This window comes from Eublepharis macularius, chromosome 9 (genome assembly GCF_028583425.1).
Source record: "Eublepharis macularius isolate TG4126 chromosome 9, MPM_Emac_v1.0, whole genome shotgun sequence".
In the NCBI taxonomy this organism is placed as follows: domain Eukaryota; kingdom Metazoa; phylum Chordata; class Lepidosauria; order Squamata; family Eublepharidae; genus Eublepharis; species Eublepharis macularius.
This window is the reverse complement of record NC_072798.1, coordinates 93,553,221-93,841,578: the sequence shown is the minus strand read 5'-3', so window position 1 is coordinate 93,841,578 and position 288,358 is coordinate 93,553,221. Positions and strand designations below refer to the sequence as shown.

General features: G+C 44.8%; 1 protein-coding gene across 9 annotated transcripts; it reads left to right on the top strand.

Moving 5' to 3' along the window:
* The first annotated feature begins 69,038 nt into the window (after positions 1-69,038).
* Positions 69,039-246,747, top strand: KIF21A (kinesin family member 21A). 9 transcript variants are annotated; one of them, XM_054988265.1, is made up of 37 exons: positions 69,039-69,294; positions 128,376-128,598; positions 130,221-130,403; positions 132,815-132,964; positions 134,694-134,828; positions 140,077-140,244; positions 142,800-142,915; positions 145,723-145,918; positions 146,338-146,527; positions 148,739-148,802; positions 149,574-149,777; positions 156,781-156,819; positions 165,468-165,555; positions 166,690-166,807; positions 175,402-175,590; positions 177,139-177,338; positions 178,446-178,553; positions 178,861-178,929; positions 179,045-179,250; positions 180,321-180,474; positions 181,781-181,978; positions 183,474-183,575; positions 185,279-185,444; positions 185,918-185,938; positions 202,412-202,472; positions 203,253-203,307; positions 204,337-204,548; positions 210,151-210,261; positions 210,778-210,906; positions 212,290-212,328; positions 234,105-234,241; positions 238,430-238,610; positions 240,054-240,218; positions 240,739-240,856; positions 242,059-242,229; positions 243,471-243,670; positions 245,353-246,747. In XM_054988265.1, the coding sequence occupies exons 1-37, from the start codon at positions 69,251-69,253 to the stop codon at positions 245,444-245,446; spliced, it is 5,004 nt and encodes a 1,667-aa protein (XP_054844240.1). In that variant the 5' UTR covers positions 69,039-69,250; the 3' UTR covers positions 245,447-246,747. The 9 variants fall into 9 exon arrangements, with proteins under 9 accessions (XP_054844240.1, XP_054844242.1, XP_054844241.1 ...); XM_054988267.1 differs by lacking the exon at positions 156,781-156,819; XM_054988266.1 differs by lacking the exon at positions 185,918-185,938.
* Positions 246,748-288,358: the final 41,611 nt, after the last annotated feature.

Below are 288,358 nucleotides of genomic sequence, written 5' to 3'. Positions count from 1 at the left end.
CAAACTCTGCCTAATGCATCACTGGGAGCGAGATGCATCTGTCCCCACGACGTTCTATGCATTTTTTTTTATGGCATACAATATGGTAGAGCCCAGGAAGGCTCATCTCCTTTTTTGCGATAACTGTAGGTTTCTTGCAGTGCCATCCTAAGCAGAGTTGGTCTCTTCTAAGTGCATAGATTTTGATGGGCTTAGAAGAGTGAAACTCTGTACAGAGCTACTGTAACAGAGTGTAATTCTGTTAGAATGCACAAGCAGAAAAAAGGAGGGGAAAAAGGCCGATAGGGTGGACCAAGAAGGGGAAAGGCAGAGCTTACCTCCCAAGAATCTCACGTTATCTTCCCAGACATTTTACATTATCTAAAATATATTTATTTGGAACCATGTCCCAAATGTGGAGTTTATTCTGCCTTTAGTAGCTACATCACAGGGTAATACAGAGGTGAACTTTTCTCACTAATTTCTTGCATCTCCAGGAGTCCTTTGGGGGGGTCAGGCTACACCTTTTGATTTTCTGCCTGTTGTACAACTGCTAAGTCATACAAGCCCTGCCAGAAAGAGGCTAAGATGCCAGATGCCAAATGCAGGATGGAACAGAGATTTCTGGATTATTAAGGAAACGAGTCAGCAGATAGATCAAGTAAATGAACCAACTGATGCTACTTGGGCCACTGACTCGAAGGGAATCCCCAAAAAAGAAGAAATCCAGATCAGAGGAGACAGAATAAAAATTGAGAAGACCAATGGTTATACTACTTTTAAAAGTGTCATGATGTCTGATGGGGCTTTATTAGTAATAATAATAATGTCCTAAAATATATATATTTGTTTATGCAATTCAAAGGTAGACTGGAAGTATCGTGTGGCATTATTCACTATTACCTAAGAGTCATACTCGATAAAACACTGGAAGAGTAGCTGATGGATTTCCAGGGTTTTTTAAATTGCTAAATAGCAGTTGTGGGGACCCAGATGTGGCTGTGGCCTTGGGTAGGGGTTTTAACTGTCCCTGTACCATTTTCCCAATACCAAACATCCCCCTAGGACTACTATTTGCCCTATTTGAGGGAAATACGTTTATCTACAATTTTTATAGTCCATCTTTCTCACTGAGGCTCAAAGCAGATTACAAAGCGTAAACCAATGCAGTCAACAGGATAGAACATCCAGTAAGCAACGTAATAGGATTAGGATTGCGGAAATTAAACCCCAAGTTAAAATCTGGAACAAAGCATTAAGTATTAACACGGCATATTAAAAGATGCAGAAATGACATAATGGAAGAATACATACAGCAAGAGAGAATACACGGTAGTATAGTCTACTCAAGCAAGCCTTTATTGGCATATATAAAAAATATAAGGTTTTAAATACAGAAATGAGTCCATACAGAAAGATTAAATTTACAGATAGGAACAGGTCAGCAGTACAGCAAAATCAGTATAGAATATTGTCAGGGCGTATAGCCCTGGCACTGTAGAGAAACTTTGCTACTATTTCAGTTATTTCCCCATCTGGGTGGTCAAGCAGAAACTTGACCTTAAAATCATCAGAAAATTCTGCAAGTTGGGCTAATATAGGACGTAGAAGATCCCGGCGTGGCGCCAGATAAAAAGGGCACTGGAGAAGAACATGGGAGACAGTTTCAACACAGTCCATCAAACAAGGACAACACCTGCTATAATAAGGAATCCCATGAAATCTACCAGATAAAATGGCTGAAGGAAGAACTTTAAATCTGGCCAGAGAAAAGGCTCTACGTAAATTGGGAGCCAGGAGTTGGTAAAGGTATACTGCTGGGAGACTTACATTAGGGACAATCCCCAAGTTTAGGAGAGAACAAGTTCTATTAGCAGAACTATAGAGAGTTTGTAACTAATCCCAAAAGACTGGATTTTAGTCCACAGGTGACTGGAGAAGGCAATGGCAAACCACCCCATAACAAAAAGTCTGCCAAGAAAATGTCATGATGCGATGTCCCCCCATGGGTCAGTAATGAATGACTCAGTGCTTGCACCTTTACCTTTATAGTCCACAGTTTCTCTTTATTAAAGCATCTTCCTGAGCCACTGCATTATAATAAAGCCATATCACCTTTGTAAAAATGCCCTGAATAATTCAGATCTGCATAGTTAGTGGAATGCCGGGAGAGCGAAAACCTTCCTGACCTCATCAGGCAGGCCATTCCAAACGGTGGGGGCCACAACAACCCAAAAGACACAGACAACCTGTAAGCTCTTTCCATCAAGGCAAGAGCAGATTTGGGGAGACCGTTAGTGGTTGGTAAATGGGTACATGGGAAGAAGGCTTTAACCTGACTTCTGTTATTTTGCATTTAAAACACAGGAAATACGTTCCATTTTTTTCCTCTTTGACTTTAAATGTTACATTCATAGGATGTTCTTGTAAGTGGGTAAGGAAATCCTGCAACTTGCACAATGTAACAGTGACCACAATATAGCATATGGCGTCAGCCGACTTACCCAGATGTGGCTGCACATAAGAGCAGAATGCGTATTCTGATAGCAAGTTGCTTAGCCATTTGTTACTGGACCAAGAACATAACACACAAATACAGTCTTGGTATTTATGTACGATAAATCCTGTGATCAGGGCTTTTTTTCAGGGGGAACGCGGTGGAACGGAGTTCCGGAACCTCTTGAAAATGGTCACATGGCTGGTGGCCCCGCCCCCTGATCTCCAGACAGAGGGGAGTTGAGATTGCCCTCCGAGGGCAATCTCAACTCCCCTCTGTCTGGAGATCAGGGGGCGGGGCCACCAGCCATGTGACCATTTTCTCCGAGGGCAACCCACTGAGTTCCACCACCTCTTTTCCCAGAAAAAAAGCCCTGCCTGTGATCTTTTGTACAAGGACAATCTTCGTATTTAGGATCTCGCTACGGAGAATGTTACCATCTTTCAGTGATACTTGTCCAGGTTCTTATAAAAACACAAAAGTAGGAAAGTTCTGAGCAGAAGATGGTTCTCCGTTATCTACACTACAATCCTCTGTATACTTACTCAGAAGTCAGTCCCATTTTATTCAGTGGGGCTTACTTCCATGGAAGTGTTCTCAGGATTGCAGCCGTAGTATGTGATCTCAGATTAATATGGTGGTTGAGAGAAAGAACCATGAACTGGGATATCTCTAGTTGAAATCTTAACCTCAGCTGTACATTCACTCTGTGGCTTCCTTCCAGGATTTTGCTGTATTCCCATGGGGATAATGCAGTACTCCCATGGGGATAATGCTGGCTCACTTAGATCGTAAAGATTCCTGTGACGGTGATGCATGCAAAATGCTTTTAAAAGCACTATAAAAATATGAATTACTTAGTGCTTACAAGAATATCACATGTGGTACAATTTTCTCAACTCCTTGGTCCTTCTTCCATAATGGCTACCCCAGTAGAGAATGATTTGAATGGAATAATATATGGGAAGGCAGGTAATAACACCACTTTTTTATTTCTAAAGTGCTTTCTGGAAGTAACTGCTTACCAAAGCACAATGTTTACTAATGTTATTGCCACGATCGATTACACTTAAGTTAGCACTTCACCCCCAGTTTCTGGCGTGATTCAGACGCCATGGCAAACCATGGTTTGTTGTTCCGTGAGCAGGCTTGAGGAATCCTCTTTTGCGCATGCGCCATCTGCCTCCCCTCCCATGTAGATTGATAATGAAATTTCCACATGTGTAGCAAACCATTATTTTGCTACATCTAAACTGGGCTTGCTCAAACACCCACTGGTTCAGCTGATGTCCTGTTTGCTGGGGGTGACAACTGAGTTTTTGTCACATCATCTGTTTGTCACCTTACAGGTCTATGTATGTCTAAGTAGTCCTTAGTGACATTTAATAGTTGCCACAGCGTCTTTGGATTGACAACATTTTTGCATATGTGCCTTTTTTAAATTTAAAAAAACCCTTATACAAACTAGATCAAGATGGGTAGCTGTATTAGTCTGTCTGTAGCAGTAAAAAAAGAGCAAGAGTCCAGTAGCACCTCTAAGACTAACAAAATTTATTGTAGGGTTTGAGCTTTCATGAGCCACATAGCACTTCTTTAGATACAGCTAGAATGTGAGTCCATCTGTCCTTATATCTTGGAGAGTGGAGTGATTTCAGAAGCCAAATGACAATAGCAGGTAAATGACAAAAGCTGGTGAATGATTGAATTGGGTGGGGTAAGCAGAGGGGTGGTGGGTGTGGAGAAATCAGTATTGGTAATGAGACAGGAAGCCTAGGTCTTGATTCAGTCCAGGCGGATGCATTGTCTTGAGCTTCATTATCAGTTGCAATTCAGCAGTCTCTAATCTCCCTTTGAAGTTCCTCTGCAGGATAACTTCTACTTTTAGGTCAGCAACTGCATGTCCTGGAAGGTTAAAATGGTTTTTGAATTGGTTCAAAACCCATTGGTTTTTGAATGCTTTGGTTTCTGATATCAGACTTATGTCCATTAATTCTTTGTCGGAGGAACTGGCCAGTTTGTCCAATGTAGAGGGTGGAAGGGTATTGCTGACTCGTGATGACATAAATCATATTGGAGGGTGAGCAGGAGTATGAACCCGAGATGGTACGGCTGATGTTGTTGGGTCCACTGATGGTGTTGCTCGGATCTATATGAGAGCAAAGTTGGCATCTTGGTCTGTTGTAAGCCTTGGTACCAGAGTCTATGTTAGTGTTAAGTAGTTTATTGTTATAGGTGAGTAGTTGTTTTAGGTTGGCAGGCTGTCTGTAAGTAAGAAAAGGTTGCCCCCCTCCCCGTGTGTGAGGGAAGTGTCACAATCCAGCATGGGTTGTGGGTCATTAATAATGCGTTGAACTGGCTTAGCTGATCAGCTGTGGGTGATCACCAGCAGTGTTCTATTGTTGTTTTCTTCAGGCTTGTTTTGTAGCAGGCAGACTCTGGGTGTCATTCTCGCCTTCCCAGTCATTGTTCTCGCTATGTTAGGGGGATACTGTAGTTGCAAAAATTCTTGTTGCAGATCCTTCAAGTGAGAGCAGAACCACAAGTGACAAAAGGCACAGATTGGACGCTTGTCAGCTTCCCTCAAGTTTTGATGGGAAATGTAGGCAGCTTGGCGGAATGTTGGACAAGTGACAGTTGAAAAGTCCATTAGACAGCAGTCGGAGAGCGAAGCTGCGAGACCAGGATGCCTACATTTCCCATCAAAACTTGGGCTCTGAGTATCTATAGGTAAGAATTCGCTGCTCAACCCCAGGGGAGTCCGTTATTCTCAACTCTGGGATCAGGGCCCGCAACAAACCAAGATGCCAACTCCGCGCTCATTCATTCCGACAACACAATAATCGGACCTAACGACACCAGCTTTACCTCTCGGATTCATTCGCTTGTTCATCTTTCTATGTTATATATGCTATCAAGTAGACAGCAATCCCCTTTCACAGTCTGCGTTGGACAAACAGGCCAGCCCCTACACAAAAGAATAAATAGACATTAATCTGACATTAAAAATCACAACACTAAAAACCAGTGGGAGAACATTTTAATCTGCCAGGGCATTCCATTGCTGACCTAAAAGTGGCTGTCCTCAAACAAAGAAGCTTCAATGGCAGATCACAATGTGAGATAAAGTTAATTTACAAGTTCAGAACAATGAAACTCTCAGGAAGGAATAGTGACACAGGATTCTTATCTCACTACAGATGCTAATTTCTGCTCTAATCCAGCTACATCCCGACCCCCTTCTTTGCGTCACTCCACCCGCCTCCTGACTGTTACATAAAAGCTCAGGGGTCTCCACTCCTTTCTGTACATGACTGATGCTCAAAAGCTTATGCCCTGAAAATCTTGTTCTCTAAAGTGCTACTTGACCCAAATCCTGCTGGTCTATTGTAGACCCTCGTTTGTTTATTTATTTATTTATTTATTTATTTAATTCAATTTGTATTCCGCTCTCCCCGCATCAGCAGGCTCAGGGCGGATTCCAATTAATACAATAAAAATACAAATACCTTTAAAACCAATAAAACATCTTAAATATTTTTAAAAAGAACACACACAAGCGATACAGCAGCAGATTTTAAATGACATATGGCAGCAGATTTCACCAGCGACGACCACCCAACCACCTCCAGAGATATATGGCAAAGGCTAGGTGGTAGATACCCTTTGTAGGGGCACGGCTATCTCTAGGTGGCTGGCAGGGAGGCCCAGAGCCTCAACCATATGCCTGACCGAACAGCTTTGTCTTACAGGCCCAGCAGAAGGATAGCAAATCCAGCCAGGTCCTGATTTCTTTAGAACAGAGCGTTCCACCAGGTTGGAGCCAGGACCGAAAAGGCCCTGGCTCTGGTCGACGCTAAACGGGCCTCCCTGGGGCCAGGGGCCAGCAGCAGCTGTTTATCACTGGATCGAAACGTTCTCCAGGGCTCATACGGGGAGAGATGGTCCCGTAGATACGCCGGTCCCAGTCTGCATAGGGCTTTATAGGCTACCTACCTGAAAATGTGCTGTCAATCGACTTATAGTGACACCATCACGGGGCTTTCAAGGCAGTGAGAAGCAGAGACAGTTTATCATTGCCTTCTTCTGCTGAGACTTCTTTGATGGCCTCCCATGCAAATACCAACTCTGCTTAGCTTCCGAGACTGGGCTATACCATGCTGCCTCCCCCCCCCCCATTTGATAGTGGTGATGAAACAAAGTATTGCCATTTTACAAAAATAAATCCCCCAAATGCAAGATGAAAATGTTCACTGGCTCCCGTGGTTACACTTTTAAATTTAATATATGAATATATAATATGGTAAAAAAGTAGGGATAAAGCAAATTTTACACTGTTGTTCCGGGAGCTCGGTGCGATGTTCCGTGACTGGTAAGCAGTGTGAAAACAGCCTATATTTGGCAATTGAACTTCATCTTGTTTGACTGTGTCAATCAGACATGAGCTGATCTCCAGGTCACTTTGTTTAGCTCAAAGTTACTTTAAAACTTGCCAAGCAGCTTTGCCCTGAGTTGTGGCAAACTGTATTTGTAAAAATGCTGTCGATCCAAAGAGCTCTAAGGAGTACACAGGCAAACACCAAATGGTAGGATGGTTTTAAACACAGCATTTATTTATGACTGATTTTATATGATTTGCAACCAATATAACTAAACAAGTTATATTATTTATATAACTAAGCCCTGAAACTGCTATTTCCTCCATTTAGTTAAAACATTTAGTTAAAATATGAGCCCCGTGGCGCAGAGTGGTAAGCAGCAGTACTGCAGCCCAAGATCTGCTCATGACCTGAGTTCGATCCCGGCGGAAACCGGGTTCAGGTTCCCGGCTCAAGGTTGAGTCAGCCTTCCATCCTTCCGAGGTTGCTAAAATGAATACCTAGTTTCCTGGGGGTAAAGTGTAGATGACTGGGGATAGCAATGGCAAACCAAGCTGGGTTCAGGTAGCCGGCTCAAGGTTGACTGAGGGCCAAGCTACAAGTGACGAATGACACTTGAACAGCAAGTGTATTTCTCCCTGTTCACTTGCCCTCCACTGAATCCACTTGCCGTTCAAGTGTCATTCGTCATGTGTAGCTTGGCCCTCAGCCTTCCATCCTTCCGAGGTCGGTAAAATGAATATCCAGTTTCCTGGGGGCAAAGTGTAGATGACTGGGGAAGGCAATGGCACACCACCCCATAAAAAGTCTGCCAAGAAAACGTTGTGATGCGATGCGATGGGTCAATAATGACTTGGTGCTTGCACAGGGGACTACCTTTACCTTTTAACTAAGCCCTGAAACTGCTTTTTTCCTCCATTTAGTTAAAATATGCATACGCTACTCTCTCCCTTAAATCACCAAGGAAATGTAATGGAAGGTCCTTGTCATGGGATGGAGGAGGCTCTATATTGCCACTTCTTTAATATGCAAATACTTTGCAAAGCAGGATCAGCTGACAAATTTGCCATATTATCATTCCTGATATGACCCAAATCCTACAGTCCAGTCGCCCAAAAATTCAGAGATGATGAAAAGGATGACCTTTATGACTGCATTGTGACATCAGAGTCTAAATATTTGCTGTTGATAGGAAAATGTAAGGAGTGGACATGTGAATCCTTTCTGGGCAACAGGATTTGGGGCAGTCCCCCTTGTCGCAAAATTATTCAGGGCAAGTGACAAAGTTCTATAATTGCTTGGGGGGCGGGGGGTTGTCTCATCTTCTGTCAAAATAGTTGTCATGTGGAAGTAGCCAGGTGTGTTCCCTTGCCTTCAGAGTATACTTTCTCAAAGAGTGAATTTTGGAGATTTATTTCTTAGTGGGTGTATATTCTTTTTGTTGTTAAGGTCTATTTTTGTTTATGAACGTCTATGTCTACTTCTGAGAGTCAGTTTGGTATAGTGGTTAAGAGCAGCAGGACTCTAATCTGGAGAACCGGGTTCGATTCCTCTCTCCTCTGCTTGTAGCCAGCTGGGTGACCTTGGGGCAGTCACAGCTCTCTCTGAGCTCTCTCAGCCCCACCCACCTCACAGGGTGATTGTCGTGAGAACAATAATAACATACTTTGTAAACCACTCTGAAATGGCATTATGTTGTCCAGAAGGGCAGTACATAAATTAAATGTTGTTGTTGTTATTTCTGAGCTATTTCTTAGTGTCATGTAGATTCCTTATCAAAGCTTCAAGGAGACAGCTCATCCATTTTTGTCAGTACTGCCATTAGAAAAACTCTCCATGTTATTCCTGAGATAACCACAATGGCTCATATCCAACTACGCAGTTTTTCCAGAAGAACAGCATTTCATAAGAACATAAGAAACCCCTTGCTTGATCCAACCAGTGGTCCATCTAGTCCACCATCTATCTCACACAGTGGCCAACCAGTTACCAGGGCTTTTTTTCTGGGAAAAGAGGTGGTGGAACTCAGTGGGTTGCCCTTGGAGAAAATGGTCACATGGCTGGTGGCCCCGCCCCCTGATCTCCAGACAGAGGGGAGTTGAGATTGCCCTCCAGCACGGAGGGCAATCTCAACTCCCCTCTATCTGGAGATCAGGGGGCTGGGCCACCAGCCATGTGACCATTTTCAAGAGGTTCCGGAACTCCGTTCCCCCGCGTTCCCCCTGAAACAAAGCCCTGCCAGTTACTATGGAGGCCCACAACAAGGCATAGAGGTGAAGGCCCTCCTCTGGTGCTGCTTCCTGGCACCAGTATTCAGAGGTTTACTGCCTCTGACCATGGAGGTTCTGTTTGTAGAAGGGGTGGTGATTTCTGCAAACTCCCCCTCCAATCACAGACACTTGTGTTGCCCCCTTGGGTGTTTCTGAGGGTTCACGGACTCCTCGGGAACAACATTTTGAGCACTGCAGGTAGCAGGAAAGTGTCACTTCTTGAAGTATGTGGATGGACACACCAATGAGTCTTGGGGGCAGAAAGAGCGGCCAGATGGCTGCCTCCTTAACAGTTTGTAGCAATGCCATGGGAATGGGGGAATTGTTAGATGCTGAAATGTTGAAAATAAATCAGGGATATCTCGGTGATTACTGTTCAGTGGAAAGCATACCAGACTGGAACGTCTGAAATCCAGGGGTCTAGTCTTCTTGCAATGCTATTGAGGATGCTGGACCACTGCTCCTGGGTTGAACATAAGCCGAAGCATCCAGGACCACATTGCAAAGTCATCACGCTGGCCATGGGCATGCAATATGGCAGTCTAGAACTGCCAACTCCTTCTTGGGTAATTCCTGTGGATTTGAGGAAATTTCATGGGGAGGGCAGAATTTGGGGCAGTGATTTATAAGAGGCAGTGATTTTGAGGTCTGAGAGAAAACTAAAGTTGCCTCTTTTCCAATTTCCACATACTTGTAGGTATATAAGGGAAATGAACTCTAAGACTGTGTTCTTCAATACTGCTATTTTGTCTGGGAACTGGACATGCATTGTTTTCTTGGACTTCATGATGGGACACTTTAATAGATGTTAAAAAATAATTTTAATTACATTAATTAAACATTTTTACTTTTGAGCAGCACAACATGGATATGACAAAAATGTAAAATTAGGTTGGTCTAATAATCATGGGTGGCTTTTGAAATTCACCATCTGAGTAGGGATTTCAACTTTAGCCTTCGCACATATATTGCCTGCTCTTGTCTATGTCAGTTAAAAGGGAGTAAGTAGAGAACAACAGGGGCTGAGCCCACGTCTGTTAGAGAAAGGCCAAACAAGATCAGGAAGGATACTGTGATGGTGCTGTTGCGCCATATTCTAACTCTGGTATAGACTCCAGGAGCACCTTTGAGACTAACCAACTTTATTGTAGCATAAGCTTTTGAGAACCACAGCTCTCTTCATCAGATGCATGGATACCCTCCATGCATCTGACAAAGAGAGCTGTGGCTCTCGAAAGCTGCGATGCATCTGATGAAGAGAGCTGTGGTTCTCAAAAGTTGTGATGCTTCTGATGAAGAGAGATGTGGTTCTCGAAAGCTGCCATGCCTCTGATGAAGAGAGCTGTGGTTCTCAAAAGCTGCGATGCCTCTGATGAAGAGAGCTGTGGTTCTCGAAAGCTGCGATGCATCTGACAAAGAGAGCTGTGGTTCTCAAAAGCTTATGGTACAATAAAGTTGGTTAGTTTTAAAGGTGCTACTGGACTCTACTATTTTGCAACTATAGACTAACTCAGCTAACTCCTCTGGAAATTATTGCATAGAGAATCTCTACCAATGGGAGAGATGAAGAGATGCCTCTGACAAAGAGAGCTGTGGTTCTCGAAAGCTTATGCTACAATAAAGTTGGTTAGTCTTGAAGGTGCTACTGGACTCTTTACTAATTTGCGACTACAGGCTAACATGGCTAACTCCTCTGAATCTATAACTCTGGTATGAAATCCTCAAATTTAGAACCTGTATGTAAACTATAGAAATTATATGATGTTCAGTTACTCAAAGGGGACTCATAATACTGCTGGCATTGTGTATCAGAAACATCCAGTGGAGTTCATTGGATTGGTTTGATCAATATTTAGCTGACCATACCTGGAGCTAAATTTGTGAGGGAAAGGCAACAGCAGCCTTTGAGGGGGAAGAATCCTGTGCCCACCTATTCACACGAGAGTGGCAGAGGAATTTCTCTTTTTTTTAACAGACTGAGGATTGAATCCTTCCTTGCTGTCGCATTGTTTTCCTAGGCCATGTTGGACACCATAAGCCAAGTGGGAATAATATCAATTCCAGCTAGGTCAGGACAGTATTTCCCCCTCATTCATATATTCTGTATTCCATACACACCCCACACACTTCTTACATATATCAGGAGGTGTGATGATGCCCCCATCTTATTTGCTTTGGCCCTGAGAGACAGGTTCTGTGCAAACTTACATTCAGAGGAAGTATTCAAGTGGCCTTCTTAAATGTGCAAGATAAATCTTGCTTCCCCTTGTACGGGCTTGTTGCAAACCAGGTGTTCACACCAACTCTGCCCTTCCTAATATGGCTGCTGCAAATGTACCGTAGAAATGTGAAATGTTTGGAGATCAGAGCAGGTGTGCCTTGCTGGAAACAAATCCCACAGTTGGGCCTGCACAAACAGGTGCATAGCAGTTGGCTTATGAAAACAGAGAACCGGTTCGAGAGGAAAAATCTCTCCACTTGAGCGCTGCCTGATATGGCAGGTCACGTTCACGCTAAGCAGCGGTTACTTTATGAGCAAGGTAACCTGCAGAAGTTAAACTTTTCAGGAAGAATAGTGATGGGTATACCTAAGCAAGAAACAAGTGTCTGCATTTGTACTATGTTCTGAACCAAGAATTTGATGGCCTTTCAGATGGGAATGTTGTTTATCAGCTCTACGATATTTTCAAATGCATGTTTCTATCCACGTTCTGATATAACCACAAAAATGCTATATTTACACATGGGCTTGGCTCTAATGGGCCATTTCCATGGATGAAAGGATTTCTGGTTGCAGAGCATGACTTTTTCACCTGCCCCCTCCTGCTGCAGCCCCAAATGCCCCCCAAATGCTGTTCTGGGGGGGTCCTCTGTTCCCAAGGAGCAGCATGTGGGTGTTGAGCTGTAGCCAAAAAGGGAATGTGAGAAAGCCATACTTTAAGTTGCTAGGTCCCACTTCATAAGTGGCACGGGGTGGGGAACTTGCCATGACGTTGAGGACTCATTAGTGACATCGTTATATCCCCAGCAATGTGCTGATCTCCCTCTCCATGTGCCTGGAAGTGACATCAGCATGTTGCTACGGGATGCCAGGGACACTTTACTATTTGGCCTTAACTTATTTGTCCAAATAACAGAGTGCCCTCGGCATCCCCTGGCGGATGTCACTTCTGGGTACGCAGGAAATGATGTCAGCATGTTGGGACACTACTGATGTTCACCCCCATTTTCTACCATCCCCCCTCCCCGGCTAACCGAGTGACGGCAGGAAGCTCCCCTGGCAGTGAGGAATCCCCCGCCCCCAGCAGGGGAATGGTAAGCGTGGCCATACTCCGTGAGGAGAGATCCTTCTACCAATGGAAACACTCCACTGAATCCAAGTCATGATTAGTGCTGAACTGCGGTTTAGTTCTCCTTCCCCCAAATGACCAAATCAGGAGTTAATGCTATTATTCACATAAATATTTTCCTTTCTGATAAAGTAGTGCCTCTCTCTATAACATTCTATGATTTCAGGGTGCACAAACATCCTGGTTTTCCTGTACAGAAAACTTTTTTCATGGGAATGTTTTCAGCCATGTGGTCTCCCACACAGGTAGCACATGACGTGAATGACCTCCACCCGAGACCCTGGAGGGCCCCTCCCACTCAGAGTAGACAATACTGACCTTGATGGACGAATGGTCTGATTCAGTATAAGGCTGGTACATGTAAGCCAGTTTGGTGTAGTGGTTAAGAGCACGGGACTCTAATCTGGAGAACTGGGTTTGATTCCTCGCTCCTCTGCTTGAAGCCAGCTGGGTGACCTTGGGTCAGTCACAGCTCTCTTAGAGCTCGCTCAACCCCACCCACCTCACAGGGTGTTTGTTGTGGGGATAACATACTTTGTAAACCGCTCTGAGTGGGCATTAAGTTGTCCTGAAGGGTGGAATATAAATCAAATATTATTACTATTATATTATGATGTGTTCACACCTGCTATCTGAAAGAAGTCCAGTAACAGCTTCAGCCCCTTGTCTGCTGTGTCTATGAACTCGGTCTCTGTCCATAGACTCCAAAGTGAGTTCTCAAATACCTCTGAGTCAGTGGCAAAATCACCACTTTTACCATTCTAACTGCTTGGAAAGTCCTGCCTTTCAGCTTTTTGCTGATGAGAAACAACTTGTTAGCTAAAGAATGGATGAGCAACTTGGTGTCTAAGAGTCTGTGAATCAGCTTGCAATCCCTGTAAATAAATTGTCACAAAATAATGAAACACGTGAGGCTAATGAAGCACAATGACACGCAGCTAAATAAACTCAAAATCCCTCTCTTACTTTAAAGCATATGAACAGTATTTACTAAATTTTGGGGGGATTTTCTGAAGCTATGATATGGTTTGGCATATATGTAGCAATTCCACATTGAGGGCTTCCAGAACGAAGATGACGATGATAATAATAACCTTGTGCTTATATACCACCCTTCAGGACAACTTAATGCCCACTTAATGCCCGACTGTGTTATTATTATCCTCACAACAATCACCCTGTGAGGTGGGTGGGGCTAGGAAAGCTCCGAGAAGCTGTGACTGGCCCAAAGTCCCCCAGCTGGCTTCAAGCGGTGGAGTGGGGAATCAAATCCGGTTCTCCAGATTAGAGTCCTGCCGCTCATAATCGCTCGCTACACCAAACTGGCTGTAGTTGGTTTTACTTTGTTGTTATTATCCTGGTCCCAGATTAGCTGCTTAATGTCTGGCCATGTTTTGGGAGGCCCAGCTACAAGTAGCGTGCCCAGCACCACAATACAGTTGAACCCAAACTGGTCATAGGAAGGGAGACAATTCCTTACCATAACGTGTCCTAGATGTCTATGAATTGTGCCTTCAAGGCACTTCACATTACTCCAACATAAAAGATTGTTATTTAATCACAAAATGATTAATGGAAAACCAAAGGTACATTTTCTAGTGAGCATTCCCATCTTGTGAAGTGTCTTCTTCAGACTATGAAGATCAAAAAGTCTTTTCGGGCTTTCTAATATTCTAGCAGCACAAACGAAAACTGGGCTGCCCCTCGTGACTTCAGAATTATGATCTATTGAGCCCAGGCCACCAGCAAACTGTAAGAGTGAGCTACACAAGAACTTTTCAAACTATCCTAAGGACATTCTGGGCACAGTCTCACATATAAAAGTATAGCAATGAATGAGTTGTTCAGATGTCCCATGGCAATGTGTCATAAACTCTTCACTTCTTTTTTTTTAATTTTTTATTAATTTTGAATTAGTTTACAACATATAACTCACAAAACATAACATTAACAAATTTCGACAGATATTTAAAACAGTTCGTTGTAACCATATTATGAGTTATTAACTTACATTAAATTAACAAGTAAAATGTTATTATAGCAAAAGCAGTATTAAATTGAACTTTATCTGGGTAAGACTACCACAAACCCCACATTTCCATATCTAGGATATCTTGATAGGGCAATTTTGTTAACAAAAGCTCATTTTTAGAAAGGAATTCTAAAAAAGATTCCCATTTAGTATAGAATCTGAGATACCCGTGGGGTTAATTTGGAGATACAATTTTTCTGTGTTTTTTTCCATTAAAAGTAGATCCCGAATTTTGTTAAACCAGGTGTTGATCATAGGGATTCCTTTTGATTTCCAGTATAGGGCTAATGAGGTTTTAACTCTTCACTTCTTTAATTGGCATGACATTTACATGGCTGACTGAGGGTTGGGAAGCCACTATGAGATGTACCTTGGTACATGATATCTGCATGTGACTAAAGATGGTTCACACAACATTTTTTGACTGTCCTTAACTTCAGGAAATGTAAAGACCATAAAGTAACTGACTGAATTATCATGACGTGACGTAACACACTGTGGACCCAAATAACTTGATAAACTGGTAATAAAGAATATCCTACCTATAATGGAAATAAGAGGGTGATATTTCTCCATATCATTAAGTGTGTGGCTAAAGTATACAGATGGCCAATGTATAATGTGGTTAAATGCACATTATGGAAAGTGTGCTATTGGTAAACCGTCATCGATATGCTATTTATTGTTTTAGAACCTCACCAAGAGGCAAGAAGGCATGAATGCCACCAAAGGCATTAAATCTCCACAGTTTCTTATCCAGCACTCAGTTGACAGGGCTCTTCTGTTTAGAAGCGCCTCCTAACCTCAAAGTGTTTGAAGTCTCTGAAGAAAAGAACCTAGAGGGAAAACTCCATTATTTTTTCCCCTCACAGACTGATCACCTGCCATCAGCTTTCATCTCTATGAGAAATCTGTGACTGAATAAGTTCAGACAGGTTCTTCTCCAACAGTTCCCTCCTACTTACTTTTCGGAAGCATTTTCTTCCTCTCATGAAATCAAGATTATAATAATACATACCGGTGCTAATACTTTCCTTTAAAGGCTGGCGGGCTCTATGACTGGGGCTTTTTTTCAGCTGGAACGTGGAGGAACGGAGTTCCGGAACCTCTTGAAAATGGTCACATGGCTGGTGGCCCCACCCCCTGATCTCCAGACAGAGGGGAGTTTAGATTGCCCTCCACGCCACACCACGGCAGGCAATCTAAACTCCCCTCTGTTTGGAGATCAGGGGGGAGGGCCACCGGCCATGTGACCGTTTTTGCCTAGGGCGATTTAAAAACTCCCCCTTGTTGCCAGGCAAGTGTTATTCATCATTTGTAGTGCGACCCTCAGTCACTTGAGCATCCCCCTGTAAGATATCTTGTGTAAAGAGACTCTTAGTTAACCAAACACAAACACTGAGGGATTTTATTCTTTTTTCTCGATACAGGATCCCTTGGCATTTAAGGCTCAACTCTAACCTTTTTTACTACAGCTGACAGCAAGTTCTAGGCTGCTCTTTGACCTTCACAGAGATCCTGGACATAGGATCGGTACACAGAAAGCTAGATCTGATGCACCCGTAAACAGATTTCTTGTTTATTTCACCAAAAACAAGTTTCCTTCCCTAACCTGACCCGAAATCCTAACTAAAAGCCAAAATAAAAAGCCTGATTAAGCTGATGTCCTTATCCAGGGCTGCAATTCCCTGGTCTGAGGGAAAAGATCTTTCTTCTCCCTTCTTATGCTGAGGCTGGCTCACCCCTTCCTATCCAGTGAAGTTTCAGGGGCTCTGATTGGCTGGCAATCTTTGGGATTTGCCTGAGGCCTAAATCACCAGGATTGGTTCAGAGATATGGAGGAGAGGCGGGAGACTTTGTCACATAACAAAATAAAACATTTTTGGTAAGTATTTTTTTGCCTCATGAGTGATGGAGAAGAGAGGACAGCAGCCATGAAACAATGCACATAAACAATGAGCAAGCATTAATAATAATTTTGAAGGCTCAAAAAACCCAGATTGTGTCACATGCCTTATCTTTTTAAAAAAATATTTTTATTAATTTTCCATTTTTTAAAATATAACAATTGTAGTAACGACACAAGACCGAGATCTGGATGCAAAGTCTGTCCCTCCAACATGGAGGCGAGAGCTTTATTGAGAAAGCTTTCAGGAACCCGGAAAAGAGCAATGCCCAAATATGTCTATAGCAACAGTTACAACAACAAGAGCATATTCTCAACCAGTCACAGGCGACCGGGCAAACATGCTGTGATCAGCGTTTGTCTTATCTATGAAGCATAGCGAGAGGAACACAGTGGACCTTAAGACATGTAAGAATATTACTTAGAGTGTATGGGAATATTGTGCTCTGAGAAGGATGAGAGACTTACTGTGAAACATTTAAACTACTCCCTGAGTCTCCCTGTGTGGCATGCCAACTGACCAGGAGACCAGGACTGTAGAAATGTAAAGAGTCAGCTAATGCAGGCTGTGTGGCATGCCTACTCTGGCCTACAACAATAAAAACATGTAACAAATAGCAAGTAACAATAAAGAATCTACAATTACAACTTGTAACATTTAAAGCTTTGATAACACATGCCTTATCTTAGTGTCCTTACAACAACCCTGTAAGACAGACCAGTCATAGGATGTCTATATTTAGATGGGAGGCTGAGAAATAATGTCTTGCCTTAGGCCATCTAGTAAAGTCCTGGAGTAATCAAGTTTTGAATGGACTCTTCTGGCTCACTGCTGGACTTCTAGCTGCTACACCCACACCCTTTCTCAGAAGGAGACGTTGGTTTAGTGGAAGCTTTAATTTTGAAACTATTAATATTCAACTGCCCACTGACATAGACTTTGTTATCGAAATGTATCTGACTTCCTGTTTGAAGGTTGTGTTGTCAGACATTGTTTTATACCTGTTGTGGTATTTGGGGGTATATTGATTGTCACCCTAGTCGGAATGAAGAGACAGACAAGAAGTCTGGATATAAGGGCCACTTTATTAACTTCATACAACTAGAACAAGCCAGAACAGCGGCAAGGGCCTAAAGCGGAACAGGTCAAGCCACAGGGTCCACCCTGGACCGCCCCGAAGCCCCGGGTGCGACCCATCCATGGATAGTGCGGACCTGGCCGGCCGAGCTATTTGCTCACCCCCCTTTCAAGCTCCTGAACACCTCAGCTGTACAGCAGTGAGGGAAGGACTTGCACGCGGGGGTTCCCGAAGGCAGCCTGCCCCTGCAGCTGGCAGCCGTCAAAGCAGTACCAGCCCTTCAGGCAGGCCCCTCTTCCCACCAATAGGGAAGCGCCAAGGGCTCAAACTCATGCCATTATTATCCCCACACAACAAACACCCTGTGAGGTGGGTAGGGCTGAGAGAGCTCTGAGAGAGCTGTGACTGACCCAAGGTCACGCAGCTGGCTTCAAGTGGAGGAGTGGGGAATCAAACCTTGTTCTCCAGATTAGAGTCACACGCTCTTAACCACTACACCAAACTGGCTCTCACACCAAACTGGCTCACTGAAACTGTGGGAAAGATCTATCAGCTCAGGCAGAACTCCTACAGACCAACTGGTACCCCAGCCTAGAGACTGCTGGCCACTTGGTCATAGGTTCACCAGATGCTGGGGGTGATCCACCTGGTTGCCAAGCAACAATAGCCCGCCCTGGAGGCATAGTTCAGAGGAAATCCGAGGGACAAGCTGCACCATTCCATCTGCAGGCAATACTGGGCACTGCCTTAAAACCTAAACGCCGGGACCAGTCTCCAGAACCCACCAGGACCCATCTCAAAATCCTATGCCACTCAGATGAAAGAGGGTTAGGTATGGGCACCATTGCCTAATTGTATACATGAAGGGGGGTGAGGGGTTATCTAGTTCCCTCCCCCACAATCCAACTGCCATGAAGACTGGAAAATTCCAATCATATATGATTTATAGTTAGACTCCCGTACTGACTGGTAAATGGGCCACATCTCAGCCTACCAGTCCCCTGAACTAAACCCAAAAGCCATTGGGCCCCAAGGCAGCAGAAACTCCAAGGAAACTCCACTGCTCAGCCCACCAGTGCCTCTGAACTAAACCCAGAAGCCAATGGGCCCCAAGGCAGCAGAAACTCCAAGGAAACACCACTTCTAAGTGCCAACCCAGAAGCCATTGGGCCCCAAGGCCACATAGACTCTAAGGAAACTCCTCTTCTAGGTGCCAACTCCTTGGAGACAAGGCTCGGTGCCCCGCCAGCTGCTGGAGCTCCCATAAAGGCTGGCCGGCAGCCGACTGGCCCAGGTGCAGTAACCTTCTTAAGTCTCATTTACTTGTCTCCCTCCTCAGGTCGACCTCATCCTTCTCCTTCACTTCCTGAAGAGGAAAGTTAACCCCCAACAAGCTGCTCCCTTTATGGCTGTCCCTTTAGGACTGAGTCAAGTAGCAACCCAGTGGCCAAAATGTGAAACTCAAAAGCAAGACCCAAGATGATACAACTCAGGAGTCTGAACATGGGAGTCAGAAGACTGTTGTCTGACACCGCCCCCCCCCCGAGCCCCCACAGCCAAGCACTAGGGGACCAGTGGATTACCTACCTTGTCAATCATCCACTGTCACCTCAACCTGACTGGATTACAGCAGCCCAGGGCAGATCCGCTACTGGCCGTCAATTGTGCTAATCTAGTAGAAAGATCAGATCATCTTAGATTTCAGTGCCCTGCGTGACAGCATTGCAGATATCAGCAGATGCAATAACACAGCATGTCATTAGGTGGCCTGAGTGACAAAACCTAAAAAACAGCTCTTTAGGCCCACCAAGGCTGCAAAATTGAGCAGGGAAAAAGGAGAAGGGGCTTAACCAGTCACCACTCTGGGATTGTATATCCTTGCTACACCAGTAGAAATAAAGTGTGCAGCAAACCACTCTTCAGATGATTGCAAGCCCTCCCACCCTGGCCTCAGCCAGGCCTTCACTGCCGCTGCTGCTGCTGTAAGTACACTCTCCAAATAAAGTGAAAACAGTTAGGGAGGCCAAGATAGGCAGGAGGCCTATAGGAGCTGCACCTAACCCTGCTTCAGCCCTCTTGACTGATAGACACTGATAGCTAGGGGTGCCAGATGTCAGGGTTAGAATGTTATTCCTGAGTATGTAACCAAAGAGACTCCATATTAATTCTTTCAGTATTCTAAGTGCTTTGTTCACAGGTGCCAAGATGTTCCAAGCAGCTATCTCACAGAAGAGGATTGTTTTGGCTATCGCTTTTCCAGCCTTGGGAAACTTTCGCTTTCTCAGCTTCAAAGAGATTGTTTTGAAAACTAGGGGGGGAGGTTGGGTCTGCTGGGATCTGATACTTTGTACCTCATGCTTTGCCTGTCATTCGTAACAATACATGTGTACCAACCCAGATATTGCATCTGGGCCAGTGGACTATAATGATTGCTTTTTCAGTAAATCTTTTTGGAAACAACGGACTCTTGTCTGATTGCAGAAGGTAGTCTGGACTACAATTATTATTTAGCCACAGATCTGACACCAGACCCCCAGTGGGGGCAGGGCATCCCTCGCCCTCACCTCCCACACCCAGTCCCCACTTACCTGGCCAGCGGGGGGGGGGCGCACCCTCCGTGCGCAATCTCCTGTGGAGCTGCGCGCTCCTGTGGATCGGGCCTGTTTTGAGGCACTGTGGAGCACTCCTGCGCTCTGCAGCACCTCAAAATGGCCCCATTTTGGCATGGAACGGGCCCATTTTGAGCCGCTGCAGAGCGCAGGAGCGCTTCTGTGTGCCGCAGCGTCCCAAAATGGGCCTGATCCGCACCAAAACGGCTGTGGATTGGGCCTGTTTTGGGAAGCTGCGGAGCGCGGGAGCACCACAGCGTCCCAACATGGGCCTGATCTGCACCAAAATGGCCATGGATTGGGCCCATTTTGGTGCGGATCGGGCCCATTTTGGGATGCTGCAGCACACAGAAGCGCTCCCACGCTCCACAGTGGCTCAAAATGGGCCCAATCCGGGCCAAAACGGGGCCATTTTGAGGCGCTGCAGAGTGCAGGAGCACTCCTGTGCTCCACAGCGCCTCAAAACGGGCCCAATCCACGGGCATGTTTTGGGCCGCTGTGGAGTGCAGGAGCGTTCCTGTGCTCCACAGCAGCCCCCAACGCAAGCCCCTGTGGAGTGTGGGCGCGCTGTGTGTGTGTGTGCGCGTGCGTGCAGCATGATGATGTCACTTACCAGAAGTGATGTCATTGTGCTTTGCAGAAGCGCACCCCCCAGCAGCACAGAGGTAAGAGCCAGGCCCTGATCCCCCGCTGGGAGCTTGAGGGGGCCTGGCAACCCTACCGATAGCCCAGTATTTCCCTCCTCCCTTGGCCACTTCATCATTCTCAAAGGAAGAGTCTGCAGGGCAGCTTTGCAGGAGGCCTGTTTTCTGGTTGCTTGCTCTTAGCAGGGCTACTACCCTTTTTGGGTGGCATGATGGAAATGTACAGTAATGTAATGTAAAATAACTGCTTTTAGAGCTTCAAAGCCCAATAGGAACACAGCACCCCCAAAATGGCAGCCCAAGCACTGTGTAGCCTGTAGAGGCCTCTATAAAATGGCCACCAGTGCAAGGAGGCTAAGCAGGCCGACGTGAGACACACTCAAAATGGTCACTGCCAGCACAGGATAAGCTGCAAAAAGCCCACAAAAATGGCCACTACTGCCAGTAAACAGGAGGCAAATCAGACCACAGAAATCCCAGAAACAAAATGGACACCCCTGGTGCTATACATATTATATATGCCTTCTCAAGATGGCCACCATTGCTAGGAAGCTAAGCAGTGGTGCCACTCTCAAAATGGCCACCCTACCACATGATAAGCTGCAAACGCCCCACTAAAATGGCTGCTACTGCCAGAAAGCAGGAGGCAAATCTGGCCACACAAAGCCCACACTCAAAATGGCCAACCCTGGTGCTATGCATATTACAAATGCCTTCACAACATGACTGCCATTGCCAGGAAGCTAAGCAGAAGTGCCACTCTCAAAATGGCCACCATAGCACAGGGCAAGCTGCAAAAGCCCCACTAAAATGGCTGCTACTGCCAGTAAGCAAGAGGTAAATCTGGCAACACAAATTCCACTCAAAATGGCCACCTCTCAGAGCTCTGCATAGATGCCTTCACAACATGGCCACCACTGCCAGGAGGCTAAGCAGGCCACCGGGTGCCACTCTCAAAATGGCTGCACCCACTGAATAAACTACCAAGCCCTCCCACAAAATGGCCCCTGCTGCCTGAAGGTCTTAGGCCAAGCTATTGCCACTGGCAATACTCCCTCCCAAGTAAGTGTAACAGCAGGGGAGGGAAAAAACCTAGACGGGGGAGGGGGGCTACCAGCCTCCACTCTGCTAGGCCAGTAGCAATAAAGTACTAATTAATCCACCCTCCAGATGGCTGCATCTCACCCCTGTGGCCTACAGCAAAGCCTGTTGCTGCTGCTAGAAGTCCTCTCTCCCAACAAAGTAAAATGGGGGGAAGGAGGGAGGTGCCTAGGTAGGCCAGAGGCCTATAGGGGCTGGGCCTCACCCTGCTTCAGCCCTCCTGACTGATAGACAACAGGCCCCAAATGTAAATAAGAAAAAGCCTCTGCCAAACCTCTGAGCCCGGCGCTGGGCCCTGGCTTTCCTCTTGGAAGGTAGCAAGCAGGGGAATAGCACCACTTCTCCAAGGCAGCTAGCACTGCATAACCATGAGGGCCTTTGGTAAAACAGCCTCAGAGGAGCTTGGCTGAGAGAGCTTGAGATGGGTTCTGCCTAGACCAAGCAACTCTTCCCAACTGCGACTGGGCAGGGTGGAGCAGCCTCCTAAGGCCCTTGTCTCTGCCCTCCCAGCCAAACCCTGGATTGAAAGGAAGGGGGGTGCTGCCTCCCTCCTTCCAGGGTGGCGACTAATGGCCCCCAGCTTTAGCAGCGTAGCTGCATGCCGGGAAGGGGCTATATTTTGCTAAGATTGTTCAAGGTGCATCCATTTCAAACCAGCTTTTTATGTGTGATATTTTTATGTTTTTTATGTTCTTTTTGTTTTTATGTGCTTTAGAAGGCAGAATGAGAAGGGCTAAGAGGAAAAGAAGGAGAATGAAGAAAACTCAGTTCCAGGGTAAGAATATATACGCTTGATAGATGGAGCATCAAGGACAGGTGTTAACGGAAATAGCAGGCCAAGTTAGGACAGGCATAAATTGATTTGGCCATGGAAGAGAAGGTATCTTGGGGTGTACAGAATTAAAGCCTATGAGGTTAACCCCTACTGGACTCTCAACTACCTTCTATGCCTAAGTCACATCTTATGAGTGAGTTACAGGCAAAATTATGGATATGTAATATGGTGAAACCCATACAAGCACAGAAGAGTTTGCTTTTATTTATTTACTTCATTTGTATCCTACTTTTCTCCCTAATGGGTACCCAAATGTCTTAAAACAGTCCCCCTTTCTCTGTTTTAATCCTTACAACAACCCTGTGAGGTGGTTGGGTGAGCGAGCGAAAATGTGACAAAGCTCAATGGAGGCCAATGTAAGGTGATTCACATTGGGACCAAAAAATCCCAATTTCAAGTATATGCTAATGGGTCTAAACTTGGTGAGATTGAAAGGGAAAGAGACCTTGGGGTTGTAGTGGATAGCACAATGAAAGTGATGTCAACCCCGTGTTCTGCAGCAGCAAAAAAGGCAAACTCTATGATGGGGATTATTAGGAAAGGGACTGAAAATAAAACAGCAATTTAAAAATGCTGTATAGATCTGTAGTATGACCTCATTTGGAATACTGTGTGCCATTCTGGTTACCTTATCTCAAAAAGGACATTGCTGAGCTGGAAAAAGTACAGAAGAGGGCACCCAAAATTATTAGGGGACCAGAGTACCTTTCCTATGAGGGAAGACTGAAGAGGCTGGGACTTTTCACTTTAAAAAAAAGAGATGATTAAAGGGCAGGGGGGAGGACATGATAGAGGTTTTTAAAATTATGAATGAGGCAGAGGGAGAGGACAGAAAGAACATTTTCTCCTTCTTGCAAGATACTAGAAAATTCAAGGGAATTCAGTGACGCTGATGGGCCGTAGATTCAGGAGGACAGACAAAAGAAGATACTTTTTTCCATGAGCGATTAAAATGTGGAATTCACTGCCAGATAATGTAGTGAGGGCCACAGGCATAGACAGCCTTAAAGGGGGATTAGACAGGTTCACAGAGGACAGAGGCTACCAGCCACGGCATATCTGAGTAGCTATCTGTCTGACATTTTATACGACTAGTTCAAAGATAGAAGTAACATTAAAATCCTGGCTTTCAAGCAGTTCTCTGGCTGGCTGTGGCCCCTTAGGCTTTGTGTATCTGTGCCTGTGAGTACTTCCTGTGGGAGCACTTTACATTTTCAGTTTATCTGCAGTTTGGCTTCATTTCCCCCACCCTCCTTAGCTTGGCTGATCACGCACCACTTGGCAGATATAGAAACCACAATGGACTTCTGCATTCTGCAGCGGCCCTGCCTTAAAATATATGCACATATATTTGTTGCTTGGCAGTTTCATGGTGGAGACCATATCAATCTCAAAGACAGTTTTGCACAGAATTACCTTGAACAAGCTGAGGATCTCCTCCCTTCTGTACCAGTGCTCACACTGCCCCTCCCCTACACGTGTAGTAGCCTTACTACTGGGAGAGGCAGCGCAGCTGATTGACTGACATCCATTGTAGTCCATGAACCCAGGAGAACTGTCCCATTTGTCTAATGGGAGGGCCGTAGTACCCAGTGTACTTAGAGTTGTCAAAAGGAGGATTAGGGTGCTGGTGTCACCTTGCTCTTCAGTTGGCATCAGTACTAATCAGTACTAATTTTTAATGCATTATCATTAGATTCTGCAGAGAGAAAAAATGTACTTCTTAAATGGAGTAATTGTAAAAAGTTATCTACTCTATGCCCTGACCTGGATGGCCCAGGTGAGCCTGATCTTGTCAGATCTCAGCAGCTAAGCAGGGTCGGCCTTCGTTAGGAATTGGATGGGAGACCTCCATTGAAGACCAGAGTTGTTATGAAGAGGCAGGCAATGGCAAGCCACCTCTGTTAGTCTCTTGCCATGAAAACCCCACCAGGGTCACCATGAGTCAGCTATGACTTGAGGGCATTCTCCACCAGCCCTCTCTACTCTACTCTACGCTACTGTATAGATGCTTCAAAAACTGACATTGCAACTGTGTTTTCTATGTGATCCTACCGGCATCCTACTTGTACTGGCCCCAAGAGTCAGGAGCCTGGGAGTGATCCTGGATGCCTCCTTGAATATGGAGGCTCAGGTAGCTACGGTTGCCCGGTCTTATTTCTTCCCTCTTCGGCAGACTAGGCAACTTGCCCCATATCTCTCGACCCGTGACTTAACAACAGTAATTCAGGCAATGGGCATCTCTAGGTTAAACTACTGTAACGTGCTCTACACAGGGCTTGCCTTGAATCTGATCTGGTGGTTGCAGCTGATCCAAAATGCAGCAGCATATGTCATCACCGGAGTGCCAAGAAGTGCACACATCACACCGGTATTGCGCCAGCTGCATTGGTGGTTACCACTAGAGTACTGAATCAAATTCAAGGATTTGGTATTAACCTATAAAGCCCTATGCGGACTGGGACCTGCGTATCTTTGGGACCACCTCTCCCCATATGTGCCCCAGAGGACGCTTTGATCTATTGATAAACAGCTACTAATGATCCCTGGCCCCAAGGAGGCCCACCTAGAGTCGACCAAAGCCAGGGCCTTTTCGGTCCTGGCTCCAATGTGGTGGAACGTTCTGTCTAATGAGACCAGGGACTGGACGGATTTGCTATCAATCCACTGGGCCTGTAAGACAGAGTTGTTCCACCAGGTGTTTGGTTGATGCTCAGTAGAGCCCCTGCCGGCTAGAATAGGGTAAAACAGGGCCCTCCTTATTGAATATCCACCTCCAAAAAATAAGTTTCCTCCTCCTTTCAATGACGGTTGGAAATGGATTAATGAACTGTTCTGTGTTGCTTGTGTTTGTTTTTAAAATATTTATACTGTATCTATTTTTATTTTTATTTATTTATTTTTATTTTTGATTTTTATTACCCTCATTTCCAGCAGGCTCAGGGCGGATTACAGATTGCATAGAGGTTAAAATAGATAAAACAGTTATTATAAATTAGCAACCATAAAAACATCCAAATTTACACAGCTTAAAATACATATATATGTTTTTAAACTGTGGTTGTAATTTTAATGTATACAAATGTGATCCGCCCTGAGCCTGCTGCTGCAAGGAGGGAGGAATATACATTTAAATAAATAAATGAATAAAATAAAATCTACCATCTGTGACTTGATCTGGACTGAGCAGGAAACTGCAAAAGACCTGCTTGGAGTTTCTGCCCCTCCATAAGCCTCATCTCACTACGCCTTGGTCTCCTACAGTGGTAGATGGTGGCGTTCATAGATGTTTTATGGTGCCTGTGAAATGGCCTAATAAAATCAACCACCAGAGCAATATGAACATCATAAAAGCACTGGTAACGATTCTAATAAAAACATAAGAAAACAATTATCTGAATCAAAGCATTTTTCTTTGACTGCTGAAGATCTGTAGGGCTGGGCTCCCAAGATCTTCTCTAGAGAGCGAATTCCACACCTATGGAACCACAAATGAACAACCCTATTTCCAGCGCAATCCTAAGGGGAGGCCATCGGCTTAGGAGGCTGGAATTCAGCTTAGCATTTCACTGTTCATATCCTAAAACACTGAGCTTCAGCTTCTTCAAGACCCAGGACCCACCTTTCCCCTCCAACCTGCAACATATAATCCACCTTAAGTAATTTTCTTATCTACCTGTCCACCCTTGTAGGCTTATTCTTCTCTGACCTTCTCTCTTTTTCCTCTCCCAACTGGGATGGCTCAAGGTATTTCACTGCCTCAAGCACTCTCCTTCATGGCCATCTCTGCTGGGTTAGGCAGGCCCCAGAAGCAGAACCTCTGCAGGCCACCAGCCCAGGCAGCCATCACCAGCAAGTCCAGTGGCTTGGACATCACACTGGTTCTACCCATCTGAGGCCAGGGGATGACCCAATTGTGGATCATGAATCCAAAATCCTTCTGAGCCTTACTGTCTAATGAGGACTTGTTTGTCCACTGTGAATTGGCGGCAGGTCTTGCAGGCTAGGCTGGTGTACTAGTGGTGACACCCCTTCCTTTCTGCCAGAGATCAGGAGACATACAACTCCGTTCTTGGTTCAACTGCATCAGCGGTCTCCTTGGTTGTGTTTTCTGCTCCCTCTTGCCTATCTGCTCATTTTTACAAGCTTACTGTGCAATCCTAAATAGGCGTATGTCCTTGGAAAACCATTCACTTCAATGGTGTAACTAGTTTAGGGTTGCACTCTTAATGAACTAAAACAGTTTCTTATTTTTCCCACTTTGGCTGCTCCTTCTGTTTCATTTATTTCTATTTCCTTATCCTTTGCTAAAAATTTGTGGAAGGGTTTTTTAAAATTCTTTTTTCACTACATTAAGTCTGTTAATGGTCATTGCCTTCATCTTCTTAATCTTTCTGAGATTTGTTCTTTTCTTTTCCTGTCATGTCTCAGCCTTTCTCTGTCTTGGTTGGATTATTTTTATTCCATCCTTGTCGATCTGCCCTTGTCACATCTTTGGCCTGTTATTCTCGTCATTTATTCCTCTCCTTGCTTTACGTGTTCAGTGTGGCCCATAAATTTGATTTCTGACACCTGTTGCTGCTTTCTCTTTATCAGTTCAAGATTTTATTCCCTTTCAAATGTCTCCATTCCATTACTCCCTCCTATTGCTCCTGTATGCCTTTCCTCCTTGCTCAGACTCTTATTTTGCTTTCTAAACCATGGATTTATACATCTTCTAGGTGGGCTGGCTCTGTAACTTAGTGGGCGAGTTCCCAGTGAGATGCTGCTCTACAGGGCCATGGGTAACCAGGAGCAAGTGGAATGGCATGGCCAGCTTAATTCATTGTTAACCCAGTGTTATCTATAAGATGCTGTCATTGAGGAATAGGGTGACGGTCTTCTTAGGGAAACAAAGTTCAACTTTATTCAATCAAGCAGCCTGAAGCAAAGAATAGAAATTGAGGCCTACCCAAGTCCTTACAACTTCTTGCCTAGATCCAGCTAATCCAGAGCCATAAGCAAAACCTGCTCTAGAATTGTTCCAGATTCTAGTACACAGAAATAAACTAAAACAAGGAATAGAATAATGATTATTACATCATTGCCACTGTGGCCTGAGAAGGATTTCCAGGTTCCAACCTCTTCACTTAGGGTTCCTAGGTGCCTGCTGGTGGCGGGCAAACTCCTGGGGATTTGCCCCCTCATCTGCTGATCTCCCAGTGGCAGGTGCCTCAAGAGCGCATGTCGGAAATGATGTCACTGCGCTGCCTGCTGGAATGTTCCTGAGCTTCGTTTGGGGCTGATTTGGGCCCCAAACTGGCCGAATTGGTCCAGTGCAGAGCGCAGGAGTGCTCACGCAGCCGGAGTGGTGATCTCACTTTTGGAAGTGCGTGCACGAAAGAGCTCATGCCTGGCACAAGGTAAGTGCCAGGGACTCCACCCTCCTGATGGGAAGTGAAGGATACCACAAGCTTCCCACTGCAAGAGAGAGAAATTCCCCGGCAGAGAATCACATCGAGTGGCTGATCTTTGTAAAACTACACTACCCAGGAATCCTTGCAGGACCTGACACGCGACCAGCCGTCTCATGTAGTTTCCCTCTAGGAGCCAAAACACACGTTAAGAAAAACCTAGGTTCAGCACGTGTTCTCTTACCTCAAGGTTTGCTGGGATCTGTAGGCGTCCTGGAAGCTTAAAGTTTAGCATTTACAGAGCAGCAAAAAGGGAAAGGGAAATACAGGCGCCTGTATTTTAAGCTTTAAGCTTCCAGGACGCCTTTAAGCTTCCAGGACGCTTACAGATCCTTTAAGCTTCCAGGACTTTAAGCTTCCAGGACCCCTACAGATCTTTAAGCTTCCAGGACTCCTACAGATCCCGGCAAACCTTGAGGTAAGAGAACACGTGCTGAACCTAGGTTTTTCTTAACGTGTGTTTTGGCTCTAGGTCAGCCCTCGCAGTGCCTGGACTATCTTCAGCTGACAAAGAAAATTTACCTATCATCTTCAGCACCCATCTGACACACCCATCTTTATTTGCAAGTAATTACTACTGAAATCATAAATTTGGAGGCTACTATATTGGATGTCTGTCTGTGTGAAAAGACATGAAGCCTATTAGCTACCAGGTCTGCCTAATCTGAGATGATAGTGTAGCATTTTGCTGATCAGTTTTTGAAGGCTAGCATGTAAACACACAGGCTACTTCAGTTATACAGAAAATAACTGTTATCCCAACATTTTACAAAATAAAGAGCACTTGTTCTGCATTGAAAATGATTGTTTTACAGGGTTGGATCCTATCAAACATTTCCATTCATGGAAGAGGAGTGATTTTCACTGGCTGCTCCTCCCACCGAAACTCCCAGCTTCCCCACATGCTTTCCTGGAGGGTCCCCCGTGCACCAAGAGCACATTTTGGTGGCTATTTTAGGCAGCAGTAGGAGGGAAGAAGTATAGAAGTTATACACTACAGTGGGTGATGAATCAGCAATAATTGCTAGAATCGTCTTGGCCACCACTGGCTGCAATCTTATGAAAACTTTCCTGGGAGTAAGTCCTATTGAAAAGAATGGGACATACGTCCACGTCGACCTTGCTTAAAATTGTTCCCACCGTCACCGGGACATTCAGAAAGAGAACAAAATCCAGGTCTGTGCCCGAGCTGTGGACATCTACTCTAGGATCATCTCCATTCTTGACCAATGGTCCACCCATCTTATCTGGATTAAGTCTCATGCTATTCAGTGCCAACTAGGTCATCACTGAGTCCAGGATTTGGAACCACACAGCACTCTTAGATTCACAGGGAGAGGAAAGTGACATGTTAAAGACGTTTAATTACAGTTGCTTGTGTCAGTGTGTGTACATATGTGTGTGTAGCATATTTTTGTTTATGTTGGGAAAGTGATTGAGCAATTACGTGTGCTGTTACTCATAATATGCTAAAGGTGTGGTTTGTATGTGCCCAATCATGCTGCTTAAGTGGTAGCAATTACAGAACAGCTGAAAACACACAACAACAATTGAGAACGTGGAGAAAAGCAATCCATTTTGGGAATGAAACGACCACCGACTGCATTATTATTATTATTATTATTATTTTCTTCCATTTATATTCTGCTGTCCTCGCAAGCATTGCCCCCTACTCACCTTCCCTGTGTCTCATGGAAGGAATAAAATAAGGAAGGTTGCCTGGGGGGGGATTGACACCCCCTGCCAAAAAATTAAGACATGATTGTGCACTGCTATGAGGTTGCACAGTTGAAAACACTTGAAACAAACAAACAAAAATCATGGAATGTTTGAGGGCCATGACCACCGAGCAGGCCAGATGAGTATCTCCATTCTGGAAGTAAGGCTCAAAAACAGGTTTTTTACTGTGGTTTTTCTAGCTCAGGATTTTCTTTATGCAAACCTGTATTAATTATTACATCTACAACTTGCTTAGGAAAATTACCCCTATGACGCGTCTTTTGCAAATTTTCCAAGCATAAAGATCTGAGCAAGTAAGAAGATGGTTTTCTCTCCTTCCTTACCATCCCTGAATATTCATGGCTGGAAAGAAGCAGGAAGGGAAAGCCTCCATGTGACCACATTGGGGCTCTAGCTGCCGCCGCTCTGAATCTGTTAGCAGCCGCGTGGCAGAAATTCCTGTCTAATTTTCTTCAGGCAAAAAACACAGGAGGAAGAACGAGCAGGGCAGAACCATAAATAGCACAGAAAAGTTTAAAAGGTGAGAACGGACAATTCTGGTTTCAGTGCAGGGCAACTGAAATTAGTTTAGTTGAGCAATAAAACTCTGAGCAGAATAAGCAGGCACACAAATTATAGTTAAGTTGGTGTTCAGGTCAGTAATTAACTAGAGCATAAATTTACCCTTTTGAGAGCCTCAAAAGCAGCATTGGTTTTTTTTCCCCCACGGGTGCCTTAGAAACATACATCTAAACAGATTCCTATCAGTGTCTTTAAAGAAAGTCTTCAGTGAAGGAAAGGAGTTTGGAGTGAACCATCTCTAGTCATCCACCACAGTTATGGATAGTCAGAATTTCAGGATTCTTCAGAGAATAAGGTCGTTTCCACACGTCTCAGTCAGAAGCTAAGTCAATACATAACAGAGGACGTTCCTGATCATATTGACAAGTAGACACCAATTTCCTACTTATGGGTGCCCTGGTGTCCACTAATGTGTTTTCTGATGCCCGCTTGCATCTTCACTAAAGAGTTACTTTCCTGACTTGCAAGTATCTCGTTGGAAGTGCTTACGAAGACACCAGGAAATGTCTACAGCAAGCCTCCATTCAGAAGTAGCTGCCTCTATCATAGAAGAGAGCTTGGATTAACCTTCCCAGGAATTCTGCCTTGTTCATTGTGTGTGTGGTTTTTATCTTGTTGATGGATTGCTATATTATTTGTATGTTTTTGCAAGTTGCTGTTGTTTCTAAAGCAATTTTAAGTCTAAGGAGATAAGACGGGATATCAAGATTTTCAAGAAATACGAATTTTGTGGTTGCTTTGCAGGGCATCCATTTTTTGATTTGTGTCGCCTCCCAGAGTGACGATTTTGTGGTGGTGCCCCCACCCCTCTTTTAAAATTCTAGAAGCGCCAACAAGTTTTGGGGGGAGGGGCTCTTTTAATGAATGAGTTTTCCAGTGAACCAGTGACAGCCATCTTCGTAATCATGGGGATGGGATGATTCTCTCAGCTAAACTATGAATGGTTCTTCTGATATCCTCTGTCTTATAACATAGCGGGGCATGGGAATATACTTTTATTCTGCCCAGAACATTTGGCAACATATGTACCAGACAGACAGACAGACTGATTGACTGTATGTATGTATGTATGTATGTATGTATGTATGTATGTATGTATGTATGTATATATGTATGTATGTTCAATTCCTACAATCCTTCAATTCTTGTTCAATTCCTACAATCTTTGTTCAATTCCTACCATCCTTCCACCATTTATTTACTTATTTACTTATTTATTTATAGTCCGCCTTTCTCACTGAGACTCAAGGCAGATTACACAGTATGAGCTGAGTACAATCAATAGCTAGTACCTTTCCATACAGTATATCAAGTACATTTCCATACAGTGTCAAGGACATTTCCATAAACAATGCCATAGGGTAAATATAAACCATTTTACAAAGACAGCATTAGCAAGGATCCAATAGAATAGAAGAAATGCTGAAACAGAACATAATGAATTCTAGGACTAACATTTGACAACAGCACGGTAGTGCATAGGAGTACATATTTAAAGCAGCAGATGGTATGCAAGGCAACTTGGTGAAGTCTATGGTCCCTAACTCATTAGTGAAGCATCTGAGACTTCGTCCCTATAATTCAGCCCTTAAGACACATCCTACCTATAGCAGTCTCAACAAAACACCACTATTTGTTATATTTATTGCATCCTATGTGTTTGGAGACAGCACCTCCCAGGGCTTTGGACTCAGCCCCCCCCACCCCTGAGGCTTGGGACTACATAAAGGGCTGGCAGCCCCTTCCCCCACTCACCCAGTGGCACTGCCCGCTGTTGCCTGCCATTCCACCCCCACTGGGGTGCAGCTCAAGAAACCCAGTGTGTAGGGTCCTTTGGGCAAGCCGCAACTCTCCCAGCTGGAAGGGGAGCAAGCCAGCCTCAAAAGGCATAGTGCTGCCACCTGGCTTGAGCTCAGGATCTCCCCATGGCCCAAGCACAACGCCACCCCACAACCTGAGCATGGGGCCTTCCCACTGCTTGTGTACAAGACTTCTATGCAGCTGGAGCCAGGGCTGGATCTAGGGTTGCCAGCGGCCAGGGCAACCCAAGTCCGGGCCTGGCGCTGCGTGATGACATCATTTCTGCGACATCATCACGCAGGGCAGAGCGCGCCACCCACGCAGCAAGCCAGCTGGCCCAGCACCATGGAGCTGGTGGCAGCCGTGTGGGTGGCTGGGAGGCCACCCGCTCCATTTGCCTGCACCACAGGACAGGGGGCGTGCAGCAAGCCGGCTGCCCCCCCAGCGGGACAGGCGAATGGCGTGGGTGGCATCTCAGCCACCTGCGTTGCCACCGCCAGCTCCGTGGTGCGCTGGGGTAGCCAGCTTGCCACGCGGGTGACAGGCTTGCTGCATGCCCCCTGCCCTCAGGTCAGGCAAATGGGGCGGGCAGGCTCCCAGCCCTCTGCTCAGCCGCCCGCGCACTCCCAGCAGCTGGCAGCTGCGCCCGGTGTCCCCTCTTTGGCGGCACCGGGGGCAGACTACCCCCCTGCCCCCTGTTGATCTGGCCCTGGCTGGAACATGAGGCTCCTCAGCAGCACAGAGACCAAAGCGCTGCCGAATGCCACTGCACAGAGAACCAATTGTCAGGAGCCATGGGCAGCTGCACACCTGGAGATCTTGTTGCAGCAACGGCTGATGGATGACCCTGAAGGGGCAGGGGCAGGTACAACCTCCCCAAAGGCCCTGACTAATGGGCTCCAGGGGGGATGGCCCCACAAGGAGGGGCTCGTGGGGAGGCTGCTCCAGCCCTTGACCTCGAGGTTGGCTCAGACCCTGGCAGCTGGGCTGGGAAAGTGGGCCTGTGGATAGGGCCTGGGGTAAAAGGACAGGATCCTCACCAGGTCCAGGAGGAAGTTGGGGGAAACTGCAGCTACTGAGAGAGGGAGGGAGGGGGTATCATTCTTTCTCTCCTTGTCAGCTTCTCAAATTCTCTCCTTCCTCCTCCCTTTGCAACAGCAACGAGTGGTAAAAATTTGTTGGACAACTAATCTTCTTAATTACTGTTTTCGCAACCAAAGTCATAAACAGGGACTAACAATGTTTAAGGTGGTAGCTGAAAGGAGGGCAAAAAAGGCTGGGGATTGGGGGCAGGACATAGGGTTACCAGGTCCAGGTTGAGAAATTCCTGGAGATTTGGGGGGTGGAGCCTAGAGAGGGTGGGGTTTGGGGAGGGGTGGGGCCTCAGTGGGATATAGTACCATAGAGTTCACCCTTCAAAGCAGCCATTTTCCCCCAAGGGAACTGATCTCTTTGGCCTGGAGATCAGTTGTAATTCCAGGAGATCTCCAGCTACCACCTGGAGGCTGGTGATCCTAGCAAATGCAAAAGCTATGTACCTCGGAATGCCACTTGTGTCAGAGTAGCCACGCCTTTTGTGCAATGTTTCTTGATTCCTTAAAAGCATTGGCTGGCCACTGTAGAAAATGCACTGCTGGACCACATGGGCATCAAGGTGATAGTTTGATTAGGGCACTCAAATATCTTGGATCAGCCCTGGATGGATTACCATAGCAAATAAATTTTGACCTGTGGGTCAACATACCATAAAAATTGGAAACCACTACTCTAGAGGCTATTCCTTCTGGGAAGTAAAAAGGCTGCCTAAAAACAGTAAACAACAGCCGTGCTGTAGCTGTTCTTTATATTTATGGGCCAACAAATACACTTTATCACTAGATGGCGCTCTCATCTACATTTCTGTCTGCTAGTCTCCAGAAAGGAAATGCGTATCCCCCCTCCCATTCTTGTAGGCTTAAGTTGGCTACATTTTAATTTATAAAATAGCTAGAGCCAAAAGCAACTGGAAATTCTGTGTGAAAGATGGAACACTTGACGTTGATTTTGAGGTGGGATGTGAAAAGCCGGCTGTGTGTATTAAAAAGACTGACATATTACATCGTGTACAGAATTTTGACAGTGGTGATTTAAAATAACAACAACAACAACATTTGAGTTATATACCGCCCTTCAGGACAACTTAATGCCCACTCAGAGTGGTTTACAAAGTATGCCATTATTATCCCCACAACAAAACACCCTGTGAGGTGGGTGGGGCTGAGAGAGCTCCAGCGAACTGTGACTAGCCCAAGGGCACCCAGCTGGCTTCAAGTGCAGGAGTGGGGAATCAAACCCGGCTCTCCAGATTAGAGTCCCACGCTCTTAACCACTACACTAAACTGGCTCTGGGCCAAGCTAGAAGTGACGAATTACACTTGAATGGCAAGTGAACAGACTCACGTGTATTCCTCCCTGTTCACTTGCGCTCCACTTGCACGCCACTGGATCACTTGCCATTCAAGTGTAATTCGTCACTTCTAGCTTAGCCCTCTGAGTAGTAGGGGAAGTTAGGTTGGGAACGTGCTGCAGAAGAGATTCTAATCGAGGTTTGGTTGATTGGGCATATAAAGAGGAGACGAACAGGCTGTTCTGGAGAAACTTGAGTTAATGATAGAGCTGCTGGATGGAAGCCAACGTGCGCTTGTACACAGTGGCACAAACAATGTAACATTCATGAAGCAAATGCCTGGGTGAGCGTACGAGGATCGTGCTTTAGCCTGCAGACGCCCAAGTTCCATCCACACACCTTTCTAACCTAGAGCGTTTAAAAGAGTGTTGCAAGGCCCTGGAGGCAGAATCCCTCACCGTGTGCTTTTGTACAGCTTCCGCTGGTGCCAGAATTCAGAGAGAGATGTAAGATACTTTGCCTATGTGATGCTGAATTCGGCTGGTCCCAATTCAGGGCAGCAGACTGGCACCAGAGCTTCCTTCGTAGGAAGGGGAAGAAAGAAGCACAGAATAGAATGGAGTCCAGTCTTCCCTGGTGGTCTCCAGTCCAGGTTCTGCTTAGATTCCAAGATCTGACTAGATTGAACTATGGGCCAAGCTAGAAGTGACAAATTACAGTTGAATGGCAAGTGAACAGACTCACGTGTATTCCTCCCTGTTCACTTGCACTCCACTTGCACTCCACTCGATCACGTGTAATTCGTCACTTGTAGCTTGGCCCTGAATCATGCCGTCCATTCTGATCAAGTCAGGATTAGAAAATTTAGATCCTGCCATCTTTACCGCTGCATTTAAAAAAAAAGATGGGGGGGGAGCTGGTGCATTTTTCTACCAGCCCGAGGACATCCCTCCATGTCTGTCCTGAGAATGGATGCCTTTTAAAATAAACATACTGTTTAAAAATATTTTCTTGCTTTTCTTCAATCTCAGAGTGACGATCTTTATGTTGTGGTGGCAGCTGTTGCCAAAGCAACTCTTTAAAACATTCGCACAGCCAGTCAGATCTCCAGCGGCAAGTAAGAAGCCTCTTTGGGCAAAGCCTCACCCACTTTCTAAAAACATTGGCAGGTGCCCGGAAAAGTGTCAGCAGGCAGTGGTGCCTGCAGGCACCACATTAGGGGCCTCTGTTTTATAGCATTAACCTGTTGGGGAGTTTTCCCACATGCTCCCAGATCTCTTGATCAAGAATCTGTTTAGCAATGTTCAGCATTTCTTGCTACCATTTTGCCCTATTAGTTATAATTACACTGCTGTCTCCGCCCTTTCACTTCCAGGTTTGTACCATCCAAATATTTCTCGACTCTTGCCATAATGCTCCAAACTCCTCTATTAGCTAGGATATGCAGGGCTTTTTTCTGGGAAAAGAGGTGGTGGAGCTCAGTTGGTTGCCCTCGGAGAAAATGGTCACATGGCTGGTGGTCCCGCCCCCTGTTCTCCAGACAGAGGGGAGTTGAGATTGCCCTCCATGCTGCCATCAGGGGGCGGGGCCACCAGCCATGTGACCATTTTCAAGAGGTTCCAGAACTCCGTTCCCCCACGTTCCCCCTGAAAAAAAGCCCTGAGGATATGTATGTTTATTTCATTTTCTTTTTTATCTCCGGATAGCCATCCATCATTTCCACCAAGCCTACTTGCTGACTGAGCCGTTTATTGTTGTCTTATCCTTCTGTGAATTCTCTTGTTGTCTGGAAAGAGGATTTATCTTACGGCATCAATATAACATTTGATAAAGTTTAACAGAAAAATACAAATGTCTTAGACACCCAGCCATCTGTCTTTTCATGTCCCATCAATTGCGTCTCTCTGTGGCTTCTTAAAAATAACATTTTCTTAAATCTTTAGGCTTCCTCTCTTCTTTTGCTGTTTTAGTTCGTTAGATATATTCCCCTCCCCCCTGCACACTGGTATGGAAGTAATTTATGTAACACAGCACTATAAATTATATATTTTTGGAGACTATTGAAACTTCTGTGGAATATCTGAGCAAATGGCAAAACCAAAAAAATATGCCTTACACCAGTACTGGGCCACAGTAAGTCAAATAACGGAGAATCCATCAATCCAAATATTACCAGATCTGTTCTCTTAATGGCTGCTTCCGCACTGATGTTTTTAAAATCTCTCCTGGCTCTTAAATGGAAGTGCTGTTTTGGGGTCATGAACAAGAGGTCATCCTCCAATAATTCACTTTTCAGTTTTTCCCCATCTTTGGTATACTCTGTCTCAAGCCTGACTTGCTACAATCTTTTCTGCAAGATTATAGTCCAAGCACATTAGTGCTCCATCTGGATGGGAAGGTATGACATTTTAAGTGTCCTGCCCACACTCGTGCCATTTTCCTTGCAGCCACCATTTCCTCCACTACATCAACAGAGGACGTTTTTTAAAAAATGGTAATTGCTATACCGCTATAATGCTACAGTGCTATAGCAATTACAGATTTTTTAAAAAAAAAATACAGAACAGAGAATTCTTCAGAGGCAGCCAAGCTTGGTTACTTCTCAGCTTTAACTGAGAGTCAAGCTAGAAGTGATGAATTACATTTGAATGGCAAGTGAACAGACTCACGTGTATTCCTCTCAGTTCACTTTTGCTCCACTTGCACTCCACTCAGTGAGCACAAGTGAACAGGGAGGAATACATGTGAGTCTGTTCACTTGCCATTCAAGTGTAATTTGTCACTTCCTGCAAGTGGAACGCAAGGGAACAGGGAGGAATACATGTGAGTCTGTTCACTTGCCATTCAAGTGCAATTCGTCACTCCTAGCTTGGCCCTGAGTACCAGGGCCAGATCTAGGGCACCCAGGGCAACCTGAGTCTGCCCCCCTGCGTACGCGCATAGCGCACATGCATGCTCCTGGTGCTGCGTGATGACATCATTTCTGTGGCATCATGCAGGGCGGAGCGTGCCGCCAGCGTGGTAAGCCGGCTGCCCCAGCGCATGGTGCTGAGAGCTTGCTCATGCCATTCGCCTGCCCCGCTGAGGGGGCGGCCAGCGTGCTGTGCACTCCCTGTCCTGCGGGGCAGGCGAATGGTGCGGGCGGCCTCCACCCCCCCACCGCTCAGCTGCCCACACTGCCCCCGGCACACTCCCGGTGGCTGGCAGCTGCGCCCAGCACCCCCTCTTTGGCGGCACCGGGGGCAGACTATGCCCTGCCCCCCCCCCATCGATCCAGCCCTGCTGAGTACTATTGGCCTGGCTTTCCATTTTAACTGAGGTTTTCTACATTCTATGCCCAAAGTTGTAAAGAAACAGATTTCATTTTGGACAGTTTATGATAGTGACATCGTAATCACTTAATTATGCTGAGGGAAGTCTGTTTTTACAGGGGCGAAGCTTAAGTGAAGGACTGATTCAAATGTGATTTTTTTTGATAGACTGACTTAATAAGAAACCTCGTTCATTTCTTTGTGCATGTCTTCTTGACTGAGATCTCTTGGCCCTGGCTTAGCTTATGCTTTTTAAATTACTAAAAACTGAAATAAAGAATCCACTTCTTCACATGAGAGCTAAAAAATAATTTAAAAATATAACATGGAAAGGTTAATTAAATATAACTATCTCTGTAAAGTCTTTGGCCTAGTTCAGATTTTGATCTTTTGCCATAGTGTCCTTTGTATGATGAGGTTGGATATCTGGGTCATGTGTAGACATGGGCACGAACAGCATTACGAACAGAAAAAACCACGAACAGCCCAATCTGCTGTTCGCGAGCAAGCTGTTCGTGAAGCCCCATCCTAAACGAACAGGTGGTCATTAAAAGCCTTGTTTGTTGCCTTCGGCAGCCGTTTGGCAAGCCAGACAGTCTGGCGCCTGCTGTAATCAATCCCCTTGGCAACTGGAGGGAGGGAGGGACTGAACTCTGTCTGAACTCCTTCTGGCTTTCCTTCTGGCTTTAACCCTTCAAAGTACTTCCAGCAGAGAGTCCCATTTTTGCCACTGTGAAGAGAAAATGACAGCCAACGGGGAGACCCGTGGATCATGCCTTTCCCGGGGTGCAATCTCTCTGAAACATAGGGGGTCTTCAGAGGACAGTGAGGACTATGTCCCCGGCAAATTTGGTGGGTATTGGACATTTGGAAGGTCAGTTTGTGGGATGTTTAAATGGCACGGCTCCTTGCATGTGGCAGGAAAGGGCCCTTTAAACTATCAGCTGGCAGGCGGCAGGGGGGACCCCCCCCGCCTGCCAGCTGATAGTTTAAAGGGATCTTTAAAGGGCCACGTAAGTGGGTTTGAGGGGAGGGGGCTAAGTGGGGTGGGGTGGGGTGGGTTCTGGCCCCCACAAACAACAAACAATGAACATGTCCAGGAACAGTCCATGTTCATCCATGTTCGTTGTCCGTTGTTCATGGATGGCACCAAACGACGAACAGGGTGTTCAGGATTTTTTTCCCATTTGTGCCCATGTCTAGTCATGTGTGCCATATAAACTACAGGGTCGAACTCAACAACCGTGCATACAACTGTACACACAAATAATCTAATGGGAGAACTCTTTCAACTCTGTGTGGTAGAATTGCACATGTTAAACAAGTTACAGGTACATTTGTATACAGAATTGTCCGAATGGACAAGATGTCATTCTCAGGTTTTGGGTCCCAAATCTTACAATTTCTATAAGAAGCAATCTATAAACTGGCCCTGCCTGTATTCATAGCTATTTATAACCCCCTGCTACTATTTGGTTCTAGTAGGATCATTTCTTAAAGGGACTGCTTGCAAACTAATGAAAGAGTTACAGAAGAACTAGCTGTTAAGGCTACATTTGGGAGAGAGCATCATGTAATAAGACCTAGCAGGAATCTAGGATGTGGCTCATGGCATAATCTTCAAGAAAGTTACATTAATAAACAATTGCCACACAGTTCTACCCCATACAGGGGCTATTCAAAATGGTATTCCATAATGAGCTCACTTTCTTGTCATACTCCTCAATCAAGTCGATGTGCAATCATACTCGCTTGTGCAAGTTGCAGGAGAACTTGCACTGAGACTTCCAGGCCGAATAATATTAGGCTTGCGTATCCCTCCAAAACTGTTTGGGAGGTTGGATGTAACAGGTTTTTCTGCTGGTTAAAAAGAGGGTCTCATTTGACCACCCAAAAAGGCATCATGGGACCTTCATGGGCAAAAGCCAAGTTGTATAGAGACAGTTGTAAGCAGGGGTCATTTCTTAGAAAAAGAGCTGGAGGAACTCATCAGCATAACTCATTAGCATATGCCACACCCCTTGCTATCACCGGAAGTGTGTCATTAGCATAACTGATTTGCATATGCCACACCCCCTGACATCACCTATCCTGGCGGTTTTGGACCCAATCCTGGCCATTCAGGGCCAAAATTGGGTCCAAAATGGCAAAAAGGGGCTGAAAATGGCCAAAATGGGGCCCAAAATGGTCAGGATCAAGCCACTGCTGAGCAGGAGATTGATCCACCTGTCAGAGGCTCGATCCAGGCTATTTCGGCCCCAATACAGGCCGAAACAGGCCCAAAACGGCCGAGAGTCAGGTGGGCGGGGGCACCTGACGTGACCTCTTTGGGGAACTGCCAGAACTGCGTTCCTGTGCGTTCCCCTCAAAATGAGCCCTGGTTGTAAGGAGAGAACTGGGCAGAGATGCATACTTGTCAGGGATGCTTTAGGCTGTTCCTGCATTGGGCAAGGGGTTGGACTAGATGGTCTGTAAGACCCCTTCTAACTCTATGATTCTATGAGACAGAGCAAAATTGCTGGCTGGATTCAACCCTTTTAAAAAAGTTTCATGTGTTTCCCCTGGTTTCAGAACTTGTTTCCCACTGTTTCTCAGCTTCCTTCATTTAGCAGAGTCACTCTTCTTATATGCCTGCAAAGTATGGAGAATCTGAACTGTACTCGTTGTGAATAAAACTAAAAAGCTTGGTAGTTAAGAATGATTAATGCCACGAACTTTTGTGAAGTTTGATTTTCAGTGGGGAAGGGGCCACGGAGAGATGTGTGGGGATGGGAAAAGGAAGTTCTATCAAATGACTAGGCACCTGTTTTGCAACCAACAGTGAAAGTTCTATCCTAGCATGGCATGCTTGTTTGACATCACAATTCCACAGTTTTCCACATGGTTATGTTTTGGGTGCTCTAATTCCCATAGTGTTCTAAGTTTTTTCAGTGGCATATTGTACTATTGTGCCAGTACTAGTTGAGAACAAGTTTTATTTAAAGGTGTGTGATGACTGGTATTAACTGTTATCATGGAAATTCATGGTGCACACACAAACTTGCTGTCCTGAGTTTTGTTCATAGGGAAGACAGGACATTCATTTTGAAACCATAGAATCATAGAATCATAGAGTTGGAAGGGGCCATACAGACCATCTAGTCCAACCCCCTGCCCAGTGCAGGATCAGCCTAAAGCATCTCTGACAAATATTCGTCCAGCCTCTTCTTGAAAACTGTCAGTGAAGGGGAGCTCACCACCTCCCTAGGCAGCTGATTCCACTTTTGAACTACTCTGACCGTGAAAAAGTTCTTCCTAATATCCAGCTGGTACCTTTGTGCATGTAATTTAAGCCCATTGTTTCGAGTCCTACCCTCTGCTGCCAACTGGAACAGCTCCCTGCCCTCCTCCAAATGACAGCCTTTCAAATACTTAAAGAGAGCGATCATGTCCCCCCTCAATCTCATCTTCTCCAAACTAAACATTCCCAAGGCCTTTCCTCGTAGGGCTCAGTCTCCAGACCCCTGATCATTCTCGTTGCTCTCCTCTGCACCCTCTCGATTTTCTCCACATCCTTTTTGAAGTCAGGCCTCCAGAACTGCACACAATACTCCAGGTGTGGCCTGACCAAGGCAGTATAGAGAGAGGCTATGACCTCCTGCGATTTCGATGCTATGGCCCCTTTGATACAACCCAGGATTGAATTAGCCTTTTTTGCCACCGCATCACACTGACTGCTCATATTTAGTTTACAGTCCACTCTTACCCCAAGATCTCTTTCACATATACTACTGCCCAGAAGTGTATACCCCATCCTGTATTTGTGCTTCCCATTTTTGTGGCCCAGATGTAACCATGTTATCTCCTGTTTTCCTGAAGTTCAAAAGATCCACTGGTGATAAAGGTGGTATGTTTGAAACTTTTTTGTGCTATTTGTAGAACATTTCTGCCATCTGCCCAACAAACGTCCTCAGATCCTGCACGTTGCAGATAGAGCTCAATGGGAATGTGTGTGCGCACGCGCATGAGTGCTGCTTCTGCTTTTTCTTACCTTTCCCCTGCTACTTACCTAGCGTTGCTCTAGTTTCACATGTTACAGGTGGAGGCCTCTTTTGCTCGTAGCACTGCCATGTCTGCGGTCAGCCACATAAGAACTGTGCCACACCATAGCTTCAGGCTCCGTTCCTTCCTGAAACAAGTCCCAACATTACACTGTGACGCATAATGTTCTGCCTCATGTGATTGCCAGCGGTGTGTCAGAAGAAGAGGAGTAGGAAGCCATGAACAAGTTTTCCCACTTGGAGGGGACACCAAAAATCACCCAAACAGTGGGCATTTTCATTTGGGGCAAGCAGATTTGCAAAATGCCGCTCTTCTTTTCAGCGTGGACTAACTTACACGATACCAATCTTCTGACACTATTTTTAAAAAACATTTATATTTTGGTTTTCTCCTTAAGGGGAACCCAAAGTAGCTTGCAACATCATTTTTCCCTCTTCCCTTTTATCATTACAACAACCCTGTGAGGCAGGCTAGAACAACTGGATGAAGGTTTCATGGCATAGTGGGGGTTAAAACCTGGTCTCCTGGATCCTGGGCTGAATCCACACACCCGCGGAGTGTCCCGGCGTTGCGCTAAATGTTCGCTGAACACCCGGAAGTGTAGTATCTTTCTAGCACGATTCGTTACACTTCCGGGTGTTTAGTGAACATTTAGCTCAACGCCGTGACGCTCCGCAGGTGTGTGGATTCAGCCCTAGTCTGACACCACCTCATTATTTCACTCACCCAAGCGGGCTACAATGTTCAAATTCTCTAATTGCCTTTTCAGTTTACACTCTGGTTCATTTCATAGCAATGCTTGCAACTCCACCCAGCTGAATGCGCTCTGCGCTTATGAACATGTTTTTCACATATAGTAATAACTCTGGGAAATAAGAACAGACTTAAAAGCTGATCTTTCTGGCCACCCACTAGATATTTTTCTCCTGCACCTCTCCCAGCTCTTCATTCTCTTCATCTTGCAGGCAGTAATTAATTCAAAGGACAATAGAAACTGAATTGATCAAAACACGAAGAGTGAAATGGTCATTAGGCGCTTTGCAGCTGTCTGTTCCCCTGTGGACTATTTGTTTTATGCTATTTTTAAAAGCAGTCCCGTGTTTTTTGGCAAGATACTTCTGTATTTCTTTTATCCACCCTTGGGTTCCAAACCTCCCAAACCTCCCATCCAGTGTTTTTCTTTAATGAAAACAAATGGCTTATTATAGTAACATCTATGATTTCCAATCAGGAGACTAGAAATAATTGTTTAATGAACAGGTTGAAGGACAGCCATTCTCCGAGGAGCACACCAGATAAGACTGACATAAAATCTATTAGGTCAGTAACTAGGCAAATGGAAGCTAGATAGGTGGGTAAGGCTATTGGCTAAAGTCCAGAGATAAAGCAGATACCCAAGGGAACTTATTAGCCAAGGGCTGGTTACAAGCATCTACGCTCTATGATTTCTGAGCTTTGCAACAGAAGTTGAGGATGGGTGTGTAGCTGTGCAATGGCACATGGTTGATTTTTATCTGCATGTGCGCACTATTGGGGGCAATATATTAAACACCTTCCTACTCAGGGAAAAGCAGTTCACAGCCAAAAATGAGGCAAAGCTTTATTCACAGTTATTACTGTCATCCTGTGCCAACTTAACTCCAATCGAAGCCCCCTGAAATCAGTGGCCTGAGTAGAGATGCCAGACCCATGCTTGTGAATCCTATGAGATTGAAGTGTCACGGATGCTGTGATGTCACTTCTGGATGATCACCCAGGATAAATTTGCGCTGTAAGTATGTAACACCTGCAATTAGGGTTGCCAGGCCCCCTCAACCTCCTGGCGGGGGGAGTGGGTCCATTTTGGGTTGCTGCAGAGCGCAGGAGCACTTCTGCCCTGTGCAGTGACTCAAAATGGGCCCGATCTGCACCAAAATGGGCCCAAAACGAGCCCATTTTGGTGTGGATCGAGCCCATTTTGAGCTGCTGTGGAGTGCAGGAGTGCTCCTGCCTGCCACAGCGCTGAAAACGGCCCTGTTTGGGTGCGGATTGGGCCCGTATTGAGCCACTGTGGAGCACAGGAGCGCTCCCACGCTCCACAACAGCCCTGATCCGGGCCAAACTGGGCCAATCCAGGCGGCTGCTGCACATGGGAATGTGCAGCGCTGCAGGGGAGCACGCACAGAAGGTGCGCGCGTCCCGTCTGCCGGCCAGGCAAGTGAGGGCAGGGTTTGAGAGGTGGGGGCAGGGAATCCCCCGCCCCCACCGGGGGGGTATGGCATCCCTACCTGCAGTCCTCTACACCCTTAAGTGGGAGAAAGTCTTATAGAATCCACTAGATTTTCCATCCAATTAAACATGCTTAGAATTGAGCTATGTGTAAGCTGTAAGTCCCATGAATTTCCGTGCACTTTACTTCCATAGAAGAAATTGATTCAAATCCTTTTTCCTCAGAAGCCAGCTCCATCATTTGAAGGAAACAAAGTACGTATGCTTGAGATCGCAGCAATGCATGTTTGCCCCGAAGAAATTCCACCGGATTCGCCAGAATTTCCTCCCTTGTACGAGTGCACAGAAAGGCAGTTGTCTTCACCAATGACTTTTAGAAGCACCTCTGAGCTTTTCCTGTGGAACTGATGGTCTGTGTGTCAATGCTGTTGACGTGAGACAGAAAGCAGAAAAGTGCTATTTATAAAGGCCAAACTGGATGGGAGATCAGCTACTAAGGTCTTACACATTTTTTTGCAGGTAAAAAGCACCTCTTATAGAGGGAGGTGCTGATGCTTAAAGGAAGAGGGAGGACTTAGATTAAGGGAGGGGTACTGGGGGAGGGGGGCTTATCTCTTTACTTTAAAGGATTTGGATTTGTTTCCTGAGCCATATGGTTTCCTGGGGTGGCTAACTGCAAATCTAGAAAACAATCCATCAATCAAACACAGTAGATTACAATACTGCCAACTCAGAAAACCACTTGTCAAAACCAACAAACAATAAAACTAAATGAAAACATAATTAAGACAAAATTATTAATCCAGAGATGGGAGAAAGGGTCAAATAAAAAAGCCAACTCAATCAGTAAAATAATTCGGTGAATAAAACCAATTGGACCCAGCAGCACCTGAAGCAAAGATGATCGATTCCCAGGCGGAGCAGAGCTGAGGGGAGAGTGTCCCACAAGCAAGTTGCCAGAAACGGGTCATCTCCAGTGGCCACCCACCTCAGTCGTAAAGGTGGAGAGACACAACAGCGTAGGCCTTGGTGGATGACTTAAGTTGCTTGACAGGTCCTAGGCGAGTAGATGGTACTTTAGCTGAGCTGTCTTAAGCAAAACTACACCCTTGTAAGCCTATTCGCTTCAGTGGACTTAGAATGGTGTAACTCTTAGGATTGTACTGTGTCCCTTGTCTCTAGACCATTTAGAGCTTTAATTATGAACAAAGCAGCACTGTGAATTGTATCCTGGAAGCAAATACCCTGTACTGTTCTGTGCCCTCACGGTCATTTCTAGCAGTTAAGCAGCCGCATTCTATACTATATGAAGCATCCAAACTGCAGCTAAAGGCAGACCCGCATCTTGTGTGTTGAGATTGCTCTTAATCCTTCTTCTCCCACCTCCCATTTCCCTCACTCAGGCATTATCATGCTGATACTCGCCCTGTGCGGAAAAGCATAAACATACCATATGGATACCTGTTTGTTTTCCCCTGTGGCACTGATTTGGAAAGTGGGAATGGCAATTTGATAATGGCCAGGTGCCATTATCACCTAGAACTGATTTCCTTTACATAGGCGGGGTCGGGGAGAGTCCAGTGGCACCTGGTGTGGGCTTTCGGGGACCACAGTTCTCTTTGTCAGATGCATCTGGCGGGGAGGGCTGTGGTTCTTGAGGGCTTGTGCTGCAGTGGAATTGGTTGGTCTTGGAGGTGCTGCTGGACTCTTTTTGATTTTGCTGCTACAGACTAACACGGCAAACTCCTTCGAACCTTTACAGAAGCAAACTGATCCCCCCATCAAAAGGAGCTGATTGCATCTCCATATCAAAGGAGTTGTTTGCATCTCCCCTCTCCTCCCCCCTCCCCACTCCTCCTCTATATTTGACCAGTTCCTGTTGGCCCTCCATGCATCTGACGAAGATTCTCGAAAGCTTATGCTACAATAAAATTGGTTAGTCTTAAAGGTGCTACTGGACTCTTTTTGATTTCTTTTTTAAATTTTATCTAAAAAGAAAAATGCAAATAGCAATAGGAAGTGCATAGAAACTTATACAAAAATTTAAACGACAACAGAAAAGTATATTCAAAATATGTGGCAACACAGCTAGCTTATGGGATGTTTCTCCTCCCCTCTCCTTAATTGCTTATACCTACGATTTAATATTAATAGTTTTTAATCAGTCATCTATTTTATACTTTATATTCAACATTATTAAGGTCTCTATATTATAATTAATCTACTTCCATATTAATTACTCTTAATTTTTCTTAGCCTCGAGCTACTCAATCAAAGAACCACTTTTTCTGGAATTCCGATATTGGTCTGTTATGCACATAAGAAGTTAATTTAGCCATGTTCGTACAGTTTTACTGGAACCTTGGTAAACAGGGATACAACATCAAAACTGACAAGTATGTCAAAACTGACAAGTATGTGAAACTCAATCCACAAGACATACTTGTCAGTTTTGATGTTGTATCCCTGTTTACCAAGGTTCCAGTAAAAGACACTATTGCACTTATTAATCAGATTTTCCCAGAGGATGTAACAGCCTTATTCCACCATTGTCTGACAACCAGTTACTTCCAATGGGACAACGAATTCTATGAACAGATGGATGGGGTGGCCATGGGGAGCCCACTCAGCCCAGTTATAGCAAACTTCTACATGGAACATTTTGAAAAAACAGCTCTAGAATCAGCAACCCACAAACCTAGTGTATGGTTCCGGTTTGTGGATGATACATTTATCATTTGGAGCCATGGGGAGGAAGAATTGATGGGGTTTTTGAATCATCTCAACAACATCCACCTGAACATACAATTCACCATGGAGAAAGAAATCGAGGGAAAACTCCCATTCCTGGATACCTTGGTCATCCGCAAAGCAAACTTTCAGTTAGGTCACAAGGTCTACAGGAAACCAACTCACACTGATCGGTACTTACACAAAAACTCCAATCACCACCCCCAACAGAAAAGAGGCATAATGAAAACATTAGTGGATCGTGCAAGACGGATATGTGAGCCGCACTTTCTCAATGAGGAAATTAATCATCTAAACCACGCACTTCAGGCAAATGGCTACTCCAGAAATGAAATCCGAAGAGCAATCAAACCCAGGATGAATCAAACAACCAAGGAAAAACAGTCTCCTACAGGAAAAGTGTTTTTGCCATATATCAAAGGAATTACTGATCAGATGGGAAAGCTTATGAAAAAGCATAACCTTCAAGCAGTATTCAGACCCACCCGAAAAATACAACAGATGCTACGATCAGCAAAAGACAGTAGAGACCCCCTCACATCTGCAGGAGTATACCGTATACCCTGCAGCTGTGGACAAGTTTACATCGGGACCACAAAGCGTAGCATCCAGACAAGAATAAAAGAACATGAAAGACACTGCAGACTTGGACAACCTGAAAAATCAGCAGTGGCTGAACATAGCCTAACTCAAACAGGGCACAGTATCTTATTCCAGGACACCAAAATACTGGACAACACTTCCAACTACTTTGTCAGACTGCACAGGGAAGCCATTGAAATTCACAAGCATAAGCAAAACTTCAACAGGAAAGAAGAAACCTTAAGAATGAACAGAGCATGGTTTCCAGTTCTGAAAAACACCAGGCTAACAAAACATTCTATCCCCGACAATAGCCCTGCAGAGAAGATTAGCACATCAAGTACCAATCCATATGCAAAAGAACCTCCTCAGGATACAGTGAAGCCTCCCGCCATTAGCATTCCACACCCTGGGAAACTCTTACAGGATGACTCAGCTCAACCCCACCCCTCCTGAGTAGATACAAATGGCCTACATCTTTTCCACACTGTGACACTGAGAGATCTCTGTCTTTTGGTGCTACACCTCTGAAGATGCCAGCCACAGCTGCTGGCGAAACGTCAGGAACTACAATGCCAAGACCACGGCAATACAGCCCGGAAAACCCACAACAGCCATTCGTACAGTTTATTGATCCACTTGGACATATTGTGGCAAGACTCTGCCTTCTATTTTGCTGCATATAGTACTCTCGCAGCTGTCGCCATATATTTGAAGAGTTCTCCATGTTCTTTTGTAATATTACTCAGTAGAATATTTAATAGCATATTTTTTGGATTTAACTCAAACCGAAGTTTGAAAATCATCTGCATTTCTTCATGTGTTTTTATCCCAAATCTTCGTGCCTTCTTGCATGTCCACCACATATGACTGCCCCAAGAAGCTATGCAGAGGTTCATGGGACCAGCATGTGCATGTAGCATGGAGGGGAATTCAGTGTGATAGAGTGATCTAGCCCTTAGTAGTAGTATGCAATGCACATATATCAGCATTATCTGTTAGATATGTGGGTTTGGAAAATAATATGTATTTCCAGCCAAATTTCAGACAGATGTTTTATCTTGATTTTATTTAAAAGCAGGGGGTGAAGAAATCCAACTGTGTTTTATCGGATGATAAGACTCTTCAAATATGGGAGCTGTTTTATCTCTCTCTCCTTGTCCCATAGCAGAAGACTGTTCGGGGGAGCCTAAGTAATATCTGCTAGATCACTTCCAAGGGGGAGAAGTCTCTTATTTATGAAGATTAGCATTGTGGAACTTTCTGACACAATGAAATATGGAAGTCATTAGCCAATTTTTCAAGCAACAAAGCATGCCAAGGGTGTGGATGAAGCAAGATGATGCATAGATATTTGTGTTAAGGGGAGGGGCATTTGTGACAAATCTCACGTGTTGGGTAACCGTACCCGTAAGGCAAGTTTGAGGTTGTGTAACTGCCAGAACATGCTCAAGACAATACAGCAGAAAAGTTGTTTTCCTTGCTAAGAAACTGAAATGAGAAGATATTTGGATAGCTTAATCAATTGAACAATTATTAGTGACTGTGAAGACAAGTGGTTGACTTGTCTTTTGTTGTTTCAGAATGGAAACTTGGGTATGGCTGAAGACAAGTTTATCGTTTTATTTGATTATACCCTTCTTCAAGGTGCCAGCATCCTTCCCCTCCCTTATTTTATGAGTTCAACAATCCTTTGAGGGGCAGAATGTGATCATAAAAATACAAGAAGCGTTCTGTTGGATCACAACAGTTGTCCATCTAATCCAGCATTCTGTTTCACATGGGTGCCCTGGAGGGCCACCAAGTAGGGCATAAGAGGCCAAGACTTCCCCCGATGTTGCCTCCTGGCACTGATTTTCCCTTTAGTCACCCTGACCAGTAGTCACTGAGGGAGTTCTCTCCTCTATGAATCCGTCTCATCCCCTTTTAAAGTCAACTATGCAATCCAGCACCATTTAGCTGTGCCTAAACAGGGAAACTCATCCTCTGCTTGCATAAAAACACTAAGGTGGGAGCACTTGCAAGGGAGAATCAGGTCGGCAGGAATGCTTAACTTTTCAAATGCCTGCTGTTTCACCACTGCAAATCCTACCCACCCACCCACCTCCTCTATTTATATGCATTTTTTTCCCAGACAGTTTCCAGTGGGTAGCCATGTTGGTCTGTAGTAGAAGAGCAAGATGCAGATCCAGTGGTGCTGCTGGACCCAAATCTTTTGTAACTTCTCTTTGTATGGGTTCTATGGGGCTTAGGAAGAAAACTTTCACACAATTGTAAATTAAGAATTTTTTAGAAAAACGTTTAACGGTAAATAAAATATAACTATTTTTTCGCTTTGACGAAACTCCTAAGTGCAACCATACAGAAATTTTCAGCCAACAATGGCCGTCGTCACACGGGCCCTTATTTCGTCAGTTTTGCACTAGAAATCGTTTCTTCTTTTATCGTTATTAGAACGGATTCTCCCATCTTTTGACGACTGCTTGCGCTTCCAGTCAGTCACATTAAAAGGAAAAAGCGCAATTCAACGGTCAGTCAAAGTGCCTCCAGAAACGGGCCCCTAAAAATCCCACCCCCTTTAAAAAAAATTTTTTCTGCATATTTGCATTATATCACTCTTCTATTATAATGTTGTGCTGGGCCAACCCAAAAGCCAACCGTGATAGGTAGCAGAGGTTTCCCACCCATGGCAGAATAGTGCTATAGCGTTATAGCGCTATAAGGCTGGTATTTTTTTTAAAAAATTACTTTGAGGCTTAATTGCGGGTCGCACTGGGGCTTGCGGGAGTGTAGGGCAGGAGAATCAGTGTTAGGTGAGACAGATGATCAGGGAGAGTGAGCATTTTGGTGTTGCAAAGCATTCATAGTCGATCCAGGGCATTCACATGGAAGTGGATAAAGACGACATAAAGAGTCACAAAGCGTGAATTGGGGAGAATGGCGAAATCGCAAGAGAGCCGGAATAAGGTGAGAATTCAGCGGGAGATGGCGCTAGTTTGGCGCTAAATTTATGGCCGTGTGACGATGGCCAATGTCTTTGAAAAGGTAAACGGTTCAACTTGTTGGATCCCACCAAGTGATAAGAGTCCTTTGTCACAATCTTTCCAATTTGAAGCAACTGGAACCGAGCCTTCTGTCCTCTTCTTGGGGAATTACAGCCCTGCAAAAATAATGCCACCTCAGTAACACCAGCCAAACACAATACACAAACACTACTTTTAGTCATATTGTTCACATATACAACATTTCTGATTATCTTATTCAAGGTGATAAGAGCATATTAATTATTATTCAGCTCCCCAGCAACCAGCTTCTTCCTCAGCTGCCTGCTTTAGCTACTGACTCTGCCCTACTGAGCTAAACCAATTACCTCATAGGGGTTACACTTGCTCTTGTCCCAGACAGTTTCTGAGGGCCAAGCTACAAGTGACGCCTGACACAGGTTGGACACTTGTCAGCTTCCCTCAAGTTTTGATGGGAAATGTAGTCTTGCAGTTGTGGTAGTCCTGGTCTTGCAGCTTGGCTCTCCGACTGCTATCCAATGGACTTTTCAACTGTTACTTGTCCAACATTCTGCCAAGCTGCCTACATTTCCCATCAAAACTTGAGGGAAGCTGACAAGTGTCCAACCTGTGTCATTTGTCACTTGTAGTTTGGCCCTATGACAAGAAGTTCAGCTGTGAAGAAAGATTGGGGTGGATCTAACCATCTTCCAAAGAGGCCTTTCTCCCTCCTAAAGAGTTTTCCTTCAATTTAAGAAGTTCTTCTGTTGGAGGAAGTCTCTTTAGGCTGGAGGAAGGCTTCAAGCTTCTTTCAGTGGAGTGGTATAATCTACCCCACTACAAGGAGAGAATAATTGACCATGGCAGGATTAAGCTTCCCACCTGTAACGTCCATCTCCTTCCCCACTGAAACTATCCCCTAGAAAATAATGGAATGGAAAATGCATATTTACTTAGGAATAAGGTCCACTGTGCCCCAAACCTCTATACTTCGATTCCTGTCTTAATCACAATAAATTCAAGTCCCATCGACAGAAAAGGGGCTTAAGAACAACTAATATTTACCAGGTTATTTATGCCTGGGGACTGGTTCACATCGTCCAGTAGGTTTTACGGCGAGTGAGAATTTAACATTGGCATCTCCAATGCAAATTAAAATTTGAGCCTAACCTTGTAGATACTGCTCCGTATGTCCTTTCCTCCTTTGGCTGTTATTCTGCAGTCCATTTCCATCTTTTGTTACAGGTCTTCCTGACCTGCTTTGCACAGATATATTTTCAGAAGCTTCAAAGACGGGATGAATCATCTAACATGAAAAGAGTTTGAGAAGCATCAGGCTAATTTTGAGCTCTTCCAAATTACATATGTAATGGCAGCCTCTGGCCACTTCCTGGGAGACACTTAATAACACAGAACAACAATGTGGTATTGTTTTATTCTTACAATATTACTGCAGTAATATTTCATAGTGCTTCTGAACTGTGGCATGATCATAAAGAATGAAAGCAGCCCTACGATTCAGAAACAAAATCCATTTTGTGATTCCGTTCCTTTTGGGGGTGTTTTTATTGTATGCTAGATCATTTAGAACATTGCCCAGGCTTTACTGGAGATTACCACATTTTTATTATATCATTATGAATTTTGAATGAATTGTGAGGTTTTAAAAGTATGCATGCATTTCCTAACTCTGCTGCCACAACCTTTATGAGCAGCAAAAATAACCTCTGCGTATTTAGGGCTGTTCACTAGAGATGGGCACGAAATGGGGATAAAATGAAACCAGCATTTCGTGTTTTGTCGCATCCCATGAATAATGAATCATGAACTTTCATTAAATTGTCCCGTTTTGTGAAACAATTCGTTAGTTTTGTGATTCGTCAGAACCTAGGGTACTTCAATGCCCCCCTTCATACTCAGAGATGCCAAACTTGCAGGGAAACTTCAGCAGGCTCTCCTCCACTCACCTTCACCCAATAAGCCAGCAAGAACAAATGCTCTAAATAAGAATATAAGCAAAGAAAATTAAAGAAAAAAAGGTAGGCCTCAGTCAAGCTAGGCTCCAGACCCAGGCAATGCTCTGAGACTGGAGTTGGGTGGGGTGGAGGAAAGAAGGCACCCTCACCCAATGACCTTCCCAGCTAGGCCAAGAGCTGAAAACAAGAAAGAGGTTTTTCAGTCTCTTTTAAAGCAGCAGCAAATCCAGCCAAAAGCTCCCAATTCCACTCTCTCACTCCAAATCCCAGCAACAGGTCCTCCCTATCCCTCTGTCTACTGGAACTGAAAAGCACAAGGCAGAGAGCTGTGCCTTATAAAAGAAATGCTCACATAGAGCAGCACAGGAGGCCCCTGGTTGGCAGACAGACCTGCCTAAGAGTTTGGAGGGATGAGATTGGTGTTCCCCTACAGAAGGCCCATCTCCTTAGTTGCCTAGGGGATTAAGCCCCCTGCTCCTTGCTGTATAGGGCAGAATGGAAGCTCTCCGGTTGGCAGGGAGAGCTGCCTGTCAAGGTTATGTGGGCTGAGATTGGGGTTTCCAATGGTCTGCAGGCATTCCGGGCCTATGTTGCCTAGGGAATCAATGGATCGGCGCCAGCCTGTCTGGCATCACAAATCATTCACGAATCAAACAAATCGGCCCCAAAAGTCATGAATTTTGTGAAAACCGCGGCCCCACGAAATGCGTTTCACGAAACACAAATTGGCCCAATTCTTCATGAAATTTGATTCGTATTTCAATTCGTGCCCATGTCTACTGTTCACACCAATGGCTGCCTTTCACACAATCTGTGGTGTTTACCACTAAAATGGCCTTGTGTTGTTGGTACTGTGTGCTCAGGCTTAATTAAACTCAATTTTCCCTTCTTTGCATCACCTGCAGTCCCTCATTAAACAGAATAGTGTTGGTAGCAGCATATTATCTTTATTAAAAAGAGTCAGAGCCAATCTACCAGTGGCCTTCAAACTTTTTGAAATGTGACATTCTTCTAACATTTGGGACCCTCTTGCAAAGTAACTCTGTGATATATTTATTTGTGGCATTTATTTATGTCATTTATAGTCTGCCTTTCTCACTGAGACTCAAGATCATACTGAGACTCAAGATTATATGTGAGATTAGTACAATCAATATCAAGGACATTTCCATAAATAATGCCACAGGCTGAATAAATACAAGTTTACAAAGACATAGCATTAGCAAGAATCCAATACAAAATTGAAAAAATGCTGAAACAGAGCATAAGCAATTCTAGGACTGACATTAGACAACATATAACTACCCAGTAGGATTATACTTGAAGCACAGGTAGCACATAGGAACACATACTTAAAGCAACAGATAGTAAAATGTATGGATCTAACATCATTTGACACTCAGTGAGAGCCAGTTTGGTGTAGTGGTTAAGAGCGCAGGACTCTAATCTGGAGAGCTGGGTTTGATTCCCCACTCCTCCACTTGAAGCCAGCTGGGTGACCTTGGGTCAGTCACAGCTTCTCAGAGCTCTCTCATCCCCACCCACCTCACAGGGTGTTTGCTGTGGGGATAATAATAACATACTTTGTAAACTGCTCTGAGTGGGTGTGTTAAGTCATCCTGAAGGGCAGTATATAAATCGAATGTTATTATTATTATTAAGAAGTTCATGTTTTATTTTTCATGTTTAGTATTTATGAATAGATAGTATTACTGAGCAACAGTTTGTTCTTCAAGGGCATTTTGCACATGATGGATTTGCTTTGAAGCCTCTCAGGGTTTCCTTTCTCAGCTCACCCTGTTTCCTCTTCTTCCCTCCCACTTGCAAGAGAGTTGAAATGTTTGGGTCCTTGCGTACAGCCTGAATAGTACGGCAATGTAGATTACATTATTACAAGTTACAGAATTATCATCCAGATATACAGACCAAAAGACACTGTCTTCTTGAACTTTGGAACGGATGCTTTGCTAGCCAGCTCCTCATTGGCCCACTGGACAGCCGAAGGACATTCGTTGTCATTGGCAGGTTGTGGGGAAACATGTACAGAATTATATAAGGATTGAAGTGGAAATGGGAACACCATCTTAGTAAAAACTCCATACCAGGTCTTAAAATAAGCTTTTCCTTATGCTTTTTTAAAAAACGGTGTTTCTTCTTTTCATCAAAGAGACTGCAAACATTAACAGCAAATTCTTCAGAGTGGCTGATAGCTTTTTCATTAATTCTAAAAGAACAAGAGAGAAAGTCCATTGAGATTCAGGTGCATGAACTTGAGGAAATTTGTGGCTTAACCCCTAGAGGAACCATTTTGTCAACGGATAAGCAAAAACAGAATACCATTGAGATTTATGAGTTTGGAATGCAAAATTGCCCCAAGGTGCTTTTTTATGGAGAATTGCAACAGACCTGGGTACCTCGCAAAATAGTGAAATATGTCTTGTATCCTGCAGGGCAGGTGGGGGAGAGGATTAGAAAATGTCTTCTGTAGTTCTTAAAAAGACTATGAAGTGTCACTAAAAAAAAGGAATATACAAACTGTTAGATCATTCCCCTTTCAACTAAACACCGTAGAACGAAATACTGAAGAAAAAACCGAAAAACAAGGGAAAATCAACTCATCTGTCTAAAACAGTGAACTAAAAGCAAACAGGGAACAACTGTACAATCCTATAGCAACTTAATCCAGCACAAGCCTGTTTAAATTTGTGGGTTCACACTGTGAAAAACCAGCACAGGATTTCATTGTGAGTGAGAGAGGGGCACATCCAGGGCTTTTTTTCTGGGAAAGGAGGTGGTGGAACTCAGTGGGTTGCCAGCACAGGGGGCAACTCTTGGCAGGAGGTACCACATGTGCACACAAAGTGCGCCCACGCTTCCAGGGCCAATGATGTCACTTTGGGTCAGCTGGAACAAGGGGGGAGTTTTTAAAAGTTTGTCGTGCTCGGTGAAAATGGTCACATGGCTGGTGGCCCCGCCCCCTGATCTCCAGACAGAGGGGAGCGGAGCAGCATGGAGGGCAATCTAAACTCCCCTCTGTCTGGAGATCAGGGGGCGGGGCTACCAGCCATGTGACCATTTTCAAGAGGTTCCGGAACTCTGTTCCACCTCGTTCCAGCTGAAAAAAAGCCCTGGGCATGTCTTAACTGAGGAGCTGAGTTGCCAACAGCCTTGAAGAAAAATTTCCTGTCCTTTTAAGAGAGGATTAATGTGCGGTAATGGGCAGTTGAAACTTTTAATGGTATGAAGGTAAATAAGATCACCAGATAAATGACATTCTATTAAGCCTGTATGAAAGGGATAGGATATTTTTTTCTCCAGACACCTGGCAGTGCTTGTGGTAACACACTCCCAGGCTACAGAGAGAAAGCAAATGAAAACCACTTACGGCGGCACACCAGAGTTCAAATGAATCACAAATCACAGTTAAAATAAGCCATAGCTCTGCAGGAAGTTTGAGCAGAGCTGGTGATTTTACTTTCTGCTCGCAGGAGACCTTTGAAAGTAGAAGACCTGCTATCCTACACTGCCCTTATTGTGTATGTTGCTAGAAAGAACAGTGGAGTTTCAAAGAACAAGGAACTTCATGAGTCCTCTCACATCGTTTCCAGATTGATTGTTTCTACACTTTGTATTGATAATGAAAAGCTGAGGCAGCAATGGTTGCCAGAGATCCACTTGGTCAGAGAATGGAGCATCTTATTTGGTGCTGCATCTCAGTGCCAGATGGGAGCATAGTGACCACCTAGTCTTCCTCATCAGATACCAAACTGTGAGAGACAGTCCATTTGATTGAGTCCACAGTGTTTATGGCTATATTTGAGTGTATGCTCATTTCTTTGGCATTTCACTGTTTTGGGGCACTTTTACACCTCTACCTTACCACAATCTCCCCCCAGATGCTGTTGCTTCTTCTTCTGAAGGGAGGTAGGAAGAAGATTTTAGACCAGGTTTAAGAAGAGGAGGAAGGAAAAGGGTGTGTGTGGCAGCCCTTACAAGGAATGCACTGAAAAGTCCCACCATAGCCTGCAGAAGCAAAGCATTCTCTTTGCATCATTAATTTGTTGCTAGGAGATAAGGTCTACAAAGAGAGCTCAGGTTTGCAGTGGCAATGCCGTATGAGGGAGCAGTCTTAGCAGTCCTCCAACAGATACCTTGCATCAAAGAGAAACATGGTATTGTGTACTGAACCTGGAGCTCAGAATAATTGCAGCCCAGAGTGATTTAAGCCAAAACAATGCTCTTTTACTGAAAGCCAAAACAGACAGACGATGGCAGACGCTACTCATTAGACACACACAACACAGACTGAACAGAAGCCCTGAATATATATATACAGAAACTCTGCCCCAAGAATAGCTAGCAACCAATGTGTGCTTTACAATACCCTCATTTGCATTAACTATATACAATGTATAAGATAGGCAGGCCACTGATTGGTCTTTATTGGAGGTCCGATTGGCTGCTGCCTTCAGAAAGTACCCAATGAATGTGCAGATAGGATAACCAATGATAGTGAAGTGCAGGCAAATGTAATCAATGGGAATTGCAGGCATATGGAACCCTGGCATAAACTGAAGCTCAGTGTGTAACAGTGAATACATTCAATATAGCAATTACCTTGGAGGCCTTGTTTGGTCTAGCTCAGCCCAATACACAACACACGGCATGAATGCTGGTTTGGAAAAGGACTTTGTTTTATTGAATTCTTGAAAACTGCCATGAGTCAGGGGGTGGGGGGTGCAGGATATAGAATTTTAAATAACCAAATAACCAAAGCCTTCCTGTTCTAATAGCCCTTCAACTTAACTCTATATATTCTAATTGACAATGCGGACTAGGAACTAGCATTAGTTAATTCCGATCACACTGCTCAGAAGTCAATACCACTGAAATTATTGGTACTTGTAAATTTGTGTTAATAATTTAAAGGAAGTCAGATAGCTGCCAGTCTTAGCCCTAATTCAGCTGGCAGCAGGAATTTCACAAGATTAGCTCAATAACGGAGGCTTCTTCTGTGACAAATAAGAGAAACCCAATTACAAACTTTCTGAATTTCTCCAGCAGTACACGTAAGAGGCTAGCACGCTTTTTAAGTATAAAGGAATAAGATTTACAATCAATTCTACATGCGAATATATTTATTATTTGATTTTTATTTATGTATACCTATTTATCTGCCCCAAATGATTGATAACATTGTTCTCTGGTTTATTCTCACAGTTACAACCCTGTGAAGTAGGTTAGGCTGAGACTGTGACTGGCCCAAGGTCATCCAGCAAGCTTCCATAGCAAACTGGAAAGTAAAACCTGGGCTCTCAGATCCTAACCTGACATTTTAACCACTACCTCTCTCTCTCTCTCTCTCTCTCTGCAAAGCAATAATGGGGTGTATCCTACCCCTATACTACCACTCCACTGAGCAAAGTTTCTTTTTATTAAAATATGCAGGGCTTTTTTTCAGCAGGAACGTGGTGGAATGGAGTTCCAGAACCTCTTGAAAATGGTCACATGGCTGGTGGCCCCGCCCCCTGATCTCCAGATAGAGGGGAGTTGAGATTGCCCTCCACGCAGCGGCGCAGAGGGCAATCTCAACTCCCCTCTGTCTGGAGATCAGGGGGCGGGGCCACCAGCCATGTGACCATTTTCTCCAAGGGCAACCTACTGAGTTCTGCCACCTCTTTTCCCAGAAAAAAAGCCCTGAAAATATGTACACCCCATTGTTCCTTTTGGCTCAATCTTGATGCCTTCTTTCAATCTAAGGAGCTTTCCTCCAACTTTAGTAGCTCTTCTGTTGGAGGAATAGCCACTTGAGATGGAGGAAGGCTACTTAGAGGATAGCTGGATCCACCGTATTAAATACGGTCATTTGATTTCATTCTTGGGATTCTGAAATAAAATGTGTATTTAGGATTGAACTGTTTTTGACAATACTTTGTTTTTGATAATACATTCTAGATGGTGATAGCTCAAGAGAACAATGCTGGTTGGAATTTCTGATGATTCAAACTATGAAACAACTAATTAAAAATCGACAGTTAACAGAGGTGGAACACTCCGATTTTCAGATCTGAAAGCTTAAGGAGTTGGCCCATGGTAATCCAGGAGAGAAAAAGCAACGCAGCTCTTGAAAGCTACTGTGTGAAACGGAGGAACAGGTGTATCCTTTCATGTTCATTAGCCATTACTGAGAGTGACATTGTTTATAACCATATAGATGAGTAATACTGTTCAGCATTCACTGACTTAGTGTAATCCTTTTAGAGGTGATTACCACAAAAAACCAATACTAGTTCACAGTATTTTAAGCACGTCATGCCAATCAAATTTTCTAGAACTGTTCTGTGCCACACACACATTTTGAAGCAAATATCATTCATAGGGGTTTCTCTCGGAAGGCTCCTTGTAAAATTCTTGGCATTGACTTATTAAGCCTGGCAGCTCGTCTAGAAAGGATACCTGCCTTTGGGTACTTGAGGAACAACATTTTCATAAATTTTTGTTTCCAGTAGAAGTGAACATTCTATTTTCAAAAGCCATGATCAGCCGTGGTCACCTCACCCCACTGTCATCCAAGTTGAATAGCTGCCTGACAGCTTCTTTGGCTGTACCAGTGGAGTTTCATTTTTCCTTCTGCCTTGTAGGCTTACATCTCTGCAGCGGGTGAAGTTATGAAATGGGGGGCAGGGCTATGACTCCCATGAGTCTGTGCAAAAATATGAATGTACAGCAACATGGATTTAGATGAACACTACACGGTAAGACTTTCAAATAAAACAGGGTATATTTATGACTACCATTTGAAGTTCTGGTTGCTCATCCTTTATTTAAATGACTAGTTGCTGAGTGGGACACAGAAATTACAGGGTTGTCAGGGACTGTTATCCGGCTGTGTGAAAACATGCTTGTACGAAATGCTACCAGTTGCACTGGACTGTGCAGTTTGAACACACGGGAAGTAATCCATTGAACAGGCACAAGCTGCTCACAAACTGCTCAGTGAAAACTGGCTCCCTGCTCATTACCAAGGATCAGAATGGGAATCAAATCAATGAGAATTCAGCATTTTCAGGTTGTTAAAGTTAAGAACATCAGAACATAAGAGAAGCCATGTTGGATCAGGCCAATGGCCCATCCAGTCCAACACTCTGTGTCACATGGTGGCCAAAAAACCAGGCATCATCATGAGGTCTGCCCTTGGGGAAGGGACACTAGAAGCCCTCCCACTCGTTGCCCCCCAAACACCAAGAATATAGAGCATCACTGCCCTAGACAGAGAGTTCCATCTATACCTTGTGGCTAATAGCCACTGATTTTTTTGTGGGAGGGGGGAAGCTAGTACTCAAAACTGGCTTAACGTGATCATGGTTAGAGAACCAAATTAATTTAACTGAGAATGGATTTTAATGTCTGATGTCATTTGAGGTCACCCAACTAGGTCAATATGAATTAAATCACAGGCGGCAGGTGGGGTGGGGTGAGGCAGCAGTGAGGAAAGTTGTGGTAGGAAAGATCCCTTTTCTTCATTTTCTTCCTTTTAATTCTAACCCATGACTAGAGGTGGGCATGGACTGGAAAACGGACCTAAATTTGACACGGACTAGCCAGTTTGGCATTTGCAAACCGTCAGGTCGTGGGACCGCCCGTTGTCCATGGACGCCACGACTTCAGGGCCAGTCCGTCAATCCATCGGTCCAGGACTTCCCTGCCTGCCAGCTGAAGCAAGGCACAGGATTTAAAGCACCTGTTTCAGAGGCATGGAAATGGGTATCCCCTGCGGGGCTGGCTTCAGCTGACAGGCTGGTACTAGAGGTGTAAAGGGACTGCTGCCAGGGAGAAGAAATGCTGGGACACTGCACCACCACTTCACTCCAATGGTTAGTTGGATACAATCCAATGTACTTTGGGTCCTTCACTTTGCATAGGTGAATAGGTCTGCCGCTGATAGGGATCACCTGCTCCCAGCTGTTGCCCCTTCATGCTAACTGGGCTGGTGGGGGGAAAAGGTATGGAGTGGCTGGCTGAAGCATGTAGCGAATGGCATGCATGCACACTCTATGGGCCTTCCAATGGCATCACTCCCAGTTCAAACCAGACGTGATGAGGTCTCAGCAGGACCAATTCTTCAGGAATTGGCTCCAAAACAGAGAAAACGTTGAAGAAATTCCTAAACAATTGGCCCTGCTGCGATCCGTTGCTTCCAGTTTGAACTGGAAGTGATGTCATCAGAATCCCCACAGAGTGCACATGGGGGTAACAAGAACTGGTAATCCCCTGTGAGATAGGCTTTCAGCATATCTGCCATGCTTCTTGCAGTATATGTATTTTGGATGTAGGTATTACTTCAGAGCCTCTGCGTGTGTGTAGACCCAAAGTCGTGTGGACCTGTTGCTAACTGCTTATCTTCCAGGCAAGGTGTTTTGGTTATGAGTTCCTGCTGGAGCGTGAGAATGTGACTTTGAAGTTACTACAGAGACTGAACTGAGCTCATCCCTCCCCCCCTTCCCAGGCGATGCACGCCAAAACTCCTAACTGCCTCCTCTTCCTACTGGGAGGGGGAGGAGTCATTGACCTATAACTGATCTGACTTTCCCACCTTTAGGCATTCCAGTAAATTCCATTGTCATAATATCTTGGCCGTTTCCACACGGCTCCCCGCTGCTCGTAACAACCCGGAAGATCGCGCAAAAAACGTGGAAGATTGCGTTTTCTCCTGGGAGATTTGCGCGACGTCACGTGACATCGCGCAAATCTCAGGGTTGCCAAGTCCTCCTACCTTGAAACCAGTGTGTGTGTGTGTGGGGGGGGATGTCAGGTCTTGCCAGGTACTTCCACTAACACTTCACTGCATCACTCCAGTGTATGAGTTAAAGATGTTTTTTTATTAAGGAAAGATACCAGAATCAAGGGCCGTTTCCACACGGCCCTTGATTCTGGCCCTTGATTCACGTGACATCGTGCAAATCTCGTGGGAGAAAACGCAATCTTCTTTCCGGGTTGTTACGAGCAGCGGGGAGCCGTGTGGAAACGGCCCTTGATTCTGGTATCTTTCCTTAATAAAAAACATCTTTAACTCATACACCGGAGTGATGCAGTGAAGTGTTAGTGGAAGTACCTGGCAAGACCTGACATCCCCCCCCCTACACACACTGGTTTCATGGTAGGAGGACTTGGCAACCCTGACAGTTGACATGACCTATTCAGAACACAATGTAATTTCATGTTTTGCCAGCAGGTGAATATTTCATTTCATTTGGCATTCCCCCAATAAACTCTTATTGGCCTCCTAAAAACCAGTTTGGTGTACTGGTTAAGAGCAGCAGGACTCTAATCTGGAAAACCGGGTTTGATTCCCCACTCCTCTGCTTAAAGCCAGCTAGGTGACCTTGGGTCAGTCACAGCTTCTCAGAGCTCTCTCAGCCCCACCCACCTCCCAGGGTGATTGTTGTGGGGATAATAACAACACACTTTGTAAACTGCACTGAGTGGGTGTTAAGTTGTCCTGAAGGGCGTTATATAAATCAAATGTTATTCTTCTTGTTGTTATTTTAGTACTTTTCTCTGAAAAGCAGACCCCTTATGCCTTATCTCACGATTCCTTTGAACGATCGCCTCAGTTTCAAAAGTAGTTTGCCAAAATTAATCTCAAAATTCAGATGGCAAGGGAAAAAACCAAGAATTAAGTTGAAAGCACTTCAAGACTTTAAAGAAAATGCAGGATTTTTCACTTCCAGATTGGCAAATGTATTACGGAGCGTGTTGTTTAGTATGGACGAGAGAGTGGATCATGTTAGATAATCCAAGATTGCTGGCAATGGAAGGTAATGATATAAAGTTAGGTTGGAATGCTTTTGTCTGGTAAGGTAAAGCTACTGTTCATAAATATTTCAAAAATCAAATGATAAGAAAATTGATTCTTTCAATATGGGAAAAAGTTGTACCATTAATATATGTCAAAACGCCACAATGGGTCTCACCTTTGGAAGCTTTTACACAACTGAATGTATTCTCAATAGATAAAATTGTTGGATATAAAGAATTATTGGATGATAAAAGGTCCTTAAAAACAAAAGAAGAATTATCAAAGCAAAATATCATTTTAGATTGGTGGTCAAGAGCACAGATTGAGTCTAGATATCATAAAGATAAAAAGCTGGGAGGGTTCTACACAGAACAAACCCAATTTGAAAAAATTGTTATGTGATTCTGATGAAAAACTGATTAAAAAGACGTATGCATTTTTAATGCGAATGAAGAAGGAAAATGAAGTGGTAAACAGTTGTAAGATTAAATGGTCACAAAATTTGGGATATGAAATTGATTTAGAACAAAAGAATAAAGTATGGAAGGTTAATGTGAAAATAACTAAATCGGTTAACTTTAAACAGAATCTGTATAAAATGTTCTATAGATGGTATTTAACTCCAGATAGATTGGCTAAAGTGTATAAGAGTACACCAAGTAGATGCTGGAAATGTAGAGAACGTACAGGAACCTTTTACCATATGTGGTGGACCTGTAAAGCTGTACGTAGATTTTGGATAATGATACATACACTACTCCACACAATTTTACAGATACCAATACCTTTTATGCCGGAATTGTTTCTATTGAACGGCATCCCAGATGAATTTAACAAAGACCAAAAACATTTTATAATACATGCAGTGACAGCAGCTAGAATTTTATTAGCATTTTATTGCTAATAAAACAACACCAACCCAAGAAGAACTAGTGGGAAAGATTATGGATACAGCGGAAATGGGTAAATTGACAATGATATTAAAAGGGAATATGGAAGAAGAGTTCGCCGGACCTTGGACACTGTTTTACAATTGGATTACAAATAAGCATAAAGATCTGAACTTGCCAAGAATGTAAAAGGACTCAAATGTTTTATTATTAACAGTATATGTTATTCACTAAAAATGTTTAATGATATATTGGGCATTGTTGTAAGTAGGACATAATGGATATATGTATCTCTTTTTGCCTTCTTTTCTTCCCTAACTGTTTTCTTGCTTTTTCCTCTCTCTTTATTTGTTATTTATTTGAAAAATTAATAAAAATAATAATAATTAAAAAATAATTTTTAAAAAGTGGTTTGCCAGATGGGGAGAAGGGCTTAATGGATGAGCCACAAGAGCATAGATCTTCTTTGGACGTATGAATGTAATCTGTACATGCCCCTGAAGCCTAGAGTCCGCAACTAATTGACGTTGGACACTGCAGACAGAAGATATTCAACTCAGGAGGCACTTCTCAAATACTCCTTTTAGGGCATCCTACAGATATTTGCCTCTTTATAGGCTTGTATTGCCCTGACCTAGATAACCCTGGCAAGTCCAATCTCGTCAGATCTCAGAAGCTAAGCAGGGTCAGCCTTGGTTAGTAATTGGATGGGAGACCTCCAAGGTAGACCAGGGCTGCAGAGGCAGGCAATGGCAAACCACCTCTGTTAGTCTCTGGCCAGGAAAACCCTGCCAGGGGTCAAAATAAATCAGCTATGACTTGAGGGCACTCTCCACTCCAGGTTTATATTATCTGCTAGTTTGGGGTTGGATCCAGACTAAAGTTTCCAGTGGCAGAAAAGAACTTTCCTGCCTCCACCCTCCCACTGCAGCCCATCACCACAAAATGCTGCTCCTAGGGGAAAGGGGACCTCCTCCCGGAAATACATGAAGGAGGTCTGCAGTGGGAAGGGGGGAACTGGGAATTCCTCATTTATTCTAGTCCAGCCCCTAGATTTCGCAATATCATCCCAAGTGCATTTACTTGGAAGTCAGTACCACTGAGTTCACTGAAACTTTCTCCCACACGGTTGTGCAAATTATTGCTGTCTTAGTCATTTACCGATAAACCTCATCCAAATTAGTGCAATTAGGGCTACCACTTTTACTGGACTTCTTCCTATACCTTTAAGGCTGTATAACACAGAGACAAGCTTTTTGGACATGATTAATTCATTTGCATCCAGCTGTTGTTAAAAATACAGGAGCAGGAGCCACGCCTACTTCTCGTAAGCGGACAAAATCTTTGTATATCTGTTCCAAATATTGGAATCTTTGTATATCTGTTCCAAATATTGGAATGTTTGTATATCTCGTAAGCTGGCAAAAACTTTGTATATCTGTTCCAAATATTGGAACCCCTAGCACAGAAATCTAAGCAATTGTATAAAAAAGTGTACACAAGGGTGGAGGCTTAAGAAGTAAGTGTTTGTAAAGCACTGTGAGATCTTGTGCTTTGCACACAAAGTGTTATGTAAGCTCCATAAAACATAATACATTCACGTTGGCTGCAGTCCTGCATACACTTGTTCCAGCAAAGCCAAGCTGATTTAATGCATTTATAAGCTTAGGAGTTTGCTTACCAACATTATTATATATTAAATTTGAAAAGAACGTGCGCCATTATGAGAGAGAATTTCTGACAACATGTAGTGTGTGGGGATGAAACTGTGAAGTCTAAGAGCTGCTCTGAGAGTTTTATATAAAAGTCTAATAAACATTTAATGTTAAAACGTGCTTTTGGCATTTGATGCTCACAGATGGCACGTCTCTTAAATTCGGACTTTTGTTGCAAGAATATTATATTTTCTAAGCATTCAAAATAAAATACGTTGTACCATGTGCATACACATGTGGAAAATTCATGGACTGCATGCATAGGTGTAAACTACCGGGAGGGGGGCGCTAAGGGGCTCAAGCCCCCCCAGGATTTGGCTGGGGGGCTGAGCCCCCCAGGCAACCAACAACAAACTCGTATGAGGGACTCAGTTACAATGGCAGCTGAAATACAAGACTACCCACCCTTCCTGCTTTATCATATTAGAATTTTCAAGATTCTTTGGGGATTTGTTTCTATTTACTAGTATGTATTTGTGTGTTTATTAAGAATTTATAATAATATATAAATAATTGATATAAATAATTTACAAATAAATGTTACAGAAGAATTAAGAGACTCTGAAGGAAGATAAATCAGGCTCCCGGAAGGCAAGATTTACACACTAGCAACAGTATATGCCCCAAACATTACCAAGCAATCTTAAGCGGAGTTACTCCAGTTTATGCCCATCGAAATCAACAAGCCTGGACTGTCTATATGTGCACACACACAAACAAAATACCCACCCATCCATCCTGCCTTCCCAAATAGCTCAGGTTAGTTTACAATAAACAGGATAAATCCAATACTTGTATAAAATAGAATTTGGCTGAAAAAATATACACAGCCTTCACAAAATACGAATGTGCAAGCCCTCAATAGAATCATAGAATCATACAGTTGGAAGGGGCCATACAGACCATCTAGTCCAACCCCCTGCCCACTGCAGGATCAGCCTAAAGCATCTCTTGACAAACAAAAAGTCCCTCTCAAGCAACATGACTATACATGTCTTCTGGCAGAGATATAAAGACCAACCGGGATGGAAGCATTCCAAACCACTTGGGACCCCTTTCACAGGGTGGGAGAAATAACAGCAAAAGCTCTTGAACAGAAAGAAGTGGAACATGCCAATGGCAGTGAGAACATTAGAATCTCCTGGGCTCCATGGGGGTTGGTACATGGGTTCATATAGAAAGAGGGAGTATGGGGATGCAAGCTTTTGGGCACAAGATCAGGGGCGGTGCCAGGGTTTCTGGTGTCCATGGCTGTCCCATGTGTGTGCGCACATAATGCGTGCATGCGCCCCCCGGACTGTGTGATGACATCACTGCGTGATGATGTCATCACGCAGCAAGCCGGCCCCATTGGCTGGCGGGTGGCTGGGATGGCGTGTGGAGGCTGCCCGCGCTCCCAGTCGGGCGTGGTGGGTGGCTGGTGAGGTTCTGCATGCCGCCCCAGATGCCTGCCGTGCCTGGCCCGTGGCTGTTGCGCCTGGCTGGGGGCATGTGTTGGTGGAGGCGGTGGCGTAGGGCTGGCTGGCTGCAGCAGCTGCAGGCCAGGCATGCCAGCTCTGTGGCGTGCGCCTCCACCCCCAGCAACCCCTCCAGTGCCCCCTTTGGCGCCTCAGTGCCTGCCTTACCGCGTCAATGGTGGTGCCGTCCCTGCACAAGATGAAGGGCAAAAGTCTAAGGGCTCTTTGTGGCCTTGGTCAGATGGATTAAGCTGATGGACACCAACCCAGGAAGACTTGTCTACTTTCCTTCTGTTTTTATACTGCATTTTATGTCAATTTGTTTAAAAGTTTATTCTTAGATCCCCACATTGGGGAGAAAAGCAGAATAAAAATATATGTACATATGAAGAGCCATGCAGACAGGAGCAGGTGTGATGCTCAGTGGCCAGGGACACCGGGGCAGAATCCTCCTTTTATCTGTGCAACCGAGTGGCCCCTTCATTTTCTCCCTTGTCAGTGAATAACTGCTATCCAGGGCTTTTTTTCTGGGAAAAGATGGCGCGGAGGGCCATCTCAACTCCCCTGTTTGGAGATCAGGGGGCGGGGCCACCAGCCATGTGACCATTTTCAAGAGGTTCCGGAACTCCGTTCCCCTGCGTTCCCCCTGAAAAAAAGCCCTGCTGCTATCTCTACTGAAGCATGGTTCTTGGGGGAGGGGCAGCGATTGACACTGGCAGCCTGCTTTTTGGCAGTGGGTGTTCTGTATGTGCAGTGCAATCATATGCTCAGAGTTGCACTCTCCATGCACACATGCACTGGACTGGATCTTTAAAATATACCTCTTGCTCCACACGCACCTGCCTGGATGGGCATTTTACTACTACACCATCAGTGTAACGCCTTTATTAGGTCCAACTTGAGGACACACAACATTCTGCAAACTTTTGACATCCCCTTTTCAGCAGGCCAGATGTTATAGAATAAAAAAGAGGAGAAAAGAGCAGGTGTTTTAGGTCACTACAAGTACTGAAAATGTAGGACAAGATTTATAGCCAAAGTAACAGCCACAAAGGAGCAGAAATGGAGCACTGTTGCTTTAAAGTCAACAGGACACGAGAGACTTGGGTTCCAGTTCCTATGGGCCATGAATCTAACTAACCTTGGGCCATTCGCTCTGTATCAGCCTATCCTACCTCACAGGATGGTTGTTGTGGGGATAAAAATGTAGAAGAGGAGAATAATTTACACTGCGCCATGGCAAAAGGGTAGGATAATAGCAATAAAAATTGAAAAGGAACAAAACCAGCTTCACTTTCAGGGGTTAATCTACCCATTCTGCCTGGGAAGAGCTAGGATAGAATCATCATCATCATCATCAATTGTAATAATGATGATAGTGATAACAACAACAAGAACAACAATACACCTTGCTGCCCCTTTTGATTTTTAACATTTGGTATTTGAAGTTTTAACACCAACTAAGAATCTTCATTATGGTTTATTTTAAACTGTTTTGTTATTTGACTTTTGGACATTTTGGGCCTTTTCAGCCTTGATTGGGGTCGAAACGGCCTGGATCGGGGCCGAAACAGCCCAGATTGGGTCAGTGCCGAGCGAGGGAAACCTCCCCTGCCTGGCACGCACCTGGTCCTGGCTGTTTCAGCCCTGATCCAGGCCGAAAACGGCCCCCCGCCTGGCACCGACCCAATCCTGGCCACGGCCAGGATCAGGGTTGTTGCCAGGCGGGGGAACCCTCCCCTGCCCGGCACTGACCAGGTTCGGGCTGTCTTCGCCCTGATCCAGGCCCAAATGAGCCCCAAATGGCTTTTGGGGGACCGTTTTGGCTGGGGTTAGGCCCAAAACCACCAGGATTGGGTCGATGTCTGGCAGGGGACCTGTCCCCTGCCGGAACCGACCCAATCTGAGCTGTTTTGGGCCTGATTCAGGCTAAAACGTACCCCAAGGGGCCCGTCTTGGGGCCAAAACGGCCCTGATCAGGCCACTGCCAGGTGGGGGAACAGTCCCCCACCTGGCAGCAGCCGAATCCTGGCCATTTCGGCCGGATCAAGGGGCGTGGCACATGCTAATTACTTATGCCAACGAGTTTCCGGAGTTCTTTTTCTACCAAATGACCCGTTTGTGTATGTTTTACGGTGATGTTGTTCATGTTCGGCGCCGGGAGCCCTGCGTATTCAGGGCCGGGGCAGTTTCTCAAGCTAAATCAGTATCAATGCTACAATGGAGCCCTCTTGCCAGTAGCCAAGTGGCTACATCCGAGTGAGGCGCTCGACTTCTTGGCCACCTGCATTGCGCACAGGGGCTGCAACGGCCTTTTCGGCAGCCTCCCCTGAAGGCGGAGGAGGTTCGGAAAAGGGGGGAACCAGTCCCAGGGGTCGGCCCCGGGCCGGGCCCTCTCCCCTCTGCGCGCCACGACTAAGGCCCTCGCCAGCCCCGCTCTGTGCCGGGGAGCTGCGGCGGCGGCGAGAGGCCTGGGTTGCGCAGTGCGGCGGGCGAGGAGCTGCGGCCGGCCGCTTGCGGAGGCGCTCGCCCGTGGAGGGGCAGGGGCAGGGGCGCGGGCCCCGCTCGCAGCCAGCCAGCCAGCGAGGGCGAGGCGAGCGCCACTCCGCCTCCAGGGGCCGGCCGCGCAGGAGCCCCGAGTGGGCGGAGTGTGAGGCAGGCTCGCCGCCGCGGCTGCTACCTCTCCATTCAGCCAGTCGCCTAAAATGGCTGGAGAGCGGAGACGGTGGCGGAGGCGGCCGAGCGGCGGCCCTTCCCCTCGGCGCCCCCTTCACTGAGCCGCCGCCAGCCAGGGCTTCCCCGCCGGGCCGCGCCTTCCTCCGCTTTCGGCCTTCGGACGCCGCAGCCCTTCAATGGTGCGCGCTTGTTCCCCTCCGACGCGCGCCCGCAGCCTTTGAGCCATGTCGGCGGGCCAAGACGAGAGCTCCGTCCGGGTCGCTGTCAGGTGAGGCGGGAGGGCCGCGCTGGCTTGGGGGGCGGGGGCTGCGGGGAAGCCTCCCCGCGACCGGCCGCCTCTTCGGCCCGGGGAAAGGGAGAGGCGGCGGCATGGCTTCGGCGTGGGGAGGGGGGACCAGCCCGGGGAGGGCCGCGCGGGGCTCGGCTGCGGCAAACTTGGCAGGGGGCGGAGGGCCCTCAGGGCTGCCTAACGGCCTGCAGGTGCCCGAAGCGACGCTGCTGCTGCTGCTCACCCGCTCCTAACAGGCTGCCCCCCCGGCCGAAGTTGCCCGTTGCACTCTGTGCAGAGCCCGGCTCGACGTCAGCTGCGGGTTCGGCCCAGAACGGGCTCCCTGTGCAGCTGTTGCAAGGAGGCATTTGGTTTCCTTCAGATGCTGCAGATTGGATCTCTCATGTTTAATGATGCGTTGGGAATGCGCCTGCAGGCGTGCATGAGCCTGTGCCTGTGTCAGCGGCCAAGGGGGCGGCAGGAGGACCCGGATTCCAGTCTGGAAGGGGGACTTAAATATTTACACATCTGCACGTTGCTTTTCTCCCCAGCGGGGACTGAAAGTAGCTTCCAACACTGATCTTTCTTCGTGCATTTTATCCCCTCGATAACGACCTTGCGAGCTGAGAAAGAAATGACTGCTCTGGTGTCACCCAGCAAGCATTCGTGGCAGAGTGGGGATTCGAACCTGGTTCTCTCAGGGCCAAGCTACAAGCCGCGAATGACACTTGAAGGGCAAGTGGATTGAGTGGAGAGCAAGTGAACAGGGAGGATACACTTGCCGCTCAGGTGTCATTCATCACTTGTAGTTTGGCCCTCAGATTCTAGTCTGATACTGTAACCATTACACTCTGCTGGCCCTGTGTTAAAACGCCAGCCGTGGGGTTAGACAGAGCTGACAATTCATGCAGTGTTATGTTTTTAAAGAGCCCTTTTGTTTGGTATGTCGCATTCTAGAGGCTACTGTGCTGTATAGATGCGGCTACTGTTACAGTCCTGGATTGGCGAATTGAGGCTGTAACTGGATTGGCTAGTTATAGTTGGGGGGGGGAAGGTACCAGGGAGCTGAATACGAGTTACTAGGGATGGAAAATTGCAACATCATTCTTCTGTACTAAAACATTAATGAAGCGTGTTCATATCCGCTAGAATTGCGCCAGCTCCTTCCCCTTTGCAAAAGGCGTTTCTCTGTGTTGTGTTTTTCTCACTGGAAGTCTCCAAACAGGTGAAAGCGAGAAACAGTGAGCCATCTAACTGCTAATTCTTCCATTAAAATGCATTCATCGAGAGTCTAGTTTGTATCAGCCGTTCCCTAAGCTTGCCCTCAGGGGTTTCGGAGTTGCGCCCTGGTGCTGCTGTATTTAAATCGATGAAAACTGTGATCCTGCAGAAGCTTCGGTTTATAGATACTGTGCCACTGCCACACCTTTACTTCCTGTGAGGGATTTTAGTGTGAATGTTTACAGGACGCACACTTTAATTAGCGCCTGCAGAATTCAAGAGCAGACTTGGATTAACATTTCAAACAAAACCTCCCTACGAGCCTATGAATCTGTCAACAAAAAATCAAACCGGGGCCTCAGAGATGTAGTTTTTTACGTGCTTGATTTAAAGCTCTCTGAGTATTGTGTCAGATATTTCTATCCTAAACATGTTGGTGGCAGGTCACCAGAGTGCTTCCCCCCCCTTCCTCCTGAAACACGGGCATGACATTGCAGAGTATGACCCCACGTGGGTACCGTATTTTTACATGTGAAACTGTTTCCGTTTTTCATAAAGATCTAAAAGTAGCAAGGATGCAGTTATAAGGCACACAGAGCTGGCAGTATCTATGCAATAATGATCCTGAGGAATGAATGAAATGAATGCTTTGCAATGATGTAGTGAATCTTGCTCCTGGGGCATTGTGCTGCGACAGATTTAGATTTCGTTGTGGAACTGTGTCACATTCACAAGGCTGTACAGACATCTGCTGTGATGAATGCAGAGTGTGTTGTGAGTTGCTGTCTTGATCACTGTTGCCTCATAAGGGAGTTTAGTGTACGACAGGACAATGCCCCATGAACAGTGACATGAAACTATATGAATGATGTGAGGGTGTAATACTTTTCAAAGCAAGCTGATGTCACATTTCTTTCTGTGCCTTATTCATGTGCATTTACCTTATGGTAAATAACCCTCAGTGCAGTTGGACAGATATAAAGGAAATGCATTGCAGCAGTCTGTAGGATGGTGTCTTTTTGTACCAAAAAAAATCAGTATAATGTATTTGCACAGTTCATGCTTCTGCTGGAGAGGTGATTGTGTTAGTCAAACGTGTGGCAATATTATTAAAATCATTTTCCACCCCTAAAAGAGACCCTCAGACCAAGTTAGAAGTTAAAATAAGCTTAACACATTCCAAAGGGGTGTCTGTTAGCTGCTAGTTTGTTGCAGCCAAAATAAGTCTTATATTTGACAAAGTGAGCTCTGACTCACAAAAGCTTATACAGCAATAAATTAGCTTTTAGGAAAGAGTCCAGTAGCACCTTTAAGACTAACCGACTTTATTGGAGCATAAGCATTCGAGAGCCACAGTCTCTTTGTCAGATGCAACATTATTGTAGCATAAGCTTTTGAGAACCACTGCCCTCTTTGTCAGATGCATCTGACGAAGAGAACTGTGGTTCTCGAAAGCTTATGCTACAATAAAGTCGGTTAGTCTTAAAGGTGCTACTGGACTCTTTACTATTTTGCGACTGCAGACTAACATGGCTAACTCCTCTGGATCTATTAGGTTTTAGGGTGTTACAAGATTCTGTTATTTTAACAATAATAAAATTATACTAGAAACAAGGCCGGGAACCAGTGAGTGGCCTCAAATTCTCAATCTTATTGGTAAAATTTCATCATTAAACCCACCATGCAACTCTCCTGCACACCTGGATTTGGACTCCCCCCCCCCCCCAAGTTAGCACCATGTGATGAGCTGTTGCTTGAATAATTAAGGAATATTTCAAAAGTAGTTGTGATATAACATAGAGGCCAATGTGGAAGCCAGCTATGTTCTGTGGTTTTTAGGATACTTTTTATGCGGCTTGTTGCTGTTTTTAGCACTGAAAGAGGTTACTTGGACCAGACTCCAAAGAGTTCTTCTGAGCATGTCCAAAGGCTCGTGCATAATCTTCAATGTTATATCTTTAAAGTAACTTGACATGCAGCTTTTGAATGTTGCATGCTTGTATTTTTTTAAATAAATGGGGTATAGAGAAGGTGGGAATCAGGCGATATCTTAGTTTTTGGGGAACCCTTGGTTTACAGGGAAGTGGCTACTTTAACACTTGTAGGTGCGTGTAAATAGGGCCTTGAGCTTACAGCTCTTGTTGTTGAGACTGTCAGATGAAATAAAACTTGAAACTTTATTATAGCAGTAGACTCAAATAATAGAGAATACATTTTGAGCAGGCCATCTCAAAGATAATAGCTACAAGTTGCATGCAGGGTGGGGGGGGGGGAGCGAGATGTGAGTGTACATTGCTTAAATTATAAAGCACAACAAAATAGAGCAACACGGTAATGTAATTGTCACAACAGAGAATCTCCCATGTGGTATTATGTCTTCACAATTGTTTTAATAAAGGATATATTAATTGAGTACTGTTTCACAAATTTGTTTATACAGAGTAAGGGATGTAATAAACAATTTGTATATTCTTTTGTTTCTCTTGACACAACCATATACTACACCATATATTGCAACCTCCCTAGACCTCAATTATACAGGCATCTTATGCGTTCTAAAAACAATTCATTAAAGTGTCCCGTGCTCAAAGTGCTATCATGGATGTTATTAAAGTGCAATTGCTTTTGGCATCCTATGACACTATTTCTCATATAGAACTCGATTTGCCTTGCATACAGGTACAATACAGGTACAGTATAAGGGTAATTCCAGACACTGTGAATGTCACAGATCAAAAAGACCTATAATCATAGGTACACGTAGTTGGTTCTGTGACTGCATTCTCTAACGGACGGTCCAGATCCTTGTAAGGTCCGTTTCCAAGCTTCTTTCTCAAAGAGCACAGATGTCAAAGATTCATCATAGTTAACCTTCCATATCCCTCTTTGATTTGTCAATTACTTCCCTTAAATTATAAAGCAAGCATTAGCCTCCCAGAGTTTACCATTTTGTATTTTAAGTGCTGTGATAAAACAAAGAAAACTTTTTATTGTGGCTAACTGAAACCATTTATGCCTTGGAACTGTAACATGATCAAAGACACATAGAGGAAATAGCAAACCTTTTAGCTGAAATTGTGGTTCATCTTCAACTCACTGTATTAAGCTATTACCCTATACTGGAAAATGACAATATTGAATGATTATTGCTCTGCAGAGTTTGATGTTAGTTGCTAAGATTATTTTCTAAAAGCCTTTCAGGGCTTTAGTGCTGCACTCAGCAGGAATATCTGGTACTCTGTTCACTACCCTATAATTATGCACAATATTCTGGAATAATTAGTATGCAAGATGATAGCTTGAGGGTTGCAATAATTGGAAAAGCTGGAACATTTTCCCTGATGGACTCATCAGGGATATGTTGGAAAAACTATTTATTGAAATTTCATGCATCAGTACAGAGCAGTATAAAGAGTAGGAGGAACTTGATCAAAGTCACTGCAGACCTGTCAGTATAAAAGTTAGGATTTGCATTTGGTGAAATCTATGGGGCGAAAATATCCGAATTGTATTCCTTTTCAAGGATTTCCCAACAAAAACGGAAGGTGCTGATCTCAGTGTCTTCTAAAAAGTCCAGTCCTTAGTGTCTTCAGCTCACTTGTATGAGGAAAGGGAGGGGGGAACTGTAGGGCTCGAGAGCAGACATAGATCTGCATTGTTATATACTTGTATGCTTCAACCTTTATATAATGTCAGGGCTTTTTTTCTGGGAAAAGAGGTGGTAGAACTCAGTGGGTTGCCCTTGGAGAAAATGGTCACATGGCCGGTGGCCCCGCCTCCTGATCTCCAGACAGAGGGGAGTTTAGATTGCCCTTCACACTGCTCGGCGGCGTGGAAGGCAATCTCAACTCCCCGCTGTCGGGAGATCAGGGGGCGGGGCCACCAGCCATGTGACCATTTTCAAGAGGTTCCGGAACTCCGTTCCACCGCGTTCCCGCTGGAAAAAAAGCCCTGTATAATGTTCAGTACAATCCTAAACAGAGTTACTCCAGTGTAAGCCAATTGAAATCAGTGGGCTTAGACTGAAGCAACTGCTTAGGGTTGCACTGGTTGTATACTTTATATTTGTATGAAGGACCGAACTTCAGAACTGTATAGTCCTACTTATTAAAACATTTTATTCTCTTGACCTTTTTTTTTTTAAAAAAAAAACAACCTCCAGATTTCTTTTTGTAACTTTGCCAGGAAGGTATATCAGATTCAGTATAATGAGAGTCCACTGTTCCTTATCAAATACAAGACGGTAATTGTTGGGAAGTTGAAAGATGTGGTTGCCAAGCATATGATGATACAACTTATTTCTTTTGTGGGATTTGTTCGAATTACTTTATAGGATGGTATGCTCATTAACTATTTAAGATAAGCAAATTTGTATAGAGGATCATTGAAAGTGACTGCTTATTGTCTGCTTACAGTAAATGCATTTTATCATATTATTCTGTTAGTATAATAATAATAATAATAATAATAATAATAACAACAACATTCGATTTATATACCGCCCTTCAGGACAACTTAATGCCCACTCAGAGCGGTTTACAAAGTATGCCATTATTACCCCACAACAATCACCCTGTGAGGTGGGCAGGGCTGAGAGAGCTCCAGAGAGCTGTGACTCGCCCAAGGTATTCCCTGCACCTTCTCCTGTCTTTAGCTTATTTGCTTCTTACTACATTTGCCCCATCATATTTAAGCTCTGTCATCTCTGCTTCCTGCATCTCCTTCAGCGACATCTTTGCCAGTAGCTTTCCTTATTTATTGACCTGGACAGCAGGCGGTGGTGCAGAAAGAGATCTCTGTGTGTTCAGGATTCTGCAAAACTCCTGCACAAGGGAATAATTTGGCGGCTGATGCACATTCATGTATCTTTAGGATCTTGGCTTTTTCTCTTATATAAAAGGCACCTGGTACTGTGGATTCATGCTCGAATGTACATAGGCAGGGCTTTTTTTCAGCGGGAACGTGGGGGAACGGAGTTCCAGAAGCTCTTGAAAATGGTCACACGGCTGGTGGCCCCGCCCCCTGATCTCCAGACAGAGGGGAGTTGAGATTGCCCTCCGCGCCACAGCGCGGAGGGCAATCCCAACTCCCCTCTGTCTGGAGATCAGGGGGCGGGGCCACCGGCCGTGTGACCATTTTCTCTGAGGGCAACCCACTGAGTTCCACCACCTCTTTTCCCAGAAAAAAAGCCCTGTACATAGGTAAAGGCAGATAAGCTCTCAGAATCCAAATTCTGGTCTGAGTATTCTGTGCATTTTCCTTGAGTCTTAAAGGGTCACTTGGAAGAAATTTTATTTCACGTGGTAGAGTTGGTGGACCAAATAAGCCAGGTAACAGCCATGCGTCTGGTGTAGGGTTGCCAGCCTCCAGGTAGTGGCTGGAGATCTCCCGGAATTACAACTGGTCTCCAGGCCACAGAGATCAATTCACCTGGAGAAGATGGCTACTTTTGAGGGTGGACTCTATGGAACTACGCCATGCCAAGGTCCTTTCCCTCCCCAAACCCCACTTTCTCCAGGTTTCACCCCGCAGATCTCCAGGAATTTCCCAACTTGGAGCTGGCGTCCCTAAATTCTGGTGGCATGTGGGATGCTCCGTTGGGAACTCAGGCTGTTGCTTGGTGGAGATTCTTCTTTCCCAGTTTTCCTGATCCTTTCAAATTGTAAAAGAGAAGCCCACATTACAGCTTAAAGGATTTTATGGAGGAACTGGACCCAGAGGATGTGTGCCTAAGGTTATATATCCTCCACAGCCAATTCTGTCTTCCTTCTTCGTCTGAGATTGAAGGGAAGCAAGCGGCTCTCTGCAGCCAACATTAATGGGCAGTTTCCATGCACAGCTTTCAGTTCTCAAGGACACTTTTAGAAGAATGTTTTGGGGGATTCCCTGCCACCGCCATGCTGACAGCTCTCTTGGCCTGTCCTTTTCCACATCCTCTAGGTGGTTTTCTACATTACCAATAGGCTAGTGATAAGAGAAGTGTGTCAAAGAGGCAAACAAGGATTTGCACAGAGATCAAAAAGGCTTTCTTTCTATCAGATTCCATGCATGATAAACAAGAAGTTAGTCCTGCTGAGCCTCTGGAGCTTATTCCCTACTAACTGCACCAAAGATTGCAGCCTCCAATGATAGATGGAAAAGTAAGCACAGTATATAAATAACACCAATAACAAGATGCCACAAGTGAGGGAGAATGGCTTGAAAACTTGAGGCTATGGAAGAGAGTTAATTTGAATTTGAAATCAAACAGAATTTAAGGAGAGAAAATAAGATGGCCAACATGGAGGAATTGTTAGTTCAGACATAAATAATGCTCATTTGGGAGCTGATCTGATAAAGCAGAGGGGGGAGGTGTTAAAACGAGTCTTTTCTTGAAAAACTGTAACAAATAAAGTACACATGTCCTTCAGAATAAATCGCTGTGCCTTATTTATTTTAATTAAATGTCCAGCTGATGTCAGTGTGGTTGGGATTGTATCTTTTTTCTTGCTGTGTGTATCTTATTGCAGCCTGCTTGTGAAAATAAACCATCTGTTTGTACTTCTGTTGGGAACTTCATTCAACAACTTTGCCTTCTTTTACTTAAACTCTCAATATCCCTTTAATTAACTTAAGGGACCCTTCTGCCCCCTGCTACCAGAGGTTCTGTAAAAATTACCCCAACATTGTAAAAATTATCCAGCATCTTCAAATCTTGATTCTTACTGTATTACTAAAGGTACTTCCTCCTCCCGTTTTTAATATTCTGGTCGAGCTGATACATGTAGTAGTTTGAAAATAAAACATTTTCTGTCTTCTTGTGTGGGTTGTGGTTGCCTGAAATGATGGCATAATTTCCCTTGAATGCTAGCCTAACAGCTGGGTTTGTGACATTGTTTTAGTGTAGCAGTTTGTATTATCTTGAACACTCGTTTGCTGACATGCCATTCCATGGGGGGTGTTTTTACAAGTCACACAAAGATCACCTGGCAGTTTGGGTTGAGAAACGGCTGAGTACTTTTAAGGCCATAAGGTTGGTTTGGTTTTCTGTGCTGCTCCCACTCAGTATGGTTTGGGCGTGGACAGGGCTTTTTTTCTGGGAAAAGAGGTGGTGGAACTCGGTGGGTTGCCCTCGGAGAAAATGGTCACATGGCTGGTGGCCCCGCCCCCTGATCTCCAGACAGAGGGGAGTTGAGATTGCCCTCCGCGCTGCTGGAGCGGCATGGAGGGCAATCTAAACTCTCCTCTGTCTGGAGATCAGGGGGCGGGGCCACCAGCCATGTGACCATTTTCAAGGGGTTCCGGAACTCTGTTCCACTGCATTCCTGCTGAAAAAAAGCCCTAGGCGTGGAGGAGATTTGTTCGTGATGGGTTTAGATTTATAGGCTTAGAACCTCTGCAGGTTTACAGGACCTATTGGAACAGTTTGCTCCCAGAGACATCTGGATAGATTGCTGACAACCCTTGTGGAGTTTCCAGCAGATGGGATTGGCCCTCTTGTGCATGCTCTCATCAGCTTGTGGAACAGGGAGATGACTTGGCTAGTCAGCACGATCGTGCTTGGATGCCTTTTCCCAGTGGTGTATTGGTGAAGTGGGTTGGTAGATATCTAGGAACTCAAATGAAGGAAAGCTTACAGAGAGAACAGCTTCACACAGTTTAAAATACCTAATCATGCCTTTTCTGTGGCAGTGGTTGGAGTGAACCGTGTGCACTTTATTACCATCGTGACTGTGCATAGTTGTCCAGCAGAGCTATTCTGGATGGTAATGATAAACTTGGATTGTGTAGAAGCCAGTGGTAACCTTTTTGCTAAGCATTCTGCAGATAAAATGCCTCTCATCCGTGACATCTTGGACTTTGTTGTTATAGCAAGTCAGTTCAGAATGTCATTGGACTGCAAACTTAACGGGTTTTTGTTTTGGCTGGGGTTAGAAAATGTAAAGATGATGCTTGGAGATGTGTGGCCAAGGCCAATCATGTCTGAGAGACAAATGCCCATCTTGGCTTCTAGTATTTAGCCAGAGGGTGTTGCTTGGCTGAGTCTCTGAAGTGGTAAATGTTTCACATAGACATGCTGGCTGCCTTGGTGGTTGTGAGACGCTTCTTTGAGAAGCAGTCTTTAGACCTAGAAGGTTTATTTATTTAGCAGTTTTTAGAATACCTTTTAAACAGTCCTCACGGTGGTTTACAGTCTATTTAAACATAAATAATAAATTCAGATAAAATCATAAAAGCACTGTTATAAACACAGGAGAGCAAAGATTATGATCAGTGGCATGGGTCTATTGTTCCTGTCGAGCATTGTTTGTGGACCGGCTGTTGATCAGTCAGCAGTGAAAGAATTTGTATGCATAATCTGGCCAGGGACCTGACGGTAGTGTTTGTCCAACAGGATTTGCTACTGAAAGAGCCATCTAACTATATTATAGTCTAAAAGCTTGCTGATCTAGTGTCTGTGTTTCCATGTCTGACATCAATGTGCTGTTTGTTTCCTGGCAAACTTACCTTGTGGACTTCCATATGTTTCCCCCTTAGTCTCCTTCATGCGTATATATTATAAATATATCTTCTAGTGAGAAGGTTGGATGGAAGTTTCGAGAGAGGCGATAACTATCTCTCTGTGTGTAAAGTGCCATCAAGTTACCGCCTGTTTATGTTGACCCCGTAGGGTTCCTGAGGCAAGGGATGAACAGAAGTGTTTTACCTTTGCCTGCCTCAGGTTAGTGATCCTAGACTTCCTTGTTGGTCTCCCATCCAAGTACTAATCAGGGCCAACCCTGTTTAGTTTATGAGATCTGATGAGATTGGGGTAGCCTGGGCCGTCCAGGTCAGTATTTCTCAACTAGGGTTCCATGGAATTCTGGGGTTCGGCAGGATTTCATCAGAGGTTTCGTACGAAATCTGTCAAGAATTCAACTTTTGTACAAAAATAAAGAAGCCCAAATATCACACGGAAGGTAAATGTTAAATTTGACTTTGGATGCAAACTTAATTTTGATGTTTAAGTAAACTTTATTTTGATTTGATATTTGAAAGAAAAAAAAATCAGATAATACAAGAAAGACAGGAAAAATCCTTCACTTTTTTTCTTACAGATTATTTTCTTAGAAATAAGTTTTCTGATCTGTAAATGTTTTCATAGGTGGGGTTGTAACGAGTCAGTTCCCGTGTCTAAAACCAAGTTTCAACTTGCCAAGAGAAAGATGGATCTCTCTCCGGGGAAGCAGAAAGCAGTTAGTCTTTAGACCTGTCAAACAGATAAGTTCTTTGAACCAGCTGTTTATCAGTACATTTATTTATATAGGGTTCAATATTGCTTTGCAACTCCTTATCAAACACACAGACACTAATCTAGAGTTTATTTCACTTTATTGAAAATACACCCTAGTTTTTTAATGAAGCAAGCAATCAAAATATAAATGGCTATTAATATGAATCCTATAACAACAGAACATAGAACGGCAATAAGAAATAAGTTCACTAACATTTCTCAATAAATCCTAAGTTTAACATTGCTCAAAGTTTCTATGAAATACATAGGTAGAAATAGTTTCTCACCTAGATTCTCTCAAGAGATTTCTTCCATCAGTACCCTGCTTATTCTTTCTGTGTTTGCAATGATATACCTAATCATATGCAAATATTTAGGGTCTATTCACATGATAGCACAAACAAATATTGATTGGTTTGACACTTCACTGAATATTCATAATTTCATAGTACAGCCTTCCAATTAGTTAAAAAATTATGTCATAATCTAAACTTCACAACAAAACTACAAATCTCCAACAAGTGTCAGGAAAAGTTAAGTTGGACGATCACCATTGGTTGAATCTCTGATAGAGGAACATCAATCTCAGTAGAGTCCACTATTTTAATTAATTGTCAAAGGATGAAAGCACACCTGTTGAATTACCTTATACATAGAAAAAATACACTGAAAGTTCATGTAAAGTTTAAAAGTTCATCTAGAGAGTATAGAAGCTAGGCCTAGTATTGTTCAGTATTGATTATTGGCATATGATCTTAATCTATATTAGCATAACACCCTCCCCTGATCGGAAAACTTAACTATTTCAGTAAATATAAAAATGGTGCAAAAATATAAATGCTTAGCATAATGTGTGAATATATATATTTGTAAGTCATAAAAAAACTTTATTAGACTACAAAAATCGCAAAGCATGATCACTGGAAAAAATCTTTCATTGTGAGCGAAGCTTCTACTTCCGCTGTGAGGCCGTAGTTAAAAAACAAAACTGCATGCTGCTGCTTTGCAGAGACGTCATAAATTAGACAGAGTGTGGATTCCCTCGAGGTTCAATTCCATTCTGGCCAGATGGCCCAGGAAGGACACGGGGCTGAATCACAGCTTCTCTGCCATCAGGTCGAGGCTCTGCACGATTCGGAGCAAATAGCGCATCCAGGAGATGCCGCCCAGAATGCACACACACAGGCTCCTCGAAGGTGATGCTTTCCAGCCAGGGCAGGAAACGAGGCGAACAGCAGACATCGAGGTGAGCTCTGATTAACGACATGCAGGCAGACCGCATCTGGGTTCCAAAGGCATCTCCAGCTAGAGAGACATCTCTGAGAAAAATTCTCTCGTTGCAAGTAAAGCATTTGAAGACAGGCGTCACCCTTCCATGGTCTTGTTGAAAGAAAAAATGACCAAATGGGTGTAGCTTTGCAGGGTTGTCACATCCCAAAAGACGAGCAAGATTAGCTCTGTATCTGGAAAGGCTCCATCTTTCACGTAGCATCAGGGAGGACATCTTTTACAGACGCAAATCAAAATTAACACAGCAGCTAGAAGGAGAAACGGCCAAAAATAATGCAGAGTTCCAGTAAAAAAGCCAAAAATTCCAGTTCCCAAATTCAGGATCTGTGAGGCTAAATACGCTGGAAGAGAGAGAAAGTTGCTCAAAACTGGTCCAAAAGCAGAAAAATTACTGTGTTGGAATATAGAGTTCAACAAGTTAAAGTCAGTAGTTATTGCAGCAGACAGGAGCTGGGAAAGCCGGTAGACTGCAGAGTCAAAGCTTTCTGAAGGCTGCAACAAAATCACTTTCATATCTTTCAAAGCAGAAATGATTGCACCTAAAAGTGGATATTTCAATTTTAATGAGTGCAGAAATGCATAACTCACATTAGTTGTTTGTTGAGGAAGAGGAGGATAGAAGACAAAATCATTACATACTGTCTTTACAGGTGTGGTTAAAATTAAAGTTCTACCCTTTGGCATTGAACAAAAACTATCAGTGGATAATAAAGCATAAGATCCGTTAGGTAAACGCAACAGATTAGTCACATTATTGGAAACCTTAACTGCTTTGACAGCAAAGTCAGTAAAATTTACAAGATTAGAATAAGGAGAGTGATAGACTTCCTCACAAAAAACAATTGGATACTGAGTACATTTTGCCACTTGAATAAGTTCAAACTGATAAGCTTCATTCATACACAGGTGTGTGTATTTCATATCTAGAGAGATATGTAAGGTTACATTATCTTGAGTTTGAAAATGTCCCCAGTTTAAGATCTCTTGACAAGATGTATATATCTTCCCATAAATTGGAACCTTGTAAAGAGTCTTAACAATCCATTTATTTCTTGGATAGATCCAAGGAAAATAATTAGTCTTTTTGCCATTTAAATCATAGACAGCTATAATACTCACTTGAGCATTCTGTTTTAAAGCAATCCTTTGCAATTGAGTTAAGTTCAATAACTTAAAAATCTCATTCCAATTAATATGTCCCCATACAGGTTTTCCACTCAATAAGATGTCAATTTCTCTTTGCACAGATTGGATCACTTCATGAGCAAAGAATTCAGTCTGAATCTCAGATAGATCACTTGTGATTATTTGCAAAGCAGCTATTAGCTGATCTCTGAGCTGATAAATAGCTTGCTTTGTGACCTGAAAATTACGCTGAGTGAATGCAAAACCAGTATTTATCCCTAGTAAGAACCGTAAAATTTCAGACCATGTAAAATGTTTCATGAAAGCATTTGCTTGTCTAGTTTTTCTAACCTTTTTGACAGGGAACAAATTCAAAAGGTCTGTCTCATTGGCATTATAAGTTTGATACCAATTATTGACAGGAATCCATTTATTTAAATGATCCTGTACTTGCTGAAATGAATAACCATTTCTTAACCAATTGATACAATGTTTTCCCAAAGAGTATAGGATAACCTTTTTCTTAGCAGTATATTTAGTATACAATTTAAGTGGTCCAGTAGCTGAACCAAAAAACCTTTTATTACACAGATTTCTCTGAATATCCCATTGAATTCTTTCACCTGCCTTATGTCCAGGTCTTAAAGTACCATTAGCTAAAAGTTCCTTTCTCAAGGTTTCATTAACCTGCATTACATTTGCATGTAAAGATTTCCAAGGTTCACCAAATTCTTCATAATTTGAACCAAAACATGTAACTTCCCATATAGTTTCATTCAAAAATAAAAGTATTTCAGGATACCAACATGCTAACTGCATGGAATCCTTATTTCCAACTTTCCATATTTTATTTCCAGTATCCATCCCTCCCCATGGAGCAGAGATAGGAATTGCTCTGTTCCATGCCTGAAAACCTGCATCCCCATGTGAAAAAGCTGAATTCCACCATTGAGTATTATAAAGGGACGTGCCCTCAAAAATCAAAAGATTCCTCGGTTTAATAGTGGAAAAATTACACGCTCCGGGATACTTGAGGATTCTGAAGGACCAGATTGGGAAACTCTGTTGCCTAGAAACAGAATCTTCAGGAAAGGGTGCTGAGCAATGCTCCCAATGGACATAGCTCGGGTAGGGGCGAACTGGATCAAGGCTCACCGCATAAAGGTGACCAAAATGCAAAAAACATGTCTGTTCCTGCCATAAAAGTGAAGAGACAGGAGCATCTGACAAGACTGAAAAAGAAGTCAGTGGCAGAGGAGTTGAAAAAATTGTAGCTAGAGTCTTAACAGCGGACTGCATAGCTGGAATGTTGTTGTAAAAAACATCATGAGGAAACAAAGTTTGTGTGTCATACACAAAAGTAACTGGAATTTCCAAAAAAGTGGCATTAGCAACAAAAAGGTATGGCCGATTTAAAAGTAAGAGGCCACTAGGAATGACTGAGTAAGTGAAGTTAAGTGCCTGCCGAATTTCTCTCCTGTCTCGGCCGAGAGAGCGGCTGGGCAAATTTACAACCTGAGTGTCAGGGTTGATGTGAGCAGGAGGGAGAAAAACGCCTTTGAAGACAAAAAAGAGAAAAATAGTGAAAAAAATAAAAAACAAAAAAGTCAATGTTAGAATAAAGTAAAAAATCTTCTTATCAAGGGAAGTAATAGGAAAAGAAAAACATTGTTTAAGCCTATTACTCCAAACAGAAAAAGAAAAAGAGAGTTTGGAGCCCTGTTCTGCAGAATTTTGCAGATCAGGAACAGGCTGAGGGTCAGCATTTTGACAAAACCTGGTTTCTTGTACAGCTGTCTCCTGTGAAAAAGAAGAGGTCAGCATAGGATTCCTAGTCTGAAGGAACATTGTAAAAACGAGAAACAGGCTTTACATTGTCTACTGAAATAAATCTGGAGGATTGATCAGTTCCCAAGCCAGGAACTTCAATTACTCTGGAGGAAGGCACAGATAAAATCGGAGCAGGAGGTCTGAACCTGGGTCCTAAGGAAGCAGAATCAGGAATGCGTTCCAGAACGTAGTCCCCTGCTTGTGGCTGCCATCCAGAGGAGAGTTCTGTGGAAGGAATCTCAATGAGAGTGTTTTATTGCAAACGCATAGATTGCAATTCAGCCAAAATTTCATCACGTGTCCGTTCATTAAGACATACAGTCAAATCAGTGTGCATTGGAATACCAAACAGCATTTCATAGGAACTTTTCTGCAAAGGAGCCTTTAACATATTATTAATACCTCTCTGAACTATAGGAAGGACCTTGACCCAAGAGAGGGTGGTGGAGAGCAAGAGCTTAGAGATACCGTTCTTTATCACTTGAACGTGCCTCTCAACGCAACCATTTGACCTGGGAGAGTTGGGGCAAGAGTGCATAACCTGGAAGCCTAACTGATCACCTAAGCTCCGAAATTCTGCTGAGGCAAAACTTGGGCCGTGATCTGTGTAGACCATCACAGGAGCGTACGCTGCAGCAAATGGAGAAAACAGAATAACTAAAGCACGTGCTGTCAACTCCCTCTGAGGGTAGATCCATGTAAATTTAGTTAGAGAGTCCACAATGACTAAAGCATATTTAAAGCCATGTGATGGAGGTAAAGGACCGATGTGATCCAGGTAAAGGATCTGAAAAGGCTGTGAGCCTCTTGGAATGGGCCTTTTAGGAGGTTTGGAAATGTTAGCTGGATTAACTAATAAACAGGGCTCACAATTTGCCACATAGTGAGCAGCCTGTCTAGCAAGGGCTGGCCACCAAAATTTAGCTTGTAGAGCCTGCGTTGTGCCTTTACGGCCAAGGTGTAAGAATTCCAAGCCTTCATGCGCTTCTTTTAGCAAAGACTGACGCATGGAGACTGGAGGAAGAATTTTTTCCCCAGCTTTGGGTAAAATTACATGACACCAACCATCTTTTAGAAGATAGGTGTACGTTTGAGGATAGCCAGTAGGATTTGTCTTAGTAGAATCTAGACAAGTCTTAAGGTCTTCATCCAAATGGGTTTGAGACCGTGTAGTAACACCTACAAATGATTTTAATCTTGCTTCTTTGGCAGCAAGGTCTGCTGCTGAATTTCCAGAGGCATGTAAACCAGTGGATTGATGGGCTCTGACATGAGCGATATAAAGTAGCTTCCTATCATAGAGGGCAGCTAACTGTTCCCAGAGACGTTTGGCTTTAATTGGCTTGCCTTTGGAATCACGGAAGCCATTCTGCTTCCAATAGGAAAGATCAATAGTCAATCCCCTGTAGACATAAAAACTGTCTGTATAAATTATCACAGGGCCGGTGGCATCTGCAGCCTTAGCGGCTGAAAGAACTCCAAAAAGTTCTGCTAGTTGAGCCGTCATATCACCTGCAGGGAAGATTTGTTTTTCTTGTAAAACAAATTCTTCTGTATGAGAAAAAAAACCTCTCACATAAGCATATCCTGCAGAGTATTTGTGCTTTGTTCCTATAGCCTGAACAGAGCTGGCATCTGTATAAAATACTTGTTTATACTGCCATAAAGGAAAAGGAATATTGTCAATCTCTGGCTCTCCCGTAAGAAAAACTTCTGGAGAGTTTTGGAGAGAGGACAGAGCAGGGTCATATAAAAAAAGAAGATCCGGGTCAGAAATATGAGAAGACCACAGTATCCAGCGGCTATGAAGCGCTTTATGTGATTGGTCTCCTGAGCGAGTAGAAGACTCTAAAGAGGGAATTGAAGTGATAAAAGTAATTTGTTGACCAGCAGCTAAAGGTCTAAACTTAATCAAGGCATAATTTATAGCTGTGAGAGTTTGTTCGTCTCTACTAAATTTTTGTTCCGCACAAGAAAAAGTGTGGGAGACAAAAAGAATGGGTTGTTTTTCCCCAGTATTGTGGAGTTTCAAAGTGAAACCACCTGAAAGAAGAATAACATAAATTGTCAACCCTAAAGAATTATTTCTGTGAGTAAGATTCTCAGCGGAATTTATCTCCTGTATGAGCTGATGCATTTTATGAGTGTGTTCGTCAGTCCAAGCCGAAGGAGTAAATTTACCTCCTTTCAGTAAATCATAGAAGGGACGGACTTTCAGTGCAAAGTCAGGAAGATAATTCCGAGCAAAATTAAAAATGCCTAAAAGACTTTGAAGCTGTCTCAAAGTTTTAGGTGGTTGAAGCAATAGGAGCTTTTCCAAAAAGGAATGCCTGAACTATGCAGATTTTGAACAGCTAAAGTCTTAACCTGCTTGTGCAATGCTCTTAAATCCTGTACCAGACGGTAAGACCCATCCTTTTTAGGAACAGCAAGAATAGGAGAATTCATAGAACTTTCAATAGAAGTCAGGATGCCTTGTGCTTCTAATCTGGAAATCATTTCAGCTAGGAAGGGAATGGAATCTCTCCGAATAGGATATTGTTTTTGTGGCTTAGGGGGGGCAAGGAGTGGAATGACATGGGGGGGGGCTTGAAAGTCTCTCCCCGCATGTTCTGGAAAGCGTCTACAAATACCCATCTTTTCCCATTTGTCACAAAGATACTGTGCCCCAGAAAGAACTTCTGGGCAGAAGGCTTGCTGTATTATGGGCAGTGAAGGAGGACAATCCCTAACAAAGAGTGGAGGAAAATCATGATAAGCTAAGATGATATCATAATTAGTATGAGAAATGTCTAAAAAGACTGCTTCCACTGTTTGACGCCAAAATGCTTCAAAAAATAACTGAACTTTATAAATTTTCAAAGATGGTAAAGAAGTATTTGCTACCAAGTGAATATCTGTCACAGAATTAGTAAGAATGGCTTCAAAATGAGAACGGAGGGTCTCATTAATTATTGTTTGTTCCGCTCCCGTGTCCCACAGGGCTGTGAGCCAAACATTCTTCGACAGAATTCTGATTTGCGGCAGGGTCATTTCCTTTTATGTTGGAATGAACGGCTGCCTTTTTAAACTTAGAAAAAACTTTTTGCTGACCTTCACGAGGAGGCTGAGACTGGGTAGAAGAAGCGGAGGGGTATTCCGCTTGTAACTGAGAAGAGTTCCTATCCTTAAGCTGAAGCTTCTCTCTGTAAAAGCGTTTGTCCCTGAAAGTAGAGGGAGAAGGAGCTTCAGAACGGGGAAAACTCTTAGGATGGAATTCCGGCTTTGATGTTTTATCTGAGCTCTCAAAAAACTGTCTGGACTTCTCTCTCTGAGAAGAAAAATCCTTAGACTTTTTTTTGCTCTGAGAGTGTTGCTTGTCAGAATTATCTTTGGAAGATTTCTGACCTAATTTTTGTCCTGTGACATCTCTGCCTAGGGTGGAATAGACTTCTTTTACGATTACGGAAAAACGGGCCGCTCTTTCAGCATCAGATTGCAAGGCATCTAGCCGAGTCTGAATAGCAAATTTAGAAGTGTCTCCTTTAATATAAGACTTAAGAATCTCCCAAACAACAGGAAAATTATTCAAGATTCTCAGACCCAAAGCCATTGCTGGGGCTGGACCTTGATCTCTGGAAATTCTCTGAAGAGTGTCATTTAGGGAAGCTATTGATGGAGTCCCAAAAACTGCACTATAGAGATAGGCAAATATTGCATCCCAGCTGGAACACTCATGCCGTGGAGGGATAAGCCCTTCAGGCAACAAGAGAGCTAAAATCTTATGCCTCTGTGCATTATCACAATCTGGGAGAAAGGCCTGGAATGCTTGAATTTTAGAAGCAAACCAGAATGGAATTTTCTCCTTGTCTAGAGGAATTGGTCCTGCTACTGCTTTAATATTCTGAGGTGTTGATACCACAGATGTGGCCGTTGGGGCTGACATAGGAGTAGAACCAGTCAATGCTGCAAACATAATTGCATGACTACGAAGTCTTAGATAATGACTCCTAAGAATCCTCATCTCAGTTCGAACATCAGCTAAAGGAAAAGCAGCAATTTGAGTTCCCGTGGGAGGGAAATAAGACAGGCCTTGAGGCCAAGAGAAACTGTCCGGAGCTCCTAACGGGCCATATCTAGAAACACCTGTAGGAATGTGTATATTACCTCCCAGCCAAGCTTGAATCTGAGCTTGGGTGAGTGGAATTTCTGTTTCTCTAAAAGCTTCATAATGAATGTTTGGACGAAAAGTCATACTTTCTATCTGTCCTTGAGCATTTAAAGCATCTAAGGTATAAAAAGAATAATGAATGCCACTGGCATCATCTGCAACATTAATCAAAAAGGTAACATGTGCACCGGCTCTGGCTCCATAATGAGTAACATGATCCAAAAAGGCTAGTCTGGCAGGCGGCAAGATAGCCGTTTGCTGAGCCATTTTTAGCCAACAATGAGTGGGAACTTTTAAATCTCTTTTAAACTGAAGGCCTTCAAGAACTCTTGACTCGGGGTCAAAAGAGAGAAATAAATTAGGAGTTCTGTATGTTAAAAGGGAGGCAAGCAAAAAAACCACGTGGGCGCCATTTGTAACGAGTCAGTTCCCGTGTCTAAAACCAAGTTTCAACTTGCCAAGAGAAAGATGGATCTCTCTCCGGGGAAGCAGAAAGCAGTTAGTCTTTAGACCTGTCAAACAGATAAGTTCTTTGAACCAGCTGTTTATCAGTACATTTATTTATATAGGGTTCAATATTGCTTTGCAACTCCTTATCAAACACACAGACACTAATCTAGAGTTTATTTCACTTTATTGAAAATACACCCTAGTTTTTTAATGAAGCAAGCAATCAAAATATAAATGGCTATTAATATGAATCCTATAACAACAGAACATAGAACGGCAATAAGAAATAAGTTCACTAACATTTCTCAATAAATCCTAAGTTTAACATTGCTCAAAGTTTCTATGAAATACATAGGTAGAAATAGTTTCTCACCTAGATTCTCTCAAGAGATTTCTTCCATCAGTACCCTGCTTATTCTTTCTGTGTTTGCAATGATATACCTAATCATATGCAAATATTTAGGGTCTATTCACATGATAGCACAAACAAATATTGATTGGTTTGACACTTCACTGAATATTCATAATTTCATAGTACAGCCTTCCAATTAGTTAAAAAATTATGTCATAATCTAAACTTCACAACAAAACTACAAATCTCCAACAAGTGTCAGGAAAAGTTAAGTTGGACGATCACCATTGGTTGAATCTCTGATAGAGGAACATCAATCTCAGTAGAGTCCACTATTTTAATTAATTGTCAAAGGATGAAAGCACACCTGTTGAATTACCTTATACATAGAAAAAATACACTGAAAGTTCATGTAAAGTTTAAAAGTTCATCTAGAGAGTATAGAAGCTAGGCCTAGTATTGTTCAGTATTGATTATTGGCATATGATCTTAATCTATATTAGCATAACAGGGTGGCTCGGGATTTCAAACATTAATTTAGGGGTTACTCATGGAAAAAAGGTTAGGAAACACTCATCTGCAGTGATGAAGATTAGGCCCTGTGACATGGAGGAAATGCCTGACCCCTGGTTTTACTTTGTCCCTCAGTTTGGAGTTTTGATATATCTTGGACGTACGTTTGATGAGCTACCATCTTTCATTTCACTTTATGTTTACCTAACTTCAAATTTTGAGTGTAGTGGCTAGTATGCGGCTGACAGTCTTATGTTAGATGGTCCATAGGCAGTTGGTAACAAAAATCAACAGACCCTTCTATAATCACACATGGGCAGCACGCAATGAGTAATGGCGAGATCTGATTTAAAATCAGTGTTGGTAGCTGCCTTTTCCAACTGGGCATTTCTTGGTGGGAAGGACCCACACAAGGAGTTCCGCCCAAGGGACTCAAAGTTAGGGGTTTGCAGTTCAGGTCCCGGATTTTTGCCCATCTGGCTAAATCCAGCTTTCCAGAATCAAATTAGAGAGTGCCAGATTTCATTTGGGAACCCGGATTGAGACCCCTGGGCAAATCTGGGTTAATCCAGGTAAATCCGGGACACATGGCTTCACATCCACATAGACATAGATTCACTGTTGTCTTTCCACTTGGCTTGCCTCATTTAGACAGAAGAATCACTCTCTCAGATATACGCAAACCACACAGGTTGCCTGACTTAACTAGAATACCCGCTCTCTAAGATCCATAAAGGGTGACTGAAGAACTTTCTCTCATCAGCACACTGACTAAAAACCAGTTCATTCCACCCTTGAGGATATAGCTATTGTCCAATCAGATCACACTCTGTCCACCCATCCAGCCCACCCTCCTCCTTTCTTCAGAGGCCTACATTTGAACTTGCAGCATTTGAACTTATCAAAGAACCCCACATTAGCAAGCAGAAATGAAATCCAAATTAAGTAACTTACATGCAAAACATTACAATTATAATACGCATAAAACTGTTGGAATGGGTGACTTAGCAAGCATGCCTTGGACATCGGGGGACGCTGCATGTCTATGTATGTGTAACTCTAGTAAGCTGCTATTCTTTTATCTGTGGGAATGCCTCCTGACTCCTTCTCGTCTCTATGCCCCTTGGGAGAGCTCTCTCTTGTCTTGTGGTTTTCCAAGGAGAAGTATGTAACCCTCCATGCTCCGCCATGAAGGCCTTGTTCACAAATGATGTGAGTCGCCCTGAGCCCTATAGTTGAGGTGGAATCTATGGGACATGTCCTATTACACTGTCCTCTTTATAAAGAAATCAGAGACAAGACAATTCTTCCTCTTATGGATCAATCTGCTATAGTGACAGACAGTATATGCTTAGATAAGCTACTAATAGATGAAACTCCAGCTAGTACTAATTTTGTCCACAAATTTTGTGCGCAGGTGATTAAATTGCGCAATAAATTCCCGTCTGGTGCACCTGAGCTCTGATTCAGATCATATTAGGTGGCTACCATATTGTTGCTGTTTTTAGATCTCTATTTCCAAATTTTAAAATGTCTAGGTTGGATGCTATGTGATATTTTGTACTTAATTTTAATTATATGATACAGTTTTAACCAGCTATTTTAACATCAATATTTGTATCCTTTTAACTGAAGACTCTTTTAACTTGTATATTGTATACTTAATAATGAAATGCTTTGTTTTATAAGTTTAAATCTGGTCGTGGACCGTAAATAAAATGAAACTGGCACTGAAACTGGCACTGGCACTATTCATGGGGAGGGAGGAATATAAGTCAAATAAAATAAATAAACAAACTCGCACCTCTTGGACTCGCTGCCTAGTTTCAGGCCATGGTTTAGATTTAGGGAATGTAACTCTTTATATTAGGATCTTTCCCTTTTCTCCAAGATATTGCTATGGAAGGAATCTACTTCAATAAAACTGTAAGTTGTAAGTGATTTTGTCTGAAGACTAATTAATCACGTTTGGGGTTTAAACGCTTCTGCCTAAATAACTTTGCTGTGTTTCCTTAAAGGTATCACTCACGAAACTATAGACGAATCAACAAAATTCCCAATAAAAACAACATGGTAGCATCTCTTGTGAACACTATCATGTACATGGGCAATTTTTTAATGCAGGCAGCTGTGTGTGCCTGAATGCACAAAGATGCATCAATAAGGGACGTGTGGGCAGTGATGGAAGCAGGACTGGCATTGTGGAGGGATGAGTGTGTGTCACAAGCAGTGTGTAGCATGGGACATTTCTGTCTGTCTGTCTGCACCATCGGGAAGGGAGTTCAGGATGATAAATGTGGTTATCCCACCCATTTCCATTTTATCCTCAAAACAACCTTGTGAGGGAGGTTAGGCTGATACAGGGTGACTAGCTCAAGGTTACACAGTAAGCTTCGTGGCTGAATCCAGATCTTCCAGATCCTAATCTAGCAATCTAACCACTAACAACAAGAGCACCACTTGCATTTGGGACATGTTGTGTGTGAAGAGTGTGTTCCTTCTCATTCTTTACTGTTTGAACTCACACGCATCCAGAAAAATTCCCCTTCAGGTGAAAAATCAGCTGAACAGTAGAACCCACTGCAAGTATAAGGAATCTCTGTAGTGACTTTTGGATAGACATCTGCCAGAGTTTTTTTTTTTTTTTAAACTTGCTTCAAAACTGCAGGTATTTGGATTTGATGATCCTCAGTATTTGTTATATGACTTTTACAGGCATAACTTTGCTTTCTCCTGGAAGTATTTTATGTCTGTCTAAGGCAATACAAATCTTTAAACGATTCAGTATTTTCATGTAAAATGCTTTCTCACCCCTCCCCTTCCTCCCAGTGTTTCTGTTCAACTATAATTTTCAGTCTTCCTGAATTCAGTGCTTTTAACAAAACTGATCTGTGATTGAACCTTAGACTCCAGTCTTTTCCCAGCCAGTGATGTAAGCCTAGAGAGTGAAATTGAGTTATCTTAACGTGAATGACTGTGGAATTAGATTTCAAGGGTGTTACTATGGTAATGACCTTAAACAAAGGCAGCCTGCAAGTATGAACAATAGTGAAAGGGATACTTTTTAGGTGTTTGCAAGGGGCAGACCCTTTAAAACATCCGAATTATGCAGGGAGATTCTGTATTAGTGGGCAAATGTTTTATTGCAGCATATGCTCTTTACCACTTTGTTTTATATGCCTCTTTTCCTGCCTCCCCCATTCCAGCTCCTGTTCACTAGAGGTTTAAAACTATAGCCAGTATGCCATTGTGTAAGTTGCAAACCAGCATATATTGAACTAGATGTCTGTGCATTGCATGTTTATAAGAAATCGCTGAGCATTTTTCTAAAGTAGCATGGATCAATGAAATGCATGCTAATGGAGTAATGGTGGGAGTAATGGTGGGAGATGTCTGGTATAAAAGGATGTGCATTAGACTTCTGGTAATGTTCTTGGTTACATATAGTTGCTTTTAAAGAATTGTGTTCTGTCAAGTTTCATATTGCTGCTAAAATTATATTGTTCAGTGATATGTCAAGCCCTGCTGATTTATGTTGTTCTGTCTTTTGCACTATGGGTCTCAAATTATAAACTTCGTAAAAAGGTCATGATTTGCAGATAGTACCTTCCCAAAGTTACAGTGTTGTTAATGCTTGTTAATTATATTTACTTAGCTTTTGTATGGGAAAAGTCTAATCTTCGATTTGTAATTATATTATTCCATAAGTAGTTACTTTGACAAGTTTTATGTATAAGATTTCTTATTAAAAGAAAAACTATATTGGCAAAGATGATATCATATTGGAGTGAGCTCTTGGTGGTATTGATAGATAAATTGACCTCTTATGCAGTTGAATGGTAAGTTATAGTTTACATTATAGAGAAAGATAGCCTATCTAAAATGTTGGGATGAAAATGGTTGTCTCAAAACTGTTAAAAAGAGAAGGGAGTAGTTGAGGATGTTGAGTAGTTTTGGATGGCGGTTTTTAGATAGTCCATACCCAGGACTTACTTTTAACATCTAGGTTAGGAAAGGACCCAGTAAGTTGTGACTTCACTGGTATCAATGCGTGGACAATGGGCAGCAGATCAAGAAAGCCAGAGGCAGGAATCACAAGCCAATAAGCATCAGATCTACCATACTGCAAAATAAGCCAAGAGTTGCAACCATGGGAGAATCATTTCCGCTGCTAACTTTGCCTAACCGTACGGCTCCTCCTCTCAACATGTCTGTAAAGAGAGGCAGGGGGTGTGAGGCCCTTCTCTCCGTGCAAGCGAACCAGCAGCTGGCCTTTCCCAAAAGCAGCAGAACAAATACTGAGGCTTTGTAGGGGTTTCTGACAAGTGACAGCTCCAGCAACATGCTTGAAATGTCCCTGCTAATGGTATGAAAAATATTCCTCAAGGCTGGAAAACGATTATTTCTCTAGAGTGTTAGGAAAGACGAGCTGTTGCTTCATTTCACAAATTAGGCAACACAAACATTGTGTGAAGTAAACGTGAGTTGTGGCAGAGAACTGAACAGAAACTAAATGTAATGTTTTGCATATGATTTAAGTTTAAGTATTTTATTTCTGCTTGCTACTGGGGCTTTTTAAAGTTGCTGTGAGTTTAAGCGCAGGCCTCTAAGGAAAGGAGAGGGTCTGGATGGGTGAGCGATATGTAATCTGATTGGACTGTAGCTCTACCCTAAGGGGCAGAATGAACGGCAGCTTTTAGTTACTGTGCTGAGAGCAATTATTATGGGCAAAGCAAACAACCTGTGTGGAAGCCTTCAATGGAAATGGACCCTCCGTTCCCTTATAGTTACTAGAAGACGTATACTTAAAAAGACTGGAAAGTCAAAATCTCACTTCCTGTGATTCAGTGGATTGAAGACCTTATACTTATTAACATTTGAGTGCATCACATATAGAAGGCAATTGCATATGGACTTATTTTTAGAAATTTCTGGAAATTGTTAGATACATATGTATGTATAGGTTTTTGCAGCAAGCGCTGTTTTCTCCCCCCCCTCCCGTTTCCTTTATAATTTTTTTCTGTTTTGCACTAATAAAATAAACTAAGATAAAATTTTCTGGTTTGCACTAATAAAATAAAAATAAGATTAATTTTAAAAAAACTGTGGAAGCTTGTTTGTATGTGTTTCTGAGAGAAAATATTTATTCTGCCAAAATCAATGAAACTGTTCCTGAGAGTGTTTCTCAGAGAAAGGTTTCAGGCTAAATCAGGCAAGATGTGTGTGCACCTGGGGCAGTCTGTGTATATCTGAGAGTGAAATTGCTTTATCTAACTCAGGCAAACTGTGTGTGCCCCTGAGAGAGAGAATCTGTGTATCTGAGTGAGAGATTGATCTATCTAATACAGGCAAGCCGAGTGGAAAGGCCTGAATGAATCTTTGTGCGGATGTGAAAAGATCTTTGTGTTAGTGAAGACCTGTGTGGAAAATTGTGTGACTGAGTCTGTGAAAGTGCCTATATGAAGAGATCATTATTAAGAACTATTCTGAAACCAATACACTTATTAAAACTCTGCAACCATCATGCTTATGTACCTATTAATTAACTTTTGTTTAAAAATTCTTTTTTTATCTCACAACCACCCTCATGTGCTGACCATTCTGACAGACTACCATATATAAGAAAGCCTTCCAGTTAAGTAGCAGAGATCTAAGGCGAAAGCCTTTGGTGGCAGTGAAAACCTTTTGAGGAGGTAGCAGTATATAGGTTGCACAAACAAAACAGGGAAGTCTTGAGGTATAAGCTTGGGTAAAATAGAGAACACCTGAAGCTCTGTGTGAGTTAGGGTTGCCAGGTCCCTTGAGTCCCCCGGCGGGAGCCTGGTACTTACCCCTTGCTGGCTTCTGAGTTTTGTTTCTCATGTGTGTGATGATGTCACTTCCGGGAAGTGATGTCATCATGTGGGTTAAAGGGTGCCCCCACGGGCCTGATTCAGCCTGAAATGGGCTTGTTGTGTGGCTGAATCACCCCCTGCAGGCCTGATTCAGCCTGAAACGGGCCTGTTGCGGGGCCCGCTGGCCAGGTAAGTGGGCACGGGGGGGGGAGGTGGGAGCAGGGGATCCCCCGCCCCCGGCAGGGGAATGGCAAGCCTAGTGTGAGTGGATTTGTAAAAAATGTGTTGGCTGTGAGTAGAGCCCTCCTGAGGCACAAGTTTAGATAATGGAAGGCGGAGCTGAAATTAAGGTCCAAAGCCAAAATTTTAAAAAGGTTTTAAAAGCAAACAGCAAATCATTTCAGGGTAGTATCAAATCAAGCAGTTACGCTAAAGATTGTGGATAACTGGCTTACTGGAACCCCTGCTTTTCAGGATTAAATCAAGCAACATCATGGTTTTCAAAGTGTGAGGGAGTTCCTCATGCCACCTCCTCCCGAGACAGAGTGCCATTCCCCATTATCTGGCTTGCACAGCCAGGGATATGCATATTTACAACAACAACAACAACAACTTGGGGAAGTTCCATATGATACCACCTGAGAACAAGTAAATAAAAATAAAGTTTCCAACTTATAGAAAAAATAAAAACTTGCTTCTATTAGTCTTTATTTGCTCTAGAACACCTGTCAAGAAACCTGCTTTACAGTACTCTTAATCTAGAAAATATTTGTGCATTGTATTTGGGTCATGCCCTGCCTCCAAGGACTTGAGGACTGAGTTACTTTTGTTTTACAAACTGCAGCTGGAGAGGTTGTGATCTAAAGTGGGAGGCTGAGCCAGTGGAAGGGGGTTCTTATCTTTATTCCTCCTCCATTTTTATGCTAAAAACAGTTTCCAGACTGCTTTTTATCTCCCAAGAGGGAAAAATACGTCCCCCCTCCATAGGGTGAGAAACAGCTGGGGGAATTCCTCAGTGGGGAAAATAGCAAAAGAGGGAAGGAGGCACACTGTGTAGCTCCTTTCTGAGTTTTTAACAAATCTGTGAGGTTAAACTATATTGAGAGCGACTGGCACACACGGCCACTCAGCAAGTTTCCTTGTTGAGTGGGGATTTGAAATCGCTTCCCAATACAGGCCCAGTGTTTTTGGCTTTCTGAAACACAGCTTAAAAGACACTATCTTAATACTAGGGGTGCTTTTATTACCAGTATACTTCTCTTGTTTAGAGCAGGGCTTTTTTTCAGCTGGAACGCGGTGGAACGGAGTTCCGGCACCTCTTGAAAATGGTCACATGGCTGGTGGCCCCGCCCCCTGATCTCCAGACAGAGGAGAGTTGAGATTGCCCTCCATGCTGCGCCAAGAGTGATTTAAACTTTAAAAAACCTCCCCCCTTGTTCCAGCTGACCCAAAGTGACGTTATTGTGCAGTCCTGAGCTCCATCACTGAGTTCCACCACCTCTTTTCCCAGAAAAAAAGCCCTGCATTAGAGTATGATCATAAGTTATTTTTTTTCTGTAAATGGAAATCTTGATTTATTTATTGCCATACCGAGATGCAGAAGTTCTTGAAGTTTTGACTCGTTTCGGCTTTTCTTTCTCGAAGGAAACACTTTCGATTCAGTAGGCCAGAAAGGAAGGCGGGGCGGGGGGGGGAGGAAAAACACCACAAACTGCAAAACCTTCGTACCTGCTACCCTTGACAGATCCCCCTCGACTTTGCAGATCTCACTGCCCAATGGCAAGCATCTTGTGACTGCCGTCTGCATAATCAAATGCTGCAGTGATCAACTTGTCAGCACCAGAATTTTAGAAAAAAAAGGATTATTGATGCTGTTGTGTGATCTTGTGTTCTGCAGGAAGAGTGGATAGTAGATGAGTTTGACTCAGATTTTGCTCTTGGAGCAGGTTGGATGTTTAGTTTCCAGATGGAAGGCCACAGTCCTGATTTTTCTCAAAGGAAACGTGGTTATCGTCGTCATAGAGTCAGAAGGAGCCTTTTTTAGGCCATCTTGCCCAACCCCCTTCTCAAACCTATCCAGGGGACTCCCTGCTCAAATCCAGTGCTCGAGCATTACCAACAGATGACTGCCCAGCCTCTCTGCTTGGAAGATGAGGGAGAGTCTACTCACCGCCTTAGGTCATGATAATAATAGCATTTATGTAATGCTTTGAGGTGTTCCAAGTGCTTCTCGTAAACTCTCATTTTGTAATCCTTACAACTGTTTTGTAAGATGTCGCTATGATCCCTGCATTGTGTGGTGATGGTGCTAAGAGGATGTGGCTTACCTAAGGACACATAGTGAGCTCATGACACAGGCAAGATTGGAACTGGGAACTTGTTAATGCACTATAATGCACTAATGCCCTATGGGGTGGAACTATAACTCTGCTCTGAGCAGATTTCTTTGAAAAACGGCGTATTCAAAACTGGCATACCGCAAATGAGGTGGGACAGATCTTAAGTGAGCTCTGTTGTATACTGTAAAGTTCACCCCTTTTATACTTTTCTAGCTGTAGAATGGGGGCAGATTCTGAACACGATACATACTGTCATGCCTGGAGATCATTGATAGATGAGAATCTAGATATTCCACCCCACTCCTTGCTGTTTTCTCCTACAGGAAGAATGGGAAGGGCTAGAGGTTCTAATTCTGCTAGGGAATTCTTCTTTTTGTTGCCATGGGAAAAGGAAAAAGTGAATTTGGTCCCCAAATACCTGTTTTTTAATGTAAGATCAAGAAATAATTGGGATTCTGGCTGCAAGTATTATCAGTTTTTGAACTTTCACTACTAAGTTTATGGATATACTAGCAACAGAGCCCATTATTTTAAAAAACGGGTCCTAGAAAACAGAGCGTAGCAACGCTGGGCTTCCCGCTGTGGTAGCATGCTCCGGAGGTACGGACCGCCTCTCCTGGATGTCCTGCCATGGCAATGCCCTCTGGAGGGACGGGCTGCCTTGCCTGGGCTTCCCACCGCGGTGGCGCCCTCAGGAAGCCGTATTGGCAACGACTCAGTTTTTATCCTGGTGCTCCTGCACAGGCACAACCAGGATAAAAAGTGAGACGTTGCCAATACGGCTTGCCTTTTAAATAGAAAGAGAGGAGATTTTGCAAGTAATTTTGTAAGCAAACTGAGATCGTTGTGAATTCTGCTAAATAAAACCTGCCGTTTTCAGTGAGCTTAACTTTTAGATATATGATGGTGATCAGTACGTTGTTTGAGACAATTAGCAGGCTTTCCATTTTGTGTTCTGGCCACAATAAAATAGAGGAAGCATAACATTAAACAAGGTATTGGGTGCCAGCCATTAATTCCATTGGAATCCCATGTGATTCTGCTTTGTCCGTGCGATGTCCTGCCATGGCAATGCCCTCTGGAGGGACGGGCTGCCTTGCCTGGGCTTCCCACCGCGGTGGCGCCCTCAGGAAGCCGTATTGGCAACGACTCAGTTTTTATCCTGGTGCTCCTGCACAGGCACAACCAGGATAAAAAGTGAGACGTTGCCAATACGGCTTGCCTTTTAAATAGAAAGAGAGGAGATTTTGCAAGTAATTTTGTAAGCAAACTGAGATCGTTGTGAATTCTGCTAAATAAAACCTGCCGTTTTCAGTGAGCTTAACTTTTAGATATATGATGGTGATCAGTACGTTGTTTGAGACAATTAGCAGGCTTTCCATTTTGTGTTCTGGCCACAATAAAATAGAGGAAGCATAACATTAAACAAGGTATTGGGTGCCAGCCATTAATTCCATTGGAATCCCATGTGATTCTGCTTTGTCCGTGCGATGTGAATTTTGTTCTCCACATTACAAAAAAAAAAAATTAATTGCCTCTCACTGTTGTGTTTACATATTTTGGCCATTTATTATTAAATCTGGAAATTCCTTCTCCCTCAACAGGAATTTACCTTTTTAGTGAGAAGCATAGTTTTAAAATTCTAATAAGGTCTCATTATGCATTAATCTCCATCTGGCTTGTAAAGATAACATTATTTCCAAATTCATAAGGGTGAGAAACAGAATTTATTTAAAATGTAGAGTTAAGAATCAGGAAACAAAGTGAGGTTGTTAAACACTTGTAGTTCTCGTTGATAGGCTATGGCATATTAGAACTAAGAATTCACCTCCTTCCACAGTATAGGACAGCATGTATCTTCCGTTCTGATCTCTGCCAGGTTTTACTGTCACTTTTAACTGGAGCCTGGAGGTCAGTGTGTGTAAAAAGTTGATTTTTAGATGCTATATTATTTAGAAAATGGTATTAACCCCATCGTTTGCTTCATTAAAATTACTGGTCTTGTGTTTTGTTGTTTGTGGAAGTGTAGCAAAACCCTGTGCAACCTTTTAGATTGGCTCACTTCAGATATGACGCAAACCATAGTTTCTTGTATCTAAAGTTAAGTTTGTGAAATCAGAACTCAGACAGTCACACAAATCCTGGTTTGTCTTGGCAGTTGGTTGTTTCCTTGTCTTCTCTTTCTCACCAGGAGGGGCACTGCTAGGGAGCCAGTTAAGAGTAAGCCAGGATGCCTTGTTCACATACCACATGAAACCATAATGCCAGTTGTGTGAGTTTAGATCTTGCCTGCCCACTTTGCTGTTGGAATTCAGTAGAGAGCCTGAAGTTACAGGAAATGCCAAATCACTGGCCAAAGGGCTGTAAGGTGGGTCAGCTGAGGAATCCACTGGAGCTGGGGCTGGGATGGAGAAATAATTAGATGGGGAGGAGTGAGGATTAATGATCTCCTCCATGTCTAAAATAATAATTGGGTTGGCAGTTACGGGTGACATTTGCAAATGATTGTAAAAAAGACAGCTTTCTAAATTGGCTTGCATTTTAAAAAAAATATGTGATAAAGATTTTGGTGCGGAGGAAGGCAGCATAGTGCCTAGGAAACGGTGCAGTGTATCCCATGCGTCCTATCTAAAGAAGGGAGCTTGGAACTTATACCCTGAAAATCTTGTTGGTTTTAAAGGTGTCACTGGACTTGAATCTTGCTCTTCTATTGCAGACCAACACAGCTACCCACTTGAAACTCTGCATCACCCTTTATTGGGTTGCCTGCCTAGTAGTAGTAGTAGTAGTAGTAATGTTGTAGGGACAAAGGTGATTTTGGAAATTAAGAGTACTCTACAGCATTGATCAGGTGTGATGAGACTAGAGCCAGATCAAGGTGTATTGCTCTAGAAATATCAAAACCATTTTGATTGGCTTAAGCAAAGTGATATGGAAAGAGAAGGGAAAACAAAGGAGCATGTAGTGATGTTGAGTTACCAACCTCGTGATTCTCCTGGAATTACAGCTGATCTTCAGGCTATACAGATGAGTATCTCTGGAGGAAATGGCAGCTTTGGAGAGTGAACTCTACGGCATCAGACCCTTGTACTACTTCCCCTCCCCAAGGTCTACCCTCCTCATGTACTGCCTCAAATTTAATTTAAATTTAATTTAATTTATTCAATTTATACTCCGCCCTCCCCACACCAGCGGGCTCAGGGCGGATCACAACAAGGCTTAAACCACATTGCACAATTCAACCATTATTAACATTAAAAACATAAAATACTACATACCACAATTTAAAAATTAAAATACCACATCTATATATAGAAACAAGAAGCATAGCAACACATAATTTAGACAATCACCTTTTCACCATTTCTAAAGCGTTTTTACCAGAAAAATATGTGGGAGATGGAAGGTGACATTGGACGGGAGGGCATATAGTTTATTCCCCCCGGCTGTGGGGGGGGGCACCGCCTAGCATCAACCATATGCCTGGTGGAACAGCTCCGTCTTGCAGGCCCAGCGAAATGCGAACAATTCTTCCCGGCCCCTGGTCTCATAAGAGAGAGCGTTCCACCAGGCTGGGGCCAGGACCGAAAAAGCCATGGCCCTGGTCGATGCCATGTGGGCCTCCCTAGGGCAAGGGATCTTTACTAGATGTTTATCGCTCGAGCGAAGAGTCCTCTGGGGCTCATATGGGGAGAGGCGGTCCCGCAGATATGTTGGTCCCAGTCCACATAGGGCTTTATAGGTTAGTACCAAAACCTTGAACCTGATTTGGTACTCCACCAGTAACCAATGCAGTTGGCGCAATGTCTAGAAATTTCCAGAACTAGAGATGGCAGTCCTGTGGCACAGACATAACACAGAAGAAGGAAAAAAGAAGACACATGCAATAAAAAATTAAAAATGGGTCCTGTGTCAGCTCAGGTGAAAGGACGGTCCTTGGTCTATGAGGCTGAAGGCCGTTGCATCATAAGGACAAGGTACTTTAAAGTATTTTTTCCTGTGGTATTTAATTATTTACATTTACTAAATACACAGAGATTTCATTTCTGCCTTGATTCACAGTACATATTAGAGCAACAGGGCTCCTCGTAGACAATTATTAGCAAACTGTTTTCTAAAATATACCATTTCATTATTTGCTTAGCTGTTCTTTAGTATTTAAAGTGGACTGAAGTATTTGAGCTGTGTAGACACTTGCTCAAAGGGTACAATAGACAGAGAGTGGGGAAAAATTAGTACTTTACTTTATGAGGCCAACTTAGGTTTGTGTAGAAGCTTTTAAACTCCACAGGACTGCCGGAAAACTGTTGACCCAGTAGAAGATATGGAATAAAAGGTACTTAGTCCAAAGTAGTGGATACTGGGAAACTAGCTTTTGTTGACATGATCTGTTTCATAAAAATGCATGAGAGCTTGATCTGGTAGCATAATGCTTCCCATAAGGCTACTGATTTCCAAAGATCTTTGTATGAGGAGTTGCCCGTATGTTATTGACCAGTGTCACTAACATGCTACCTTTAAATAGATTTTTGAATCTCAATAGAAACAAATTTTTATTCAATTCATTTCATACTTTTCTGGAGAACTAATCTTTATGAGTTTCTGGGGAAAAGAGGAAGATACTTTTTAAAAAATGTTGGAGAAATGAAACAATCTTGAATGTTTTGCTATGTTTTGGAGATAAGGACCATTTAGGGGCGCAATGAAAAAAGGGCAAGATCTGCAGCAGAGGTCCAAAGCCTGCTCTTGGGTGTACTGGAGACTTAAATGGAAGAAATGCAATATATATTCAGAACATTTTGAGAGACAGATGCTCCTGAGGAATAACAGCGTGTGGTGTGAAATACAGGAGAGGGGATTCGTGGCTGCTTCTTTTCTCTCCCAAATGACGCCCTGTTTTGACACAATGAAGGCTTTGCAAGACTCCCCTCCCCATTTTAATCATTGTGTTGGGGAACAGCCACCTGTCTAATCCACAGTATTTGCACTTATGTCTGACTTAATTAGGAAGACTATCTATCATGAACCATTTTGATCTTCATTAGTCTATGGTCTGAGTGAATTGGTATTAGGTAAAAACTCTTTAAAACATTTGATATGGGCGGAAAGGCCAAGTATTGCTTGGTGTTAAAGAGGTGTTTGGAGCATTCAGGCGAATCCCATTACAGTAATCCTTGGCTGGAAGTTACATAGATGGTCAACCCTCTCAGGCCGTTCTGAATTGTAAACATCATAACTGTTAGTGTCAAGCATTGTTCTCACCCACTGTTTGGTCATAGCGAACAAACGGGCTTTTCACAGTTTCTTTATATGTCAGCAAGTTGAGCCCTCCTCTTGTGCCAATGGAGGTAAGCACATTCGGGTTGTGCTTTGTCCTGGACATCTGTATCTAGAGGACAAAAAAAAGAGAGAGCCTGCTTCTGTTATCTAGGCTTTATAATGAATGGGTGGGGAAAGACAAGCTTCTTGCTAAGCTGCCTGGAAACGTGTAACAAATGGAGAGGCGTAGAGGCTTTGGGAGATTTCTGTAGAATGCTTTTTGAAGCTCACAATGGCTTGCAAATGTGTAGTGTTCTACTTACGGCGTGCAGAGGCTTAATGGGGGGCGGGGGCAGGAAGGGTACAACCTGTTTGTTGAAATTTTACCAGGTATGTAGTGCCTCTTATTCTTGCAGACTAGGATTAACAGTAGAAGGTTCAGTGCATCTACAGCCACAAACCCTCTTCTAGAGCTGTTTATTTTATTTGAGATATTGCTAGATATCTGTTCAAAGTGGCTCAGAACAGAAATTAAAATCACAATAAAATAGGATTGCAAAAACTGAATGACAGCCCATGCAAATGTTAAAGATATCTTAAAATGCCTTAAAACCATATGATGAACTCACTTGTTCATAAACAGTCCAAGTGATTGGTGGAAAATTGAAACCAAAACTTACTTAAAACCAGAAACAGCCAAACATAAATTTGTGGGTAGATGAATAAACAACTCTACATCAAAAGCGAGGCCAGATTAAAAACAAACAGAAAGCCTGAGCAAATAAAATGATCTTTACTTGGCACCTAACAGATGGTAAACTAGACACCGGGCAAATCTGTATGGTGACGGTATTCTGAGCATGGAGCTGATTTGGAATTTCATTTATTCAGGTAAGGTGCCATCACTAAAAAGCCCTGTCTCTGATTGCTGCTAATTTATTTTGGACCGAGGGGAGCATATATAGCAGGATTTGGAAGGACAATCTTAGGTTGTGGGACGATTGAAGGTTAGATACAAGGCAGGCTTTTAAGTTCCCTGGCCCCAGTGCTTCTAAGAACCAAAACTGTATCTAGGAACAAATTGGCAGCTATTGAAGCTTATTTATAACTTGGTTGATACTTTTTCTCTACCCGCTCTCACCTGGCAGCTGCACTGTGTACCAACTGAAGCTTCTAGACATAACCCTTCAGACAGGGCACACCAGTAATGTAGCTGAAGTGTGATCAGAGCAGAGAACACTTTGCATTTTGCATATGCTTTCTCAGGCAGATCTGTAAAATACCATAGTCTGAGCTCAAACACTGTTGTTGTGGGATGTATTCAGACTATGATATTTTACCAATCCTCCCTAATGAAGTATATGTGGAACACGTAAGGGTCTCAGAGTGAATTAAAATTAGTTCTCCTACCGTACCAGTTGTCTCTTGTTTTTTGCTTCAGCGGTTATACCATTGGAGCGTGGAGCTGATTTGGGACATACCAGCATCTTAGCACCCCTAAGATACAAATCTGCTCCTTTAGTGTGAGCTAATCCCCATCCAGAATGGGATGACTCATCAGTCCTCAGTTGGCTTCATCATTGATTAACAGTGCCTCAGTTTCATCTGGGCTGAGCTTCAGTTTAGTGTCCCTCATCCAGCCCGTAGTTGTCTGCAGTCCTGACACTTGATTAGAACATCCACTAACTTACCTGATGGTTCTCATGGAGGGCTGGGTAGAGTAAATATAGCCCAGGAGAGCCTGATCTCGTCAGATCTTCAAAGCTAAGCAGGGTCGGCCTTGGTTAGTAATTGGATAGGAGACCTCTATGAAGACCAGGGTTGCAGAGGCAGGCAATGGCAAACGACCTCTGTTAATCTCTTGCCATGAAAACCCCACCAGGGGTCACCATAAGTCAACTATGACTTGTGGGCAGGATTTCATTTTCGTAGTAAATATACTGGTGGCACTCCACTCTAAACTCAAGATGATCTCTCTCAGTGGCTTCATGTAGATGTTAAACAGTTTGCGGGGGGGATAAGCTAGTGCCCGGTGGGTTCCCCGTCATCCCTCAGCCCCACCTTCTACAGTAATTCATCCATTAGACCTGCCAGAGTAGTTCTTCATCCTACAGCTGGCCCATTTGGTCTACTAGGAAACAGTGGTCAATGGCGGGGTTTGAGTTGGTGCAGAATATTCAGGGAGGGTCCATGACTCAGAGGAAGAGCACACGCCTGGCTTGCAAAAGGTCCCAGGCTCAGTCCCGGTATGAAAGATCTCATCCTGAAACCTTGGAGAGCAGCTGCTAGTCTTGAGTAGACAACACTGACTTGGATGCACCAGTGTTCCGATTCACTATAAGGCAGCTTCGCGTGTGTTCCTGCAAGAAATAGAAATTTTCTAAATAGGACTGTGTTGGGAGGAAAGGGGGCACGGTACAGCCCGATTTTGTCAGATCTCAGAAGCGAAGCAAGGTCGGTAATTGGATGGGTGACCACCAAGGAAGACTCTGCGGAGGAAGGTCCTGGCAAACCACCTCTGCTTCACACCTGTCTTGACAGCCCCTTGCTGGAGTTTGCCGTAAGTTGATTTCAACTTGAGGGCGTGAATGTGCACGTGCAAACACACACACACACACTCGACTGCACTAACTGCAAAGCCCATGATTTGGGTCCTGACTGAATTGACATTTTCCATCCATTTCCCCCTTCCTGTTAAAAATCCTCCTGAAGGTCCCCTGTCCCCCAGCAGTAGCATTTTGTGGGTTGCCGTGGAAGGGGGGAGTCAGGAACATCCCATTGGGCTACCATGGGATACCTACATTAGAACAACTTCACCGGTTGCTTATTTGCTTCTGGGCCCAACTTCAATGGCCATGTATTACTTCTGAAGTCCTAAACTGCTTCAGGCCAGGATATCTAACAGCCAGTCTCCTCCTGTATGTTCTTGCCTGTCCATTGGGATTATCATTTGATACCCTGCTCTGTCTTCCTCCATTCCCAGAGGTGAGACAAGAAGTAACAAGGAACAGGACCTTTTCAGCTGTGGGTGCCCCTTTGATGCTCTCTTGGTGCTGAATTTGCTACGTTTCCAGCATCAGGTGAAGAATTAGAGCCAAAACAGATGAGACACCTGGCACATGGAGGACACACGTCGGTTTCCCTCAAGGTCACTCCACAGCCAGAGGAAGCTGAGCATGCTGGCGGTGGCGAGAGGAACAAGGAGCCTGTCTCCACTGCTAGCTCCCTCTGACCGCCACTGGCGCAATTGGCTCCCTCTCCACCGTGGAGTGCTTTTAGGGGAGCAAAGGGAGCTGACAGCAGCAAGAAGGAGCTGAGCAGACTAGACGAGATGCCTAGAGAAAGAACTTTTGCCAGGGAGAAGAGGGATTCTCTCCCTCTTCTCCCTGGCAGAGGTTCTTTCTCACTACACTTCCCGTGGAACATTTCAGGAAACCAATGCGTGTCCTCCACACATCAGGTGTCTAGTCTGTTTTGGCTCTCATTCTCCCAGTCCTTTAAGCAAGATCTCTTTTTGACCCTCCCCCTCTCTGGGAACTTGAAATGATTATTTTATCTGTTTTGTTAATATTTTTGTTGGGCTTTAGTTATGTTTTTAATGTCTGCTGTTTTATTGATATTAATTGTTCTGCTGCTTTGGACGGGATAGCCCAGACTAGCCCGATCTCATTAGAACTTGGAAGTCTGGTGGTGGTGGTAGTAGTAGTTGTAGTAAACCAGGATATAATTCAGAATAACTACTCTGAAATATGCTGTGATGTCCAGGAGAATTATAAGGGACATACTCTGTGTTTCCAGTCACTCTGCTGCAAAAATAGTTGATTTCAGTGGGCTTAGACTGGAGTAACTCTGCTTAGGATTTCACTGAAAGTCTTCCAGAATGCCATTGCCAGAAACGTCATTTGCAGGAGTAGTTTTAATCTCAAGATTCTTAAACCACCATTCTGGCATGTAGATGGATAGTCTTATATTGAACCTTAATTAACTATTTCTTAGCCTGATTCTTTCCATTTGTGCAAAGTATACTGGTGAGGTGTGTCTAGGGTAATTACATGTTCTCTCCTGGCCTAGACCAACTTCCCTGTCTTTCCATTTGTCTCATTTAGTGCTCATGAATGCTTGTAATATAGACCTCTGTATATTTTAAATTCATATCTTGTCCCATCCTGAAGGCTTATGATGTGTGACAAAATCAGAGACGGAGAGAAGGGAAAAGCCAGTAAAACTTGATCCCAACGCTACGGTGCCAGTGTAGTGTTTAAGTCTGGGGACAGCTAGGTTCGCATTGCTGCTCTGTATGAAACTCATTGGTGATGTTGGATGATTTGTTCTCTCTCAGTCTAACCCACCTCCCAGGTTGTTGGGTGTATAATGTGGAGGAAGGGAGAATGGTTTATGCTCTTCAGAGGATGAATAGGGGAAACGCAGAACAAGTAGGCGTTGCTGCCTTTCAGCATTTCCAAAAATTGACAATGTTCAGACTTTTAGTGATTCTGCCAAGCAAGTTCCATAGCCATAGGACAGACTGTGAGAGCGTCTCTTCATAATTTCTGTCTAAACATGTCACATGGATAGTACCACGGATAGTACCCTCAGTGTCCTTGTAGTTATTGCAGAGTCTGATAGGAATATAATTTGATCCAACAACATTCTTACTGTGGGTGTCTTCAGTCTGTTATCTTGTTTCCAGCAGTGAGTGACCAGTCAGTTGCCTCTCAGAAACGCACAAGTAAAAAATGATGACGGGACCAGCACCCCTTCATCTATTTGTCCATATTATGAGATGTTCAGAGAGATCCATCTTTCATATAAAGCAAGTGTTTACAACCATTTTGAGCTTGGGAGCAACTTTGGAATTCTGACACAGGGTGATGAACATAACCACAAAATGGCTGCCATAGGAGGTGGAGCCAAACACAAATTGGCTGCTGTAGAAGACAGAGCCACACATGTAGGCACATAGAAAACACGCTGGGAAGGAGCAGTGAGAGAAAAACCAATACAATACAATACAAAAACCAATAAACAAGATTTATTTTTTTTGTATTTATTTATTTATTTCAAATTTCTATTCCGCCCTCCCCGTGAGCGGGCTCAGGACGAATAACAATGCATTAAAATACAAAATACAATAAAAACAACAATAAAATACAATAAATCAATTATTCAATCAATTAAATCAATCATGTTAAAACTCAATTATGTAAAAATAAATATGTAAAAATCAATCAATCAATCAATCAATCAATTATGTAAAAATACAATAAATCAATTATTTAGAGAGGCCAATTGGACCTCTCTAAATAAAGACCAATCACTATTGTGTAAATAGGTTATATTGTATATAGTTCATGCAAATGATGGTATTCTAGGATGCTTGTTACTATTGGTTGATGGTTAACACAGGGGTGGGGTTTGTGTGTATATATAGAGGTACTGTTGAACTGAAGTTGTCTGTCTGTTCTGGCTTGTGATAAAGCATGTTGTGCTGAGCTGAAATCACTCTGGGCTGAAATCATTCTGAGCACCAAGCTCAGTACTTAATAATAATAACAACATTCAATTTATATACTGCTCTTCAGGATAACAACACCCACTCAGTGTTGTTACTATCTTCATGACAATTACCCTGTGAGGTGGGTGGGGCTGAGAGAGCTCTGAGAGAGCTGTGACTGACCCAAGGTCACCCAGCTGGCTTCAAGCAGAGGAGTGGGGAATCAAACCTGGTTCTCCAGAGTAGAGTCCTACCACTCTTAACCACGACACCAACTGGCTCTCAAGAGCCGCACCTGGCCAAACTCACTTTCTAAGACCGCTCGGCAGGCACCAGGACAGGTGTCAGCAGGCATCATGGTTCCCACAGGTGCCATGCTGGTGATCCCTGCTGTAGAGAATTCACTTTAGTTGCCATACGTAATAGCTGGTCATAGCAGGAATGCTTGCTAACTGCACTATTTGGCTTGCATTCTGTTTATCAGTTGCAGACACAACATTGACAGAATCAAAAAGAGTCCAGTAGCACCTTTAAGACTAACCAATTTTATTGTAGCATAAGCTTTCGAGAATCAAGTTCTCTTCGTCAGATGCATGGAGGGCAGAAAGAAACTGGTCAATTATAGAGGAGGAGAGGGGAGGGGAGGAGGAGAGGAGGGATGTAAACAACTCCTTTGATATGGAGATGCAAACAGCTCCTTTTGATGTGGGGATCAGTTTGCTTGTGTAAAGGAGTTTGCCGTGTTAGTCTGTAGTAGCAAAATCAAAAAGAGTCCAGCAGCACCACCAAGACCATACAATTCCACTGCAGCACAAGCCTTCGATAACAGAATGTTCTTCTGTGTTCAGACAATATGCGTGCATTCAATTGTGCAAGCTCAGTAGTATTAACAGCTACAGTACAGGAGCAAGCTGCTCGACACGGCGTTCAGTTTGAACAAAAACATTGAGGCGATCCTGTGTAAGCAGTTGGTGTTCTAAGAATTTCTAGGGAGCAATGTGGGCACGTTTCCACTTCTTTGTTTGCTAAATATCTTGGGTACAATTCTTGGTACCCTGGCCTGGATAGCTCAGGTGAGCCTGAACTCGTCAGATCTCAGAAGCTAAGCAGGGTCGGCCTTAGTTAGTAATTGGATGGGAGACCTCCAAGGAAGACCAGGGTTGCAGAGGCAGGCAATGGTGAACCACCTCTGTTAGTCTCTTGCTATGAAAACCCAACCAGGGGTCAGCATAAGTCAGCTATGACTTGAGGGCACTCTCCACCACCACAATTCCTGGCATTCCTAGTTTTTAAAAAAGATTACAGCTAGTAGGACTGGGATAGGTCGCACCCTGAGCCCTTAGAGAGCTGTTGCTAATTGGCTCGTTGCATCAATGGTTTGAGTCAGTGAATTGCAGTTTTAATAATTGCGTACTTCTCTCAAAAGACAGGGAACTCCCTTACTCGCACGGTTCACTGTTTCACATTAGTGGTGCCTAGTCATGTATACTGGCTCCATTGTCTCCGTCTTCTTAAAAATAAAACATTATTTATGTGTTTGTAACTTCAATGGCTCACCTTTAAGAAATCATTCTTAACCAAATGAATATGTCTGGACTCTCATAATTTTCTTTGTTCTTTTCTTTTGACTTCCTTTCCCTCCTCTGTACAGTCTTGTCCCTACAAGCGTGAAATTACAGCGTTAGGATTTTATGCTTTTAAGTTGAGGATGATTGAGTGGAGAGTATACCAAACAGATTTTCCGATGAAACAAGTCAAAAATATGGTGTGTGTACGACAGAACACTTCATCTAACAGTCTGGAATTAAAATGATCTTGATAAATTAGGGTGAAAGCAAGTTAACATTGAACTTAGCTAAATTTATTGGGGGAGGGAAACAAGTAACATAAAGGGGCTGATTACTTGAAAGCAAAGCAGAGAGATTTTGGCTCACATGCAGTACACAAGTTGGCATTGTGATGCTGTGTCAAAGGCAAATACTGTTTTGTAGTGCAGGGCGTCCATCAATAGACAAACAGGTTTTCTTGAAGATAGAAAGTCTGAAAGCTGTTGGGCTGTTATATCTGAGAGCAGGGCTTTTTTTCAGCAGGAACGTGGTGGAATGGAGTTCCGGCACTTCTTTAAAATGGTCACATGGCCGGTGGCCCCGCCCCTGATCTCCAGACAGAGGGGAGTTTAGATTGCTCTCTGCGCCACCAAGCGGCGCGGAGGGCAATCTCAACTCCCCTCTGTCTGGAGATCAGGGGGTGGGGCCACCGGCCATGTGACCATTTTTGCCGAGGGCAATTTAAACTTTAAAAAACTCCCCCTTGTTCCACCTGACCCAAAGTGATGTCATTGTGTGGTCTTGAGTTCCACCACTGAGTTCCACCACCTCTTTTCCCAGGAAAAAAGCCCTGTCTGAGAGGGAAAACAGTCCTGAAGTAACGTAATGCGGCAGTCCCCAACCTTTTTGGCACCAGGAACTGGTTTCATGGAAGACAATTTTTCCATGGACTGGGGGGGGGGGGTGGCGGCTTTGGGATGATACAACTGCAATCCCCCTTCCCTGGTCACATTGATCAGCCCTGGAAATCCCACTTGGCCCAATTGCTCCTCGCTAAGCCCTTCTCTCCTTCCTCCTTGGAGGGCTCAATGCGCTCGCCTGCCAGGGCTGGCTCAGGCCAGGGCTGCCCTTGCGGCAGGGCTGCGTGGGGAGCCTGGTGTGCCCGACCTTGGCTGGGAGGAGAGTGGCATGCGTGTTTGGTGGCCCACCCAGGCCCGGGCAAGAAAGTTGCCTGGCGAGTTTGTGCACTTCCTCCTTGGCCTCCGCCTCCCAGCTCGCCTGGCATGCACACCCGCCGTGCGCCATGTCTCCTCCGCCCCTGCTAGGGCTGGGCTCAGTATTGCCTGGAAAGGGAAGTGTGGCGCCGGTTAGCTCCTGCCTTGCCCTGCCCCGCCGCCCCCGAGCTTGCCAGCTGCAGCTTTGCAGTGCGAGCAGCACCCGAATTGCAGCTTGCCTGGCCTTGGAAGGAGCCAGGGTGCTGGATCCGGGATGGCACCGCTTCTCAGAGGCGCCTCACCGCTGCCTTCTCCTGGTGCAAAGAGGCAGGAAACTTTGGCCCCCCCAGAGTGCGGCGGTGGAGGCAGCGCGCTGCGAGGGGGTGTCTGCAGAGGGCAGTGGGTGAGCCTGCTGTGCGTGGAGGGAGAGAGGGGCTGCCTGGAGTCTCCTGGCCCGGCGACTGCCTACCTTGCCTGCTCCCCGGAGCCAGCTCTCTGCTCTTCCGCCACTCACCTGTGCGGCCCGGTTGCTAACAGGCCACGGACCAGTACCGGCCCACAGCCCAGGGGTTGGGGACCCCTAACCTAATGGCAGTACACCGTTAATTGAAGAACTACAGGACAATGTCCCCTTTGGGGATAAACTAGTCATCTGGGCTGATTTTGATTTATGAATCCTTGCCAGTATCGCTTTTGACCAGAGTTTGGGGCAGAGATCACTTTGGTTAGCCTAGTGGATACCTTGGACTGTGCTGGGAGGTGGCTGTTCTTCCCCATACAAGTGGAGAGGAGGGGGAGGTTAAGGCTGTATTGTTGCTTTGGCATATATCAGCTCTGTTATATACAGCCAAGGTGAAAGTAATTTGGTTTTTTCACAGCCCTGGAAAATGCATGATTTGGAGGTATTCTCAGCCCAAGGGCTGACTTAATTCTGTCTAAACCAAGAAAGGAGTTTTGTCCCTGGAAAAGCTAGCCAGAGAGAGACTTTTCACTCTGTCCCCAAAGAGCAGCAGGAAGGCATTCAGCGGATAGGCAAGACTCTAGGATCAGGTGTTACCATTTTGTATGATGCGCTGGGGCTGAAAGAGCCTGGCAGAGCAGTGCGCTGGCTGTAGCTGGGTGAATAAGGAGAGAATTGTTCTGCCAGTGAAGCAAAAAATAACTGCTCTGTCTGATATGAAATATGGTATCTTGGATATCCAGGCAACACCAACTTCTATCTTGTTCCCCTTAACTGCTGTTTATGAATTTCGCATGAAGTAGTTTCTGTTGACGGCACAAGACGTTTTGTTTATAGGTACAAAATATGTGCCGGGATCATTAATTCCGCATCTATGCCTACAACCCAGTTGATTCTCATGGCCACCCCACAGAAGTGCTTTAAATTGCTCCATCTGGACGTTTCTATCATATCAGTCCTTGCAGAGGTTTCTGTCATGAGGCCCTCATGGTTGCACCAATTTCTCCACTCCAGTGTAAAAGAAAGGCATTGGCATTGGTTTGGTGTTCAGCTGACTTTCACAACCAATGAACTGTGACAATCTAACTATGCAACTCATTAACACATAAATAAATACCATGTAATGAGTTATGTGCCGTCCAGTCTCCTCCGACCTATGGTGACCCTATGAATGAAAGACCTCCAAAATGTCCTATCATTAACAGAGTTGCTCAGATCCTACACGTCAGAGGATGTGGCTTCTTTTATTGAGTCCAGCCATCTCATTTGAGGTCTTTCTCTTTTCCTACTGCCTTCCAATTTCCCAAGCATTATTGATTTTTCCAGAGAATCTTGTCTTCTCATGATGTGACCAAAGTACGATAGCCTCAGTTTTGTCATTCTATCTTCTAGGGAGAATTCCGACTGGATTTGATCTAGGGCTTGCTTATTGGTCTTTGCAGCCGCCCATGGTATTCACAGAACTGTCCTCCAGCACCACATTTCAAATGAATCAATTTTCTTCCTGTCAGCTTTCTTCACCATCCAACTTTCACATCCATACATAGTAATGGGGAATACCATCATTTGAATTATCTTGATCTTGGTTTCCAGAGAGACATCTTTATCTTTAAGGATCCTTAAAGATAAAGACCATATAATAAACATTCTTATATCAAAATATAAGTGCCTTCATAATTAAAGGAAATTTGTGTTCTGGCATTTTGTAGCCTGCCGGGTGAATGCGATTGATAATATGATATACACAACATGAATTGTTGCTGGCTTCGCTGAAACTTGTGTGCAAGTCGGCTCCCTGTCAGGACAACGAAGCCACCCTGTTTTCCAGTGATTGCATCAGTTAGAAACCTAATATGCCCTTTGCTTTCAGTTGTACCATCTGTTTCTACACTAAAAGGCTGTTTGTGTTGAATTTGGACAAGCTAGTCTGTACTGCTTAGAAGCAAGATTGTGGCATGTAACCATCTATAAGCTGGTTAAACATTATGTTTGTTATGACTTTTGTTTTTGGCGGGGCTGCAATTTGTTAATGTTAATTGAGCCGGAAGTATTGACTGTGCAACCTTGAATACTTGAGCACGTTAGTAGTAGTATACTTTTGCACTTTACAAAGACTTCATAATATATTCTGATAAAAGAATGTTTGTTACATGGTATTTATTTACATGTTAACGAGTTGCATAGTTAGTTTGTCATGGTTCACCTGTTGTTCTAATCTTTCCTGTGATTCTCTCTCTGCTTTTGACTTCCAGCGTTCATGCAGAGGAGTTAGCCGTGTTAGTCTGTGGTAGCAAAATCAAAAAGAGTCCAGTAGCACCTTTAAGACTAACCAACTTTATTGTAGCATAAGCTTTCGAGAATCAAGTTCTCTTCGTCAGATGCATGTTACCAGTTTCTGTAACATGCATCTGATGAAGAAAACTTGATTCTCGAAAGCTTATGCTACAATAAAATTGGTTAGTCTTAAAGGTGCTACTGGACTCTTTTTGACTTCCAGCATTAACTCCCATCTCCTTGTATTCTGTAAACATACATGCTGTGATATCAGCTAATCCAGAATTGATTTGTAAGTGCATGGAATTCTAATGTGAATTCTTATATATGCCCATCTATGTAGTTTGTAGCAATACCACAAACCTGGGAGGAAAAACTGTACATCTTAATAATGAGCTGGTCTTTCTTGTTAGCGATTAGGGCAGTTTTGTACATCATAGTAAGGTGGCAGGACGGGATATGCAGGTGAATTGCACTTCTTACTCCATGAGTACAAAAACAGGCTTGTAGGGATAAGCTGTGCAAGATAAGCTGTTTTAATTTCTGGAGCTTGAATGATTCACTTCCCACAAGAACCTTGCAGTAGCAAACAACGGAGGAGCAGCTCATTCTTTTCCACTTGGTTGTACAAAATTGCCCTCAGAACAAAGCTGTACAGTAAAGCTTGTTTTTCAGTGTTTTATAAACATAAAATGCCAGAGTCCAAGTAGCACCTAAAAGACTTAACAAAATTTGTGGTAGGGTGTGAAATTTCGTGAGTCACAGTTCACTTCTTCACCCTATCTGAAGAAGTGAGCTGTGACTCATGAAAGCTCATACCTTGACACAAATTTTGTTAGTCTTATAGGTGCTACTGGACTACAGACAGACTAACACGGCTACCCATCTTGACTTATAAAATGGTTGCGATGGTGCCAGCATTTCGTACTGTTGAAATTTCAAGATGGTAATTTTTTAAAATCTTGCCATCTTTATTTCCAAGAGAGTGAAAAAGAGGACTACCGACTTTCCTCAGAGAAGACCGTTGTGATGTTTGAGTTAGGTTAAGACGGAGGAGAGTGTGGGATGTCCTTTACAAAGACTGGTTATGGAGAGAATGAATATGTATCTTGCCCGGTGGACCTCTGTAAGCTACTTTTAGATACTGGGAAGTCCCCCCCTGCCACAAATGCTGCAAAAGATGCTTTGCAGGCTATGGGCCACATGTGAATGTTGTTCCGTCTGGATAGGCCGTGGAAGAGAGCGCTCTTCCCAATTGTACTCTGGAGGATGCTCTGATAGGAAGAAAAACAACTATTGGTGGTCCCTGGCCCCAAGGAGTCCCGTCTGGCCTCAGCCAGAGCCAGGGTGTTTTCAGTCCTGACACCAGCCTGGTGGAACTTTCTATCTATTGAAACCAGGGCCTGGCAGGATTTGTTATCGTTTCACCGGGCCTGTAACACGGAGATGTTCCACCAGGCATATGATTGAGGATGGGATTGACCTTCTGCCGGCCAATAAAAAAGAGGAAGACTGAAAGATCTAAACCCTCCCCTAGAGTTGTCCACCATCTTGAATTTTGTTCTTGATCTTCTTTTTGGCTTCTCAAGTAGCACTTATCGGCTGCCATTTGGTTATTAATTTATTGTACCAAATGTCTTAAATGTCTTAAAAAAGATGTTTTTACTGTTTTGTAATGTAAAATTTTTATACATGTTTTAAAATCGTTGTAATCCACCCTGAACCTATCTGCGGGGAGGGCGGAATAAAAATCTAAAACAAACAAACAAACAAATAAATATTGAGAAATACAAAAGCTGCAAATGTTACTTGTGAAAATGTCTCAGAATTGAAATTCCCTTTTAAACTTTGTTCTTAAACGGCAAACTCCCTGGCCATCTCTGTTTTTTTGAAAAACAAGCAGCAATAACAGAGCCTGATTAGTAAGTTGCCAAATTGTCCTCCCCGTGTAATGTCTTCCGTGTATCCAGGAGAAGCGTGTTCGTAGTCCTTGAATGCCTCCAAGATCTGAGAGAGGTTAGTTTCTATGACAAGAGTAGGTTTTTCAAGCTGGGGCTCCTGCTGTGGTTGTGAAACAAAAGAGCCCTGCGGCAAGGGTGGAGAATTCATTTTGGTCTGAGAGAACACGCAGGAGGATCCTTTTCCTCACATCAGCATTAGCTAAGCTGAATTGGAGACACTCCTTGTTTCCAATGCTGCTTTTTTGCTTCCTGAGTTAATGGGGGGTGGGTGGGAAAGACTGCTGTATGAAGTGGTCTTGTTTTGGACCAAAGTTTGGGGCCATTAAGTTCAGTACCGTTTCTTCTTACGGACATAGGGCCAAGCTACAAGAGACGAATGACACTTGAACGGCAAGTGAACAGACTCACGTGTATTCCTCCCTGTTCACTTGTGCTTCACTTGATCACATGATCAAGTGGAGCGCAAGTGGAACGCAAGTGAACAGAGAGGAATACACGTGAGGGCTAAGCTACAAGTGACGAATGACACTTGAACGGCAAGTAGATTGAGTGGAGGGCAAGTGAACAGGGAGAAATACACTTGCCGTTCAAGTGTCATTCGTCACTTGTAGCTTGGCCCTGAGTTTGTTCACTTGCCGTTCAAGTGTCATTCGTCACTTGTAGCTTGGCTTATAGGCTCTCTAAGATCTTGAGCAGAGGGTTTTCCTGGTTAGTATACTTGAGAGCCCTTAGCTACATATAGCACGTGCCAAACCTATGATAGTACAGCATGTGCTTAGCCATCGAGGTACATCTAAATGACACTCTTGTTGTCTTGCTGCTCTTCCTTCTCTTTATAATTCTGCTTAAATCCCTTCACTGGGAATTCTCAGGGCCAAACTATAAGAGACAAATGACACAGGTTGGACACTTGTCAGCTTCCCTCAAGTTTTGATGGGAAATGTAGGCAGCTTGGTGGAATGTTGGGCAAGTGACAGTTGAAAAGTCCATTGGACAGCAGTCGGAGAGCCAAGCTGCAAGACCAGGATGCCTACATTTCCCATCAAAACTTGAGGGAAGCTGACAAGTGTCCAATCTGTGTCATTCGTCTCTTGTAGCTTGGCCCTCAGAAGCTGGTTAAGGAGCCCTCCCTTTCCTGCAGTCCTTCTTCAGGGGGATCCTCCCCCCACTCCTCCAGCCCCTGTTAGCGTTACCCTTCCAGTACAGCTGCCTGCCAACATATTTTGCAGTGTTGAGGGAAAGAGCAAGAGGATAAATGTATGAGGGACCAAGCAGAAAGAGAATAGGATTTTGCCTACCAAGAGTCACTAATCATTTCCTATAACTGTAGTTTTGTAGTATTTCAGTTTCAAGTGACATATCTGCTAAGAAATCCCTGAACTTCTAATTGGAAGGAGAAGGAGCCAAGATGGCGATAGAGTAACATCCCACTGGAGAGGCCTCAGTTTATTTCTTCTTACTGCTGCTTTTTGATATTTAGTCTGTTTAATCTGACAGAAACAAAACTTGGATAAGACTGTTATATGAGTGGAGTGATTAGTTATACTGAGGAGTTTTCTTCTACATCTGATCATTACAGTCTGCTAATGAAGCTGCTCATTACAGAATATTTGGGGGAGCATACCTGGTTCATAGGGTGGACTAAGGGCCGCCCTGTCAGGCTTATGAACTGATCATGTGGCCTAAAGTCCAGTACAGACAGTTATTTGAAGCTGTTAGCAGCGACAGCAGGCTGTGTCCTCTTATTACTGATGATCTCATTGATGAATATGAATGAGATCATCAATTTGGTGTAGTGGTTAAGAGTGCGGGACTCTAATCTGGAGAGCCAAGTTTGATTTCCCACTCCTCCACTTGAAGCCAGCTGGGTGACCTTGGGCTAATGACAGCTCTCTTGCAGCTCTCTCAGCCCCACCCACCTCACAGGGTGTTTTGTTGTGGGGATAATAATGACATACTTTGTAAGCTGCTCTGAGTGGGCATTAAGTTGTCCTGAAGGACGGTATATAAATCAAATGTTGTTGTTGTTGTTGTTGTTATTAAAGCCCAAGGAACTCTTGGAATGCTTTGGAAAACCATGGCCTCAAAACATGAAGTGGTATAAAATTGTGGTGTGTGTGTGTGTGTGTGTGAAGCGTAGATAGTCATAAACAAGAATATAGCAATGTGTCAGGTTTGTGGGAAAGAAACTAATGAAGGCAACCCACCTAAGTTTCGTGGTGAGATATCTGTGGGGGTTATTGCCCTGCCACTGTGGGCACCCTCTTTCACCTCGTGCTGGGGGCTCTAGGGCAGAGCCTCTGGCCATGTTCCTACTTATCTGGGGTCATGAGTGTCCCGGCCAGAGGTTATGTAAAGTCTCTGGGGGGCTGATTGGGAACAGGGAAGGGTGCTCAGCTGCTGCAGTCGTTGGCATCCTGTGCACCGCTGGCGGGCATGGGGGGGGATTGACTTTTCCCACACAATGGGAGCCGATAGGCTATGCCACTTTTTTTGAAGCACAAGTTTGCGCCACTCTTGGGGCGTTCCCATGCTTAAAACGCCTTAGGAAGTAGACTAAGTTGCGGCCTGGCCTGCTGGTGCAGGGACTTTCGCCCGGGTTACACTTGCGTCCAGCCTCTGTGGCTGGGCACTGGTGGGGGACCCACATGGAGCAACACTCGGCTGCTGTGCCTCCATAGGGGGTGTTACAATGGCATATGTCCAGGATATACAATCGTGACTCCTAGTCGGCTTCCAGGGTGCTTTCGTGCCCCACCGCCCAAGATTGCACTGTTAGTTCTTCAAAAGATATATCAAAATTACATACAATTCCCGATGGAGGCATTATTCTAAATATGAGTGCAATTTTCTAAAATTCCAGCATCAAATTGGGCTTTTCATTTCTAATTTGTCAAAAGCTGTGGGTTAAGCAAGAATTGCACTCAGTTAACACCAAGCCGTGCTAAAGAAGATTGCAGCACATTCCTGCTCCCTTTCCCTCCAGCTGAGCACACCACTTCCAGAATGTAACATGCAGTGTAGTTAGTAAGAAACAACCGTTTATTTAGTGTACTAGAACTGAGCTTTTCTGTTGAGGAATGTTAAAAAAAAAATGTAACTTAGCCAGTCCCCAAGTATATGGTGGCCAAGCAGCATGTAATTTTCTGCCTATACTATTTTGTGATCCTGAAATGAAGTGGTGTTTCTTTCTTGCTGAGTATTTAGGTTTTTTACCAGCTTACAGCCTTCCAGCCCTGCCTGAACAGTCTCTTTTCTGTCTCAAAACAGAGCCACTTCTGTTCGCTTGAAACAGTCAACACTAAATATGGGAAGTCTTTTCCTTCCCTCAATCCTGGAGTTTCATTTGGAAAAGGTATTTCAGATATAACAGTTTATAAAAGCTGTTTGGTGGACCAATTAATGGGCTAGCCAAAAGGGCAAGAAACTTAATGAGTAATGTGGGTTATTTTATCCCATGCATGACATCAAGTGGGAAGTGAATCTGGTATATGACACATGCTGTAAGAGCCCAATGTTTAAAATGCATCAATTTAAAATGCTTTGCACATGTAGGCCTTCTCTCTCTCTCTCTCTCTCTCTCTCTCTCTCTCTCTCTGCATGCATGTGCACATACAGTACTTTTTTATTTTTAAAAAGATACAGGTACTCATCTGTATGGTTGCACTGATTTCCACTAATTCCCCCTCAGGACCTTGTAGATCCTCCCAAAAGGCATTGGTACTTAGCACCAGTGAGTACCGCCACAAAAAAGCCCTGTGTGTGTGCATTTTATTTGGGCGGGGGGGGGGGGGATAGCCACATGATTGAAGTACAATGTGAGAATTTTTTTTTAAAAACCCTCAGTTATCCCTGCATACTTCCTTGCAAAGGCTCTGACCCTGTTGCCATATTGGGCGTTCTACTCTGTGGACCTCAGTTTTGCAAGCACGTGCTTTCTTCTGCAGTAGGAAATAAGGTATGGCTGGCCAGCAGTGCTGGGCTTTTTTGTGTGCATTCAGCCTAGATGTGCACAGTGGGTTCCGAGAGATCTTGGGGACATACATTGCATTCTGCCTTAGGAGTCTATGTGCAACTTTCATTTTCTTCCTAACTCCTAACACTGACTCATGGCTTTATTATACCAGCTAGAAATGGACCCCTTTCTTACGCAGGGGTTATTTGAGGGCCTCAGAAAACACCATTAAGGCATATATTTGTTAAAAAATGTCCATTATTTGAATAGCACCTGTTCATTTTAGGTGTCTGGTAATTTTTCTTATGAAAGGATTCTGCGAAGAATTTTGTGCTTGCTCTTTGTACAATTCACAAAGTCATCTGGTAGACCAGGCCTTCCTGTGGTGCTCCGTCGTACGCAGTGGCCTGAGCCATTTTGAGACTGGAGCAAGGGTATTCTTCTGTCTCACCAACTGGCTGTTTATCCCAAATTCCTCCTTGTCAGCAGTTCAAAAGCTTATGGTTAATTATGAGTAATAAGGTGCATTTTTAAGTACTTCAGATTATCACTGCTGAAAGGCAATTTTTTTTTTTAAAAAAGTCCCTGAATAGTGCTTGAAATGGAGATAGGGGAAAATGAGAGACGTGGAATGAATTTGCATGATGAGTGATTGTATGTGGCTTTTGAGGGGAAGCTGGGTACCTGCTAAAGAGGGAGATCTAGTTACTTGGAAGCCAGCAGTGAACTCTCCTTTTCCTTTTGTTCTTTCCCTGGCAAGCACACAAAAGATTTTGTCAGGCTTGCAAGAAGATGCTGTCTGTATTGTGCTGTCTGGCAGACCCCTGTACAGCATTACCAAAGAATGGCTGAGGGATAAAAGCACAGCTTGATTGCTCTCCGGCTAATGTAATGTTAGCAACTGTCTGGTGATGGAGACGAGAAAACCCCATCAAAATGCAGAAGGGAAAGCAAATATGCTGCTTATATTCAGGTGCAAGAGAATAAATATGAATCTTAAGCATTAAGTCATAGGCTAGGGGAGCCTGCTCCAGTGAGAAGCCCAGAAAAGGATAATTACTTTAAGGAAATAAATCTCTTTAAGCAAAGCAAACCCATGACGGACAACATAAGTGAGCTGTCGCCAGACAAATCCAATTACACCAGTGCCATATTTTCCTTTTAATTAAATTACGCTGCCATGATTGTTTATCTCAATCTTTTTTGCAAATTAAAAATGGCAGCTTGTAGATTTCCAGGTTCTTAAATTTAGCTCTTTAAATGGATCCTAGCTGTATTTTAAAAATATCAAATATATGACTGAATGTCTTGAAGTTGGTTTAGCTGGTCTTTGTAATTTGCTCCAAGTTTTAGTGCCTTCAGTAGGAAAGCAGAACAAGGCAATATAAAGTTAATTAGAAATACATTTATTTTTCCATATTTATATTCTGCTTTACCATCTGTTGAGGAAGTGCAAAACTAAAAAACCAATATGCATGTAGTTTCTAAATTCCATCAGCCTGAAGTAACATTTTTGTCTATATAATCTCTTAACACATTTCTTGCACAAATACATTTTTTCCTCCCTCCAGTTTCTCTGTGTGTAGATAAAACTGGGCTTTTTTGGGGGGTACTGGTCACCGGTTCCAAGTACTGGCCTCTTTTGAGGGGCTCTTCCAAGTCCTGAGGGAGGAATTGGTGGAATTTGGTGCAACCGTGTATATGACTACAGGAACTTTTTTAAACGAAGAGTATTGGCTACAAACACACATTTTTACTTGTACAGTTATTACTATTCCTTTATTTTCATGTTACTTTGCCTACTGTCCACCATCTTTTAGCTATTTCTGAATTTGCCAAAACACATTTACCAGTGAGAAAGTCATCATGAATTCTGTGGAACTTTACTCCTGTGATTGAGCTGTAAGCTTCCTTTATGCTTTGTTGAAATCTTTATTGGTTTGGATGTTTCATTAAAAAACACTTGGTCAATTAAAATGTCTTTATACCATCAAATATGATCCCTTATTGTTAAGCAGTTCCTAGTTAAAGTATTTTTAAAAGGACTAGAGCGAGAAGCTTATATAAACCACAGAATTTACATAAATTACAGAAGTTACCAAAATGTTTCAAAACAATGAAACTAAATTCCAAATTCTTACAGATAATTTTATTATACACAATGTAACACTAATATAAATGTATGTCAATGATAGGCAGCAGCTTGCTCTTGTTTTTATCTGAAATACTGGGAATAGCCCAAATTTAGAAACTAGATAAAACACATTTTAGCAATTGCACTGGTTTGCTTGTTTTTATTTGTTTTTAAACCTCTGGTTTTGGACTTTCAATTCTGCTCCTCCTTATGTTACTTTACCATTATACCTCAGGAGGGATCTGGTCACAACAACACATGCACACACTCCTCAGCTTTAGGCGTTGTCTACTTTACCCAGCGTTTTACCTTGTGGACACCTTCCCTTTTGTGTTTGTGTGACCTATATATTACTACCTCCCTAAATGCCTCAAAAGGTTTTCTCTGCTACCAAAGGCTTTCGCCTTAGACCTCCTTGGCTTAAGTGGTAATATAGGAAGGCTTGTTATAAATGATAATTTGACAGAACAGTCAGCATGTGGGGATGACTGTGAGGTACAAAAGGGCTCTTTTTGTCTTAATCAAAAGTAAAATTTATAAGTACATAAGTGTGATGGATGCAGAGTTTTAATAAGCATATTGGTTCCAGAATACTTCTTAAACTAGGTGGTTTCACAAATAAATTACCTCTTCTCAGGGCTTTTTTTCAGCAGGAACGTGGTGGAACGGAGTTCCGGAACCTCTTGAAAATGGTCACATGGCCAGTGGCCCCGCCCCTTGATCTCCAGACAGAGGGGAGTTGAGAGGCAATCTAAATTCCCTTCTGTCTGGAGATCAGGGGGCAGGGCCACCAGCCATGTGACCATTTTCTCCGAGGGCAACCCACTGAGTTCCACCACCTCTTTTCCCAGAAAAAAAGCCCTGCCTCTTCTTAAAGACAGAGTAATTTTCCACGCAGATCTTCACTAGCAAACTAAACTCATCCGCACAGATATATATTCATTCAGGCCTTTCCATACAGCTTGCCTGACCTAGAGAGATTAATCTCTCACTCAGATGATCACAGGCTGCCCCAGGAGCTCACACAATTTGCTTGATTTAGCCAGAAGCCTTTCTCTGAGATATAAAAGGCCAACTTAACCAGGATCTCCTGACTGGTTAACTTTCTTTCAGAAACACAAAGACAGACTCTCTCAAGCTCCCCACAGTTTGCCTGACTTAACTAGAATGAATACTTTCAGAGTCTCTCTACACGAGACCCCTGGGCACATGTTTGTCAAGTGGCAGGTGACATGTTTACCGGGAAGCGTAGTTTTGAAAGACAGAGCCGGTGGCGATCACTCCAGAGTGGATGGATTCTCTCACAGTCCTCTGCCGCATCTGGCGTGCCAGACTCTCTCTACTTCCAGAGCTTTTACCCTGCTGCCTCGCTGCTTAAAACTTTGAATTAACTGAGTCTCAGCAGGGCAAAGCAACTGTTATAGACTGAGAAAGTTGCTTGAGATCCTCCTGAGGCTTGTTTATGAGACTACCTATTTTGCAGAAAGCATCCGTTACTTAGTTTAGTCCTGCATACAAATCACGTGTCCGTTTTCTGTGTTGGTATATCTCTCAGGGACTTCCTCATGAAATAGTTTCAGGTGGGTAGCCATGTTGGTCTATAGTAGAACAGCAAGATTCGTGTCCAGTAGCACCTTAGAGACCAACTAGATTTCCAGGGTATGAGCTTTTGAGAGTCAAAGCTCCCTTTGACATGAAATGATTACTTATGGGTTGGATTCAGACTAAATTTTCTAATGGCAAAATGGAACATTTCCTTCTCCCCTCCTGCTACAGCCCAGTGATCTCTATGGATATGGAATACTTCTCCTGGGACCTTGAATAATACCATGGTAGGTGGAGGTGGCACAAGGAAAGGGGATTGGCAGAGATTGCCAATTTAGTCTGGATCTACAACTGTGTATGCAAAACAACCATTGCAGATTAAATGTGGTTGCTTTAAATATCACATTTGGTCATCTGAAATCCATATCAGTGAAGTATTCTTGATGCTATATGCATGCTAAGTAAACATTATCTTTTGCGTTTTTCTTAGTCAAAACATGACATATGTGCTCTGATGCTGAAATATACATTTAAAGCAGAGAATCCTGACTAGATATGGGCACAAGCCGAAATACGAACCAAAATTAAGCACGAACCAGGCCAGTTCGTGGTTCGTGAACCGTGGTTCGTCAGATCCCATTTCTGATGAACTGCCACGAACTTTAGGCTGGTTCATTTGGTTCTTTTTTGGTTCATGACTGCAGACAGCCTGGTGCCAATCAATCAGTTTCCTAGGCAACAGGGGATGGACTTCCTGCTGATCCGGAAGTGACCTTCTGCTGGCCCGGAAGTGATAATTTTCTGGCTAGGATGTGACGTTTTCATGAACCAAACGAACCGGTTTGCGAACTAGGGGCTGGTTTGTGGTGCGTGAAAGTTGGCGGTTTGGTTTTTTTCTGGTTCATGCCCATCTCTTATCCTGACCTTACTTGACAATAGTGCCTCTCCCGGCTGTATGGAAATTGCTTACCAGTAAGTATCCCCTATGCAACAGGGGGAGCATTTAAATACCCCAGCAGTATGGGTTGGGGGCAGATCTCATTGATCTTTCCCATCCTTTCAATTCCATGGGAAAGACCCAAGCAGTTTGGCCTCGCCCATATGGTTGGTCCATTTTGAACTTTCTCTTGTCTGTGCAACAAGAACTGTTTGTGGAGGGAGCTGCTATAGCATAGTAGTTAAGTGGTTGGGCTGTGAATCAGCACTCTGCTGGTCTGAATACCTCCATTGCCATGAACTCTGCAGGTGGCCTTGGCTAAGCCACCGCTCTCCGCCCCAGCTCACCAGCTGTGTTGCGGGGATGATAATAATACTGAATTTATTCACTGGTCTGAGTGGGGTACTACTCTGTCCAGAAGAGAAGTAAATCAGCGCTGCTGTTGTTGTTATTATTAAGTTCATAAGCATCTGAAAGAAAACACCTAAAGGGCATCCATGTGGACAATCATTCTGAGCACAGTTGTTGTTGCCTGTTTTACCAGCAAGTTGTTGCCACAACATGTTGGTGGTGGTGTGGGACAGAATTCTATGAGTTCTCCATAAGTCTGGATTGCAAAAGTGTGCTAGAGTTCACTGTGAGCAGAGTTTTGAATTTGTTTTTGCATCTCACGTGACTGCTTCCACACCTGGTTTTAAAAATTTGTCAGCATAAGCAATGTTTGCAATATCTCTGGGAAATTTGTTGTAAATAAGACCTGTGATGTTATAAAAAAACAATTCCTGAAACAAGTTACTTATGGGAACTTCTACGTAATACCTTTTTATTAGGACCTACTAATATAGCGCAAAGGAGCAAGTTTTCAAACTCACTTGGACTCTTTATCAGATATTTTATGGAATGGCTGAGAAGCCCGTTCTTCTCTGAAGCCTCCTACACAGACAGTTTGTCATGACACCAGTTAAATTTCATGGTGTTTTTGCAGACTAAAATAGTCTTTTAGAAGATATGTACTTGCAATATAAATGTATGTGAATATTAAATTAGCAAGATAGACTTCAGTCACATTTGTTGGAGCATGTTTATGATTTAAAATAATGATTTTCTTAAGAAGATTCATGATTCTCCTACTCCTGTCATATAAGGTAGGGTATGTTAAGTGCCTAACTTCAATGATCTCTCGTGTCCTCTGCAAGGGGTTTTAACTTGGCTGTAGGCATGAAATGTGATATAACAGAAACGTCACAACTGCAAAAAAGGATCTGTGGATCACCTGTGCTGGGCTTACCTGGGGTGGGCAGAGAACAGGGATGCTGCACCTGTTATGTACTATGCCTTCAGTGCATGGATTCTCCATCCTTTCAAATGTTGGAGATCATCCAAAAGTGTCTTACATTTGAGTGTAAATTATTTAATAGTAATAATGAATCTTGTTCAGTATCACAGAGGAAAGGCTTGCCTGCACAGCTGGCATTAACAGAGCAAAATTTCTGTGCAAGCCTCATTTAAAGGAATGGCAAATCTGCAGCGTTAGTGATTGATAGATGATACTGTAGACGGCTTGTAAATGTGTGTGTTTGGTTTTAAATAAATTTCACACATTCAGAACAGCGGTCCTTGTGCCTTTAGCGCTGTTGGAATTTGACTAATATCACATAATGAAAGACAAGCTTGCCTTTGGAAATGCAAATAGTTACTGTTTGTGTTTAACTATTAAAATAAGTAACAAGCCACACATTACAAGCAAATGTGAGCAACAACAGAGATTTTCATCATTATCAATTTATTCTGCTTATATGACCATAGGCCTAAGCATAGTTAAACATGATTCACAGGAATTTTTAAAATGAATGAAGTCTTCAGGCTTGATTGTATGCAGCGGGAGAATGGAAGGGTTAACATCTTCATTGCTGGCCATTTTTGCTGCTCCAGGATATGAATCACTTAGTTTCATCTTGAAGGCCTGGATCTCTCCGTGCTTATGTGTGGGTCTTGCCTCCAAGCCAGTCTGGTGTAGTAGTTAGGGTGCTGGACTAGGATCTGGGAGACCCGGGTTCAAATTCTCACCTGCCATGGAATCTTCCTGAGTGACCTTGGGCCAGTCACACACTTTCAGCCTAACCTACCCCATAGGGTTGCTGTGAGGATAAAATGGAGATGAGAGTATATTATAAGCCACTGTGGATACTCGTTCGGGGAAAAGGTCGAGTATAAATGTGGCATTTAAGGCAGTTGACAAAATTAATACATCTACAATTTGAAAATAAAGTAAAACTGCAAACAATATAAATCAAAGGTGAATAAAAGGAAAGTTGTTAAAATAGAATTAGGTTAGAATAATAATAAACAGTAAAAGGGAAAGGTGGTCCCCTGTGCAAGCATGGAGTCATTATTGACCCATGGGGGGATGTCGCATCACGACATTTTCTTGGCAGACTCTTGTTACGGGGTGGTTTGCCATCGCCTTCCCCAGTCATCTACACTTTACCCCCAGGAAACGGGGCACTCATTTTACCAACCTTGGAAGGATGGAAGGCTGAGTCAACCTTGAGCTGGCTACCTGAACCTGGCTTCCGTTGGGATCGAACTCAGGTCGTGAGCAGAGCTTGGGCTGCAGTACTGCCGCTTACCACTCTGCACCACGGGGCTCTTATAAACAGACCAAGTATAAAAGCAAATAAAACAGCACTAAAACCCACCTTAATGAAAACAAAGAAGCGGAATTACTGGTAATACAATAATAGAGATTCCTATAAAATACTAACAGCCTGAAAATAAAACATTTATCACTTGATTTTTATTACTGTAAAAATAGTTCTTTCCTACCTGTTCTGTTCCCTAGCACAGTTCCAGTGAAGTGATTATGCTTGTAAACATGAATTTGAAACACTTTTTTTGGGGGGGGGGCAGCTTAGAGAAGGAGATTTCTGGAAGAAAAAAACAGTTGGAGAGAAAAAGGCCAAGTCATGCTCTTTTAAAAACTTGCAACATCCTGAAGATATTTTTTTTAAATTAAAGGAGAAATTAAGCAAATATCTGTGGGTTCTTACAATTTGCATGTAACTGTAGTTGGACCCTAAATGATGTTTTATGCCAGTTAATTTCATTGAAATAATTTCAATGGCAGCTAAATGTTCTTGTGCAAATATAGTCACAGCTTTTAAAGTAATCCTTAGGTTTGTGTCAACATTTGAGAATCTATTACAATAATGAGAAAAAAGAGTACAATTTAGTTATGAGTGTGAAAGGTTTGAACTGCCTTTTGTGTTAGCCCAATGCTGAACTATATGACCCCCAAACGGAGTAACTTTTGGGGGGCTGAAGAAGTTGGAGGATATTGAGCATCATCTTGAAACTACCTTTTTCTTTTTTTAAAAAAAAGTCCAACTAAGAGCCAAGCTACAAGTGACAAATGACACTTGCCTGGCAAGTGAACAGACTCACGTGTATTCCTCCCTGTTCAGTTGCCATTCACTTGCGCTCCAGTCATTCGTCACTTGTAGCTTGGCTGTAAGACAGTGGTAATTTCTCCCAAATACATGTCCATAGAACTGCAGTCTTACACTCCTAAACACAGTTACACCTGTCTAAACCTGTGGACTTTAAAGGATGTAATTCTCTTTGCACTGTTAGAGTAGTAACAAATCAGGTTGAATAGGGCAGGCTCTATTAAGAGGCTGGCGTATATCTTCCTTTCCCCCATTTGGCTACTGAAAGGGGGCAGAAGACTTGTTCGTTTGTCCTGCTTTCTGACAACTGGTAACATCTCTAGATAAGTTCAAACTAGTTTCTGAAAAGTAGCATTCATATTCAGCTTACGCAGATGCATTATGAGCAGCTTAATTCCCTGACCAACTTAACACTTTAACTTTACTGGGCATATTCTGAAGTGAGAAGGGACATATTCTATTCTGTTCTAATGATGTGATCTTTTTTAAAAACAGAATCAGACCTCAGCTGGCCAAAGAGAAGATTGAAGGATGCCACATCTGCACATCTATCACACCTGGCGAGCCTCAGGTGTTCCTGGGGAAAGATAAGGCCTTCACATTTGATTATGTGTTTGATATTGAATCCTGTCAAGAGGAAATCTACGTACAATGCATAGAGAAGCTGATTGACGGCTGCTTTGAAGGATACAATGCTACTGTGTTTGCTTATGGTCAGGTACGCACGCTTCCGAAGGAGCTGTTTGCTGTTGAACAAAGAAAGGACAACTTTCTGGCCAGTAAAAGGAAAGGCAGGGTTCACGGTAATTCAGGCAGGAGTGTGACTTTACATTTTGGTAAAGGGGAAGGCAAAGAGATTTCAGTTGTAGGGAGAGAGATTAACAAGGCTTAAAAGATAGAGCAGGTAGATTCAAGATTAAATTGCGTAAGTGTATTTTAACCACGAAGAGCCTTGTGGCTCCTTAAGGACTTCCAGTTTATAGAGCCATAAACTTTCATGGGCCAGAGCGCTCTTGATCATGTGTACGCTTTCTTTGCTGACACCTTATGTCTGTAGAGCAAGATTTGAGTCCAGTAGCACATTAAAGACCAACAAGATTTCCAGAGAGTCTCAAAAGCTTATACCCTGGGAGTCTTACTGGTCTTTATTGTACTACTCAGGGCTTTTTTTTCAGCAGGAACATGGTGGAACGGAGTTCCAGCACCTCTTAAAAATGGTCACATGGCCGGTGGCCCTGCTCCCTGATCTCCAGACAGAGGAGAGTTGAGATTGCCCTCCGCGCTGCTCAGCTGCGCGGAGGGCAATCTAAACTCCCTTCTGTCTGGAGATCAGCGGGCAGGGCCACCAACCATGTGACCATTTTCACCGAGGGCAATTTAAACTTAAAAAAACCTCCCCCCTTGTTCCAGCTGACCCAAAGTGATGTCATTGTGTGGTCTTGAGTTCCACCACTGAGTTCCACCACCTCTTTTCCCAGAAAAAAAGCCCTGATACTACTTGACTCCAGTCTTGCTTTTCTGTTGCAGACCAACACGGCTACCCACCTGAAACTACCTTATGTTTGTGTTTGCTTTTTCTTGGTCACCGAACAGCCCAATCTATGGTTTTTCAAGCACAGGCCTCTGTCACACCAACTAGCTTGAGCTGCCCACTTGTCTAAACTGGATTCTGATTGGGAAAGATATTTAGGATTATCATGAGTTTGATTCTATTCCAGTTAATAATGCTGCAGTAGTCTACTGGACTCCAGGAAGTATATTGCACTTTGTTTCCTGAGGAATGTGCATACTTGTCTCCACTTGGTAGTAATTTCTGCTGTTCAAATGTGGATGGTGGGGTTGGCAGCCCCGGCACATGTGCCAACAGCAGCACACCAGACCCTTCTGCTTGGCATTTAGGCCAGATCACACCCAAGCAACCAAGGCACTGGTAGGAGTGCGGGGACCAGCACTGTGGGAAACAAGTATGACTTATGCCCATTGTTACTTTCTGGACTTGCACAAAGAGGGATCTCTTAGATGTTGCCATTGGTGCTGAGGCTTGGATTGCTCCAAGTACAGCCCTTGTCCCTCACTCCCATTTTGTTTGCTGACTCCACAACATCTTCACAAGTAGGTGTTGCATTTTCTCAGTACTTGGACCCAAGAAGGTTGCCTGCCCTTGTATGGCTTTCATAACATCAGAAACTGTATAGAAGAGCGCTCTTGGAGTCACAACGGTCTCTGACTCTTGTGATCAATATTATATCGCCACTTCCTTGCCTTCTTTGGCACGGAGCCAGACAGTGTATCTGATGTTTTGTTGTATGTTAACGACCATTTGTTTTTCCTTAAATTTAGACGGGAGCTGGCAAAACATACACCATGGGAACTGGGTTTGATGTCAACATAATGGAAGAAGAACAGGGCATTATACCTCGTGCTGTAAAACACCTTTTCAAATGTATTGAAGAAAAAAAGCATGCAGCCATTAAACAAGGGGTCCCTCCTCCAGAATTTAAAGTGAATGCTCAATTCTTAGAGGTAAGCCTTTGATAATAGCAGAATTTCCAAATATATTTCCTGGGAAATAGTTATTTAATACATATTCTCTTTACGTTTTACACTCTAAATTGAAATGTACCTAGCAGTCACATGATTATCATTATGGTTGCAGTCCTAAGGGCAATTTATTGGGAGTAAGTGCCATTGAATAACATAGGACTTACTTCTGAGTAGACCTGCTCAAATCGGTCCATATGATGTTCAGTTTAGCCTTGTGGCTTTTAGCAAGGTTAGTCTTACATTAACCTTTTAAAAATTGTTTTAGGCAGTCGGTTAAAATCTACTTGTCTCTGAATGTTCTGTATGGTGGAAAAATAATATTTTTCATGTTGCAAAGACAAATGGTATAACTTGCACATTGTGCATGGCGGGGGGGAGTGGCTTGTCACACTGATATAGAATTGATGGGGCCTGTTTGAAAAGAAAGGCAAGCTTTTTTTATTAGTCCATGACCTGTTCTCTCAAGAAGACATGGTTGAATAAAGATGGTGAATTGCTTCCTCACTGACATTTATAGTAGCTTCCATGTGTTCAGATATATAAGGTGTTACTTTTTAAAAAGACTTAAGGGTTTCCTATCCCCTTAATTGGAAGTCCCCTTTTCTTACTGTGCCTCGAATAAATTCTGTATCTTGGGTGTAGTTTCATCTGCTGTACAGGTGAAAAACCTTAAATGTCAGGTAGGGATTTCAAAAGAGATGCCTAAGTTTGTGTAGCTTCTGATACAGGCTGGGATCCTAAGTTCCCTTCTGCTCATGGGTAAGCGCTTCTGCTTGTGGAAGAGGGTGATTTTTGCCAGTTGTTACTTCTCATCGCATCGCTCTACTTTGACCCTATGAGAAAGAATTCTGAGTGAACCTCAGAACACTAAACCATGGAGCCACAGTACTGGGGAAGGGGATAAATGACTAAAGTGAGAGGTAGAAAAGTTACCACTTATGCACCACTGCGCTGCATAGGATCCAAGACAGAGTCCTTACTGCCCAGCTTTGATTGTTTCTTCCAAAAGATCAACAGACAGAATTGTGGCACTGGGCTGGCTTGTGCTTGCTGTGTGTAATAAGGCACTAGATTAAAACTCTGTGGCTAATGTTTGCCTAGGGGAATCTACGGACATAGCAGCTGCACAGTATAAAAGCTAAATCCTTTGATGTCCCTTAACTTGGACTTTGCTTTCTGAGTACTTTGAGAGGTAAACAGTTGCTGCGTTTTCACCTTGTTGCTGTGAGCAAAAAAAAAAAGAATCATTTTCTTACACAATTGACTGCAGGCTGTAAGCACATGTGATACTGATAGCTATAAAATGTTTTATAATTATAAGAATCCCCAAACAGGGATGCTACCAATAACATTTGAACAAAGCTGCAATTGTAAATTAGTTCCTATGTTTCTATGATGTGTTCAGCCACAGAAACAGAGGGCGCGCATCCTTGCCTAGGAAAAAAAGACATTGAAGAGTATGAATTGGTTTGTTTAGAAAAAAAATGAATTTCCTTTCAACTGTGTCAAAAAAAGACACTTTGTAGTAAAACAACAAACAAAAAGGCCTAGTATTCCTATCAAAAATGTTTCCCCGACTAACAAAGATGGCAAGGTCAAGTCTTAATTACAAGATACCATCTTGAATTTACTTCGAGCAGTTGACTGTGTATAAAATGATCTCTGTGAACATAAAAGCACTAAAAATACTTAGCCCTTGTGTTGACAGATCAACCAAGCATAATATACTTTGCTCTCTAAGTAGATATATACTTGTGTATATCAGTATACTCATATACAAAGCAGCTGAAGCCTGGAAATAATAGATAGCAGCCGTGATGCCTGTTGAGAGGTCTTTGAAGCCCCGGAATACCATTTTCTTTCAGTGGGCTTCAGTTGTGCCTACAAGTCAGCTACGAGAGTCTGGTTGAGTCTTCCCAGGTTGTGTAACCTTTGTGTGACTTCCAGCTATATCTTGCATGGTAGGAAACATAAATCAGAACATCTAAAGATAATAATAATAGCAATAACAGCAACATTCAATTTATATACCACCCTTCAGTACAACTTAACGCCCACTCAGAGTGGTTTACAAAGTATGTTATTATTATCCTCATGACAATCACCTGGGCGATGGGTGGGGCTGAGAGAGCTCTGAGAGAGCTGTGAGTGACCCAGGGTTCACTCAGCTGGCTTCAAGAGGAGTAGGGAATCAAACCCGGCTCTCCAGATTAGAGTCCTGCCGCTCTTAACCACTATACCAAACTGACCTAAGAGCATTCATTTGGTAGCCATGACAAGCAAATTATATCTTAATACTTTTGAGTTAAACCCCAGTACATTTGGGATTATCTGTTGGACATTTTAATATTATTGTCCAAGTTAAAATAACGGCTTTTCTTTTGTATTAGCTTTACAATGAAGAAGTGCTCGATCTCTTTGACACAACACGCGATATTGATTCAAAAAACAAAAAATCCAACATCAAAATCCATGAAGATTCCGCAGGGGGAATATACACTGTGGGAGTCACGACGCGGACTGTCAATGCGGAAGCAGAGGTAACCAGACCAGTATGCTGAATAATAAGTAATATTTTTAGATGGCTGGATTCCTACAAGAATCGGGTTTCTGCTGTGGTTTTTTTTTTGTCAGATCTGATATCTCCCTAAGTTCTTCTCTTATATTAGAGTGTTGCAAGGTGTTGGGGAAGGCTGGTCTGGCCACCGTGGGCTACATAGTTGCTGCAGCCTTGGCTACCTCGCACCTAAGGCCGCTTTATGACTCATATGCAGGAGCATTCAGAATAATTGAGGTGTTGATTCAGGCTGCTAGCCGGACCTTAAATATAGATACCGTCCAAGTCTTGTGCTGCTCAGGCTCGGTAGCATTTAAAATGGAAGCAGTTTGCTTTCCGTTTTTGTCTCTAAGTATCTGAGACATTGACCAAAACAGATGCTATTTGATTCGACTCATTATATGTAATACCATTTCTCCAATACTACTAATGTGGCATTAAATATTCAGAGCATTGCTACAGGGAACAAAAGGGGAAGATAAGACAATGGTACACTCTGTTGATATCTCTTTGATCACCATACCAGTTAATAAGGTTGCCAGCGGGAAAGAGGTGGTGGAACTCAGTGGTGGAACTCAAGACCGCACAATGACGTCACTTTGGGTCAGCTGGAACAAGGGTGGAGTTTTTTAAAGTTTAAATTGCCCTTGGCGAAAATGGTCACATGGGTGGTGGTCCCACCCCCTGATCTCCAGACAGAGGGGAGTTTAGATTGTCCTCTGCGCCGCCAAGCCACCACCCATGTGACCATTTTTAAGAGGTGCTGGAACTCCGTTCCACCGCATTCCCGCTGAAAAAAAGCCCTGGTTACCAGGGTTTTTTTCCTATTAGATGCATGCCAGTTTTTGTAGTCGGTTCCCTTAGAGCTTATTCTAATGTGTCCTCCATTTTTCCATCTGAAAAATATTTTATTTGTTCGAGACGGGTGTTACGTATTTATAGTATATGTCTGCCAAGGAGACAGATTACTTGCAGTCTTGTGGCATGCATTCTCCTTCTGCTAGCTTGAATTTTATACATAATTTTAGGAGGTAAACGGATTAATTGCATTCTGCTAAGATTTTAGCATTTTAATACTTCTAGCTCAGTATTAATCTACTTTGAGTTGGAGCCTTTGATCCGTCAGAAGAGGGTGCTAAAGTTTGCTCCTGTGGGAGCCGTGTGGTCTAGTAGCCGCATGGGTCAGGAGGCTGCAGTGGAGAAGGAGAAGAGGGTGAAATGACCCTTTCTGGGTCTCGTAGAATCGTAGGGTTGGAAGGGACCTCCAGGCCCACCTAGTACAACCCCCTTGCACAGTGCCAGTACAGCTCTGCTGATGGAAGAGTGAGAGAGGAGCTGTGGAGAGATTGCTCTCCATCGCAGCCCCCTGACCTATTGTTCCCTCAATCAGAAGGGAAGGGCACGTTGCTTGCATCTGTGAATTGCGGAGTCCAGGCCTCTGAGTGACAGCCATTCTCCAGGATCTGAGGCCACTTCAGTTCTTTCCCAGCAAATTTACTTGGAGATGCCAAGGTCAAACTGGGACTCTTCATGCTAAGAACAGAACTCCACGCCCCCCTGACTTACACTTTTGTTTCAGAGAATCAGAAAAAAATTATGAAAATAGTGTGTTCATTTATTACGAGGGGACATTTTTTAAAATGCAAGTTTTAGAAGTGTGCGCCTTTCTTTTTTTACAAAAAAAATCTGTACATTTCTTTTTTATTATACAGATGATGCAGTGTTTGAAGCTGGGAGCGTTATCTCGGTCCACGGCCAGTACTCAGATGAATGTTCAGAGCTCACGTTCACACGCCATCTTCACTATCCACTTGTGTCAAACTAGAGTTTGTTCTCCAATTGATGCTGTATGTATCATAGGTGCAGGGTACTCTAGTCTTTGCGGTAATGTTGCAGTATGTGTTTTTGTGGAACATCGAGTGATTCCGCACACGTTGGGTAATGCACTTCCAATCCTCTTTGTAGATCATTTGGAATGGATTTTTTTGTGTGTGGAACAAAAAATCCACCTCAAACGATTGATAAAGTGCATTGAAAGTACATTATCCAACGTGTGCGGAATCAGCCATTGTGCAGTATTGGGATAGGTTTCCTTCTTGAGTTGCAGGGGCAGCACAGGGGCCACTGGGGCATGCATCTTCTGTGAGTGTCCTGGGCAGGGCTTTTTTCTGGGAAAAGAGGTGGTGGAACTCAGTGATGGAACTCAGGACAGCACAATGACATCACTTTGGGTCTGCTGGAACAAGGGGGGAGGTTTTTAAAGTTTAAATCGCCCTTGGTGAAAAAGGTCACATGGCCGGTGGCCCCGCCCCCTGATCTCCAGAAAGAGGGGAGCTGAGATTGCCCTCTGCGCCGCTCCAGCAGTGTGGAGGGCAATCTAAACTCCCCACTGTCTGGAGATCAGGGGGCGGGGCCACCGGCCATGTGACTATTTTCAAGACATGCCGGAACTCCATTCCACCACGTTCCAGCTGAAAAAAAATCCTGGATATAAATAATTCAGGCAATTATATTTGATGTATAAATATACACTTGAATAATAATTTTTTAATATCTCATTTTTCTTAACGTAACAATTCTTAATAGTTCTACCTCTCCCACAGTAACCAAATTGCCTTGGGTATAACAAACTTCAAGTGATGTACTGGAGATGCTAGTTATTTTGTATTACATCTTTTTATTTATGTCATTTATAGTCTGCCTTTCTCACTGAGACTCATGGTGGATTACATAGTATGAGAGTAGTACAGTCAGTATCAATGACAATTCAATAAACAATTCAATAAATACAATTTTATTAAAACATAACATTAGTGAAAATCTAATACGGAGTTGAAGAAATGCTGATACAGAGCACAAGCAATTCCAGGACTAACATTAGACGACCCAGCAGGGTCATCTTTAAAGCCACAGGTAGTACATTGGAGCACGTACTTAAAGCAACAGATAGGACGTAAGGCAATGTAGTGGTGAAGTCTGTGGTCCCTAACTCTTTGGTGAGGCATCTCTTTGACACCACCTCCCTAGAATACAGCTGTCCCATCTGAGTAAAAAGCCCTTTTGAGTAATTCAGTTCTGCATTGTTTGTGGAAAGCCAGGAGAGTGGGGGCTCTCCTGACCCCCTCAGGCAGGCTGTTCCATAGGACAGGGGCCACCACAGAGAATGCAGCAGTTGTATATGGGCAGCTGTTGATTTCGCCCATGTGTAGGGTGACATAAACATTTGGTATTTTGATACTGAGTCTTGTCTTACCTCACACTGAAAGATAAATGGGGGCATGGATTGGCCCGTATGGCCACTGGGAAAAAATCTTGGTGGGCCAACTGATGGGGGTGGGGCGGGGTGCTGCTTCCAAGCCTTTCCCCTGCCTTGGGAGGAGTGCGGCCTGGCTGGGCATGAGCTGTGTCATGGGAGGCCACCAGGTGGCTGGTGGCCAGGTGATTTGTGTGGCAGTGGCCACCTTGTCTGCCTGCCCAGCTAAGTTGCGTGGCAGCAGTCCCCGTGCGTGTCCAACTAACTTTCAAGGAAGGCATCTGGCTGAGCTGCAGCCTCGTTGAGCAAACTGATCAGACTGGGCAGGTGAGAAGGCCATTGTTGCACCAGTCACCTGGTGATGCAGCCAAGCCATGTGCTGTCAGGATGAATGGGGGAAGCGGGAAGGGGGGCTTTTTCCCAGGTCGTCATGGCCTCTGAGTCGGCCCCAGATTCCAGACGGGTATTTCCGAATCAGTTCTTAACTCCAGTGGCTCAAGAAGTTAAAAATGACCACGTATTTAATGTGTTCGATAGTTTTGACCTCTACAAGGCAGTCAAGAGATACCTTTTTCATTGTTTCAAGTTGTACTTGTAACAGTATATTACAGTTTGGAAAATTATTTATTTTATTTATTTATGTCATTCATAGTCCGCCTTTCTCATTGAGACTCCAAAGGTGGATTACACAGTGTGAGATTAGTACAATCAGTATCAGAAGTATTTCCATAAACAATGCCATAGGATAAATAGATACAAGTTCACAAAGACATAGCATTAGTAAGAATCCAATACAATGTAGGTCTATGGTTCCTAACTCATTAGCGGATCATCTCAGACCCCCTCCCTACTATACAGCCATCCTATCTGAGTAAAAAGCCTTTTTGAATAATTCAGTTTTGCATCGTTTGCGGAAAGGCAGGAGAGTGGGGGCTCTCCTGACCTCCTCAGGCCGGCCGTTCCACAGGGTGGGGGGCCACCACAGAAAAAGCCCATGTAGGGCTGCTATTGATTTCACCCATGTTCATGGTGGCACCTGCAGGAGATGCTGTTCGGAAGAGTGAAGCTTCTGTGGCGGAGCATAGGGAGGGAGGCAGTCCTATAGGTATGCTGGACCAAGGCCGTGAAGAACTTTGTAAGTGATAACTGATACCTTGAACTGAGCATGGTAACTGATGGGTAGCCAATGGAGTGACTGCAGAATGGGGGTGATGTTCATGCTCCTGCTCGCTCCTAATAGCAGTCGCACTGCAGCATTCTGCACCAATTGGAGTCTCCTAGTTAGTTTAGATGGGAGACCTATGTATAGAGCATTGCAATAACCGAGTCTTGATGTTACCATAGCATGGCTAAGCCTAGCTTAAAACTAACAAAAGAGCTTCACAACTGCATCAAAAGATGTAAAGCCTCCACAAATCTTAGGTTGGATTTAAGATGTTCGGACAGGGATGTTTATATGGATTTGTTTCTGAACACATTTATACACAGGCAGGTTGGTCAGCATGCTGGAAATGTGAATGTTTCAGTGATGCCAAACACGAGTGTGCTTTTGAGTCTATAGGGCAGGACAATGTGTATTTCCCTTTCCTGATGAATCTTGGAAGGTCAGTAGTAAGGCTCTTGAAGACATGAGGCATGTGTTCTGAAGTGACGCCTGACACAGGTTGGACACTTGTCAGCTTCCCTCAAGTTTTGATGGGAAATGTAGGCATCCTGGTTTTACAGCTTGGCTCTCCATTACAGCTGCAAGACCAGGATGCCTACATTTCCCATCAAAACTTGAGGGAAGCTGACAAGTGTCCAACCTGTGTCAGGCGTCGCTTGTAGCTTGGCTCTCTTGAGAGGCTGCTAAATGGAAAGGGTTCCTTGTGATGCTGGTCCCAGGATTGCCAAAGCACGTTTGGAGACCATTTTGGTTCTTCTGTCTAGTGGTAACTGAAGCCATTGCAAGGTTTATGTTCCTCGTGTTGAATACAGACAGTAATTTCAGACTTTTGTTTGTTTTTGAAAGAGCCTTCAGTTTCTGTGTTGCACGCACACTTATTTTTTGTCCCCCATTGCTTCTAGTTGAAGAGCTTTGCAGGAGTTTGAGCTCAAGGCAAAACTTTGATAGGGATATATGTCATGAGCAGCAGTCCTCACTTCATATTAACTACAAATCTCAAGGGGAAAACCCTTTTGCTGTTTCTAGGATAAGCTATTTATATTTGGCTGTTTGTCCTTTACTGTGTCACATGTTCCCTGTATTTCTTCCTTTCACCTTGGCAGGATGAGTCTGGAAATGGGCAAGCAAGATGCTTGCAGTGTCTTCTTTTTTACTGTGTCATCTTTCACAGTATTGTGTAACACACACTTTGTCTTAAAGTGTAACAGAGGTCTTTTTGTGTGTGTGTGTCCAGAAGAACAGTGCAGAATTAAATCCAGAGGAGTTAGCTGTGGTAGTCTGTAGTTGCAAAATAGTCGAGTCCAGTAGCACCTTTAAGACTAACCAACTTTATTGTAACATAAGCTTTCGAGAATCAAGTTCTCTTCGTCAGATGCATCGTCAGCTTTTGAGAACCACACTTTCTTCGTCAGATGCATCTGATGAAGAGAGCTGTGGTTCTTGAAAGCTTATGCCACAATAAAGTTGGTTAGTTTTAAAGGTGCTACTGGACTCTTTACTATTTTGCAGAATAAAAAGCTCCCTCACTTTGACTACAGAGAACAAATCATGGACTGCTGCAGACCAATTAAAACCACCTCGTTGCTGTTTTGTTAAAACCTAGTTGCAATTTTTAACGTGACAAATGAGGTGACTAGCGTGCGAAGATTAGCCAGGTTAGCCATTTAACAGTCCCTGAGTTTGAATCATCTTTTGTCCTGATAGCCACGGAAGAGGATGACATTGCATTTGTTCTGGGAAACCAAAGACTTTAAATGCGTCAGCACTAAGACAGCCATTAAGATGAAGGTGACATTATCCAGTCTGCCCAGAAAGATGTTCTGAATTTGCCTCTAGCCAGTCTTTGTGAGCACAGGCAGCTCCTTTTCTGGATCTCCTTTCTTCCCTGCTGAGTAAGAAATAAAAACCTGTCCTTTTAAGAGTGGTAGTTCTTCTAGCCCATGGGTCCCCCCAACACGATGCCTGCTGACACCTTACCTCTTGCCCATCAAGTTTTTTCAGAAAGTGGGGCTCTTGCCAGCACAGCTTCTGATAGGCTGTTGGAGATCTGATTGGCTTTGTAAACGGGGGGAAATTGCTTTGGCAGCAACTGCCACCAGCGTTGGCTCTTTATTCTCTCTTTCATTCCATTTTTCTTGTGTATTTTTAGAATTACCTTCTTCTCGTCTGCACTTGTACTTTTTCTGGGTGTGTGTGTGTGTGGCTCTGCATAGTGTGGCAGCCATTCTGAGGTTCTGCCCTCCAACGTGTGTCAGAATTCCAAGTGTCCACAGGCTCAAGACGGCTCGGGACCGCCATTCTAGACAAATACCTTGTCTCTGTCTTGCATGCATTGTACTGTTCTTGTTGCATTATTTTAATAGGGCTATCCGCCTAGAGTCTCAGTAAGAAATGGGGACTATAAATGAAGCAAATAAACAAATAGTGGCAACTGCTTGACAATGTGAGAATCTCAAGGTTCCCATAGTGGCCTTTTGGGGTTGTTGTTTTAACCTGTATAAGGAGGTTAAGAAATAACAGCAAAGGCAAAAATAGCAAGGAGTCTTGCTTAATAAAATAACGCCTCTCAGGGGGCCATCTTAGTAAGTATTCCATACATTATTTATGCATCATAGCATAAATGGGCCCAAGTGGTTTTTATTGTCTTCTTCATCAGCTTTTCTTTCTTTTATTGCAGGACAATATGACAGATAACAGAATAATATCAGAGTCATCTCAGCTGAATGAGTTTGAAACCCTTACTGCTAAGTTTCATTTTGTGGATCTGGCAGGGTCTGAACGGCTAAAGCGCACTGGGGCTACTGGAGAGAGGGCGAAGGAAGGCATTTCCATCAACTGTGGACTAGTAAGTCGACGCCCTTATGCTGCTCTAGCAGTGATCAGGCTCTTGATTTCTCTTGTGTAGGGAAATTTAGGTGATCTCAAGTCCCTGCGACTGATTGTTTAAATGTAGCTAACAGTTGGCTCAATTTACATCTGCCGTGTCTTTAAACAAACAAAGGCCTTTTCTGCCCATGATCTGAACATCTTTTTGCTTTTGTTGCACTGTGTTTGGGGAGGACCCCCCCACCTATTGTTACAAGGAAATTTATTTTGAGCTAATTTACAATAGGGTTCTGCTCAGGGCTTTTTTTAATGGGAAAAGAGGTGGCGGAATTCAGTGGTGGAACTCAGGACCGCACAATGACGTCACTTTGGGTCAGCTGGAACAAGGGGGGAGTTTTTAAAAGTTTAAATCGCCCTTGGTGAAAATGGTCACATGGGTGGTGGCCCCGCCCCCTGATCTCCAGACAGAGGGGAGATTTAAATTCCCCTCTGTCTGGAGATCAGGGGGCGGGGCTACCACCCATGTGACCATTTTAAAGAGGTGCTGGAACTCCATTCCGCCGCATTCCTGCTGAAAAAAAGCCCTGGTTCTGCCTAAGAATTTGCCCCTAGATCACAGAATTTCTTTTCATTGTGGCTTTTGTATCAAGAATGGTAAATGTTATGCAAATGGAGTGCAGTTAACACATATGATGGGCGTGGTGAGTGGTGAGAAGCAGAGAGAACTTTTCCTACTTCCTGTAGCTAGAAGGATATAGTGCTGGATGGAGCATAGAAAGGAAGTGTATACCATTTTCAGAAACCAAAGTTTGCCTTACGGTCAAGCTAGATGGGCAGGTTTTTAAAGAGTTGGGTCTGAGTTCCCCAGACCCAACTTGAGTTCCCCGCAGCCACACAGCAGCTTTGGGGAATGGCTGCTAAAAATAGAAGGGAGGCCAAATGGCTTCAGAATGTATCTGCTGGTGGATGAGGGGCTCCTCTGTCCTCACTCAAGCCGTTTCCTGTGTCAAAATAGCATGGGAGGAAGGTACGCACGTGTTCTCCCAGGGTCACATGGCTTGTGTCCACATGGCTCCCACAATTACAATTCAGTGATCAAAGGTGGAAAAAATGCACCCCACTTACCCACCCCACTGTGACGGAGAGCACCCTCAAGTCATAGCTGACTTGTGGCGACACCTGGTGGGGATTTCATGGCAAGAAACTATCAGAGGTGGTTTGCCATTGCCTGGCTCTGCAACCCTGGTCTTCCTTGGAGGTCTCCCATCCAATTACTAACCAAGGCCAACCCTGCTTAGCTTCTGAGATCTGATGAAATCAGACTCGCATAGGTTATCCAGATAGATCAAGATGGGTAGCCGTGTTAGTCTGTCTGTAGCAGTGGAAAAGAGCAAGTGTCCAGTAGAACCTATAAGACTAACAGAATTAGTAGAGTATAAGCTTTTGTGAGCCACAGCTCCTTTCTTCAGATACAGAAGTGAGCTGTGACTCATGAAAGCTGGTACCCTACCACTAATTTTGTTAGTCTTATAGGTGCTACTGGACTCTTGCTCTTTTCCTAGGTTATCCAGGTTAGGGCACCCAAAACTAAAATGTATAATTTCTTATGTTTAACTGTATGATTTTGATAATGTATCTGTTGACATTGGAATTCATTCTTGGTTTCTAAAATATATTAGGAACTAATTGCATGAGTGCCATCTGGTGTACATTTCATAGAATAAATTCTACTATCCTGGTTAGAGGCAGTGATTTGCTGATGAGGAAGGGTTCGCGGTGTAGCCCATTTTGTCATTTTCCCAGAATTAAATAATTCTCTTAAAGTCTACAACAGAGCATATAGGAAGGACTTGATTTCAGATTCTACATTATAGTTCGTTAGTACATACTGCACAAATACATTTTACAAGACGGATTATTAATTAAAACTGCATGGATCCCAGACGAGATTGGGTGGTTCTTCTTGCCTCCAAGAAGCAGCTCCTAATGGTTATGTTGAGACAGATACGGCTTCCTGCATCCATGGGGACTCCTGCCGTGGAGGATTTTGGAGCATCTGAGCCAGCCCTGAATCTGCCTTTTTCACTAGGGCCAGAGAACTTGCTCCAGTGCATAACCCACAACATCTTCGCTCAGCTTTCTTTTTCATAGATGTGTGTGTGGGGGGGGGGGTGGAACAGGAAACATTTCTTGTAGTTGGTTGATATAAAAGAGAAATGGAAAGATGTTTAAGTTGCATTTATTTTTTTAAAAAACCCTTCTGTTTAACAGTTCCTTGTTGAGGATCATTGCTACTAGAGGAGCCACCTGTCAGAGCCTTTCTAATAGCAGTTTCCGCTGCTACGTAGGCGAACCACTTCTACAACTAACTTATCTCTAAGGCTGTGACAACTGGTCCTGTGTTAAAAAAAAAGCTTGAATGCTGTTTCCAATCTTTCCTTTTATCAGTGTAGCTGTTGATGATAATCTCGAGTGTGTTGTTACTTCTGATACACATTTGTTTTCATCAAGTAGTTTCTAAGGGCATATTTAAATATTTTATAAAGGTTTTTTCTCTATTGATTATTTTTATAGTTGGCGTTGGGCAATGTCATAAGTGCATTAGGAGATAAGAGTAAGAAGGCAACTCACGTACCTTACAGAGATTCAAAATTAACACGACTCCTACAAGACTCTCTTGGAGGCAACAGGTATGAGAAAAGTTGATGGATGCTGTTGAACTGATCCAGGTTTGATGAGGAAGAACTTTCATCCACTTGTTGCTGTGGAAGCAAACAGTCTGCATTAAAATCAACACTGACTAAATTTTAAATAAATTCTTATATTGGTGATTTTATTTCATTGCAAGGAAATCCACAACACAGATTGATCCATTTCAATCTGGCTTTAGGGCACAATTTGACACTGAAACAGCATTTCTGGCTTTAATGAATGATTTCCAGCTATATTTGGGTAAGGACAAACTATCATTGCTGATACCATTAAATCTTTCATCAGCATTTGATACTGGCCACCCTGATATTTTGGTGGATTGACTACAGTCCACATTTGGGATAAAACGTTCCTTGCTGGTAGGAAGCAGTTCCCATGGGAGAGGCAGAATGTATGGGGTACCCCATTGGTCTGTTTTATCCCCAGTGCTTTTTAATTGGTATGGAAAACCTCTGGATAGAGATCATCACAAGCTTTGGAGTGGATTATCACCAATGTGTGTATGACATTCAGCTCTATATATCCAAATTATCCAAATCTCCAGAAGCGTCTGTGAAGGTTCTAGGCCAGTGTCTTGAGCTGTAGGCAGATGTCTGAAGATTAGCAGATAGAAGCTTAATCCAGACAAGACAGAGTAGACACTGGTTGGGAATGTAGACTGTTCGTCTGGCATTAATTTAGCAGACTTAGGGCCAAGCTACAAGTGATGAATGACACTTAAGTGGCAAGTGGCTCGAGTGGAGGGCAAGTGAACAGGGAAGAATACACTTGCCGTTCAAGCGTCATTCGTCACTTGTAGTTTGGCCCTTAGATGGGGTTAAGGTTAAGAACTTGTAGGTGCTCTTGAGCCCGGCCTTTTCGATGGATGAAAAGGTGGATGCTGTTGGGATGACAGCTACACCTTGCTTGTAAGCTCCTCCTGCAAACCTAGCTGTATTGATCCATTGCTACCATGTCCTCCAGACTGGACTATTTTAACATGTGCTACGATACTCAGAAGCTTCAGTTGGTACAAAATGCAGTGGCAAAACTCCCGCCAAGGATCAGCTGCTTGGAACATAACGCTCCATTGCTGTGTCAGTTGCACTGGTTACCTGTCTGCTTCCAGGCCCAATTTGAAGTGCTGCTCTTTATTTTTAAAGCCCTTTATGGCCTAGGGCCCTAATACTTATTGTATACTTCCACATGCCAGTTATATTCCTCAGCCTTCTCTGTGTAGGGGCTGCTCTTCAGACAATCTGCACAGCAACAAGCAAGGCCCTGGGCTTCCTCTGTGGTAGATCCAGTCCTCTGGAATGGCCTGCCAGAGTGGGTGGAGAGGGCAACTTCGCTGGCTACGTTTAGGAAGGTTTGCAAGCCAGTTCTGTTTCTGTGGTTATTTGAAGAAGAGCGACCTGTTTCAGCCAATTTAGCTCTGTTTTTTTAAAATCATTATCATTAAATCATCTTTTTCTTGGATAATCTTACTGGCAAAGAGCTGATTTTTCAGATATGGCTTTCCAGCTCTATAGTGTGCGCTTCCATAAGGCAGGAGGAAATCTGGTCCTGTACAGGTAGCTCTTCTGCCTCTGCATAAACATAACTTTGCTAAATACCAGGGCTAATTTTCCTGGGGAAAGAGGTGGTGGAACTCAGTGGGTTGCCCTCGGAGAAAATGGTCACATGGCTGGTGGCCCCGCCCCCTGATCTCCAGACAGAGGGGAGTTTAGATTGCCCTCCACGCTGCTGAGTGGCGCAGAGGGCCATCTAAACTCACCTCTGTCTGGAGATCAGGGGGCGGGGCCACCAGCCATGTGACCATTTTCAAGAGGTTCCGGAACTCCGTTCCCCCCGCATTCCCCTGAAAAAAAGCCCTGCTAAATACTAAGCTTGTTCTGAACAAGGGATCTGATTAAAATTAGCCGCAGATGTACCCATCAGAGTGCAAAGGAGACAGGCATTAGGTGAGAGTTTATTGCAGATTATGATATCTAAAATTAAAACATGCAATGAAATCATGATATAAAGCCTACACAAAAATGTAGTCGGATGGATCTTACCGGTTTTTCTGCTGGCACAAGGGGGAGGAGGAGGAAAATCTGTCAGTGGAAAATCTGCAGGGTTCAACCTACTGATTTTTAATAATATAGACAAACAATTCTCATTCCTGTCTTTCAGCCGTAATATTACTTTGCTTGAAGGGCAGGTGGAAGATTTTAGGAAAAGTCACTTGAAATTTGCTTTACAGCAGTAGGCATAATGTTAATAGTGTAAGCAAAACAAAACAAACAAAAACACCTGGGAAAGCCAGAGATCCAGAAACAGGGAGAAAACTAAAAATGTAGGAATAGTTTTAGAATGCCATCTTTGTGAGTAATATACCAACATGATTTTTTCAGATGTCATAGAGATTCTCACTTTTAACACTTTGTAAACTTCATTTGACTTTGCAGAATATTTTTCACCTTCTACTTGAGGCAGAACTTACCCTCTGATGTGCCAGTTTTGATCTACAGCTGTGTTCAGCATTTTGCCCTTCTACAAGCATGCATTTGTGTGTATTAGGCACAAAAAAAACCTTGTATGGCAATATGAGTAAGGAAAAATAACTCCTGAGTACATTTTTATATCCATGCATCTTTGATGAAGAAAAATTAAAACACTTCTTTTTTTAAAAAAAAATCTAGGAGGAGAAATGTCAGATGTGTTGTCTTTTAAAAATATTTATAAATGCATGCAAAACTGTTCTTGCCTATTTTTGGGATTTTGCCATGATTAATAAAATTGGGTTATTTTTGACTTGCAGCCAAACGATCATGATAGCATGCGTAAGCCCTTCAGACAGAGATTTCATGGAAACTTTGAATACTTTAAAGTATGCAAATCGGGCACGTAACATTAAGAACAAGGTGATGGTTAACCAGGACAGGGCCAGCCAGCAGATTAATGCTCTGCGGAGTGAGATTACGCGGCTTCAGATGGAGCTCATGGAATATAAAACGGTAATACTTGTTGCTTTAATGTGCATGTTTTCTTCGGTATCTACCTCATCTTTAGATGCTGCATTAAAAAATTAATTTTAAAAGACGTTGCAAAGAAGATTCTTATACCCGCACCCCAAACACTCCCACCACAGTCTTTTCTGATTTCACGTACACATGGCATGTGACCTCACAGGGTTTACAAGTGCCATGCAGGGTACATGGCCTCAAAAGTGCTCCATTTGTATCCCAGTTTTCTTCATCAATGATCTTTGCTACTGATAAAGCATTTTACAGCGTGTGAACTATAATTACATTATGGTTGTACATTCCAGAGAAATTATAATTTGTGAACGCAGAAATACTTAGATTTCAGCACAAATCTTGTTACTAATAGCCCTTAGTGGGTAATCTAAATAATTATATTTATTTTCTCTTAGGGTAAAAGAATTATCGACGAGGAAGGTGTGGAAAGTATTAATGACATGTTCCATGAAAATGCCATGCTACAAACAGAAAATAACAACTTGCGAGTAAGGATCAAGGCCATGCAAGAGACTGCTGATGTACTGAAAGCCCGAATCACACAGCTTGAGAGCGATCGGGCCAACCAGGTTCTTGCCAAAGCAGGTAGTGTGCATGGCTTTTACTGAAAATTGGCATGTGAATAAGGTCCTACAAGAAAGATAAGCAATCATAATTCATTGAAATTTATAACTTGGATACTACGTTCAAATACAATAGTGACAATCACATGACATGTGTTTACAGCGATATGATAAACCTTGTTACTAGGGCTTTTTTTCTGGGAAAAGAGGTGGCGGAACTCAGTGGGTTGCCCTCGGAGAAAATGGTCACATAACTGGTTGCCCCGCCCCCTGATCTCCAGACAGAGGGGAGTTTAGATTGCCCTCTGCACTGCCGAGCGGTGCGGAGGACAATCTAAACTCCCCTCTGTCTGGAGATCAGGGGGCGGGGCCACCAGTCATGTGACTGTTTTCAAGAGGTTCCGGAACTCCGTTCCACTGCATTTCAGCTGAAAAAAAGCCCTGCTTGTTACGATCTCCTTACTTGTACTGATATGTTGCTATGTAAGTGCAGCTCTGGATGTTATGGTTGCCACAGGGATGCCACTGAAGGTAGTGAAGCGTATGCTTCTTTCCTAGTCTTCACTCTTACAGGCTATTACCACTGAATGTGGCAGCATCACATAGAGAAGATCTCCATCTTTGCTCCATGGCAATGGAAGATACTAGTCAGGTCAGAGGGTGATAGGCGGTCCTGCACTAAGAGCTTATAACCATTCGCTGGACTGGAGGGCAGAATATGCCATCCTATTGACAGCTGTGTAATGAATACCGGGTCTAATTGCTCCTTGAGTTAGAACCAGCCGTGGAAAAAGCCAAGCCAAGCAGGGATTCATATTCTTTTGCCTTGCATCATCAGCTGGTTTGGAGTTAAGAAATCAAGTCAAAGGTAGTAATCATAGCCACTCTTCCATGTGGGTGATTAATAACTCCTAATTTTAAAATTAGTAATACTGTAGCTGCTATTTAGGTATTTAGAGGTGCCTCAGGTCTCCCGTAAAAGCTCAAGCTGTCTGTCCGTAACAGGTAGTTAAACCAAGTAATTTAAATGTGGGTGGGCATAGAGGGTTAAATCTGAAAAACAAATTTATTGTTAAGAAATCAAATCATATGACATTCAAATCTTAAAAAAAATTAGTAGTTCAAAATCTGGTTGAACAGCAGTCCTTCTCCTACGATAGCAAAAGGGAAAGAAAAGGTATACTTATACCTTAATTGCCTAGTGGCAGGACAGTTCTAAGGATTCCTGGATGAAACAGATTGTTTGGATCTTTTCCAATCCGTTTTCTGTCCTGGCTGTGGGACTGAAACAGCTTTGGTTGCCCTGGTGAATGACCTGCTCTGGGAGATGCAACCCTCTATGGAGGTCTCAGCTGCTTTTCATACCATCAATGATGATATCCTTCTGGGCCTCCTTTTGGGGTTGGGAACAGGAGACACTTTTCAGTCCTGCCTTGAAAGTAGGTTTCAGACAATGGTGTTAGAGGCACTGTATCATTCCAGTCTCGCTCCATGTATACTGGCTCCCAGTAGACCTCCGGGCCCAATTCAAGGTGCTGGTATTGATACCCCATATGGCTTGGTACCAGCATACCTTAAGGATCATATACCCACATATCAACCTTCCCAACCACTGTGGTGCTTCTTTGGGTGGCCTCACCACCTGAGGTTAGATGGGTGGCAACCTGAGAAAGGGCCTTCTTGCTCATGGCACCAAAATTATGGCGTTCCCTCCCTAAGGGGAATCATCTGTCCCCCTTCAGCCAGTCCTTCTTTTCTGTTTATGTGTTTTGTTAAATAGTTGTTTTTATTTGTTTTTATATTACGTATTTTTAAAAGCTTGTTTTAATGGTTTTGGTTGTTCACTCACTGCCTTGGGGGCTTGGTAGGGCAGCATTAAGATGTTTAAAATACATAAATAATACAAGGTTTCTAAAAGTCTTTGTCCAGGCTGTGTCTGTGGCTTGGATCCTACGGGAAATCTCTGCTGATGGGAAGGACTTAAGATCAGCGGAATGGGACTTCTTTGTCTCTTCTGTAGTTGAAAATTCCCCTCATGTTGCTTCCTGGGGAACAAAGTAAGGGGAAAAGAGGCAGTTGGTGAAAATGACCACCCTTTCTGATCGTGGAAATGGGTATTCAAATCTGTTTATGTCCCCATGCCATTTAGGGAAAAAAACCTTCTTAAAAAGTATTATTTTTGAGATGTCTTATCTTCTACCTGTGTTAAATATACTTTATCTTTTTACTTAAGGAGAAGGAAACGAAGAAATTAGTAACATGATTCATAACTACATCAAAGAAATTGAGGATCTCAGGTATTTGCATGGCATTCTATTACAGTTTTGGCTCACTGGTGTGTCTTTCAAAATACGGACAGTTCTGTGCATAGCTTTAGCATCTTCGTATGCAACACAAAGGAGCCTTCCTGGTATTTCAACAGATTTTTATGACCAGATGCTTGTGCAAACTTAAAAAAGAAAGCATTGGCCTTTTACTGAAGGGTATTTCTAAAGCTGTGAAAAAGAATATGGTCCTCCACATAGTTTTAATCGAACAGCTGAATTTCCAGGAAGTACCATTAGATACCAATAGTCCCTCTATTACAGTCGCATTAACTGTATTCATAAATGACATATGTAAAGGAGACGGGAAGTGCTAAAGATACAGCGACTGCCACTGGTTCTAGAATTAATCAGTTCTTTGCACAGGACTGTGGCACATCTTCCACCATAGCCTAAATTTATTGTCTCTCTGTGTACTTAGGTGTGTATTCCCCCCCCCCCCCCCGTACTATTGCTTAAAAACAACTTTCAGTATCTCTTCTCCAATAACCCTCTTATTTTGTAAGGAATACGTTTATGAAAACATTGGTTACCTTTCTGGAAAGAGTAAAAAACAATACTTTTTAAATATCACTTGTGCAAATGATCTAATGTGACACATTCATATAGAGCTAAATACCGTTGCTGTCCCACAACCCTGTTTCATTTAGGGCTTCCTTTAGATTTTTTAAATAATTGAATATCCAAAACTTTTATCAGAACACACTCAGCGTTTTTTTCTCTTACTAATTTCCCTCTGTATAGGGCAAAACTTCTTGAAAGTGAAGCAGTGAATGAAAACCTTCGGCGCAACTTGTCAAGAGCCTCAACTAGGTCAACGTTCTTTGGTGGCCCCTCGGCATTCTCTACTTCAATGCTTCCTTGTGAAAAAGAAACAATTGAGATCCTTGATTTAGCAAAAAAAGATTTAGAAAAACTAAAGAAAAAAGAGAAGAAGAAGAAAAAGAGGTACTTTTAAAAACAATTATATTTTAATATTGTGGTTGTTTTGCCGTTTGTCATTTAATGAGAAAGTTGTAAGTAATGTGGCACAATCTTCTTGTGGCCACCTTCTTGTGTAGTTAGACATAATAATCTTGCAGATGCTTTGACAGGTACTTAACTTTAATGTCTGCAACGCAAGAAACTATAAATACATTTTGCAAGATTAATATTCAATTACTGTGAAACTGCGTTTTAAATGAACTGCTACATGGACTTTTTTTACATTTCAGTTACAAAATTTAATTTGTACCAATCTGGAAGGTCTCATTTAGCAACTATTAGGATTTTCTTCTGTAGTTTCCTTTGAACAGCTTGTTTTGCTTTCTTCCTGCTCAGCTTCTGCCTGCTTTGCTGCATCATCACTTCATTTATCACGCTGCTTTTGTTTGTTTTTCTTAATTTTCTAACTCACTGAAATAACCACCAAGCAGAAAACAACACTTATTTCAGGTTGTATTAATAAGTAAAACAATGGTCAGTTAATTATGAACATGTAGGCTATTCATTTATTAACAATAACTGGGAACAAGAATCCTTCAGCTCGGGTGTGCATTGCTAGCAGGACTGAGCTGTTAGTTGTCAAGTTAACCCTTGATGGAATAGGGCTTTACTGCATCACAGTGATAGACTCCATAATAGGGGTGTGCGATTCAGGTTTCCAGTTCAGGATAAATATCTGAATTGGACCCAATGTCCAATTTGGAATTTGGAACCCAATGTCCAATTTGGAATTTCCGAATTGGGCCCAGCATGCTGGCCCTGATTGGGAAATGCTGAATCAAAGCTTCCCAAAGCGATTTAGATTGCTTCAGGAAGCTTTGGGGCACTGTCAAAACCTTTAAAGTTCAGCTGGCAGGTTAGGGGATCCCCCCACCTGCCAGCTGAAGCACAGGAAGGGCCCTTGCCACTTGCAAGCGGCATAGAAAGGTCCCTTTAAACTTCAGCTGGCAGGCGAGGAGGATCCCCCCCCCCGTTGCCGCTTATTCCCCACCTCATGGGAGGGGGGGAATAAGTGGTGGGGGAGAAGTTTCAGTGTGCTCCAAATCTTCACGGAGCATACCAAAGCGGGGCAATAAGCAGTTTCTGAAGCGGCTTGCCGCTTTGGAAGTCACTTATTTCTGTTTCTGAAAAATGAATCTTTCTGTCCCTGCACACCCCTACTCCATAATATTAAATGCTGGTAGTAGTAGTTAGCATTAGCCTGTCTCTGATCTTAGATCATAAAATGGTTTACATCTTGCCCTGGCTTCAGACAGAAATTAGTATGGATTCTAGGTCATTAGGTCCAGAAAATTTGGGTTTGATATTCAGATGTTCTAGAGCATATTGGGTTAGAACTTGTGGGTCCATCTGCTAACGACAGAGCGTTCTCCTGATGCAGTAAAGAGCATCTAGTTTCTGGGGAAGGCACCACCATTGATGGAACAAATCTGCAGGATCTAATCGCATTATGTGTGATGTGCACTTCAATAGTGAACTCTAGCAAACTTGGACAGTGCCCTCATGATTTAAAAGATACTTGTTTATTCGGTACACTTTTCTTCTGCCTGTCCAGTGAGAACTTCATATATAAAACCAGGGCTTTTTTTCTGGGAAAAGAGGTGGTGGAACTCAGTGGGTTGCCCTCGGAGAAAATGGTCACATGGCCGGTGGCCCCGCCCCCTGATCTCCAGACAGAGGGGAGTTGAGATTGCCCTCTGTGCCACTGAGCGGCGCGGAGGGCAATCTCAACTCCCCTCTGTCTGGAGATCAGGGGGCGGGGCCACCAGCCATGTGACCATTTTCAAGAGGTTCCGGAACTCCATTCCACCGCGTTCCAGCTGAAAAAAAAGCCCTGTATAAAACAATAGCTAATAAAGTGGACAATAAAATCTTAAGATGACCAAATAAAAAGTCTTGAAAGATGGGTAAACTCAAATAAAAGCCTGCACAAATAAACACATCTTAATATGATGCCTAAAAGCAAGGGGGAGAATGTCACATCAGTGGGAAGCCACCGGGGAAAGAGCCCCATCTTTGATTGCTACCTGCCTCAAAGAGAGCAGGGCTTGGAATTAAAACTGATGGACAGAACAATATGGCAGAATATTATCCTTTGAATACTCTGGTCACAAGCCAGTTAGGGTACCAGCACTTTGAACTGTGCGTAGGCAACCTGTGCTGATCTTTCTCTGTTTTGGGTGTTGTGTGTGTGAGGGGCGGGGAGGGAGAGGGAGATACAATCTTTATATCCAACCACCAAGAGCAACCTGGCCGCAGAATTTTGTATTTATTGAAGCTTCTGAACGGTCTTCATAGGCAGTCCTCCCACATGAATTACCATAGTCTAACCTGGATGTTATCAGAGCATGAATTATTGTGGTTAAGTCACATTTCTGTAATTGGCATACCAGTCAAAGCTGGGAGAAGGTGCTTCATGCTGTGAAGGAAATCTGTGCTTCTGAAGGTAGGCCAGGATCAAGTATCACTGCCATGCCATAGCGCAGTGAGTAGAGCATCTGCTTGGCATGTAGAACGTCTCGGGTTCAATCCCTGGTATCTTCATATAAGAGAATCTAGTTGGAGGTGATGTGAAAGACCTCGGTCTGAGACCCTGGAAAGCCTTTACTAGTCTGAGAAGGCAATACATACCTTGATGGACTAATGGTCTGATTTCGTATAAGGCAGCTTCATGTGTTCAACTACAAGTCTGTTGCTAGAGAGGGGAGTGCAGTTCTTTCCATAACAAACTGATTTCCTTGTTTCTTGGTTGGCTTTGTCCTTGACCACCGGTACCGCTCCTCTTTTCTGTATGGTGCTTCCGTTTATTGGCCCTCACTTGTCATGTTACTGTTTCCCAGACACTTCAGTCAGGACTTCCACCGACCCATGTTAATGGGGTTGATAGGAAGGGGGGGAAAGCTGGCCGATGTCAGCAGATGGATGGCATCTAACTGGATGCATGGAGTTCTTTCTGGTGGTTTCATGTAGATGTTAACCAGCATCGATGACAGACTACAGCTCTGCAGGAATCCATAGCTTAAATGCAATGAGGTCAAGCAGTCGTCCACCTCCTCCCTCTGTGCTGCTTTCTGGAAGCTACTGTCTAGATCGGAATAGACTGTCCAGAGTATGATACGTAAGATGCCTCAGGCAGCTTGTCCTGTAGGATTGCTATGGTTGATAGTACTGAAAGATGTCAAGATGTCTAGGCGAAATCAGCAACACTGTACTTCCCCCACTCATTTTTCTCCCAGCAAAGATCAACAACCAGGGGGCCAAGGAGTATTAACAGCTACCTGATCACTGTTTATCGCTCTCGTGTCCAGGACACCCTTTGCAGGAGGAGTATAAAAACGGCTTCCTTCAAAGTGGCTGGAATTCCTCGCTAGAGATGGGCACGAACCACCAAAAAACCAAACCATGAGGTTCGTGGTTCATGGGATTTCACGAACCAGGAACCACAAACTGGCATGAACTGGGGCAAGTTCATGAACCAGTTCATGGTTTGTGGTTCGTGGGGTTTAAATGCCCCTTTCCGGCCGCTTAGCAGCGGCAGGGAAACCAGCATTGGACAGTTTAAAGGGCCCTTTCCTGCCTTGTAAGGGGCAGGTCCCTTTAAACTATTAGCTGGAAGGCGGGGGGAAGTGGCAGGGTCCTTTAAATGGCTCAAACCCCAGCCCCAGCCCCACACTTACCTTGCCCAGCTGCCCTGCGGGCCCGCAGTATCCCCCCTCCTCCCGCAAGGGGCAGGAAGGCCGTTTTTGTCCTCTTCCGCCACTGTGTGGGCCCATAGAACATCAGAGGAGGCCGAAAATGGCCTTTCTGCCCCTCAAATGGCTGCCGCAGTGGCCATTTGAGGGGTGGGAAGGCCAAAAACAACCTCCTCCACTGCTGCGTGGGCCCGCAGGGTGGCGGAAGAGGCCAAAAATGGCCTTCCTGCCCCTCAAATGGCTGCCACAGATCCCCCCCCCCTCTCACCACCTGCCAGCTGATAGTTTAAAGGAACCTGCTGCTTGCAAACGGCAGGAAAAGTTTATATGGCCATTTCCCTGGGGAAATGGCCATTTAAACTGCCACTATAGTACGAACCAAACGAACCACTAGACCAGTTCGTGGAAGTTCATGGAAACGAGCTTCCGTGAACCACTAGTTCGCAAACCACAAACCGAGCTGGTTCGTGGGATTTTTGGTCCATATTTGGGTTCATGCCCATCTCTTCTCCCCACCTTTTAGCAAGGCTTTTATAACCTGGAGAGCAAGGAAGAGGTTTGTCTCCGCGGGTCCTAGCATATTTGGTGTGACATTTTTAGAATTATTTAGCCATTGGCAAAATAAAAGTTCTACAAAACCATAAAAAAGTTTACTGAAGCTATTTTAAAATCACATATCCGTTATTCTACTAAATTGTTATAAAACTCTACTAATTTGTTATGAAATATTCAGGGATTGTTGTTCCTAATTGCTATTCTCTCCAATCGATTTCTTCATCTTGGTCAACAATTTCAATGCCATCTTAAAAAATTCTAGTAGTAATAAACATGCATTTCTACTACTATACATTCATTAAACGTAGGCATGTGTGTTTCTTTCTTTCTAGCTGCTATATATCCAGTTAATTTCTTCATCTCAGTCAATTCTCAATTTCAGTGCCATTTTAATCATTCCAGTTGTCCGTTAAAAGAAGTAATAAACATGCATTGCTGCTACTGTGCATCTTTTTCTACTATTATGTAGTCATTAAACGTAGGCACGTGTGTTTCTTTCTTTCCATTGCTTCTGAAGTGTGTTTTTTCTTTTGTTTCTAATAAGTAGTCATTGACATACGCTGAGTTCTTAAGTTTTTTTCCCATTCTGAAAGTTAAGAATTGAATTCTTCAGGTTTTCAGTGTGGATTAAATTATAAATGTGTTGTTTTTAACATCAAGGCTGAATATTTTCTGCAAAAATTGCTTATTATGTTACCTTTGTAGCAAAATAAGGGAACAAAACAATTTATTTTTGTACTCCGAACAAAGGTAAACAATGTGCTCTCATAATACAGTTTAAAGGCAGTACTTCTTGAAACTAAAAATGTATATAAATTACCCATTTTACTGATTTGAGGGGCCTATAGCTCAGGTGTAGCTGCATTTCTGCTTGAAATGCAGAAGGTCCCAAGTTCAATTCCTGGCATTTCCAGTTAAGGATCAGGTACTAGGTAATATGAAAGGCATCTACATTAGAGGCAGGCATGAACTGGGAAAATGGCGGTTCGTTGCAGTTCGTGTTTTGTCGCATTTCATGAACCACAAACCGGCATGAAATTGCTCGGTTCGTGAACCGGTTTGTTTGGTCTGTGACACGTCACTTCCGGGGCAGCTGAAGGTCTGCAGAAAGCCCACCCCCTCCCCTTCCAATCGCCTAGGAAACTGATTGATCAGTGCCAGGCTGTCTGCAGTGATGAACCGAAAAATGAACCAAACAAACCGACCTAAAAATCATCGTGGTTCATCAGATACGCCCTCCGATGAACCTCTGGTTCACAAACCCCAAAACGGCCCAGTTAGTGATGAACTTTGGTTTGTAGTTTGTGCCCACCTCTAATCTACATAAAACCTGGAGAGCTGCTGCCCATCTGAGTATACAGTACTGACCTTGATGGACCGGTAGTCTGATTCAGTATAAGGCAGCTTCATGTGCGTTTAGTATTCCTTCAAGGAGCAAAAGGGAAATCTCTTCTGTAAACTACAAACATATCACAGAAGCCTCGTTTCCAAAACTCCTTCTGCACCATTTCTCAAACTAGGGACCTGCGTGGGTGCTTTAGGGGGGCCACAAACTCCTCTCCTCTAGATCCTGTGAAAATGAAACCCTCTCAGTTTTCTAGGAACTCAGGAAAAGAGATCTGTTTCCCCCTCTTTTGAAGGGTGGGAGCTAATACAGTCGCCACTGCCTTCAGCCGCCTTAGATGGCTGGCCAGAAGATGTGCCAGTGGCTTCTGATTAATGAATAGTAAAGCACTAAGAACTCTAATTGGTTGAGTGACGCTGAGGTGTACCGTCTTAATGCTCATTCTCTTTTCCAATGCGAAGTATTTCATAATAGTGATAGGAAGATGCTACTCTGCATCTGTAGACAATAATAGCCAGTGGCAGTTCTCGGTGGAATACTGGAAATTCAAGTTTTGGTTGATCCCTGTCTGCAGCAGAGAGCCTCTTCCAGTCAAGGAATGAGAGAGCTCTTGAGTTGTGGCCCTATAGAATCAGCTGCAGAGACAATACAAGATACTGTGGTTCTTCACTGTATTGTTCTGTGGATCCCAGAAGGCAGAGATCTCCATGGGGCATGTCTGGTTTACTGTGCGCTTTGAAAGGTGCCTGTCTGCCACACAGCAGGGACCAGCAAGGGAAATAGGAAAGTCTGAAGAGGGTCTGTGAAAATGTTTAAATCAAAATTAGGATCCCCGGTTGCTAAAGTTTGAGAACCGCTGCCTTTTCTGTACAGTGCCCTTATCCTGCTCTCTCACTGAAATCATTTCCAGTGAGTCCCCAAAGAGTATCCTGTCCATGCAGTCGACAGCACAAGTGCTTCTTAACCTCAACAGGAGAATTATGTCATGTATTTTTAGACCATCCCCTAGTCTGTATTAGATGCTGATGGGGACAAACAAATCAATGCAGATACGTTTCTGTAGAAGCAAAAGGTCACCAAGTGCCCCCCCCCCCAATTGTTTGGCAAGGGAACAGAATCAGTGAGCAGCTTTCCTGTGCGGCTTGCAGGATATCTTTCTAGCAAACCTCCATTTCTGTTCCTTGTCCAGCTGTGGAGAACGTATTGCCTTTTTACTATTTATGGGCTTTTGATGGTGTCATTTAAAGAATTCGTTTGAAATCCACAAGCTCATGTCATATCTTTTTTTTAACCTTCTTGTCGCTCTCGCTTTTCACTGTCTGGTTTGTCCTTCGTTGGCTTGGCCTTCCAATACTGTATCCTCCTGCTTTTGAAGGCTGCAGAAACTTGAGGAAAGCAGTCAAGAAGAACAAAGGTTGGAATGTTTCCCAGGTTTTTAATTAAACTGTCATTTTTTAAAAATACACGTTGGCTGCCGATATAGGGCTAGATATATAGAGCAATTTATCCGATTATCTTTTTTTTTTTAACAAGACTTTGATCCTCTCAGAGCCAAGCTACAAGTGACGAATGACACTTGCCTGGCAAGTGAACAGACTCACGTGTATTCCTCCCTATTCACTTGCCATTCACTTGCTCTCCACTTGATCAAGTGGAGCACAAGTGAATGGCAAGTGAACAGGGAGGAATACTCTTGAGTCTGTTCACTTGCCATGCAAGTGTAATTTGTCACTTGTAGCTTGGCTCTGTGTTATTGTGTATATGCACCCTGAAAATTCCCAAAATAAAACATGTTGCGTTCATCTTGGATTGACATGAACCAGAGCAGTTTAAAATGGGGCTGGGTGTAAACTAGATTTCAAAATGTTTATTAAAACAGGGGGTCATACACCTATGAGATCAGATAATGTGGTAGTATAAAAGTTCTGGTCTGTAATTAATATCTCACTTAGAAATAGATCTGTAAGCAGCAGCTTGTGATTCATATCTGGAACATGGAATGTTTTCTTAACTGCTGTCCTTTTGGGTTCTGGTCTATATTGTTTGTTTTATTTAAGATGTACTCTTGAAGGTTATATCTGCATCCGTTTAGTCTAGCACTTTGCAGTATATTCGCTAGCCAAATTCTTACCTTCAGGGTATAATAGAAGGAGCCTGCCCCATCCCCATCCCAGTGGCATCTTGTATAAAGAGTTGGTACAACTGGTTTACTACTACATTAGAAATGCAGGAAGCGCCACAGAGTATATGCCATGTTTTGTGTTGTCATCTTCGTTGTTTGTGGGTAGGGTGTGTGTGTATTTAATATCACATTCTTTTGCATGGAATATTTGTCATATGGAGTTGCATCAATTGAATAGGGCTTGGCAGGGCTTTTTTTCAGCTGGAACGTGGTGGAATGGAGTTCCGGAACCTCTTGAAAATGGTCACATGGCTGGTGGCCCCGCCCCCTGATCTCCAGACAGAGGGGGGTTTAGATTGCCCTCCGCGCTGCAGCTGCCCCTCTGTCTGGAGATCAGGGGGCGGGGCCACCAGCCATGTGACCATTTTCTCCAAGGGCAACCCACTGAGTTCCACCACCTCTTTCCCCAGAAAAAAAGCCCCAGGGCTTGGCATCTTTCTTCTGGCAGGTACTTGGCATCAGGGCGGACAGAAATTCAGTAGAGGTATTTCTCTCAGAATTTCTTCTTTTTTTGCAACTATTAAGCGTATGGCAGCCTCGCCAGGAACAAAAGAGTGGCAGATACAGGGACAGTTCGCTGGTGTGAGGACTACTTGAGCATGCAGGAGTTGGGTTTTCCCCTTCCAAATTACGTTTATTGCTTTAAATGATTCCGATCCCACCACTTTCCATATAAATATTCACAGGGTGACTTATAACACTCTGAAAACAATAAAAGTGCTACGTATCACAAAACTAAAACAGGAGAAGCAAAAACAAAAAAGGCCCTGCATAACAGATTTAATTCCCCAGTGTGCCCAACTGTTACGTCAGGGAAACATTTCTGAATACAACTCAGGTAAGCACAGCCGTTACCACCCCAGCTATTAGCAGAGGTGTTGCAAATAATTCAGTGCCTTATCTTGTTTTAGCTCAATTAGTAAAGGAGAATACGCAGGAGTCCTAATGAGGGAAGTAAGCATAGGCCTTTTTATTTGCATATAAGCAAAGGAAGAATAATACAGTTACCAGGAGAAAAAAAGCCTCCTTGAACTGATCGGGTTCTTCTGAGCTACAATGCTACAACATAAGATTTTATACCTTTGTGTCAATTAGCATAAGTTATATAAGTTACAACCTTGGGACTGCATTGGTCCAAGCAAGTGACCACCCCCCTCTCACACTGGAAGAACAATTCTGGACGTCATGGCGTATCACCTCTAGATTATCTTGTCAAGGAACATCTTCTTTTGTTAGGAACATTTTGTGCTTTGCAGGCAAATACTATTTTTTCTTTGAAGCTACTTAGGCTCCCTTCTGGCCTTGGGAGCTCTTCAAGTCCTTGACGCGTCCAGCTGGTCTAGGGGAAAAGATGCAAGTCCTTCTCTTTGCGTCCTTCTTTTCTAGAACAAAGTTCAGTGCCTGCTATTTCTGTTTCTTGAAGGTAAACTCCCTCCGGCTGTCCTACTCGCAGCTGGTCCTTCTCTTTTCTCTATTCTTATTCTACAGCTACGTATGGCGTAGTACATAGTGGTTTCAGGGGCATCTTACTACCAGTAAGCTAGGCCAGTATACATATGTGGGTAGCCTTTCACCAGACTTCAAATAACAGGCACCTCACAGTCATCTGCCTGGGTAATTTACCCCAGTGTCCACTCTCTGCTTTGCACAGTAAAAATACAGTTCAATTACATGAAAATAGGAAAGGCACATGAAAATATTCTAGTCCATTAAATTCACTTCCATCAGAGGGAAGTAAGCATTTTTTCAAGGTAGGGTGGATTTTGTATCAATATTGGTAAGTGTGATTGTAAAATCTCAGTAAGGTGGATTTTGAAATTGGATGGGGTGATGGTTGTTGTGGGTTTTCCGGGCTGTATTGCCGTGGTCTTGGCATTGTAGTTCCTGACGTTTCGCCAGCAGCTGTGGCTGGCATCTTCAGAGGTGTAGCACCAAAAGACAGAGATCTCTCAGTGTCACAGTGTGAGAGTCTGAGAGATCTCTGTCTTTTGGTGCTACACCTCTGAAGATGCCAGCCACAGCTGCTGGCGAAACGTCAGGAACTACAATGCCAAGACCACGGCAATACAGCCCGGAAAACCCACAACAACCATCGTTCTCCGGCCGTGAAAGCCTTCGACAATACATTGGATGGGGTGACTTTTGAAATTGAAATTGAATCCTCTTCAGATCAAAACCTTATGAATGGGAGATTCAGCGATTAGCCTGAGAGAGATTGGTGTTTGCAGTGTGTCGCAGTGTGCCTGTAGATTGTAAAAACAAAAATTCTCCTGTAGGTGCAAATCAGAGATTCCTTGAATAACACACAAATAACAGAAATCCCTTCACAACTACCCCTTTGTGTGCAGAAAAGCACTTTTTGTTTTTAATTTTTTGAAGCATGGAAGCTCGGTTGCACTCTTCTGAATCACAAAAACAAAAAAATCCCATTTCTTTTGGTAAAACCTAGCTAATACTTTGTGTTCCATAATCTTAGAGTTTTTTAAAAAAAGAATCAACAAGGCTTAGTTTTGAAGGGGCTTTGAATATTTTGTTACTTTGATGTTGCAACACTTTTTTCATAGGAGCCCCAGTTCTCAGGGCTGATGAAATGCATTCCAGTGGGATTTATTTTCTCGGTCTTTGGTTTCCATGGATCCTGGAGAAATGAGGAGGAGCATCTTATAATAGCCAAGTGGCCCTGGCCTGAGGATACTTAAATCCGAAGACTGTAGCTATGAACGGACAAGACAGATCTTCCTACACACCTGAAAAATGCCACTGGTTTGCAAAAAAACTGAAATCTTAAAAAAAAATACATTGGGGGTTTAAAAAAAACCCAAAATGATAAAAGGAGTGCCTGTAGCTTTAACCAGATGCCTTCAGTGGCTGTTGCTAGGCAACCATAATAATATTCCAAGCTTCTTTTCTGACAGTTAAAGGCAGCGGGAGGAGGCAGGGCCTTTTCCCGGGCTGTCTGGGCCTTTGAGGGAGGACTCACTGGGGCCAGGCCCAGAAGCAGCCACCCAGTGACTTGGTACCACATGATTTGCATGACTCATCCAGGCCCGCCTGCTTGCTACTGTTCAACAGCAGCCTCCCTCCCTCCCAAAAGCCAGTGTAGTGTAGTGGTTAGAGCTTTGGAGTAGGATGTAGGAGACTGAGGCTTGAATCACTACTTTGCCATGGAAGTTCACCGGGAAACTTGGAGCCAGTCATGCACTCTCAGCCTAATCTACCTCTCAGGGTTGTTGTGAGGATAATAAAGAGGCAAGGAGAACAATGTAAGCTGCTTTGGGTCCCCATTGTGGGGAAAGGCAGTAATATAAGTGAAGAAAATTAATAGAGATCAAGAAGGGGGCAGATAAAAAGTAAGGTGTTTAGTGGGTTTGAAGGAGAGAAGGATGTAGGGAAAGGTGAGCATAGGGAGGCTGCCAGGAGGAGGGAAAGGGGAAATAGTGAGAGGAAGGGGATACAGGGGGGAGTGAAGTACACCCAGCAAGTCCTTGCAGGTTCCCCCCATACAACTGGGCCTAGCTCAGTTGGCACTACCCAACTGGGCCATCAAGTAGAGGCTGATGCTGGATGCGCGAGGATTGGAAAGGTTAAGGTGGGTCCTCACATATATATACTAATAGCCAAGTGGCCCCAATCTGTGGATACCTAAACCCACAGATGAGGGCCACCAGAAACACAACAGAGGCCTTGGCAATCAGGGGCAACACCCCAAGGGTTGCAGAAAAATACAAAAAAATACAATTTGTGTATTAGAGGTTTATTCCTACCCCAAAGAGCCACACACTGTGTGTGCAGGTGCTCCTTAGCTGTCTGGTGTTACAGCTTGTACCAGAGCAGCCCATTGAGGCCTAGGCGGCAGCAGCAGGCCACAACGACACCTACAGAATGGTGGGGCCCGGTCTACTTTCTTGGGCCTCTGCTCCAGGGCACATGGAATAGGCTGGCAGGCAGAGAAGGGAGACAGCACTGGGACAGTTCTTAGCTCTTCTTCCTGTGGCAGCTCAAAGTCCCGGTGGAGGCAGCAGAGGTGCTGATGGTGGACGAGGGGCGGGGGGAGACTGTTCCATGGGCCTCCACCACTTTCTCCCCCCTCAACACAGGAATCCATTTTACAGGCAATTTTTACTCCTTAAAAATTGCTGTGAGGCCCCAATCCACACAGCCAAGGCAGATCGGGGCCTCAATTTTTAAACTGCTAAAATTGCCTGTAAAATGTAATCAGGCTGCAGCAGCAGCAGGGAAAAGGTAAGCTCCAAGTTACAGTGGGGAGAGAAGGAAGGTGGCTGAGTGCATGCATGGGGGAGTCACAGGCAAGGGTGGGGGGCAAGAGAATTAGAGAGAATGGTGGGTGGGTGGCAGGGGGCCACTTTCCCACCTTTCCACCCTCTTCCAAAACCTCCTTGCCTCCTTCCTCTCAAGGACCCTCCCCCTTTGCCTCCCAAAGACCCTTCCCCTTTGAATGGGAGTGCAAAGGTTAATGGTGTTTGGAAGGCAGGTAGCAAAGGGGGAGGCTGTTTGCAAGGGAGGAGAGCTGGAGGCCTGGCACTGGTCCCTGGAATCTCCACCCTGCAATTTTTGCGGGTTTCCAACTTGTATATACTAATAGCCAAGTGGCACCCTTCCCTGTGGATACTTAAATCCATAGATCGGGGTCATTAGGCTAGAAATCAGATGCTTCTGCAAGCCTTGGGGAACAACCCCAGGGTTGCAGAATAATCTTCAACACAAACGTGTTTCAATTCCTCCAAACTACTTGCCCATTTGCTGCGAATATGAAGTGGTGTGCCACATCCAGGGAAGTGGAAACTGTCCCGCATGCTGGCCCTTTGCCTCTTAAACATTCAGAAGTGGTGGTAACAGGCTGCCTCAGGCCTTGGCAAGGTGGCAGCAACCCACCCCTGTTAGTGCCACACCCACCCAGTGCTTGGTCATGGAATGTGTGGATGTGCCCACCCGGTGTTGGGCCACAACTTGCCCCAGCTCAGCTGGCCAGTACTGCAGCATGGTGGGATTCCACAGGCCAGGGAGGGCCAGTTCTGAGCTCAGCTGCCCCCAGTAGATAGGAAAAGGAGGAATGTGGGGGGAGGGTGTTTGGGAGGGAATGGGAAGACGAGGGTTTTTTTGAAGAGTAAGGGGGGAAAGGGAAGGGTGTTTGGGAGGGAGCCAAGGAGGGAGGGGGGTTTAGGGTATTTTCCTGGAAGAGAGGGAAGTGGGTAAGAGTATTTGCCAGGGAGGTGGTAGAGGGTAACAGAGGAGAAAAAAGGAAGGATCATTGGGAAGAAGGGGACAGGGAAGGACTTTTGGAGGGTAAAAGCAAAAGTGGGGAGAATGGGAGTAGCCCTCCATGGAACTGCTTCACCGCATCCCACCACAACACAACCCCCGCAGCATTTGGTTTTGGGCCCCTACTTGTTTTTTCTCTAATATGTAGATTCTAGGGTTGCCAGCTCCAAGTTGGGAAATTCCTGGAGATCTGGGGAGTGAAACCTGGAGAAAGTGGGGTTTGGGGAGGGAAAGGGCCTTGGCATGGCATAATTCCATACAGTTCACCAGCCAAAGTAGCCATTTTCTCCGGGTGAACTGATGTCTGTGGCCTGGTGACCAGTTGTAAATCCAGGAGATCTCCAGCCACTACCTGAAGGCTGGCAACCCTAGTAGAGCCACTGCCGGAGCCAGGGTTTCCGGTGCCTCCAGCCACCCCCCCATGCGCATGCACGCAGCGTGCGTGCCACGGATTGCGTGATGACGTCATCACGTGATGACGTCATCACGCAGTGCAAGCCGGGGGCATTGGCCGGCGGATGGCTGGGGTGGTGGGCGGAGGCTGCTCCACGCTCCACACGCTGCCCTGGCAGCAGCTTGTAGCTGCTGCGCCCGGCTGGGGATGTGTGGCGGTGGTGGCGGCATGGGGCTGGCTGGCTACAGCAGCTGCGGCCCAGCCACGCCAGCTCCGCGGCATGTGCCTCTGCCCCTGACACTCTCTCCAGCGCCCCTCCGGTGCCCTCGCACCCTGAGGCCACCGCCTACCTGGCCTCAATGGGCACGCCGGCCCTGGAAGAAGCAAAGTCCCTGTGCTGAAGATGGAATGAATCCTAATCAGCATGGAACTGGGGGGATCTGATTAGCACTGAGTATATCACATAGACATCTCCAAATGAGCCACTGTCCATTTATCACTTACGGAGTATTATGTGCTATGAAGTCAAGTAACTGATAGAAGAAGCTAGCTGTTCATGATGTTGTGAACCAGATTGAAATTCATCAGCAAGCTGTAACTATAAAACTTGCTTTCAAAAGAAATGAGAAGGTATTAAAAAAAATGTTGAATTTTTTTTTTAATGATCTTTGATTTTTCCCTGTTCTACGATTTGGTCTTTTAAAGCAAACTTTTCCAGCTTAATCATCTATATGTTTTGACATACTGATTGTGCTAGTACCCAATATGCACTGGCTTTTGGTAGAGGGTAGAACTATTAAGATGAGACTGGTTATAAATCCAATTTTTAAAAAAATGACAGCCATAGGTGGCATCAACTGATTCTTCATTGGCTGGAGTGGTGGTTGTGGAAATATTATGGACCTAATAGTATATAAACACATGATCACATATTTTACTAATAAATAGTTTTTCTGTGTGCTGTAGAGGAGGAAGAAGTTGTATGCTGTGATGTGGTGGCTCCTAGGATTTAGTAAGCATAGAATAAAGCAATACTGGTTCTGTTACAAGGTACAAGTCAGTTGTGAGAAGTGTTATTCATTGACCACTTATGTTTTAAGGTTCATTAATTCAAATTCCAAGAAATAGAAGGAAGAACTTAGAAGGAGACCTTTGGAAGAGTGCTGTGAGGTTTCACCATTTTACTGCATTTTCTGTAACTCTCTTTGAGAGCCAAAACCAGAGAGAAACACCTAGTATTGCATGAAACCACATGCGTGCCCGCCCGCCAAGAGTGACAGCTTACTTGAAATGTTCATTATAATTTTGATCTAGGCCTCTTATCTAGGTCTGTCTTATGAAGATCGTCCCCTTACATTTTGGACGGCATAAATCCTGCACACTAGGTGCCAGCAGGAACAACCCTACAGGAAAGAGTTGGAAGTGAAGGCCATCCCTTGCTTGGACACTGGTGGCAAGGAGTAAGCCTAGCAGGGTGTGGCAGTATTTCTGGGGCTCTATTCTGGATATTTTGCCCAGGGTCCCAAAATCACCAAGACAGCCCTTCCTTCATGTGTCCGTAAGAAATAGCAAACTTAAAAGGGGAAGGAATAACTGGCCCTGGAAACAAGGGATCCAAAGATTTAGATTTTGCTGTGTCTTCCCTTTTGTTATTTAGGTAACCTTCTCTGAGGGTGATATTTAAATGCCTGATGTGTGGAACTATGACTTGAAGGGCTTCAGTGGGCCCAGCTCATCTTTACACCCACCTTAACTTTAAGCTGCTCTGGCATAATATAGTCAGAATCATGGTATGGTACGATACCGTAGAGCTTTTCTGGTGGTTTTGCTGTGTCTCTATAAACACTTGACAAGCCTGCCCCTTCTCCCATTTGTAGCACTCCAGTCCTCTCTCTCAGCCTCTCACTTGAATCTCCAGAACTCTAAAATTCCAGGATTTTATGCATGAAAAATTCCTTGGGATCTTTATCTTGCAACATTCCAAAAACTGTTGCAAGAACCCCTGTAGTAGAATATCCGAGACTTTCAATATTCGTTACTGTTTGTTAGTGCTTCAGTATCCTTTCACTCTCGTATTCAAACTCGTAGAATTGATTACCTCTTACTTTCAGCTTTCAATGAAACACCAGATTGTGGTCAGTGCTTTAGGCAGGGTGTTGGCTGGAGCTTCTTTTGCTACTTAATGCTTCCATTTTGTATTTCATAGTGTTGTTAAAGAGGAGAACACAGATAATGAACAGGAGAAGAAGGATGAGAAAGGCATTTCTGAAAGAGAGAACCATGAATTGGAAGCAGTAAGTATTACAGTGTTAACAACGTCAGTTCTTGCTAGCGGTAAATGTACTATATTGCCAGATGTTTTAGTCAAGGTTACCATAAACATAAAGGAAACATTGCTCCTCCTTGGAAATGCTGAAAACGGTGGAGGGTAGGAAGAGGACATAACGAGGGCTAGTAAATGATAGTCATCGCTGGGTGTTGTTTGTTGTAACTAGAGTTGCTGGTGAGCTTGGCAGCTTTGTAGATGGGAATCCAAATTGGTTGTCCGAGGAAGAATTTGAGGAGAGCTGATACTAATCCAAGAGCTCTTCTGTTTGTAACATAAAGGGATTCATTTCCAATTCCTGCAAACACCAGGAGAGTCTGAAATATGAGTAGGCGCAGTCCCACTGTACACAATGAGACTTCAGAATAACCATGCAGCAATAATGCGGGAAGGAGAGGAGGAAGGAAAAGTCATAAGCAGTTCAAGTGTTCATTAGGAGTACGATGGATTTCAGAGTCTCTGTACACAAGACATCTTACACGGGACGCTCATGCGTAGGGAGACGCAATATTAGCCTGGAAGCGTAGTTTTAAAAGGTAGAGCTGGCGGAAATCGCTCCTCAGAGGGTTTGTTAATTTCATCTTTGCCTCTGCAAAGGCTCTGTCAATTTCATCTCCCTACAGGAGGATGGTTTAAAAAGGCAGAGGTAGCAGAGATCACTCAGAGGGTTTATTAATCTTATCTTTGCCTCCCAGAAAAGAAGGTAAAATTGACAGAGCCTACAGGAAGGCGAAGATGAAATTAACAAACCCACTGAGGAGCAATTTCCGAATATCACGTCTCCCTACACTTGAGCATCCCCGTGTAAGCTGTCTTGTGTAGAGATTCATCAGGAAAGAGCCTAGATTGCTTGAACTTCAACCCTGAGAAAGCTACGGGGAGCTCATCCATCTCTCATTATTAACGCCCTGTAATAGTTTCACTTAAAACTTAAAAGCTTTGTGTCTCTTCACGTAAGAAGATGCACCTTCATGAACTGGCTAAACTAAAATAATACTGTTTTATGATACTTATTTAATACTTAATATTTACTTCGTGACTCTGTAGTCATAAAATAAGGAATCTGTGGATCAGTTGCAGTTTTTCTCTCTCTTTATTGTAGGAAGAAGGTCAGGAGCCCAGTGACCATGAAGAGGAGGAGGAAGAGGAGGAGGAAGATGACGATGACATGGAAGTTGTTGAAAGCTCAGACGAATCAGATTCTGATTCAGATGAAAAAGGTGACACATCTCAACATGGTTACAAATATGAAAAACAATTAATTGGGGTGTTTTGAGAGCTACTCAGATTTTTCCAATGAGCTGAATAGGTGACGCTTATTGGTATAACAGATTGGGGAGGGGGCAGTTACAGTTTCCTGCCATTTTGTGAAATGCTTATTTATTATTTATTAACAAGGTTTTTACCCAACCTTTCTGCTCTTACAGGACCATCAAGGCAGCTAACAAATATAAAACATACAAGTTAAAGTATCATCTCGAAAGGCATTAAAACCAACACATAAACACATCATTAAAACAATTTAAAATAAACACAAAAGATAAAAACAAAAGGATTGCCAAGCGAAACAAAAAATTCTTCACCTGCTGGCAGAAGAGAGCAACAGAGGGGGGATTGGCAAATCTCGTTGGGGACAGGATTCCAGAGTTTTAGTGCCATTTGTTGTGATGTTGCAGGATCCAATATATGGGCCGTTTTCACACACTGCTTACTGGCCATGGAACATTGCGCCAAGTTCCTGGAACGACAGCGTACTCCTGGCACGATTTCGCACGACAAGTGCTGTTCTCGTGTGAAATTGCGCCAGGAAGACGCTGTCGTTCCGGGAGCTTGGCGCGACGTTCTGTGGCCAGTAAGCAGTGTGAAAACGGCCATGGTTTGTTTGGCAATGTCAGAAAGTTTGGAACTGCACACTTCCACATATTTGCAACCAAAAAGAAACTGGATTCTTTCCATACGTCCTTCTGCTGCTCTGAGATGTTCTCTCTTAGACTGTCTTCACAAGGACTTCTAAAAAATGTTTCCTGTGTCTGTAACTTTGAATGCCAGACTTTTTCAAAATCGGACTCCTCAATTTTCTACCCAGCACCACTAACCGTACAGTGCAGTCCTAAGCAGACTTAAGACACTGGGTTTAGAAGGATGAGACGCAGTTTAGGATTGCGCTGCAAACATAAAGTGCCATCATGCACTTCAGTTGCATTTCCTGCTGCTGTGTTACGTGAATGTACTGGTCCCACTACATGTTGAGTTCAGACTCTTTTGAATTTGACAACAGTGAGTATTACTAATAAGGATAGTTATTGATCGGTATGCTATCTTTATTATGCACTTCCTCTGCTCTTGGATGATCTGGTGTCCGGAAATAAGGGTTAATATCAATATGTTTGGGACAACTGGTCTAAATGTATTTTCAGCAGTTTTGACACCTGGGGCAAATCCACATTACTCATTCTAAGTCGCATGTTCCCCGCATTCCCCACGCAATCCCGAGTGCCGGTCGCATTACCTCATTAAACAGACGCATTTCATTCGCATTTCTTCTGAATATGTGGTCACAGGTTTTCAACGGGCCAATGCGCAATTTACGCGGTTTTTTTTAAAAACCACCCCCCTTCCTGTCTCTCCGGCCGTTCCGAGAGTTCCTATTGGCTGATTCAACTTGCAAGTGCTCCGTAGTCTGCAAAAGACTGTTTTTGACTTCATAGCATTGGATTTATTGATTATGCTGTTTCTGAATCAAATCTGGTAGTTTGAAAAATCATTTTGGGGTGAATCCATCCTCAGAACGGACTCGCGAAACTTCCTTTTTAACTGTTTTTTATTTTTTTTTATTTTATATTACTGTAATATCGAAATTACAAAATATTGAAATAATGACACTCCAAGGAAGTGAAACTTCAGTAAAATTCAGGCACTGAACTGTCCTGCATAGGAAATGCCCACGAAAGCTTCCCACATGCTTCCAAATTTCCAAAAAAGAAACGGGAGAGAGCCATCAGTGCTCTCAGTGGGGGAAAGAGAGGCATCATTCTCCTGTGGTCTGGAGTGGGGCAGTCGTCACTAATGGGTAGCTCCTCCTCCTTCTCTTTCGCAGGGCCGGCAAACTTGCAATCCTTCAGGGGGAGGGGCTCCCAGGCTTCCTCAGTTTTTTCCGGCCCTGCTCAGCAGGCGGATGCAAGTTTGTGCTCTCCGGAGCAGCGATCCTTTGAAGAAGAATTTTGCAGGCGCGGGCTCGCCGGGGCAAAGGAAGGCTTAGTCCTCCAACCCCCCCCTCCCTCCCTCTGCATTCAACCTCCAAAGGCGAGCGCAGAGCCGACGAAACCTAGCCAGCTAGGTCCCGGCTGCTGCTTAGAGACCCAGGGGAAAGCGGCAGGAGTCGGAGCCGCGGCAGCGCAGCCGAAAGGAAGCCCAGAGGCTCCAAAGCGGCGGGGACTCTACTGAACGCGCCAAAAGGAATCGTGAGTTTTAAACGGCCCCGAGGAGAGGCTTTTGGCGCCTTCGGGGAAATGGGGGGGGGATTGGATTGGAGGGCTGGTGGATGGACAGGGGCTTAAAAGCAGCCCTAGCTCGTTGCAGAAGGCCGGTGCAAGCCACTAATATACGGCGCAGGCCCCAGATCATGCCCCTTTTTGATTACGGACCTAGTTTGGTGCAAGGAAAATTAACTCCGGCCTCCCTGAGTATTCCAACCACAGGGTACGGAGGGGGGAAGTATTTATGGCCAGACTCTAATTCGCGCCCACGCTTACTTTCGCTTTAGGCTGCAAGAATTTGGCGGGAATGGCAGCCCAGGCTGGCACGAGTGACAAACAACCAGGGGAGTCAGACATTAATAACATGGACTCCCTGGAGAGCTCAAGTCGGCAACACCCCAACCAAGGGGGCAATGCAGGGGTTGGTGACCCTGACCTTGCAGGTCCAGAGGCAAAAGCAAACATTTTAGCATGGCTTCAAACAGAAATTAAAAGAGGCATTGATAGTGCAGTTAAGGAATTAAAGACAGCCTCTCAGGGAAAATGCAAACAGAAATCCAGCACCTCTAAAGGGAAAAGGAAACTGGAACCTAGTTCCCAAACTGAAACAAAAAAGAGAAAATTAAGTGAATGGCTAGTGGAGGACTCCAGTGAGTCTGATGAGTCCCAGGGTAGTTCTGTACAGTCACCTCACTCATCAGGAAGCGAGGAAGGGGAGTTGTCAGAGGAAGAAGAGACAGACCTAATTCAAACGCAACCTAGGCTTTTTCCTCAGGACATGTACTCCAAGTTACTTGCTAAAGTGCTAAGAACCCTGGAAATCTCTCCACCTGTGGCAGGAAAAGCGGAAACAGAGCCTGTTCACCCGCAAGGCCTGGCGAGGGCACTCCCCAAAATGGGCCCCAAACACTCAGGGGTTCCTTTGCCGGCTATCTTCCATGACACCCTAAGGATGGAATGGGATAACCCTGCAAAACCTAAACTCTACCAATCTGTTTTTCACAAGTTTTACTCACTAAGTCCTGATGATGCAAAAAAGATCAAGCTTCCGGTGGTGGATGACCCAGTCACCAGCCTGGCAACCACATCAGTCCTCCCTATGGACTCGGAAGGCATGCCTAGGGACCCTTCAGACAAGAAGATTGAGCAGGCCCTACGCAGAAACTTCGAAGCCTCGGCAGCGTCGCTGAAATCCTCAGCTACCGGCTCCCTGTTCGCCAGAGCGGCATACACGTGGGCATCGGACCTGGCGGCGGCTGGTAGGGAAGTTCCAAAAGAAATCAAGAATGAAGTTAAAAAGATAGCGTTGGCAGCAGCCTTTGCAGCGGATGCCACCCTGGATTCCTTTCAAATGTCCTCTAGGGCCATGGGCTTCAACGTGGCAGCTCGGAGGAACACGTGGCTGAGGAACTGGGACGTGGACCCCCAGGCACGCAGTAAGGTGGCAGCGATCCCATATTCCGGGGACAAGCTCTTTGGAGAGGCGCTGGACAGGTTCCTGGTGGAGAACTCTGAAAAGAAGAAGGTGCTCCCGTCCAAAAAGAGAGACGCAAAGTACAAAGGAAGGCAGTCCTTTCGTGACATCAAAAGACCGGCCAGACAACAGTCAGACAGGCCATTTAAAAATCGCTGGCAGACCAAGCATAGATCGGACAGCAGACCCTTCACCTTCAGGAAATCATCCTTTCAACCTAAAGGGCAGAAGAAAGCCAGTCAAGCATGACTATCCGCACAGAGAGACAACAGGACCAGTAGGAGGCCGACTTCAAGCCTTCGCGCCCCGTTGGAGACAAACTGTGTCAGATCAGTGGGTACTGGAAACAGTATCCAGGGGCTATTCCTTGGAATTCGAGAAGACGCCACGCAGGCGTTTCACCCAGGTGTTTCGAAATCCTTCCCATCGGAAACACCTGGAGATAAAAGGAGCCATCAAGCACTTGCTGCAGATCAGAGCAATAGAACCGGTACCAAGGCTTTGCAGGAAACAGGGTGTGTACTCAATCTTCTTCACCGTCCCGAAGAAGAATGGGGAAATCAGAGCCATCTTAGATCTCAAATGGTTGAGCCTCCACATCAAGTCCAGGAAGTTCAAGATGGAGACGATGAAGTCCACCACCTCAGCCATTCAACATGGGGACTTCCTCGCGTCCATAGATCTATCAGAGGCCTACTTACACATTCCCATCTGCACAGCTCACAGGAAGTACCTGCGCTTTGCGTACGACGGGGAGCACTATCAATACAGAGCCCTCCCCTTCGGCCTGAAATCATCGCCGAGAGTCTTCACCAAAGTGCTAATCACTCTAGTGGCATTCCTCAGAGTACAAGGAGTAGCCCTGTCTCCGTACCTGGACGACATCTTAATAAAGGCCCCCTCCCTCCATTCAGCGGAGGAGGCGGTAGCGACGACGATCGGCTGCCTGGAGGAACACGGATTTATCATAAACCAACAGAAGAGCTTGCTCTTACCGAAGCAAAGAATTGTCCACTTGGGAATGATTGTGGACACAGCTATGGACAAGACCTTCGTGTCCTTCGAAAGGCGACAAAAGATTCTCTCACTGATACGGGATCTCCAGTCACGGAAGTCGGTGGAGATCTTGCAGCTGGCAAAATTACAGGGCATGATGGTGTCCTGCCAGGATGCTCTGCAATGGGCCAGGTTCCATACCAGACCACTGCAGAAGTTCCTGCGCCCCCACCAGAGGTCCATAGCCCAGCGGTTGCAGATAACAGTGAGGTTTCCCCAATCACTTTCCAGGGACCTGGATTGGTGGCTGGCACCGAACAGATTCACCAAAGGCTCCCCTCTCAGGGAACCAAACAGAATGACAATCACGACGGACGCCAGCCTACAGGGATGGGGAGCCCACACCGACGACCGGTTTGCCCAGGGGCAATGGATGCAAAGCGAGAAAGAGGCCAGCATAAACCTCCTAGAACTCAAGGCCATAAGAAACGGGCTACTGGAGTTCGCAGACGTCGTACGGAACGGGCACGTCATGGTATACACGGACAATATGACAGCAAAGGCCTACATCAACAGACAAGGAGGCACCAGATCCAAGCGCCTGGGGGAAGTAGCGGACGAGATCTTCCTCTGGGCAGAGAAGAACATCAAATCGATAAAGGCAAGCCACATAGCGGGTCAAATGAACTCGGTGGCGGACTGGCTAAGCAGAAACAAAGTGGACCAGTCAGAATGGTCACTGAACAGCCAGGTGTTCTTATCGCTATGTCAAAAGTTCGGCACTCCAGAGGTGGACCTATTCGCCACCCTTGCCAACAGAAAGGTTCCGCACTTCTTCTCCAGGTTCAGGGAACTGGAGGCGAGGGGAGTGGATGCGCTGAGTCGGGATTGGCCTCGAACACTTCTCTACGCCTTTCCTCCAACCAAGATTATACCCAAGGTGCTTCAGAAAATTCTGGAACAGAGAGCGAACATTATCCTGGTCACGCCGTTCTGGCCGAGGAGACCGTGGTTCCAGGACCTCATGAGGATGTCTTGTGCGGAACCATGGACCTTGCCATCCAGGGAGGATCTACTGACACAAGGGGAGATCAGACATCCGAACCCGTCGTCCCTAAAGCTGACAGCTTGGCGGTTGAACATCGACAGCTCAGGGAACTAGGATACCCGGAAACAGTAATCACCACAATGCTGGCTTCACGGAAGAGTTCCACCAACAAAAGCTACAGTAAGACATGGAAATCGTTCACGGACTGGTGCACCCAAAGGGGTAGAGATCCTATGTCAACATCAGTGAAGCAGATTCTCTCCTTCCTGCAAGATGGATTGGAAAAGGGCCTGAGCACCAGCACCCTTAAACGGCAAGTGGCGGCACTTTCAGCGATTAAAGGATCTAAGACTGGGAAGTCCCTGACTTCGCATCCTCACGTCAAGAGATTCCTGAGGGGAACCATGCTGCTGAACCCGCCTCAGGTTCACCGCTTTCCAACTTGGAACCTCAACGTGGTGTTGAAGGCACTCACTAAAGAACCTTTCGAGCCAATGGCGACCTGTTCCTTAAAGATCTTGACCTTTAAGACAATCTTCCTAGTGGGCCTGACCTCAGCCAGGAGGGTATCGGAGATAGGGGCCCTATCAGTAAATAGGGAGTTATGTATTTTTCACCAGGATAAGGTAGTTTTGAGGACGGACCCGACTTTCATTCCTAAAGTCAATTCATCCTTCCACAGGGGGGAGGATATCGTTCTGCCCTCATTCTGTGCCAACCCCAAGAATGATAGAGAAAGAGAATGGCACAAATTAGATGTGAAGAGAGCCCTAAGCTTCTATTTAGACAGGACCAAATCGATTCGAGAGGGAGAACATATGTTCATCTCCTTCAAAAGCAGCTCCATGGGCAAGAAGGTTTCACTATCAACACTGAGTAGATGGATAAGGGAATGCATTGTGTTAGCCTATAAATCTAGGAACCTTGCCCCACCCGAAGGGATCAAGGCCCACTCCCTTAGAGGGGCGGCAACATCAGCGGCCTATAGGGCCTTCCCCTCATTAGACAGGATCTGTAAGGCAGCAACATGGAAGTCAGTACACACGTTCACCAAACACTATAGGGTTGATCAGCTGGCTTCAGCAGAGGCGGCGTTTGGTAGAAGGGTGCTACAGCACGTCCTGGACTAACCGAATGCCCCTCCCCTTGGGTAAACTGCTAGCATATATCCCATTAGTGACGACTGCCCCACTCCAGACCACAGGAGAATGGAAGATTTATATTCACTTACCGTGAAGCTTCCTTTCTCGGTGGTCTCGGAGTGGGGCAGTCGGGAACCCACCCATAAAATAAATATTAATATTAATAGAAGGGGAAATGGAATGAAGAACGAGCAAGAGGGAAAGAAGGAACATTAAGGTCAGGGGTCTACGGTTGTAAATAGTTCCACCTTGGTTAGTGGCCGGTTGTTTTGGCCGAGTTGGACTCTTGCTGTTTTCTAGTTATATAAGTTACAGGACAGGCGAGACCTGGATTGAACCTGCTTTGGGGACCGAAGAGGGCTTGGAAAGGAACTGAGGAAGCCTGGGAGCCCCTCCCCCTGAAGGATTGCAAGTTTGCCGGCCCTGCGAAAGAGAAGGAGGAGGAGCTACCCATTAGTGACGACTGCCCCACTCCGAGACCACCGAGAAAGGAAGCTTCACGGTAAGTGAATATAAATCTTCCATTATCTTCAATGATGTTTCTTTATAAGGCAAGATCGAAATAACGGAAAAGTGCACTACAAATTTTTTAAAAATGGGCGGAAAAAAAAGGTCCCGCCCCCAAAAGCGGTTTTCGAGCGGCCGTGTGACCGGAGGGATGCGCGAGAAAGACGGAGTAGAAGCAGGAATGTGAACGAAGAGGAAAAAATCATGGATTGGAGGCAAACGGAAGATATCCGATAAACATGCGGGTAATGGGTGAATGTGGATTTGACCCTGAAAATAGTTCTGTGATGTTACATCTTTCTTACGTGTAAGGTTTTTTCCTAATTAGATACTTGTTGAATCAAGAAGTCTAAACCCGCAAGGTCTGCTCCCTTTGTTATTCCAAGACAAATTTCAATCTAATTGGCAAAAGGCGACTCTGAAATCCCTGGGAAAATTGGGTCTTTCCCCTCAGAGTTTGCTAGTCATGGGGTTAGACCGGGAAAAATCACTCATTAAGCCGAGAGTGACAGACATTGAAAGACAAACAGATTTACTTAGAGCACCAGGTTTTATTTCTTCAGATACTACTAAATATATTGCCGCTCCTGCAGCCTATTTTTACTTTCTTGAATCCAGTAACTCCAGAAGGGCATTTACTTTAGCTAGAAGTTCGACTCTACCCTCTGCCGTTCTGGAAGGAAAGTTTAAAGCTGTCCCTTACTCTCTTCGGCTTTGGTCCTGTCCCCTAAGAGAAATTGACTCAATGGAGCACATCTTTAGCTGCCCAAGTCACAGTAAAATTAGAGCGGAAACCATCAGTCCGTTAGTAGAAAGATTCCCTGGAAGTTCAAATAAAATCAAACTTGATTATCTTTTGTCTGATCGGAATCACCAGACAACACGTCAAGTAGCAAGATTCTGTGCCCAGGTCTACAAGCAACGTAAATCGCATAAGGCAGACTGAATGCATTTTAACCTTTTAAACAACTAATTTATGATGATCTTATTTTTCTACTCTTATATTTATTCATCGTTCTTCTCCTGTATCCAGTCTCAACTGTTTTTAAACTGATTTGCAAATGGTTTTATATGTGTTGATCGCAGACTGTAATAATAAACTTGACGTGACTTGACCCCTGAGAGAGACCATCACAGTTGATAATCCCGTCCTATTCTGCTTAATTCACAGCAAATTATCAGGCCGATTTAGCAAACATCACGTGTGAAATCGCCATAAAACAGAAGCTGATAGATGAGCTGGAGAACAGCCAAAGGAGGCTTCAGACCCTGAAAAAGCAGTACGAGGAGAAGCTGATGATGCTGCAGCACAAGATCAAAGACACTCAGCTTGAAAGAGATCAGGTCCTTCAAAACTTGGGTAAGAGGAAGACTGTGACGAAGCTTTTCTTTATGCCTCTTAAGAGACGTCAATAGGACCACAAGGGTCTCCGGGGATAGAACTAAACGGATATCAAAAATTTAATGCTTATCAAAAACCAAAGTGCTAAGTGCTAAATACGTGCAAAATTAGTCATTAGAAAATCAATTTACAAGAAAGTCATACATAAGCCACCAAATAGACAAGTACAAAAATACAGTCAGTACATGTGAAAAATCTTGGTATAAGTGAGTTTGTTCGCAGGAACTCCAATGTCTCTGGTGAAAAGAACTGAATTTTGTTGGTTTCTTCTTCAACTAGGTGTGTGCAAATGTTCATGCTTCAAATTAATGAGTCATTGACGAAGGTGACCCTCCGTGCTTCGCTAGGAAAGCAGAAAAGCACAAGGGCTGAAGAGCACAAATGCTGATGGTAATTTCCAGCACACAGCCGGACGGGTATATTGCCAGCGTGATTACCAATTCCCGTTTCGTATTATCACTTGTTCACCGGCTGTATTTGAATAAAGGAGGTCACAATTGAACACACAAAGTATAATCACTCCACACCAGATCTGCTCGGACGGAACAATGCCGATATCAATTTAGTTCTATCCCAGGAGACCCTTGTGGTCCTGTTGATGTGTGTTATCTTTTCCAGGGGAGCTCCCTTTGTTAGCTATGCCTCTTAAGAGGGCTTGGTCATGGGCTTATTATGGCAGGATAAAAGGTTAATAGTGCTTCAGATCTTGGGTTGGACCCTCCCTGCAGTAGTGCAGCTCACTGACTTTGTGGTCTCTTTTGCCCTAAGCTGCCTTACAAGTAGGGTTTCCAACTCCGGCTTGGGAAATTCCTGGAGATTTGAGGAGAGAGTCTGGGGAAGGGAGGGAGCTCAGCAGGGATAGGATGCCGTAAAGACTCCTCCCTCTGAAGCTGCCATTTCCTCCAAGGGAGCTGATCTCTGTAGTCTGGAGATCAGTTGGAATTCCAGGAGAATTTCCGGCCCCCAGCCCTACTCACAAGGGTCAGTTGTGAGAGCAGATTTGGTGTAGTGGTTAAGAGCAGCAGGACTCTAATGTGGAGAGCCGGGTTTGATTCCCCACTCCTCCGCTTGAAGCAGGCTGGCTGACCTTGGGTCAGTCACAGCTCTCTCGGAGCTCTCTCAGCCCCACCCACCTCACAGGGTGTTTTGTTGTGGGGATAATAATGGCATACTTTGTAAACCGCTCTGAGTGGGTCTTAAGTCATCCTGAAGGGAGGTATATAAATTGAATGTTGTTATTATGTTATTATTAAGTGCATTGCAAAGTTCAATGGGGATAATCCCACATCAGTGCCCTTGTGCTGCTCCTTGGTAGAAGGGAGGGATATAAATTTGTTGGTTCTTGGAAACATAACTTCTGGATGTCTCCTTTTCATATACAAGTCTGAAACAGCAGCAGAACTGAAAACTGATGCTCAAATGAGATTTAAAAAAATGCTGATGTTAGAATTAGGTGCTTAGCATATGGTAGATATTTTTAAAAAATAAAAATACATTCTCATTTAGGTTCAGTGGAATCCTGCTCAGAAGAAAAGGCAAAAAAGATTAAAACCGAGTATGAAAAGAAACTCCAGTCCATGAATAAAGAGTTGCAGAGGTTGCAGGCAGCACAGAAAGAACACGCCCGATTGCTTAAAAATCAGTCTCAGTATGAAAAACAATTGAAAAAGTTGCAGCAGGATGTGTCAGAGATGAAGAAAACAAAGGTAGTGATTTTTTAAAAAATTACATAAACTTGTATACAGATAGCATCAGTCTGGAAGATGAACTACAGTTGTTTGCATTCATTTTTTCTGTTGAAAAAGTCAACAATAAGCACTGCAAAGAATAAAGACTGGATTTTTTCTGAGATGAGCATTAATTGTCTTGATAGAATGGAGCCAATGAGAGTACAGGTTGCCATTTAGCAAGTGATAACTTACTGTGGTGCCCTCATCGGGATAGCCCAGGTGAGCCTGATCTTGTGAGATCTCAGAAGCTAAGCAGGGTGGGCTTTGGTTAGTAATTGGATGGGAGACTTGCAACAAAGACCAAGGTTGCAGAGGCAGGCAATGGGAAACCTCCTCTGTTCATCTCTTGCCATGAAAACCCCACTAGGGGTTGCCATAAGTCAACTCTGACTTGAGGGCACTCTCCACCGCCACCACCAACTTACAGTGCGAGTGGACATATGCGAGCGACATATGCGAGTGGATCCTACTAGCTTTTTGCTGGAAAAATGCAGAGGGGGAGCACCTATTGACCATCAAAAAAGCAGTGCCAGGGATCATGGTGCCCCTGTGGACAAAGTCCACATTGGACAAAATCCACATTGGATAGGATCCAGCAGAAAAGCTGGTAGAATCCACTCCACTGATTCCATTGGTGGTAAGGAGAATTTCATCATACTTGCGCTTCCCCATTTTTCTGAGTGGGTCCACATGTGTAGCATGTGTATGATGCAACTGTTCCCCCAACAGGTGTTCATTTAATGGAGCAAGTTATCACTTAGTAAGCATTCATCTGTGTTCACTTGGAATAATTGCAGACCCTGAAAAATGTATAATACGGTGAGCTGCTTGTTCACCAGCTGCTCATCGATTCCAAGATAATACTAAGCAGGAAAAATACAAAACAATGCTATTTTTATAGCATTACTGGTGAAGAGTAATATGGAGATACCACTAGGAGCGGTGGAACAGTAATAGCCTTTTAGCAAAAGATATTTTTCTTTGTGATGGTAGTGCAAATATTTTACAGCAAGGTTTTTTGTTTGTCTGTTTGTGAAGCAAAATTGCATGTTAAAGGTGATTGAGTAACAAGTATTTATACAGGTTCGCCTGATGAAGCAAATGAAAGAAGAGCAAGAAAAAGCCAGGATGAATGAATCTAGAAGGAATAGAGAGATTGCACAACTCAAAAAGGAGCAACGGAAACGAGAGGTAATGCATAGATGAAGTTGAGCAGACTCTAACTTCTTCTGTTTATGTCATCTAAAGTGATTTGTGCTGTGCCATTTGCAAAGGTTTCTGGATTCTGCATGTGGGTTACGAATGGTTTATCCTATGGATACAGCAGGTTCATAAAGAGTTTCACAGGATGGCAAACACATTCACTTAACGCTATGGCAAGTGCAGTTGTACGTGCAAAAATTTTTCATGGGATCTGACCCATTGTTTATTTTGTAAATATTAGATTGGTTCTTAGGCACATGAGCGAACTTTATTTTTGATGGCTTTTGTTTTACAGCATCAGCTCAAGCTTCTGGAGGCTCAGAAGAGGAATCAAGAAGTTATTCTACGCCGCAGAACAGAAGAGGTACCAGAATATTTTGGAATGCATGACTGTTATAGCAAATTATGGTATCGTGTTGTTCTAATTGATAAACTCGCTGTGGATTAACTGGATAATATTCTGTCTTTTGTTGTTTTAGGTGACTGCACTTAGACGGCAAGCAAGGCCTGTGTCAGGAGGGAGGGTGAGCCGGAAGCTGAGTTCGCCGGAACACACTAATCAAGAACCAAATTCCAGTGTGTCGTCAGTAGAGAATGATGGGTCCAGAGCACCATCACAGCAGAAGATGCGCATACCTGTAGCCAGGGTCCAAGCATTACCAGCAGCCACAACCAATGGCACTAGGTAATGCTAAAGGAACATTTCTAGTTTTTTAAAAAAATAAATATAGACCTAAAAGCTGATTAGGGAAGCTTCATGTTATGCGGCTTTTCACTCCTGACTCTTTAGCAGCTACTATAATAATAACATTTGATTTATATACCGCTTTTCAGGATGACTTAACACCCACTCAGAGTGGTTTACAAAGTATGTTGTTATTATTTTAGTGTTGTATTTTCTGGTCCCTATAGATTTCTCTTTTTTGAGGCAATGGGACATTTTCAATACAATTTAGTCTAGTTTGATATAAACATTCTTCTGTCATTAGGATACTGGAAAATTTCCTAACAGCACCGTTTGTGGATGTATTCTTTTTAGTAAATGGGACTTTGTGCATAAACGATTGAGGGTAACAACAATTGATAACTTTGATCTTACAGCTCTGAGATGAATGTGAATTGACAAATCTGATGTAGCGGGAAAAGCTGTTATGCTAATTAGATCTATTCTAATTGAGCTGCATTACTGAAATCTCTTAGCAGTTCCATCGTATGTGAAAGTAGCTGTTTCTTGCTTATGGAAGAGGAAAATTGGTATCCATCAGTTTTAATGATGTTCTGTAACAGGGAAATTTAAATTTGAACATTCATCTTTTGGAAGGAGATAGTAATGGGAAAAATCTAAAATTACAGGATTCTTAAAATTGAGGCATACAAATCCCTATCCCATACTTTCAACATTATTTTCTCACCTTCAACAGATTTCAGATCTGGAGCTTTTCAGTTGCGGTGAATATAAAAAGGGAAGATGATTTGGGATTTTCTTACAAACAGGAATCTGCTGTCCAGCTTTGGGGAAATTGTTACCTTATAATGTATTTTAGGGCATTCCCACTGAGATAAGCTTATAATACCGCTAAACTCAATTATTTCAGTTTTGCAAAAATTAATGGTCCACTTTTTGTCTCCCTCACCCTGCCAGATTTCCAACATTAAAAATACTTGTCTCTCCAAGAGGAAAAAAATTATTACTGATATTGCATATGATAGAAATTTATATGATTTGAACAGCATAAATCTTTGAATTGTGTACAGGAGCAAGTATCAAAGAAAACCAATGACAGCAAGAGTGTATTCATCCAAGGCAGCCAGAATGAAGTGGCAGCTACTTGAACGCAGAGTCACTGAGATAATTATGCAGAAAATGACCATATCTAATATGGAGACAGATATGAATAGATTACTTAAGGTAAAGTTTTCACAGTGCAATTTGTAGGTTACCGTTCATATAGGTTTTTTTACTTTGGGGAGAAGGATATCACTTATTAATTATTTGCTGTTCATCATTTACTGTTTACATTCATACATTGTTATGTTCTGGCAGCATTTTCAAAGCTCTTGTCAAACTCCAAAGAAAACTGGAGGGGGTGGAATTCCTGTTGGCTTCAGCCGTCTCTGTTCAGAAAGGCATATACAAAAGTTGCTTTTAAAAAAGCCTTTATTAGAATTTTTGACCCCAGCCTTGGACTCCAGAATATAAGTTGAATCTTTGCATGATGTGAAGAAAGTGAATGAGGCCTCACAAATAGAATTTTCAGGGCTTTTTTTCAGCTGGAACGTGGTGGAACGGAGTTCCGGAACATCTGGAAAATGGTCACATGGCTGGTGGCCCTGCCCCCTGATCTCCAGACAGAGGGGAGTTTAGATTGCCCTCTGCGCTGCTCCCCTCTGTCTGGAGATCAGGGGGCGGGGCCACCAGCCATGTGACCATTTTCTCCGAGGGCAAACCACTGAGTTCCACCACCTCTTTTCCCAGAAAAAAAACCCTGAGAATTTCTTCAGTGTACATACATTCATCTTCCACTCATTGGCTTGGATCCTGTGGAGGTTTCTGTGACGAGAAAGAAAGATCTCCAATTTCTCCCATAATGCTATTCGTAGGCATCGCCTGTTAGTCAGGAGCATCATCTCAGGTAGCATTCTGGGCTGCAGTGGACAGAGGGAAGTGGGACAGTCACACTGCATGGACAGAAATCCCACCTGCTGGAATTTCTATGGATCTAAGCCACTAAGTGGAGGATAAGGCTGTGATCCTATATGTACTAACTTGAGAGTAAACTTAATTGGATTTAAAAATAAATACGCATAGGCAGGGCTTTTTTTCATGGGGTACACACCCGAACCAAGTACTGGCACCTCTTTATGAAGTACTAGCATCTCTTGGGTATTTGGGACTTGGGCTGAGGGGGAGACCATCACAAGTGCTGGCACCTCTTTTTTAGAAAAAAAAAGCAGTATGCATGGAATTGCAGTGCACTGCTTGTGATGTAGCTGTGTCTGTGAAACAGCACTGAAAATAAATGCAACGCTATTTCTATGACAGCTGATCGTTATAAAGATAAATTTTTATAAAGACCAGTTGTGGTAGAAATAGCATTGCATTCGTTTTCATTCTCCGTCCTCCGCAAATGCAATCATGAATTTAACAACTTTGTGCTATTTATTTTCTGTTCCCTAACTCTCTCCTCCCGCCCTGTACACTTTTTCAAATTTAGCAACGTGAAGAACTTACAAAAAGGAAAGAGAAGCTTTCAAAAAGAAGGGAGAGAGTAATCAAAGAAAGTGGTCCGGATGCAGATAAAAATATTCACAACATCAATGAAGAAATGGAGTCACTGGCGGCGAATATAGATTATATCAATGACAGTATTTCTGAATGCCAAGCAAATATCATGCAGATGGAGGAAGCAAAGGTACGTTTGTTGAGATTTTTGCGCTCGGGAACTGCATTGTTCTTAAATGCTATTTTGACATAGTAAATAGTTCACATATACATTTAAATTAAAACAGCACAGCCAGATTGTGATGTATGATGATTGTTTTCGAAGATATTAACACTTGTTGATTATGATTTCTGATTATGAAAGGCCATAGCTGTTCCTTTCCATTCGTACCAGTGTCATTTTAGCTTCCTGTCATGGCCCATCCTAACCTTGGGGAGAAAAGGGGGGACCTGGGTGAAGCCGTTGGGGAGGTAGCCCAGCTGAAGAGCAGAGGGGGGAACAGACAGGCAGAAGGCCAGCCAGTACAAGCTCCCCGTGGAGCAAAGGCCTCTTCTGTTGTAGAGGTCTTTTTGGGAGAAAGGAAGTTAGCTGTGGGAATCAGGAATGTGGAGTGGTCTAGAAGGGGGATAAAAGGCCCTGACTGGAGGAAGTGAAGGGAAAATCAGCTGGCTGGCATAGGCAAGAAGCTGAGAAGGAGAGTAACCAGTCAGACCTGAGGTCTTGTAGGTGGAGAACCCAGAAGTTCCACGGGACAAAGGAGGAAGTACTCAGGAATACAAGGCGTAGCATTTCCTGGAACATCAGTAGTCTAGCTCAAGGCTTGCTCTGCAGAAAGGACCAATGCTTGAAAGTAAACTTGGAACCTGGCTGAAGTGGGTAGAGGTTAGGATTAAAGAATTGGCTTCCTGACTGGATTGGGACTGTTGAGTGTGTATGTGACTTGAGCATGTGTCGGTCCCATAACAACCATAGACAATCCCATGGCTGTCGTGGTAGCTACAGAGTCCTGAACATGACCTGACAAAGTGACCATGCTGTGTATGCCGAAACATCCAAGAACAATCATCCTTAATACAGCTCCCAAGATTGCCTCTATCCACTCAACCAGGGTGCCCACTGGCTGGCTAAGTGGATCCCAAAGAGATCCTTAGTATTCATCACAAAGTACACATAGTCAAATCTGGCCTCCGTTTGCACTAGGAATGTGCTGATCAAGGAACCAGTGGCCATCCGCCCTCCAGCTCGGGAGTGAGGAAGGACATTATAGCCAGGTGGTAAGACAGAGTGACCATATCTGATCCATCCATCCAGGTTTGGGTCAAGCATACCCAGGTCTGCCTGCTTTTTACACAACAGGTTTCTTATTTCTCACAGACCTGGCATTGCACCACACTGAGCTTGAATTGGAGGTATGTAAGAGAGCATCTCCCACCCACATCTCGATGGATGAGATGGAGCTTAGAGAGGCAGTGAGCACTACCACCCTGTCTCCTTGCTACCACCCTGTCTCCACCACTCTTCGCACCACTCTATGCACTAACTGAATTGCTAAGCCACATTATAAATCATACAATAACCAGCTCACTGAAACCCTTGCCTCTCCCCCTCCCCATAACTCATATGGGAACATGTAGCATTCTGTTGATTTTCTTAACTACTTTGTTGTCTTCCATTGTTTGTGTAGGAGGAAGGAGAGACTCTAGATGTCACAGCAGTGATCAATGCCTGCACTCTAACAGAAGCTCGATATTTACTTGACCATTTTCTTACCATGGGCATTAATAAGGTAACACAAAAAGTGACCATATGACTATATCTTTTACTGAGTCAACACATTGGCCTATTTAGCTTAGTATTGTCTACAAGCAGGGCTTTTTTTCTGGAAAAAAAGGTGGTGGAACTCAATGGGTTGCAAGCACAGGGGGTAACTCTTGGCAGGAGGTGGTGCCTCTAGTACCACATGTGTGTGCGCAAAGTGCGTGCACGCTCCCAGGGCCAATGATGTCACTTTGGGTCAGCTGGAACAAGGGAGGAGTTTTTAAAAGTTTAAATCGCCCTTGGCGAAAATGGTCACATGGTTGGTGGCCCCGCCCCCTGATCTCCAGACAGAGGCGCGGAGGGCAATCTAAACTCCCCTCTGTCTGGAGATCAGGGGGCAGGGCCACCAGCCATGTGACCAATTTCAAGAGATTCCAGAACTCCGTTCCACCGCGTTCCAGCAGAAAAAAAGCCCTGTCTACAAGTATTGTCTGCTCTGATTGGAGGTGGCACTCCAGGGTCTTTGATTCTTCCCAAGGTCTGCCTGAGATCTTCTAACTGGTGATCATTGGACTGGCACAGAGTCACCCAACAAGCTTCATGTAGTGTTTGAACACTGAACAGGGGAGCTTTTGAGCCAAGGCATGTTTTCTACTCCTGAATCATGGCCACTTCGTGTTTCGCTTCACAAAGGAGCACAATGGCCACTTGTTTGCAATGGCAGTCCAGAGTCTGCTGATGAAGTCTAGTGAGGAATGAGGAATCTGTCAGCAGACAATCTTCTGGGCATCCATAGAAACATATTGAGACTTTTGTTGGATTATTGTTGAGTTGTATTGATTAATAGGTGGTACAGTGGGTTCCTCACAAAACATGTGTTTACCTTAAAAGGTTTTTCGGTTCAACATAGACTATTTAAAAACTCTTGGGAAAAGATTCTTTATATATTCAACATACTGGCTGGGATCCTGTTGAAATTTAATGTGAGTGGTTGGATTTCTTCCTGTGGAATATGACTTTATCTCCCACACACCCCACACCCCGTGTGAGTCCCCCAGGGCCAAGATGAAAGATGGGATACAAATAGTGTAATGAATACACATTGTTGGGGGAGTTGGAGAGGTGCAGTGGGAAAAACTGGAAATGGTGAAAATCTTTCCCTGTTCCCATGCGCACAGACCAATGCGACGGGACCCAGCACATTGTATGGAAAGAAACTAGTACACATTTCCTATACCCACTGCTAGTTTTGTCAAGATGTTGAATAAGAAGAGAATATTCTACAGTGAAATAAATGTTTGTACAGATCTCGTTAAGTACTGTCGTTTTTTCTGAGGAAGAACTAAGCAAAATTCATGACAATGCAACATTTTGAAGTAGCTGAAATGAGATTGCCTGAAACCTAGAACAGACATTTTTTTTACAGTTTGTTTTCCATCGTTTTCTAAACATCGAAGCACCTTTGGGTTTTTGCATAGAATGTGGGTATAATTACAGGGCAAATGCCACACATGAAGCTGCCTTATACTGAGATAGACCGTCAAGGTCAGTATTCTTGAAGACTAGCAGCTGTTCTCCAATTTTGTTAGTGCCACAGAACATAGACCACATGGCCCTCAAGTAAACATTCATTGGTTTAGGATGACAGCCATCAGCAGTCAAGGTGTAAATTAATATAATATTTACAGATTTATTCTAAGGGGAAAACCAAGCTTTTTGCATCTTTCATAGGGTCTCCAAGCAGCCCAAAAGGAGGCTCAGATTAAAGTTCTTGAAGGACGCCTTAAACAAACAGAGATCACTAGTGCTACTCAAAACCAGTTACTGTTTCACATGCTGAAGGAGAAGGCGGAATTGAATCCTGAACTGGATGCCTTGCTGGGCCATGCTTTGCAAGGTAATTTGGGCGTTCTTCAAAATGGAATTATTCTGCATGTTGAGATTGCTTATTTTGCACGTTGAATTAAGTATTCTTCAGTCAGAATATTTGTGTGAATAGATGCTGTACTTTGGGGTAATAAAACTTAACATTTATGCACAGAAAAGCGTTTTTTGCAAATATTGTGTTCAAAAGCAATGAAACGCAGGACACAACATAGTCCGCTGTTATAACCTGCATTCAGTATTCATTGCCCATGTAACCTCCTCAAAAATGAAGGACTTCACGAATTGGAGTACGTTAAGCGAAAATTCGCACCACTTAAATCCCCGTTCTCTCGTGTGTATTACGCATATACTACGGCATCTATTCTGCTAGATTTTAATGGATTGTTATAATATCATGTAGGACTATATTTCTTACTCTGCAAATTGGATCTGTTTTGATTGGTGTGTTGCTTTTTGTTTCCTCCTTGCTGTTGTTTTACACAGACCTAGATAGTGTACCACTGGGTAAGTATATGTAGCTTTCTGTGTTCTGTACAGCTGCATGATACTAATGATACACGTACACACTAACTGGTGCATCATAACACGTGAGTTTGTATGACATTTGCATGTCCTGTTTGGGAAACATACTCATTATTACCTGCTTACAGAGTCCTTTATCTTTAGGGATGCCGCTCCTACGCAGATTCTTTGGTAACAATTGAGGCAGACACGAATGCACCCAATTATGAATATAGTATGAATCAGGGCTTTTTTTCAGCTGGAATGCGGTGGAACGGAGTTCCAGAACCTTTTGAAAATAGTCACATGGCTGGTGGCCCCGCCCCCTGATCTCCAGACAGAGGGGAGTTTAGATTTCCCTCCGTGGTGTGGAGGGCAATCTAAACTCCCCTCTGTCTGGAGATCAGGGGGCGGGGCCACCAGACATGTTATCATTTTCTCCAAGGACAACCCACCTCTTTTCCCAGAAAAAAAGCCCTAGTATGAATGCTCATTCACTGAGACGCTGATACGTTTGCTCTCTCTCTCATCTTTAGTTACTGTAGCTGTAGCCTACATAACGATTTTTTTCAGACAGAACGTAACACTTAACATTCATTCAGTTCATTCTAGCGATGCACAGATAACAACTTCTTGTGCAGCTAAGTGCTTAATAGCAATTCAGCTAATGCAGGCTGTGTTATTCATTTAACTGATGTATGCTATAGTTGATAAGTTGCATTTTGCAGAGATAAGGCTGCCTATTATTATTCAGTAGCAGTACTTGTCCAATAGGTAGTGAGTAGAATCCATGTTTGTGTTTGAGTTGTAGAAATGCCTGTTTTTGAATGCCTTTTCTTTGGAAGACCAACATGCAGTTTCAACAAGAGGGCGAGCAATCTGACGGTCAACTTTGCTAAACCCTTTCTTAGAAAAAGAGGAGAGCTTTCAAGCTCTAAAACAGTATATCAGCAACCAGTCTGTTAAGTGTTCTCAGGCCATGTATAGGCCTTTTTGTTATAGTTTTGTTCTGTTTACAGATAAGTAGTTAGTGCTATCATAGGAGATGACCAGCCTTGTGTATGGATGTCATATGTATCTTCAGGTACAAATATCAAGTATAGTAGTACCTTAGCTTTGGGCTAATGCTCTTCTCTGCTCATACAGCTGTAGGGAGGAAGTATTGACTAGAGGTAGGCATGAACCAAAATATAAACCAAAGTTTGTCACGGGCCAGGCCATTTTTTGGTTTGCAAACCAGCGGTTCCTCGGAGGGCATTTTTGATGAACTGCAATGAACTGCGACGATTTTTAGGCCGGTTCGTTTGGTTCATTTTTAGGTTCATTGCTGCAGACAGCCTAGTGCCAATCAATCAATTTTCTAGGCAACGGGGGGATGGGCTTTCTGCAGACCTTTCTTCTGCCCCGAAAGTGACGTATTCAAGAACAAATGAACTGGTTCGCGAACCAGACAATTTCATGCCAGTTTGTGGTTTGTGAAACACGATGAACCACGAACTGCAATGAACTGCCATTTTGCCGGTTTGTGCCTGTCTGTAGTAATGACTAGGGGTGTGCAAGGAAAAAACTTTCGGCTTTCTTGTTTCGGGATTACCCGAAACAAGATTCTCTACCGGCATTAGCCGAAAGCCGAAACAAGAATCTCTTTCGGGATTCGGGATTCGGCATTATTTCGGCATTCTTTCGGGATTCTTTCGGGTTTTTTTGCTGGGAAAATGCCTCCGTCTTTCAGGACGCCTGGAGGAGGCATTTTCCCACCAAATAAGCCCAAAATTGGTGGGGACCTTCCTCTAACCCTTCTCTAACAACTACCCAAGTTTCAGACAGATTGGACTTTGGGGGGCCATGTTATGGCCCCCCAAAGCAGGTCCCCCCATCCTCCCCATAAGAAAGCAAAGGAGCAGCATATTGTTAGCATGCTGCTGCTGATCTCTCTTCATTATTTCCTATGGGGAAAAAATGAAGAGGCAGGCTTCCTTTGCCAGGGGTGGCATTTTGCATGCAAAATGCCCCCCAGCCCTCAGGGGCCCTTCTCCCACCCCTCCTCCCACCCCCCACCAAGGCTCAGCCTGCTCCCACTTGGGGGGGCCATTTCATGGCCTCCCCAAGTAGGTGCTCTAATCTCTACCACTGACAGCTGGGGGAGGCTTGTGTTGCCAGGGGTGGCATTTTGCATGCAAAATGCCCCCCAACCCTCTGGGGCCCTTCTCCCACCCCTCCTCCCACCCCCCACCAAGGCTCAGCCTGCTCCCACTTGGGGGGGCCATTTCATGGCCTCCCCAAGTAGGTGCTCTCAGCCCCTAAAGTCCACCCCTCACAGCCCCACACAAACCCAGTTCCCCCACCCCAGCTGCCACACACAGACCCAAATCCCCCCAGTAGCCCCTCACAGACCCAAATCCACCCCCACCTGCCCCACACCCACCATAACCCCAGGAACAGGCTGGCCTGCCCTCCCCTTTTGGGAACCCCTAAACTCTCTTTCCCAGGGCAGTTCTGCACAGACAAGGGGTGCCACAATGGTGGCAGTGCCAAATCGTCCCTGGGAAAGAGCACCTGCCCTGGCACACAGACAACCACCCCCCTGACCCCCCCACCACCCGCAGAGAAGGCTGGCCAGCCTGCCCCATTGTTCCCTATGCTGGGAACCAACCTCCCATCAAAGAAGGGAACACAGACACACAATCATTAAGTTTAAAAAACCTTTATTTTCTCATTTTCAAATTACAAGTGGTCAACAAATCACAACATATTACACTTATTGTCCCTCATAGCACAACACAACACAATTAACTACACATCAGAGAATCTTAAACACAATTTTTTTTTTGAAATGGACAAACAGTAAAGTTTTGAACATTACAACAGGTCACATAGTGAGCGGGCACAACAGGGCATGGAAACAGAAGATGATCATAATAACTACCAGCCTAATACAACTCTCCCTCCATAACATGACTTAATGGGGGGGAACCACAGCAACAAAATCCCCCCCCAACCCTCTGGGGCCCTTCTCCCACCCTTCCTCCCATCCCCCCACCAAGGCTCAGCCTGCTCCCACTTGGGGGGGCCATTTCATGGCCTCCCCAAGTGGGTGCTCTGCTCTCATCTCTACCACCGACAGCTGGGAGAGGCTTGTCTTGCCAGGGGTGGCATTTTGCATGCCAAATGCCGCCCTTCTCCCACCCTTCCCCCCTACCCCCCACCACATGCATTCCTTGACAATCAAGAAATCTGGAGTTAAATATAATGTGCATGTAAGTCCCTCAAAGACAGAAGCAATATGGAGGTAATGACCCATTTGATTTCCACAACCTCAGACACAATTAGGGATCCGTTTCCCCTTGGTGGGGGATCCCCCACTCTCACCTATCACCCCGAAGGGGGAAAGTCAGTGAATGAGCCTTCAAGGTACGCTCCAGGGGCTGCTGCCGTGATGTCACTGATGTCATCTGGCTGCCCTGAGAGTATGCCTGTGCTTTGCAGTGGGCTGATTTGGGCCCTACAGGCCAAAGCAGGATCCCTTGTGGCCCAAATCTGCCTGCTGTGAATTGTGCGTGCTCCCCAGCCTTGTGTGATGATCACATCACCTCCTAGAACAAACATCATCATGCCAGAGCATTGCCATTAAATGATCATGCGTGTGTGAACAGACCCTAAGTATCCTGTAGGCTTCAGTGATGGTATAGTAATGTTTTCACTCACATTATAGAGAGAGAGAGAGACAGAGAAGGGGGGGAGGCACTGAAGCTAGATTATTTCTTCTATTTTACTGTCCCCTTCCAAAGCCAGGGTGGCATTGGCACAATGCCCCCCTCCCCCCGGCCAGAGCCTTAGTACCAGTATGCATTGACAGGCCCATGCATCATAGTCCTTTTTGAGACCCAGCCAAGTTGTGCCTTTTGGAGAAAAATGTTCAAGTTGCTGGTGGGGGTATGAACAGTTTTTAGATATCCACTGTAGTGCAATGGCTAGAGAGTTGGTCTAGAATCTGGCAGACTCTGATTCTGTGCCTTGTAGGCTTGATGGATGTTCTTGGCTCAGCCTAAGTAAACAATTGTGTTGTGTTTTCCAGAGGCAGTCTACGTGATTTTGGGGCCCTGGACAAATGTTCTGGACGGGGCCCCAGAACCAGTGCCGCCCCACCACTGGCTCCTTGCCAAGGCCAAGCAATTTGGTCACCTAGGCCCCAGATAGAGTGGGCAGGAGTGCGTTGTTTCCTTCCTCCCCCCCCTCCACCCCCTCCAACAACTAAGAAGGCCATCGGTGGAGTCACTCCAATGTGAGGCATGGAGCAGCTGTCTATTGTTAGCCTGGTTGTGATGAGGGTGAAACAAATCAAGGGAGAACAGCAATGTGTAAACCACTCTAGGTTCCCATGGGGGAGAAAACCGGGGCATAAGATAAACCTTTAATTTGGTGGGGAGGGGGTATATACATTTTATGTGTATGTGTCTGTATGTTTTATGCATTCAAATCACTTGTGGTGTACTTTAGAATTATATTGAGCTCCACAGTATCCCAAAAACCTTGTCCATGTATTGCAAACCGCAGTCAATCTACCACATCTAGGGTATTCTTCTTTTCCCTACTGCCTTCAATTTTTCTTAGCATTATTGTCTTTTCTAGTGAACCTTGTCTTCTCATGATGTGACATAAGCACTATCATCAATTGATATCTTCAAGGGAGAAAGCAGGCCTGATTTGGTCTGGATCCCACTTACATGTCTTTTTCGGAGTCCATGGTACATGTAAATTGAAACTTTCTTCCCACTTCACAGTGTGAATGCTTTTTCCTCCTATGAGCTTAGTCTAAATTTTACTGTACTGATACTGCTCATTTGGCCAAAAGGCCTGCCCTTGATCAATGCCACATTAAATACTTCATAATAAAAAAATGTTTTTAGAACCATTTAAAAGTGTCCTTCAGTGCCATACGCTGATTTAAAAAAACATAAGCTAAATGTTTGGGAACACAACCAGATATGTGAATGACTGAAATGCAGCCCAATCCCACTGCTACTTAAAATCCATTTTTGATGGAGGTCTGGATTGTCTTACATTGGTGTCATTGGGCTTGGAATCAGGAACCTGGAAGCGTTCCATGGGGGCTACAACTTTCATGCCAAGGCTAAGAGGGTGGGAACGGGATCTCTCTGGGGTGGCAAACTCTGGCCTTGGAAGTTACTGGCAATTTGGGGGTGGGACTTGTGGAAAGGAAAATCTGAGTAGGGATCTCCCCCAGAATCCATGGTCCGCATTTGCCCTCTAAAGAGATTGCCCTTGGAAGCAGCCAGTTTCTCTGTAGGGAACTACTCTCTCTAACCTGAACTCAAGCCCAACCAGGAGTTTGGCAGCCCTAGGAAAATTTCAGAAAAAGATGGCAAAGGAGGGCCAGCAACTGATGGAGGCATGGAAGCCCACACCAGGACAGTAGCAGGGGCCTACTTGGGCACAAGGGACAACCAGTGCTCTCATCCCCCATAGTCCACTCCTTACAGCCCCACACAAACCCAGTTCCCCCACCCCAGCTGCCACACACAGACCCAAATCCTCCACTCAGCCCGTCTCAGAACCAAAACCACCCTCAGCTGCCCCACACCCAGTACCCCAGGAACAGGCTGGCCAGCCTGCCCCATTGTTCCCTATGCTGGGAACCAACCTCCCATCAAAGAAGGGAACACAGACACACAATCATTAAGTTTAAAAAACCTTTATTTTCTCATTTTCAAATTACAAGTGGTCAACAAATCACAACATATTACACTTATTGTCCCTCATAGCACAACACAACACAATTAACTACACATCAGAGAATCTTAAACACAATTTTTCTTTTGAAATGGACAAACAGTAAAGTTTTGAACATTACAGCAGGTTACATAGTGAGCGGGCACAACAGGGCATGGAAACAGAAGATGATCATAACTACCAGCCTAATACAACTCTCCCTCCATAACATGACTAAATGGGGGGGGAACCACTGCAACAGGGTCCAGCAGAACCTATGTCATTTCCTGTGGCTGTGCTTTCAGTTCAGACACACAAAGCTGAACTGGGCACTTCCAAGGCACTGGACAATGGTATTTCTGGAGCAGTTCTGCAGAGGTCTCCCCCCACCCCCACACCAGCCTCAGAATTTACCTGGGAACATCTGTGAGAGATCATCATTGGCCGGTGCCCATCCACCACTCTACCCGCATCCCCCAACCATGCAAACCCAACATTAACATCAAATTTTTTTTTTTTTAAACATGAACATTCAATCAACTTTTAAAAAACATAATCACAACATTTTTTTTTGGTTTTTTTTCCTTTTTTTTACATGAACGGAACATCAACTTGCAAAAAACAGTACAACAATTCTTCTACAATTTTTTTTTACAAGGAGTTCATCTGATAAAAACACCTAAGCAATCCCTATCTAACCTGTTTCTCCCTCCAGTAGCAATCCATGTTTCTGGGGCATTATTTCTCATAATAAATTTGGTCCCACAGGGTATGTCTCAGTGATGGGAGATGTTTTGAATACCCTGGGGGGGGGGCTTTCAAATTGCTGGGTGTTTTCCCTTTGCCACTGGTTCCTAACCACCCTCCCTCTACTGGCCGGTTTTAACTGTATATACAGGGTTTTATACAGGGGAGAGCGCGATTCCAAAGGATTGGACTCATAGAGGATGCAGGCCACAAGTTGGGCTCACCTCAGTCACTCTGGAAGTCCAGTCCTGAGAAATCGAAGAGGCGAGAGTTGACCTTCAGGAAGGTCAACTGCTCGACTCTCCATGGGAGAAGGCGAGTGCGATGTGGGCCGACAATGTCGCCCGCATGTGAAAAGACGCGCTCGCTCTCCACGCTCGTCGGAGGGCATGAGAGCAGCCGCTGCGCCTCGAGGGAGAGGTCCGGCCAGACCGACTCCTTCCTGGCCCAGTAGCTGAGCGGATCGGTGGAGAGCGACTCGCAGGGCTCCGCGAGGTAGTCCCTGACCATCGCCTCCGCCGGATCCTCTCTCACGGTCCTCACGACCCCAGAGGGGACGAGGGCCCACCGGAGCATCTCCATCTCCATCGGCACTCCGGTGGTGGCCTCGGGGGGGGCCTGCGCAGAGGGGGCGTCAGAGGGACCCGCACGGCAGGGCCCCTCTTGCGTCCCCCCTGTCGACAGGCGTCCCCTCTTGGCCTGCCTGCGCCTCACCCAAGAGCAGAGCCCGTCTCTGGCTTGGGTGAGGTTCCCGTCCCGCTCGGCGAAAGTGCCCTTTATGCGCGGGTCACACATGGTCGCCAACATGTATGACTCTTCCTTAGTGAGAGGAGTTAGCCTGGCAGCTATGCCCTGCTGCAGCCTTCTCACTAATGCGCGCACCGCTGGAACAAGGTCAGCACGGGGCGCGACCCGGTCTGCAAGGGTGGCCAGATTCCTCTGGAGCGTGTGCACCAGGGGAATGACCAGACCGAGGGTCGCCGTGTCTGACGAGACCGCCACAGTGAAGTCCTTGAAGGGCTTCAGGACCTCCACTGTCTGGGTGATGGTGAGCCAATCCTCCCGGTTGAACTCACCCACCTGACTCGCACCGCGGTGCTCGGAGAGCCACGCGTGGAGTGCGGCCTGCTGCTCCACCAAGCGCTCAAGCATGGCGCAGGTGGAGTTCCAGCGAGTGCTGACGTCAGTGATCAGAGCGTGCTCTGGCACACCTGTCCTGACCTGTGTCTGGCGCAGTTCGTGCGTGGCCTTCACGCTGCGCGAGAAGTGACCCGTGAGCCTCCGACATTTCTGGACAAGTAACTGGAGTTCACGGGTCCGGGTATCCACGGGTTCCTTCGAGGAGCCCAACCCCAGCGCATCTCTCACCACTAGGTGAAGCTTGTGAGCGGCACAGTAGACGCTCTCTCGGCTCACTAGATGCGCCGCTGCCCTCATGTTCTTGCCACCGTCCGTCACCATGCATCCCACGGTGGCGGGTCCCTGGCCTATCCACTCGTCCAACTGTCTCCTTAAGGTGGCAGCGATGTTCTCCGCCGTGTGGGACACGTCGAGCACCTCGGCGTGAAGCAAGGCCTTGCAGTAGCCGGCCTGGCGGTCTCGCATCCTTCCCTGTCTAGCTGTGCTAGGCACCTCCCCCCGGCCCCCACCCAGCACCGACTCGGGTTCCCACCAGTGAGCAGTAAGCGAGAGGTACGCTTGCTGCACACTTGGGCAGGTCCAGATGTCCGATGTGAAGTGCACAGTTCTCCCGGCAACCCGGGACAGCTGTGCCTTCACATGATCCCTGGCAGCCCTGTAAAACGAGGGCACCACCGATCTGCTCAACGACGTGCGAGCAGGGACGGCGTACCAGGGAAAGCAATCTTGGAGCAGCCCTGAGAAGCCGAAGTCTTCAACTACGGAATACGGTTGCCCATCCACTGCTATCATGTTGACGATGTGGCGCGTGATGCGCCTGCTCGCCCTCCGGATCCCCTCTCTGGGCACACTAGCGCCCTGCATACCAAGCATCTCCGGGAGAGAGGCTTGGCGTCCCTTTCCTGCAGGTACCCTTGGGGGGAGAGCACCAGAGGAGCCTGCCTCCTTCTGGCTAGCTGGCGGCCGTGCGGCGCCACTCGAACCCTCCTCCCGAAGAAGCACCGCCTGGTGGTGCCTCTTCATATGGTGCCTCATCCCAGACGTGGAGAGATGCCACACATCTTTGCCACGGCTGACGTGCTGCCTACAATGCAGGCACAGGGCTGCTCGGGGATCCTCCGTTGTCTGGAAGTGCTTCCAGATTTCGGAGGAAAAGGGCATCCCACGCTTCCCAGGAGAAGCGCGTTCGGGACCACCCTGCGGCACCTCCTGTGAGGTGCTCTGGCCGGACACACCGTGTCCCACTCTCGGCCGGGCAGGTGGGGATGGACGAGGCTGAAGGGGCAGAGATGTGGGCTCTTCCACCACAGTCTCTGCCTCTTCCTCCCGCGTCCTCTCCTCCTGCACAGCCGCGAGAGGCCTGCTGCTGGCCTCAGAGGAAACTGGGGTGGACCGCCCCAGGGGGGGTCTCACGGGCAGTTCCTCCAACATCCTCCGGGTTCCTGGGGTGAGCGGGAGCGCAGGGAAAGTCATGTGCTCCGCGCCCATCCCAGGAGACACCACATGCTGCCCCTCCTCCAGCAGCTGGCTCGCAACCACTGGAGGAGGAGGAGCCTCAGCAGCAGGCCCCTGCCCAGTGCCAGCCCCTGCCTCACGCACCCGGGTTGGGGGTGGCCCTCCAGCAGCTGCCTCAGGAAAGAGAGTCTTGCGAACCCTCTTCCTGTCACCAGAAGCCAGGCTGGTGAACGGCAGCAGCGCAGGGGAGGGCCTCCTCCGCTCAGATGGAGGGGCTGCCGCAGCAGTCCCCCTCCCCCTCCCCTCCTCCCCTCTAGATTTCTCCCTAGCCTTTCCCCCGGGTCCCCTCTCTGCTTTCCTCTCTGACATACTTTCCCCTCCCAAATTCAACCCTAACTAATCAGAAAAGATTTAGAAAACAAAGGTCAACTTTGTTTTCAAGACCTAACTAACCTGCTATAAATCTGTGTTTCTAGTGGCTCTGTGACTTGGAGATGAACAATCAAGTGCCTTTTTAAGCAACCCTATTTATGTCAGGGAACCTGAGCCTGCCAATCAGCTGAATTCCTCTGGAATTGAGCTGGCCCTAAACCCCAATAACAGGTGACAAAGCCTTAAACACTCACACACTAGTATGCCCGGGCCGGCCTGGCACCACCACGGGTGCCAGAGATGGGCAGTGGAACCCTAGTTATGGGGGCACTAATGGGAAGCCTATTGACAGCTATTACAAATTTTTATATATATATATATATATATATAGAATTCAAACCTAACACTCACTCACTAATGCTTTCCCTGCTGAGTCCCTATTTAGTTTTTTAAAAAAAACTAGGCTCGGTTTCCCTAATAATTATGTTGAGGGCAATTATCCACTGATCACCTACCAACTGGCCTACCTACCTAAGAGACACTATTTAGCGGGACCGATGTTTCTGTGGTATGTCGGTGTGGGGTGTGGATGTGGTGTTTTGAAGATGAGCCTCCCCCCTCCCAAGCTAGCAAGAACCCACCCCCAAGGCCACCCAAATGTGAACCCGGACTCGCTCACAGTAACACCAGTCCTGCAGTCCAGCGATGTTCAGGCGGTCTTGCAGCTGGTCCTCCTCTCCTCCACGATGCTGTCAAGAAAATTGGAAATGTTAGCAGAGTCAACACCACACGCCGCACACGCAACCCCAAAATTCAAGGCCCCGTTGCACAAGCCAAGTCAGCCCCCCCCCCTTAAAGGCTAGGGCCAACCAGCAGCAAAACAAAACACATCCACCCAGCAGAGCTTCTGGCCTGTGCAGGCCAGAAGCTGGCACACTCATTTTTTAGTCCTGTGAAACAGCAGTTCATGCCCACCCCACACTCAAACTTGAAAAATGAAACATGAAAGAAAGCAGGCACTGCGATCAATGCTGGCCCCCCTAACCCCCAAACAATATCCTCTTGCCCAACCAGAAAATGCCCCCCCCCCCCCGGCCCAAGCCATAAAGACAGAGCCAAAGCATATGCTTGCAGGTAGGCACAGCAGCAGACATAAGCTCAAAAACCAAATTTAACAACAACCCTACCAGTCCACCAGTGCAGATGTCCAGCAATGTTGATCCTCCACGCAGAGATCTGCAGGCCGATGTCAACCAAGTGCAGTCCAGTCCAGAAGAGGTCCACCAACGATAAACAACCTGAATGTGAAGCAAAACAGTGAGTGCCAGGCCAGCAAACGGGAAGGGTTACCAAAGCCGGAGCAGCAGGCCTGTGTGTGGGCCGAAGGCTGGCACAGTTGATCAGGACGGAGCCTGTTGGGAATCCTTGCAAGCAGGGGACCAGACACAGAAACGCAAGCCACACCATTCCAGATTGTGGAGCACAACTGTGAGTGCCAGGCCAGCAACCAAAAAGGGTTACCTTGGCCAAAGCAGCATACCTGTGTGTGGCCCACAGGCTGGCACAGTTGATCAGGACGGAGCCTGTTGGGAATCCTTGCAAGCAGGGGACCAGACACAGAAAAGCAAGCCACACCATTCCAGATTGTGAAGCACAACTGTGAGAGCCAGCCAGAAGAAAGGCTTCTGGCCTGTGTAGGCCCGAAGCTGGCACACTCTGGTTTTAATCTTAAAACAGTGGATCAAGCTTAAAGAAGGCAAGCACAACAACCAATGCTGAACCCCCCCCCCACCATCAAACATTGTCTGCCCAACCTGTCCCCCAGGCTATACCTGTGTGTGGCCCACAGGCTGGCACAGTTGATCAGGACGGAGCCTGTTGGGAATCCTTGCAAGCAGGGGACCAGACACAGAAAAGCAAGCCACACCATTCCAGATTGTGAAGCACAACTGTGAGAGCCAGCCAGAAGAAAGGCTTCTGGCCTGTGTAGGCCCGAAGCTGGCACACTCTTGTTTTAATCTTAAAACAGTGGATCAAGCTTAAAGAAGGCAAGCACAACAACCAATGCTGAACCCCCCCCCCCCACCATCAAACATTGTCTGCCCAACCTGTCCCCCAGGCCATACCTGTGTGTGGCCCACAGGCTGGCACAGTTGATCAGGACGGAGCCTGTTGGGAATCCTTGCAAGCAGGGGACCAGACACAGAAAAGCAAGCCACACCATTCCAGATTGTGAAGCACAACTGTGAGAGCCAGCCAGAAGAAAGGCTTCTGGCCTGTGTAGGCCCGAAGCTGGCACACTCTTGTTTTAATCTTAAAACAGTGGATCAAGCTTAAAGAAGGCAAGCACAACAACCAATGCTGAACCCCCCCCCCCACCATCAAACATTGTCTGCCCAACCTGTCCCCCAGGCCATACCTGTGTGTGGCCCACAGGCTGGCACAGTTGATCAGGACGGAGCCTGTTGGGAATCCTTGCAAGCAGGGGACCAGACACAGAAAGGCAAGCCACACCATTCCAGATTGTGAAGCACAACTGTGAGAGCCAGCCAGAAGAAAGGCTTCTGGCCTGTGTAGGCCCAAAGCTGGCACACTCTTGTTTTAATCTTAAAACAGTGGATCAAGCTTAAAGAAGGCAAGCACAACAACCAATGCTGAACCCCCCCCCCCCACCATCAAACATTGTCTGCCCAACCTGTCCCCCAGGCCATACCTGTGTGTGGCCCACAGGCTGGCACAGTTGATCAGGACGGAGCCTGTTGGGAATCCTTGCAAGCAGGGGACCAGACACAGAAAAGCAAGCCACACCATTCCAGATTGTGGAGCACAACTGTGAGAGCCAGCCAGAAGAAAGGCTTCTGGCCTGTGTAGGCCCAAAGCTGGCACACTCTTGTTTTAATCTTAAAACAGTGGATCAAGCTTTAAGAAGGCAAGCACAACAACCAATGCTGAAACCCCCACCCCACCATCAAACATTGTCTGCCCAACCTGTCCCCCAGGCCATGCCAAGAATAAACTGCAACACCTTTTTGCAGAGGCAGGCCACAGCAGCACATTGCCCAGCATCAAAAAAATTTACAAAAATTTTAAAAAGGCCTACCAGGTGTCCTCTCAGGATGTCCAGCACAGTTGATCCTCCAGGCAGATGTCCTCCAGGCTCCAGGTGCAGTCTCTCTTCTTCTCCTCTCTCGGTCACAGCTCAGCAGCAGCAGCAACAGAAGTGTTCCAGACAGTCTTGCTCCAAATTTAAATCCCCTGCTGCAGCCTCAGCCAAAGATTTAAATCTATTGGCTGGCATGAGAATGCAGCAGTGGGATTGGTGACTCCTAAAGTCCCCAGTCCCCTGCCTTTCCCCACCCACACTCCAAGAGCCACCCTCCTCCTGCTCCCCCTCCCCTACCTGTTAGTTTTGGCGGGAATCTCTGCTGCTTTGCAAATGCAAAGTGCAATGCAATGCTTGCACCTTGCATTTGCAAGGCAAAGCAGGATTCCCTATCCTCCTTTGCAAGAGGGGTGGGGGGTGACAGAAGGAGTGAGTGATTCACTCCTTCTCCCCCCTTCCCCTCTTCTAAAAGCCTGCAGGAAGCCTTTGCTTCCAGCAGGATTTTGCTAGCCGCTTGCTAAGGCAAACGGCTAGCAAAATCAAAATGGCGATTCTCGAATGCCGAAAGAATGCCGAAAGAATCCCGAAACGTTTCGGGTTTTTCTTTCGGCAATCCCGAAACGTTTCGGCATTCCCCGAAACGTTTCGGGATTCTTGAAGAATGCCGAAACACTTTTGTTTCGGCATTCTTTCGGCATTCTGAATGCCGAAACGCACATCCCTAGTAATGACTGAGCTCCCATCTGAATAAAGGCTTTGCCAACCATTTCAGTTTATGTGGCAGAAGCTCTTTAATATTTCAAATGGGGGCACAGTACCTTTTGGACAGAGTGATTAATGACAAATGTCCCTAGTGGATGTTAGTCTGTAGTAGTAGCACAAAATTCAAGTACAGTAGCACCTTAAAGACCAACAGAATTTTCTAGGGTATAAGTTTTTGAGTCAAAACTCACTTCATCTTTACCTAGTAGAGTGAGCTTTGATTCATGAAAGCATGCTCCCAGTCACTCCTCCTGATACTAAAACAATGATGCTAAGTAGTAAACAAGTGGTGCCTTCTCTCTCTCTCTCTCTCTCTCTCTCTCTCTCTCTCTCTCTCTCTCTCTCTCCCTCCCCCCCTCTCCCTCTCTCCCTCTCTCTGCATGTTGGGAAATGAAGAACAGCAGTGAGAGATTTTTGTGCATATGAGAGTGATGAGATTCAGGAGAGTTATAATAGTGGAAGGAATGAGAAGGGAAAGCAAACTTAGGCCAATAGGACTGAAAATAGTGCTGTCCAGGTCATAATTTAGGAGTGCTGGAAGTGTGGAAGATGGGGCCTTAAGAGTTGCCCTTGCCAGACAGGACATTGCCCAGGGAAAGTTCCTGGTAGGCTTTCCTTAGGGCAGGGGTCCCCAACCTTTTTGAGCCTGAGGGCCCATAGTGTGGTGGTGGGCTAGCCACAAAATGGCTGCTGCCGCTTGCCCTCACTCAGTCAGTGAAGATTCTTGTGCTGTGGTGGCAGATGCTGCCAAAGCAATGTTTTTAAAAATCTGCACAGCCATTTAAATCTTCACTGTCTAATCAAAAGCTTTGCTGGGCAGAAGCCCCCCCTGCCCCTACTTGTTTTCTGAAAACACGTGGTGAGTGCCAGGAAAGGTGTTGGACACCATATTGAGGGCCTCCGGCTGAGGGAATTCAGGTGGAAGGTTATGCTCTGTGTGGGAGAGGAGGGAATAGAGTGAAGGGACATCATCTCTCCAGAGACATCCTGTTCCAGGTTAGCACAATTTTTTTTTATTCAGTAGACTTAGGACTACCTGTCATTTAAAAAAATAATAACAAAGAACAAGGAAATGCGTAGCTGGGGAATTCTTGCTCGCCCAGCCCAGCTAGCTACAAGAAATCAAATTGTATACATTTTGGAGAATTTATCGACTTAATAATGGTGGAAAAGATGGAAATAAGAGTACATAAATCACCTTAAAAATACAGCATGTTTTGCAAAAAAAAGAAAGAAAGCATAAAAATGATGCTGTTGACATTTTTGGAACCTTCAATGTGCGAACTGATCAATAGATAGTTTAAAGCGCTGCCTAAAGAGACTTCTTTTCCTACTCCACCTAAATCCCACAGCATAGACTTAATGTACATACAGACACTTTCTTCTGCTAGCACGGGATCTTCTGGCACATACAGAGCTTTGAATTGGGGTAATGGGTTATATAACTTTGGAAGATTTTTAACCCGTCTCTTACTAGGCACGATTAGTTAGAAGCAAGCTCTACTGAGTTATGTGCCGCTCATGTAAAAGTGCAAGCAATTGCGGGCTCAGTTTCTTGGTTTTATCAGTATGTTGTTACAGAGGCTAAAAAGAAGTCTTTTCAGAGGAGGCAGGCATGTAAATGGGTATATTTCATCAGTGGCATGTCTAATATCCTTTTCTACAGTATCCTTTTGCACAATACGTTGTTATGCCAGCCCTACAAATAAGTCCACGAAAGTGACTCGTGAAGCTACCGATACTTTCCTACATTAAATGTTTATAGTCTAAAAGAAAAAAAGTATGTGAAGCTTCTCTGCCCGGTCGCATCAAAGGCAATTTATGTCTCTGCTAGTCAGGAGAACGGCTCTTTGTAAGCTTGTATTTAGTGGTGCAGAGATAGAACCCCAGGGCCCATGGAAATTCTTGCGATAAAAGAAAGATGTCTTTCTGTCTTTGGGATGGAGGTTACTGAATTGCAAGTTGTACATTTACAAAACCTATAGAGAAGTATATTAAAAATGTATTACTCGTTGGGCATGTTTGCAGGATAATTATATTTAGAAATTCAGTTTAGATAGCAGAATAACAAACCCTGGAATAGATCCACTTGATCCTTGATATGGTCTGGATGGAAAGTTACACAGGAATTGAATCTGGTGGCACCTTAGAGACCAAAAAGCTTTTCAGAGTGTGAGCTTACGAGAATGAGAGTTCCCTTCATCACAGGAGCAGTGGAGGCTGGGACATAAAATGCATGTTTCCTGTTTTAGGAGCCGCTTGTGTGTAATTTGTTTGCATTTAAGTTCAGCAGTCCCAGGTTTACAGAAAGCTTAGAATACTTTTAGTAATGGCGACTGGTTTTACCTCAAGAAGAACGATTAATTGTGAGCAATCTTACAATATTCTATGCAGATAACCTCTTTCTATTTTAATGGTTAGTGCAAACGTGAATGCTAGGTTTCGTTTTTGCATTTGGAGAGCAGTTGTGAAATGTGACCTTTTTGTCTCCTGTTGCCTAGGCCTTGGTGTATATGGAAGCGTTTTCGTTGACTGTGGGCACATTTATTATGGGTTCCTCCCTCCGCCATTTCCTTGCATGCAATCATATGTATGAAGTACTGTGATCTTGATTGACCAGCATGCTCGCTTTCCTCTTGTGTGAGAGGGGATGCACACCGTTGTCACTGCACAGAGCTGTTTAAGTGGCTGTTGCATAGCAAAGTTGTCCTGCTTTTATAAGGCAAAAATGGTTGTCCGCTGATGAAATGCAGTCATTCTCAACTTGGGGGATAAATGAATGAAAAGTAGAAACTTTTTTTTGCTTCATTAAATATTCTGAGCAAGACTAAAGGTGTAAGGGGTCAGCTAAGGAATATGATGCACAGGTCTCTTTCTACGACTTTACTGCCCTAGTTATAGATTTTCTTTTTGTCCATGGTCATCGTATGCAATGAAGTGTGGCCACACTTTCCAAGGCAGAGAATTTCAAGAAAGGGCAAAGAACCTTAAATTTGTGACTACAGTATCAGCTTATGAGAAATAGGATCTCATGGGTTCAGTTGTATTCATGAAGGGAAGGCTGTTTCACGTCATGATTTTCACTCTGGGAGAATTAAGATAGCCTTTGAAATAACATGCCTTGTACCTGAAACTGGCTAACAACATAATGATTGCAAATTTTCCAGAGAATATGGAAGACAGTACAGATGAAGATGCTCCTTTGAACAGCCCTGGGGCTGACGGAAGGTGAGAACTTAGTGCAAATTCTAGCCCTTGACTGCTTCTGTAATAGCTCTTCTCACTTCTTGGTGTAAATGAGTCTTGGAGTGGGTCAAGGAGTAAAATTGGTCAAGAGAAGAAGCTAACAAGGTCAGTTGGCAATCCCCACAAGGTTCTCTATTAAACTCATAAGAGGTATTTTGGGTTCAATCATTTGCCTGTTAACTTCATGTATATTCAGGGCTTTTTTCTGGGGAAAGAGGTGGTGGAACTCAGTGGGTTGCCCTTGGGAGAAAATGGTCACATGGCTGGTGGCCTCGCCCCCTGATCTCCAGACAGAGGGGAGTTTAGATTGCCCTCCGTGCCGCCGATCAGCACGGAGGGCAATCTAAACTCCCCTCTGTCTGGAGATCAGGGGGCAGAGCCACCAGCCATGTGACCATTTTCAAGAGGTTCCGGAACTCCGTCCCACCACATTCCAGCTGAAAAAAAGCCATGTGTATATTCAGGATGGTCTTATGTGGGCTGGAATGCCTGGCTTCAGCAGGGTCTTCCAGTTACCTGTGGGAGAATGAGAAAATATATTTATAGGGCTATTTCTGCAGAGTTTCTAGAACAATTTAGCTTGATGACTGATCTCTTCCCCCTTGACAGGGATGGTTTCTGTGGCTTAAACCATATTGTGGCCAGTCACTTACAGTGTGAACTTACCTATCGCTCTGTCAGTTTAAAAGCATTGGCTTGCAGACACCTCCATGTTGTCGAACGAGTGAACCGTGGCATCACTTGTCCTATTTTTATTTTCAGTTCTTTGTCTTCTGACCTCATGAAGCTTTGTGGGGAAGTCAAATCTAAAAACAAGGTATGTGGTTGTACTGTTGTTCTTTGTATTTTCAGTTGAAAAAAGTCTAAATTGAGTGGGGGAGGAGATGAGTGGGGAGGGGAGAAGCAGCAGCAGGTGGGGCTGGAGAAAAAGGATCCTCTTCTTCCCCCACTCATTGCCACTTCAAGCCAGGAGGGGCAGAGGAGTGGGAGATGCTGCAATCCCACCCCCTGCCCCTGGCACTGTGGACAGGTGGGTGCGGGAGGAGGAACGGGAGCCATTGCTGTTGCCACTTGAGAAAATCAGATGGAGGTGGCGGTGGCTGCAGGCGGGGATGGACGATGTTGTGGGTGACCAGTTGTGAGGAAGGATGGGATCTGCCCCCCTGCACAGTCCTTGTGGGTTCCTCAGTTATTTAAGCCTGGTAACACTTCTATGACGAATTGTTGTAATTCACTCCAATTTTTTCCTGCTTTCTTTTACTTACTTTTGTCCTTTTGCATGAGAACTTTGTCAACCTGAGCTCAAATAAAGTGGGGGGATGTGTTAAGCTGATGTTAAGCCGGCTTTGTAGCTGGGTTCACTAGGTGAGGAGAGAAGCATCTCTCTTTGGTTAGCTGTTATCCTTGATGCACCAAGGGCAGAACGGGGCTGTCCCAGTTCGCGGTTGAGCAGCGCAGGTGTGCCGTGTGCTGTATCGGAACTGCTTATTCAAACTGAGCTTGAGACCTAAGTGTGGTACCCATATCTGCAAACAAATGCAAATAACTTTAGATGCCTTTCTAATAAACCTGGGAGTAAGGCCCACTGAATAAAACAGGACTTACTTCTGACCTGCTTAGGCTTTCTCTCTTCGTCAGGCTGAATAAATACAACTCACTGCTCTACAGGCCTGAAAGGTGTGCTTGCTTGTTTTTTATTTGTGTAAATAAACTTGTGGTCCAGTGCATTTGTTGTTCAGATTGAGAAATAATTCAAAATGTTCCCACTCCCTGATTGAAATGTATGAAAATCATTTTCAGTTGCCTGCAAAGTTGTTATTTTTTTAATCCCCTCCAATTTCTTCAGGCACGTCGTAGAACCACAACCCAGATGGAACTGCTTTATGCTGATAGCAGTGACTTAACCTCTGATACCGGGACGGGGGACGCGGCTTTGGCTGGCACTCTTGCGTCTGTTGCAGAAGCTCAGGAAGGTGGAATGAGCACTGACATGAGAGAGTCTAGGGATAGAGAGGCCGCTCCTTCGCCGTCAGGCTTGCCTTCTAAGATGGGCAGCATGTAAGTTCGGCAGAATGCGCTAACTACTCCGTGGCTTCCTAAAAATGCATGTTGCTATCTTCCGGTAGTCTTTTACACCTTTATAAAAAGGACACTGGACATTAGAAAAATCCCCCTTCTATTGTGCAGCCTTCTCTGGGAGAGCTAAATTCATAAATTTTCAATATTTTTTAAAAAAATTTTTTAGCAAACTGCCATTTATGGAATGAAAATCCCCATTTTTGAGAGCCTATATACAAAAAGAATACTTGTATACTTGAAAAATACACTCGGTTAAATTGATTTAATCATGATAATTTCAAATTTAATAGTTAATTTATTAGTTAACTGTTTTAAAGTGTATCTGAAAAGCTTTGTATGGAGGGGATGTATGCAACTGGCCTCCAGTGAAAATGTATTTCAAGGCTCTATGGATGTCATACTTCAAGCAGTTGAAAGGTGCAGATAAGTAGCTCAGGAAAACAGCATGCTCACCCTGTGAGCCGTGTCATGTTCTGTAAAAGGAATGACTCTTGATGATATTTAATTAAAATTCCTAATGTAAATGGGACTATTTCTAACATTTAGAGTGCTACTTAGATTTCCCCGGGAGTATCCCCATGTCATGTGTTGACCTTACCAGTGTTCAGCCATCCGTGATTGCACTTCACTTTCTTTGCACTTAACCCCTCTCCCCCATGTGTGCGATGTACTTGGAGAATGTATCTAAACCAGTGTATTTCTGTTAAATTTATTCTAATGATAAGCAGTGCGTAATGTATGTAGTTTCTTGGATTTCATCTGCAATAAAACTATTAATTTTTTTGCGGCAGCTCAGAATAAATTCTAATAATTTGCAGCTTTCCATGCATGTTGCTTGTGGTAGTGGCAGTAAACCGTAGAGTACCTTGGCTGGCACTGAGAATGGACAGTTTTGGCTTAGCTGCTTCTGCAAGGAATGCTTTAGACAGCATGTGTGTAACAGTGCGCGGAGGCTGAGAACTCTGCTTATCTCGGCACTGAGTGTGCAATATGGTTTCTGGAGCTTCAAGACTTAAAAATAATCAAGCGGAAGCAAGGATTCAGGTAATTTTAATTCTGCAGTTTTTAATGCATTGATAAACGTAACGGTAGATCAAGAAAACTGGAGATTACCTTTATTTTGGAAGTTTATGCATGGGTTTAGTTTTTAGTTTGTTTAGTTTTATTTTCTGCATCTACTTTCTCTTGTTGGCCATTGCGCTGACCGTTGCTTCTCGGCACATCTTTACCACATTTATCCATGTTCACAAACGAGCACATCCCTTTCAGTTGTTATTTTTAGTGGTCACCCTGAGATGTGACAGAAACACCTTTTCTCTGTAAAACCACCTTAATGGTTACCAAATGAGTTTTGCAAATGGATCGTTTGCCACAGACCACAGTGTCAATTGATAAACAGGCTCCATCTAGTGTGTGTTGAAAATGTGGACTATTTTAAAGACCTCTTGTGATTCAAATGTGCAATGAATGAATGAATGAATTTATTTGTGGTCAGAGACCATAACAATGGCAATGCATCCTTAGCAATCAATAGAATAGTTAAATCCAGCGTAAAAATGTAAAGGACATAGAAAAATACATTTAGAATTTAAAATCTTATCTTAAAATGTATATTGTTCTCTGGAAACAGCAGTAATTCTAATATTTAAAACACTGACGTTGAAATAGTTAAAATCGTAAAAAGAGCAGGACAAACTATGGATGGCTATGCTTTTTTATTATGGAATTTAACCAAATGGAGACAGAATTTGGCAATTTGCCTGGAGGTAGTTGAGTTTTCATCAATTAGGATTTTCTCCAGGCAGGCCTTATTTGCCTCTGCAATTGGTGTGTCTAAGAGTGGGGAAATAAACTTGTCCCTATAGACTTGATGGAAAGGACAGCGAAAACATGCTATGTAACAAAAGTGAGTATGGGCAGAAACAACCAAGATCGGATCCATGGGCATCATTGAGTGGAAGCCATCATGTCGTGGAGTTCACTTTTCCTTGTCTGTGTTGAGAAGTGAAGTGTGTTGGTTTTCCTGTTTATCCCTCTCAACCTCGATGCTACAAGATACTAAAAAAATAAGGGATACAAATAAAAATTCCCGATTTAAACGAATAGCGCATTTGATGCTTGTAAATGAGCAAATAGCACAAGTTCTCTTAGGGCTTCAAAACAGCACAAGTTCTCTTAGGGCTCAGGGCTATCCACCCTGAGCCTGCTGGAAATGTGGGGAGGGCAGAATAAAAATAGAAAAAAATCAGAATAAATAAAAAGTAGGAGATAAAAGTTGGAAGTGTCAAGGCTTGGATGAGAGAACTGTCCTTATTGATTCATTTCTAGGGACACACCTTTGTTGTCCCAGGACAAACCAATGTACGCAGACACAAACTCTGCTTCGTATATGAAAGCACAAGAAGAAATCCATTCTGAGGTATAAATCCACCGGAAGCAGGGAAGTTCTGAGGTGGGCAGCAGTTCAGAGGAGCTACCCTGGGGATTCTGTACAAGATAGAAGGGCAGGGTATAAATATTTTAAATAAGTGCATGTGAAAGAGCTGCCCATGTATCCTGGAAGCAAACTACACAATACTTTTATTAATGAGCTTGATTCTGGTTTCCCAGACCCAACCTGCTTTCCCAGAAGCCATGTCAGAGCTGTGGGGAATGTTGTTTTAAAAGTTTGCAAGGGGGCCAATTTGTCTCGGGACCACAGTGCGAGGGGAGGAGGGGCTTCTGCTTTCTTCCCATGCTGTTTTGTCCCATTTTGAAGTTGCACATGCAGCAAGTTGGGACCGGTGACCCAATTCATTAAAAAAAAGAATCTAGTTTGCCCCCCGGCTGGTTGCTGAACTAAAAATGTAGGGACAAAGACTGTTGCGTATTCATGCTTAGCAATCATAGGTATTGCTTCTCTGTCCCATTTACTGCCCCATATTTATCCACTTCTGGATATTTTTATTTTATTTCAGGTACATTTTGCCTTTTTTCCACAGATGGCATTGCAACATGCATAGGGCTCCTTGCTGGTGCTAACCAGACCTGAATCTACAGCAAAACTACTGCAACATTAACATTTAGAAAATTAGGTTGATGTGTACATTTAGAAAATTATGTTCTGCTGTTACTTTATTAGGTCACCTTTTAAAGGTACGAGCGCATAAGTAGCTGGCCCGAATCTTAGTCTCATGATAGTAGAACTCATGATGGCTGTTCACACATCAGGTGGGGCCTCAAGTGGTCAAATGTTCCTCCGTTCATAAAACTTCCCTAGATGTAGACAGTTACCATGTTTGGGAGGCTAGAGTGGAATGCTTTGTAGGTACGGAATTGGATGCCCTCAATATGCAGATGATACCCAGCTCTGTATCTTGTTATCCAGTCCCCTGGTGATGCAGTAGACGTACTGAGTTGTTCCTTGACAGCTCTTGCCAATTAGCTGAAAGCAAATAAAACTGAAATTGAACCTAGAGAAGATGGAAGTAATGCTGGTTGGAAAAGCAGGAATCTGTAAGGACATTACACTTCTGACCTTTGATGAGGTTCAGTTGACCCTGGATGGCTCCGTTAAGAACCTAGGGGTTATACTGGACCCTGCTCTGTTGCTGGAGAAACAAGTAAATGAAGCTGCAAGAAAGGCCTTCTCACAACTCAGGCTAGCCTAGAAGATGGCCTCCCACCTTGACACAGCTGATCTGGCTACCTGGATTCATGGCACAGTAACATCAAGACTAGACTAATGTCATGCACTCTGCCTAGGTCTCCCCTCAAAGTTGACGACTCCAGCTGGTGCAGAACACTGCAGCTCATTTATTCTCAGGAGCTAGAAGGAGCATGCATATCACTCCCATTCTGCAGGCACTCCATTGGCTGCCCATCAGTTACTGGGCTCACATCAAGGCCATGGCTATCATAGTCAGAGTCCTTCATGGCCTTGGCCCTTCTTATCTGTGCAACCGCTTCTCCCCCTATGTTTGCCCATGGCAGCTTCACTCATCTGAACAGAGCCTTCTGCGGATACAACCCTTCAATTGGGCAAAATCAACAGCTGCCCGCAGATGTGCTTTCTCTGTGGTGGCCCCCACCTTATGGAATGGCCTGCCTGAGGAAGTCAGGAAAGCTCCCACTCTCCTGGCTTTCTGCAAACTATGCAAAACTGAATTACTCAGGAGGGCTTTCAACCCAGATTATAGGGTTGGGTCATAAGAAATAGCTCAGAGAGACGCCTTGGAAAGGACAGGGACTATAGACCACGCTATCTGTCTGCTGTGGGGAGTTTCCACATTGCCAAACATAACATGTTAATTAGTCATGCTTTGTTTCAGAAAGATTTCGTCTCTGTGCTCAGCTTTAAGCTTGTTTTCAAATTTTCTTCTACCATACCCTCTTGTATCTGCTCACTGAATGTCCTAAGTGTTGTTCATTATTGTATTTTGTTTGGTGAATATCCTATCTGTTGGTTATATTGTATTTCACTTGTACTGTGTAATCTGCCTTGGGTCTCAGTGAGAAAGGCAGACTATAAAATTCCATGATGCAAGTCAGTCACCTGCGGCCTAAAGCTGTATAGCCAATACATAACTTTACTGCCACAGTGCCAACGAGGTTTTCATTGAGTTGACGAATATAACCTGAATTAAATGCATGGAAACTTCCAGCAATCCTGAAGTAGGTCACTGTAGCTGTATGTTGGACTCTTATTTCTTTGTGACAAAACTGCTGATCCGTACAAGTATGCCACAATCAGCATTCTGGGCTGATTCACACCTGCATTATTTATCACTCAGTAACTTCCAACTAGAGATGGGCACAAACCGGAAAAAAACTGAACCATGTGGTTCATGGTTCGTGGTTCGTCAAATTTCAGGAACCACGAACCATGCACTTTCACAAACCTGCCCCTGGTTCACAAACCGGTTCGTTTGGTTCGTGAAAATGTCACATCCAGGTCAGAAAACCATCACTTCCGGGTCGGAAGAAGGTCTGTAGGAAGTCCATCCCCTGTTGCCTAGGTAACTGATTGATTGGCACCAGGCTGTCTGCAGTGACGAACCAAAAAAAACCGAACCAAACAAACCAGCCTAAAGTTTGTGGCGGTTCGTCAGAAATGGAATCTAATGAACCGTGGTTCATGAACCACGAACCGAACTGGTTCGTGCTTAATTTTGGTTCGTATTTCGGTTCATGCCCATCTGTACTTCCAACTAACCATCGTAAGACAAACTGTCATATTAACCAACCTAAATGTCTGCTTTTCAGTGGACTCAGTTGCATATTCAGACACCAGATGATACATGATGCATTTATGATTTGCAGATTAATACATATACAGTGCCTCCATTGAAAACTTGAGATTATCACTTGGTATCAAGCAGCGTGTGATGATGGCATCAAGTCAAGAATATTCATTTCCTGCCCTTTGGGAAATTGTATCTTTGTGCCTACTTTGCATTTCCAAAAAGTCTAATATAAACCTCATGGAGTGTTGATTTGGGTTGGGGCCATTCACAGTGTGGAGAGAAAATTGGAACATGGCTTTATAACAGAGGAAATTTAAACGGATGCTGTGGGACAAACCATCTTCTTTTTGCCGTAGGTCGAGACAGTCATCTCTGACAGAAAAGAAAATACCAGAGCCTTCACCCTTATCAAAGAGAAAGACCTTTGAGAAATCTTCCGACAAACCAAAGTCCAAAGAGCAAAAACAGTAAGATGGTTTAAGTAATACTGTGTACAGCCCAGCCTGAATATATTTTATTTATTCCTAGAACTCGTATCCAGTTGATCATTACCTTTAATGAAGGTGATTGGTTGTTTCGTTTTTGATGCCACTCCCACAGTTAGCAGAAGCATTGGCAATGGCTTTATTTTCAAAATAAGCTTCAATATTTTTAAGAGCCCCAGACTTACTATTTCTGCTCCTGAACTCCATTTTACATTCACTGACTTTTTCTGTGTCTTGCTTAGATGATATAAAAGCAATTACAAAATGTGTTTGTGCTGCCACCTTGTGGCCAGTGGCGTACCACATAAGGATGACGAGTCTGTTCTGCTAAGGAAGCATGCAAATTGCATTTCTTGATTTAAGCAAGCAGGCTTCAATGAGTTTATTCTGAGGCATGTTTTCGTTCATTTTAACCTCTCTAACAATTCATTTTACCTTTCTAAATTTGTTTTTTTTTAAAAAATAAGAGGCTTTTAATGTTCCGTTTTTTTCTTGTAGCTCAGATTCTGGAACTTCAGAAGCTAGCCTCTCACCTCCTTGCTCCCCACCAAGCCGGCCCCGTAATGAACTGAATGTTTTTAGCCGTCTTGCTGTTTCTCAGGGAAACACATCAGTTCAGCAGGATAAGTAAGTCGCAAAGGAAAGACCCAGATTCCCACAGCACGAATACACACACAGCACAAAGTGGCCTGATGCGTAGCCGCAGACATAAATGCTCTGGCCCTCTCACGTCAGAGAAGGAAAACGCAATTGCTGTTTCTCTTGTAGCTGCCCCCATTTGCCAAATGGATTTGACACTGACGTGGAATTGCCCATAGTCCTAGGAGGCCTGTTTCCTGCTGACACTTTATTTCTTCCGCTTGTGTTCCCTCTAATCTATGAGCAAAATCTGTTCTCCATGTTATTTGAGATGGGCAGACTCCTGCAGGGTTGTTGTGCTTCCAACCAGCTCAGCATCAGTGTTAGTGCACATAAGGCATACCTACGCAGATGGGGGGTTATTATGGGTATCTGGTGCTTTGATTCACACATACCCTAAGGACAGACCGATAGCATTAATATATTTCAAAGAAAAACCTCTCTCTTAGTAAAGGGTGACAAGTTTGAGTTGATCCAGAATCTCCATTGCAAGCTCGCCAAACTCCAAATACTACCAAACAGTGCTTTAACACTGCACTTTTGATGATAGTGTTGTAGGCTGATTTGCTCTCCTTTCTGGTTGCTGTTTTTTCTGCTGTCTTGATTTAACCGTTCCCCCTGCAATCTGCAGTGGCTGTACAAAGTCCTAACAGTTGCGTGCAAACCCTCCAGTAGTTCAAACCTACGCTTGTGGCTGTACATGACAGTTTTTTAAAAAAAAGCATTGGTAGTTCTAAAGTTATTGTTACACTAACTTAAATATAAGGCTATTGTTATCGTTGGAGGCTTTGGTGACTGCAGTTGAAAACCAAACTCCAGCTGCTCAGCAGGTTTGAGTTACTGTGCAAGAGAAGAATGCGGTTTCCTTTTAATTGTATGCTTAATGAATCATTTTTTTAAAAATCTGTGAGATTTAAAATGATGGCAAAGCACTAAAACTATTGGCACTGGCTGGAGATTGATTTTTTTTTTCTGCTTTAGACGAGAAAATTTGGGATTCGAACATGCTTCCAAAGCAGATGCTTGAAGGATGTTTTCTGCATTTTTCATAATGCAAACACAAATTAACCCAAGATCAAGCATCTCGATAGCAGCCATTTAATCACGCATCTCGTGCGTTTCTGTAATTCATTCGGGAAGGGGCTGACACAAGAGGCTCTAATTCTAACAGGAACAATATTTTTGTCCGGGGGAAGACATCATGTTTTATTTTTCTTTCTTTCTTTCTAAATTTGCTAAACCACGAGGAGGCTGGCCTGCCTGTGCCTCCTTTTGCGACCTGTTGCTGTTGTTCAGTCTTTTTTAATGGAATCTTTACCATGCTGATACCTGTATTCTTTTTCCTCGCGATCTCACCATGGGTCATTGTAGGTCCGATGAAAGTGACTCCTCTCTGTCGGAGGTACACAGGTACTCTACTCTCTCTTCTTCCTTTCCATCTTCTGGACTCATATCGAAGTGCTTTCATACTCTTCCTGCTCTATTTTCTGTTCACTCACCATTTTTTTTTCTGCATGGCTTTTAAAATTAGTGCAACCAATACATTCATATATTCCCTGCACTTTTTAATTTTTTTTAATGGCTTCTTGCTAGAAGAGTAAAATATTTGATCTAGTAATTTTTTTTTAATTTGTCTGGCATGAGAAATTTTTAAGGGACATACTTTTCTGAATGTTTTATATTGTTTTTCTTTCATTTTTGTTTTGATTAAGCACATCTAATTTTTTAAAATTTAAAATCCTTGGCAAATGTTTCTTGTAGAGGTGATTGGTTGATATGGTTTCTCCCCCTCCCCTTCAGTCTGTTGTGAGGAAATAATCTAAATGCTCTACTTGAAACGTGTTATTTGTTGATTGTAGAATCAAATAATTGTTCTGAGAACAGAACTAAGTGACTCCAGAGGCTAGCAAATTCCAACCATTTCACTCCCATTTTTCATTTATGTCTTTAAGCAGTGGACAATAATAACTGTTCTTTTTCATAAGATAAAGGAGGATGTTAAAAAGACAACTTTCAGTTGAGTGTGTGGCAAATTGACTTGAGAGAGTTCTGTTTCTATTACCCATGTGGTTGGATAATGCCTTTTGATGTGCATAGGAGAACTCCCCTGTCTACAACAGCTGCTCCATTTTTACTGAGGAAGTAGACCCATGTGTACCTTTCTCAGGGTGTATACATCTGCTCCTTCCCTTGGGGCGAATGGAGCAGCCCATGTACACCTGTGAATTCCCCCCGATTGTGGCTGGTGTTCACTTAGTTTGCTTGACTGACTCACTTTCTCTGTTTGGTGAATTGTGACCGTCTATGGCTATAGACAATAAACTTGATTGATTGATTGACTCACTCTCTCCGGCAGTCATTGGAAGGCTTTTTGGGGTGGGTGGGTGATTCCCCCCCCCTTTATTCTAAATCAGTTCCACCTATACCTTCCAAATGATTGCCTTTTCCCAGGATTTATTCTATGCACTCTCTGTTCTGTCTGCTTTGCTGCTAGTAACACCTGGTTTCTACTGCGTACAATCAATCTATCCCTCCATCATGCTTTCAGCCCATGTCTTTGCAAGCTTGTAGTATATCTGAGATTTGTTTAAAAGAGATGGGGAGTCCAGTTTATCTACAGTTGATGCTCCTGTTTAAAACAGTACATTTTCTAATGAATATTTGGAAAGGAGCCTTACTTTTCTTGCCTGCCACTTCAGCTTTAGAAAACTCTCTGTTCTCCATCCTTTTGGCTTCTCTTACTTTGATTACGTCTGTCTTAGCAGAATATTTACAATAGTAATTCCAGTGTAGCATGCCCAAGCATTTTGCTCAGCATAGATGTCAGGTTCTTCATTCAGGCCACCAAGGTGAGCCCTTGAAGTGCTGATAGCACCACCGGCTCTGGCAGAAGGCAACAGGTGGAATTTATATGCAATGTCACCTCCTGAACCTGAACAACTGTCAACCATGTGATGGCAGCCCTGCTGGGACTCAGTTTGCCCTTGTTGTATCTGACGAAGTACAGCCCTAGTCTTCATCGTTCCCCTTTTGTTTGCTGGCATAGCCGTAGATGCTGGTGGGAGGGTCTCCTTGCAAGTTGGGGGAATTAGCGTCCAAGGAGAGGCAGCGAGAGGCAAGTAACTTAGTAAGATCTCCACCTATGTATATGAGGGTCCCTTCCACTAGAGAACTGTCTTTTAATAAGCAGACAGATATTCAACCAAAAGAGATTTTTTTTAAATTTATAAAATAATAAAGATCAGTGGCATACAATAGACACACAGCACACACAGAGCACACTAGAAAACCAGTGAGGAAAGTGGGAATAGATGTTCAAGGGCTGGGTGATATTTACCAGTTCCACGAGAGCTTGGAGTACGAAGAAGATTCCGCGGAGGAGCAGCATGGCCGGCCAGCGTCTCTTGAAAGGGGGGAGGGGACTCAGACTCCTGCGCATGGGGGAAGATTCCAGAACACACGCTGAGCACATGGCAGGACAGTCAGATATACAGTGAAACATGCCCTGAGGCGGGACTTAGAGTCTCTGCCCTAAAACAATAGCTTAATGGCTGTCTCCAGAGGTGAGGCAATAGGACTGGGAAAGCTTGAGTGTTCCTTCCTGAGAGGAACTAAGGGTATAAAAAGATGATCGATGACTCCTGATGGCTGGATGGGTGAGGCTTATCCAGGGCTTTTTTTCTGGGAAAAGAGGTGGTGGAACTCAGTGGGTTGCCCTCGGAGAAAATGGTCACATGGCTGGTGGCCCTGCCCCCTGATCTCCAGACAGAGGGGAGTTTCGATTGCCCTCCACACCGCTCCAGCGACGTGGAGGGCAATCTAAACTCCCCTCTGTCTGGAGATCAGGGGGCGGGGTCACCAGCCATGTGACCATTTTCAAGAGGTTCCGGAACTCTGTTCCACTGCATTCCAGCTGAAAAAAAGCCCTGGGCTTATCAGTCCCTGAGTGGCTCGGGTGGGGAAATGGGATCAGGGAAGATCAGCAGGGGGGATAATGAGATTAACTCGAGAACTGTACAGTTCTGCCCATCTCTGGGGGTGGTTTCACCTAACACCTCACATTCCAGTAATTTTCCATCTCCTGTCCAGGATCTGGCATCCATTTCCTGCCTAGCCGGGCAGCTCGCTTGTGTTGAAAACACATGAGAGGGAAGGACTTACGATACAACCATATTCATATAAGTACCTCCAATATCGTGAGAGCAGGTCTGGTCACTAACACGCCCCCCCCCCCAGCACCTGGCCTCCCAAAGTGGCCTGGCCCTGATATCTTCTTTCTCCTTCTTTCTGGCATTCCAGCTTAATATCTTCTGCTCTCCATATATATTTAATATCGCACTCTTAGATCCTCTCTTCTGCCACTTCCTGTAAATGCTGGCCAATAACAGGTATTCAGGCACAAAGATTATTTCTTCCTGCTAACTCCTTCCAAGCTCACATGTCATCCAAAATACTGAAATAGGAGAGGAAGAGGAGGTTTATTGCAGCTCTAGTCTGTGTACCCAGATACCCCAATAGTGATGATCCCTGTGCCCGCAACAATAAGACATTCTGGGTTGCCAGGCTTGTGTATTTGGGCAGAAGATAGAAAGTGCCTGGTTGAGGTTCCTGAGGTATATCCAGGGCTTTTTTTCTGAGAAAAGAGGTGGTAGAACTAGGTGGTGGAACTAGGTGGGTTTCCAGCACAAGGGGCAACTCCTGGCGGGAAGTGGTGTCCCTGGTACCACATGTGCATGCGCAAAGTGTGCACACGCTTCTGGGACCGTGCAATGATGTCACTTTGGGTCAGCTGGAACAAGGGGGGAGTTTTAAAAAGTTTAAATCGCCCTAGGTGAAAATGGTCACATGGTCGGTGGCCCCACCCCCTGATCTCCACACAGAGGGGAGTTTAGATCGCCCTCTGCACTGTGGCGCGGAGGGCGATCTAAACTCCCCTCTGTCTGGAGATCAAGGGGTGGGGCCACCGGCCATGTGACCATTTTCAAGAGGTGCTGGAACTCCATTCCACCACGTTCCAGCTGAAAAAAAGGCCCTGAGTATATCCATATGGATTTGTTCCTGTATGTGTGTGGGTAATTCCTTTGAAATCCTGTTTAGTTCTCTTTGGTATTCCTGAGTGTGGTCTGAGGCTAGTTGTTTGTAGAAAGTAATATCTGAAAGATGTCTTTCAGCCTCTTGGATGTAGTCTGATCTTAGTAATGCAAATCTGTTTTTACATGGTCTAAAATCTTCAGAAATATTATTTAGATTACATTTTGGTACTAGGACTGTTTTAGTCAGCTTTATTCTCAATTTTGATTTTACCATTTTGTGGTCTGTACAACAGTCAGCTCTTTATGATATCAGAAAGAATTGATCTTCTCTATCTTCTGCTTCTGATTGTGTATTTTATTTAATTTCTATATTGGCCATCCATAAAATCCTTGTATACAATTGTTGGTTCAGTTGCCTGAATCATATATTTGCAGTGAACCAAATCCAGTCCACTTTAGTTGACTCACCTCCAGGATTTTAATGTTTAAACATTTCTTGTTTTATGATTTCAAGCTCGTGTCCAACTGTGTCATTAAGAACAGTGCTATTCGTACTTGTCCTCTGCTCTTCCCCAGTAGCTAACTGAGTGCATCTTAGGGTTTTCAAGGTATGAGATGATCAGAAGTGGTTTAACATAACCTTCTTCTGTGCAGTACTAACTAGGGGTGTGCAAGGAAAAAACTTTCGGCTTTCTTGTTTCGGGATTACCCGAAACAAGATTCTCTACCGGCATTAGCCGAAAGCCGAAACAAGAATCTCTTTCGGGATTCGGGATTCGGCATTATTTCGGCATTCTTTCGGGATTCTTTCGGGTTTTTTTGCTGGGAAAATGCCTCCGTCTTTCAGGACGCCTGGAGGAGGCATTTTCCCACCAAATAAGCCCAAAATTGGTGGGGACCTTCCTCTAACCCTTCTCTAACAACTACCCAAGTTTCAGACAGATTGGACTTTGGGGGGCCATGTTATGGCCCCCCAAAGCAGGTCCCCCCATCCTCCCCATAAGAAAGCAAAGGAGCAGCATATTGTTAGCATGCTGCTGCTGATCTCTCTTCATTATTTCCTATGGGGAAAAAATGAAGAGGCAGGCTTCCTTTGCCAGGGGTGGCATTTTGCATGCAAAATGCCCCCCAGCCCTCAGGGGCCCTTCTACCACCCCTCCTCCCACCCCCCACCAAGGCTCAGCCTGCTCCCACTTGGGGGGGGCCATTTCATGGCCTCCCCAAGTAGGTGCTCTAATCTCTACCACTGACAGCTGGGGGAGGCTTGTCTTGCCAGGGGTGGCATTTTGCATGCAAAATGCCCCCCAACCCTCTGGGGCCCTTCTCCCACCCCTCCTCCCACCCCCCACCAAGGCTCAGCCTGCTCCCACTTGGGGGGGCCATTTCATGGCCTCCCCAAGTAGGTGCTCTCAGCCCCTAAAGTCCACCCCTCACAGCCCCACACAAACCCAGTTCCCCCACCCCAGCTGCCACACACAGACCCAAATCCCCCCAGTAGCCCCTCACAGACCCAAATCCACCCCCACCTGCCCCACACCCACCATAACCCCAGGAACAGGCTGGCCTGCCCTCCCCTTTTGGGAACCCCTAAACTCTCTTTCCCAGGGCAGTTCTGCACAGACAAGGGGTGCCACAATGGTGGCAGTGCCAAATCGTCCCTGGGAAAGAGCACCTGCCCTGGCACACAGACAACCACCCCCCTGACCCCCCCACCACCCGCAGAGAAGGCTGGCCAGCCTGCCCCATTGTTCCCTATGCTGGGAACCAACCTCCCATCAAAGAAGGGAACACAGACACACAATCATTAAGTTTAAAAAACCTTTATTTTCTCATTTTCAAATTACAAGTGGTCAACAAATCACAACATATTACACTTATTGTCCCTCATAGCACAACACAACACAATTAACTACACATCAGAGAATCTTAAACACAATTTTTTTTTTGAAATGGACAAACAGTAAAGTTTTGAACATTACAACAGGTCACATAGTGAGCGGGCACAACAGGGCATGGAAACAGAAGATGATCATAATAACTACCAGCCTAATACAACTCTCCCTCCATAACATGACTTAATGGGGGGGAACCACAGCAACAAAATCCCCCCCCAACCCTCTGGGGCCCTTCTCCCACCCTTCCTCCCATCCCCCCACCAAGGCTCAGCCTGCTCCCACTTGGGGGGGCCATTTCATGGCCTCCCCAAGTGGGTGCTCTGCTCTCATCTCTACCACCGACAGCTGGGAGAGGCTTGTCTTGCCAGGGGTGGCATTTTGCATGCCAAATGCCACCCTCACCCTCAGGTGCCCTTCTCCCACCCTTCCCCCCTACCCCCCACCACATGCATTCCTTGACAATCAAGAAATCTGGAGTTAAATATAATGTGCATGTAAGTCCCTCAAAGACAGAAGCAATATGGAGGTAATGACCCATTTGATTTCCACAACCTCAGACACAATTAGGGATCCGTTTCCCCTTGGTGGGGGATCCCCCACTCTCACCTATCACCCCGAAGGGGGAAAGTCAGTGAATGAGCCTTCAAGGTACGCTCCAGGGGCTGCTGCCGTGATGTCACTGATGTCATCTGGCTGCCCTGAGAGTATGCCTGTGCTTTGCAGTGGGCTGATTTGGGCCCTACAGGCCAAAGCAGGATCCCTTGTGGCCCAAATCTGCCTGCTGTGAATTGTGCGTGCTCCCCAGCCTTGTGTGATGATCACATCACCTCCTAGAACAAACATCATCATGCCAGAGCATTGCCATTAAATGATCATGCGTGTGTGAACAGACCCTAAGTATCCTGTAGGCTTCAGTGATGGTATAGTAATGTTTTCACTCACATTATAGAGAGAGAGAGAGACAGAGAAGGGGGGGAGGCACTGAAGCTAGATTATTTCTTCTATTTTACTGTCCCCTTCCAAAGCCAGGGTGGCATTGGCACAATGCCCCCCTCCCCCCGGCCAGAGCCTTAGTACCAGTATGCATTGACAGGCCCATGCATCATAGTCCTTTTTGAGACCCAGCCAAGTTGTGCCTTTTGGAGAAAAATGTTCAAGTTGCTGGTGGGGGTATGAACAGTTTTTAGATATCCACTGTAGTGCAATGGCTAGAGAGTTGGTCTAGAATCTGGCAGACTCTGATTCTGTGCCTTGTAGGCTTGATGGATGTTCTTGGCTCAGCCTAAGTAAACAATTGTGTTGTGTTTTCCAGAGGCAGTCTACGTGATTTTGGGGCCCTGGACAAATGTTCTGGACGGGGCCCCAGAACCAGTGCCGCCCCACCACTGGCTCCTTGCCAAGGCCAAGCAATTTGGTCACCTAGGCCCCAGATAGAGTGGGCAGGAGTGCGTTGTTTCCTTCCTCCCCCCCCTCCACCCCCTCCAACAACTAAGAAGGCCATCGGTGGAGTCACTCCAATGTGAGGCATGGAGCAGCTGTCTATTGTTAGCCTGGTTGTGATGAGGGTGAAACAAATCAAGGGAGAACAGCAATGTGTAAACCACTCTAGGTTCCCATGGGGGAGAAAACCGGGGCATAAGATAAACCTTTAATTTGGTGGGGAGGGGGTATATACATTTTATGTGTATGTGTCTGTATGTTTTATGCATTCAAATCACTTGTGGTGTACTTTAGAATTATATTGAGCTCCACAGTATCCCAAAAACCTTGTCCATGTATTGCAAACCGCAGTCAATCTACCACATCTAGGGTATTCTTCTTTTCCCTACTGCCTTCAATTTTTCTTAGCATTATTGTCTTTTCTAGTGAACCTTGTCTTCTCATGATGTGACATAAGCACTATCATCAATTGATATCTTCAAGGGAGAAAGCAGGCCTGATTTGGTCTGGATCCCACTTACATGTCTTTTTCGGAGTCCATGGTACATGTAAATTGAAACTTTCTTCCCACTTCACAGTGTGAATGCTTTTTCCTCCTATGAGCTTAGTCTAAATTTTACTGTACTGATACTGCTCATTTGGCCAAAAGGCCTGCCCTTGATCAATGCCACATTAAATACTTCATAATAAAAAAATGTTTTTAGAACCATTTAAAAGTGTCCTTAAGTGCCATACGCTGATTTAAAAAAACATAAGCTAAATGTTTGGGAACACAACCAGATATGTGAATGACTGAAATGCAGCCCAATCCCACTGCTACTTAAAATCCATTTTTGATGGAGGTCTGGATTGTCTTACATTGGTGTCATTGGGCTTGGAATCAGGAACCTGGAAGCGTTCCATGGGGGCTACAACTTTCATGCCAAGGCTAAGAGGGTGGGAACGGGATCTCTCTGGGGTGGCAAACTCTGGCCTTGGAAGTTACTGGCAATTTGGGGGTGGGACTTGTGGAAAGGAAAATCTGAGTAGGGATCTCCCCCAGAATCCATGGTCCGCATTTGCCCTCTAAAGAGATTGCCCTTGGAAGCAGCCAGTTTCTCTGTAGGGAACTACTCTCTCTAACCTGAACTCAAGCCCAACCAGGAGTTTGGCAGCCCTAGGAAAATTTCAGAAAAAGATGGCAAAGGAGGGCCAGCAACTGATGGAGGCATGGAAGCCCACACCAGGACAGTAGCAGGGGCCTACTTGGGCACAAGGGACAACCAGTGCTCTCATCCCCCATAGTCCACTCCTTACAGCCCCACACAAACCCAGTTCCCCCACCCCAGCTGCCACACACAGACCCAAATCCTCCACTCAGCCCGTCTCAGAACCAAAACCACCCTCAGCTGCCCCACACCCAGTACCCCAGGAACAGGCTGGCCAGCCTGCCCCATTGTTCCCTATGCTGGGAACCAACCTCCCATCAAAGAAGGGAACACAGACACACAATCATTAAGTTTAAAAAACCTTTATTTTCTCATTTTCAAATTACAAGTGGTCAACAAATCACAACATATTACACTTATTGTCCCTCATAGCACAACACAACACAATTAACTACACATCAGAGAATCTTAAACACAATTTTTCTTTTGAAATGGACAAACAGTAAAGTTTTGAACATTACAGCAGGTTACATAGTGAGCGGGCACAACAGGGCATGGAAACAGAAGATGATCATAACTACCAGCCTAATACAACTCTCCCTCCATAACATGACTAAATGGGGGGGGGGAACCACTGCAACAGGGTCCAGCAGAACCTATGTCATTTCCTGTGGCTGTGCTTTCAGTTCAGACACACAAAGCTGAACTGGGCACTTCCAAGGCACTGGACAATGGTATTTCTGGAGCAGTTCTGCAGAGGTCTCCCCCCACCCCCACACCAGCCTCAGAATTTACCTGGGAACATCTGTGAGAGATCATCATTGGCCGGTGCCCATCCACCACTCTACCCGCATCCCCCAACCATGCAAACCCAACATTAACATCAAATTTTTTTTTTTTTAAACATGAACATTCAATCAACTTTTAAAAAACATAATCACAACATTTTTTTTTGGTTTTTTTTCCTTTTTTTTACATGAACGGAACATCAACTTTTAAAAAACATAATCACAACATTTTTTTGGGTTTTTTTTTTTTATGAACATTCAATCAACTTTTAAAAAACATAATCACAACATTTTTTTTTGGTTTTTTTTCCTTTTTTTTACATGAACGGAACATCAACTTGCAAAAAACAGTACAACAATTCTTCTACAATTTTTTTTTACAAGGAGTTCATCTGATAAAAACACCTAAGCAATCCCTATCTAACCTGTTTCTCCCTCCAGTAGCAATCCATGTTTCTGGGGCATTATTTCTCATAATAAATTTGGTCCCACAGGGTATGTCTCAGTGATGGGAGATGTTTTGAATACCCTGGGGGGGGGGCTTTCAAATTGCTGGGTGTTTTCCCTTTGCCACTGGTTCCTAACCACCCTCCCTCTACTGGCCGGTTTTAACTGTATATACAGGGTTTTATACAGGGGAGAGCGCGATTCCAAAGGATTGGACTCATAGAGGATGCAGGCCACAAGTTGGGCTCACCTCAGTCACTCTGGAAGTCCAGTCCTGAGAAATCGAAGAGGCGAGAGTTGACCTTCAGGAAGGTCAACTGCTCGACTCTCCATGGGAGAAGGCGAGTGCGATGTGGGCCGACAATGTCGCCCGCATGTGAAAAGACGCGCTCGCTCTCCACGCTCGTCGGAGGGCATGAGAGCAGCCGCTGCGCCTCGAGGGAGAGGTCCGGCCAGACCGACTCCTTCCTGGCCCAGTAGCTGAGCGGATCGGTGGAGAGCGACTCGCAGGGCTCCGCGAGGTAGTCCCTGACCATCGCCTCCGCCGGATCCTCTCTCACGGTCCTCACGACCCCAGAGGGGACGAGGGCCCACCGGAGCATCTCCATCTCCATCGGCACTCCGGTGGTGGCCTCGGGGGGGGCCTGCGCAGAGGGGGCGTCAGAGGGACCCGCACGGCAGGGCCCCTCTTGCGTCCCCCCTGTCGACAGGCGTCCCCTCTTGGCCTGCCTGCGCCTCACCCAAGAGCAGAGCCCGTCTCTGGCTTGGGTGAGGTTCCCGTCCCGCTCGGCGAAAGTGCCCTTTATGCGCGGGTCACACATGGTCGCCAACATGTATGACTCTTCCTTAGTGAGAGGAGTTAGCCTGGCAGCTATGCCCTGCTGCAGCCTTCTCACTAATGCGCGCACCGCTGGAACAAGGTCAGCACGGGGCGCGACCCGGTCTGCAAGGGTGGCCAGATTCCTCTGGAGCGTGTGCACCAGGGGAATGACCAGACCGAGGGTCGCCGTGTCTGACGAGACCGCCACAGTGAAGTCCTTGAAGGGCTTCAGGACCTCCACTGTCTGGGTGATGGTGAGCCAATCCTCCCGGTTGAACTCACCCACCTGACTCGCACCGCGGTGCTCGGAGAGCCACGCGTGGAGTGCGGCCTGCTGCTCCACCAAGCACTCAAGCATGGCGCAGGTGGAGTTCCAGCGAGTGCTGACGTCAGTGATCAGAGCGTGCTCTGGCACACCTGTCCTGACCTGTGTCTGGCGCAGTTCGTGCGTGGCCTTCACGCTGCGCGAGAAGTGACCCGTGAGCCTCCGACATTTCTGGACAAGTAACTGGAGTTCACGGGTCCGGGTATCCACGGGTTCCTTCGAGGAGCCCAACCCCAGCGCATCTCTCACCACTAGGTGAAGCTTGTGAGCGGCACAGTAGACGCTCTCTCGGCTCACTAGATGCGCCGCTGCCCTCATGTTCTTGCCACCGTCCGTCACCATGCATCCCACGGTGGCGGGTCCCTGGCCTATCCACTCGTCCAACTGTCTCCTTAAGGTGGCAGCGATGTTCTCCGCCGTGTGGGACACGTCGAGCACCTCGGCGTGAAGCAAGGCCTTGCAGTAGCCGGCCTGGCGGTCTCGCATCCTTCCCTGTCTAGCTGTGCTAGGCACCTCCCCCCGGCCCCCACCCAGAACCGACTCGGGTTCCCACCAGTGAGCAGTAAGCGAGAGGTACGCTTGCTGCACACTTGGGCAGGTCCAGATGTCCGATGTGAAGTGCACAGTTCTCCCGGCAACCCGGGACAGCTGTGCCTTCACATGATCCCTGGCAGCCCTGTAAAACGAGGGCACCACCGATCTGCTCAACGACGTGCGAGCAGGGACGGCGTACCAGGGAAAGCAATCTTGGAGCAGCCCTGAGAAGCCGAAGTCTTCAACTACGGAATACGGTTGCCCATCCACTGCTATCATGTTGACGATGTGGCGCGTGATGCGCCTGCTCGCCCTCCGGATCCCCTCTCTGGGCACACTAGCGCCCTGCATACCAAGCATCTCCGGGAGAGAGGCTTGGCGTCCCTTTCCTGCAGGTACCCTTGGGGGGAGAGCACCAGAGGAGCCTGCCTCCTTCTGGCTAGCTGGCGGCCGTGCGGCGCCACTCGAACCCTCCTCCCGAAGAAGCACCGCCTGGTGGTGCCTCTTCATATGGTACCTCATCCCAGACGTGGAGAGATGCCACACATCTTTGCCACGGCTGACGCGCTGCCTACAATGCAGGCACAGGGCTGCTCGGGGATCCTCCGTTGTCTGGAAGTGCTTCCAGATTTCGGAGGAAAAGGGCATCCCACGCTTCCCAGGAGAAGCGCGTTCGGGACCACCCTGCGGCACCTCCTGTGAGGTGCTCTGGCCGGACACACCGTGTCCCACTCTCGGCCGGGCAGGTGGGGATGGACGAGGCTGAAGGGGCAGAGATGTGGGCTCTTCCACCACAGTCTCTGCCTCTTCCTCCCGCGTCCTCTCCTCCTGCACAGCCGCGAGAGGCCTGCTGCTGGCCTCAGAGGAAACTGGGGTGGACCGCCCCAGGGGGGGTCTCACGGGCAGTTCCTCCAACATCCTCCGGGTTCCTGGGGTGAGCGGGAGCGCAGGGAAAGTCATGTGCTCCGCGCCCATCCCAGGAGACACCACATGCTGCCCCTCCTCCAGCAGCTGGCTCGCAACCACTGGAGGAGGAGGAGCCTCAGCAGCAGGCCCCTGCCCAGTGCCAGCCCCTGCCTCACGCACCCGGGTTGGGGGTGGCCCTCCAGCAGCTGCCTCAGGAAAGAGAGTCTTGCGAACCCTCTTCCTGTCACCAGAAGCCAGGCTGGTGAACGGCAGCAGCGCAGGGGAGGGCCTCCTCCGCTCAGATGGAGGGGCTGCCGCAGCAGTCCCCCTCCCCCTCCCCTCCTCCCCTCTAGATTTCTCCCTAGCCTTTCCCCCGGGTCCCCTCTCTGCTTTCCTCTCTGACATACTTTCCCCTCCCAAATTCAACCCTAACTAATCAGAAAAGATTTAGAAAACAAAGGTCAACTTTGTTTTCAAGACCTAACTAACCTGCTATAAATCTGTGTTTCTAGTGGCTCTGTGACTTGGAGATGAACAATCAAGTGCCTTTTTAAGCAACCCTATTTATGTCAGGGAACCTGAGCCTGCCAATCAGCTGAATTCCTCTGGAATTGAGCTGGCCCTAAACCCCAATAACAGGTGACAAAGCCTTAAACACTCACACACTAGTATGCCCGGGCCGGCCTGGCACCACCACGGGTGCCAGAGATGGGCAGTGGAACCCTAGTTATGGGGGCACTAATGGGAAGCCTATTGACAGCTATTACAAATTTTTATATATATATATATATATATATATATATATATATATATATATATATATATATATATATATATATATATATATATATATATATATATATATATATATATATAGAATTCAAACCTAACACTCACTCACTAATGCTTTCCCTGCTGAGTCCCTATTTAGTTTTTTAAAAAAAACTAGGCTCGGTTTCCCTAATAATTATGTTGAGGGCAATTATCCACTGATCACCTACCAACTGGCCTACCTACCTAAGAGACACTATTTAGCGGGACCGATGTTTCTGTGGTATGTCGGTGTGGGGTGTGGATGTGGTGTTTTGAAGATGAGCCTCCCCCCTCCCAAGCTAGCAAGAACCCACCCCCAAGGCCACCCAAATGTGAACCCGGACTCGCTCACAGTAACACCAGTCCTGCAGTCCAGCGATGTTCAGGCGGTCTTGCAGCTGGTCCTCCTCTCCTCCACGATGCTGTCAAGAAAATTGGAAATGTTAGCAGAGTCAACACCACACGCCGCACACGCAACCCCAAAATTCAAGGCCCCGTTGCACAAGCCAAGTCAGCCCCCCCCCTTAAAGGCTAGGGCCAACCAGCAGCAAAACAAAACACATCCACCCAGCAGAGCTTCTGGCCTGTGCAGGCCAGAAGCTGGCACACTCATTTTTTAGTCCTGTGAAACAGCAGTTCATGCCCACCCCACACTCAAACTTGAAAAATGAAACATGAAAGAAAGCAGGCACTGCGATCAATGCTGGCCCCCCTAACCCCCAAACAATATCCTCTTGCCCAACCAGAAAATGCCCCCCCCCGGCCCAAGCCATAAAGACAGAGCCAAAGCATATGCTTGCAGGTAGGCACAGCAGCAGACATAAGCTCAAAAACCAAATTTAACAACAACCCTACCAGTCCACCAGTGCAGATGTCCAGCAATGTTGATCCTCCACGCAGAGATCTGCAGGCCGATGTCAACCAAGTGCAGTCCAGTCCAGAAGAGGTCCACCAACGATAAACAACCTGAATGTGAAGCAAAACAGTGAGTGCCAGGCCAGCAAACGGGAAGGGTTACCAAAGCCGGAGCAGCATACCTGTGTGTGGCCCACAGGCTGGCACAGTTGATCAGGACGGAGCCTGTTGGGAATCCTTGCAAGCAGGGGACCAGACACAGAAACGCAAGCCACACCATTCCAGATTGTGGAGCACAACTGTGAGTGCCAGGCCAGCAACCAAAAAGGGTTACCTTGGCCAAAGCAGCATACCTGTGTGTGGCCCACAGGCTGGCACAGTTGATCAGGACGGAGCCTGTTGGGAATCCTTGCAAGCAGGGGACCAGACACAGAAACGCAAGCCACACCATTCCAGATTGTGGAGCACAACTGTGAGTGCCAGGCCAGCAACCAAAAAGGGTTACCTTGGCCAAAGCAGCATACCTGTGTGTGGCCCACAGGCTGGCACAGTTGATCAGGACGGAGCCTGTTGGGAATCCTTGCAAGCAGGGGACCAGACACAGAAACGCAAGCCACACCATTCCAGATTGTGGAGCACAACTGTGAGTGCCAGGCCAGCAACCAAAAAGGGTTACCTTGGCCAAAGCAGCATACCTGTGTGTGGCCCACAGGCTGGCACAGTTGATCAGGACGGAGCCTGTTGGGAATCCTTGCTAGCAGGGGACCAGACACAGAAAAGCAAGCCACACCATTCCAGATTGTGAAGCACAACTGTGAGAGCCAGCCAGAAGAAAGGCTTCTGGCCTGTGTAGGCCCGAAGCTGGCACACTCTGGTTTTAATCTTAAAACAGTGGATCAAGCTTAAAGAAGGCAAGCACAACAACCAATGCTGAACCCCCCCCCCCACCATCAAAGATTGTCTGCCCAACCTGTCCCCCAGGCCATACCTGTGTGTGGCCCACAGGCTTGCACAGTTGATCAGGACGGAGCCTGTTGGGAATCCTTGCAAGCAGGGGACCAGACACAGAAAAGCAAGCCACACCATTCCAGATTGTGAAGCACAACTGTGAGAGCCAGCCAGAAGAAAGGCTTCTGGCCTGTGTAGGCCCGAAGCTGGCACACTCTGGTTTTAATCTTAAAACAGTGGATCAAGCTTAAAGAAGGCAAGCACAACAACCAATGCTGAACCCCCCCCCCACCATCAAAGATTGTCTGCCCAACCTGTCCCCCAGGCCATACCTGTGTGTGGCCCACAGGCTGGCACAGTTGATCAGGACGGAGCCTGTTGGGAATCCTTGCAAGCAGGGGACCAGACACAGAAAAGCAAGCCACACCATTCCAGATTGTGAAGCACAACTGTGAGAGCCAGCCAGAAGAAAGGCTTCTGGCCTGTGTAGGCCCGAAGCTGGCACACTCTTGTTTTAATCTTAAAACAGTGGATCAAGCTTAAAGAAGGCAAGCACAACAACCAATGCTGAAACCCCCCCCCCACCATCAAACATTGTCTGCCCAACCTGTCCCCCAGGCCATACCTGTGTGTGGCCCACAGGCTGGCACAGTTGATCAGGACGGAGCCTGTTGGGAATCCTTGCAAGCAGGGGACCAGACACAGAAAGGCAAGCCACACCATTCCAGATTGTGAAGCACAACTGTGAGAGCCAGCCAGAAGAAAGGCTTCTGGCCTGTGTAGGCCCGAAGCTGGCACACTCTTGTTTTAATCTTAAAACAGTGGATCAAGCTTAAAGAAGGCAAGCACAACAACCAATGCTGAACCCCCCCCCCCACCATCAAACATTGTCTGCCCAACCTGTCCCCCAGGCCATACCTGTGTGTGGCCCACAGGCTGGCACAGTTGATCAGGACGGAGCCTGTTGGGAATCCTTGCAAGCAGGGGACCAGACACAGAAAGGCAAGCCACACCATTCCAGATTGTGAAGCACAACTGTGAGAGCCAGCCAGAAGAAAGGCTTCTGGCCTGTGTAGGCCCGAAGCTGGCACACTCTTGTTTTAATCTTAAAACAGTGGATCAAGCTTAAAGAAGGCAAGCACAACAACCAATGCTGAAACCCCCCCCCCCACCATCAAACATTGTCTGCCCAACCTGTCCCCCAGGCCATACCTGTGTGTGGCCCACAGGCTGGCACAGTTGATCAGGACGGAGCCTGTTGGGAATCCTTGCAAGCAGGGGACCAGACACAGAAAGGCAAGCCACACCATTCCAGATTGTGAAGCACAACTGTGAGAGCCAGCCAGAAGAAAGGCTTCTGGCCTGTGTAGGCCCAAAGCTGGCACACTCTTGTTTTAATCTTAAAACAGTGGATCAAGCTTAAAGAAGGCAAGCACAACAACCAATGCTGAAACCCCCCCCCCACCATCAAACATTGTCTGCCCAACCTGTCCCCCAGGCCATACCTGTGTGTGGCCCACAGGCTGGCACAGTTGATCAGGACGGAGCCTGTTGGGAATCCTTGCAAGCAGGGGACCAGACACAGAAAAGCAAGCCACACCATTCCAGATTGTGGAGCACAACTGTGAGAGCCAGCCAGAAGAAAGGCTTCTGGCCTGTGTAGGCCCAAAGCTGGCACACTCTTGTTTTAATCTTAAAACAGTGGATCAAGCTTTAAGAAGGCAAGCACAACAACCAATGCTGAAACCCCCACCCCACCATCAAACATTGTCTGCCCAACCTGTCCCCCAGGCCATGCCAAGAATAAACTGCAACACCTTTTTGCAGAGGCAGGCCACAGCAGCACATTGCCCAGCATCAAAAAAATTTACAAAAATTTTAAAAAGGCCTACCAGGTGTCCTCTCAGGATGTCCAGCACAGTTGATCCTCCAGGCAGATGTCCTCCAGGCTCCAGGTGCAGTCTCTCTTCTTCTCCTCTCTCGGTCACAGCTCAGCAGCAGCAGCAACAGAAGTGTTCCAGACAGTCTTGCTCCAAATTTAAATCCCCTGCTGCAGCCTCAGCCAAAGATTTAAATCTATTGGCTGGCATGAGAATGCAGCAGTGGGATTGGTGACTCCTAAAGTCCCCAGTCCCCTGCCTTTCCCCACCCACACTCCAAGAGCCACCCTCCTCCTGCTCCCCCTCCCCTACCTGTTAGTTTTGGCGGGAATCTCTGCTGCTTTGCAAATGCAAAGTGCAATGCAATGCTTGCACCTTGCATTTGCAAGGCAAAGCAGGATTCCCTATCCTCCTTTGCAAGAGGGGTGGGGGGTGACAGAAGGAGTGAGTGATTCACTCCTTCTCCCCCCCTCCCCTCTTCTAAGAGCCTGCAGGAAGCCTTTGCTTCCAGCAGGATTTTGCTAGCCGCTTGCTAAGGCAAACGGCTAGCAAAATCAAAATGGCGATTCTCGAATGCTGAAAGAATGCCGAAAGAATCCCGAAACGTTTCGGGTTTTTCTTTCGGCAATCCCGAAACGTTTCGGCATTCCCCGAAACGTTTCGGGATTCTTGAAGAATGCCGAAACACTTTTGTTTCGGCATTCTTTCGGCATTCTGAATGCCGAAACGCACATCCCTAGTACTAACTAGAGTTAGCTAAAACATCACTGCTGTTGCCTATGAAGTGTTCACCTGCACAGTAACTACCCTTCAAGGATTGCTCTGCCCCCATCACCGTTGGAACATTCCATACTCATATGTCCTCACCACCTTTTAAGGTGTACATCCAAGAGGGAGTGTACACTATGTAAGCATAGCATAAATTAAAATTTGTCCTAAATCTAACCACTTTATAATTGAAACTGATTTCTTCCTGTACATTTCAGTGGCTGAGGATCATAAATGATCATGGAGAAGATCTGTCTGTCTCTCTCTAAATTCCAAAGTTAAAGCTCGCACTTTCATGAGACCAATGCTCCAGAATTGGTTGCACTGTGGAGGCTGGGGGGGCTCCCTCCTCAAAGCCTTTCTTCTTCAGCGCAGTTCTTCCTCAGGCACCTTCATTCCATCCTATCTGTAGCTGCTCTACTTGTTGCCTTTTTTTTTTAAAACCAGGCTTCAGTTCTTGTTTTTCTGTGCCTGATTTTTCCCAATTCTTGTCTATATCCATCACCATTTTGATTCCCCTCTTGCTCCAAGGATCTCAGGGCACCTTTTACCCTTTAATCCTTACAGTACTGAGAGGGCTGAGGGACAATGTGACTGGTCCAGAATCACCCAGGTAGCTTGATGGCAGAGTGGGGACTGGAACCCAGCTCTTCTAGCTCTTAGTTGAACTAGAGGAGCGGATTAAAAAAAAAATCAATGTATTTTGGACTCAGGTTTCAAGCGTCTGATAAATATTGGTATCCCTGATATTAGGGTCCAAAAATCCCAGTTTAGTATTCAGAGTGGGGAAATCCAAATATATTCAGCTCCATTATTCCCTATGGGGGAATCTTTCAGGGGTGTGTGGAGGCTAGAGGGTTTGTTTTAATGCAAACTATACCAAAATTGCAGCATAGTGTCCTTTAAAGACCCTCCAAGTTTCAAGTGAATCGGATCAAAAGGTCCGATTCTACGCCACTGAACAAGGTCCCCCCGACCTCTCTCCATTGTAGCCTTTGGAGGAGGGGAATTGGATGCTTTCTCGAGGACAAAGAAGACCTACTCAAACAGACAAGGACAACTAATGACCCAAAACCTCCCTAAAAGAACTAACACCAGATAATCATAGGAGAAATCACCTGGCAGAACTCCTCACTCTGAAAGATGGACCTCCTTTGGCAGCAAGTTCCAGAGCTTCCTTACCATAATAGAAAAGGATCTATTCCTTAGCTTGGAAATCTTAAGGAATAGGGAAGAGAAACCTGGGCCGTTTCCACAGGGCTTACCTGTGCCCGTAGGGACCCGGTAGATCGCGCAAAAAACACGGAAGATCGCATTTTCTCGCGCGACGTCACATCGCGCAAATCTTGCGCGAGAAAACACGATCTTCCATGTTTTTTGTGCGATCTACCGGGTCCTTACAGGATACTCTTTCAGATGCTGATGTTCACCCATACAGTTCTTAACAAGATACTGAGCTAATAAAGTTACCACATTGAGGATATTACCCACCCATAAATAAATATACAAATCTATTATTCAAAGGCTTAAAACTAAGGAACTGTTTCCTTTGGTTTGCAGATTCTGACCCGCAATTCCCTAATATTTCTCTTAATTTGTTTCCTATGTGTTTGATGGTTTCTTCAAGAGTTTAAAGACTTTTGCTCCAAAGTTGATAAACCTTCATTTTATATGAGTGAGGGGGCTTTGTTTGTTTACAGGGTATTTTTCTAATGTATTGAAATTCCCTTCCATTCCAGTTCTATTGAAAATATTTGCCATACCTCCTTTATCCATTTCATATGCCATTGATTCTCTCTGGTTATCAAATCAGTAATAAAGAACAGCAACTTTTAACATGATGGAACTGCAAACTCCGATCGATGGAACTGCACTGTCAGACTGTTCAATGCAGAACTCTTTGCTAATTGAATCTCCTTTGGCTTCAGAGCTTTTAAACCAGTATGGTCTAATCCAGAAGGGTGGATATCATCAATCAGTGCCAACATATACATACCCATCTGTCCTTTTATACTGACATGCATTATAGATCATTTCAAGGTATTAAATACTAGATACAGAATTTGATCATATATTCTGTTCCAGTATTGCACATTCTTTAGCAAGGTCTGAGAAGATGCTACTAAATTATATATTCTGTCATAATCTGATGTGCTCATTTCACCATTTCAGCTGTTTATTTGCATTATTTAAAGTAGGCCTTTCTCACTGAGATTCAAGGCGGGTGACACAGTGTAAGTCAAAACGATCAAGAGCAGGGACATTCGATAAACAGTACAATAGAGTATACAAATAAGAGCCCCGTGGCACAGAGTGGTAAGCTGCAGTACTGCAGCCCAAGCTCATGACCTGAGTTCAATCCCAGCGGAAGCCGGGTTCAGGTAGCCGGCTTAAGGTTGACTCAGCCTTCCATCCTTCCGAGGTCGGTAAAATGAGTCCCCAGTTTCCTGGGGGTAAAGTGTAGATGACTGAGGAAGGCAATGGCAAACCACCCCATAACAAAAAGTCTGCCAAGAAAACGTCGTGATGCGACATCCCCCCATGGGTCAGTAATGACTAGGTGCTTGAACGGGGGACTACGTTTACCTTTTTTAGAGTATACAAATGCAAATTTGCAGAAATTTCAAAACAAAAAGAAATCTAATACAGAGCTGAAGAAATACTGATACAGACCATACACAATTTTAAAACTAACATATTAAAACAATTAAAAAACTACCCTGCAGGATCATAGTTACAGCCACAGACAGTAGATAGTAGTATAGTCTACAGTCCAGTGCATCTCTTTGAACATTTTTGTTCTGACACTCTGACTTGATCTCTAATATCTAGCATTTACTTTGCTGCTGTCCACAGGTAGCAAATAAACTGTCTTTTATACACAAACCTGGTAAAATGCCAAATCAGGATTTTCCCATGTCTTTCCTGAGTCTATAGGCAGTTATTTCGTAAATAATATACATGACATGGAGTTGAGAAAAGAGCAAAATTGCTACAAAGGCTCATTAGGTGTAATTGCACTGAAGTGACAAAACTGAAAATACAAAAAATCTCAGGTTTTAAATAATTTTAGGGTAATTTTTAGTCTTCATTGTTGCAGGATCAAAAGCTTTTCTTTGTTTTATTTAGCTGCTTTTCAACTAATAGGATGAAGAATCCAATAAAAACTATTTACACAGTGTAAATCCACAGGAGCTAGGGACGCTATCATTTTGCTTTTTTTCTGCCATTTCTAGTCCCAGCAGATAGTCAAGGAGTACTTTTGCACATGATGCTAACCAGAGCCTTTTAGTATCCAGTAAATCTCTTTGTTAGAGATGCAGAAAAGAGAGAAAATAATTTCTGTAGAGCAGATTTTAAGCAATGCATCATCTCTACTTGACTTTTACATCTGAGAAATCCAGATCTTTCCCACCATCTAATCCAAATCACACATTGTGGAATTACGTAGGTTAGTCCAGAGTCAAATGATAAATTGTAGATTCGCCTCGGTTCCCTTGCATGTGGCACTTAATTTGGACTGGGGCCATGATACAAACGGAAGAGGGGCTTCACCCCGCATCCAACCAGAAATGGTCCTGGGATAACGTGGGTTTCCCCAGGGACCAGGTACCCCCCAGGGCTGTCTCAGATCAGGAAAATGACTTTGAAGTCTGGAGCTCCTCCTCCTTGCACACCATTGTCCTGATCCAGAGCTGACACCATCACTTGGGGACAACCTTCAACTCACATCCTATGTACTCCATAATGTGTCAGTGGACTCTAAATTTCACTTGTAGAAATGGTGTAGGGTCCTTGTGTTGCTCTCTGGATCAGTCCTGTGTCATGCTGTCACAAACTAAAATAAATAAAAGTAAATAATCATCATCATTGCTTCATCAAAGACCTGTGGCACTGAGGTTCCTTGCTTAGCCCTTGTCAAAGAGTAAGGCTTCGTGTGGTACTTAAGAGGCAGTTGATGTCACAGACTCCATAAAGGAATTGCTGAAGCATATGCAGGCAGGGGAGAAGCCTGGACTCTGTTTCCTAGCATTTATTCCAACCCCCCCCCCCCAATTCTCATAAAAGCATAAACTATGCTAATAAATAATGTTTATGTTTTGTGGGCACAGTGTGGGTGTAGGGCTACAGAAGGCACAGTGCCCCTACATATTCTTGAGATTTGAGCATTCCGAGTGCTTGCCCTGCAACTCTTAAAGGCTGTGGTTGGTCTGGCGAAATGGGTAGGGCTGGCCTCTAGTGGCTGATGTGTTAGCTGGATTAGAATCAGCACCCAAGCTGAGCACCCTCCGTGCCATTTTCCAATAGCACCTTTCCCTCGATACGTATGTGCGTACACGCACACGCGCGCGGACTGTTTCAGCCTGGGAAAATAAATCAGGAAGGCTGAAGCTTCTTCTGGTTGTGCACTGTGGGCCTGATCCTAACCAGACTGTGCACACACAGGAATTGAGGAGAATCCACAACTCACAAGATAGCGTTATGTCTGGCACAGGTTGCGAGGCTGCAGGGAAAGTTGAAGGGGTGGTGGTGACATGATAGAGGAGTGGCCCTTCTCACATGTTGTTCTTTTGTTCCTTCTGTAGAGGTGTGATCAACCCGTTCCCTTCTTCAAAGTGTGCCAGAACTTCCCCACTGCAGTGTATCCACATTGCTGAGGGTCACATGAAGGCTGTGCTTTGTGTTGATTCGACGGACGATCTCCTCTTCACTGGATCAAAAGGTATGGCGTCTCTCTCGCTTTGTTGCTGTGTAACTTTCTAAATTGTCCTCAGGCAGTGAATTAGGCTAAGGAGACCCATCCAGTCCTAATGGAAGCTTTGTCTGTTAGGCCATCTGTAGGCAGAAGGAGCTGGAGGAGAACGCTTAGCTGTTGGATCAGAGGAGAAACTCTTGGCTACTTGTCTCTGTCGATTGCTTCAGTGTCTAATTTCCCCAGTTCTCTCCCTTCCTGGTTCCTAGCAGGAATTAACAAAAGAAAAACGGTGAGCAACTGGCAAAGGAAAGCAGCCCGAGGCTTCTTCATTACCACAGGCATGATTTCGATGTCCTCCAACTATTTTTCTGCTAGTTGGTGGGAGAGCCTTCAAAATTCTCAGCAGTCCTAAGTTTGTGGTATGAATTTGGTTCCGTACAACTCCTCTGTCTATGTGGGAAGCTTAGACAAAAGAATTTAGTTGGTGTACTGATGAGAAATTCTGCTTTCTGGGGCCAGATATGTACCGTAGTATTTGATGGTTAGAACATCAGCTGGAGACTTCCATGTACGGAAAGGGACATCATAGATCATACTTCAGAGCTTTCTGTGATGTTCATACATTTCAGCTGAATTATCAAGTGCTGTGTGTGCGTCGTGTGCACACACCACAGCATTCAAAATGGATGTAGTCAAATGGGAACCACAGTAAGGTCAACATTCTTCATAAAATTGACAACTTAATACCCCTAAGGCCTGTTATGTAATGCTGGCTGTTTTCACACTGCTTACTGGCCACGGAACATTGCGCCAAGCGCCCGGAACGACAGCGTCTTCTTGGCGCGATTTCGTGTGAGAACTGTGCGAAATCGCACCAGGAAGGTGCTGTCGTTCTGGGAGCTTGGCACGATGTTCCATGGCTGGTAAGCAGTGAGAAAATGGCCGCTGTTACATTTTTAGCATGGGCAAGTTGTGGACCTATATTTCATACTGAACTAAAATAATGGATTAGATGGCACATTTCTCTCTTTTTAACCATATGCACCCGGACTATGAGCAGAACCACAAGTGACAAAAGGCACAGATTGGATACTTGTCAGCTTCCCTCAAGTTTTGATGGGAAATGTAGGCCGCTTGGCGGAATGTTGGACAAGTGACAGTTGAAAAGTCCATTGGACAGCAGTCGGAGAGCGAAGCTGCGAGACCAGGATGCCTACATTTCCCATCAAAACTTGAGGGAAGCTGACAAGTGTCCAATCTGTGCCTTTTGTCACTTGTGGTTCTGCTCTAAAGGTGAGGTTTAAAAAGCTTTCAGAGGTACAGGATGTATTATTGCTCTGTAATATATACCCGAGGTTAAAGAAATGTGCTTTGTTCTTGGCCTTCGGCTCCCAGCTTCTGCCTCGCCTTTCAGATCCCCTCCAGTCCCTTCTGTGTCTCCCAGCCCTGCCTTCCTGTTTATCCCAATCTTTCTCCTCCCCCCCATCAGCAGCAGCTCAAGGTGGCTTATGTATGACAACAAAGCAGGAGGATTCAGTAGCCGTAACCTTAAAATGTTCATGAAGCAGAATGACTTGTAATCATATCTGTAAGTGGTCCAGAATCACTTCTACTACTGAGAAACACAACAGCATCCCCGAACATTACCCGCAATATTCGTCTTACAGTTCTTCTGAAACACAGCCAAATGTGGTGCTTTCCTGCTCACAGTCCCCCTTGTCTACCATATCTAATGCTCAGTCACCACTCTATCTGCTTCTTGGACTTAACTGCCATTGATTCCCAGCCTCCATCTATTTTTTCCCATAACTGATTCATCAATCATGTACCATTGTTTACAAAGTTTCAGAGATCCCTTTGGCTTTAGAGAACTTCTGTTCTCTGGGATTTCTTCCAGCTTTCTGCTCCATCACTCTGTAGGTTGCTAGCACAGATCTTGATTATATTGACCTTTCTTATATCCCTCAAAAAAATTTAAGTGTTCATCAAGATTTTAATTACTTGCTCATTTAGATTAAGCCATTGGAATGCTCATGAATGCACTATGATGAGAAGGCAACAGAACTAGTGGAGTTGTGGTTGGCTGAAGCCTTTCAGTCAGGAAGGCAGATGTCCCGATGCAGACTCACACTGGCAGCAGGCAAGGGATAACTCCCAAGTTGTCCGAGCAGGGCAGCACCCAGTTCCAAGGTTCAGGCACCAATTGGGCACACTCACGACTTCACGTCCAAAGGGGGATTCCAAAAACACATCCACAGGAACAGGCCAAGGTCAGGGACAAGAGAATCAGTTCCAAACACAGCAGCAAGGTCAGTAGTGAGCAGACTCATTGCTTCCACGCAGCCACTCCCTCTTCGGCTGCTTTTAAGCCTCACAGTGCTCAGCACCTGCCAGCTATCTCAGTCCTGCTCCTGCGAGCACTCATCATCACTAATGATGCTGGGCCAGTGCTGTGCTGCTAGCCTGGCACTGCGCCTTCTGGCTTGGAGGTCTCTTCTAGCCCTCCTCTGGCAGCGCTCCCGAGGCTCTGGTGAGGAAGGGGGAGAGCTGGCCTGCCCCTGGCTTTCTGTTGCCAGCCCAGGGCTGGGAAGCTGAGGAACCGATGTGCTGGGACCTGGCTGTGGATCAGTATCTGAGCCTTCAGGGCCTGCCTCCTCCTGCAGTGCCTCTGCCACTGGCTGTGGATCTGGGTCAGGTTCACCAGCTGCCTCTTCCTCAGAAGAGTCCTCTGAGTCTCTCTGTTCTGCTGGGCCAGGTTGGTCCATGACAGCAGACCATTTTTAGTTTATTTTTTAAAGTAGTATTGTGTCATCTGAGTTTGAATTTTAAGCAGTCATTTGACATGCCTTTTTAAAATGCAGTATTTAATCAATCTTTGTCCATGCAGGAGCATTGCAGGTAATGTAATCATTGACTTTTTCTAAAGGTATTTTTTTTTAAAAATAAGTTAAATATTAAGCTGGCAAGATAGTGTGACACATGATAAATTATTAAATTGATGTAGCCTTGGATAACCCGGGGGCAACTGTTGTTGTTTTTTTAACGTGAGTACATGACAGTGAAGACTATGTAACAAGAAACTACAAAATAGAAATTCAAGTCATTGTCTTGTTTAAACTCATGGTTTGGATGGACTATTAAGGCCAAAATCTTTCAAGGGGCTTGATAACTGGGAAACATTTCAAACTGTATATCCTTAAACTTAATGTAGCTATTTGTGCAAATCTATTTTAAGACAGTAGTAGTAGTAGTAGTAGTAGTAGTAGTAGTAGTAGTAGTAGTAGTAGGTTTAATTGTATATGGCCAAAGGCCGTCACAATACAAAGTTAAGAACAGTAAAAATAGGAATCTATCTTACAAGCATAAAATACAGTTATTAAAATAATAAACAGAAAATACAATTAAAATGGAACCTTAATAAATACCAGATAGTTATGAAAAAAGTTAGGTTTCTGAGGAAACAATCTTGGCCTTAATATTTTTTGCAGCTAAGGTTTTTAAGACAGTAAAGAGTGTCTATCAGCCTGTTCGTGACGTTCATGTTTTGCTTCTTTTGGTGAGCATTTGGAATTTTAGACAAAGGCCTTCCATGAATGAGGGTTCTAATTTAATGACGATTTCTTGACATCTATTGCCTTGAGATCAGTTCTGAACACTATTTGCAACTTCCCCACATTTCCTATGATTTCTGAATGGGAACTTGTTACAACTAAAATTCATAAGCTTCTCACACGTCCAACCAATTTGCAACTCTTAGCAGACTCCTTGCTTTTTGAACTTCTCCGAACTCAGTGAATTCACCAATGAAAGTATCTTTTTGTCAGACTGGCATTTGATGAACAAGGAAGCTTTCAAATTTAGCAGAGCCTCTAAAATAAATTGGGTCTCACACTCTTTGGAACTTAAACCAAAACTCCAAAGCTGCTGCTCTTCAGTATATGCTATTCATCCTAAACAGCTTCTCAGGTTTTCCTTTGGGAAACAGAATGTAGACTCAAGTTTTCTAAGAAACCACAAGGCCCATTATAACCTATAATATAAAAAAATAAGAGATTGATACTGTAATTGTGTGTAAATTCAGTAAATTACTGTAAATTCAGTAATGCTTCTTGATTTTTGGATCATTTCACAAACTTGAAGGTTATCTCTGCATTGGGCATAACTTTGCAGCGCTATTTACTTTCTTATTTCTTCTTGTTGTGTGTATGTGTTTAGATCGCACTTGTAAAGTCTGGAATTTGGTGACTGGACAGGAAATAATGTCTTTGGGTGGCCATCCCAACAACGTTGTTTCTGTAAAATACTGTAATTATACTAGCCTAGTCTTCACAGTCTCGACATCTTATATTAAGGTGTGGGATATCCGTGATTCTGCCAAATGCATCCGAACACTAACGTAAGTTGTAACTCCGAAATACAAATTTTTAATTTTAAAATTTGACTAAGAGCTTAGTACAATTTCAGTTTCTTTTGTTTACGGTCCACAACCAGATGTGAACTTATAAAACAAAACATTTCATCATTTGGTAAACAATAGGCAAGTTAAAAGAGTCTTTGGTTAAAAGAGTACAAATATAGATGTTAAAATATCTGATTGAAATAACATATAATTATATTGAGTATAAAATATCAATTAGCATCCTACCTAGACATTTTAAAATTTGGAAATAGAGATCTAAAGACAGCAACAGTGTGATCGCCTCCTAAAATGATCTAGATCAGAGCTCAAGTGCACCTGACTGGAATTTATTGTGCAATTTAATCTCCTGCATACAAAATTTGGCTGTTGCCTTAGTAATAGTTAGAGTTTCATCTGTTAGTAGTTTATCTAAGCATACACTGTCTGCAGGGCTTTTTTTCTGGGAAAAGAGGTGGCGGAACTCAGTGGGTTTTCCTTGGAGAAAATGGTCACATGGCTGGTGGCTCCGCCCCCTGATCTCCAGACAGAGGGGAGTTTAGATTGCCCTCTGCGCCGCATGGTGCAGAGGGCAATCTAAACTCCCCTCTGTCTGGAGATCAGGGGGCGGGGCCACCAGCCATGTGACCATTTTCAAGAGGTTCCGGAACTCCATTCCGCCGCTTTCCCCCTGAAAAAAAGCCCTGACTGTCTGACACTATATCAGATCTATCGGTAAGAGGAAGAATTGTCTTAACTCGAATTTCTGTATAGAGGGGCCAGCGTAATAGGACATGTCCCGTAGGAGCTTAGTACATGGTTCAGGAGGAGAGGAAATGGCAGATTTCTAGCCTAAAACCCTTCATCCTCATATTTCTGTTCATTTGACTGCAGCCATTAATTTGAATCCTATACTAATTTAAGATTGATAGTATGTAGACATTACAGTACTGTCTAGTGTGGGATGGAAAGGAGGTACAAGAAAGCTGTTTCAGATGTTCTTGCCCCATAATAATAACAACATACTTTGTAAACCACTCTGAGTGGATGTTAAGTCCTGAAGGGCGGTATATAAATTGAATGTTGTTGTTGTTGTTTTAATACTGAAATAGGTGCCCTGTAAGTAGATATCTGGATATTGTTACTGAATTACACTAGCAAAAGTTTGGTATCTTGGGCAGTAGTTTGGAGGGACGCTTTGAAGAACCATTCGAGGATTTGCCGGGATGTGGGGGGGGAGGGTGCATGTGCCTTTTATTTTGGATTCTCTGAGGAAGTTGCAGGATATGTGGGGAAAGCAACATCTCAGCATGGATGTTCTTTTTGCCCTCTGTTCACATTGCATAAAATGTACTTGCAAGGATGATAAAGGTCGCCGAGAGATTCTTTGTTCCTATATAGAATTGTTAACTTTCCTCTTACTTTGTGTTTTGCAAAATGAAGGTCTTCAGGCCAGATGATGCCAGGCGATGCTTGCTCCGCGAGTGCTAACCGAACAGTGACCATTCCAGCCGGGGAGAACCAGATAAATCAGATAGCCCTAAATCCAACTGGCACTTTTCTCTATGCAGCTGCTGGAAATGCAGTGAGGATGTGGGACCTGAAAAGGTAAACCCTTCCAGATCATTCGCTGATGCGCAAAGATGTCACCAGCCATGCAGCCATGGTGTTGCAGCGTGCAGCGCATAGAAGCATAGAGACTGGTGCCTGGTCTAAGCGGGAAGGGGGAAAAACGGGAATGTAATCCTCTTTCTCTGAAACTGAATGTTCCTCTAGTTATGAATCCTGTAGGGAACTCGCACCATTAGCTTCAGATGGATCTCTAAGTGATTTGAGGGAGTCCACCTGAGTCCTTCTAAATATTCTAAAAGTTCTGGCTTTTCTGATGGGAAGACAAGAGAAAGAGAAAGTCAGTTCATCAGCTCTTGAAGAGACCCTCACTGACCTGAAAGAATTTCTGTTTGTTTTATCAGTTAGCATTTTTCCTTAATCAGAGACACGACCAGTATGTAGGGGTAGTGGCCTGATATCTGCTATGTATCTGAGTTGACCTTTCTCATTAAAATAATTTTCACTAAAATTCTTTTATGCCTGAGTAACTTGTTGACTATTCCTAAACTACTTCTAGGTTTCAGTCTACAGGAAAATTAACTGGACACCTGGGCCCTGTCATGTGCCTTACTGTAGACCGTATATCCAATGGACAAGATCTCATCATTACCGGCTCAAAGGACCACTATATAAAGGTATTGTCACCTGTATCTTTGTCACTAATGCTGTCTTTATCGGTAATAAAGCAACACAGTCTTCTGTTTCCTGCTTTTCTCTCCTTTCATCCCAGATCAAACTATGTAGATCAGCCATTTCTTATAACTCTGAGGTTGCTTCTGTATTCCCTCTAGAGATCAAAAATTAGTCAAACTGTGACAATCTTCCGTCCTCATTTCTGTAGTGTCTGGGGAAAGCAAATTCCTTGCTCATGTCTTCTGGCTATTCTCTTTTAGGGTTTCAGTAATACAGTAAGCAGCCTCTCTCTGCCGCATTGACTCATTTATTTAATAAATCTATCCTCAGCTAGATTCCAAGTAATCTGAAAATCCCAGGGGCTGACTTGGTCTGTGATAGCATAATCAAACATGTGTCAAGTGGCACTTCAGGAACTAACACAATTCATTCCAATATAAGCTTTTGTGAGTCAGAGCTCCCTTCTTCACATTCATCTAGCGAAGTGAGGTCTAGTTCTCAAAAACATGTGCTGCCGTGGATGCCGCTGGTCTTTTGAGGGGTCTTTGGAACATTCCTACGGATGTCTTGTGAACTCAGATGTATGTTGCTTGGATGTCCTTTTTAATTTAATGAAATTTAACGGTCCAGTGCATCTGAAGAAGTGAGCTCTAACACATGACATGGGTGGAATCAATAACACATGATGGGTGGAATAAATGTATTGAGTTTTGAAGGCGACACTGGCCTCTAGTTTTATTAGACTGTTGAGAATATTGCACTTATGAGAAACTAAAAAAGGGTACAAAATCTATGTAGGGAAAATGCCACAATCAGTATTCTGGGTGATAAATGAAAGCATGACAAATTCCTTTGCCAAGAGTTTGACATCCATTCCCTATAATACAGTGGTAGGAAGCTGGTGGTAATAACAGCAATTATAATAGTAATTGTTTTGTTTTTTAAAAAAATAAGAGCTGTCATTTGAGATGCAGAGAGCCATAAATGCACTGTAGATTTATTTTAGATGATGAGGCTTCAAATGTTATTGACTTTGTAAATTATTAAATCTACTCAATAATCTAGACTGCTGCACTATCACAAATATTTTGCAGGAATTGGAACAGTACTGCACTCTTTGGGCAACGTTTCCCAATTTATATTTTGCTAACTTCATTCCAAGATCATTCTGGGGATTTCAGAAATTTATTTTTTACTATTGCAGATGTTTGATGTCTCTGAAGGAGCTCTTGGAACTGTAAGTCCTACACACAACTTCGAGCCTCCCCATTATGATGGCATCGAAGCTCTTACTATTACGGGAGATAACCTTTTTAGCGGATCCAGAGATAATGGCATAAAAAAATGGGATTTGGCTCAAAAAGACCTCATTCAGGTACTGCTAGAAAAGTGGGGTGATCAGATATATAGGTTCTGTAGTCTGTACACTATCAATTAGTCAACACTAGGGCTTTTTTTCAGCAAGAACACAGTGGAACGGAGTTCCGGCACCTCTTGAAAATATTCGGCAATAGTGCTTGAAAATAATATGATTTCAAGAATCCCATGTGTTTCTTCCCCATTTCCCTCTTGAGAGTTCTGCCACCTCTTTTCCCAGAAAAAAAAACCCTGGTCAACACTATTTATTTGTCAAGAACTGAATTCTGGAGATGTCCAGAATCTGCCTGTACATGTTTTAAAATCCATTTTGCAAACAAAAGTTGCTGTTTAACAGTACAGTCCTAAGCAGAGTTGTACCTTTCTTAGCCGGTTGACTTCAGCCGACAGAGAGAGGTGTAACTCTTCTCAGGACAGCACCATAAACATGTGTCCAGAATATGATGTTAGGATCCAGAAATGCTTTCTGTTTCAGATACAGAATTTACTTTACTTAGATAAAAGTTAGGTGTGACATAATGACTTGTCAATTATATGTGCCACACTCATGGAACTGTTGTATATATCATGCACTAGTAAAACTGTCAAAAGATTGGAAGAAAGAAGTAGAAAAAACACATTCACTGACTAATCCAGTGGTCACAACATAGCCAGTTGACTCAAGTTAAATGTGGTTTGGTTACATCCTGTATTAAGGTCTACTGACATGGACCTAGCTTTCCTCCAAGGAGCCTTCCTTCTACTGAAATGGCCTTTCCATTGGCGGAAGAGCCATTTAATTTGGAGGCAGTCTCCTTAGGCAGGAGGGAAGCTTCAGTTTTAATTTTAATGTGTTAATAAGGTTTTTTTATTGTATTTCAACAGCATATTTGTTGGAAGCCGCCCTGAGCCCACTTGCGGGAAGGGCGGGGTATAAGTTGAACAAAATAAATAATAAATAAGTATTGATCACTGGCGTAGTAGCACAGAGATAGGAGCCATGCCACTGAGAGATGACCTGAGTATTCCGTATTGATGTTTTCAGTTTTTAAATCTGGATGTTGTAAAAACATCTTTCCTGTTGTAAGTGATCCACCTTGTTCATAAAGGATATGTCAGTTGTTTAAACGGACGCACGTAAATTGTACAAAGTAGTCTCCACTTCATCGTATTTTCTGATACGGTTTTTCAGAGTTCAGTTTCCCACCTTGAATCTCAGCGGTGGTGTTTTCAACCTGATTGTGTGCTGTGTCTTTTCAGCAAGTTCCGAATGCCCACAAGGACTGGGTGTGCGCTCTGGGACTCGTGCCTGGTTCCCCGGCCCTCCTCAGTGGCTGCCGTGGAGGCATTCTGAAGCTCTGGAATGTAGATACATTTGCACTAGTCAGCGAGTTGAAAGGACATGAGAGTCCCATCAATGCCATCTGCACCAACTCCAGCCAGATATTCACAGCATCAGAGTGAGTTATCTTCATGTTCTCTACCCGTTTGTCCAGGCTGGAATGAAATGAGTTGTCCACTTCACTTAAATACTTGCAGGGATTTCCACTGCTTTACAGCAAATACAGGAATCCAGAGGGCTTATTGTCAGCTAGGTGGTTCAGCTCTCCTACGCAATTGGGGTTATAACAGACCCTGGAGGGGTATAAAAACATGTGTAAGTGCCACTTAATATTCCACGCTGCCTGCTGCAATGAATGGGATCAGTTGTTCTGTAGTGTTTCAACCTCCTCTCCCATTGGCTCCATTGTGTGCTTTTAAAACACAAGCACTTAAAAAGTTTATAAACAAAAAAAAAAAAAACACAAGCACTTCAGCAAAAGGGAAAACTGAAGCATTGCATGCCAAGGTATTTGTGATCTGCATTCCCCCACATGCTGGAAATAGAAATGCCAACCCCTAAACTGTTTTGTTGTTTTTGTGTGACTGAAATGGAGGTCTGTTTCACCGTAATAGCATATCAGCAGAATGAACTTTTTGAACAAACTGTGGTTTATGCTCTTTGTTTATACTATGAGTTGATTTTGTATTGATAGTTTTATCTTGTAAGCTACTTGTGTGGGAAAAGAAGTATAACAAATATATGAATAATGGTGGTGGGGATGTGTAGCAGACTGGGCAAGTTTATGAATCGATACGTGCCTGAAACAAATAAGGATTTGTGTTTGGGGCAGCAGGGAGCAAAAAGAACTTAACCAACTATTTGGTGATTGTCTTGATAATGAATTGCCATTGAACTTCACAAGAGTTACATTTGACATGTCAACTTATGCACTGATGTTATAATATGAAACACTTGCTCTCATTTAAGAAAAGTTTGGTATGTTTGATATTTCAAGAAAATGTTCTGTTCTAGTTAGTGGTGGTGGGGTCACTAGACATGTAACATTTATTACCAAGTAAACCAAAGAGCAAGAAAAAACCCTCCATGTATTTCATGTACCGTCCCCAAGTCATACTGAAGTTGTGTGGACTTTGGTGTTCAGTTGTCATTTGAAATGCATTCCTGACCAGAGAAATTAAAAAAGAAAAAAGTCGCATTTTAAGGAACTGAGAACAAAGCAACACCAGTGTGGGCCATCATTTTTCTTAGCATCCTGTTCGTCCAGGGAATTTTGGGAATCTTATTAGCCACCTCCAGTTTATCGTTTATGGACAAATTCTGAATTGTATACACTGTGGCCTTGTTCGAACCCTTATTTTTATTTAACCCCAAATGATCATGATAAAGTTGAAGTATGTATGGAGTTGTAGCCCCAATTAATAAATTATCCAATTAGCTTCTAGGGTAGAGGGCATTTCTCTACATCCCCCATCAGCTGGTTAGCAAGACGTTAGACAAACTGGTTAGTCCTCTCCCTTCCCACCCACTTGTCACTTTCTCTCTCTGCTCTCCTTCAATCCAGAGGGGACAAACTGGGATCCAACGTAGAGGATGAAACTTCCCTACCCCATGAATCTTGCTTGTCCACCACTTCTGTTACCTAATACTGATGAATATTCACATCCAGATGCCACCTGTTTTAAGGAAAGATTCCACTGGAGAGATTGACTTTTAATTCATGACTGTGTAATCTCTTTGTTGCTTTGCTATACATCTACTGACTTATAATGGTTTTAATTGTTCAACAATGTTTTGTAGTGATCGGACTGTTAGGATCTGGAAAGCTCCCAGCAGTCTGGATGGACAGATCTCAGATCCTGGAGATACGAGTGAAGAGGTGGCTAGTAATTAAAGAGAAGTTCCAACTTATCTCAAGCTACGGCAATAGATGGCGCGTGTTCTTCCTGCAACTTGCTTTGCATTTAATAGGCAGTCGGGAAGAGAAAACTGGAAGATACAGCTTATCTCTACTGTTAAGTCTGTTGTATTCTGCTAAAACTTCTGCCCTTAAGAACTGTCTACGTGTACTGTATTTTAAAACACTACTCTGTTGGTGATATATGCTTGTCTCATGTATAATGGCTGGATTTGTGTGCACATGTAAAGCCTTGTAAATTAAACAAACTGGATGTCTGTTGGCTTGAATGGTGGTCATAAAAACTGTAACTGGAGAATATGAAACGTACCTCACTGACCCTTTTTTCAGCCAAACCTCGGCCGTTTTTACACTGCTTACTGGCCACGCATTCTAGCACGAAATCGTGCCAGGAAAGACGCTGTCGTTCCAGGAGCTCGGCACGATGTAAACAGTGTGAAAAAAGCCTTCATCTCATGGTTGTATGGAGTGTTGTCTCTGTTGCCTCCTTTCCACAGCCTTCAATAGAAGACAGTTGGGAATCCTAAAAAGTTTACTTCTGTTTGGCTGCTGTTTAGAAATGTTAAGACTGGAGGGGGGGAATCTTTCAGACTGATTACTGACCTTTGTTGTGCTAACAGGGAATGCTGTAGGACCTCCATTTACTGTTAGCGTGTATTCTTGTTGACCAAAGTTGTGCAGCTACATATACTCTGTGCTCAGGACTAGAACTAAAATGTTGTTGAATTGTTGTTGACTTTTTATTAGTGCTTTGCCTACAGCAGTATTCTTAACACCCTTACAAAAAAACCCCACCCTTTTAATCTATTTTTCCTATGGTCTTGTTTCTAGCATCTCGTGTGTTTTTGTTTTTATTTAAAAGAAACACAACATAAGAAGATGCTCTTCCTTTTACTCTAATTTGACAGTGCTGCTAAATTCCTTTTAAAATATGTTGCTTGTGAACCTTGGCAGTTATTTAAAAGAACTGTAAACCACCTGTGTCAACAAAGGCTGTGTAAATACATGGGTTGTAAAAATAGACTCTCTTTAAAAATGTGCCTGTGTGGATTTTTAAACAGCTGTTGTAGAGTGTGGATATTGAGCAGGAGGGATGTATAATTTATCTAGCTTATGCAGACATTAATTTGTAAATTCAGCAAGTTTTAAAAGTTTATAATAGATTGAGGAACAGTGTTTAATTATTTTCTTGGGTTTTGCTGGCAGAGAATATGGGCCGGTAAATGTACAGCTTGTGGTAGTTGATGCTTAAATTAAAAAAAAAAGTGAATGTGAAAGTTTTATTTGACCTTGCTTTTCTTCTTCTAAGAACATAAATACAAATTATCCGGATCACAGTAGAACGGCCAAGGCCCCGTGTATCGTAGAAAGAGACTTGTTTTCAGCTGCAGCTCAGTAATACTAAAAGCAACCTACACATCTGTTCTCGGGTGTTTCTCACAACATCAGTAGCTGACAATAGAAAGATCCCTCCTAATTAAGAATTGGGAGTCAGCAAAGTGTCCATATTTATTTTATATATATTTACAGTGCAATCCTAAGCAGAGAGACTCTAGTCTAAGCCCGTTGATTTCAGTGGAGTAACTTAGACTGGAGTAACTCTTCTTAGGATTACACTTAGTTTATTTATACCCCTTTTTTCTTTCCAATGGAGACTCAAAGTGGATCACATCATTCTCCTCCTTTTATCCTCACAACGACCCTGCGAGGTAGGTTAGATCGATAGTGAGTGACTGGCCCAATGCCACCAAACAAGCTTCCCTGGCAGAGTGGGAATTCGAACCTGTGTCTCCCATGTCCTAGGTGGGCACTCTGACTACTACACTATGCTGACTCTCATTTGTTAGTATTTCACTTTGCATAGTGAACAATATAGCTAATTCAGAGGAGAAAGATACAGCACTCTGAAGTTTCTCACGGACTTTCCCCACACTAAAGCGATATTGGAAGTTGAAAGCAGTGCCGTCCTTCTAGGTCAGTCCCTTTGAGTGGAAGGTCATGACCTGGGAAGCCATGTATGAATGGGAAGTAAAGCTCTCCCTACCTCCACTCCAGTTTTTCTTTCTTTTGCTTCCATTCTAAGTGAGAGAGGTTCGGATACACAAGCAACTAATATTGTGCTCCTATGCTGACTTTAAGTCTAGTGAAATCAGTGGGCTTAGACTGGAGAAATTCTCCACATGGGTTGCACTTTGAGGCATACACATTTTCCATTTTATCCTACTTTTTGTCCTAAACTGCAGAGCTCAGAGTGGTGCCCTGGTCAGGCTGAGTGAGCATCTCTCTCTCTTTCTTTGGGCACAGGATATCTGTGTATGTTCAAACCCAGATGATGTGGGCAGGATCTCCATGGCAAGTGGGATAGGGACCCAAATTCAAGGGGCCATTGAAGGCACGTACAGCTACGGCAGCTCTCAGCTCCTCTGAAGGTTGACGATTTTATTGAAGCTGAGCCAGTAGAGCCCGGACCTTAATGACTGATGTAACAATGACTTTAGACTTTTCCTGATGTTACAACTGGGTACATTAGGTGCCCACTAACAGGATTAGGAACTGCCTGAGATAATAACAACATACATCACTCCTTCTCTTTCAGCCACATAGTCAAAAAAAGTTTTTATTTTTCCTGAAATTCTGAAGTTGGTCTGTTATGTACATAAGAGGTTAATTTAGCCATTGATGCATAAACATACAATTTATTTATCCATTCAGTTACATCTGAACAAAGTTCAGCCTTCCATTTTGTATTGTCACCTTTTTGTGTGAAAAAAGCAAGACACATTTTCACATACAGCTTCAGTACATGTTTGTGAGCTGCCGCCGCACCCCCCACCCCATTGGCTCTGCCTTCTGCCGTCTTCCTAGGTGCTCCTGGGCAAGGGCTTCCTCAGCCTCAGAATTGGGTGGGAAGTGGGAGGGCTGATGCACTCCCGCTCTTCCTTTGCCTGCTGTGCCTTGAAGCTATCCCCCCCCCCCCGTCTCTCTCTCTTCTTCAGGCCAGCACACTCCTCCCCTGCTTCACAGGGAGTCCTCCCCTTTATAGCACCTCTCCTCCCACCCCCTCGTGGAGCAGCCAATCCACTCCCACGTCACCACCACCTTTGTCTGCCCCCTCACCTCCACCTGGGTTCCTGCTTCCTAGTTGGCCCTTCCCCCGCCCTTCACACATGGGGCCAGAGCCAATGGCTGGCCCAATGCCCTGGGCCCTTGGCCCCACCTCCCAGGCTAGCCCCACCCTCCGCCCTGCTTGGGCGTGTCCTGCTGGCATTTGTGCCAGTTGTGGCCTTCCTCCCAGCAGGGTCTCTGCCTTTGCCCTCCTCTCCCTCGCCGGGTCTTGCGGCATTGGGGCTGTAGGCGGCCGTGGCTTCCAGGGCCTCTGCAGGAATGCTTCTGCCTGCAGGGCCGAAGGAAGGCTCCTCGGCAAGTTAGAGCATTATGGCTGCGCCGCTGCGCTGCTCAGCTGTTGAATGGCCTTTCCTGCCGTTGCCGCCACTGTTGCCTCCAGGGCCCTCACCCATTCTCCCCCACCCTCCTAGTTGTTAAGGGGGTTGGGGCCCTGGGAGGATGCTGTGGGGAGCGGGTCCTTGGGACTCGGGAGAGGCTCCGTCTCCCAGTCCAGGGCAGCTGGCGGCTGATCTGGACACACCCCTCCCCTGAGGGGTCGGTGACGACAGGGGGGGTGCTTCTTTGTGGATCCAGGACGTAGTCCACATTCACGTGTCGACGTCCCGGATGATGTTGGATCATGAAGCTAAAGGGAAGCAGAGACAGGGACCATCTTAATATGCGTGGATTATGCTCCATCCAGGCTATCCTGTCAGGCTCTGCCAGTGAGATCCCCAGTTACTTCACTGAAGACGCTTCAAGAGTCCAGTTAAAGTTTCTTTATTAGAGATCCATCAGTATCAGTGCACTCAGACAGCAGCATTGGCAGAAGTGACGTAAGGGGGGAAAGCAATGTTAGTTATAGGGCACGGTTCCTGTCTTGGGATAAAGACCATTAGAATTTAGGCGCACATGCCTAGAAGGTTGGAGGAGGTAGGGGAGGGAAAGACAAGGATGAACTCATTTCATGTCTCAGGTAGATATGGCTCCAGCCAGCACTTCAAGGACACTTTCCCAGGCCAGTTGAGAAAGTGAAAGCAGCCACCTGACAGATAAGCGACTCACGGCTACACAGACAGCTACACAGGTAGTTCTTTACACATTCTCAGAAGCTCCAAATACAGTACAGAGATTAATAGGCACATATGGCAAATAAGCAGGGCACATCTGACACATCCAAAGGAGGGGGCGTGGTCTAGGGTGAAGGGATTGTTGGTGAAGTTCCAACGGCCCGCTTGATAGCCAGTGCCTCCTTTTCTACCATTGCATACTGTCTTTCGGCCAGCTGTAGCTTCCTACTTATGAAGAGGATCGGGTGTTCCTGCCCGTTTACCTCTTGGGACAAAACAGCCCCAATCCCACCTCCAAGGCATCCGTGTGCACCAGGAAGGGTTTCTCAAAGTTGAGGTTGTGCAACACTGGGGCCCAGGACAGCGCTTGGCAAAGGGTTTCTTTCTTTTAAAAAAATATTTAAAAAAATATTTTCAAAATAAAAGTAGTACAGAAAGAAGAGGGGGAGATACAGGGTCAAAGGAGGGGTAGGATTTTGTGCTACAAAAGCTGGTAAAATACAGAGTACTCAAAACATATCTTATTCAGAGTTAATCAATATTAAAATAAAGAATACATATACTGTCCCAGTTACTGTATATTTTCACATTTGCCTTCCCAAACTATCCTCTCTACTTGTCCCTAACTTTATCAATGTTTCCAAATCTACAATCTATTTTAGCAATTAAATATTTGATATTTGATTAAATATTCATACCTTTTCCCCCTTGTTAGGCTATAAGCTCTTATAAGCTATATGCAGTGAGTCAGTATGTGATTGTATTCTACTTTATAAAACTGCAACATTTTATTTATTTTATTCTTTATAAGCAAAATAATTCCCCCATTTCTCTTCAAATTCTCTTATTGGTCTTCTATTTATATAACTCGTCAGTTTTGCCATCACTGCATATTCCACCATCTTGGCTTCCAAATTTCCTTGGTTGGGCATCTTCTTTCCATTTACTCGCAAATGTCACTCTTGCTGCGCTTGGCAAAGGGTTTCAAAGGCCAAGTCACGTTGGGGAGTCAGGCGGATAATTGTAGGCTAGTCCTTCTTGAGGCAATCTGACAAGGGGCTGGCTTGACTGGCAAAGTGAGGAAGGAATTTGCTATCATACCCTACAAGCCCCCCTACAAGCCCCAAGAACTGGCGCATGTGGCATTTGGTGTGGGACCAAGGGCTCTGTTCCAGTGTCATCACCTTCTTGGGAACCGAGTGGAGTTCCCCATGGCTTACTCGGTAGCCGAGGTAGGTCAACTCTTGGAAACCTACCCTGTGCTTCTGAGGGTTGGGTTGGAGCCCCGCATCCGCCAGGGCCTGTAGGATCATCTCTTAAGTGTTCCAGATGAGACTCCCAGTCGGGGTTAAAGATGATAATATCATTTATGTAAGCACAGGTGAAGCTCTGGCAATGCGCCAACACCTGGTCCACCAGTTTCTGGAAGGTGGTGGCCACCCTGTGCTGGCCAAAAGGCATCATGTTGAATTGGAAGAGCCCTTGGGGAATGGCAAAGGCCGTCTTTTCTTTATCTCCCCAGTTCATCAGCACCTGCCAGTACCCCTTGGTAAGATCCAGTGCCGACAGGTACCGGGCTGCACCCAACTGGTCTATTAGGACGTCAGTGCGGGGCATGGGGTAGGCATCAAAGGTCACCAACTCATTGACCTGTTGGTAGTTGACACAGAATCTCACTAACCTGTCGGGCTTGGCCACCAACACTATGGGACTTCGCCAGGAGCTTCGGGAGGGTTCTATAACTCTGAGTTTAAGCATGTCAGCTATTTCTCAGGCCACGGTATCCCATCTTTTCTGAGGCAGGGGATGCCAGGGCACACGGGGCACATTTCCCGGAGGGTAGGGATTGTGTGGGATATTACATCTGTCCTACCTGGTCTCCTGGAGAAGACCACCAGGTTCCACCATAGCAAATCTTCTACTTGAGGTCAAAGTTTGCCACAAAAGTACGAGTTCAATCTGCCTTTTGATAGGAGAGAGCCCGGAATTTCTGCCTTTATGTTTCCGGCGTGACCTCATAGTGGTCGAGAACCACCTCTTTTAGTTTGTCATAGTCAGTGCTTTCCGTCTGTGGGAGGGCCTTTAGGGCAGCTAGGGCCTCGCTGGTTAGGTATGGCCTGATTATGAAGGCCCACTGGCTCCGGGGCCACTGGGCTGCCTCCACCGTCCTCTCGAAGGCATCCAAGTAGGTGTCCACATCATCTTTGGGCCCCAACTTGGCCAGCTGGAATGGTGGGACCCGGATGCCACCAGCCGGGCCTGTGCCTGGTCCATTTCCGCTCTGCCCTCCATCATGGGCACCACCGCTGCTACCACCTCCAGGGCCCTAACCCATTCTCCCCCACCCTCTCTGCTGGTAAGGGTGTCAGGGCCCTGGGAGGACACTGTGGGCAGTGGGTCCTCGGGACTTTGGGGAGGCTCCGTCTCCCAGTCGGGGGCAGCTGGCAGCTGATCTGGACAACGTTCTATGAAACCAGTTTCATGCAGTAAGTACCAAAGCAGTACACTCAAAGAAAATACATATATTGTCCTCTTCATACAAAATGGTGATTGTGGGTATCTGGACTATCACAGGTAGTGTGTGACCTTACAGAATGCATGGCTGTAACATCTGAAAAGGTCTAATTTTATGAGGTGTGGAGGTAAAGGTGGCCCTCACTTGACCACATTTAGCTACCTTTGGTCAAGCAAAGGTGGAGAGGAATCCACTGCAGTCAGGGCTTTTTCTGGGGTGGGGAGGAATGAAAGCAAAACGGTTTCTTTTATCCCGGTTGGTGAAATGGTTTAAATATGTTTCTGAAAGGGTGGCCTGCATTGATGCAAAAGATGGAAAGGTGTATGATGTCGAGTGTTTACCTGTAAAATGTAATTTCCCAGCTGCATAGGAGTGCATAATTTAAATTCATCATTTAACTCTGCTAGATGATCATGTCAGACACACGTGCACACGCGATTGTAATTGATATCCTTTGCGCCTTGCGCACGGGGGGAGTCAGCGTACTGTGCCATACACCTGCATCTGTTTTTCAGCTCTGCACTTTAACACCAGATTATTTGTGTCATAAACAGAGAGGATGTTAAACATATGTTCGGCTCTACTGAAGCATTTCTAATATATACTCCAGGCCTTTTAAAAATGAGCAGAGCTTAATTTAGATGCAAAATTAATGACCTATGTGCAACATTAATGCACAGTGGGGTTTTGAATCTGGGTTTCCTAGATCCTAATACAATACTTACACAACTACACCAAGCTCTCTCCTTTGACAGTGAAATGGAGGCAGAGAAACTGTTGCTTGCCACCCTCAGCTACTTCGACAAAGGACGGGATAAAAATATACGAAACACACTAAAAAGAAATAAAATCTTCTAATAAAGCCAGAGAACAATATAAGAGAGAGAAATAGATCGCATCCTATGCACATTTACTTGTGAGTAAATCCCAGAAAACTCAGTGGATTGACTTCTAAGGACATGTTTTAATCTGTATTTTTTTTCCTGTAATGACAATTGTACAAATAAAACTAACGTACTAGTCCATTTACGGTCATGTTTCCTACGTAATTTGAAGGAGGATCTATAAGGATAGGGAACTTTCAAAAGGAGGGGACCAAACTTTGACTTGGGAACTGCATGTGGCCCTCAGCCATGAAAAGATTTTCATGTGAAGTCCATAATGGATAACAAACGGGACTCACCTTGGGGCAAAGCCTAGGCGTTTGGCCGCTGCTTCTCGAAAAGGAGATTTTTTTATTTGGAAACCACCAGTGGGCAGCACAAGCTTTGGTTTATTTCAGAGAAGAGAAGTCTCTTCTTTAGTTCAGACCTAAAAACAGAATGCTATGAAATTGGCAGAATTTATTGATTCCTTTACTAGAATTGGAGACTGGAAGTTGGGGGGAAGAAACAATATTGGACATGACTTCATTTGCTCACAGCCAACTATTTCTGCTAGCAAAGGGGTTTGTGTGCAATGAATGGTATTCTAAACACAGGGATAGAATTAATCACTATAGAACCATTCCCAAGCAAACTGCTGTCGCCCTGTTCCCAAAGAACATTAACACATATTTGTCCAAAACCCCACTGGGCCCCGTGACTAGGGATCCCATCCCCCCACTGGAGGCGGCACCACTCACCTGGTTGGCTAGGGGAAAGGTGTGGGAATGGGCCTCCCAGTACAAATAATAATCCAGTTGTTTAATCATGTGAATAGAAAGCCATATCTATTTTCACCCTTCATTGTATTGATGAACGCAATGGGAATATTCTTGTTAGATCTTGGACTGACAAAGACTGAACAAAAAGCAATAAAACTTCAGTATCTCTCTTTACTTAATTGCCTCCCAATAAACCGGTTGCCCAATAGAGAATCCTCATTCTACTTCATTAAGAATAGTGACTCCCCTTTCTTCGGTGGGAATCCTTATTCGAGGCCTAAGTGGTTACATGCAAAAAAGTTTACTAACTAAGTAACACAAATAGTTTAACTCTTTCATGACTGAATGGAAACATTTGCTAAATCCCAACAATCCAGCAGCTGCAGGGCCGCACACACAGCACGCACAAGTAGACCATGAAAAGGGGAAGAAGGAGGTAAGAGCCAGACCTCCTCGCTCCTGCCGGGAGGGTAAGGGGACCCGGCAACCATACCCATGACGCTTATTCTCAACTATGCATAGAACTGAAATTAAGCATGGATGTGGGGTCATTTTCTGTTGTACCATTATTCAGTGTTACAAGCTTGGGGTGGGAATCAGACAAAACTGAAACCTCTGCCCCCATTCTCATTCCTGTTTCCCCCCCAGGCTGCTTCTACAATCTGTCTAAGGCTTCTCAGCCAGAAAAACCCATCAGCCAGAGTCATCTCCAAACCAGTGAAACAGAAACTTGATTGAAATTCCTGTAGCAAACATTTCCTCCAATCAGTGCTGTGCTACACAAACATGGGCTAAGTGTTATGGCTGGATAATAAGCCTGTCAGGCACACGTCTATTGAGTCACGATCTCTTTCATGGTTTCTCCCTTTCCCCTTGTTGCTCTGAGGAAATGGAAGCTAGATGCAAAGTGCAGACATTACAGCATGGCCAGAAATACAGTATCATCTGCTACTCAAGGATATTTGACTACTAAATGGATGTTGTTGGTGTTTTATTTGATTTTACACAGGTGTGGATTTATATTGCTTTCGCTACCTTGATTCCTTCACAGGAGAAAGGCGAGCTAAAGATGTCATAAATAAATTCTTGTTGGTTTGGATCCAGAAGTCAACAAAAATTTCACGTAGGATAGTTAACCATCCAAGGTTAATGAAAAGGGCATTTTAAAACTGAATTTTCGTTAGCTACTTACTTATTTATTTATTTGATTTATACCCTGCCCCCCCCCCCACAAATAGGCTCAGGGCGGCTAACAACATTCAAAAAACACAGTGAATTAATCGCAAAACCATAAAATCAATAATAATCTTTAAAAAGTCATTAAAATAGTCCAGGCGCAGGCTATTGAAATAAATATTTGGGAGCCCGTATATGGGCATAGTAGATGGCCAAGGGCAGCCCCAGAAAAAGTGGTAGTCTTAGATGGAAGAAGAGGGAGACCTGCTGGCACTCAGCCAAAGGCCCGGCGGAACATCTCCATTTTACAGGCCCTGCGGAACTGTAACAGGGCCCAAAGGGCCCAGATCACCAGTGGGAGAGCGTTCCACCAGGCCGGGGCCAGGGCAGAAAAAGCCCTGGCCCTGGTTGAGGCCAGACGGATGTCCTTCGGGCCGGGACCACCAGGAGTTGCTTGCATGCAGAACGCAACACCCTGCAGGGGACGTAATGGAAGAGGCGGTCCCGCAGGTATGCAGGTCCCAGTCCGTGAAGGGCTTTAAACACCAAGGTTAACACCGTGAACTTGATCCGGAATGCCACTGGGAGCTAGCACAGCTGGTACAGCACAGGATGAATGTGTGCTCGGATTGGCGTTCCAGTAAGGATGCGTGCCGCTGCTTCCTTCACAAACGAGTATCTGTTGTAGATGTGACATGTTTCCTTTAATGAAAGAGTGATATGCTTTCCTTAATAAGAGAATGCGGCTTTTAAGACAGTTTCAGTCACTGATATACCATTAAATTAAATGCTGATAATTTATTTAATTCTAATGAGGGGCCAGCAATTAATATTTCCAGAAGCATAGTCCAAATAGACATGTTGTGTAAGCCATAATTTCATTTGGCTTTCTTTAACATTTGGGAACAATAGCTACTTAGTAATACCCTAAGAAGGAACTAATCTTGCAAAACATTCCTCACGTGGATGACTTCTGAGAGGCATTTTTACCCACATTCTGAACATTATCAGAGAGGATGTTAATAAACTTACCTTCCTGTACCATGGGGAATCACTGAATCTGCCTGCCCTTTACTGGACAATAAACAGTCAGCAAAATGTTAACTGCCTCCCAGTACAGATAATAATCCAATTTTAATCATGCTAATAGCAAGCCATATCTATTTTCACCCTTCATTGTATTGTTGAATACAATGGGAATATTCTTGTTAGATTGCATCTATAGTCTATGTGTGCAGTAAGTTTAAAAAGAAGCATTTGTTTAACAACAACAACAACTGCACTTATATACCACTCTTCCAGACAGATTAGTGCCTCGCCTAGTTAGTGTTATTATTATTTTCCCCACAATGATCTGGCGAGTGTATGGTTAATTCCCCAACCAGGGCCAACAGCCCTCATGGAGGAATGATAGTGACATCAGACCGTACAGTCTAGCCAAACCATGTGACCATTTTCACCAAGGGCGATTTAAAAACTCCCCCTTGTTCCAGCTGACCCAAAATAATGTCATTGGTCCTGGGAGCATGCACACAGTTTGCACGCACACATGTGGTACCAGGGCACCACCCCCGCCAAGAGTTGCCCCTCGTACTGGCAACCCACTGAGTTCCACCACCTCTTTTCCCAGAAAAAAATCCCTGGGTTGTACAATGAAATCTTGTGCACAGAATCTTGGTTTGGAAGGTCTGGATTCAAAACTTAATGTAGTTAGAAATGCACAGTCTTGTTCTCTTGGACTGCAAATAATTGCTGAAGTTTCATACAACTAGTGTCTGATAACGTCTCTCTACAGGATGAGACATTCATGGCGTTAACACCATGGATTCAGTTTGCCACGGCCCCACATTGAAGCAAATGGGACACGAGACATTACTGGGGGGGGGGGGGGGGGCTACAGCATCTCAGCCAATTAGAGGAAGGCAACAGGAAGTTACTTGCTTACCTTCGCCTTCTCCCCACGTCGACTAATCTGCCCTCCCTCCCAAGGTATAGCATGGGACTAGCTAGTTGCCTTTATGGCAATGATTGGCAAAGGTATAGCCCCTTTTTTCACCTGCTCCATGCTGCCTCTGGGTTGGGAGTCATTTCAAATACTGGTTAGACCACAACTAGTTGTCAGGAATAGGCTGGGTTGCTTAGAATAGGTAGGATTGATCAACAAACACCCCAAGGCATCATGGTGACGGATGTGTGTGTGTGTTCAGAACTGGCCACCACATGTCATGTGGCTGGGTGGCACTGTGAAGGAGTGCCCCAGATGCTGAGCGGCATCTCTTTAACCTGGTAGGTGCCTTGTGGCCCATCAGGGGAGGTGGATGAAGCTGGGCGCCTCTCAGCACAGAATGACTGTGCAGGCTAGGATAAATAAGGCTGAGTTTGGAGCCAGGGTGAACCTGCCCATTGGGCACTTCAAGTGATTGCCTAATGCAGCCCACCCTTAAAATGGCGGGCTTATTTAAATAAGCAGTGACATAGATCAGCCATTTAAATGAATTTAAATAAATAAACAAAACTAGTTGAACCCACATTCAGTTGTGTTGGGATGTTTACAAGTGTCATTCTCTTCAGTCATAAAAGAGTTAATCTGTTTGTGTTTAGTTAGAGGCAGCTAGTTAGCATAAGGCCAGTTAGATGTCGAGTTGTTCTTTCTGCCAGGGTAAAGGGGAGTTGCATGCTTAATGAACAGATCTAGGATTGGTTATTGGCTGACCAGGTTTATTGGGGGGGCAATTGACATTCTTTCCTTTACTCAGGACGCCATTGCTCTCCAGTGAGTTAGACCGTTATCTCCAGGGATGTAAGGATGTAGGAACTAAGTTAGCTCTTCTTTGTTTTATCTCCAATGTAATCTTTATTATTTTACCCTATATGTAGTAAACATTTATTTTAGAAGCTGAACACACGTGTGTCTGTGATTCTTTATCTGCTGTGCAAATTCTCTACTCTGCAACAACTAAATTTATCCAACAAGTTGTCTTTGTCTTTATTGTTTCGTGTCGTATTTGGAGGTGCCGGAGCAAATGTTTAGATACACAAATGGTTTATTAGAGCATGATACTGGATCTGAGTGTTGACTCTGGGTTCCAAAAGTTGAAAGGTTTGCGCTGTTTTTTGACAGTCGGTGGTTCACAAGGATACCAGGCTCTGAGACTAAATGAGTGTATGTATTTTCTAGGATCCTTCTGTCAAGGCACGGAGTGCTGTCACGCTTTGAGAACGACATTTCTCAGATTGCGTTGCTTGTGGAGTTCCAGACAAAAGACAGACTCAGGTTTACGGTGAGGAAAAACCAGAAATGTAATTCAGCTGCATAATTAATACATTACAGCCTACCAGGGCTCATTTTGAGGAGGAACGTGCGGGAATGCAGTTCCGGCAGTTCCCCAAAGAGGTCACATGTCAGGTGGCCCCACCACCTGACTCTCAGCCATTTGGGGCCCGTTTCATCCTGGATTGGGACCGAAACGGCCCAGATTGGGCCTCCGACGGGTGGTGGATCACTCTCCTGCTCAGCAGCAGCCCGATCCTGACCATTTTGGGCCTCTTTTCAGACATTTTCAACCCCTTTATGCCATTTTGGGCCCAATTTTGGCCCTGAATGGCCAGAATTGGGTCCAAAACAGCCAGCATAGGTGATGTCAGGGGGTGTGGCATATGCAAATCAGTTGTGCTAATGACACATTTCCGGTGATGGCAAGGGGGGGTGGCATATGCTAATGAGATATGCTGATGAGTTATGCTAATGAGTTCCTCCAGCTCTTTTTCTACGAAATGACCCCTGCAGCCTACTAAGAACTTTTCTTTTTGCGGTTTTGCTTGTTTATATTTGGAAACAGACTGATGATCCTAAGAAGCAACAATTCGACGTACCTCTCAACATCGAATCCCCTCCTCACGCTCCTGCCGACACAAGCTACGGCATTGAATTTGTGAATGATTCATCTCTGAGTTTTAAAATCATTAGAAAATCCACAGGAACAGGGCCGTGAGTACGAGATATATTAAGCCAGGCCTAGGGGGGGTTGTATAAAGGAGTGATGAAGCTGAGATGAGCACTATATCTCGTGCATTACTGCTTGGATCAGCAGGAAAGAAAAAACAAAAACCAATGATGCTTTTTGGACTGAGCACAAGTTTTATGCGTCTCCAAAATAGCATGGAGCAAATTAGTCCGTGCCTTTGCTGAAAGTAGGGTTCTGTGGAGGAAAACGCCAAGTGTATTTGTAAGTGAAGGATCAAGTATTGGCGGTGGGGCCAGCATATGTGCGCCTGTTCTCCCTCTCTGGGTATTCAGTCAAAGTGTGGACAAGTTTTCTGTAAGGCTACAGGTGTGTGGAAGATAATCATGAGTAGACATGGGCACAAACCGCATTACGAACTTCAAAAACCCATGAAATTGGTGATCGCGCGATCGCAGTCTGGCAGTTCGAGATTGTCCACGGCAAACGTACCAGCGTTTGGAAGAAGCCTAGTTCAGTGTGTTTGGCCGTGGTTTGGGAAGCCAGACAGTCAGGCACCATCAATCAATTCCCCTGGCAACAGAGCTGGGGGAATGCCTGAACTCTGTCTGCGCTCCTTCTGTCGCCCTGGAAACCTGAATCGAAGCCCAGCTTACCTTGATCGGCAGGTCTTCCTTCCAACCATGGAGCTGGAAAGTGGTTACAAGTTGGGAGAAGACACCCGGGGGAGGGAGGGGGGAGGAGGTGTTCTGTAGCCACGGGCACTCCAATCTCATCTCTGCAAACCCTGATAGGCAGCTCTGACGGCCAAACACAGACCTCCTGCATTGTTCTATGGGACCTCAGCTTATCAAAATCACTGCGCTCCTAGGCTGGCTTTCACTTTCAGCAAGCAGTGGAGTGTGAGAACTGTTGCTTGCCACTTGCTAGCCTTTGGGGAGAGACAGAGAGAGTATAATTGAGCTTGGATTTTTGTGGGAGTTTCCTGGGGGTCTCAGATTGGAGAGGGTATAACTCCAAGATCCCTATTGCAATCTTGACCAAACTTGGATGCTGGGTGGAGGAGAGCCTGCTACACACTCCCTGTGAATATGGGTTCTCTAAGTGCAACGGGAGCCATTCTGAGCACCATGAACCATGAACCGTGAACCAGTTTGGCAATGGGAAATGTCCGTTGCGGTTCGCAACTTCGGGATCGTCATTGGCACTGAACCACGAACTGCGGATTCATTAAATTTTTTTGGTTCGTGCCCATGTCTAATCATAAGTGCTCTGAGAGTTTAGATGTGGCTTGGTATTTTTTTCCATGTGGAAACTGGAGATGTTTGAAGAGGTGCCAAGACAATGAATGGAGTCCTTTAGGGTTTGAGTTCCTGTTCCTTAAATTTTTCAAGGGCCCAATATTAAGAAAAATCTGTAACTTCCAATTTTGAAAAGGACACTTCACCACAAGCTATATATTATCTTTAGAATAGTAGGTGGTTCACACGGTGGCTACCAACCTAGGGTCCTTGACACTGTTGAATGAGTGGGCACTTTGGAATGTTTTAATGGGTGCTACCCAGGTCTTTTTTTCTCAGAAAAGAGGTGGTGGAACTCAGGACCGCACTTTGGGTCAGCTGGAACAAGGGGGGAGTTTTTAAAAGTTTAAATCGCTCTCGGCAAAAATGGTCACATGGCCGGTGGCCCCGCCCCCTGATCTCCACACAGAGGGGAGTTTAGATTGCCCTCCGCGCAGCAGCACAGTGGACAATCTAAACTCCCCTCCATCTGAAGATCAGGGGGAGGGGCCACCGGCCATGTGACCATTTTCAGGAGGTGCCGGAACTCCGTTCCACCGCATTCCTGCTGAAAAAAAGCCCTGGTGCTACCACAAAACAGGTGATGTGTGGGATAGGTCCAACCACATGTTGGAAAGTTCAAAAAATTTAAGAGCTCCAAACCAAGCATCCTCCTGCGCTGGAGGCAACAGTTTCTAAACGTGTGCTCCTTGAAGACACAAAAGCGACGCTTCCTTGGTTTTTCTGAATCGTCACCTACATTGATGATAAAAGCCAGGGTTAGGCATCTTTGCTGCTGCTGCTTCTTTTTCTTTCTATTACTGTTCATTCAACCAGGTGATCTCGAACAGCCACTAAGAATTTATGTTTAGGTTGTTAATGTGCTGCTTTGGGGAGGAAGCATAGGAAACTCTTTGCTCTGAGGATGGGATACTTTGGGGGAGAAGCACGTGGGCACCAGGAAAAAGATCAGCAGGTATTATGGCACTCACAGGCAGCAAGTTGGAGAACATTGTGCTACACAATAGCTGTTATATGCACATAAAGGCGATTATGGCTGACCTTTTCTGGAGAGTGAATACTGCAAAGTCGTGTACTGCTTTATGTAGTTGTCCTCCACCATTGATCTCTTGTGCATGGTCTGATGCGCACTGTTTCACCTGCACGGTCTTCCCTCCAATGACTTTAGAGCAGGTGAGCATCTCTGCACATGAGGAAGCATGCCTTGAACTACGCTCCTCCTTCGATTCAATGGGGAAACCAACTTATTGCAGGATATCGAGGCATACACGGAGTTCTGGAACAGGAATCCCTGCTGAATTTCCCTTAAAATAAAACTTCCTTACAACAACAGAACATAATTTTTTGAATCCTTCTTTGGAATCAGTAGTTGTAAATAAGATATTTGTGTAGAGTGTCACTTCATGACTATATATTGTATACCTTATCTTTTAAGCACATTATGTAGCCTTTTGCCGCCTATGGTTGAAGGCCGCGGGGGGAGAGTGTGCGGCGAGACACAAAACAAGCGAACACTGGACTGGAGGAAACAAGGCCACAACTTTATTAATAAACAGCAAACGAGGAGAGTTGGCGCAGCATGAGGATCAGATCCACAGCATCGGGTGACCCGCCTGTCAGCCGATGAACCATGTCCCCCTCAGGCCCCAGGCTGAGGGAGGGAACCAGGAGTGGCATGAAGGAAGGAGATCACCCGGTGTACACCCTTTGGTGATTCCCCATGCCACCTGGGGGGTGGCGTGCCCTGGCAGCCCCCGAGCTGGGCGTGCCCCTTGCCGCTCACCCCCCAAGACTCCATAAGGGAGTCCCCTTAATGGGGAGCCTGTGCGCGCAGGCCCAGTCTCCCCAACAAATGGGATCTGATCCGATGCTCCACCGCCAAAGTTGTGACGAGCGATAAAGACAATAACATAGGGAGTGGCGGGGGGGGGGGAAACTCGCACGTCCCGGGGCCGGCGCAGACTGAGGGCTGAGCCGGGCAGCGGCCGGATAAATACCCGGCCGCCGGACCTGAGGGAGAACCGGCTCGCCGCGCCTGCCCCGCCCCCTCCCAGCGAACCCGGGCGCCCGATTGGGCGCCCAGGTTTGACACGATTGGCCGCGGCCTGCGCAGGGGCCCCAGCGCAGCCCGCGGCCCGGAAGTCCTGCCGCGAGTCTCCCGCGCGGCCCCGTCGGCGGCAAAACGGGCCCCCCGGTAAGTCGGGGGGGGGCTCGCCTTGCCGCCTATGGTTGAAGGCCGCGGGGGGAGAGTGTGCGGCGAGACACAAAACAAGCGAACACTGGACTGGAGGAAACAAGGCCACAACTTTATTAATAAACAGCAAACGAGGAGAGTTGGCGCAGCATGAGGATCAGATCCACAGCATCGGGTGACCCGCCTGTCAGCCGATGAACCACGTCCCCCTCAGGCCCCAGGCTGAGGGAGGGAACCAGGAGTGGCATGAAGGAGGGAGATCACCCGGTGTACACCCTTTGGTGATTCCCCATGCCACCTGGGGGGTGGCGTGCCCTGGCAGCCCCCGAGCTGGGCGTGCCCCTTGCCGCTCACCCCCCAAGACTCCATAAGGGAGTCCCCTTAATGGGGAGCCTGTGCGCGCAGGCCCAGTCTCCCCAACAAATGGGATCTGATCCGATGCTCCACCGCCACAAGAGCCCCACGGGCTCCCGCCAACAATCCTATTGCTGTAGCCAATCCAAGAGGCCGTCCCGCACGTCCTGCAGCCATATGTCCATGCCCCAGGAAGACAAGTGTACCCCATCCGGCTGGAACAGGGGGGCCAGCTTGTGCGAAATGTCCCAGTGGGTGATCAAACGGCCACCAGCCGCCACAATGAATTCGCCCATGGCGCGGGCCAGCCTCTGCCGCGCCCCATCCAACTTCTTGGGACACCGGGCCCCCCGCCAAACTCGTCTCTGAAGCAGATCGGACCAGAGGAAAACAGTGTCCGGAAAGACCCCCCGGAGGTAGTCCAGATCAGTGCACATGGCCTGTCGAAACTCCAGGCCCTCCCGTTCGGCCAGGTCATTCTCGCCGAGCTGTATAATGATAGCGTCCGGAGGGCCCCGGTGGTGTGCTTGACGCAGGAGAGTTGGAACCAGAGATGCCCATCGCATGCCGCGGACTCCCAGCCAGCGCAGTTGCAGCCGATCCTCCAGGCCCAGGTGGGCGCCCCAGCCAGATGACTCAGCATACTTCCCCGCCCAGTGGACGATACTGTGGCCGCATAGCCACACCGACTTCCTGGCACCTGGAACTGGAACATATGGAACAACCGTTTTAGAGAGAGGACCCCCCCGCAGGGCGAATGTAGGCCCTAAATGCCCCAGACCGCCAGCGACCAATGGCCTGGATGGCTGCTGCGGGGAGGCCAAGATCAGCGGCCACTGTGGCAGCCCCGATGCGAAAGGAGTGGGTCCCGAAGTCCCGGGCCGCCAAGCCGCATGCCTGCAGGCCGGCCCGCAGGATCGCTGAGAACTGGAACCGGGTGAGGGGGGAACCATCCCTATGGATCAGGAGTGGGCCCGAGAGGGAGGGCCGGAGCGAGAGGAACCTTTCGACCGCCCGCACGGGGCACAGGGAACGCCGACGGGCCGCCTGCAGGCGGATGACGTGACCCTTGCCCTGCTGCGCTGTCTTTGAGCGGCGGAGCCTGATGGACACCCGCCGGGGGGACCAGGACACATCTTCGAGGGCCACCGCGCGGCCGGTCAGGTCGCCCTTCGAACCAGCCACCAGCTCGCTGACCCTGAACGCCCCGTAAAAGGACAGGATGTAGGCTGTGCGGAAGAGCTGGGCTTCATAAGAGGACCTGCAGAGGGGGGGGACCGACCGGAGTACCTGCCCCAGTATGGCCAGTGTAATGGGCCGCCTGCGGTCCCGCCGAGGAGGGGCCATGCGGGCCCAGCCCTCTACCGCCCGCCGGGCGAGGAAACATGCGCACGGGTCAGGGAACCCGGCCGCTTTGCTAAAGAAGGAGATGGCCGCGAGATCCCTGCGCATGGTCCGGGGGGCACGCCCCAAACTGCGCAGGTGGGCCAAATAGCGGAGGACCGCGGCCTGGGACGGGGGCCAGGATCCCCCATCCCCACCCCCCTTGGAGAAGGCCAGGAACCTGGTGGCCGCGGCGGAATAAGCCCGGAGAGTGGACGGGGCCACGGAACGCAATACTCCCTGCATTATGGTGCTGTGCCAATCGTCCAGAGCTCCTCCGGGAACGGGTCGGGAGTGCGCCTCGCCTCCGGGGCCAACCTGAAGAACTTCTCCATCTGGAAGCGAGACAAGGCATCTGCCAGGCCATTATCGACACCTGCTATGTGACGTGCTGAAAACGTGATGTTAGTGTTAAGGCAACACAAGACAAACCGGCGGATGAGCCGCATGACCCGCTCAGAGCGAGAAGATTGGCTGTTGATGACCCTGACGGAGGCCTGGTTATCACACCAGAAAGTGACCCGGCGGTTCCGCAGGAAGCCGCCCCAGATGGAGACCGCCACCAGGATGGGGAAAAGCTCCAGAAAGGTCAGGTCTCTGAGGATTCCCGACCCAACCCAGCCAGCGGGCCACTGCTGGGCGCACCAACGACCCCTAAAGTAAACCCCAAACCCAAGGCTACCTGATGCATCAGAGTACACCTGTAAGTCAGAACCCAAGTCCAGGGGGGCCTGCCAAATGGAGACCCCGTTGAAGCCCCGCAGGAAACTGAGCCACACGCAGAGATCTGCCTTCATGCCCTTGTTAAGCCTGATGAAATGGTGAGGGGCCCTGACCCCCCTGCATGCCCTCGCAAGGCGGGCGCAAAAGGCCCTACCGGGGGAGACAACCCTGCAGGCGAAGTTCAAGTGCCCGAGCACCGACTGGACCTCCCTGAGCGTGCACTTCTTCTGGTGCAGTAAGCCCGTAATAAGCTCTGCAAGGCGAGCCAACTTATCACCCGGGAGACGGGACACCCCGGCCACCGAGTCCAGCTCGATGCCCAAATATGTAAGGCGCGTCGTGGGGCCCTCGGTCTTGTCCTGCGCAAGTGGGACCCCCAGCTCTGCTGCCAAATCCTGGAAGACCCTGAGGTGGTTAGCACAGGCCGGGGACCCGGGGGGAGCCATTATCAAAAAATCATCGAGGTAGTGACAGACATGGGGGGAACCCATGCGGCCCTTGGCAGCCCACTCCAGGAATGTACTAAAGGTCTCAAATGCGGCGCAAGCGATAGAGCATCCCATGGGCATGGCTTTGTCGTAATACCACATCCCCTGGAACTTGAACCCCAGTAGCGAGTGATCGAGGGGGTGCACGGGCAGCAGGCGGAAAGCGGACTGCACGTCGCACTTGGCCATAAGGGCCCCCGCCCCGCAGCCCTGCACTAAGCGGACCGCATGATCGAATGAGGAGTACCTTACCAAGCACAGCTCAGGCGGGATGAGGTCGTTGACCGAAGACCCCTTGGGGTATGACAGGTGGTGGACCAGGCGGAACTCGCCTGGCGCCTTCTTGGGCACCACCCCCAGCGGGGAGACCCTCAAGTTAGGGAAAGGCGGGCGAGGGAATGGGCCTGCAATGCGGCCTGCCGCTACCTCTTTAGCAATTTTTGCTGCCACCACGCCTGGCATCCCAGAGGCAGACTTGAGGTTGCCCGATGTGGTGGCCACACGTGGCCCCGTGAAGGGGATGCGGAAACCGGAGGAAAATCCCTCCCAGAGGTACCTGGCCGCCGAACGGTCAGGATAGCGCTCCAACAGGGGAGCAAGGGCCTTCAGCCGCACCGGGGTGGGGGCCAGGCCCTGATGCCCAGGAGGCGCCTCAGTTGCCCGCACCTGCGCCCTGAGAGGTGCTAGGGGCCGATCCTCCATCCTTGCGGGAGGTGCTGGTGGAGGATCGGCCCCCCGAAAGGGCTGGGACCCCGCCTGGCCACGGGGGCAGGAAGGTCGCGAGTGGGGGCCCCCGCATCCATCACAGTTGTGCTCGAAGCGGCACTTCGAGCGGTGACACCTGCCCTGATTGTACTCCCAGCACAAGCCGCGGGAACGATCCCGGCGTGCAGCCCAGCGCCCGGGCCGGGGGGGGTCACCCTTTCCCTTGATGTGGGGGCCCACCAGCCACAGCCACAGCTTTTGGCTGATCAAGTCCCACCTGGCCCTGGGGTTGTGGGAGGCCCTTTTGCGGAAGGCCTCATCATAGTCCATGGCCGCACTCTCCCCGGCCAGGGCCCGGGCCCGGAGCACGTTACCCAGATGGTTCGATAGATGCCAACCCCTGTCTGGATAAGCTGCCTGGACTACACCCATGTACACCGTGAAGCCCTCGAGCCAGTTGGAGAATGAGCGCTCTGCCAACTCCCTACGCGCGTGCCGCTTGCCGCGCTTTGCGGCGGGGCTGGACCTCCCATCCTCTGCCTCCGGCCGTAACAAGGAGAAAACGTCCACGTAAAACCCATTTAAAATACGTTCGCGAGCCTTGCGGGCGAGGTGGATCCCGGGGGGGTCCTCGTCATCCAGGAAGGAAGGGCCCGGGGTTTCCCCTTCGGATCCCCAAACCTCAATGGGAGTGCCCTCGCCCTTCCCGCCCCGCGACCTACGCCGGCGGGCCCAGTCAGGGAGCCCTGGGACCTTGGCCGCCACCTCCCAGTAATCGTCCCCTGGGGAATCCTCCTCCGACGAGGACTCACCTGAGCTCCAATCGCTGCCTGACTCCTCAAGCCGCGCGCGCCGGCTGCGCCTCTTGTGGGATGACTTCCTCTTCTTGACCGGACGGCGCCGCTCGCTGCTGCTGGCCTCCTCAGAGCTGGGCGAAGATGCTGCACCACGGTGATGAGGCCCAGCCTTCCTCTTCCTTGCTCTGTCCTCTCTGGGCTGGGAGCTCCTGGTCGGTGAGGGAGCAGGACGGGCAGGAGCCGCCCCTGACCAGAGCCCCCCAGGCTATCCACTCGCGCCGTGAGGAGCACCAGAGCGCGGGCAATGCTCTGCATGGCATCGCCGGATGCGGGGGTTGGAGCTACCACTTCCCCCCCAGCCTGGGGGTTTGGCCCCTTCCCATTGGTGAGGGCCCTTGCCCCAGAGGGTGCTGGCATGGAGCTGGCCCCCCTGCCACTGGCTTGCTTGGCACCCCTGGACCGACCTACCCCCGGGGGAGCCTGGCTGGGTCTGGGAGGCCTGCTGGCCTTTTGGGGGGCCTGGCCAGAGCCACCTGGTTCCTTGGCCGCCCCCCCGCGGGGGGGTTTGCCTGACGATGAGCGACTGCCACGCGGTTGGGCTCGCCCCGCAGTCTTGCCCCCCCGGGGGTTGCTGGGCCCAGCCCCATTCCCCTTCTTGGAGGCCCCGTTCCCCTTTTTGGGGGCCATCCTAGCCGGCTAGAGGGGACGGCAGCAGAGCCTGCCAAGAATCAGGGACTCCCCAGCGACGGGACGGAGGAAAAATCCCCCCCCCACCCCCACGAAGCAGCTCTCTCTTTCTTCTCCGGGCTCGCAGCGCCGCCCTCCTTGCTCCCACGGGTCTTCGCCGGAGCCGAAGGGTCGACGCTCAGGCTGCGCAGGGACGAAGCTCAGCTCCAGCTTCCCCTGCCGCAGCCCCGTGTCACCCCGCTCCGGGCTTCGGAGTCTTCACCGGAGCCGAAGGGATGTGGCCCGATCAGGCTCGCAAGGGAAGAAGCCGAGCTTCGGACCCTTGCTGCAGCCGCGTGCCTCCCTGCTCCGGACTTCGCCGCCGCTCCACTCCTCGTCGCTCCTGGAAACTCGCACGTCCCGGGGCCGGCGCAGACTGAGGGCTGAGCCGGGCGGCGGCTGGATAAATACCCGGCCGCCGGACCTGAGGGAGAACTGGCTCGCCGCGCCTGCCCCGCCCCCTCCCAGCGAACCCGGGCGCCCGATTGGGCGCCCAGGTTTGACACGATTGGCCGCGGCCTGCGCAGGGGCCCCAGCGCAGCCCGCGGCCCGGAAGTCCTGCCGCGAGTCTCCCGCGCGGCCCCGTCGGCGGCAAAACGGGACCCCCGGTAAGTCGGGGGGGGCTCGCCTTCTCTTATCACTACCCGGGGTTAACAGAACATTAAGGAAGTGTATTCACTGAAGACACTAAATGGTGTTCAAAGTGACAATGCTCTATGTAAACATATTCAGTAATGCTCACAATAAATACAGTAAATACAATTTACAAAAATATAATTCATACAATAATGTCTCTCAAAACTGTGCCAGAGGACTAACAGCCCCGTTCCGACAACTCTAGGAACAGGAGGAAAAGCTCCAAGTTCAAATGAGGTAAGTCTATAATGTCAATGTTCCAAATATATTTCTCTTCCTTGTTGTTGTAGGAATCTTCCTATTTTTCAAACTGGAGATCCTTCAAGGTGGTAGCCCTAGCTGAGGCCGGCTGAACGGCAGATTTCGTTCAGCCGGCCTCAGCTAGGGCTACCACCTTGAAGGATCTCCAATTTGAGAGAAATTATTGTATGAATTACATTTTTGTAAATTGTATTTACTGTATTTATTGTGAGCCTTACTGAATATGTTTACATAGAGCACTGTCACTTTAAACACCGTTTAGTATCTTCAGTGAATACACTTTCTTATTCTGTTAACCCCGGGTGGTCTTTCCATTCTGTCTTCCAGCCTTTACTGGGGATTGCCTTTGCTTGTTACATTTTCTCTTATCACAGCATTAAATATAATTTTAATTAATAAGCGTTACTCGTATGTGAGAAAGAAAATGATTTTGGTTGACTAGCCATTGCAGAACAGTTGAGTCGGTAATGAACTACGAGAGAAAACTTTATAGTTAACAGCTATCAAGCATGACAAAGAGCAATTACAATCTAGATATCTAAAACAATGTGTGGCTTATTAAAATTAAAGCCTATTGTCTGCATGGGTAAATTCAAACTCTTTCATAAACTCTAATCCAGGAGAAAAAAAGATCCTAACATCAGACACAATTGACACCATAATAGAGTTAAATGAAAATGAGTGTATTGATGTGCGAAAGGGTTCAGTTTTGTTCATATCCAGTGAGAAAGCCGTAGGGTACTGCTTACATTCTGAAAGGATTGTGATAGTTGTGTTGAAAGAAATCTGGGCCTGTGGCTCTTTAGCCGTTCCTTCTTTATTTAGTTACATATTGAAGGCAGAATCCAGAAAAAGTTATTTAACTTTTGATTGAAGTTAGTGTTACTTGAGCAAGTTGCCAAGCAATAGCAGTTCGAGGCATTGCGCCACCCCAAGGCATTGCGCCACCCCTCCTATGCTGGTGCCCCTTCTGGGTCTGGTGGATTCGAGGCAGGGGCTCTGCAGCCTGCATTGGAGCCTAGCTGGGCAACAGCATGTGTGTAGTAGTGGCTCCGCTTTTTTCCATTCTGCCCTGCCAAACTGTCACCACCAGCAGCCACTTGAGAGTCAAGTACGTCCCTCCCAAGGCTGACTGAATGAAACACTTCTTGCTTCTTAAAATTGTCTGATTTTCCAAGCTGCTGAACAAGTATGAATTATTGAATAAGTTGGTTAAACTGTTTTTTTTTTAAAAATTAATTGTTTAAGCTAAAAACTGCTTTGAGAACCTCTGGTTAAAAGCAGTATATACAGTTTAACAACAACAACAACATTCAATTTATATACCACCCCTCAAGACAACTTAATGCCCACTCGGAGCAGTTTACAAAGTGTGTTATCATTATCCTCATGACAATCACCCTGTGAGGTGGGTTGGGCTGAGAGAGCTCTGAGAGAGCTGTGACTGACCCAAGGTCACCCAGCTGGCTTCAAGCGGAGGAGCGGGGAATCAAACCTGGCTCTCCAGATTAGAGTCCTACCACTCTTAACCACTGCAACTCAGTATCCATTCTAGCTGAAATAGGTTGGGCTGAGGTTCCATAGCTAGTATTTCAAAGACGTTAGCGCCCTAGGGTGACTAGATTCAGCAATCCCTTTAGACAATTTTTAAAATATATGCAAGCAAACATTCCCTAAGAGTGACTTTACACACGTCATTGTTGCACATATGTAAGATTAAACATGTAAAATAGCACATATGTTTTGTAGCAGCTTAAATGGCACATTATTTTTTAAAAATATGTATTTGATGGCATTGCTACCTTTAAAAAAAGAGGATATTTTCCAGCAGCATGGAAGAAACTAGGGGGCACCCTTGGATAATATGTTTATAGGTTATAAAACAAGAATCTCGTCACATAGCCTGTGAGGAAAACAGAATCGTACTTTCTATAGCAACTGCTTAGGCATGTTCTTCTAAAATCTATTTATTTTAAAATGAAGAGTTATTGTTAATATCATGCACAAATAATAGCTTTTACCAAAGAAAAAAGAGAGTGTTATGAATGAAGTATTTATTGTCTGAAAAGACCACTAAGTTTTCATATAATATGACAGAATGGAAAAAAGAAAAATGTACATGACTGAGAAATGGCACATTGACCCATTTGATTATTTTTATTTCTTAAAATATTTGTAGCCCACCTTACTCTTGTAAGCTGCTCATGGTGGCTTACAATGCCTAGATTTAACACTTAAATATAATTTAAAACACCATTAACCTCTCCCAAGGAAAAGCCTCCAGCTTAAATGCTATTAAAATGCCATTAAAAGAATACATTCTTACAGTGGCTGCTTCCACACACGTTGGATAATCCACTTTCAATACACTTTAGTGAACATTTATAACTGATTTTCCATGTGTGGAACAAAAAATCCACTTCTAAAGGATAACTAAAGTGCATTGAAAGTGCATTATTCAACGTGTGTGGAAACGGCCAGTGTCTCCTAATTTTTTTTAAGATGGTGCCTTCCTCACCTTCCTCAGGAACCCCATTCCACAAGGTTCAAGCCACTATAGAAATGCTGGTAGGGCCGTAGTAGATGCCAAGTAACAACAACAACAACATTCGATTTATATACCGCCCTTCAGGACAACTTAACACCCACTCAGAACGGTGTCATGTCTGAACCCCATCCATGCCAATGGTAACACTGAACCAGTGTTTAATGCTGTATCTTAATGTCATTTTGCAAATGCTCTGACCATCACTTTCATTTCTCAAGATAGATAGATAGTTTATTTTTCACGGTCAATGACCAGCAATTAACAAAGACACCAATAGAAGGTACCGCAGAAGGGAATAAAACATCAATAAAATCATTCACAGTTCATGGGTAAAATCATTCATAATACAATAGTATAAACTTTAAAATTCTCGGTGGTACAATAAAATCATTCACTTAGACACTAAGGATTTCCTGATCCTTGAATTCATTTCTCAAACATCCTGAGAACACAGCTGGCTTATCTCCTTCCTTTGAAGCTCCCAGAAGCGACCTTGCACTGTCTGGAATGTTACAGTTTAATCTTATGCCTTTTGTCCTGTTTAGGCTGATGTATAAACCCTGGAAGAAATTCCCAGACCTTTTCCCGTGCAAACCTGTGGTCTAGGTGGGAGGGGGGAAATGATTGGGTATTTAGAGATGTACTTTCTTCACGTTTCTATTCCTGTCAAGGAACATGTACTGCTTAGATGCTTTCTTGCTTCTGAGTAATTCTATGGACATATATATGGAAATGATTTGATTTCTGAATAAAACCATTTAACCAAGAGCTTGGACTTCTTATTGCAATGGTACAGGGATCTGTCTACCATATCCTGTCACCCATAGCCTGACATGCGGTTTACAAAGTATGCAATTATTATCCCCACAACGAAACACCCTGTGAGGTGGGTGGGGCTGAGAGAGCTCCAGAGAGCTGTGACTAGCCCAAGGTCACCCAACTGGCTTCAAGCGGATGAGTGGAGAATCAAACCCGGCTCTCCAGATTAGAGTCCCATGCTCTTAACCACTACATCAAACTGGTGTATGTAGGGTTGCCAACCCTACCGAAATGACATATGGGACATACTTTCCTTTTCATTCAAGCCCCTTTGATCCAGTAATCTTGAGCAGCAGATAAGGAGTCTTTATTTCACATGCAATTTTATCATAGGAAACTGTTGGGTACACAAAAAAAGGATAGGTTACTCTTATTCTTCCTCTTTACTCTTTATCTCCTCCAGAATATGTTGCTTTTTTCTTAATTTTTTTTCTTCAGTTGAGCATTGTGTTGGATTAAATGACCTCTAATAAACATTTTACTTGCATCCCAGACCACTCTCATGCCTGTACCTTTATTTAGATTTAATTCAAAAAATTCTTTTCGTTTACTTTTACAGTCTTTAATAATCCATTCTGTAACGCAGCTTCATTTAATCTCCACCTAAAAGTACCCATTTCCCCGCTATAAGTCATAGATACAGGGTTATGATCTGAGAAAGTCTTGGGTAGAACCTCTATTTTAGCCACCTTAGTGGCGAAGTCCCTTGATATCAAAATCATATCTATTCTTGAAAAAGATCTATGCCTTTTGGGGAAAAGAGTATATTTTCTTGCATTGCCATTTTTCTGTCTCCACAAATCGATCAAACCCAAATTATCCAACAAATCAAAAAAACCTTTGGGCAATTTACCCTGGTGAATCTTAATGTGATTCTTAGAGCATCTATCTATTTTTGGGTCACTCACTCCATTCCAATCCCCCATCAAGCAACAATTTTCATACGATAAATCTGTTAAACATTACCCTTTTTTTTTTTTTTTGTAAAATCCAACTTTATTCTCATTTGGAGCGTAGAGAGCCACCACCACCGTTTTAATCCCCTGTAGGTCAACTTTTACTGCCACATATCTTCCATGCTCATCTCTCAGTATCAATTTCGGCTTTAAATGTGGTTTGATAAACAAAACAATTCCTTTCTTCTTTTTAGTATCTGCTGCTATAAATTCTTCACCCAATACTTTATAGGTCAGAAATTTTTATCCCAAAAAGGATAGGTTACTCTTATGAACTCTCTCTCTAAACCTCAGACACTTGTTCCACCCACCATCTTAGAATCTCAGTTCATTAAGGTTGCCAACTCCAGGCTGGAAAATACCTGGAGATTTTAGGAGTGGAGCTTGTGGAGGGCAGGGTTTTGGAGAGGCAAGGGAGTTCAGCGAGGTATAATGTCATATAGTCTGCCCTCCAAAGCGGGGCCATTTCCACCCTACTCACTTTCATCCGGAACACTGTGGAATGTCGTGAAAAAAATGTGGAAGATAGCGTCTTCTTGCATGAGTTTTGCGAGACATCACGCAAAACTCATGCAAGAAGACACTACCTGCGGTTTTTTCACAATGTTCCACAGCATTCCGGATGAAGGTGAGTAGTGTGGAAACAGCCCTGCTGTTTTCTCTAGCAGAACTGGTCTCTGCAGTCTGAAGAGCAGTTGTAAATCCAGGAGACGTCCAACCTGGTGGTTGGTAACCTTAAGTTTGGTCCACTTTGGTCCACTAAGGCTGTTAGTTTTTTTCCCAAACAGATCTAACTCCTAACTCCTTTCAGCTTTTCAACTTTGGAACAACCTTTGTAAGTGACCACTTCCAAGAGATCTGTCTTCCATATGATCAGTATTGGTGCAGTCTCACTTCTGCACTAACTATTCCTTTAGATTGGTCTCAGTATTGATTTTTCCTGCTCTTTGCCATCCTTTGCATTGATGGATGAGTGCAAATAATGCAGCGGAATTATGCTGTGCTGATTAGAGAGGCAAAAAGTTTTATTTGAGGAAGTTACATACTTGATAGTAAAGAGGAGAGAGAGAGAGAGATCCTTGCTATCTGACTACATCTTGCAGAGAGAGAGAAGAAGTGTGGCAGGAGAGAGAAGAAGCAGGATATTGCCCTGTTTAGCCCAATAGGAGACAAGACAAGGAAATGACCCCCAGGAAACAAGAGAGGTGCTACTCTCACTGTCTTAACTAAGTGATCCTTGCTGCCCCCTGCATGGTAGGCTCTTCTTCCTTCTTGCTGCTGTTGTACACCAGCATTGCTATTTCCAACATGTATTCCCTTACTTGCAACATAAACTTCAGCTATGTGCTTGTATGAGTGAAAGGAGGTTTGTGTTGGAAGAGGAGGATTCAGCGCTGTCCCTTTCCTTGGAGGGGGACAAACCAAAGAGTTAGAAAGATAGAGAGGTCTCAGGGCACTCTGTTTACTGCTCTGACTGTCCCTTTGATATGTAGATTGCTATTCTCCAGATTTCCTCCTCCTGACTTCCTCCTTCTCGCTACTTCTCATCCTGGCTTTGTTCCAGGCAACATCTCTCTCCTTCTCCTCCCTCCATCTTGGACACATGGATGCAGGATTTGTCCTAGCATCCATGCCCATCCTTAGACTAGATAGGTAGATAGGATCTATCTCTTCTCCTTTCCTATAAGAGTATGGAGTTCCTACAATAAAGAACTCTTATTTTCTTTCTAAATATAAGCAAGCACCAGCCAGCAGAACCAGCCGTTAGCAGACTCTATCTTTTAGCAGTCTTTTAGCAAACATGGAATCCTTTAATTAGTTTTCTGGGGCCAACATATGATTTATTAATCGGTTTGAGCCCCACCTCCTTGTTGCTTTACTTATTTCTATGCTGCTTTTCCAGGGAACCGGCCTGAGGCAGCTTAAAAAATAAAATATAGTAAAACCTTAACACCCCATAAATATTGTTAATCAAACCCCATTAAAAACCCAGTCAGAGCATAAAAACATAAAGCATTAAGCTGCTTCAAATGAATTTTAAACTGTTTTCACAAGAAAAATCAGGCTATAAAAATGCAATTAAAAATAACCCCTTAATTAAAAGCCTGAGGAAAAAGAAACCTAGCTTCTAAAAGAGAGTAGTGTTTATGCTGGGTGGGCCTCAAGCGGGAGCGTATTCCTTTTTTTTTACTTCTACATTTTTTCTTTATTTAAACTATAAACTATACACCATAACATAATAAACAATAAACACAGAGAATAAGAAAAACACACAATTCTAAACATGACACGCTAACAATACATATATCTATATAATTAAAAGGAAAAGGGAAAACAAAACAAACAAAACCTAGATTACACTACAGGTTGAGTTCCGATTTTCTCCGCAACAAGTATCTATCATTTCTAGAGTCACACTTATTCTAGGTTAGTCACAAACCCCCTCTTTTTTCTATTGTTCATGTTTCTTAATCCATAAATGCGGATATCATCAAATCCTTGTTATCCATTTCATGCAAAAAGTCTATTAACAGTTTCCATTCAGCCAAGAAGTTAACTAATGTCCTTTCTCTAATCAATGCAGTCAGTTTTGCCGTTGACGCAAACTCCAAAACTTTTGTCAACCATTCCTCCACTGTAGGCAATGTTGTAGCTTTCCACTTTTGGAAAGGTATTCCTCAAGTATTGAAGTGGGAGGGTATTCCTCAAGTAAAGTGATACCACTGAAAAAGCCCTGTCTCTGGTTGCCACTTGCCTCAGTTCTGATGGCGGGGACACGGAGAACCTGTCAGGTACATAAGGTTGCCAGGTCCCCTTACCCTCCCAGTTGGAGGGGAGGACCCAGTGCTTACCCTTCCTGGTGCTATTGGGATGCTCCTTGTGTGTGCGATGACATCACTTCCTGGAAGTGACATCATTGCGCAAGGCTGCAAAGCATGGGAGTGCTCTTGGGGCGGCTCGAGGATATCAGTGATGTCGTTGCGCCAGACCCGGGAGTGTAACCGGGAGGCTCAATCTCTGCCTTTTCCCCTGTCAGCCAGGTAGGCAGTGGTGGAGGGTGAATAGTGGGAGCGTGGTATCGCCCGCCCCCACCAGGGAAATGGGATCCATACAGGTACAGCAGGGTTTGCTATCTTTTTGGCTCCATTTAAAATAAAAGATTGGGTGAAGGAGCAGATTCACAAGCCCCTCCTATTCCTTTGGGTTAGTGTTCAGTGGTTGGATAACCCTGTGGCCCACTAGGCACTTCTGCCCCATTCCCTGGGGGCACCAAAAACAAACTAGAACTCAGCCACTGCCACCAGCATTGCCGGGAGTCTCTCCTGCCATACAGAGTGCCATTCCTAGCACTGTTCTTGCACTGCCTTTTAGAAGCTCCGCTTAGCTGCTGCGCCTTCTGCATCACTCCTAAAAGCCAGCATCTCATACACAGGTTTGCTCTAAGAGTTGCTTCCCCACAACCAAAGTTCATATTTTTAAAAATTTATCAACTATGCATATAGAAAATAGGGATATTTGGGATCAATCTATATACATGCTGGAAATATACTGAACATTCGTAAAACAAACTAAAGTGCAGTTGTGAGGTAGACCTATTTACAATGTCTAAGCATCTCTCCCTTTTTGACACATGGGTCTTGGCGCTGCTGCTGCGTGTTGAAAAGATTAGTGAAGTTTGACGAAGGGTTTGTGGAAGTCTTGCTTTGCCGTGAATGTGTAATCGAACATATTCCCGGTTCCCTTAGTTATGGAATTTCTGTTTAGTTTGGGAGTTTTACTTCCTGGGCCAATCAGAGCTTGCATTACAGATTCAAAATTCCCTCCAAGTAGACATTTGACCAATCAAATTCAAAAATGGTTTGTTGTACTTCTCATGGAAATTAGTATTGCGAAAAACTGGGAAGCTGGGTGCACAGAGGTGAAGAACAGAATTTCTTTATCAGGGACAGTGACAGGATGGCCAGTTGGTGTGGTGATTCTACCCCTCCACATCTATCTCTATCATTTATCTGTATAAAACTATTCGCTCCCTTCAAAGAATGTTGCTTGGGGTATTATTGCCCAATTCAACTAATTAGCCTACGTTATCTGAAAATCATATGAATCCATTTATAATCACATGAATCCATTTATGTGAGCCAGTTTGGTATAATGGTTAAGAGTGTAGGACTCTTATCTGGAGAACCAGGCTTGATTCCCCACTCCTCCACTTGTAGCCAACCGGGTGACCTTGGGTCAGTCACAGCTTCTAGGAGCTCTCTCAGCCCCACCCACCTCACAGGGTGATTATTGTTGTGGGGATAATTATGACATACTTTCTGAGTGGGCGTTAAGTTGTCCTGAAGGGAGGTATATAAATCAAATGTTAATAAATATTATTATTTATAACAGTTATTATTTATAACAGTTGTAGGAAAACCAACCGTGGCTCTAGCAAGTAGCCATTTCTTACCCTATTTAAATTTTTGACCTCGTTTCCTACTACTACAACCTTGTGAGGAAAATGAGTATTGTTTCTGCTTACAGATGGGCAGCTGAGGCAAGATCATCTTCTGATTTCATGGATGAGTCAAGGCTTGAATTTGGGTTTTCACATTCTAGTCCTGGGTTTATTGGTAGCCCAGGCAATTACACCCCACTTCTTTGTGGGGCCACACTTACTTTTTATGCTCCCTTCAATGATGAATGAGTAGGGCACCTATTTTCTGTTAAATTAGAATTCTTACACGGGGTCACCCCATTAAGCAATGCTGTCATACCACCCCAATTCATTTCAAGGTGACTCAAGGAAGAGCAGACCTCTTTTGCCCATGTGCCACCGGACATTTTAATAAGCTTCCTTCACACCAAGGAAGGTATCTTATAAAACACAGTAAGTTCAAGAACAAGCAAACTGATTTGCAGGCAAGCCAAACCCTTTCCTTCAAGAAGGAAACCTGACAGGAATTGGAAAACAATTGATGACAATATTGTTTAGAACTGAGAGCCTGGTTCACATGAATTCTATGAACAATTGATAACAATGAGTCCAGATCACATGGATTCTATGCCTCCTTTTGGCAGCTGAGGACAACCAAAGACAGCTCCACCTCTAAAACCTAAGATAGGTCATTTCAACACGCTCGTATAGGGGTGGCCCACTCACAGAACGCTGGGGCCTTTCCCCCAGGGATCCAGACGTCTCCGTTTTCAAAATGGTTGCAGGCTGTTTGGTTTGTGTTTTTTTCCGGCACCTTTTCTGGGTCTACGGAAAGTGCGTTCCCAGAAAAGGCACTGAAAAAACGGAAACCAAACAGCACACAACTGTCTTGAAAATGGAGACATCTGGATTCCTGAGGAAAAGTCGCCAGAGTTTTGTGAGTGGGTCCTCCCTACAAGGCTATGCGGAAATGGCCATAGAAGAGAGCAAGATGATTAAGGAGCACCTTTCCTATGAGGAAAGGCTAAAGAGTCTGGGATTTTTCAGTTTAGAAAAAAGATGGCTGGGATGGAGGGGAGGCACAATTAAAGTTTATAAAATTATCCATGGAGTTGAAAAGAGTATAGAAAACGTTTTCTCCCTTTCCCAATACTACTAGAACCTGTGGGCACTTAATTAAGTTGATGGGCTATAGGTTCAGGACAGACAGAAGGAAATACTTATTTGATAAATAGGAATTAAATCATGGAATTCATTGTCCATGGATGTAGTAATGGCCTCAAGCATAGATGGCTTTAAAGGAGGGCTGTGTATGTGTTATGTGCCGTCAAGTCACCTCCGACTATGGCGATCCTATAAACGAGAGACCTCCAAAACATCCTATCATTAACAGACTTGCTCAGATCCTGCAAACGGGAGGATGTGGCTTCTTTTATTAGTCACCTTGTTTTAGCTCTTCCTCTTTTTCCTACTGCCTTCAACTTTTCCTAGCATTATTGATTTTTCCAGACAGTCTTGTCTTCTCATGATGTGACCAAAGTACGATAGCCTCAGTTTTGTCTTTTTAGCTTCTAGGGAGAATTCAGGCTTGATTTAATCTAGTGCTCACTTATTTGTCTTTTTGGCCATCCATGGGGGCTAGACGGATTCATAGAGGAGGGTTCCATCAATGGTTACTTGCGAAGATGACTAGATGGACCCACCGGTTCGATCCACCACAGCTGTTCTTCAGGGTTCCCCCCCTCCCCCCAGTCAAACTCTGAACAAATCTGTTTCCGGGCTCAGCAGAAGTTGGGCATTCTGTAGAACATTTTAGAAGATCTTGAAAAACTGGAGCCATTAATAAATATACTAGAAATCAAACATTTGAAAAAAAATGTAACCAGCTGCAGCCGCACAAGGCCATAATATCCCAATAAAGAGCAGAAGTGATGGTTGATCTTTGAATATATTCTGGAATACAGCTCAACGTACTCAATAAGCAGCAAATGAGGCTGCCTGACAGTTTTTTGCAGCTGCATTAGAATATTTGAATAGGCGATAAATTGTAACACAAATCCTTCTATACCACCTGTACAATTTAAGAGCCGCGGAAGAAGATCTCCCATTGTTCTGTCATCCGTGATTTTTCGAAAGCCTTTTTTTTAACGCAGAGAGAGCCTTTTATCTCTGCCGAGCAGCCTTTATTTTTGGATAACCTCATGAAAAATGCCTAATGCTCATTTCAATCCTGTGAGTCTTCTGGCAATAGCACAGGGAATACATTGCTGCTAATGCCAGCTTTATAGGGTTCTGAGCAGAAGTTTGAAATGTTTGTAAAAGGGTTCCCGGATAGCAGAGTTGGTCTGAGTGGTATACGAGGTTGTATCATTCTTCCGTCTTTCTGTACTGTCATCCTTGCTTCAAGCAACCTAGCAAATACGGATGTTTCTGAGAGCCAAACTACAAGTGACGCCTGACACTAGCTGGACACTTGTCAGCTTCCCTCAAGTTTTGATGGGAAATGTAGGCGTCCTGGTCTTGCAGCTTGGCTCTCTGACTGCTGTCCAATGGACTTTTCAACTGTCACTTGTCCAACATTCTGCCAAGCTGCCTACATTTCCCATCAAAACTTGAGGGAAGCTGACAAGTGTCCAACCTGTGTCAGGCGTCACTTGTAGTTTGGCCCTCAGATTTCTCATGGGAATCAGGGTGCTAAGATTTTGGTAAAGTGCCCATACCCTCTCTTTTTCTATACACACACACAGTGTCAAGTGTAGTATCGTGGTGAGGGTGTTGGGCTAGGATCTGGGAGACGTGGCTTCAAAACCCCACTCTGCCATGAAGCTCACATGGTAGACACAAGTCAGTTTCACTCTTTCAGCCTAAGCTACTTTACAGGGTTGGTATGGTGTAAAATGGGGATTCGAGAATTGTGTATACTGCTGTGACAGACTGCATGTCTTTAAAAGCCTGGAAGTGCTATACATGCACAGCTGCACAACTATTAAGTGTTAATCCCTCACAGAATCAGAGACTTTTGAGTGACAGGCAACTCCAAGGGATTGAGTAGCATGAGCTGGTCTTTTTTCAGTCCTAGCAGAGAGAGGAATGGAGTGTGAAGAACTGGGAAACGGAGACCTAACAGAAAGCAGTTTTAATACCAGCAGGAGAACTGGAGAAAGTTGGCAAGGAGGTTGGCAAGTGAATGCAGACTCCCAGGCAGGCCAAGGGAAAAGGGATGGATCTTGTGAAGAAAGAAGATTTTCCCTACTCAGTCAAACAGGGAGGTAGCTCTGGAGAGTGGAGAGATCTCTGGTCAGGTGTGGTTGGAAACTGCCTGTGGAGACCTTCAGAGTCAGTTAACAACTGAAGGAAAGCACTGGTGCGTGAAGGGAAGGGGATTGGGGTACTAGAAAGTGCGTACCAGCCCTCCTAACCCCAGAAGATAAAGAGAGTACAAAAAGAAAGTATACTAGAGCGCTTGGGGAAATACAAGGGAACCACAGCCTCAAAACAGAAGCCTTTCAGTATCCGCAAAGAGCATAAGAACTGAAGTCTGTGCATGTTCTGATTTTACCTCATATATATGTTGAAATACCTCAGAAATTTTCAACCCCTGATTTCACCTGACCTTTCCCCTCTAAAAAAAAATTTCCCCTCTAAAGAAAATAAACTAGTTAGTTATTTTTGGGATTTTAAAAATGCCTCTGCTTCCGTTTCTGTTGTTTAAGGATGAGGGAATGTCATAGTGGCCCTGAGCTCTTTGGAGGAAAGGTGAGAGAAAAATGTGAGCTATATACATGAAAATGAACAAATCCCTTCGGAGAGATGTTACACCCTGTTGTTCTCTTTGATACATCTCTTTAGCAGCACTACAGTGGCTTGATGGTACAGCGTCTGCTTTGTGTGCAGACAGTCACAGGTTCAATGCTTGGCATCTCAAGTTAAAAGGATCATATAGTAAATGATGTGGAAGGTCCCTACCTGAATGCCCACCACCTGGAGCGCCACTGCCAGTCAAGAGCAGACAATATTTACCTGGATTGAGCAACGGTCTCACTCAGGGCCAAGCTACACATGACAAAAGACACTTGCCTGGCAAGTGGATTGAGTGGAGGGCAAGTGAACAGGGAGAAATACACTTGCCATTCAAGTGTCATTCGTCATGTGTAGCTTGGCCCTCAGTAGAAGGCAGGTTCATGTTTGTATTCATTTTATACCTAAGTCAAATCTGCTGATTCAGAGTTACAACGGCTGCATTCCTAAGAACGCTTTCCTGGGAGTAAGTCTTATTTCATAAAATGGGACTTACTTCTGAGTTTACCTGTTTAGGATTGCTCAGTAAATGCCGTACTTGAGATAAAAAGGCAGCGTGCTGGAGGAGGACAAGGTAGCCTCAAGGGAGAACCCATTCCTGATAAATTGTTGTTTACAGTCAGTCCTGCAGCTCCCACACAGGCTATGTTTGCAGCCACCAAAACTCCTGAGCATCAGGCGGTACTTGGAGGTTAATAGGCCACAGCTCTGTCACATCAGTTAAGTAGACAGGGCTGCAGTGTCAAATTGGGCGGACATCAGAGAATGACCTTGTAGGGATATGGTAGTTAGATAGTAAGAGAAGATGTCAGTGAGATGCTCTGCACATAAATAGATGACTCCTGAGCCCATTAGGTCACAAACAGAGAATGGGTGCATTGTTTCAGCACATCTGATCTTCAGCCCACCACCGATCCTAAGCTAATGTAAATAAACTCCAGCACAGCTGACTAATTTTGCCAAGTGTTAGCAAGCTATCCAGAGAAAAGGTATGTGTCTTTTCTCAGTCTGTTTTCGTTGCATGCAACTGTGCCCCACAGAAGCTTTGGGAACGCAGGAAAAGCATAGATAAGCATCTGCCTTTAATCTTTACAGGCTGTGTTTCTATAACAATAATGGAGTTAGAGTGGGGCAATTTGTCACCTGTGTGTCAGAGCCAGCGGTTTAGAAGTAAGTATAGTAGGAGATTGATTGCCGTTAAACACTCAGTGCTTCAGAGTTTACTATTTGTCAGTAAAACAGTTGATTAACTCTCCCACGACAGAATTTCCACGGGAGGTGATGGTGTTGCTTTAATCAGCCTGCCATTGAAAGCTATCCAGAAGTTGGAGGAAGGCTTTACAATTGTTGCAAAACTGCCTGCTTAAGAGCTGCTTAAGTTGGTGGAAGACTCCTTAGGTTGGAGGAAGGCTTCAAAACAGTTTCACAGTGGATTTAAGAACCACAAGCTGGAGGAAGTTTCAGGTGGTAAATGTGCTGGTCTGCAATTGAACAGCAAGACTCCAGTCCAGTAGCACCTTAAAGGCCAAAGCTGGATGGAGGCTTCAGCTTTGCTAAGCTGAGTTGCTGGATCCACTCCACTAAGCTCTATTAGCAAGCTGAGTGAAATGGGACCGACTTCTTCTCGGCAAGGCTGCCCGAAAGTCATAGTAGACCTCTACGTGTTACAAAACACCTTGCAAAGTCAATTAATGTGAAACTGCTGTGTTATGTTGTGAAATCCTTTACTACAATGATGTAGTACTAAAAGAGAACTAAATTAGATGGGGCGTTTCTTTAATTCTATGCCCTTGTTTCAGGGCCCAAATAAATTTTTCCCCTTTAACAACCAAGGATGTGTGCCATTTGTAATGAAATGAAATGCTGCCCTCAAGTCAGAGTTGACTTATGACAACCCCTAGTGGGGTTTCCATGGCAAGAGACTAACAGAGGTGGTTTGCCACTGCCTGCCTCTGTCTTCAGTGGAGGTCTCCCATCCAATTACTAACCAAGGCCAACCCTGCTTAGCTTCTGAGATCTGACAAGATCAGGCTATCCAAATCAGGCTCACCATTTATAACACAAGTCATAAAAGCTTGCCCAAGCCTAGTGATTCCTCTCTTATTTTAAGCAAAGAGCAACATTTATTAAACGTTGGAGCAGAGAATGTTTGAAATAAATAACCAAATCTAATAAAAGTCCTTGTTAATTTCTAATCAGCTGCTGCAGAGTTTGTTTGTTCTATATAGATTGTGGTGGCAAATACAGACCCTACTTGCTGTTTGCATCAAGGAAAAGCTGTTAGAATGAGTAAAAAGCCATTGTTTTAAGCATCCATCTTCACTGGAAAGTGAAGCAATTTTAGAGAGCCTTCTGTACAGGCTCAATACAGCCATTCTTCTTGTTCGATTTTTGCAAAGAAGGAGCCGATTGTTTAAAAGAAATATAGTTTTTTAAAAATCTGGAATAGTAAAGAGTCCAGTAGCACCTTTAAGCCAACCTACTTTATTGTAGCATAAACTTTCAAGAGCCACAACTCTCTTCATCAGATGCATGGAGGGTATGAAGAAACTGGCCAGAGATATATAGTAGGGAGGGGAGGGGAGAGAGGGTGCAGGGAGTGAGGGCCATGTAAATGCAAATCAGTTGCAAAAGTCATGAAAGAGGTGGAGTGCACAATCCAGGCTGGGTGTGACCCCCTTCTCTCCATTGCTGAATCTGAATGGAATGCCTAAAGGCAATTACTTCTGGTAATGAGATAACCATTCATAGTCACTATTCAATCCAAGTCTGACTGAGTCAAATTTACATATGAATTCCAATTCAGCAGCTTCCCGTTGGATTCTGTTTTGAAATGTTTTTGTTGAACTATGGTCCTATGAACTATGGTCCTGGTAGATTGAAGTGTTCTCCCACTGGTTTCTGGATATTGCCATTTTTAATGTCAGATTTGTGTCCTTTTATTCTTTTGTGCAGAGGTTGGCTGGTTTGTCCTATGTACAGAGCAGATGGGTATTGTTGGCAGCTGCTCATCCTCCAATGTGATATATGCCCTCATGTGCCCTCACCTTCCCTTAAGCAGAGGATGGTGAGGGCTTGCTTGTTACCAGAATGGGTCTCCTTGTGAGATGGGAGGAATTAGCAGACAAGGAGATGGCTATGTGAGAAGGATAACAAGTGAGATCCTGCACCAATTTTTACGAGGTCCCCTCTCCAAGGAAACTAACCAGAGATGGGTGTTTTCCAAATAAAGAGTATTTTATTTAAGGGGGGAAACTCACACACACAAGAGGCAAATCACAAGCACACAAGATTCCTAGGAAAGCACTGGTGAAATTGGAAATAAATTTCAGGGGTTTGTGGAGTGATAATTACCTATCAGAGGAGTAGAGTAGTCTGCAGAGGAAGAGGGCTTCAAACAGCCAGTGTTCTTGACCAGGAGAGGCTCAGATAGATTCTGAGGGCACAGCGCTTGGATCCAAGTATGTGTGTACAATTGGCTGGGGCATAGGCAGTATTCTCTTAGGGCAAATCAGACCCTGGGGCTGGAGAGTGACTTGAGCAAGTAAGACAAAGAACACTAAGGGTCGCCTCCTGGTAAGGACAAAAAGGTTGAGTACCTTGATTGGTGCTGCCGGGGTGTGACAAAAGAATTAGATTGGCTGCTCATGGTGTTTTACAAAGAAACTAAAGATAATTTAATGTTCCCTTGGAGCTGACTGATGGATTTAGAGTTTTGATTAAGTGTTCCCAGGAAATGTTTTAAACTTATCAGAGTTGATTGACAGTCTCAGATTGCGGGACAGGATCTAATTAATGGGGAGAAAGGAGATTGGAATGTTCGAGGGGAGGTGACTTACAAGTGCCTTTCTTGTTAAGGATCTGCCCGCTTCAAGTTTTGGGAGGCAGGAGACAATGGTGACTAATCATTTGGCACTTGATTTGCTTGATACATGCATTTCAGCCTCCTGGGCAGGAGCTGACAACGTTCTGCCTCGCTGGGCAGTTTGGCTTGTGTGGCATGAAGCACATTAGATTCAGTGGCTTATGATTTCATGTCATAAGCAGCTATTAAAACAGCAGCTAGACGGACTGCTCGCATGCTGTTGGCTCAGCATACATAAGGTTTCTCTGAGTTTTGCCCTTTTAGAAACAGAACTAAGCATTAAATATCCCAGATCTCTTGGTGCCCTCATAACAGCATTGCCTTGGTAAATCCGAGCTATTAGGGGATTGGGGCTGCTTGGCAACTAGGGAAGAACTGCCTGGCCTTGCAGCAGACAAAGATACGGATATCTGTATCTGTAAATCTTGTGATTTAAATCAAGAATATGGCAGGGGAGGGGGTTCGTTTAAAAAACTCTTCAGCAGCACTTTGCCACTAATCCCACACTCTTTTTAACACTTGAAAAATCACCAGGACCCTCCCACCCCTTCTCTAGTTTGGTACTCAGCATAGTTTGTTGAAAGGATGCCCCTTGACCCTTAGCCTAGCGGAAATTCTTTGTGATGTTTGAGAACCTAGCAAGAAAATATAATACAAGAACAGGAGAGCATTCACAAGCCAGTCCTGAGATATTTTGCATTTGAAATGTTATTTATTTTATATGCTATATTGATATCCCACCCATCTCCCATGGACTCAGGGTGGCCGATGTGATGTAAACAGATTTCAAATTAGAACTGTATTGCAGAGCAATAAACAATCTCCTTCAATTTGGGTGGTTTACAAAAATGAAAAATTGAGGCAATTCAAGAAAGGACTGGATAATGTAAATATCAAACTCGCATGCATTGTTGTGATTTACTCACGTGTCACTGAAGCCACGTGCTTAGGAAAGTTTTTAAAGCTTCATAGCAAGCCAGGTAACAAAAAGGGGAAGGCAAAATGTGCGGAACCCTGGGTAGATTCTGCCAAAAAAATGCAATGGAACAAAGTTTTAGAGCCACGTGATCTTTTAGTGCTCAGGGAATAAGCGTCCATGTTGTTTCAGCAAGACTTGCTCTTCTGCCTTTCCAGTCATCCATGAAATGCTCAAATTAAATTAGTTATATTCCGCCTCCTAAAAATAAAACAAGGAATTCTTTTTTCACTTATTTGTTTTGCACGCCTACTCACTGTTTGAGTAAGGTTATGCTTGCTCTCTGTTTGGGACACCCAAGAGATGCTTTTCTGCAGATTCTCTTTGGGCTGTTAACTTCCCCTGGCCAGCCAGAAAGGCATTTCCAGCCTGACGCTGCCACTTCCCTGCCAGGTTCCTGAGTCAGTCACTCTTCCTGATGAGATGTTAAAAATAGGACTGTAGCTTTCTAAGCCTGCAATACAGTGTTTGGAGAGAAGCACCTGTTTTCAGAAATGATATTTATAAGCGTGACTCTGGAAAGGAATAAGTTACGTGCCACTTGCACGCTCTGCTGATGCTTGACTTTATTGGCACCCGATTCCTAAGTTCCTGCAATCACCTGAGAAACCAACACAGGCAGCAGAATGAAGCTGAATTTTACATCCGAAAGGAACAATGATGGATGAATAGGAATTACTGAATCGGGTGTTTGCTTCTGGGGAATAAGTTAATCTTCTCTTGGGTGGGATATTGCCTTACTGTAAATGATAACGGGAATTTGGCATGGGGCAATGAAGCCAAACTGGGAGAGCAATTTTGACATATGGGGGCAGACTACTGCCAGAGTTTTTGGTGTTCGTTTCCAATGGGGCGGAATAATCACCATGTCATTTCCATTCAAATCACTCCCGAGACCCAGTGGTACAGAGAATGCATATTGCATAGTATACAAATAAGTGAATTACCATGACAACATAAACCACTTTAGAAATAAATGTCAGCATTTAATGGTGGGGCCTTCAGATATCACTGATGAGTGGGGGAAAAATATTATGGTTCCCAAAGCTATTCATGGGAATACTGTGTGAGCTGATGAAGTCTCTCTCATCAGAACTGCATTTTTCATAAATACAATTAAACCCAGTGGTTAGGGTATGGGACTTATAGTCATTCACATCGTTATCACAGGGCCTTTCGGTTAATTTCCAGCAGCATAAGTGGGCATTCTTAGGAATTAACCAGTTAATTGGTTACCTTAGAAAATGAACACCATAAGGATTCTGTTCACAATTGCCATACTCACTGGATAATCATTAAAGTGTTGAATGAATCCATCCAACAATTCTTAAGTGTCCTGAGTAGAGATGGGCACGAACAGGAAAAAAACCGAACACGATGTTCGTTGTTCGTTGCCATCCACAAACAGGGATTCACAAACATCGACGGACATGACATGTTCACGAACATGTTCGTAGTTGGAGGTTCGTGGGAGCCAGAATGGCCCCCTTGGGACTTAGCTGAACTTGAGCCGGGGAAAGGAGAGTCCATGGGTCTCCCCCTTTCATGTCATTTTCTCTTCACAGTGGCAAAAACTGGACTATCAGCTGGAAGCTAATTGAGGAGTTACAAACTGACCTTCCCAATGTCCAATACCCACCAAATTTGCAGGGGACATAGTCCTCACTGTCCTCTGAAGACCCCCCCCCCAAGTTTCAGAGAGATTGCACCCCGGGAAAGGCATGATGCATGGGTCTCCCCCTTTGTTGTCATTTTCTTTTCACAGTGGAAAAAACCGGACTGTCTGCTTGAAGCTACTTTGAGGGGTTACAAGCCAGAAGGAGTTCAGACAGAGTTCAGACAGTCCGTGCCTATGTTGCCAGGGGAATTGATTGAAAGGCACCAGACTGTCTGGCTTTACGAATGGCTGACAAATGCCACAAAGAGGGCTTGGAACAAACACATGTTCACTGGGAATGGGGCCTCACGAACAGCTTGCTCACGAACAGCGGATTGGGATGTTTGTGGCTTTTTTTTTTTTGTTAGTATTGCTATTCGTGCCCATCTCTAGTCCTGAGTCAAGACAGGTACAAAACATGCGTGTGTGTGTTTGTGTTATATGCTGTCAAGTTGCCTCCAACCTATGGTGACTCTATGAATGAAAGACCGCCAAAATATGAGTGTTGTATTTTGAGAAACTGTGGCGTTAATTAACACTTGCTTTTTAAGGTCTGAGAGCCAGCATAATATAGTGGTTAGAATGTCAAACTAGGATCTGGGAGACCGAGGTTTCAAACTCCAGTCTGCCATGGAAGGTTGCTGGGTGACCTTGAGCCAGTCACATACTCTCAGCTTAACCTACCTCGCAGGGTTGTTAGAAGGATTAAATTGGAAGAGAGGAGAACTATGTAAGCTGTTTTGGCTGGGAAGAAAAGCAGGATATAAAGGAGGTAAAATAAATAAATACATTTTAAGTTCTGAGAGCC

Bases quoted from the DNA above. Each gene is read 5' to 3' on its own strand.
- KIF21A (XM_054988265.1), top strand. From the start codon at position 69,251: ATGTCGGCGGGCCAAGACGAGAGCTCCGTCCGGGTCGCTGTCAG. The intron at 148,803-149,573 runs GTATTTGCATGG...CCCTCTGTATAG, and splicing joins AAAGAAATTGAGGATCTCAG to GGCAAAACTTCTTGAAAGTG. The intron at 203,308-204,336 runs GTATGTGGTTGT...CAATTTCTTCAG, and splicing joins AAGTCAAATCTAAAAACAAG to GCACGTCGTAGAACCACAAC.